The sequence below is a fragment of the Maylandia zebra genome, linkage group LG3, assembly GCF_041146795.1.
Source record: "Maylandia zebra isolate NMK-2024a linkage group LG3, Mzebra_GT3a, whole genome shotgun sequence".
Classification (NCBI taxonomy): Eukaryota; Metazoa; Chordata; class Actinopteri; order Cichliformes; family Cichlidae; genus Maylandia; species Maylandia zebra.
The window spans coordinates 46,313,342-46,597,254 of NC_135169.1; the positions used below are offsets into that span (position 1 = coordinate 46,313,342).

The 283,913-nt window shown below is 38.9% G+C and overlaps 25 protein-coding genes, 3 long non-coding RNA genes and 2 pseudogenes across 33 annotated transcripts; 29 read left to right on the top strand and 1 right to left on the bottom strand.

The window, feature by feature from the left end:
• Positions 1-3,161: 3,161 nt before the first annotated feature.
• Positions 3,162-10,040, top strand: LOC101475229 (UDP-glucuronosyltransferase 2C1). The gene is made up of 2 exons (XM_076881945.1): positions 3,162-3,305; positions 5,281-10,040. Exon 2 carries the CDS (start codon positions 5,284-5,286, stop codon positions 6,871-6,873), a length of 1,590 nt encoding a protein of 529 aa, XP_076738060.1. The 5' UTR covers positions 3,162-3,305; positions 5,281-5,283; the 3' UTR covers positions 6,874-10,040.
• A 1,022-nt stretch (positions 10,041-11,062) lies between these two features.
• Positions 11,063-13,149, top strand: si:dkey-165a24.9 (G-protein coupled receptor 4). 2 transcript variants are annotated; one of them, XM_004571010.4, is made up of 4 exons: positions 11,063-11,320; positions 11,397-12,262; positions 12,410-12,556; positions 12,644-13,149. In XM_004571010.4, exons 2-4 carry the CDS (start codon positions 11,682-11,684, stop codon positions 12,831-12,833), a joined length of 918 nt encoding a protein of 305 aa, XP_004571067.1. In that variant the 5' UTR covers positions 11,063-11,320; positions 11,397-11,681; the 3' UTR covers positions 12,834-13,149. The 2 variants fall into 2 exon arrangements, with proteins under 2 accessions (XP_004571067.1, XP_004571066.1); XM_004571009.4 differs by having other exon boundaries at positions 11,068-11,320; positions 12,410-13,149.
• A 1,494-nt stretch (positions 13,150-14,643) lies between these two features.
• On the bottom strand, positions 14,644-27,333 carry LOC101474470 (prostaglandin D2 receptor 2). 3 transcript variants are annotated; one of them, XM_076881946.1, is made up of 2 exons: positions 27,219-27,333; positions 14,644-16,725 (listed from the first exon to the last, which is right to left on the bottom strand). In XM_076881946.1, exon 2 carries the CDS (start codon positions 16,660-16,662, stop codon positions 15,577-15,579), a length of 1,086 nt encoding a protein of 361 aa, XP_076738061.1. In that variant the 5' UTR covers positions 16,663-16,725; positions 27,219-27,333; the 3' UTR covers positions 14,644-15,576. The 3 variants fall into 3 exon arrangements, with proteins under 3 accessions (XP_076738061.1, XP_004571065.1, XP_012780061.1); XM_004571008.6 differs by lacking the exon at positions 27,219-27,333 and adding an exon at positions 25,365-25,454; XM_012924607.5 differs by lacking the exon at positions 27,219-27,333 and adding an exon at positions 22,432-22,504.
• A 14,937-nt stretch (positions 27,334-42,270) lies between these two features.
• LOC101473985 (protein amalgam-like) lies at positions 42,271-43,738 on the top strand. Its single transcript, XM_004571007.3, has 5 exons — positions 42,271-42,318; positions 42,430-43,128; positions 43,222-43,338; positions 43,419-43,459; positions 43,587-43,738. Exons 1-5 carry the CDS (start codon positions 42,276-42,278, stop codon positions 43,710-43,712), a joined length of 1,026 nt encoding a protein of 341 aa, XP_004571064.2. The 5' UTR covers positions 42,271-42,275; the 3' UTR covers positions 43,713-43,738.
• Positions 43,739-47,016: 3,278 nt separating this feature from the next.
• Positions 47,017-49,176, top strand: LOC101487443 (uncharacterized). The gene is made up of 5 exons (XM_004571041.3): positions 47,017-47,071; positions 47,183-47,881; positions 47,977-48,102; positions 48,643-48,686; positions 48,977-49,176. Exons 1-5 carry the CDS (start codon positions 47,017-47,019, stop codon positions 49,094-49,096), a joined length of 1,044 nt encoding a protein of 347 aa, XP_004571098.2. The 3' UTR covers positions 49,097-49,176.
• Positions 49,177-50,838: 1,662 nt separating this feature from the next.
• Positions 50,839-52,850, top strand: LOC101473680 (uncharacterized). The gene is made up of 5 exons (XM_076882741.1): positions 50,839-50,893; positions 50,986-51,696; positions 51,798-51,914; positions 52,012-52,055; positions 52,731-52,850. The coding sequence occupies exons 1-5, from the start codon at positions 50,839-50,841 to the stop codon at positions 52,848-52,850; spliced, it is 1,047 nt and encodes a 348-aa protein (XP_076738856.1).
• A 2,663-nt stretch (positions 52,851-55,513) lies between these two features.
• On the top strand, positions 55,514-57,123 carry LOC101487149 (uncharacterized). Its single transcript, XM_004571040.3, has 5 exons — positions 55,514-55,562; positions 55,675-56,382; positions 56,505-56,612; positions 56,840-56,877; positions 56,998-57,123. Exons 1-5 carry the CDS (start codon positions 55,514-55,516, stop codon positions 57,121-57,123), a joined length of 1,029 nt encoding a protein of 342 aa, XP_004571097.3.
• Positions 57,124-61,504: 4,381 nt separating this feature from the next.
• LOC101473398 (uncharacterized) lies at positions 61,505-63,226 on the top strand. Of its 2 annotated transcripts, none has more exons than XM_076882742.1 (5): positions 61,505-61,564; positions 61,659-62,366; positions 62,545-62,670; positions 62,757-62,800; positions 62,897-63,226. In XM_076882742.1, the coding sequence occupies exons 1-5, from the start codon at positions 61,510-61,512 to the stop codon at positions 63,017-63,019; spliced, it is 1,056 nt and encodes a 351-aa protein (XP_076738857.1). In that variant the 5' UTR covers positions 61,505-61,509; the 3' UTR covers positions 63,020-63,226. The 2 variants fall into 2 exon arrangements, with proteins under 2 accessions (XP_076738857.1, XP_004571061.2); XM_004571004.3 differs by having other exon boundaries at positions 62,900-63,226.
• A 4,340-nt stretch (positions 63,227-67,566) lies between these two features.
• Positions 67,567-69,369, top strand: LOC101472806 (uncharacterized). Its single transcript, XM_004571003.3, has 5 exons — positions 67,567-67,621; positions 67,731-68,438; positions 68,537-68,662; positions 68,755-68,798; positions 68,890-69,369. The coding sequence occupies exons 1-5, from the start codon at positions 67,567-67,569 to the stop codon at positions 69,007-69,009; spliced, it is 1,053 nt and encodes a 350-aa protein (XP_004571060.2). The 3' UTR covers positions 69,010-69,369.
• A 3,439-nt stretch (positions 69,370-72,808) lies between these two features.
• Positions 72,809-74,723, top strand: LOC101473102 (uncharacterized). 2 transcript variants are annotated; one of them, XM_076881948.1, is made up of 6 exons: positions 72,809-72,885; positions 73,000-73,083; positions 73,354-73,701; positions 73,780-73,884; positions 73,964-73,998; positions 74,091-74,723. In XM_076881948.1, exons 1-6 carry the CDS (start codon positions 72,831-72,833, stop codon positions 74,208-74,210), a joined length of 747 nt encoding a protein of 248 aa, XP_076738063.1. In that variant the 5' UTR covers positions 72,809-72,830; the 3' UTR covers positions 74,211-74,723. The 2 variants fall into 2 exon arrangements, with proteins under 2 accessions (XP_076738063.1, XP_076738062.1); XM_076881947.1 differs by having other exon boundaries at positions 73,000-73,701.
• A 2,701-nt stretch (positions 74,724-77,424) lies between these two features.
• On the top strand, positions 77,425-78,861 carry LOC101472524 (immunoglobulin kappa light chain-like). The gene is made up of 5 exons (XM_076882250.1): positions 77,425-77,482; positions 77,577-78,281; positions 78,367-78,492; positions 78,584-78,618; positions 78,742-78,861. Exons 1-5 carry the CDS (start codon positions 77,428-77,430, stop codon positions 78,859-78,861), a joined length of 1,041 nt encoding a protein of 346 aa, XP_076738365.1. The 5' UTR covers positions 77,425-77,427.
• Positions 78,862-87,373: 8,512 nt separating this feature from the next.
• LOC101486860 (immunoglobulin kappa light chain-like) lies at positions 87,374-88,565 on the top strand. The gene is made up of 3 exons (XM_076882743.1): positions 87,374-87,428; positions 87,548-88,249; positions 88,357-88,565. The coding sequence occupies exons 1-3, from the start codon at positions 87,374-87,376 to the stop codon at positions 88,518-88,520; spliced, it is 921 nt and encodes a 306-aa protein (XP_076738858.1). The 3' UTR covers positions 88,521-88,565.
• Positions 88,566-94,793: 6,228 nt separating this feature from the next.
• Positions 94,794-98,527, top strand: LOC101486581 (immunoglobulin kappa light chain-like). Its single transcript, XM_004571038.2, has 7 exons — positions 94,794-94,884; positions 96,423-96,445; positions 96,614-96,798; positions 96,895-97,599; positions 97,685-97,810; positions 97,895-97,935; positions 98,062-98,527. Exons 3-7 carry the CDS (start codon positions 96,744-96,746, stop codon positions 98,179-98,181), a joined length of 1,047 nt encoding a protein of 348 aa, XP_004571095.2. The 5' UTR covers positions 94,794-94,884; positions 96,423-96,445; positions 96,614-96,743; the 3' UTR covers positions 98,182-98,527.
• Positions 98,528-101,793: 3,266 nt separating this feature from the next.
• LOC101486288 (immunoglobulin kappa light chain-like) lies at positions 101,794-103,257 on the top strand. Its single transcript, XM_004571037.2, has 5 exons — positions 101,794-101,848; positions 101,967-102,668; positions 102,772-102,894; positions 102,987-103,021; positions 103,135-103,257. The coding sequence occupies exons 1-5, from the start codon at positions 101,794-101,796 to the stop codon at positions 103,246-103,248; spliced, it is 1,029 nt and encodes a 342-aa protein (XP_004571094.2). The 3' UTR covers positions 103,249-103,257.
• A 4,234-nt stretch (positions 103,258-107,491) lies between these two features.
• Positions 107,492-108,941, top strand: LOC101471941 (uncharacterized). The gene is made up of 5 exons (XM_076882251.1): positions 107,492-107,546; positions 107,641-108,348; positions 108,458-108,580; positions 108,669-108,706; positions 108,825-108,941. Exons 1-5 carry the CDS (start codon positions 107,492-107,494, stop codon positions 108,939-108,941), a joined length of 1,041 nt encoding a protein of 346 aa, XP_076738366.1.
• A 5,265-nt stretch (positions 108,942-114,206) lies between these two features.
• LOC101485982 (uncharacterized) lies at positions 114,207-115,318 on the top strand (annotated as a pseudogene).
• Positions 115,319-121,202: 5,884 nt separating this feature from the next.
• LOC143416746 (uncharacterized) lies at positions 121,203-122,307 on the top strand. Its single transcript, XM_076882252.1, has 3 exons — positions 121,203-121,257; positions 121,358-122,071; positions 122,177-122,307. Exons 1-3 carry the CDS (start codon positions 121,203-121,205, stop codon positions 122,305-122,307), a joined length of 900 nt encoding a protein of 299 aa, XP_076738367.1.
• A 13,223-nt stretch (positions 122,308-135,530) lies between these two features.
• Positions 135,531-136,918, top strand: LOC101471644 (immunoglobulin gamma-1 heavy chain-like). The gene is made up of 4 exons (XM_076882253.1): positions 135,531-135,595; positions 135,740-136,447; positions 136,545-136,670; positions 136,860-136,918. Exons 1-4 carry the CDS (start codon positions 135,532-135,534, stop codon positions 136,916-136,918), a joined length of 957 nt encoding a protein of 318 aa, XP_076738368.1. The 5' UTR covers position 135,531.
• A 12,061-nt stretch (positions 136,919-148,979) lies between these two features.
• LOC101471347 (uncharacterized) lies at positions 148,980-150,506 on the top strand. Its single transcript, XM_004570998.3, has 5 exons — positions 148,980-149,055; positions 149,143-149,841; positions 149,923-150,048; positions 150,135-150,178; positions 150,291-150,506. Exons 1-5 carry the CDS (start codon positions 148,998-149,000, stop codon positions 150,402-150,404), a joined length of 1,041 nt encoding a protein of 346 aa, XP_004571055.3. The 5' UTR covers positions 148,980-148,997; the 3' UTR covers positions 150,405-150,506.
• Positions 150,507-153,911: 3,405 nt separating this feature from the next.
• Positions 153,912-155,087, top strand: LOC143416747 (uncharacterized). Its single transcript, XM_076882254.1, has 3 exons — positions 153,912-153,966; positions 154,123-154,836; positions 154,921-155,087. Exons 1-3 carry the CDS (start codon positions 153,912-153,914, stop codon positions 155,085-155,087), a joined length of 936 nt encoding a protein of 311 aa, XP_076738369.1.
• A 7,808-nt stretch (positions 155,088-162,895) lies between these two features.
• Positions 162,896-164,325, top strand: LOC101471058 (uncharacterized). The gene is made up of 5 exons (XM_076881950.1): positions 162,896-162,950; positions 163,041-163,739; positions 163,825-163,950; positions 164,036-164,079; positions 164,206-164,325. Exons 1-5 carry the CDS (start codon positions 162,896-162,898, stop codon positions 164,323-164,325), a joined length of 1,044 nt encoding a protein of 347 aa, XP_076738065.1.
• An 8,409-nt stretch (positions 164,326-172,734) lies between these two features.
• LOC101470490 (immunoglobulin kappa light chain-like) lies at positions 172,735-174,220 on the top strand. The gene is made up of 5 exons (XM_076881949.1): positions 172,735-172,790; positions 172,878-173,585; positions 173,671-173,796; positions 173,882-173,925; positions 174,051-174,220. The coding sequence occupies exons 1-5, from the start codon at positions 172,736-172,738 to the stop codon at positions 174,168-174,170; spliced, it is 1,053 nt and encodes a 350-aa protein (XP_076738064.1). The 5' UTR covers position 172,735; the 3' UTR covers positions 174,171-174,220.
• A 1,267-nt stretch (positions 174,221-175,487) lies between these two features.
• On the top strand, positions 175,488-176,955 carry LOC111501190 (immunoglobulin kappa light chain-like). The gene is made up of 5 exons (XM_023154215.3): positions 175,488-175,606; positions 175,724-176,425; positions 176,523-176,645; positions 176,739-176,782; positions 176,869-176,955. The coding sequence occupies exons 1-5, from the start codon at positions 175,507-175,509 to the stop codon at positions 176,953-176,955; spliced, it is 1,056 nt and encodes a 351-aa protein (XP_023009983.2). The 5' UTR covers positions 175,488-175,506.
• A 10,748-nt stretch (positions 176,956-187,703) lies between these two features.
• Positions 187,704-189,754, top strand: LOC101470790 (immunoglobulin kappa light chain). The gene is made up of 5 exons (XM_023154207.3): positions 187,704-187,761; positions 187,884-188,585; positions 188,707-188,823; positions 188,912-188,955; positions 189,065-189,754. Exons 1-5 carry the CDS (start codon positions 187,704-187,706, stop codon positions 189,179-189,181), a joined length of 1,038 nt encoding a protein of 345 aa, XP_023009975.2. The 3' UTR covers positions 189,182-189,754.
• Positions 189,755-191,982: 2,228 nt separating this feature from the next.
• On the top strand, positions 191,983-194,377 carry LOC101484573 (uncharacterized). Its single transcript, XM_076882255.1, has 3 exons — positions 191,983-192,037; positions 192,157-192,855; positions 194,165-194,377. The coding sequence occupies exons 1-3, from the start codon at positions 191,983-191,985 to the stop codon at positions 194,311-194,313; spliced, it is 903 nt and encodes a 300-aa protein (XP_076738370.1). The 3' UTR covers positions 194,314-194,377.
• A 38,469-nt stretch (positions 194,378-232,846) lies between these two features.
• Positions 232,847-235,142, top strand: LOC143416556 (uncharacterized). The gene is made up of 2 exons (XR_013096948.1): positions 232,847-234,078; positions 234,507-235,142. It is a non-coding gene; the product is annotated as an uncharacterized LOC143416556 (long non-coding RNA).
• Positions 235,143-243,783: 8,641 nt separating this feature from the next.
• Positions 243,784-245,869, top strand: LOC143416557 (uncharacterized). The gene is made up of 3 exons (XR_013096949.1): positions 243,784-244,288; positions 244,405-244,508; positions 244,613-245,869. It is a non-coding gene; the product is annotated as an uncharacterized LOC143416557 (long non-coding RNA).
• Positions 245,870-256,429: 10,560 nt separating this feature from the next.
• Positions 256,430-263,890, top strand: LOC143416748 (uncharacterized). The gene is made up of 4 exons (XM_076882256.1): positions 256,430-256,608; positions 257,520-257,548; positions 258,088-260,350; positions 263,812-263,890. The coding sequence occupies exons 3-4, from the start codon at positions 258,888-258,890 to the stop codon at positions 263,888-263,890; spliced, it is 1,542 nt and encodes a 513-aa protein (XP_076738371.1). The 5' UTR covers positions 256,430-256,608; positions 257,520-257,548; positions 258,088-258,887.
• A 3,406-nt stretch (positions 263,891-267,296) lies between these two features.
• On the top strand, positions 267,297-269,497 carry LOC112433969 (uncharacterized). Its single transcript, XR_003023799.2, has 3 exons — positions 267,297-267,818; positions 267,935-268,038; positions 268,141-269,497. It is a non-coding gene; the product is annotated as an uncharacterized LOC112433969 (long non-coding RNA).
• A 9,281-nt stretch (positions 269,498-278,778) lies between these two features.
• Positions 278,779-280,276, top strand: LOC112430931 (uncharacterized; annotated as a pseudogene).
• The last annotated feature ends 3,637 nt before the right edge of the window (positions 280,277-283,913 follow it).

The window sequence follows — 283,913 nt, forward strand, 5'->3', positions numbered from 1 at the left end:
CAACAGAATTTGAGAACAAACAATGGAATTTGAATAAAAAGAGTAGAATTCGAATGAAAACAAAAGCATTTGAATGAAAACAACGGAATTTCAATGAAAAGAAAGGAATTAGAATGAAATGAATAGAATTTGAATGAAAACAACGGAATTAGAATGAACAGAACAGAATTAACATGAAAATGACAGAATTTGAATGAAAACAACAGAATTTGAGAACAAACAATGGAATTTGAATCAAAACAATGGAAATAGAATGAAAAGAACAGAATTGTAATGAAAACAACGGAATTTGAATGAAAACAACAGAATTAGAATCAAAAAAACAGAATTAACATGAAAACGACAGAATTTTAATGAAACGAACAGAATTTGAGAACAAACAATGGAATTTGAATGAAAACAATAGAATTAGATTGAAAACAATAGAATTATTAAATAAAATTCCATTAGGACAGTTAAAAAAATGTCTTACTACTGACCTAACTCCTGTCTCATAAGTGACTAGAGTTTTGTACAAAAAGTTAATTTTGCTCAGTAGACTTTGAGAATCAGAATAGAAACCTGTTGAATTGGGCTCTCACATGGATAAGACTGTCACTAAACCGTCCTCTAGAAAATGATTAATAATGTTGAGCAAATCAGGAGAGAAGGTGAGGGGTAATTTTGTACTAAACCAAACAAAATTCCATCTGATAACCAGCAGACACCTGGATGAAGGAGAAGAAAAACGATAATATGTGACATATTTAAAGCACAACCACAGAACTCCGAGTTACCTCTCGGCTATATACTGGCTTGACCTGGCCTGTCTGTTTAAAAGGTACAGGAAAAAATATATCACACAGTATCTCGGTTTGAGTAACACTTTTTGGAAGTCAAACTTTTGGAAGAAATAGGTAAGTTCTATTATAATTTAACAATATGTCAGCCATAATACAACTTTATTTGTGTATTATTTTAGCGCTTTACATGTCACTGTCAGTGGGGATTTTATACAGTGTAATGCACAAAGGTGAACGCAACTATTTGAAATATGTTTAAAGATTAGAGGGTGGATGTGTGAAGAATTCCAGCCACCGATTATAGACTGTTGGAAAAGTGAAGTCTGAGGGACTATATATTTGTATAGCCCCCTAATAGCGCCTTTAATAAACTGTTTAATATTAATGTCTTATATGATTGAATACTCATTTTGCTATATGGACATTAGTGTCAGGAATAACTAGGAATGGGATTTGAAAAGATTTCATGATGCTGCTGTGTGGTAGGCAATGGACTCAAAATTTAGAGCTCTAGAGGCGAGGCGTAACACAGGAAGGCAGCTTTTTGGCTGTACTCTAACAAGCCTGAGTTGTACAAAATGCTAAACTAAACTATGATTCAGATTATAAAGGAACACAGAATACACGGGCAAAAACAAAAGTAATATCCATGCTGCAGACTCTGTCATTACTTTCCTCCTAAGTACACAAACTGAAATCTGATTGTAGCAAAAATACAAGGGGGACCAATATGTCCGATCAGCAGACAGGCAGGCTTACAGTTCCAAGGAACTGGACTACTGCAAACCTGGTCTTGATTCCCATCCCTTGATGTAACACATCTCAAACTACTTGCAGGAACTTTTTCTGTACCGCTGTAATCTAATGCATTACTGATCACAGGTAACTAATAATGTGTTACTTGTTTTACACAGAGTAAGCTCCTCAATTATCTGCATGAAAAAAAAAATCAAAGGTGCCTTTACGCTGCACACTTGTGTAGCAAAAAGCTCACATGAGCCACTTCTGACGAAGTTGGAAAATGGAACAACTTCTGAGGAGAAAGTTGCATTGATCTATCTTTTTTTTTTTTTTTTACATACAATATTTTCTTTTGTCTTGGAAAGATCCCAACAGCCCCAAACTCAGAAACTCTGATCTGTAACATGACGAGTAGCTTCAGAGCCTGTCACTGACATGTATGTCTGTTTATTGTTTCTTCATCCATGAGAAAGTCAGAAAGCTGAGTAATAGGCAAAATATGACTAAGTATCTTACGTGAGTGCAGGGATGAACAGAATATTTATCTTAAGTATAAAAATCCTGAGAGTAAAAGAGTTGCTTCAGAATTACTATAATAATATGACCTCTACTGGCCTATGGTGACTCTGCCAAAGTAAAGGATTCTAAAGCTTCCACCTGGGTCTCCTGCAGAGTTCTTTTTAAACTGAGGACCCTGGATGCAACAAAAATGGCATAATAATGGTAAATTGCTAAAGTAGCAAACCCATTTCTACCAAACTGTTTTAATTCAGCCACATTGGATGGCTTTTGAGCATGAACAGCCTATTAAAGGACATGACAAAGTTTCAATTATTGGCCCTAGTTAGTTTCTGAACATATGCTTATTTAGCATATTGCTAAAAAACAACAACAAAAAACCCATTTTGAATCTTAGATGCTTCACCAGTGACTTGGCTAAGTCATGAACCTTAACTGGGACCTGGATAGACTCTTGGAGTAATTATATAATTATATTATATTGCACTATAGGTAAACTGAGCGGATAATCAGCTTCTAATTACTTTACGAACATTTGCTTATTGAATGTGGGGTTCAAACAAAAACCAGTCTGAATCTTAGGTCCTTCACCAGTGACTCAGTTTTTTCCTGTACCTTTTAAACAGACAGGCCAGGTCAAGTCAGTATGGAGACGAGAGGTAACTCTGAGTTCTGTGGTTGTTATTGAATGTGGGGTTCAAACATTCATTCAGTGCAAATGTACTGTTTATAAGGTTTGTTGCAGGTTTCCCCAACTCTCTGTGTAATTTGAAGAGCAAAGCTTTTTGCCAGTGTTTTGACTGGTCAGTAAGTTCAGAATGCACTAATTAAATGGCAACCCAATTCCATTAGGACAGTTAAAAAAATGTCTTACTACTGACCTAACTCCTGTCTCATAAGTGACTAGAGTTTTGTACAAAAAGTTAATTTTGCTCAGTAGACTTTGAGAATCAGAATAGAAACCTGTTGAATTGGGCTCTCACATGGATAAGACTGTCACTAAACCGTCCTCTAGAAAATGATTAATAATGTTGAGCAAATCAGGAGAGAAGGTGAGGGGTAATTTTGTACTAAACCAAACAAAATTCCATCTGATAACCAGCAGACACCTGGATGAAGGAGAAGAAAAACGATAATATGTGACATATTTAAAGCACAACCACAGAACTCCGAGTTACCTCTCGGCTATATACTGGCTTGACCTGGCCTGTTTGTTTAAAAGGTACAACGTGTTTTTGGAAGTCAAACTTTTGGAAGAAATAGGTAAGTTCTATTATAATTTAACAATATGTCAGCCATAATACAACTTTATTTGTGTATTATTTTAGCGCTTTACATGTCACTGTCAGTGGGGATTTTATACAGTGTAATGCACAAAGGTGAACGCAACTATTTGAAATATGTTTAAAGATTAGAGGGTGGATGTGTGAAGAATTCCAGCCACCGATTATAGACTGTTGGAAAAGTGAAGTCTGAGGGACTATATATTTGTATAGCCCCCTAATAGCGCCTTTAATAAACTGTTTAATATTAATGTCTTATATGATTGAATACTCATTTTGCTATATGGACATTAGTGTCAGGAATAACTAGGAATGGGATTTGAAAAGATTTCATGATGCTGCTGTGTGGTAGGCAATGGACTCAAAATTCAGAGCTCTAGAGGCGAGGCGTAACACAGGAAGGCAGCTTTTTGGCTGTACTCTAACAAGCCTGAGTTGTACAAAATGCTAAACTAAACTATGATTCAGATTATAAAGGAACACAGAATACACGGGCAAAAACAAAAGTAATATCCATGCTGCAGACTCTGTCATTACTTTCCTCCTAAGTACACAAACTGAAATCTGATTGTAGCAAAAATACAAGGGGGACCAATATGTCCGATCAGCAGACAGGCAGGCTTACAGTTCCAAGGAACTGGACTACTGCAAACCTGGTCTTGATTCCCATCCCTTGATGTAACACATCTCAAACTACTTGCAGGAACTTTTTCTGTACCGCTGTAATCTAATGCATTACTGATCACAGGTAACTAATAATGTGTTACTTGTTTTACACAGAGTAAGCTCCTCAATTATCTGCATGAAAAAAAAAATCAAAGGTGCCTTTACGCTGCACACTTGTGTAGCAAAAAGCTCACATGAGCCACTTCTGACGAAGTTGGAAAATGGAACAACTTCTGAGGAGAAAGTTGCATTGATCTATCTTTTTTTTTTTTTTTTTACATACAATATTTTCTTTTGTCTTGGAAAGATCCCAACAGCCCCAAACTCAGAAACTCTGATCTGTAACATGACGAGTAGCTTCAGAGCCTGTCACTGACATGTATGTCTGTTTATTGTTTCTTCATCCATGAGAAAGTCAGAAAGCTGAGTAATAGGCAAAATATGACTAAGTATCTTACGTGAGTGCAGGGATGAACAGAATATTTATCTTAAGTATAAAAATCCTGAGAGTAAAAGAGTTGCTTCAGAATTACTATAATAATATGACTGGCCTATGGTGACTCTGCCAAAGTAAAGGATTCTAAAGCTTCCACCTGGGTCTCCTGCAGAGTTCTTTTTAAACTGAGGACCCTGGATGCAACAAAAATGGCATAATAATGGTAAATTGCTAAAGTAGCAAACCCATTTCTACCAAACTGTTTTAATTCAGCCACATTGGATGGCTTTTGAGCATGAACAGCCTATTAAAGGACATGACAAAGTTTCAATTATTGGCCCTAGTTAGTTTCTGAACATATGCTTATTTAGCATATTGCTAAAAAACAACAACAAAAAACCCATTTTGAATCTTAGATGCTTCACCAGTGACTTGGCTAAGTCATGAACCTTAACTGGGACCTGGATAGACTCTTGGAGTAATTATATAATTATATTATATTGCACTATAGGTAAACTGAGCGGATAATCAGCTTCTAATTACTTTACGAACATTTGCTTATTGAATGTGGGGTTCAAACAAAAACCAGTCTGAATCTTAGGTCCTTCACCAGTGACTCAGTTTTTTCCTGTACCTTTTAAACAGACAGGCCAGGTCAAGTCAGTATGGAGACGAGAGGTAACTCTGAGTTCTGTGGTTGTGCTTTAAATATGTCACATATTATTGTTTTTCTTCTCCTTCATCCAGGTGTCTGCTGGTTATCAGATGGATAAATAACCTTTTAGTGAATGCCAAAAGGTTATAAGTTACTGAGGTCACAAGTCTGATTCTTTGTTTCTATTATTTCTTCCAGGAAATGTCCGGTCTTTCCATCCCTCTGTTTGTGACAGTGCTCTGCTTCCTGCTTCTCAGCCCCCCTCCATGTAGCAGCAGCAACATTCTGGTAGTCCCTGTCGATGGTAGCCACTGGATAAACATGAAACTTATCCTTGAACAGTTACACTCCAGGGGCCACAACATCACAGTTCTGCGCTCTGCAAAGAGCTGGTACATCCCTAATAACTCTTCCATTTATACTTCTATTAATATAAGCACGATTGTGGATGAGACAGACATTAACTACTACAGCAAAATGTTACAAGATGTTATGGAATGTCGCACTTATCCTACATTTATACGCACGCTCTGCCAACAGTACTTGATCACACCCTTGTTTGATCAGGTTCACAAGATCTGGGCCAGATCAGTTGCTACAATAATAGAAGACACAGTATTTATTCAGAAGCTACAGGATACCAAGTTTGATTTAATGTTAACTGACCCTGGTATGACAATAGGGATGCTTCTTGCAACTTACCTCGAGCTGCCTATAGTTTTTAATGTGCGCTGGATTAATACTGGAGAAGGTCATTTCACCATAGCTCCCTCTCCTATCTCATATGTCCCTGTGTCAGCTAGTGAGCTCCATGATCAGATGGACTTTCTGGAAAGAATCAAAAATATGCTGCATTATCTTTATAATGTCATTGAACAGCACTTGATCATAAATCCTGCCTACTCAGACCTGCTCCAACGACACTTCCCTCCAGGTACTGATTTGCTGTCTTTACAGCGTAGAGCTGATATCTGGCTGTTCAGGGCAGATTCTGTCTTTGAGTTCCCTCGGCCCACAATACCAAATGTAGTATATATAGGGGGCTTCCACTGCAAAAAGGCCCAGCCACTCCCCGCTAAGCTGGAAGCATTCATGCAAAGCTCCGGAGATCACGGGGTGGTTTTCATGTCTCTGGGGACATTTATATCAGCCCTACCTCGGAAGGTCACAGAGGCCATCGCTGCTGCTTTTGCTGAGCTCCCTCACAAGGTGATTTGGCGTTTTGTGGGTGAAAAACCTTCATCTCTCGGAAACAACACCCTGCTGTTGGAGTGGCTACCTCAGAGCGACCTCCTGGGACACCCCAAGACTCGTGCCTTTGTGGCCCATGGAGGCACCAATGGCTTGTATGAAGCCATCTACCACAGTGTTCCTGTTGTGGGCCTCCCCCTCCTCTTTGACCAGTTTGACAACTTACTCCGGCTGAAGGTGCGTGGTGCAGCTCGGGTTTTGGAGGCCTACTCACTGACCAAAGAAGACTTCCTGGGCGCTCTCAAGGATGTTCTTGAGAATCCCTCTTTCCACACTAACATGCAGCATCTGTCCCAGCTACACCGTGACAAACCAATGACTCCAATGGACACTGCCATCTTTTGGATTGAATATGTCATCAGGAACAAAGGAGCACCTCACCTACAGTCAGCAGGTTTTCATCTGCCTTGGTATTCCTACTTCTGTCTGGATGTGGCTGCTTTAACCATAGCCATAACTGGAATTTTCATCTGGGCTTTGGTCTTTGTCTGTAGGCTCCTCTGCTGCCGGAGGTCAAAGAGAAAAATGAAACCAGAGTAAATGAGCCAAACATGATGCAGTCTTTGCAACGTTTAGCTTGACAGAGTCAGTGTCACATGATTAGTCTTTAGAATAATTTCTCCCTTAAATTTTTGCTTTGACTAAAACTGCATTTGCCAGAAATTTACAAACAGTTTAGAACAGCGAAGATTTGAATTACCCCCACGGAAATTTGTCATTTAGGGTGAATACTTTTACTTTACATCATAGGATATCTTTTTATATCAAAAGATATCCTCAAAACTTAAAGGGGACCTAAACCTCCCTAAACCTAAACTTCTCAATACATCTTGATTGACCAGCAGAGGAAATTTGGCAAATTTTTCAAGGGTGCCACTCACTAACTTGACTCTTGTCTTTCTTTCACTCCCTTTAGGCCAAATTCATTCTGATTGGCTGCCCCTCATAAACAGAGGGTTTAACCCTTTAAAACCGGTCGGAGCGGGAACGCTCCGTTTTGCGTAACTATTTTTGAATCCCTGTTGAACTGGAACCACGTAAGCTAGCGCAATCATTTTTTTGCATATAAACCGGAGGAGTTGTACTTACATGTTATGCCATTAGCTTGTCCTAGGTCACCGTTTCCTTCCACATATAGCTTTGCAAAAATTGCATAAAAAGCACTTGCAGCAACAAAAAAAATAATATTCCAGAAACACGCTTTGCCGATCCGATCAGCTGTTCACCACACTTCCCACGCTGGAATAGACGTCAGTGCGAACTATTGTATGTCTGCCATTACCTGGCCGAAACCAGAAATGACGTCATTTTTGCGGAAAATGTATTTTTTTTTTTTTACCTTCAGGGCCTTATAAGCCTATACTGGTGTTTTTAAAAGTCATGTTTGACTTTATGCTTTTCTGAATAGTTTCTGGGATGCTTAGAACTCAAATTGCACTGCTGGTAATAGTTTATTTTGATTCACATGCTGTTGTTTTTGCACATTTGCATTATAATATTTATTTTTGTTTTTCCTGCAGTATATAAAAATGAAACTATGGAGACACTCAAAATCAATTTCCTGTGGTTGGAAACTATTTTCTGCAACTTTTCTGTATTAACAGTTTTGAGGGATAAACCTCTTAAATTTCTCTAACTAGAAATATATGTGAAAAAAAAAAAAGATTTTCAATTTTTTTGTAGTTTATTGCACTTTCTTTGCAATTTATGTAGTTTCTATGGACTTAATGCATAGATATTATTAAAATTTGGGCTATAACGGTTGTATTGATGTATAGCAACTTGAAATGCTCCCAAAAATGGCACTACAGCATGTAAAAATATAAAGATAAGCTCTGGCGGACTTGGTTCTATGGTAGGTCTTAAAGGGTTAAACAATGAAAGCAAACAAGATGAACTCTTTCCAAGCTTTAAGCTTTTGTGAAAAGGAGCTTTTTGACATAGTTGTGCTCTTTGCATAGTTTTAGGCTGAAGTTTAGAGGACTGCAAACTGCAGTGTACGTGAGAGCGTTACATGTGGCAGCAGTTGGTGTGAAATTCATACTCTCTCTTTGAGTCACATCTCAGACAAATGCAGACACACAGGCAGGGTTTCAGATTCAATATGAGTTACACTATCATAACGCCATCATCATGTTGACAAATGTAAGCAACTTATATTAACAGTCAAAATACTACACTTATATTATACGTAATCAGATTGTAGTATAGTACTTGTAGTATTGTTTTTTTCAGTGAGACAACTGTATCAATGTCTGTTGAGTTTTTTCTTTGAGATTCTAAATTTGGAAATACCCTCAGACCAAGTCAGGTAGAGACACTGCTCGATAGAGGAGAACATGTTCCAACATATGCTGTTAAACTGTTCTGCAACACTTTATGGGCCTCTACTGTACTTATACCAATTGTTATGCCGCGAGGAGCGGTGAGGGAAACATCAGACTTCACTCAATCTTAATTGAAGTAATTGTTTTATTGTCTCTTGCCAACATCATGCACATACAGACAGCAACTTCTCAAAATGACTCCCAATCCATTTCCTGCTCCCTTTAAATACTCTAAAGACACGCCTTCTTAATACAGACTGGCCTATAAAAGAGCTGCAATTGAGGCAGGCCTCCTCTTTACTGGGAAAACAAGATGGCCACCACAGAGCTGTACAACAGCGGAACAAATAAAACAAATCGTCTTACGATATGACAAAAATCATGGACAATCCATAGAAAAGCCGCACCTTACTAAAAGCCGCAGGGTTCAAAGCTTGTGCAAAAAGTAGCGGCTTATAGCCCGACAGTTACGGTAGTTATTTTGTACTCTACTTCACCACTTAAACCAATTTATACAACGCGCATCATTCACCCATTCAGACACATTCATACAATGACTAAGTGATCTATCTGACATTCACATGCTGATCACCACATCAGGAGCAACCTGGTATAAGTATCTTGCCCAGAGATACTCTGTTAGTTGGAAGATCAGTGGCTTCTCTTCTCCGGCCCTAATGTCCAAGTATTCTCAGGCAAGCTACTGAGCAAACAATCTCCCCTAATGCATGCAGTGGCATGTAAGTGTATACGTGATAAAAATACCTGAAAACCAAAGATTAAAACACAATATTAATATGTGTGTGTGTGTGTGTGTGTGTGTGTGTGTGTTCTGGTTCTTCCTATCTTGGTGGGGAACAAAATCTGAAATTTACTATACTGGTGGGGACCAACAGCCCTTGTGGGGACCAAAATCCAGGTCCCCATGGGGTTGAAGGCATTTTTCACACTCAGAATGTGGTTTTAGTGTCAGGGTTACAATTGGGTTATGGTTAGGTTTAGGGTAACGGTTAGGGTTAAGCATTCATTTTTGATGGTTAGGGTTAGGATAAGCAGCTAGGGAAAGCATTATGTCAATGAGATGTCCCCACAAGGATAGCAAGACCATACTATGTGTGTTCATGTGTGTGTGTGTGTGAATAGGTGAATGTGACAAATTGTATCAAAAAGCACTTTGAGTGCTCTGATTGGCAGAAATACACAGCCTACCAGGGTTTATGGAGGACTATTTAGAGTGACTGCTTCTGACTTACAATCTGCACAGTACATGGCTCCCATCTGTCTTTATGGCCAGTCATGTACAAAGAAATATGAAGATCTTTATTTGGAGCTCTGGAGAACCTATGTACTTTCTAATTTATAAATAACAAACTTGTGTTATCTGATGAATCAAAGTTTTGTGACATTTAAAAGAAACAAAAGTGAGTGATTAGGCTCCCCTCCCTCTGAACCCATGTGGTAAAAATACCGAGTAATACCTATTGTTTCAATACGCCCATTCTTCAGTCAAACAATTTCAATTGTGTACTCTTTTTTTTCGGTCTGCACTGTATGAAAAAAGTTCCTCGGAGCCAAAGTGTAAAACATTTACTGACTACAAATTATTAATTAAATCAGTTGGGGAAGAAGCTTATTCTTCTTTTACCCTGCAATAAATTTTACCACAGTATTGTGTTTGGTTTGGTAGGTTTGTCTATCTGCACCTTTTTTGCTGTGGTTTCAACCTTCTCTCTCTAACCTACACAGAATACACAAACCTACGCACACTTACTGTTTTGACTATATTTGTGAGAACATTTCTCTTCACTCTAACTTTCTATTCCTATTTCTATTCCAGCCCTATAGTAATTCCAGTCTTAGACATCACATCAAGTCTTAACACTTAATTAACCTTTTAAAAGTGAGTCCAAAAATGAGAGCTTAGATATCGTCTCTAGTTTAAAACGTTCTGGCCCTCACAATAGCAGAAGTAAGTTCATACACGCACAGTTATATTTTCATGTCTTTAGAGGACATATGTTGGCTTTCATTCATTTCCTGAAGACTTAGATAAACACTAACCTCAACCAAAATTTCCTTAACTGATCAGTTATAAATGATCTAAAATCACCCTAAACGTTATCTAAAACCACAAAACGTGGTGCTTTGATAAGAGAAGAGTTTAACTCTTTTAAGGCATGAAAAAGAACTGTAGCTAATGAATACAATTCCACACGACATACCTAATAGTTCGTTCGGTGTTGTTTAACAGCATGTTTAGAGGTATCACAGCATATGGGTTAACATGATTGATGGATTGTAGCTGGAGACCAGCTACAATCTAAAGAATTCTTTGGGAATTCCCATCAGCGGACACATCGATCCCTGCACTCACTGTGCCTGTCCATGCCTAATCTTTGTGGCTGCTGTAGAAGCAAGAAAGACAGAGGCTCAGAAAAAGTGGGAGTTTGTTTTTGTTCTGGGACAGAAAGGCGTTCTCCTGCCTCAGGATGTTGCCTTTAAAGCTGAAGAAGTGGGTTTCCTGTGGAGGAAACGATCACAGAATAGACAAGGCTGGGTCGAGGCAACGTGTTCCCAACATTGCTTGAGCACAGGTCACCCGGCTGCAGACTGGGCTGCACACTATTTGTGGAATAAAGTCAGTCTCAAAGCTCTGAGGGGTGAGTACAAAGGATTTAAGCTTTTTTATGGGTTCAGTCTTCATGCACTTAAAAACTCATGGCATCTGTTTTGCAGGTTTTCATTTCCACCAATGGATCTGGGATGCTCTGAAGCCTGGTTGAGTGACAGCTTCAAAAATGAGGGTGATTTTTTCCACAGCAGAGTGGCTTTATGAATCTTGCAGAGTGGACACGTGTGATTAGGAAGAATGCACCTGAGAACAGAGTCTTCCTTTCTTCCTCTCTGCCTTGAGTGAATGGATGGGCTTTCCTATATTAACTCACTGTTCTGTGAGTGTGAATCAACGTCTGATTGAGATCACCTCAAGTTTCCCATGTGACGTGTTTTACCCTCAGAGACATGTCCAACGATACCTGCAACCTCCCCTTAGACACGGACATATTTGGACTGACCTGTATTTATGGCCTCATCTTCACTCTGGGTCTCCCCAGCAACCTGCTGTCTCTTTGGGGATTGTACCACCTGGGGCGCTCAGGTGGCGGAGGCTGTCAGCTGGTCTACATCCTCAACCTGCTGCTGTCAGACTTCCTCCAACTGCTCACACTGCCCTTATGGATTCTTTACCTCCAGGGTCCACACCAGTGGCCCTATGGCCAGCTAACCTGTGAGCTAGTTGGCTACGTGTTTTACGTGAACGTCTATGCAAGTGTCATGTTCCTGTGTCTGATAGCTACAGACCGCTGCCTGGCTATTGTTTACCCATTCAGCAGCCGCAGGGTGCGAACAGTCAGAGTAGCAGCAGTGTCAGGTGTAGCGGTGTGGATCCTAACCTTCCTGTTCTGTCTGAGTGGGCTGCTGCCATCTGTGTTCAACTCTGACAGACTGCTGTGCTTGGAGCAGTACCCCGTCAGCCGCCGATATGCTCAATTTAAGATTGCCACTGTGGTTCTAGGCTTCTTGTTGCCATGTGCCATCCTAGGGTGAGTTAATACCAAAATCTACATGTGCACATATGTTTCTGATTTAATGTTTTCTAGATAAATCGGATATTTCCCTGTTCTTTTGGAACATTTTGTATATTAGATTAAAGGCTGGTTTCTGATCTCCAAATCTGTTTCCTCCCTCAGCTACACCTCAGCCCACATTGGGGTGACACTCAGGCAATCTCCATCCCTCTCCGCCCATGAACGGCACAAAATCGTAGGAATTCTGGTCGTGATTACTGTCAACTTCATTGTTGTCTTTGGACCCTACCACCTAGTAGGTGGATACAGGTTTGTATCCTTGCTGCTGACTGATGATCCATGTGAACTGGAGCATTCACTTTTCCTCATCTATCGCCTGTGCTATGGTTTGACCAGTCTGAACACTTTGCTGGATCCCCTCTTCTACATCTTCCTCTGCCCTGATGCTCGGCTAGAGCTGCAAAGGTCCCTGCCCTGTTTGGGAAGAGGGCAAAACCCAAGCAAAAGCATGACTCTTAGTACCAGAGCTCACCCAGACACCAAGAGGGTGAGTGAAAATAGACAGAGTAACCTTCTAGCAATATAGTTTGGACTTGACCACAATCAAAGCAATTGCACCACCCAGTGGGAAGACATATGTTGAGTTTATGCCTCGCAGTGTTTCCACCTTTTCATCTAAAGAATTATTTGGGCATTCACAGTTTCTCATCTAGATACTGCTTAAAGGTAGGAGAGAAAAAAGATATTTTTGCGCAAACAGTGACTTCAGCTTACATGTAACTCAGCTGAAATATGGAAATTCAGTTTCATATTTGTCAAAAGCGCACATCCATAACTACTGTGAGTTTATGAAGCAATTGTTTTCTGCTGCTCAGTTTACGATCATTAAAAACTGCATTTAATCACACGTGTGCTGTCAGTAATTTTAAAAATAGAGAAGGTGTGAATCACTATGGAAACACAAGATTGTGGTTATATAACGGTAAGCAACTAGTCATACGAAGGTGCCAGGAATGCTTTTCTTTTCTTTTATTCATTTTCTAAAATGTCATTTTACTGCTAAAAGGTATTGACAGCATATGAGTGAGCGCTAAAGTAAACGTGCAATACACTTTTTCTCATAAACAGCTTGAGCAATTTCATCATAAAAGGAAACCGAATGTTTTGCATCTGAAAAAAGAACGCTGGTGTAGGCACTTACAGCTGGTGATAACATCTAGTGAGAAACACATTACACATTTCTTAAAAAGTCTAAGGCTCGGTTATTTACAAAGCAAAAAAGCGTGTATTACTTTAAACTAAATTGACATTTTCATCAAACACCCTCAAAACAAGAGAGGTACATAGAATGGGGAAGTTTTTGCAAATTTAGTGACATACTGCACATGACTGTATAATGATGCTAACTAAACTGTTTTTTCTTGCTAGAGTACAGAAATTACATCACATATAATTCGCTAAATATAAGGAATACAAATGAGTCTAGGACTTTGTACTGAAAAGCTAAAATTAAATGATAAAGCTATCTTTCTCTATTTTTATGCAATATCTCTATGTCAAGCACAGGGAAGCACTGATAGATATTTTTACTGAAACAGGGACGGATGGATATTTTGTAACAAGTGTTGTATTGGCATTGCAATACTTATTTCACAATCATCCCCACACATAATTTCACTAAGAATATGCAAAAGTTTTAGATTACACGTCTGCAGCAGATTAGACCAATTACTGGATGTCTTTAATCTGAAAAGATACCATTAAGAAGCAAGGAAAGTTTGTAAAAGGACATGGAGTGAACTTTGCTCTTTGTGTTATGAAAAAGAAAGGCCATTTCTAAAATTTAATTATTTTGAAGACAAATGTCTGCTGTCATTGTCTAAATACATGAAGAAGCATATGAAACCCTGCCAGTGGCGGACTCCCTCAGACATCGGTGCGTTGGTGGTTCTTTGTGTCCGGGGGTGGGCGTCCAGGTACACACCGGCTCACTCCTTGGCGGCCGCTTATCGGGGCCTGGAGCCTGGGGCTCGCTCGGGCCACTTCGGAGGTGGGGTGCCCCCGGCCTCTCGGCCTGGGGCTCGGTCACTCAGGCACGGCTGGCTGCCAGCGGAACTCATGGGCGCGTCACTGCAACTCCCCCTGGCTTCTGCTCCGCGGCTGCTGAGTGAGCCCTCATCTGGGACTCTCCTCAGCTCTTTCTGGGACAGTGACGCGGCTGCCCCGCTGTTGGTCTTCCTTGGTCTCTTGTGTTCTGGGGGCCTCTGGATGTCTGGAGTTTTGATCTCCTCCATACCTGCTTCATGCCCTGGAGGACGGGGCTGTGGCCCCCCCACACCCTCTAGCAGATCATTACATGAAGGAACCTTTTAAAAAAAACAAAAAAAACAAAAAAACAAGCGCGTCCATGCTCACAGGTGTACACACGGGTGATCACACCCACAAACTACACCCTTTTTGGCTCCTACCTCAAAGCACACTGTGTTCTGTTGATCTTATGTGCTGCACAATAATGTTTAATATTTAGTATTTACTGTCATATTCCCATATATCATTGTGATGTTGTTTATTCTATTACTCTTGTTCTCTTCTGCTTGTTTTCTTTTTTCTTTCTCAACAGGTGATCCAGGTGATTGATATATGCATTTTTTTTTCTTTTCTTTCTTTTTTTTTTTTTGCTGCCCATTCTGTTGGTTTTTGTTTTTTGCCCTTCTCCCCCGTCCCTCTTCTCAGCTGTTTCTCTTTCCCTCTTTCTTTCTCCCCTTCTTTCCCCCAGTCAAGTCTGTCCCGTATTCAGTAAGTGAAAATAAAATAAACAATAAAAGGTGAATCAAATGGACCATTACGGCAAGGCTGGGATGGTCAATTTGGTAAAGTAAATCCGTTGGGCATCTTTCTTTGCCTTTAGACAACAATTCTGATGGCAAAAGAGCCAAACGGGACAGGCAAAAAAAAAAACAAAACAAAAAAAAACAAAACAAAACAAAGAAGAAGCATATGAAAACAACAGAAACCTCATAATATCCATCAGGTCACAAGTGCTCCATCCAGTGTCAGGATTAAGGTTGGATTTTAGTCTATCCACATGTTCCAAACATGAACTCCCGATGATGTTCATTTATACTAAAACATATTCTTAATCCTAGATGGGGCACTAATAACTTGATTGATGGATGGAGAATACAATGCTATAGCAAAACAGGTAAGCTTCTTGTGAAAAAGTATTGCCTGAGTGATATGTGTTAGACAACAGGGAACTTTTTTATGTGCAGTTGAGGTAAATAAAACCTTCTTTGCACTTACTAAAGAAGAGATGGTATGTTTTACTTCTAAACTGAAGTACTCATACTTTCTTCCTGAGTTGCAAGGGAATGCTTCTTTCTCGTCATTATCTCAGAGTTGCCGATAGAGCTCTGAGCTGTGCTGCGGCGCCGGGCGAACTCTGCAAGATCCTCAGCCAGAACAGACTCCATCACTGCACCGAGAGAATGTCGGATCTTATTGCACAGGTCAGGGCAGCTGAACACATACAGAACAGGATTGAGGACGCTGTTGAGGAAGCCAATCGTCGCTGCAACTGGGAGGGCCTGTCTTATAAAATCCTGAACAGACTGAGAGTTTGGAGCCATCACTTCCATGACGATGAATATGTGGTAGGGTGCCCAGCAGAGTACAAAGCTCACCACCACAGACACTACAAGCCGAACAAAACGGAAAGGGCGACGGTTACATCTGTTTGCTATTATGGAGTGTACAACAGCATAGCTCACTATGATGATGACCAAAGGGATTAAGAAGGCAAAAAACAGCTTCATTATTGCCAGTCCTTCTTTCCGTTGTTTAATTATAGGTTTATTATTTGTCTGATTCTTTGGTTCAGGCAGGAATCGTGCATAATCATAGTAACAGAGATTCCGGCCATGTTCTACAGGGATGACGTCACGAAACAGGAAGAAGGGGATAGTGCAGATCAGAGCCATGGCCCAGATTACCCCACATATCTTCTTAACTAGTTGGATGTTTCTGTGGTTTTGGGCCCAGACAGGTTTCAGCACCACCAAGCAGCGGTCCAGAGAAATGGCCGCCAGTAGGAAGCCACTGACGAACATGTTGAGAAAAAAGATGGAGGAATGGATGCGGCAGAAAGTTGTCCCCAGTGTCCAGGTTTTGCCCCGGGCCATGTACAGGGTGAAGAAGGGCAGTGAAGAAGTGGCTAGAAGGTCAGAGACTGCGAGGTTCAGGATCCAGATGCTAATGATGGAGCGACGGACATGGAAGCCCACCACTGCAACGATGAGGAGGTTTTCCACGATGCCAATTGTAGAGAAAATGCCATGGAGGGTAATGGTAAAAACATTCAAAGAATGGGACCCTACAGGGTGGCTGGATACATTATGGTTGCTATTTTCAGTCATCTTGGATGAAAGATTTCTTGTCGTCGTGTCGGGTGGTTGCAGTTCAGATGACGTGCTTCACAGCTGAAAGAGAAAGAGATGATAACATGTAAAATCAAACAGTTCAGTTAGTGGAATCTGTTATGAAAGAGAAAAGTCATATCTAATTTTTTTTTTTTTTTTAAGAAAACATTTTGTTGTTATTGTTTAAATGTGGTTACTTTACGAGGAATGGCTCAGCACAAATCTGATTTGTCTGTTCTTGTTCAGTAATAGTATATGGCTACTGGTCTATTTAGTATAGCTACAGTAAATGGAGTGATTCGTATATTTCTACGCTATATTCAACATGCCAGATTCACACACATTCTATGCTTTGAAGTGCTTTCTAACTACCATTCACACTCCGATGGATGCATCAGAGATATCCTGCCACAAGGATATTTTGCATGCAAACTAGGGTGAGCCACCAACCACCAACCTTCCGATCAGTAGACAACCTGCTCTACCTCCTGAGCTACAGCCACTGTATGAAAGTGTTGAACCACCCCTTATTTCTTTCTTGTTTTCTAGTAAAATTGGAAATACAGATCTGGTACATTTATTTTATTTGGTATCCTTATTTTTCACAGTCTGAACTCTCTTAGGTAAGCTTTCTTGTCATTTCTTTGAGTAGTCTTCAACTTCAACAGTTCTCCAGGGTTCCTGGGGGACAATCAAAGCTTTTCTTTGGATGTTGATTGGTTTTTATTCCATTGTCTGTTATAATTTCAAACTGCTTCGGTAATGCTGAGGTTGGGCAAGCTGCTGTGTGCTGATGATGATTTCAAATTTGGATTTATCACTTTATAGGACATGTTGTCACTTCTTTTCAGTCCAGTACTTGTGAAAAAAAGCATTCTTCAGGATGGAGCTGATATATGCCAAAATACACAACCGCTGAGACCATTTTCTGATCATGACTTGGAGATACTTTTCATCTGCTGCAGATCATTTTTATCTTGGTCTGCCACTGCTTTTGTCGTTCACTTATCAATTTGGCCCAGTTTTCTTTAAGGACACACTGCACACCATCCTGAGATATGCCATTTTTTGACTAATGACTCATTAGGAATCACATTGTTGGTGCAAAAATACCATTTTATGCCTCTCAAACTGTGTTATATTTGATAGTTGCTGAAGTAGTTATTTGAAATGGGAAAAAATTCTATACTTTTGTGAAGGAAAATGAGTTCTTTAATACGTTTTCTGTTATGTGCACACAGTTAGGGAGTTAGGGATGATTCCATAGGTACTGTACATTTCAAGTGGCTTACAAAGACATTGCCCAGAAACTGGTCAATATTGGGTTTGTTACTTGTTACATTTCTTAATGCTGTAATGCTGAACAGTACTTGAGTACCCCCACAGAGAAACTAAATTATTACTTAAACTCCGCTGCCAATTACCAGTTAACAGTATAAATCTTTTGCCACACGTGAGTAGAAGTCATCATTCTTTTCTGAAAACTGGTTCAAAGAGACTTCAAAGTGATTGCCACAGTGATTATACTGTAAAACCACACAGGAAGAAACCTTGGCTGCGAGACTGACTGCACACTCAGGTTTAACATCAGTCTGGGTTCTTCACATTGTGTTAGCATGCTTGTGGAGATGCTTGCAAAGAGTTGATGTCATGTTAATCATTTGTACTTACTTCTGTCCTAAACTTTGCACTTGACCAATTTACCTTGTTGTTTTGGGCCATTGGAGTATTCTTATCTCCACTTCTCAGAAGTTGTATACACCTCCACCATTGTCCCTCTCCATGCATATGAACTACAGTCAGTTGATTGTAGCACAAATGTGCCGAAAGAAAAAGACACGTTTTTCAACCCAGTATCATGTAATAGACACGCCGGTCCACTGTGTCCATTTCACGTTTGCCTCTCACTAGTGACTTCGCGGCTTTAAAAGTCTCCTCCTGCTGGTGATGCAGCTTCTACATGTGTGCCCATTTTACACTAGGAAGGAGAAAAGCATGATGAACACAGTGGACAGGAGTGCCTATTTCACACTTTGCTGTAGGACTGAGTTGCATTTGTTGTTTGTTTGTTTGTTTGTCTCCGCCCAGCACGCAGATAACTGAAGAACCTTTGGAATAATTTCAGTGTAAGGACATTTAACTACACATTTAATCCCTGGCATATGTTAATATAAGATTTAAAAAATGCAATAGTTTTTCCCAGTTCAGGTTTTCTTTAGTTTTGTTTTTGCCATCCCTGCCTTGTGTTCTGTTATTTACAATAAACCTCACTTGCATCTTAGTAAGTGCCTGCATTTGAGTCCACTTTCCCACACATCACACACACTGCTGCCGCAGCCTTGACATACTTAACTACTTTAGTGTAGTGTAACTGGCTTTGGGGAGTTTAATAAGCTGAAAAGCTATAAATAAATAATACATTCATTTAAAATGCCAAAACTGTATGCCTTCCATCATATTTTCCAAAGCTGTCCAGCGGGCTAGATTGGGTCTCTCTGCTGTGCCGATTCTGGCCCCTGGGCCTTATGTTTGACATCCCTGATCTAGGCTTAGCAGTATGATTTGGCTTATGGTTGGCCTAATAGTGAGTAAATGGTTCAATAGACAGAATGAAGGGCAATTGAAATAATTTCACAATCACACCCCCCCCCCCCCCCCCCCCCCTCCCCAGCAAAAAAAAAAAAAGAAGTGGAATATATGTCAACATAGATTGCTGTCAGCTTCTCCACAGTGGGTAATTAGGAGACTACAGGTTGTTGTGTCTCAGAATATTCGTTTCTGATAGTATGACACCAAACAAGTTAAACTTTCTAAAGTAGGCCTACCTTGTTCCTCGTTTAGTTTTTTCAACAGCTGTTACACCCTTAAGTCAGTTTCCTGTGTCAATCACAGACAGTGTTTTTAACAAAACAAAACAAAACAACAACAACAACAAAAAAGTGTACACAAGACTGCAATCTAAGGGGTTGTAACTGTGCCTGTGTTTACATGGGCGCTTTCAGCTTAAGGTGAAGGTGAAGAGAGTAAGCTCGAACTGCAGGGCCCTGCACTACAACGCGAGTTGAGCATACTCAGGCCATCTGTCCGTCAGACCGCTGACAGTCAGGATTAGCAGTCATACGAAGCTGGTTACAAACTTGCTAAATTAAACCAGGGTTTTCCCCTGCATGTTCACAGGAAGTAGGTATGGTTTGGGTATCATCTGACCGGTTCACTGGTCACACGACTCTCTATGAGCGTCACCTACTCGAGAGACTCTATCAGATGCTGATAAAATGGTTATCAACATAAAAGAAGAAGACAAAAAATTGAACTTTTCTAAGGAAAAAAAAACTATAAACTTATGCATTAAAGCTTGTGCCCATGCACCATGGTCAAGGAGCTGCTGCAGTCTGTCTGCAGATCAAGTGAAGTTATTCCCCTGACTGAACAGGTAGTCTAAGAGTGTGCTCTATGTTCTAGTTTTTGCAGTTCCAGTAGTGTAAAAGAGACCTATCAGCAGATTAGAATCAAGCGTGCAACATTTGCACACTTTCTGCATCACCAACTGAATGTGTGTAATTCCTGTAAGAATGTGATGCATAGTTTGCGCTTCAGTCAGTGGTTTTAGTACGTTCGCTTTAACAACTTGCACCTATGAAACGCGTTGACCCAGCAGAGAATCAGTAATGCACTTTAATAATGCTGAACAAAAAAATGTGGCGTTTTTAAACTAAACTTTGAAACATCAGCTGCTCCCTGTTCTTCTCTGAGCTGCAAACTCGGTGCAGTTTAAGGGTTTGAGAGTAAAAATTTAACTGCAGTGTCTGCAGAGAATAATGTTTAGAATAATAACACTGCTGTAAAGTTCTTTCACTGACCACAGAAAGCAAACAAACAAAAAAAAGTAAAGAACCAGGAATGGCGACGCTATTTTCTGAAGTATTGATTTCATACCTGTTGATATCTAATCTGCTTCACGGCACAAGTTACCATGGTGATATGTTCCTTTAAGAAGTGAATCACTTCTGTAGTTCAGCAAACCCAGTGTTTATCCTGAAGTTAGCTTCGTAATCCAGGCATCAGGAATCAGAGAAATCCGGGGAAAACTGAGAGTACATTAGGGGAGAATCACAGATGCTCTGACAAAGGACCAAGAGGAGTTTCTGCCCATAGTAATGGGCAAGTGGAGACTAGTAGGGAACGAGGTACAACAACAGGGACAAACAAAAACAATGAAGGCATTTAGTCCCTATCAGAGTCCAGAAGATAAAACAGACAACAGTTCACACGCACCATATTTGGTCTATAATGCACTATTACATTTGATACCCACCTGCGATAAAGCCTGTCTGACTGGAGAACACAGTGATGAAAGGAGGGAAAAAGAGATAAACACACTCAGTCGCAAAAGAGTGAAATTACAGGCTAAAAAAGCAGAATCCACATCATTAGAGTTTACAGGGCACAGCTACTCTCACTCATACAGAAGACTGTTACACACTGCGGCAGTCGTCATACATTTATGTAAACTCACAAGACGCAACAGTGCATATGTCAACGTGGAGAAAAAAAGGGCTCAACTTATGAGGGCAGGAAAATAGCTGCACAAAAACTCTGGATTTAAAGTATGAATTAGGCCAAACACTTGTAACCAGGGCATCTGGTGATATAAACTATAATTCAATCCATTTCAATTCAAGTGAGTTTAATTCAACACCAGTCACCTCAAAGCACTTTACATTTTAAGGTAGATACTCTACAATAATATCATAAAAACAAGAAAAGAAGAAATGTCAGCAGTTGCATACAGATACACTACACACACATGTACATTTGTGTGGGAAACTTCCAGGCTTGCCATAAAGTCCTATTTTAAGAAACCACATTGGTATAAACTTGTAAACAGTGATGTAAATAGTCATGTTAATTATGGTTCTGTCAACAGCGTTTCTGTTTGTCTTTGCCAAACTGGCTGCTCTTATTGCTGCCTTTTCTATTCTTTTCTTCTCTTTCTTTTGTTTGTCATTCTGGTCAGCCTGCCTGTGTGAGTTTTCACAGTTAGTGGTCATCAACACTACTGCCCCCCCCCCCCCCCCCCCCCCCCCCCCAAAAAAAAAGAAGAAGAAGAAGAAGAAGAAGAACAACGCTTTTATTCTGCACCTCCAGCATGCATATTTAGAGTGACACTGCAGAACAAAACAGCATTATTTGAAAGCAGCTTGATAGCTGAAAGCTGAATAATTTTGTTGGCAGTATCTCTGCATCTCTTTGTCTTTCACACTTATTGCTCTTGTTCCCCACATCCTCTATACACAACTTCAACTGCAGATGTGTAACATGACCTAATGATGTAGCACACACATATACAATGAATTAAATATGACATTAATTAACTCAACGGCTAACATTATTACATCACAACAAAGACAGCTATAACACCTAAAAGCACTAAATTAGGAAGGAGGACTGGCATGAACAATTTGGAATATATATATTTTGTCATTCATTGATTTATTTGGTTACTGTGTTGCTGCTGATGGAAACTGTGCCAAAATCTTCTAAAAATTCTATCAAAAGTAGTTTTGCAGCTTTTATTAAAGTAAGTCTTTATCTGAAAGATATATTACAAGCCACATCATTCATGCTCATATTAAACTGGCAAGATATTACCCATTTCCAGTACATTTCATGATTCCAGTGAATATGGATCTGAGTCATCAAAACCTGCTCTTTGAAAGTGAAACTGGACAATGGATTTACAAAATGCAACAACAAAATTCTTACCGGTTCGTTTTGTTTCTGTTTTGTCTGCAGCAGGTCTGATGTGGTCTCTGTCGTGCTGTGTTACTAGATGACACTAGACAGCACTAGCCTCATGGATGTATAAGTACTGTGAAGTAGGAAGTCACAAACCTCAGAATCAACCTAAAGTCTTCACAAGATTGAAGTAGACTATAGCCAAGTGTCAAACCAGACACCAGTTTCTAAAGAGGCCCAAGCTGTTCAGACACATAAAGTCACCAGTCTGTAACTAAATGAAGATAGTCATTTTTAGATTGATACACTGCCAGTATATAAAGTCAGTATAGACTACCACAGTATCATTTGAGTTACAGGAAAAAGGCCAGACGCTATCACTGACATCTACAAGCATTCACACAGCATTGCTTTCATTTTTGCAGACATTACAGCTGTTGAAGACTCAAATAACTGACACGATATCACACAGAATCTGCTTTTAATGCATTTCCTGTGTGATATATATCCTGTAATCTCACGTATTTTTATCTGCTAAAATGTTCAAAAAGTCACTGGTCACTGTTTTAAAATATATAAATACCAACTGGCCACTATATCAAGTACATTTTGTTAGCGCAGAGTTGAGAAGATAACATCACACAATTGGTGCAGAATCGTCGACTGCCTATCTGTGATTCAAATCTCGCGTTACACCACTATTCAGAGGTGCTCTATTAGACTGAAATCTGGTGACTCAATTTGAGTACAGTCACTGTCATGTTCAAGAAACCAGTTTGAGACGATTCAAGCTTTTTGGCCTGGTGCATTATTGTAGCCATCAGAAGATGGTACACTGTAGTCATGAAGGAACGGACATGAGCAACAACAGTACTCAGGTAGACCGTGGTGTTTAAACGGTGCTCAGTTGGTACTAAGGGACACTGAACGTGCCACGCAAATATCCCCCACGCCGTTACACCACGATCCGCTTGAGTTTCAATACAAGGCAGGATGGATCCATGCTTTCATGTCATTTATCACAAATTCTCACCCTACCAACCAAATGTTTCAGCAGAACATGAGACTCATCAGACCGAGTGACATTTTTTGTCCAGTTTTGATGAGCCCGTGTTAATCGTAGACTCAGATCTTGGGGATGAAAACATTGGAGAAAATGAGAGCATTTCAGCCAGTTCTGGTAAACATCCTGTTTGGTTAACACCGAGTCTCATGCATGCTGTTAAATTTGGATCGTTTCTCTCACCCATATATTGTGTTTTGTCCTCAGTGCCTTCTCTCTGTCTCTCTCTCTAGCTCTGGACTTGAACATCTCACTTGTGCAACCAACCTCTCGTTATTACTGTGTGCTGTTTTTCTTACTGCTCACCTTCTGCTCTCTCCTTAACCAGACGAGGCCTTTGACAGAAGGGAGTTCGTTTGCCCCACTGTCACCAAGTACAAAGTACCTCAAAGTGTGAATCCAGCCCTCCTCTATAAGTGCACTGGGTCTACACTGACACCTGCTGGCCAATGATAATGTCGTCCCTCCAAGAAAGCCCCTTAAAGTTGCTCAATTTTATCAAACCTATGCATGATAACTGATCGGGAACATAATACAAATTTCCTAATTACAGACTTTATCACAGGGAGTTTTCTCAATTACAAAGCAAACATGTTTTTAATATGGTGACGAATGAAGTGCTGAGTTATAACTTCTGCTTTTTGTCTTTCTATATTTGGTGGGTGATAAGGAGAGAGCACAGGGCATGGTCTACGTTTCTTGACGTGAAAATTATACAGTGACAAGACAGAAAAAAAAATAGTTGACTGCACGTCGCTGACAAGTCATTTACAACTACGATTGTTTTCCCTCACTCTGCAGTGAAGTGTGAATCTCTAGAGCTGTTGTTGTACTTTCCTCTGCATGCTTGCTTCAACAAATAACATCTTGGCAAACCTTTTCTGAGGTTAGTCATTTGTCACACAAGTTTCTCTGGAGCTTGTTCAAAAGACAAAATAAATAGATTTGAATTCATTTAAGACTTTACAGCTTCATCTCTGTATTCAAATGATTGGTATGCTTCCTGTTTGCGAGAGACTATAATTTAGAGGTGTTGAGTAAACATAGCAGTTATTAGGTTACTGTGGGAAACGATGACAGCTACAAGCACACACTCACTGCATTTTAAACAGTAACAGGGTGTGGGGTTGCAGTCTTCTCCAGAACCACTTATCCAAAGAACATGAGTGAATGATTGAAGCCTTCTGTGATGATCAGGCTGGGTTAAGGATTAATTATTAGAAAGAGGCTTTTAAATTCATCAGTGTCCTCACAAAGATAGCCAAACTACTCTATGTGTGTGTTTGTGCAATCCTCCCCACCCGGGGAGTGGACCGGGCATAGTCACCCACAGATGTGACTTTAGACAAAATACCATAGCTGCTCATGCAACAAACAACCTGAGACTGCATTTATTGAGGTCTTCTGCAATACACCAAATCTGAATCAGATAAGAGTTTACAACTGATCAGACAGACAGATTCTTCACACCACTTACATGGACTGATTGACAGTCTGACTCGCCTGGTTTCATGTGATCTTTCCAGCTAAGCAGTGTCAGATCTGGTTAGTACTTAGATGAGACACCAGCTGAGGGAACCAGTAAGCCTAGCTTATAGCCATACCACCCTGACCACACCCGACTGAGCAACACATTTACTGAAGTAGTTCTGAACAGCGCTAAATCTTAAAATATAAAATACTAGCATATGACATCAACCAAGATTCATCTGTCAAATCATAAAACACCCAAGAAAGCTCTCTGATCAGAGAAAACTGCTTTGTTTACTATGTTTGCATTATCTGTCAGTATAACACACTTGATGACCTGACATTTACCCAAAATAGCACATCTGCGCTTATCTCCACATACATTTACATGTACATATCTAATGCCCCAATGCAAATGCATGCTCACCTTCCTCTTTTTGAAAGCAGACTGCTTCCTCTTGTCTGATCTGTGCAACCAAGGAAAAAGACCAGTGGAATCCCCCCCAAAGCTCCAGACCTGCTCTGACCTCTTTTTGTTCAGGATCAGTGCTCTGACAGCAACAGTTTTACTACTGCTGTGTGTGGGTGTAATATCAGTCTGTTACATTGCTCCCTTATTGTCACTCACTATAATAAATACAGTTTTCTTTAAAATAGGTAATCTGAGTCAGTCATCAACATAAATAAAATATGCAATAATAATTAATAATCCTTTTTCGTTCTTTAAAACAGCAGCTTCCAACCTTTTTTTTTTCTGGGGGTTGGGGACCGCTGCTTTAAAACACTAAAAATTAGATGACTTACATCTCAGGGGGACTTAGAAATGAAAACAAATATAATGCTGATATTCCACATCTGTAAAATGCAAATAAAATGCATTTAGGAATGTTTGAAACGTTGTGCACTTTCTCTCAACCTCTAACTAATCTTGAGAGTTAGATATTTTTTGCTTTGAATCACTGTTTCACTTTGTGAACCACTTAAAAGTTTGAGAACCAGAATACAAACAAAGTGACTCATCAAGAAATCTTAGCTCATGTGTGTGGGGGGGGGGGGGAAACATCAGCAGTGAGGATAATACAGTTCTTTGCTGCCCTCTTCAGGTCAAATGCAGAGCAGTCATCAAAGGAAGAAGAAGCATCAAATGCATCACACGGGGATGCAAAGTCAAAGCACACAAACGTCACTGCAGTGGGCTTTGTGTGCTTCTATAGCTGTGAAAAACCATCTACACCATAAAGACAGCAACGCAGTTCAAGCAGAAGCAGGTGTTTGATGGAGAAGCTGATAAAAGTGCAGTTTGGATTCAGGATGTGTGAATTAAGTATGTACACAACGCATATGGATATATGCATGTACTTTTATTTCTCATTAAGAAAAAGGTCAGCTCAGAGTTTTTGACTTCCTTCTGTGGATGAGCACTGACACCCACACCTCTGTTACGTCTACACCTTTTCTGCTGAGGTTGTAACTTCTCTCTGTGGCTCCTTTGTTCAAACTGCACTCGTGCTGGAAGAGGTTGAACAGTGAAGTGAGAGTAAAGGATGCTCAGGTTTTACGTGCTCCTGGTTCCTCTCTTTAGAGCCTGTAAGTCCTTCACACTCACTTTTTATTCATTTATGCTGTAAATGAGTTGCAATTGCCTTAAATCTCTCTATCTTGTGTTTGTGGAGTCTCTAACTAATCTTGATTTGTGTTCCAGATGGTGCGCTCCTCTACGCTAACCTTGGAGATAATGTGACTTTTCATTGCTCCTTTGCCTCCAGGGCCAAATATCTCTCCTGGTACAAGCAAGTCATAGGAGAGTCACCTCGAGTCATATCCTCTTTCTACAAACATTTACTCAACTCCAACAGCTTCCACCCCGGGTTTAAAAACAATCAACGCATTTCAGTTGATAGTGGAGAAGATTTCTATCGTCTGAACATTTTTAATGTTCAGGATTCTGACTCGGCCATGTACTACTGTGGACAGACCAGCATCTCAGTCACTAAATTTGACGACGGAACGTTTTTGGTCCTGAGAGGTAATGTGGAAAGTTTTTAAGATTTGGGAATATTAACAATATAAAAACAAATCTGCTTTTTTTTCTTGCACTTCCTATTTTAACATGTGTTTTAACACTTTTTCAGAGCCCAGTCACAGGACTTTCCTAAAGCAGCCAGAATCAAACTCTGTGCAACAAGGAGACTCGGTGACACTGAACTGCACGCTGCTCAAAGGATCCAGTGCCGAAGAAGACAACGTTTACTGGTTCAAAAAGGATACAGTAGATTCTCACTTGGGAATCATGTACAGCCACACAAATAGCAGCAGCCAGTGTGCGAAGAGGTCTGAGTCCAGGTGCTCTGCACAGAGATGCGTTTACAGCTTCACAAAGAAGAACGTGAGCCGGTCTGATGTCGGGACGTACTACTGTGCTGTGGCTTCATGCAGCGAGGTGCTTGTTGGGAAAGGCACGAGGCTGGATGTCGTAGGTGAGGAACATATGTGTTAAAACTGAAACCTATTATAGTTTCTTTCACCCTCTTATTTTCCTCTTTTGCTTACTCTACGTTGCTTTCTATGTCTTTGCAGTGAAACAGGACAAAGCTGTCCCCGTCTTGGTTAAGACTGTGGTTGCAGCTCTGGTTGTCTCAGTTATTTTCAATGTAATCTTCTGTGGTACCCTCTGCAAAATAGTCCAGAGAAAAAAGTGTCCTTCTAAAGGTAACTATTGCCTATCATAAAAGCACTCTGATGACTATAAAACATGTCAGCAGTTAAATTTCTCTTTCCTTTCTATTTCTTTCATAAGGGTCACTTCAACAGCCTAATACTTCAGAATACACTGCGAACTGTGAGGTTAGTAAATGAGAAAAAGCACAGTACAGTAAGTCTTGAAACACCTCTGATTTCTTACATTTTCACATTACATTTTCAAAGCAGCTAGACTTTGTGGTCATTTGTTAAATGGTCTTGAGCAATAGTTCTTCAGGCTTTCTCAAGAGTTTTTCTTTGGACTTGAATGGCTTTTTCAGTCATTTTCAGTCCAGTGCCTGATCACTGTGGGGAATAATTATCAAGGGATGAACCAGTGCTGTATCAACACATAACACGCAACTTAACAATGAACAGTGCTGGGAAGGTCTCTTTTAAAATGTATTCCACTACAGAATACAGAATACATGCCCCAAAATGTACTTTGGATTACTTAATATATTATCATGCTTTTTACAACTACATGAATGTCCTATTGTTGTGTGATTTATTACTATTACTGAAGAATACTCGCCATACCAATAACAACTAGATTTTGAAATCTTAATGTAAAATGAGTAACAGTAGGCAGTAGCGGTTTTTGATACGGGCGACATGGGCGGTTGCCTGGGGTGGCATCATGGTGGGGGGCAACATCATGGGCATCGGCAAAACAACCCCAAAAAAACAAAACAAATAAAAAAAAATTACTCGTATTCATGCTGCCCCGACGTCATGCCAGCGCATATTGGGAATGGCATAGGCACCGATCGGTTTTCTACCGCCCATTTGCTGGGAGTAAGGGCGCCCTCCGTTTGCGAGGTGCGCCTGCTGCTTGCTCCACAGGGAGGAGAGGGCGGGGCGGCGGGGGATTCTCTGGCTGGTTGGAGCAGCATCTAATAACCAATAACCAAATTAAAACAAAATAAAAACAAACCAACAAACACGAAAACACCAGACATCCTGATGCAGACTTATTTGCATCGATGTTTTTTCGAAATTCTATACACGTAAAGTGAGTGCGAGAGCCCTCGGGGCGCCTGCTTGCTGCTGAAGTCAAAGTAAACTTTATTGTCATCTCTGCTACATACAGTCCAGTAATTAGAGAGACGAGACGACGAGGCTCCAGTTACAGCAGTGCAAGTAAACAAACAATAAACTAGGGGTAAAGGGATCAATAACAATTTATAATTTACAGTTTGATGATTTAAAGTCTCACACACAACCTGTGGAAAGGGGAGGGGGGCCGGCTGCTTCCAAATAGAGCACATTTCATTCATAATGATGTAATTCCAAGACCATAATGTATTCATTATTTGAATCCTGGGTTGTGTGAAATCCCAGAAATACACCTTAGACAAAGCAAATCTGTGAACTAAGGTGTAGGCCTGTTAGGTTATGTTGTGGTGATCCTCGAGTTGGGGGATGGGTGTTCATACTGGAGTGCAAAATTAAAACCAATGGAAGGTGGACAAGAAAAGTTCAAAGCCATCAGGTGCTCAGTTTAGGAAAAAGAGAAAAGAAGAGGAGGAGAAACGAGCAAAGGATACAGGTAAGCAGATGTGTCATTGGATAATGGCAGGTCATCCTGAAACAATCAGAGTCAGAATACTTTATAAATCCTTAAGGAAATAATGTGGGTTACAGTTGCTCCAAAACGAAATGGTAAAAACGGTAACAGTAACAGACTAAACTCCAAACAATACATTATGTTACATATTTTAATATTAATTAGTCATTGTCAATTGTTGATTTCTCCTGTTCTCATTGTATGACGAATTATGATGGCTGTTTGGTAGCCGTTTGCATACTATGCATACTCTCTCTCTCTTCATATGCGTGTGTATATTTCTCTGGTGAAGTTCGGTATGGTTTTATGGTTTTATGTGTGTGTGTGGGGAGGGGCGCCAGAGGGAGTGTTCGCCTAGGGCGCCAAACAGGCTAGGACCGCCACTGACAGTAGGGTGGGTATTAGATGAGGCTGAACTTTTTGCAGCGATCCCGGATAGAAACTATTCCGCGCGTATATAAAACAGGTCTGCGGCTCCGAACCGTAGTAAAGGGACCTCTAGCTAATATGTCGGGTTTCGTGTCGGGCTCGTAACCGAAAACTAGCTTTACTTTGTTGTCTGGGTCAAGTTTGAGACAGAGAGTGGTGTTGAAAGGCTGCACCAACGGAATTTGTTGTTTCGGAGGAAAACACAAACACAGTGTACAGTCGAGTCTTAATAGCTTACTTACAACTGGGCTCGTCAGGCACTCTTTTTGGCTGCAGTGGTTATCATTATATTTACACACTTCCATCTCACTTTTCTGGTTGGTGACTGCTCGTAGTTTTCCTTTTTCTCCCTCCCTCGCTCACAGACACATAACGGGTATAGCAGTCCATTCTCCCAGCAGCACGGACTACACTGCCCATGAGGCTACACTGTTTAGGGCTGTGCCTGTAACACTATACCTATTGCCTTCATATTAAATCATTTTTTTAAATAATATTTTTTAAAAATATTTATTCACGTCATTATGCGAGAGTTGACATGGGCCGCGAGACTGAGACACAAGCATTAGAGCCACTTAATGCGTGTTTTGTTTTGGTTTCCACCGACGTGGAATTACCAAAAATAGAGAGAGCATAGCCTAACATATGAAACAGGAAAAGACCTCCGTATAATCTATTTATTTCAACAAAGTAACTGCATTCTGAATACCACCTTTTTAAACGGTAACTGTAACGGAATAGTTACTCATATCTTGTATTTCCGTTACTCCCCAAAACTGACAATGAACTAATATTAAATTATATCTTTAGGCACAGCACATAATTTCTTCCTATTTCTTTAGCTGAAGCTTCCAAATATGCCAAAGATAGCACAGCGTGACAGAAATAAAATAGCAACTTTGCACCAACAAGACAAAAGGATCTGTGAGCCAAATACTTGGTATATCTCAATACAGCGTGTCTATAAATATTTGCATGCATGAGTAGGAAATGAGAATCGTGTTCTTAAGAAATAAGAAAATCACCAGCAAAGACCTGACACAGCTCCTGAGAGATGCATCCGGTCTTTCAGTTAATCCATCAGATGAGAAAAACCTGAAGTATACCACTGACAGCAGGTTTTATGGAGTGAAAAATCAAAATGAGAAAATGTCAGTTCACATCATCGTTAGTATGTATGGAGGAGGTCAGGATAGAAACATGACAGTGAATGTCTACAGCCATCTATCAACCACAGAGGAGATTCTGTCATGGTTTGGGGCTGCATTTAGCCAATGATGTTGCGCATTTTGTCAAAACTGATTGAATAAAGAGGTAGATTGAGATTTTAATCCATTTCATTTTTAATAATAATGATCCCAAACATGCTGCTAGTCCAGTAAAAGCCTATATGTATAGAAAAAGAAACAGTAGAACACTATCAGTCATGAACTGGCCCCAGAGCCCCGATCATCCTGACAGAGAACAGAATAAAAACCAGCCAACGTTCAAAGAAGAGCTTTGTGTTCTTCAGTTCTGGAGAACTATTCCTGAAGACTACTAAATAAATTACAAAAAAAGATTAAGAGTTAAGGCTGTGTTGAACAGGGTTAGAGTGTCCATACAAAAATGTTCAAACTTGTTGGAACTGTGCAAAGCCTGCCGTTGTCTTTTAAACTGTATTTCCACACATTTCACATTTTCCTAGTAAAATATAAAAAATGAGGGGTGGATGAAGACTTTTGCATTGCACTGTATATGGACAAATTCTATCATATGGCTTTTGTATTTCCCACAGAATGAAGACTGTGCTGTTGTGCAGTATGCAACTGTGAATTTCAAGAAAAAGATTGAGACAAGTAGGAGACAAAGAAAGGACACAGTCAACGACCCAATCTACTCTGCAATTAGAACGTCTCACGTGGAGTGATTTTGTTCAGTCAAGTCAAAATTATGGCCACTGTCTCTCCTACATCTGTGATGTTGGTTAATATTAACTTCTCAAAGAAGGTTGTTCGATTAGTTTTGGTTGTTTATTTAAAAAAAAAAGAGGATTAGGCTCCAAGTGGAATAAATTTCAAGATGTACTGATGGATGGAGGGTTGGGTGGGTGGATTGCAAAAATGTTTCCAATGCAATGCACCTAAATGAGTTATTTGATCAACAGTGCAACAGTGCAGACATTAGGGGCAGGACTGTTTGTGGCTGAGTGACCTAAATTCACTTTTTCATAACACAGTGGAAAAAAACCCCCAAAACAAAACCGCCCAGTTTCACCACACAATGCCACTGCTGCCCAAAGTGGTGAACGAGTAGCCAACTCAGTGTTCCTGGCCTATTTTAAAGAGGAAAAAAGTTATTACAGGAAACACATTTTGATGTACACTCTTTCATGTCTTTGGAACAAAACTACTTTCAGACAGTATTCATTTGTGCACACTGAGTGAAATCACAGTGGAATCTAGCTTAACTCAACTCTTAACTCTACTGAAACTCAGCATATACGTTAAAATTTATGAGCCTACATTTGGTGACCCAACTAAATTTCACTTCTTAAACTTTTCCTGTGGGTTTGAGTTGTTTGTGAGCATTTAAGCTGTGCATAAATTTTTTACCAGAGGTTGGACAAGTAAAAAAAAAAGTTTGAAATAACTCAAAACATGTTTTGTATTTTAGATTCTTTAAAATAGCCACCCCTTGCTTTGATTACTGCTTTGCACACTTGTCATTCTCTCTATGAGCTTCATGAGGTCGTCACCTGAAATGTTTTTCCAACAGTCTTGAAGGAGTTCCCAGAGATGCTGAGCACTTGTTGGCTATTTTGCCTTCATTCTCACATCTCATCCCAAACCATCTCAACTGGGTTTAGGTCATGTGACTGTGGAGACCAGGCCATCTGACGCAGCACTGACTCTCCTTCTTGGTCAAATAGCCCTCACACAGCCTGGAGGTATGTTTGGGATCACTGTCATGTTGAAAAATAAATGATCGTCCAGCTAAACACAAACTAGATGAAATGTCATATCGCTGCAGGATGCTGTGGTAGCCATGCTGCTTCAGTGTGCCTTCAGTGAAAAAAGGGAAAAAAAGAAAAAAGAAAAACCATTAAATGAGGTGTGTCCAAACTTTTGACTTGTAGTGTATATATGAACTTTATTTTTCTAAACTAAGAGAAACAGTCTTGATGTTGAAACAAACCTTACTAGATTCCAGGGTCTAGAGATTTTGTTTGAGGGTTTTGTGGTGCTTGTCTTGTGTCTTTGTTTTTATTCTAAATTTATCTGTTCTTTTACTTTGTGAGGCTTTGCTCCACATTGCATATGTGTGTCAGGGAAATATTAAGTTTAACTTTCCGTTATTGTTCAGCTAAGGGAGCAGAGTTAATGGCAGGCAAGCAAAAAGAGAAAAAGTGCTTTATATTGGAAGGTAAAGACCCTAAATTAATACAGAGACAACCCCAACGATCAGACAACTCCCTATAAACAAGCGCTTTGGCAGCAGTAGGAAGGAAAAACTCCCTTTTAACAGGAAGAAACCTCCAGCAGAACCAGGCTAAAAGAGTGGCAGACATCTGTCACGTTGGGGTGTGGAGAGGAAGACAGGAGATATTCATAGTGTGGAAGAAAACCAGATATTAATAATAGCTAAGTAAAAGTTGGTAAGTCAGTTATCTACTGGCTGAATCCCCATATTTATTGTACTTGTGAATTACCCCTATTAGAAAAATGTGACAAATGTCCTCCAAATGCAGGGATGTAAAACTCATTTTACATCGTGGGCCACATACAGCCCATTTTTGACATTAAGCAACCCAAACAGTAAAACTACATGTTAAATGTGTGCTTTCTATGTGTTTGTTTTTTAATAAAAATAAATAAATCTGTCTTTTAATTGTTTCTGTTTTAGTTAATTACTTGGTATGCAGTATGAAAAGAGATGGGAATCGAGAACCGGTTCTTGTAGAGAACTGGTTCCCAGTAGTCCAATTCCCCAGAATCCTTAGTCTGCCTGCATATCGATCCTGCTTCTTGGTTCTTACACTCTCAGATAATTTTACACAGTAACATGAAAGCAACTTATCGAGTAGCATAAAGAACATCTTTCTCCTGCGTGTAATTAAGTAATGTAATGCATTACTTTTTAAGTTTTGAGTAATGACCTCAGCAATGATCAAAACAAAGAGCGGAAATGCCTCCAGCATCCACAAACATTCGACCACTGAATGTAATGTTACTGATATGGATAAAGCTGTTAAATTAGTAAAAATGTTTTGACATTTTAAATCTGTGTACGCCTTCACATTTTCTGAAGCTATCCAGTGGCACAGATTGGTGTCTTTACTAGGCTGATTCCTGCCCCCGGGCCTTATGTTTGACACCCCTGCCTAAACGCAACACATGCAGGCCTTTATACAGTGACTGTTAGAAAAACAGAAAAAATACACACTCGCTGAATATGATCTCTGGGCGAGAATCACGTACGGATGTGGGTTTCCGTCATGTGCCACAGGAAACAGCTATTTTTATGTGAATCACTTTCAATTTTAGACCATCTGAGTGATTAAATTTGTTTTTGTTTTTTTTTAAGTTAAACTTTTTTTGGACTTCCTCTTTTACTTTTACTTTTTTTAAGTAGCACTCTACACATAAAGGATTAGAAAAAGAATGACAAAATTATCACAATTATCAGAGGATTATTAGGGGATCACATTTCTTCTCACTATGACTTTTTATCACTTTATAAGCATATTTGTGTGGTTATTTTGTTAGTTATTGACACTCATGTCTTGTTTATTGTGGGCTTTTTGTCTGATTTTAGTTACTCTGATTATGTTCCACATTTCCCTTCCAAAACCTCCTGTGATTGGCACTCGGTATGTTGGAGTGTCCTGTTCACCCTGTGCTCCCTGTTGATTCTTTGGCCCCAGTTACAAAGCCCTAAAGACATGTTTCAGTGTTTTGGAATCCTGTATGTAGTTGCTGGCAGTCACTGGGACCTCATTTTCTAAAGCACAGAGATCCAAATTTACAGTCTGCCAGTGACCTCATGATTGCCAGGAAGTATATGGTGCTGCACTTTAACCTACCTATGGTCACAAGCAGAAACAGTTGCTCTTAGTGTGCACAGTAGACGCTGACTTGGTTGCAAACACTTGCCAACTAGTTTCTTAATCAGTAGAGAAAGAGTGAAAAGTGTGCCACAAACTGAAAACTGAGAATGTTCACCTTCAAATCAAAAGGTTTGCCTTTCTACTGAAACCAACATGGTTCATAGGGTGAAACTTTCACTTTAAAGGTGAACATTCTACTTGTCTGGTTTCAGCTTGGTGGTAAGCTAGTGAGTCCTTTCAGACGTGTTGGTGTCTTACATAAAACCTCTGCCGACCGTTGCTGAAGCCTTAAGACTTTATTTTAAATCCTTTCTTGGGTTTGTTTTCCTCTTTCTCAGCTAGTCTGTCTGAGAGATTTGCGTTTAGGCCCCAACCCTTCTTCTCATGACAACAGGGACTCAGTTCCTGCATAGTGTGGAAAGAATTTTTAGACTTTCTTGGCTGGCAACAAGACTTCAGCCAGCGTTACCACAAACATTGGTGTCCAACAGGGTTGCCTCCTCAGCCCCAACCTCTGTACCCTGTTCACCCACGACTGTGTCGCCTCCAACAAAGATAACATCATACTGAAGTTTGCGGATGACACTGCAGTGATCGGGCGCATCACGGGACGGGACAAGGTGGCCTACAAGAGAGAGGTGGCCGGTCTGGGGTCATGGTGTGAGGACAACAACCTTAACCTCCACACTGATAAGACAAAGGAGATGATAGTGGACACGAGGAAGAAGAGGAGGCCTCACCAGCCGCTGTTTATCCGGGAGCGTGAAGTGGAAAGGGTGAGCAGCTTTTGATATCTGGGAATCCACATCAGTGAGGACCTCACCTGGACACTGAACACCACTCACTAGCTTACCACCAAGCTGAAACCAGACAAGTGAATTTCACCTTCAAAGTGAAAGTGTCACCCTATGAACCATGTTGGTTTCAGTAGAAAGGCAAACCTTTTGATTTGAAGGTGAACATCGGCTGTATTTCCTTAGCAGGCTGAGGCAATTTGGTATGTCGGCCAAGATCCTCTGCAGCTTCTACAGCTGCACTGTGGAGAGCACATTGACCAGCTGCATCACTTCATGATACAGCAGCACTACTGCTATGGACCGCAAACGCCTGCAGGGAGTGATAACAACTGTGGAGAAGATTATCAGGACTCCGCTGCCCTCTCTGCAGAGCAGAGGAGAGCTGCCTCCATCCTCAAAGAACCCACACACCCCCAACATAGGTTACACCTTCATAGACCAAGGTTCAGAAGTGTGAAATCTAGAACATCCCGACTCAACAACTCCTTCGTCCCCACTGCTATCAGACTCTACATCGGCATCTGCATACCACACTTGTCTTCACTTACCTATTTGTACTTTTTTAATTATTATTTTTAATTTTTTTATCCTTATTTTATCTATTTTTAAAAATTTTTTTAAATCTTTTTTATTTTTTCTTGTTCTTTTAACCCTTACCTAACTTTGCATTTGTGAATCTAAATCTATATATATGCTAAGATCAAAGCACAGCAATGCATAATAAAACATTAAAATTGTTAAACCATTAAAACTATATAAACTTTTTTTGCACAAAATGGTTAATTTATTAGTCCTTTATTTATCCAGGTAAAAATCTCACTGAGATTAAAAATCTCATTTCCAAGAGAGACCTGGCATCATGGCAACAAAAGTCACATAATAAATGTTAAAACAATGGATGGAAGTACAGATCAGTTTAAAGTTTACATATCAGATAGAAACTAATATGTAAACTGGGTGGACCCTGCAATTTAATATCAGTTACGCTTTAGACCAGCAGAGGGCAGTAGCCCACCATTATTATGCTTTGGTAAACTTGTGAAAAGATCAACATTTTGCTCAAGCGATCACACAACGCTTAGATGTGGCCGTGACCACTAGATAGCTAAGTGGTGAGATATATGTTATTTCAGGTAAGCTCACCACAAAGGCAAGATACTTGTCTCCACATATCAAAGACTGATGTTTGTGAGACGTGTCTTGTTCAAAACACAAAGCAATCCACCCACACAGTGAGGTGTTTAGATGTGTTGTTGTGGTTGACTGACATAAAAAGCTACTCGCTGCCCCCTTTGTTCAACCCCCCGAAACCCCACGATCATGACAACGTCTGATGTCTTAAAACAAACACTTTTCTTCTTTATTGTGTAAGAAAGGTAGCAAAGAAGCAGTGGAGCAATCTGCTGGAGCACAGTGCTACTTTTTTTCTGAAATTATGGAATTTCATAAGTGAGTAAGTCAGGAAGTTATGCTTTTAACCTGGTGCCATGATGAAATATGACTGTCATGACTTCATTTGACATCATGTTATTTATCCAGAAAGAACAAACAAACAAACAAACAAACAGAGGGTCGTAAGGAGTGGATGTTTGTTCAACTTTGGTCTTGTTTCCTATTGAGACGGATGTGTTTTTCAGCCGGCTGAGTAATAAGAAATGCAAAAACACATCTCGCTACTGAGTTCCCACTGTGGTCAACCTATCTAACAGCGAGTTTAAGCCCAGCGGTTTTTTCACCAGTCCCCCCACACAAACAACCCACCGCTCCTCCGTCCTGACAGGATGTCTATGTGGTTGTTTTTTTATGCTGTTTGTTTGTTCCAGTTGCTTCACAGTAACAGTTGTGACCTGTCACTTCTCCTTCTCACGTATGCTTTGACACTTATGTCTATTAATAAGTTCAAAACCTCCCCACAGTCAAGTCACAAAGAAAAAACAGTAGTGAAGTGATGCAGAGCTGAACCTGTTTGAATATATAGAGGAAGGAGGAGGAGCAATATGATAAGGTTTGTAGGGGCCTGGCTCTACTTTCTGTTCTCTGTTACCATGTTTTTTTTTATAATTATTTTAATTTATTTTGCAAAAAACATTTCATTTGGTTTTAAGTTGCTACCATATTCCTGTTTTTGATCCATTTTCACAAACTAATTTAAGCAAAATGCTTTAAGTGTGGGCCACTAAATGAGATATTTGCCCAGCAGTGCAGGCACGCATATGTACTGTGATAATGGAAATGCCCCCGAGTGACCTGAATTTACTTCTTGAAGCACAGTGGAAAAACATACATACTCCTCCCCATTGTGGTGTTCACAGTGTTTTTGACCTATTTGGAATATGGATTCAGTCTACATTCATAGTTTTTGATGGTTTTAAAACATTTTGGTAAATGATGAGTTAATATTGTTTTAGGAAACCACGATAGCTTCTAGCTTTCTCTGGGTCTACTGAAACTCTGCAAGTACTGCAAATATATGAACAAAAAACTACAAAATACGTTTGCTGACCAAGCCTCATGTACCTACGGTGCTTTCCCCTATATTCTGTTGTGTCATTAATACTTTTTAAAATCCGGTTTGACTGACGATGCTATATGATTTTTATATTCAAATGACCATCAGAATTCAAGGCTTTAAAAAAATACCAAATTGTTTCACAATAACTACCAAGTGGCAAGACATGCTTATACGAGGATTTCAACACAGCCAAAGTTTAAAGTCACGAAACAAAACAATCCATTACTGTTGTGTTTTTCTACTCTTCTATCTGTGTACAGCAAGTGAGAGTGACTGTGAGAGATTATTCTTTATATGGTCATCTCAGCCACACATCTCTGGCTGCAAGCGCAGAAGCACCACCTACATGCTGCTCAACAGGCTGCCAATCAGAAGAGTTTGTTTAAAGGGCGGGTACCCCTAAAGCGGGAGGAGCTAAAACAGCTTGTTTCTACCAGAGGATGAACTGAGGGTGGTCTCACCAAAGCTCAGTATTCAATAATTTTAAAGTATATTCACACAAAGCTACTTTAACACAGTCCCAATAAAAAATTGGAGCTTTTAAACTGCACATGTTCATCTATTTACATGCACTCTTTAAAACTGAAGGCAAAGAATAAGCATAATTACATCAGCTACACTTTGGTTTTTATGATTTGAACACGGAAGAGCCAAATACACAAAACATCCGCTCATTTCTTTTTTCTTACTGCATTGGCCGTCTAAACCTATAGCTTCAAAGAGCAACTTCTTAATATCTCTGTTTTAACCCTGCTCACTCTAAGTGAAAGGAATTGGAAAATACATAATAACATGTTTGCAGTTTATTTAAATAAAGTATGCTGCTTTGGATTTTTTGTGAACTGACTGGAAAAATAAAGACTTCATGGCCAGATGACCCAAGTGGAAAAATGTCATCTGGCCATGCTTTTTGGAGAAGTTCAACATGAGAACAGAAGACAATAAAATGACAACTGAGAGAAAGAAAAAGTCTTGTCCACCAAGCCAAAATTACCTAAACACCTTTTCTCTTCATTACCAGTGGTCCTTAAGTTGTCGCTTTTAACCTGCAACACGACTTCCTCTCAACTGTTCGTAAAAGAACGACAACAAAATGTTTCCATTGTAGCTCTGGCTTGTCAAAGAAGCCGTGAGCATTGCACAGCTTACTGTCACTTTGCACTACTCAGGAAGTGTGGGTTAAAGTGAGAAGACTGTTGGTCAGTAAAGCAGCATCTGTTCTGAGTCAACAGTCGTAGAAGTTTCACCGCAGCTTTCTTAAAACAGTACCTGACCACAAAGATCAAAAAGACTTATATGATTCACACGCAGTAGTCTACTTCTGCCTGGTGAAGTTCTAATGCAACTAAATGTGACAAGTGCGAAGCTGAAAGGAGCCAATGAAAATGCTACGTTAGCTAAAAGTATGAAAATGGATAAAAATACCTGACAACAGTCAAGATTGTTCCCTTTTCACCACCAAAAACATGTAAGTGCATGTAAGTGTGCATTGGAATCTTTTACCAGGGGCTCTAATCTGGCACCCTGAGTCATTTTTGTCAGAGTGAACCTTCAATGTACTCTTGCCAGTTACTGGTGAAATGTCTGGACTTCGCAGTCATGTGCATTTACGTTGACATCCAAAACATTTGTGGGAATGGACCAGAATATTTTGTCACCTTTTGAAAGTACATTGCCACTCATTACAAAACTGAAACAACCCAGAAAAAAGAAGAGAACAATGGTGTGTGTGTGTGTGTGTGTGGGCGGGTGGGTGAGTGGATGGATGGGTGGAGGGTTGAATAATGCACATTTCCTGCAATTTTCTATGAATTTCTAGTTCATTTTATTGCAGTGGCATGAAGTGAAATCAACATCTGTCAGCAAAAAAAAGAAAAAGAAAAGAAAAACACAGCAGCATCTGTCTCTCCTCCAGTTGTCACTGCCCTGTCCACCCACAGAGTGCGATCTTTGACCAAACATATGTGCACAGAACCTGTGAAACTACAGGAAATAAACAAGCGTTGCAAAAGCAATGTTACGTTAAACCTCGCTGTGTAATCAAACCAACCATCAGGTTGAGGTAGGGACTCAGCCCACTTAAGTTCTTCCACACCAAACTTCCCACAAAGTTGGGAGCATGAAATTGTCCAAAGTGTCTTGGTATGCTGAACCACCATGAGTTTCTTTCACTGGAACTAAGGGGCCAAGCCCAACTCCTGAAATACAACCCACACCATAATCCCCTTTCCACCAAGCTTTACACTTAGCACAGTACAGTTGGACAAGCGCTGTTCTCCTGGCAACCACCAAACCCAAACTCGCCCATTGGATTGCCAGACAGACAAGCATGAGAACACGGCTTCAGTGCTCTAGAGTCCAGTGCTGCATCGGACACTTTGAGTTTTGCTTTGTAATGTAAGTCTTGGATGAAGCTTGACCATGAAAACCCATTCCATGAAGCTCTCTATGCACAGTTCTTGAGCTAATCTGAAGGCCACGTGGAGCTTGGAGGTCTGTAGTGATTGACTCTACAGAGAGTTGGTGACATTTGCGCACTATGCGCCTACTCAACTCTGTGGTTTTATGTGACCTAACACTTCATTTATGAGTTGCTTTCATTCCCAACCAGTCCTGCTTTTTTAAAACACTTTACTGTAGCAAAGACATTTCATGACTGGTCTTGTTGCCGATATTCTATCACTGTACCATGCTGGAAATCTGAGAACGACCAGTTCTTTCATAAATGATTGTAGAAACATTTTGCATGTATAGGTTCTCGATTTTATACACCTGTAGCCATGGAAGTGATTGGAACACCTGAATTTAATGTTCTGAGTGGGTGAGGGAATACTTTCATCAATATAGTTTAGGAATACCTTTCTTTGTGTGGGCAGACAAGTCCAAGTCAAATCCAAGTGTTATGAAACAGGCATGTGGCTGACTAAGATCAGACCCAGATGTAGGTCTCAGCAGGCAGAATTAAACTCAAAGCTCAGCTTTATTAGCTGGCAACTGGCAGAAAACAAACAGGAAAAGAAAAACTGATAGAGCAGGGTAGGTACTAGCTGACAAGATGTAAACAAACATGTAGAGATGACAAACTTCAAGAGGACACAAAAGGACGAAACACAAAGAGATGACTACAGGAACAGGAAGAGATTAACACAGGAACCAAGATTAAATATTTATGAACTTGACAGAAAGAACAGGGAAAACCAGACAACCACAAAGACAGGGCACAGAGAGGCCAGACAGACACGGGGTCACAACTGGTGAGCTAAAAACAGTAACAAACATGGAGACAACACTGACTCACACAGGAGACGCTGATTACAAGTCACAGAGATGAAACTAGCACAAACTGGACACAAAAGGGAACTAACATAATGAGACAAGAAACCAAGAACTATAAATAAGAATATAACAAGAACTACGATGTAGCTAAAAAGTCCAGAACAAACTCAAAATGCTGAGTTGGAGACCCAGGAGCAACCTAAAAGTCATTTTTAATCACTTTTCAATTTGAAATACTTTCAGACAGCCTCAGATGGTTCCCAGGGGAACTGCAGTTTTTGTCACTTCCAAGTTAGCTTCATTTTTCAGGTTGTCCACAAATTATCGCCAAACACTCCAACCATTGTCAATCCGGAAAACATCTGTACACCAATTTCTTCACATATGACCATATAAATCTGAGATTTTTAAAATGTCTACAAGTACAGGAACAAATGTGAATTCCGCCCTTATGCTCATTAAGTGGATCACAGCATAGACAATTTTGCCATTAACCATAACATGTCAATATTCGCTTTAGATGGTTTAAACTTCTTGACCTGATTTCTGCGTTACTTTCTGTCTCCCCCCACTAACACTCCCTCTTAACCCACGTAACTGTTTAAACACACCTCCCCATACAAATTCATGCAACTATGAAAAATTGTGTTGTGACTTAAAAATACATCTATAGATCAGATATTAAAAAACACCCTAGATGTGTTGCAGAACAAATACAAACACAGCAACAATGATGTCACCAAAAAAGACTTGACCCCAATCACACCTCCAGTCACCTGATCAGTCTGATCTTTTGGAAAGAAACAAACTGTAGTTCTGAATTGAAAACCAACCATTGAGCTTAGCCAATCACGATCAGTCTTCGTCTCCTATAAGAGTTGGGTGCGTCCGTAAAGGCACACGATACATACTGCAGAGCTTCAGAGATGATGCCTCTTTGTGTTTTTCTTGCAATTCTCTATAAAATCTGTGAGTATTTTGCATTTTTTTCACAGTTTCTTTTTTCAAGGATGTAAATTCTAAAGAGACTGATGAGATGTTAAAGATATAATTAAAACAATTGTATGCACTTCTGTCCAGGTCAGGTGCTAGCTGCTCACAAGACCTCAAGTGTAATTCAGGAGAGTGGAATCAAGATTGCTAAAGTCGGGGAGAATGTAACAATAACATGCGTTTGTCAAGATGATGCTGTAACTTTCCTTTCTTGGTACCAGCAAAGCCTGGGTGGCAAACCTAACATCATATCAACTCGGATGAAGCACAGCCCAGAAGCTGATATCTATGCACAGTATAAAGACAGGTTTAAAGTCCTTGTAGAAGGTAAAAAAGAATATCTCAAAATCACAAACCTCAGCCTGTCAGATTCAGGGACGTATTACTGTGGGGTTTTAGTCTTTAACGCTATTGAATTTGGACAAGGAGTTTTCCTTCATGTCAAATCACCAGCGACCAGCATTGGATCTGCAATAGACCAGCCAACGTTGAAGCCGCTTCGCTTGGGGGACTCTTTGAACTTGACCTGTACAGTGGAAGCTGAACCATGTGCAGGAGAGCTGAACCTTTACTGGTTCAGGCATGGAGCTTCTCAGTCTACAGTCATGTATCCCAGCGAGGGACACGTGTGTGCAGACATCTCACAGGAAACACCTCACAGGAGAAATTGCACTTTAAATCTTGCAATAAAGTCAATGAGCTCTGCTGATGCTGGGATCTACTACTGTGCTTTGGCCTCCTGTGGAGAGATTATTTTTGGAAATGGAACAAAGGTTGAGATTGCAGGTAGGTGATACTGCAGGAGGGTGACTTCATACTACTGTTTCAAGCAATCTGTGAAACACCGACTGTGTAACATCTGTTTTGTGTGTGTGTTAGGTTCCCCTGTCTTAGTTTATCTCCTGAGCGCGGCATTAGGAGGTTCCTTTATTGTGCTCTTTGTCTTGGCTTTCATCATGTACAAGCTTAGGAAAAACCTGTGCTCTGTCTGCAAAGGTGAGGTCTCTGCCATCTCTAATGATAATAATCCTCTAACTATGTGACTAGCATGCTTATTTACTTTCTTTGATTAGCAGGAGCTGTTCCTCATCAAACCTGTACAGTCTCAGATGCAGTGGTAGGTGAAAAAGCCTATATAATCTGCTCACATGTTTTTAATAGAAGCAGATGCTATATTTATATTAGATATGATATGTTTCCAGTTATATTTTAACACAATCCCCCCATTTGTCCGTCACTAACAGAGCCAAGATGCAGACACCCTCCACTATGCAGCTCTGAGTCTGAAGAGGAGCAGTAAACAACATCGTCAAGAAGAAAACTTGGATAATATTTGTGTGTACTCTAGAGTAAAGAGCAGAAAAGTGTGAATGGATGCAAAGATACACACTGCCAAATGTAAAATCATGTAAAATAAAATATATTTTGTATGTACCAGCTGGATGACTAATGACTTTTGTGAGCTCAGCAAAATCACATAGCTCAGCATTGTTATACATAGACTATCAAACTGAACCCAAATGTAGTGTAGAGAAGCATATAACCCCCCCACGATCTATTAATACCTTCGTAAATGCAGGTCACAGCTACAGTAAGTTCTCACTGTTTACCTTTCACTTCTGTGGTCAAGGTGATGTGAGCGACAGAGTATAAGTTTCCACTGGTGGAAACACAAGTCCTACGAGAGCTTAAACACAGGAAGACCCGGCTGTTGCCCCCTGGCCACATAACCTCTCATGTTTGCAAGCCCACTCTCACAAGACCTGCTGTGTACGTGAAAAACTAAAAGCAATCGGCAATAAACTACGATTATGAAAAAAAGATTGAAGGAGATGGATTTCTTTTACATACCTTCAGCTTCAACTGTGTGAATGCATTTCTTGCTGCACAGGAAGCTGCTCCTTTGTAAAAACAGCAGTCATCCATAACCGCTGAACAGTTTCAGTTCCCTAAAAGTACAGAAGCTTGACCCAAAGCTTCACTTTTTAGGAAAGTCATTATAGTTTAAAGTTATCTGCTGCTTAGTTGTTTTTGTAAAATACATAAAATATTAAAAAATAAAACCCAGAGCCAGAGTTGTGGCCCTGCATTATTTGCAATGAACTGAGCATCCATTCATTAAAACAAAACAAAAACATGTTTTATGTTTCTAACATTTCAAACTAAATGGTGGGTAACAGTAGCATCTCGACCCAGTACAACAGTTTGCTCTCAGACTGCAGGCTTACTTTTTCAAATCAGTTCAGTTTTATTTATATAGTGCCAAATCACAACAACAGCCACATCAAGGCCCTTTATTGTAAGGTCTAAGCCTCTGCAATAATACAGACAAAACCCCAACGACAACCACCTTTGAACAAGCACTTAGTTGTTGCTAAGTGCTCAAACTTCCTTTTAATGAGAAGAAACCCGCAATAGAACCAGGCTCAGGGACAGCTAGTGATCTGCCGTGACCACTTGGGGCTGTTGGGACAGGCCTCTCATCTGTGGAACCAGCTCCCACTTTGGATTCAGGAGAGGGACAACCTCTCTACTTTAGGTTCTCAAGGTTAGGCTTAAAATGTTCCTTTTTGATAAAGTATATAGCTGGAACATGTAACCCTGAACTCTCCTTTAGTTACTCTAAAGTAGGCCTCGTCTGCTGGGGGCTTCCATTCATGCACCGAGCAACCTCCTTGTTACTGTGACAAGAATCCTCACAAATAGTATTTCCACATAAAGCAGCAACTTTCAATAGTTTAGAAAAAGAACAAAATAATGCAATTCTTCCATGGCCACTTCAAAAGTGAAGTCATTTCCATAGTCTCCTAATTTGAAATACCTAACTTCTGTCAGAGATATTATAGGTAATTGTTACCATAATTACAAATGATCTGTTTTTAAATGAGTAAGATGTTTGAATGTCATTTAGGCTCACTCACGCGGTAGATTGATAGGTGTGCTAGCCAATACCCGCTAATAGCTGTCTGCTAGGCCTCAGTTTTGTGAGCAAAGTGATGCTATTTTGTCTTATTTGTGTTACTAATTACAACGTTTCTTTGTTCTACTGGTTTATGCTAATTTATGAACCAAGCATGGTAATATAGTTTAGCCATATACAATCAGTTGTGATCACTTAAAAAACATCCATATTTTCAAACTGCTAACACTGAAAATATATAGTATACAGACTTGGAGGCAATGTGCCATAACATAATATGTTACTATGTCAAAAATGACACTTTTTGTTAACACAGTAATAGAATGTGATATATTATAATGCAGATTACTCTACTAAATTCAGAAATAGGAAGTTACAATAAGAATGATATGATTAGGTTTTTCAATTATCTGCACAATCAATAGATAGTAAGGGGGGAAAAAACATCAAACGTGTATTTTTCATCCTGCGTTTATGTGCAGGGAGACAGAAAAAGGTGGTCCAGTCTAACGTTTGAGGAGTGGTGATATTGATATTACTTTTATCTTTATTGCACAAAAGGACACGAGTTTCTACGTAAAGTGTACATTGCATCTAGAACAGAAACAGCCACCGGCATTACACTGGCTCTTTGCAAGTATCCGCACACACAGCGTGCTAACACAAAGCTAACAAAGAACCCAGAGTGAATGTATGTCAACGCCAGCCCAGGAGCCAGAGCCCGATCTTCAAAGAGTAAAAAATCAATGCAGTCATCAACAGAGTTGTCTCACTGTAGCTTCTATTTCTGCACGTTCCTGCAGTTTAATGACAGACACAGTTGCTATGAAGCATCTTTGTGTTGTTGTTTGTATTTTAAAAGACTGGACATGCGCATGACAGAGATTTGTGTCAGTCAGCTATGTGACAGTGTATTTCTGGTAGTACAGTGGGTGACATCACAGTGGTTATATGCATATATAGTCTATGTTAAAAATACCACATGAAACATTTCTGTTATGCTTTCTCTTCCTTTTCTACATGTTGAACCATATGGTTTTAATTAAAAACAAAACACCTCTACCATGATTAAATAGATCTCCTTATGCTGTTTTGTTTGCATGACATTGCATAACGACACAAGCTGTACAAATTAAAGCACTAAATCTCTCAGTTTTTATCCATATGAACACTGAAAAAAATCACAAAAAAAACACCAATCTAAACATTATACAATATGACCAAAGATACGTTTATTGTAAAGTCTGTGAAGGCTCCGTCTGCAAGTTTATTCTTGTTCATAAACATTACGGTGACAAACTCAAGAGGTGAGACCTGGCTACCAAACATGCATAATAGATTCAGACCTTCAAAGAATGCTAATGTTAACTAGCCAATGCTAATGGTGAACATTTACATATGCTGCAGGTTGCAAAGCACCTTTGCTGGTAGAATAACATTAATTGAGTGATGAGTAAATTATTCAGTAGTACTCATGTGATTGGTCACATGTACAGGCAGAGCCTGCCATAATGTAAACTGGATGTGCATTTTCTTCAGTAAATCTGCATAACTTGCTCTTTGAAGTAAAGTTTTTCAAATCTGCTTTGATTACCTCCTTTCTAGATCGTCTCATAGACCTAAATGAACCCTACAGGGGGCACTGAGCATGTGATCTTTCAGTCATTCTGAGTGACCAATCAAAAACAGTCTTGTCTCTGATAAGTAGAGAACGTAAAGACCTTCTCTCAATGATCCACAGCAATTTGAACAAAATGACACCCTCGCTGTTATCCTTCTATGTGACATATCTACTCTCAGGATCAATAGGTAAGTTGCAACTTAAATAATTTTGTTGACAGCTACACAATGTCTCTCATACATTCCAATACTTATCCAGTTATTATATTAAGTTCACTGTGTATTTTCTTTTATTTTCAGTTCATTTGGCAGCTCTGAAGCTATCACCATCATTCAATATCACATTTGTTAAAGCTGGTCAGGATTTAACTTTAAACTGTTCATTCAATCAAACTACTGTTGCAGTGATGTTTTACTGGTATAAGCAACCTCTGGGACAGAAACCACAGCTGGTGTCGAAATTCTATAAGCATGACAAAGATGGCACTTTCACTGATGAATTTAAGAATGAGTCTCGCTTTGAACTGGAAACTATGAACTATAAAAACAACTTGAAGATCTCAAAAGCACAAATGTCAGACTCTGCTGCTTACTACTGCATAAGTGGCTATTCATATGTGTATGAATTTTTGGAGGGGATTATCATCCAAGTGAAGGATTCAGATTTGGTTTTCCAAGCTTCAGTTCACCAATCAACACCTGAGACCATCCAGTCTGGAGGCTCTGTGATGCTGAACTGTACAGTGCACGCTGGAACCTGTAGTGAAAAACACAGTGTTTACTGGTTCAAAAACTCTGAAGAATCTCACCCTGGACTCATCTACACCCACGGAGGCAGAAATGATCAATGTGAGAGGAATCGCAGCTCACAGACCCAAACCTGTGTGTACAACCTACGAATGGAGAGTCTCAATCGGTCTCATGCTGGGACCTACTACTGTGCCGTGGCTTCATGTGGACATATACTGTTTGGAAATGGGGCCAAGCTGAACATTGAGGGTAGCTACCGCTCCTGCCTCTTTTGTTAAACAGTAACAATAGTTTCTAATCAAATATGATGTATGTGGTGTCTTTTAATGTCTGGTTCTCTACAGAAGAGGGGGAATCTTTTATCTATGTGTACGCCTTGAGCGGAGCTTTGGCGTTCAACTCAAGTCTGTTGGTTTTCCTGGCTTATGCAGCCTATACCTTGTACAAGAGAAAAAACTGCAAATGCACAGGTGGGTTAACTGACTTCTTTACATTTAACTGAATGTGATAACAAGGAAGAAAGACATTAATAAGTTGTTAAGTAGTCATAATGCTCATTGTTACATTAACTGAAGACATCAACTGGTGTTTCTTCAGCACACTTGGTTGAAATTTTTGGTCGACTCGCTTAAAGTCCAGATAATGTGTACAACAAGTACATTTCTTTCTTTCATTTTTCTTTTTAACAAAGTCATTTCATAAATATGTTTACTACATAAATGCAATTTGTACTTTGTCTTACTGTCAATTGCAAAGATGTAAAAAAAAAATCTTAAATGTAGTTATTTATTTATTTTGTTTACTGGAATGAAATGAATTAGCTCAGGACATACCTAATTTATTATTAAGTCATCGGTGGTTTACTGAAACAATCTTAGTGCTTCAGTTGTTCAGTATATTAAAGTGTCCTCTGCAATTCTGTGTTGACTACATATGGAGAGTCATTTTGTCGTGACTGCGCCAACTGAGTTAAAAGAATGATCATTTTTTTCTTTCTTTTTTATAAACAGACCCTCGCGCGGAGTCTTCAGGGACCTCGGATCCAAATGGAGACGTAAGGTTTTGTGTAATGTTCTAATTTTTAAAAAAATATCAGTGAATAAATTAACTGTTTTTCGAGACCTTACAATGGAAGGAAAAAAACACAGAATGAAGAGCACCTTAACAATTCGATGCATTGCAGTATTACATATTCTTGCGAAGGTCTCAATGTCCAGTTTTCACTTGGAGTTCTGTTGTTTTGAAATTAATTTTATTATAAGTGAGGTTTTCTTTTAATGTGCCATCCAGTGGTTATGCTCGCTGGTTCAAGGGTAACATTTTTCTTTCTTTTTTTCTAAACAGGCATCTCAAGATGCAGACCATCTCCATTATGCTGCTTTGAAGGTAAACAAGGCCACCAGATCAAGAAGGCAGCAAGAGGACACCCTTAGCCAATGTGTTTATTCTAGTGTGAAGCAATAAAGTTGGACATGTTTTCTTTGTAGTCTCTGTGAGAAAAATTACACATTTTTTGCTTTTTTGTTTGTGTGGTTTTCTCCTCCTAAACTAAATGTAAATCTGTGCCTTACAAAATAAACAGACATGTTTGCTTAACTGCAGCTGAGCCAGGTTCTTTTGTCAAAGGTGTGATATTTCCATTGTCGCTGTACTTACATTGCATTCACGATGTACAGCAAGCGACATACACACAGTTGTGTGTATGCACACAATGCACCTTTGTGTTGCAGAGCTTAAGATCTGAACAGCCCTCTATATTTCACAAAGCCTGCGCATAATTAGCACTTCACCCTCTAGTTCAACACACATTATTTGATTCTAGATCTATTTTTGAATGAAACACTCTCATTAACACAATCTGAGTCAGGAGGAAACAACCGGCATGGCACTGCAGATGTGACGCATACAACACAGTCTTCTTCCAGGTGTGGTAGGTTGCTCACACAAAGCGGCAACCATTTCACAACAACAAATCCCGCCTTATTGCAAAGTCTAAAATGATTATGTGACATACACAAATCTTCCAGATTATCTGCCCTAAATGTATCGATGGCATCTGAAAGCCTTTGCAGGTTGTTTACTCTAAATGTGTCGTCTGCGCACAGCAGAGCTGAGGGAGTCTTTTTTCAGCGTCTGTGTGGTTGATAGGCAAAAACATAGCTGTCAGTATACTTCAGCCATGCACTCCTGTAGGACCCTTTGCGCTCTTTGTGGTCTCAAACAGGAAGTCTCTGCATTGTTTTTGTACATTGCAGCCACACAGTTTAACTCGGCTTACCAATTACTCTTTTAGGTAGTTAAAAAAAGACAACAATCTGGTAATTACAATAGTTTGTTTGCAGTTTCCCTGATGAGCAAGTGCCCTGTACTAATAAAATAGCTAATATTATTAATAGTCATTTTAATAGCTAACATTTGTGCATACTGCACACTCTGTGCATGTATAATATAAGTAAACATTACCACCAACTGCAAATATCAGCTATTTAGAGATTAGCCTGAGCTTCTTTTAATGACTCCCAGCAAATCTATTTGTGCTCCGCCCCATATATCAGCTCTTAAACATGAGTCCTTCATATATGAAGCAGTGAATACCCCTGTAAAATTTGCATAATGTAAAAAATATATATTTTATATATTTACTAATGTTATCTTGACATAACGGTTTTCATATTCATATTACCATATTCTTCTAGGACTCATTGGTTACCTCTTCAGGTTTTCTGTCTGTGTTAGCGCTGGCACTTGTGCAGAGTATTAAAAGAAAGTGTTGCCCACAATTAGCTAACATAGACACACCCAGCTGTGGCTAATACATTTAATATAAAATCAGATTTTTCTTTATGGACCAAGACTTTTTTTGTTACTGGAGAAGATAATGCAGGGGTATAATTATGCAGAGGTGCAATACATGAAAATAGTTAACGTACCATTCATTGTTACAGTTTGTCATTTTCTGATATGTTGTGATCAAAAACAGCAATTTACAGAACATCAAGTAATGAAAGTAACAATAGTTAAAGCAATGTCATAGTGTACCTGATTACATTTAAGTTGAAATTAAAGGGACAGAAATCGGTGTGGAACATCACAAGTCTTGATGCTCCTAGGCGTTACTTCTCGTTAGCCAATCAAATGCAGTCCACTCAGAGGAATAAAGAGCTTGGTGAGAGTCAGTACATTCAACAGGATACGATGTGGACACGATGATGCCTTTAAAGTTTGCTTTGTGTCTAACATGCCTGGGACTGGGTAGTGTAGGTAAGTTGTCTCTTCTAAATACAGCTGTATAGAACGCATATATATACTGATATACACAATCTTTTAAAATCAGTGTTTTTTTTCCTCTTCAGCTCAGAAGACTAACCTGAAATCCTCAGTTTATGTGCGTCAAGAAAGTGGTTTTGTGTCGCCTAGCATTGGTGACAAAGTGACTTTGCAATGTTTCTACGAAGAAGACGCAGTGATGTTTTACTGGTATAAACAATCTCTGGGACAGAATCCAAAGCTTGTGTCTAAATTTTATAAACATGAAAAAAATGGCACGTTTTACAGTGAGTTTGAAAACAATTCTCGTTTCTCACTAGACACTGGAAATGGTAACAATCACTTGATCATTTCAGATCTACAGATTTCAGACTCAGCTACTTATTACTGCATTGGTATCTATGCATACGATTTTGAATTTTCTGAAGGTGTTACTGTCAGTGTAGAGGGTTCAGGGATAAACATCCAAACTTTGCTCCATCAGTCTGAGACGATGGTTCCATCTGAAACCATTGAGCCTGGAGGCTCTGCTCTGAACTGTATTATACACAAACATACCTATGATGGAGGCCACAGAGTTTACTGGTTCCAGGATTCTGTCGAATCTCATCCTGGACTCATTTATGCCAACGGAGTCAGGAGTGATGAGTATGAGAAGAGGCCTACGACACAAACACACACCTGCTTCTACAACTTACCCATGAAAAGTCCTAATCTCTCTGATGCTTCGAGCTACTGTGCTGTTGCCTCATGTGGACACATACTGTTTGGAGACCGGGAAGAGCTCCACTTAGAGCGTAAGTAGCAATACAAAATCCGTTTCATATTTGCATGACTGAGACTGTTTTACACACAAAGCATGTTCAAAAATGTTTGCTTTACTCATCTTAACTTGCAGATGAGCACTCTGTTGTCTTGGTGTATTTCCTGAGTGGAGCGTTGATATTTACCATTATCCTGCTGCTTATGCTGTCATATGCAGCACTGAGAATTAATATCAAAATGAAACGCCAAAGTTCAGGTAGGCTGTGGTTACTTTTCACCCATGTTTAGGTAGCATATACAGTCATAAAGACTTAAAAAGCAACTTTGTCTCCAACCTTCATAACCAGACTCTCAAGCAAGATCTGCAAATGCCTCAACTCCAAATACAGAAGTGAGTACTAATCTGCCAGTCTAACTGTATGTAGATAGACAGAAGTAGGGTACACCAGTTTTCTAGTTTGTGATGTTGCAATCTTTGCATTTCTACTATCTTAAGCAACAGAAAATTATGTTTGGACCTATGTTTACTAAAAATAATCTTTAAAAACAAATAAGAGGAAACATTGGTAGATACAGTTATGGCTTCCATCAACATAATGACCAACCATTGGAAGTTATCAAGTTTGACAAAGTGGAAGATATCAGTAATACTGTATATGGACAAAAGTACTGGGCCATCTAAACATTAGAACCAGAAGAGTTGCTCGGCTATAACAAAACATGCCATGAAGCTCCCAGTGCAGTTTTTGTGTTGATGTAAATACCAGAGGAGGTTTGAAACTCTGCAGTTATTAGGTCAGCAGAGAGTTGGCAACTTTGACACATTTCTGTGGTACAAGGAGACGTGAGACACAATATAAATGTATACATATTGCAAATGAAGTCTGGTATGAACTGTGAGATTCCCACCATCAACTGCACCTGCCTGCTACTGAATGCAAAGCAGAGCATTTGATGATGCATTTATTATTCCAGGTGTGTAGATGTCCTTAGCAATGTGCCATTATGTTGTAGTGGCAATAAAGATTAATAAAGTACTAATTTTAAATTCTTATGTTATTATCAGGGTAACCAAGATTCAGACAACCTCCATTATGCTGCTTTGAGGGACCACAAGGTCAACCGATCCAAGAGACAAAGAGACAACACAAACACCGAATGTGTGTACTCCAGTGTCAAACAGTAAACCTGGAATTTCATTTGTAGCCATGTTGTCCTGTAAGAAGAACTGTGTCTTTAAAGCATTTGTTTTTTGTTTGTTTTTTCGATTTGTTGATTGTTGAAGCATTGTTGTAATATATTGTGTATGGTAAGAAGAGAACTACAAGCCAGAGATAAAGAAAGGTAAAAGAGAAAGATTGCTACATAAAAGCCAGTAGAACTGTGAGGAACATAAGCTAGCAAGCTCATATTACAAATATTACAAACTCAGTAATGCAAAAGGATCATAAACAGAACGTCTCTGCAGTCTCTAAGTGTGGCCTTCAGAGATGAGACTGCACGCACAGAAACAGCAGGCCTGTGCCTTCTCATAGCAGTGTTGTGGTAAGCAGGCACTTAACTTCTAAATATGCAGTTACGCTGAACATGACAGGAAACAATTTATCAGTGATAATCTTCTGATAATTTAAGACATGTCATACATCTTTCACAACTGCATTTGCAGAATGTTGTTCCATTTGGTGTTGTTTGCACACCTGAAACCAGAGAAGTGAGACTCTGTATGTAGCTTCTGTGTGGTCAACAGTCAAATGACTGACTTTCAAAGTACTTTGAAGAACACCTAGCTCACTTTGTCTTTCTGGTTTCAGACAGGAAGTGTCTGCAGTGTGTTTATGGACTGCAGCCATGCAGTATTAATGATGCTCAAGTTTCTTCAGTAGACTACATCAAAATACTAAAATAAATCAAAATGCAATCAATCACATTGTCTTTGTTTTATTCATTTTATTCAAATAGGATGCACTCTATAACTATATTGCTTCTTACCCACACAAAACCAGTGAAGCCCAAGCTCTTGTGGCCTTTCAGTCAATAAGGTTCACACACATTTTAACTAACACAATTCTATGACAGACATGAAAAATAAAATAAATGTAAATAAAATGTAAATAAAAATAAATGTAATTTGGTGCAATATAAACATTTCCTTATGGCTAAAACATGAACCAAATATCAAAAACCGTTATGTCCATGGCCCCACTGCTTTTTTAATATCCTTTTTTTTGGCTTTTAGCCTTTACTAGAGGACAGTGAATACGGATGCAGGACGTTTTTGACCTCCTTAACCAGAAGAACTGTATTGAGATCCAGTATGATCCCAATTAACATAAATGACTGAGACTTAGTGAGTGAGAGTTCAATAAAAGTGACAGTAGCTGTAGGAGGCAGCTGTGTCAGAGACAACAAGAGTGAACTACCAACCACTACACCTACCAATGTGTCACCAGGGTGGAAAAGTCAGTGATGGGGACGAAAGCAGATCTGTTTGCAGCTGCAGTACTTCCTTCTCTCCTATACTCAAAATTAAATTTTTTATCGCGCAATGTTCAGTCCTTGAGTCTTTTCAAGGAATGTACGCTTGATATTATTTAATTTACATCTAGTCAACATGCAAGCTTCAACTCATGGCTCTCAGTGTGGGATAGCGTCACTTTCATGACATTGCTGTTAATGTTTAAACAGCAAGTTTCAGGTCTGGGCAATTGGATTTTCACAGATTTTCCATTAATTTTCTGGATTTTTCATGTTATTTAAGTTTTGTTTTTTTTTATCACCAAACGCACCACTTTGATTCAGATTCATATATCTCAACGATTGCAGCAAGTCCATTTATGGCCCCCATTGGGTGGACATTGATGGTTGTATTGTGAGTAAGTCACATGATGCCCTCATGTGGGGGTGGCTGTAGCTCAGGCGGTAGAGCAGGTCATCTACTGATCAGAAGGCTTCCCCTAGTCTGCATGCCAAATATCCTTGAGCAAGATACTAACACCAAATTGCATGCATCAGAGTATGAGTGTGTGTGTGAATGTTACTTAGAAAGCACCTAGGAAAATGTGCTTGTGCGAATATGGGTGTAAAAGCACAAGTTGTGTAAAGCACTTTGAGTGCTCAGAAGAGTAGAAAAGCGCTATACAAGAACCAGTCCATTTACGATTATTGCCCTAATTTTCCCCAGTGGCCACTCATATTATTGCAACCGAAAAGACAATGAAAAGATGTATATAAACTACTAACAGAACAGAAGCCTAGAAAATCGAATTTTGATAATGCAGCATTTCTCTCTAAGCATGCTAGACAATTAGAAATGTGAAGGTGGGACCAGCAAGAGAAACACTGAAACATATCCAAATGTATGAATGACGGGAAGTTAAAAATAAGCAATATGATCTTTTCATAGAGCATTTAAAAAGGATATGGCTCACTGAAGTAAGAAAACTTGCATCACCAGATATGGCATACACACAGTCACTACAATAACTAATGTCTGTGGCGTCTTTCAATCAGATCTGGGTTCATTTCACTGTTCTTAAGACAATAAGTAGCGCTAAATTACTTTTCACACTAACCGGAAACATCCTAACCTTGGCCAAGTTTGCTCTCACTCACATTATTGATTTTTGGGGTTTTAATGGTTAAAATAATGTAATACTATAACTCTGGTATTGTTTTCCATATCTCTTGCTGCGAGAACCAAAATTCATAATGAAGGGGGCGTTAAACTTTTGTACCCTGTTTCAAAAGTAGTTCAGAGTCACTTTTGGTTAGCCAATCAAACGGAGCCTTGTCTCTAAGACTAGAGGACGTATGGAGGTTTTCTACATTGGTCAAGACCTTTTGATCACAATGACATCTCTGAATTTTGCTTTGATTTGCCTGGTCTTCTGGAAAATTGGTAAGTTGGGAATACCTTAAATTCTTAAAAATATAAATTAAATCTCACTTATAGAGTGATTAGGCTTTTATTGTGATTTTAAGTGCAAACATTCATGGTGTTCTCTTTACAGACCGGGTAACTAATATTCAGCTCTCCTCAAATGTTCGTCAAGAGAGCGGCTTTATATCAGCTAATGTTGGGGACAATGTAACTTTGCGATGTTTCTACGAAGGTGATGTTGCAGCTATGTTTTACTGGTACAAACAAACCCTGGGACAAAAGCCAAAGCTCATCTCTAGCTTCTACAAACATGACAAAAATGGCACTTTTAGCGAGGATTTCAAGAACAATCCAAGATTTTCTTTGGACAGTAAAAATGGAAAGAACCACTTGACAATCTGGAATTTACAAATGTCTGACTCAGCAACGTATTACTGCATAAGCTGCTATGCTTACAAGTTTGAATTTGCAGAGGGCACCACAATCCATGTGAAGGGTTCGGATTTGAACCTTCAAACTTCAGTCCATCAGCTGTCTTCTGCAACCGTCCAGCTAGGAGCCTCTTTGACTCTGAACTGTACAGTCCACACTGGGACTTGTGATGAAGAACACAGTGTTTACTGGTTCAAAAGCTCAGAAAAATCCCATCCAGGACTCATTTACACCCATGGAGGCAGGAACAATCGCTGCGAGAGGAAAGCTAACACACAAACAAACACGTGTGTCTACAATTTGCCAATAAAGAGCTTGAATTTGTCTGATAATGGGATGTATTACTGTGCTGTTGCCTCTTGTGGACACATACTGTTTGGTAATGGGACCAAGCTGGGCTCGGAGGGTAAGTGGCATTCTAGTAGCCTGTCTCACATTTGATAAACAGTCTTTAATACTCTCTCATTCAGCTTTTAATGGAAACATATTAACAACACTGATGGTTGATGGATGTTTGGTTCTCTACAGATGAGGTGACCTTTCCTGACTTTCTTGTGCATGTTTTAAGTGGAGCCTTGGCATTCACCACCACTTTGAGTCTTTTAATGGGTTTTCTAGTGTGGAAGATGAATAAAGGTAACCAGTCACTTACACTTGCAGTCAGTCCAAACATGGTTAGGTATAGTGCACAAAAAACAGTTGCAAGGGTGTATGAAAGGGCACATGCGGCTTACAGTGTAAAGTGCTTTGATTTGTTAGTAAGACTGGATACACATTATATAAGTACCAAACTATAATATTGTTTTCTTGAACAGCGTGTATTTACAGACAAAGGCTTTTATATTTTTTGTGTTTCACAATAGAGTCACAAGCAAGATGTTCAGATGCAGCTAATGCAGAGGTGACTATATTTTTTGATATATATCAAATTATCTTTTGAACAGCTACCAATACATATATTACACTGTAGCACTTGATTTTTTTTCTGTAACATTTATTGACTCGTGTATTTTTGTACCAGGGATACCAAGATGCAGACAACCTTCACTATGCTGCCGTACAGACACAAAAGTCCAACCGGCAAAGGAGGCAGATGAATGACACCATGAATCACTGTGTGTACTCCAGTGTAAGGCAGCAGATTTGAACCTGTTTCATCTAGACTTTGTTTCAGCGTAAGATGTGGTTTTGTTAGCGTGTGTTTTGAGATCTGTTGTGAAGATAATCAGTACAAAGCCTTGGTTACAAAGGTGCTACATTTCCATTATCAGTATACTTGTTGATTCTCAGGGGTAAGAAAAACAGTGAGAAAACATGTTACTTTACGAAGCCAACCTTTCTGAACATGTGCATAACACACTGTGCCACATCACCATAAATATAAGCCAGTTTATGTCACAAGAAATACAATGTACAATGTAATGAGTGCTCTCTACTGGGGAATATCTGTTTATCTTTTCATATTGTGGTTACATATTTAAGAATCTTTTTATAGCTTAGATTAAGGTCTGAAGTTTAAAAAAAGTCATAAAGTTAAATCTCTATATGTCTGGGTGATTCAAAGATAAAACAAACAACAAAAACAAACCATCTGCTCTTTTGTTTTTGTGTCTGTGTAGTTGCAAACAGGAAGCCTCCACTACTTTTCCACCATTGCAGCCGTATACTGGCTAAAACAACAAGGTTAATGCAATTAGCACTTTTGAACTAACTCTGCTGAAAGTTTGCAGTACGGCTATTTTTCCATAGTGTAGTGGTTTACGTGTTCAACGGGTGAAAGATTTCCGGTTCGATTCCAGGAGGAGAGATGAATGGAGTATTTCTCTGAAATTGCAAAAGTTAGAAAAAATTAAAATGGAGCTACCTACTTGTGAATAAATGATCTGCCAAAAGTAGCATGATCTCTATGAAGGGCCTTCTTGCTGTGCTGGTGTATTTTGCACGGTTTTAATGGAATTTTCTGACAAATAAAATATATTACACACCATACAAGATGCTTATTTGGGTTATTTTCTTTCCTGCTGACTGTTTGGAAGATATCTGTGTCTTTGTGTTGCACCTGTACAATTTATGAATACAGCTTGCTAACATTAGCTGGCAATTCAGCACTCCACCCTGATATGACTGAAATAACTGATATACAAGACTTGGTAAGTCTTAAATCTTTGTTTTTCCCCATTAGCTGCCTGTCCTCATAAACACACCAAAATGGTCTTTTTTAAATTCTACATAACTTACAAATCTTATCTTGTATAACAAAGACATAGAACTCAAGACTTCTTGGTTTAAGAAGCAGTGATTGTGTGTTACAGTGATGTTACCCACTGGTTTGTGTGGATTACTTTGGTATTTTGGATGTTGCCATGTTTTTTAAAACATCAAAACACATATTTGGACCAGAGAGTAGAGCTTCGGAGTTACCAGCTTAGTAAGTCTAAGGGGTTGAACAAACTGAATACCCAAAATCTTGAAGTAAACATTAAACAAGAAAAAACTATAAATACCTGTCACTCAATATAGTCACACCTCTTTTTATGCATACACATGTGCATAGATTTATTATGCTTAAGAAAATGTGTTCACAAAAAATTCCACCCCGTCATAGTTTCTTCTGTAAACACAAGGTCAAACTCAAGCAATCATTTCAGTGAGACTTATGTTAGCCAAGTTAAACTGTAGTGGTCTTTGTGGGTTTCAGAAGAATGAAGAGGTGTAAGTACTTTAGTGGGGAGTCAGTCTTAAAGAAAACTGCATTAAACCACAAAGTAAATGGACTTTGTGGGTATATTATCTAATTTACCTCTGAGGTGTTAAAATGCACGCCCTAAAGACCACATGCAAATAACCAATAAACCTTTATAGACCATAAAACAATCCAAAGAGAGAAGGCATTATGTCAAATGTCAGCCAATAGAATTCTTTGCAGTTCTTTGACAAACGTGGAGATGAGACCTTGTATAGACTACAGAGGCCTGTTGGCCACTCTTAGGGCATCTGTCCAAACTTTAGGCCTAAAAAGTAAGCAAATGTCTTCCCCATATAGTTATTATAAAGCAGCAAATTATCTAAGGAGAAAAAAATGCAGTGTTTTGTACCATGAAACTGTTTTTTAAAATGTTGTACATCAGTTAAATTGGGCATTTTAACAGGGAGTCTACAGAAATCGACTACTTTTGAAGACACCCTCAAGTTTTTGGCATTTCCTCATTGCTTTTTATTGTTTGCATGAGATGGGAAAGTCACCTGACTGTTTGAGACATCACTCAAATTTGCCAGAAAGTGCTGGAAATTGATGGCATTTCCCTAACAAAGGATATTGTCATAACTTTTGAAAAGTTCCTAAGGGTTTTCTCCAAAAACAGCATTCATGCTCAGCATTATTATTATTTCATTATTATTATTATTACACAAAGATTGTTTGCTGTTTTCAAAGGACCAGATTCCAGAAGACCTCAATCAACATATAAACATCATCCTGGTTTGACCAATTTTGGCACACCTTGGATACTGTATAAAAGTATGGAACAGCAGAAATTATATAATTTCATTTACATGCCTAAAAATGTTTGTTTTTAAAAAATATATTTTTGAAGAATTAAACACACATTCACAGGCAGCGTGCCCTTTCTGCCATGCGCATGGGAAGGTTAAACAGCCTCTGGTGCTTTAAACTCTGAGGAGCTGTAGCTTCGGCCTCTATTGGACGATTTGTTTGATTTACACCTTTTGATGATGCCAGAAGTTGCAAGACCAGACCCTACGTGACCCCAAATTTATGACACGCGGCATCTGTCCAGTCACGTGTCCTTAACTGGGCCTAAGATGGCGATTATTGATGGAAGTTGCTCTGATGCATTGTGTTACCACCAGAGATGGGCAGTAATGCGTTACTGTAATCTGATTACTTTTTTCAAGTAACGAGTAAAGTACGGGATTACTATTGCAAAAACGGTAATTAGATTACCGTTACTTTCCCGTAGGAACGCTGCGTTACTGCGAGTGCGCCGTTAGTGACAACAGCTGTGTGCAGATCAACAATGGATCACATATCGAGTGCGGGAGAGAGTATGAGCGTGCAGCGTTTAAAGCGTGGAAGTACTGACCTTACTTTGAGTTTGATTCCATAAAAAGTGACAAAAACATTAGCGTCCGTTGTGTGTGGGAAGAAAACTTCGTTTTACAGCGAAAAAACCCCTAAACTTCCGAGCAAGCACCGAGTAGCTATGACGTAATGGGAAATTCACAGAAAAACTCGCGGATTCTTCCATTGACCGCGGCACACCTGCACCAGGGTAAACCTCCGCCTACCACAGTCCTGCTTTACAGGTGAAAATAGAGCAACAGGACCGCTGAGTCTTTGACTTTATTCATTTTCTGCTGTGTTTTACTTGCATCTATTTGAAAGAGTGAGTGTAAACACAAAAAATATTTTATTTTATGTGCTGGAATGTGTAGAAAATAGGTTTAAATGTTAAACTAATTTATTCAAGTCAGAGAATGTTGCATATAGTTTAATTTTTACTTGATGCATAAAGTTAAAAGATTAAAACTGATAAAACAAGTTAAAAAAAGAGACTTTTCCATTTGATTACATTTTATATGATGGATTATGCAGAAAAAGTAGAATTGGGCTGAAAGATCTATCGCTTTATCACCTCTTCAGGTTGTAAATCGTGTTTTTAAAAAGTAACTAAGTAACTAAGTAATTAATTACTTTTGAAATTAAGTAATCAGTAAAGTAACGGGATTACTTTTTGGGGAAGTAATCAGTAATTAGTTACTGATTACTTTTTTCAAGTAACTTGACCAACACTGGTTACCACAGCCATTATCCAGAACTACAGCGGCTATTGGTTACAGCGGAGGAAACCAGTCCGGTAAGCAAATTTCTGTCTTAGCACATTTGTGGTTTTCTTTTGCCGCTGGTTTAGTGAATTTGTTTTGGAATCGGTGAGAACTAAGATAGCTAACTAGCCATTGTTTACATTGTTACATGAAGTCTGGAGAATTCTTGGCTCAGTTGTGTGTTTAGAAGACTTAACTTGAGAATTTACAATAGGACTTTGCTATCTAATGGATAATGTCACGCTAGCTAAATCAATATTTTACATAAAATCTATGAAAAACTGGAAACTGTGTTTTTTTTAGTTCACTTTTACAGACGGGTTGTTTGATGCCTTTCAGTGTGTTGCTGATGTCCGGAAATATACTTTCACAGGATAAGCCATGTATATAATTACTGACTGCAGTTATTCTGTAGAAAAATATGATGTTAATTCTAGTGCCAAAGAACTCTGCTTTCTATTCTAATATGTTGCATAAAGCTCAATTATTTATAAGTGATTTGAAAAAGTGTCAGAAGCCTTAAAGTACGTCAAATAGTTTCACCCAACTGATTCTTCTCATAGAGCTAAGATTGCCTCTGTAGGTGGATGTGATCATCTACCCTCCTGGCCAATCAAAACAGTCTTGTCTCTGAAGAGAGTGAGGATGTAGAGCAGTGCTTTTCACTCAACACGGCAATTTCAACAAGATGACACCTCCGAAGCTTGTCTTCTATCTGACATGCCTCTTCTTGGTGGAATTTAGTAAGTTGCATTTTATTTAAAAAACAAGAACAACTATTTATGTTTTAAATGTATCATTCTGGTTAAAAATAATTCTGCTCTTTACCCCATTTAGCTCAGATGAATCATTTAAAACAACCCAGAAATTTACATCAAGAGAAAGGATTGATATCTGCTAATGTTGGAGACTCGTTGATTTTGCGATGTTTTCATGACAGTGATGCTGCAAAGTATTACTGGTACAAGCAACTACTGGGACAGAAGCTACAGCTTATTTCCAATACCTATAAATTTGACAAAAATGGAACTTTTTATGATGAGTTCAAGGACAATCCACGCTTTACATTGGAAACTGATGTGGGTATAAATCACTTACAAATTTCCAACGTACAAATCACAGATACAGCAACTTACTTCTGTGCAAGTGGTCTTTCATTTGTGTTTGAATTTGGAGAGGGTACCAAAGTCATTGTAAAGAGTCAAGGTTTGAGCATCAAAGCTCTAGTCCAGCAGTCTGCTTCTGAAACCATCCAGCCTGGAGGCTCTGTGACTCTAAACTGTACAGTACACACTGGGACCTGTGATGGAGAACGCAGCATTTACTGGTTCAGAAAAACAGAAGAATCTCAACAAACAGGACTTATTTACACCCATGGAGGTGGGAATGATCAGTGCAAGAGAAAAACTAAAACACAAACTAACACCTGCGTCTACACCCTGCCGATGAACGGTCTGAATCTGTCTCATGCTGGGACCTACTACTGTGCTGTTGCCTCATGTGGACACATACTGTTTGGAAAGGGGACAAAACTGGACTTTGAACGTGAGTAACATCAAGGCTAAGCTTACTAAAAATACTGTAGATCCTCCCCAACAGGGAATGGGACAAAGTTGGACTTTCAAAGTGAGCAGATTTTCTACCAGGAATGGTCTGTTTTTACTCAATAGTATTTATTTTAACTTTGTAAAAAAAGTTGTGAACTTGTTTTCACGTTTTACAGGGGACGTGGACTCACTGGGTTTGGTGTATTTTTTGGGTGGTGCTTTGATATTCGTCATGATTCTTTCTGGCTTTCTGGCTTTCCTGATATGCAAGATGAATGGGAGAAACTGCAGCCAATATTCAGGTACAGTGTATTTTCATTGTTAAAAGCTTAATCTGTATTTTCTTTTTTGGTAAAAAAATAACTTTTTCTTCAACTTTTACCTTCAGAGTCTCATGTAGGACAGTCATCTCCTCACACAACCAATGCAGAGGTAAATATCACTGGAGTGTAACTTTCACAAGCACAAATCTTCCAGTACAATGCACATGAGAAGCAGTTACAATGTATTAATATATTATTTTGTTAGCAGGGTTACAACGATGCAGACAGCCTGCATTATGCCGCTTTACGTGTAAACCAGAGAAAACAATCAAGAAGACTTAAGGATGACACCATGAGTGAATGTGTGTACTCCAGTGTAAAGCAATGACTGTCTTTTGCTTTCTTTATAGTTTTTACAGAGAAGTACTTGTACAATTTTGATTTTAAAAACGGTTTCTGGGTCTTTTTTGTTTGTTTTTGTTTGGAATTTCATGATGGATATCCTAATATTATTCCTTTATAGTGATTTATAGACTTGACAGATGAAATATATCACATATTTCTTGATTTTGATGCATTTCGTTTAATGCTCTGGAATTCTTGCCATGTGTTTAATCACAAAATAAAGTAAATGTCATTATGAAGAACTTGAGCGAATGCGTGTTTACTTCTTTTGGGTATCTGGTTGCTCCCTGTGTATCGTACAGTACATGTGACAGTCCTCACTTATCCCAGACCAGCAGTGGAATTAGGAGGTGGCTGTGACCAGAAAAGCTGCCAATAATTATTTTGACACTTTAACAACTCTAAATACTGGGCATGTAGTTTAAACATTAAAAGTTTGTTGTTGAGATTTAGTTTCTCTATAGGTTATTATCACTAGTCTCGGATTTTGCCTTCATAGGAACTAAGGGGAAGTAGCTGCCAGGTGCTGACAGTGAAACACACTTCATTAGGTGATCAGTAAGTGTGACCACCTCTACAAAGCCAAAAACTTTCAGTTAGCATACGAAATGTTCTTGAGAACATGATCACAAAAAACAGACCAAGTTTAGGTTTTTTGAAGGGTTGCCAGGAAAAAAGTCCTTTTTAAAAGGAACCCATCAGCGTGGGATATTTTTTGGGAAGTTGCATTAGAATAAACAACATGTCTTGTTCAATAATGTCTATTAGACAGAGTAAATCAAAATGGATATGTTTGGCACAACACCACTGTCATTGAAAACCAAACATAGCATCAGCACAAAACACCTGGCAATAATTGTCAAGTCGAAGGGGTGTTGATTATTTGAGGAGGGGGGGGGGTGTCAATGTCAGGCATGTCCAACAGCTAAAGCTTGGCTTTAACTGTATTATGCAACAGGACAGTGACCCAAACATAGCAAATCTACAACGGAACAGCTAAATGACAAAAGAATCAAGGTTTTGCAAGAGAGAAATGCATGAACTGTGATGAACTACAGCAACATTGTAAGGAAGAGTGAGCCAAACTTTCTCCACAACAGTGTGAGAGACTGATACAGAAAGCATTTGCTTCAAGTTATTGCTCTTTGTGAGTCTTGGAGCTTACTTAAGTTGTAGGACTGTGGGAGAAAGCTGGAGTACCCAGAGCGAACCCACACAAACACAAGGAAAACATGCAAACTCCACACAGAAAGACCTTGGTCTGATGGTGGAATTGAACTCTGGACTTTCTAGCTGTGAAGCAACAGTGCTAACCAACATGCCGGTGGCATAGGTGCATGTCCTATTACAATGTACATTACATATATTTATATATATTGTAAAAGTAGTCAAAACAAATGACATCAACAACAGCACGGTGTCATTTCTGCTTTTTTTCCCTGTAACAACAGCACAGCGGATAACAGTCCGTGAACAGTCGCCCTCTACATCAGGGGTGTCAAACTCAAATACACAGTGGGCCAAAATTCAAAATGGAACAAAGTCGCGGGCTAACGTTAATATTTATTTTAAAAAAAAATCTTCTGAATTGACAATCTGAAAGCTAGCTATGTGGTTAGTGAGATGATTGCTAAAGCAGGAAAGCCATTCACAAAGGTGAATTTGTCAAAAAGTGCATATTGCAGGCTGCAAATACAGTCTGTCCAGAAAAGAAAGGTCAGTTTAGCAACATCAGCCTTTCTGCCAACACCGTATAAGATCGTATTTCTGACCTGTCAAGTGACATTTAAGAGCAACTGTGTGAGAAAGCCAAATGTTTCAGTGTTTCAGTCGCTCTTGATGAAACCACAGATATCACCGATACTGCTAAGCTCGCAGTGTATGTCCGAGGTGTTGATGACTGCTTTGAAGTGATGGAGTACTTGCTTACAGCAATTCCAATGCATGGCCAGACCACCGCTCGGGAGATATGTCACAAGCTGCTCCTTTGGAGCAAACGCCTGAAGTTTGACAAAGTGATGTAAACATTGGGAAATGCATCAACCAAATCAGATCCGGAGCTGTAGCTCAGGTGGCAGAGCAGGTCAGCCACTAATCAGAAGGTCGGTGGTTCGATCCCAGGCTGCCTCCTGGCTGCATGCCAAATATCCTTGGGCAAGATACTAACCCCGTGTTTGCCACCTACTGGTGGTGGTCAGAGGGCCCGGTGGCGCCAGTGTCCGGCAGCCTCACCTCTGTCAGGACCAGACTTACTGATGAACATCTTTAAGACATACTGAGGGTCTCAACTGCTTCCTCCCTCAGGCCAAACCTCTCATGACATTAAAGCTTGTTTGGCCCTGTCGGTCTCTCAGGTCAGCTGACCAGCTGCTCCTGGAGGTACTGAGATCCAGGAGGAAACTCAGAGGGGACGGGGCCTTCTCTATCGTGGCTCGAAAATTATGGAATAATTCGCCCTGGCACGCCCTGTCCACTTTTAAATCGCGTCTCAAAACCCAGTTTTATTCTTTGGCTTTTAATCTCATTGAGACTTAGTTTTCAGTTGAAATGAAATTAGTTATTTAATTAATTATTTTTTCTTTCTTTTATTTGGTTTTTATTTATATGTTATGTAATTTTATTTTATGGTTCCAATGTACAGCGCTTTGTGTCAGCTGTGGTTGGTTTAAAGTGTTTTATAAATAAAGGTGATTGATGGATTGATTGAAAATGTGGCTGGGCTATGCGAAAGGAAGCCCTGCCAGGTCTCTAGCTGCAAGGAGTAGGCGAGACACGTTCAGATGAACAGTTCATGTTCTTCACTGTTCCATTCATGTTCAAAAGAAGGTTAAAGGTTAAAGAACTGTTAATACAGACATTTGAATCTGAATACAGCATTAATAGAAGACTGAAGAAACCACAACTTATTAACTCTTAATTTGTTCATTTATTTTTGTGTTATAGATAATAGATTTGAGACTATGGGAATTTTTTTAACAATAGTTTTCTTGTGGAAAACCTTGTGCAACACAGCCTCAAGCTGACTGTGCCTTCAGCGGGCCAGCTAAATTGAGTTTGAGACCCCTGATATAGATGAAACCCAACCACCTCTTATAAATAACGCTTCTTCTACAGAAATGTCCAAGACTTAACTGTATCACTGACAAACTTCTACCAGAAGAAAATCTTGCAGACATTAACACAGCTCGACTCACCATCCCCAGTACCAGTATGACAGAAACCATTGAGCGTGCCACTGTCGCACCTTAATACTATTAACATTTGGGTATAAGATCAAAAAAGCATGTAAAGAGAACCTTCCATTCAAAAAGAAGGTTGGAAGCCCAGGACGATGTTTACTGGCTGCAGAAGGGTTTCATGAGAGACAGATCCTCTGTGGTTAAGAAGTAGAACAAAGTGTCCATAACTAAATCTCTAGAATCTGACAAACAAAGGCACACAGCTCTGGCTGCTGGGCTGAGGAAACACAAGATAAAATCTACTCATTCAATTTGGATAGCATTTAAGATGAGCCATAATAGTCAAGTGCTCTACAGCTACAAGCTTTGACTCGCATCAGTGTGAATGCAGAAAAGAAGTCTGTCTCTGTCTGTGCAGCAGCTCGTGTGGTTTTTGTGCAGGATGTAAAGGTAGTTCCACACCCACATAAATACACCATTAGCACCTTTAAACATGCCACCAAAAGTGGTGGATTTTCAGGTATCGTAATACTACTTGGGTGAAATATTTAGAGTAATATTTACATCAGTGAAGAGAACAGACTAGTTGAACAGGGGTATTTGTGTTCCAATGAGCAAAAATAAAATAAAAAACCAACAAAAATAAATCGAACATAACATCCAAGTTCCTTGGCAGATAATTTAAAACTATTCAGCTGATGAAATCACATCACTTGAATTGCATTACCATTACGACTACTGCCATTATACCTATGCACATTTGGAGGTTTTGTGTGTGGGTTGTGTTTGTACCACTATCTTACTACTCTAACACAGCTTTTTGTTCCCTGCTGCTCAAAGCAAAGAAAAAACAACACATTTCAAAAAAAGCATTTCTATAAAAATTATTGAATTTCACATAAAATTTAAAAGTGAAATAAAAGATTAATTTGAAAAGTATTTGGGATGCAATGATTTCAATTTGTGATTTAAAATTTTCAAATATGTTGGTCTTTCTGCTTTAATAAGCCGTTTGGACAATTACAATGCACACTCTAAACATTCATGTTTCAGTGACAAATACTGAGCAGAATCCACTCTAAGGTGGCACCTGTCTCTAAGCTGTAAACTAATGACATTAATGTAATTTTCCTTAGTGAACATATACTGCACTAGTCAAGAGCCTCAATGCTTTTCATATATACTCATGATATTATGAACTTTACACCATAGGTGGTTGTGAACATGTGATTATGTTTCCACAGTAGGACGTACAGTGTCACTGTAGACTGGCCAATCAAGATCAGTCTTGGGTCTTCAGAGTGGAGAAAGCATCAAGATTCTTTTCATTTGACACAACGATTTGAACACGATGACACCTGCAAAGTTTGTCTTTTATCTGACATGTTTGTTCCTGGGGAAAATGGGTAAGTTCTGTTTCTGTTCTTTTTAACATCTCTTCAAGTTTTCACCTCTTAAGGAAATGAATATGTTGAACTGACTTTTCATTTGCTTTTATTTTGATTTTTATTGTAGTCCAGAAGACCCATCTGCAACCACAGGCATCTGTTTATCAAGAAAAAGATTTTATCTTAGCTGATGTTGGAGAAAATGTTAGTTTGCATTGTTTCTATGAAGGTGACGATTCAGCATGGATCTTGTGGTATAAGCAAACTCTGGGACAGAAACCGAGGCTAATCTCTACGTTCTATGTGTACGATACAAAAATCACTTTTCATGATGAATTCCTGAACAACCCACGGTTCACACTGGATACAGAAAACGGAAGAAATAACTTGAACATTTCAGATTTGAAAATCAATGACTCAGCTACTTACTACTGTGCATGCAGCTATAGATTTGTGTTAACTTTTGCAGAGGGTACCATTGTCAAAGTAAGGGAGACAGGTTTGAAAAACCCAGCTTTAGTCCATCAGTCACCATCTGAGACCATCCAGCCTGGAGGCTCTGTAACTTTGAACTGCACGGTACACACTGGGACCTGTGATGAAGAACACAGTGTTTACTGGTTCAAAGAAACAGAAGCATCTCGTCCAGGACTGATTTACACTTATGGAGGCAAAAATGATTATTGTAGGACGAAAACTAACCCACAAGCAGACGCCTGTGTCTACAACCTGCCAATGAAGGATCTGAACATGTCTCATGCTGGGACCTACTACTGTGCTGTTGATTCATGTGGACACATAGTGTTTGGAAACGGGACCAGATTGGATCTCAGCCGTGAGTACTGAAGAGTCATTTACAGTCAATTCTGATCACTTTTTGTGAGAAGATACATATAAGCTAAAAATCTCTTTCTGATGACTGGCTAACTGCAGGTGAAGCAGACTTTCTTGTCTTGGTGTACTACTTGAGTGGAGCTTTGGCATTCAGTACCATCCTGGTTCTCCTACTGGTTTTCTCAGTATGCAAGACAATGAAGAGAAACAACTGCATTTGCCCAGGTATGTGGTACTGCTTGTGCCTGATAGCTTAAATTTGTTACGTTTATCTTTTAGCCTTTGGATCTGAGTATTTTTTTGTCTTTGACTATTAGAGCCTCGTGCACGATTACCAACTCCTTCAACAACAAATTCAGAGGTAAATCAAATCCCAGTTACTTACTAATAAAACAATGCTAAATTTCTGTAAAGGAAATATCTCAAATGACTTTTGCATATTCTCTTGACAGGCTTGTCAAGATGCAGACAGCCTCCATTATGCAGCTTTAAGTGCTAAGAAACTTAACAAGTCAAGAAGACAGAAAGACAGCAGCAAGAGTGAATGTGTGTACTCCAGCATAAAGCAGTAAATATGGACATTTCAACATTTCAATGTCGAGCAGACAAAACAATTCTACATTCTGTTCAATACAATTTATGACCAGTACTAACATTCTAGCCCAATTGCAACTGGAAAATCGGGCAAATGCATGTCCTGCTTATCTCCCATCCATATTCCAACAGGATTCTTTGGCTGTTACTTGAGGAATGATTACTTTTAAATACATATACATTTCTGAACAGTATATATTCGTTTTACTAAACATTTGATCTCAAGGTTGTAAAAAAAAACTGCATGAATGAAGTTTTCGTGCCAGACTACAAACAAATTGCAAGGTTTCAGTTTTATTCTCTTTTTTTGAACCATTTTGTTGGAGTTTATGCATTCACATTTAGTAAAAAACCAGCACTGTGACTAAATAAAGCTGCTAGGCTATGGCTGCAGATCTTTTTCATTGTATCTCTGTCAGTGCAACATCAATGATCTTGTGTTTTGAGCCAGTGTGACTACTTCAGGTACTATACAGATTAGTACCAGAGCCAATCTAGGAATTTGCTGCAATCAATTTGAAGCTATAGCAGAGCGTTGTCATGAGATAGGTCACATCAAATAGAAGATGAACCAGTAAAATGGTTATATACACCTTTTTCTAAAAATAAATATACTGGTGGCTACTAGTGCAATCCCTCAGCCCCCTACTAGATGTGTTGTATAAATTTGAAAATATCAAGTGACATTCTTCTTGAGTCACATTCCCAACACTTAGAACCAACCTGATCTTTGACCTTGACCTATAGGTCAAGCTCACTGAATTCTAAAATATAAATGTATGCTATCACTTTGAAAACCCTAAGTTCTTAATTTATGGTGTTCACAAGAATTTAAGAACATATTCCCCCTGACCTCACAGATATTCAAAGTCATCCAAGAATTTAAGTAGAAATGAGTTATTGTGTTCATAAGATTTTCAGTAAATCTGACCTCTGATTTTGATCAAGCTCGACAGGATTCCAGAGTCGTCTCTATCTTCTAAGCCGACTGAGGTCTCTACAGTGAAAATAACAAATAACAAAGTTCTCATTTTAAAGTAAAATGTCAATCATATACATGTCGTTTCTCTCTATGTTCTGGATATTTATAATTTAGCTATTTCTATTTATTATAGCTAGTTCTTATATTTTGTAAACTTGTAATATATTGTATTATTTAAGTTAGCATGCTCACATGTTCAGCATGTTACTGTTCTTATTGTCTTGGAGCAACTGTAAATACATACTTTCCATAGGGATTAATAAAGTATTCTGATTCTGAATGGCCTATCCCACCTTGCAGCTGCAAGAGAAGTACTTGCAGCTACTGACAGGTACCAAAAAGAGAGAGAGAGAGTATTACTCTGATATTTGCATTTTTACATTGGCTGACAGTTAAATGCAGAGTTGAGTTTAAGGTTCTATTAGTTGATTTTTAATCTCTCCAATAGCTTGGCTCCTGGTATGCATGTCTATATCTATACATACATGAGTTGCTTTTAACCCTTTAAGACCTATCATAGAACCAAGTTCGCAAAAACCATCAAGGGCTACGATGAAACTGGCTGACTCTCTATGTGAGCCAGTTTCATCCTAGCCCTTGATGGTTTTTGCGACTGCACTTGGGGACACATTCAAAGTTTTAGGAATTTTCCAGACTGACCAAATTTAGGTTCTTAAAGTAATAATGGACTGTCATTTCTCTTTACTTGTCTGATTAGTTCTTGCCATAATATGAATTCTAACAGTTGTCAAATAGGGATGTCAGCTGTGTACCAACCTGACTTCTGTACAACACAACTGATGGTCCCAACAACATTGAGAAGGGAACAAATTTCACAAATGAACCCTGACAAGGCACAAATGTGAAGTGAAACCATTTGAGATAAGGCCAAGGGTTTTCAGTGCTGTCAACAAAGCAAAGGGTGGCTACTTTAGTTCTTGTATCTTACTATTATGGGTTTTTAAGTAATTGTAATAATTCCTGGAGTTTTGTTTTTTTATTTGATTCCCTGCCTCTCCCATTAAATCTCAGCCTCTGTGTTAGATATTCCCTTGTTGGTTAGTTCCTGTTTTATTTTGATAGTCATATGTACCTTCTACTGAATAACTTCCCATGTCTCATTATCCCTGCTGTGCATTCATCCTATTTCCCCTAACCTCATTACTTTGTGTTTATTGTTTTTTCCTTGTATTTTTTCTGTTTTCCCTTGGATTATTCTGAACGTTTATCCTGAACAGACAGTGATAAAAGCTTATTTTGTATTTCACTCCATCTTTAGTTCTGTACTTAATCTATTGAAACGCAATGCCCCCAGTAATGGGGGAGAAAGGGAGAACATCTGGAATGTACCACCAGATCTGTTATTTAAATATAGCTGTTTGATATCCACAGAAACGTCAGAATCTCAACTAAAAGCTAAAAAAAATCACAAAACACAGCTACTGTAAAACAGTAAATGGTTAAAGAGCAGGTAAAAGGATGTAAACACAAAGCACAAATCACACGATCATGCCACGATACACGATCATGCGTCAGGGTGCTGAAAGCAGAAATCTCACAGATTCATAAACTGCTGGTTTCATCACTTTCTGAACTAAATTCACTGAACCAGCTGCAAGAGAAGACCAACGCTAGGCTTCACATTTAAGGAACATTGTAATGAATTCCCTCTTAGTTCGGTGTGTTTTGCTGTGAAGACCGGGTTGGATTTGAGATACTCAAAAGGGATTAAAAAGAGTTGTGTGACTACCCCAGGTTTTCCCCAATACAAGACAAATTGCACATATTATTTTCTTTTTCAGACATATCTGTTACTATTTGTCAAAGTTCAAACAACCTCTGTAATGTAGCTTTGAGTTCAAGTCATCCAACTAATTGGATTTTAGCGCAAAGATTCAAACCAGAGCTTTATGTTTTTTTGTTGTTGTTAAGAATCTCATTGAAGATGCTTTGTGAAGTTAGAAATATTCTTTTGATATTGGTCTTTAAATCGCGGTTTTCGGTCTAAAGATAAGATCTCTTTAAGCTTAGACAGGCTTTAGTATTGTGTAACTACTTGGCTGTATTATCTATTGTGTGATCTTTGTGGTTACAAGCGGGAAATGACCTGATTCTGACTTAGAAAAAAAAATTTTTAGAAACTGACTGAAATCATACGTTCTTTCCTTTGTCAGTGCACAGCCATTTACTGTTTTTGACAGGATGTTAAGTATTATGCAGACACAAAAATGACCAAGGAAACACTCAAAAACGCCAATATAAACATCAGTATATAAAGTGAATATAAGTTCACATTTAGATTATTATGTCAGCAGTATAACATCAAATTCTGTAGTTTTTAAACAAACTACTTGTTTTATTCTGCAAACTACACTATATGAGTAATTCGTTTTGTATATAAATTTCCTAAGGATATGCTTCCCCAAGGCCAATGGCCTGTTTGATAGTGATACAGATATTGTCCCAAAAAATCCACCAATTTTCATTAAATTCAATTTGGCAACTTTTGCAAAATCCACCACCTTCACTTTACTTTTTTATTATTCTATTCTAGGCTGTAAAACGTAAATGAGAGTTACTATGCTCTTTCACCCATTTTAAAAATGTTGTGCTTAATAGGCATCTCACAATGTCAGTATTTATTATTAGAAAAAACAAAACGTGATACTATTGTTTCCAGTGAGCACGTTGCATTTCCTAAGTAGGACATACAGCGCAGCGTCACAGTTTGTCGGCCAATCAAACACAGTCCTGCCTATAAAGAGTAGAAAAGAGGGTTTTTTCCTTCCTTTTTTTCACACAGCAATTTTCTGCACAATGGCTTTTTCACTGCTGGCTTTTTATTTTGCAATACTGTTATCGAGGACTCTGGGTGAGTTGTGTGCTTGTAGGTTCATTTCTCCTCTCTAAGAATATTGAATTCTTTCACTTTTGCCTTACATTTGCTTTATTTTATATTTCAATTCTGCTCATTTGACTGATCTAGAGCTGTCCTCATCTGGTCATCAGAAGAGCGCTTTTGTGTCACGTAAAACGAGTGACAACTTGATTTTGAAATGTTTCTACGAAGGTGAGGTTGCTGCAAGGCTTTACTGGTATAAACAACCTCTTGGACAGAAACCAATGCTCATCTCTTACTCCTACATATATGAAAAAAATAACACATTTTTTGGCGAATTTAAGAATAATCACCGCTTTTCACTGGATACTGAAAATGGCAAAAACCACTTGATGATCGGAGATTTACAAATTTCAGACTCAGCGACTTACTACTGTATGACCTCTTATTTATACAGATTAACATTTTCAGAAAGCATTACTGTTATTGTTAACGATGCAGAGTCAAACGTCCAAGCTGTGGTCCAACAGTCAGCTTCTGAGATCATCCAGCAAGGAGACTCTGTGACTCTCAACTGTACAGTACACACTGGGACCTGTGATGAAGAACACAGTGTGTACTGGTTCCAAAACTCAGACGAATCCCATTCTCAGTCCCATCCTGGACTCATTTACACACATTGGGGTGGGAATGATCAGTGTGAGAAAGAAGCTAAGACACAAATACACACCTGCGTCTACAACTTGCCAATGAATAACCTGAATCTGTCTCATGCTGGGACCTACTACTGTGCTGTCGCCTCATGTGGACACATACTGTTTGGAAATGGAACAAAACTGGACTTTAAACGTGAGTAACATTAAGACTGAGTTTACTAAAACCACAGTAGATCCCACCCAGTTGTCTAAACTGTCTGACTTCATGCAGATAATGTTTTCTGGAGCGGCACCTTTGCAGTCACCTCCATCCTGAGTGTATTGCTGGCTTTCTCAGTGTGTGTGATCAGCAAGAAATGCATCTGCAAATCTCCTGGTAACTAATTTTTAGGGTTTTTTTAACCTGCCAATTATTCCAGAATTATAAATATAAGAAACTTTTGTTGTTCTTGTAGAATCTCAAGCAAGTCTCCCCAAAGCAGATGCAACGGTGATGTATTACCAGTAACTATTCAGTTACCATTTTTCTACGCAAAAGTCAATCTGTGGACATATTTTTATTAATAAGTATTTTGTTGCCAGGCTTTCCAAGAGGCAGAAAGACTCTATTTTCCATCTTCAACTGTCAACCTGCGCAACAGATCAAGAAGTCAGAAGGATCACACCTGGAGTGAATGTGTGTACTATAGTGTAAAGCATTAGTACGCAGAGAAGACACGGTGTTTAAAAATGTAGTATTTCTTTTTTATGTTGGGTCATGTTCACAATATAATTTTTTTTGCTAGTTAATCACATTTGTAACGTCAGTGTAGTTTGAAGATAAAGATGGAATAATGAAGGAATCATGAGAGACAAATGTCAGTATTCACTTCTTTTTTAATCCTCATTCTCTGCCAACAGCCTTTTAATTTTTTTTTTTTTTTTTTGTAAATTTAATGTTTTTGAAGCTCAATAAACATAATAAAGACTAAAAGACCTTCAAGCTTGAGACAATATCTGTGTGCCATTTCAATTCAGTGATAACATGTCTCATTATTGTGATTATTATTATTGTGTATGAGAGAATTAAGCCAAGCTTGTCTCTTCAAGAGAATGGATCATGAAATGCAGTCATTCTGCTGCCAAATTAAGTATAGAAACTAGACTTAATCTGTTATCCTAAATACAAAAGGTCCCAAGCAGGAGTGGATCTAGAGAAATTTTCTTAGAGTGGCAGGGAAATCAAATGGGATGGCAAAATGAAAGTCATTTCTTTACACATGCAGATGTGTAGTTTTTTTTAAATTTAGAAATAATTTACAAAAAATTGCACAAATCTGCACTTTCATGAAGAAATTTTTGACCGAAAATTTAAACCAAATGTTTCATGATTTATTGGGTTCCAGGGTATAATTGGCCATTTTTGACTACTTTTAATTTTACCTTCATTTTTCACCATTAAAAGCTATTTATATTCCCTTGTTTGGTATCAGTCTTTTCGGCACAAACTCACATGTCTGAATCCGCTGTTATTCTTTTCATTTTGACATACTGTATTAGCACAATTGATATAAATCTAAATTTTAAAAACTTATGCTCAAATTTTAAGTTCTATACAACTATTGCCCCCAAAATGCAGCCAATACGTAGCACGGCACATGTTTCATGTAGGATAGTTAATTTAAATGCCCGTCATAAAGTAATAACTAGCTCTGAGCTGTGTTTAATATTAATAAGTCCTAAAGTACAACTACATTGTATTTTCAGTTTTTCCTCCATTTTGCTTTAGATTGCAACTTAGCTTGCAAAAATAATTAAATAGATAGCACCTAACCTTTTCTCTAGATCTCATGGTGAATACTCTCACTAACACCAAGTCTCTTGTTCTCAACTTCACTGATTTTAATCGTAGTGAAGCCTGTACTGGGTTGGGTGTGTAAAGGAGGATTACGGTAAATATTTGTTGTCAATACAACTACTTTTTGCTGCCACTGCTGCTGCAGGATATCCTCATCAAGATTTAGGAGGGTATGCCATGTGAGAGGTCACTACTGAATCTCTTGCAGAACAAATGATCAGGGGTAATATGCTGAAATTAGGAGGGGTTGTTTCAGCAAAAGAATATACCCAGTCGAATAATGTGAACTATTTACCAGTTATGTCGATTGCAAGTATTTTCAGATATCAAATTGGAATTTTGCATTAGGGAAACGACATGCTTATTATTACTGGCAGGTAAAAAGCCAGATTCTTATGAAGTGGTATCAACCGGTCGCAGCAGATGGCCCCGCCCCTCCTTGAGCCTGGTTCTGCTGGAGGTTTCTTCCTGTTAAAAGGGAGTTTTTCCTTCCCACTGTCACCAAAGTGCTTGCTCATAGGGGGTCATATGATTGTTGGGTTTTTCTCTGTACCTGTACCTTTAACTTTTGTTGTGATTTGGCGCTATAAATAAATAAATTTATAAATAAATAATAATAAATAAATAAAATTGAATTGAATTGGTATGACTGCTTTGTTTGGGCAGAGAAGGATTTGTTTATGAGGCAAGAACTTGGGGAATAGGACGATGCATTAGGGGACAACATTTTTCAAGTAGGGCTAGTCGAGAGTGAGGACCATTAGCGTGGATTTAGGGGGGGAAAGTCCATGTTGAGGTGGAATTGCATAAAAAAGAGTGAAGCACTTCCAGTAATGTAACTTATAGTCTAAAGTGCTTTGACTGTTAAAAAAGATTAAACTGTTTATGGCTAATAGAGGATGGGGAATGCCTGGATACTGATGTGTGAAGAAAAGCAACAAACCTGTAGCCTTAAAAGGTGACCCAAGTTCAGGCATGTGGTCTGACAGCAGAGTCAGTTAAAATAGGACAAGGAGAGCTGACAAATTATCGTCAATTGAAGGATGACAACAAGTAAATCCCATCCCATTGGTCATGTTGTTTTGGCAAAACATCGTTGACAGACAGCTTTGACACAAATTTAAAATGTCTTTGCTGTAAACATTTGAGTCTATGACAAACAGGCACAGAAAGCTAAAAGTGGGTGCATCCTGTCAAACAGAGTGCCTTTTACCATTTTTCTGTTTAGACGTGTCAGTGCAACGGCCTCTGTGGTTTCAGCAGGATGTGTTGTTACGCTAACACATACATCACGACCTAAGGTCCACTTGCTGTAAACACCCAAAAACTGTAGTTTTCCACAGGTCTTGTTTATTTCATGCTGCAACTCATGAGCTCAGAAACTTTTTATCCGGAATGCAAAACCATTATTGAAAATGATGTATGATAATCATTATTCAAACAGCAGTAGAGTAAAGAGTAAAATAACATAAATTACAAATGTTACATTGCATTCCTGCAACTTAAGAGCAAAGATATTATAATCCTGAACATAAAATACCAAAATCCTGTGTGAATGTATTCATGTTGATATTCCTAATGATCTCTTTCTGGGCCCATGTGCTGCTGTTTTCTGGTTTGCCCTACTGTTATCCACAATGAGCTCACTGCTGGAATCCTAATTCTGTATACTCAAATTATTACTCATCACATCTTTTAAATGAAAAGTGTTTCACAGCATGGGATATGCTAGAAATGACAATCAATCATTACAATGAAAAACACATCATTATTAAACTTGAAAATCAAATGCAACTGGATCAGAGCAGCTTCTGCTTTGATCCTATTTATATAGTATAACAAACCTAATGTAGACCAAACTCCACTTTCAATACTTTTAGATCTGTTTGTAATTCCAAAAAACGTATAATTCCTCTCAGATATCACACTGTATTTTCCACTACAGGCGGCACTAAACGCGTGATTGTGAGTTCCATACAATAGATACTGTGTCACCTTTGGCTGGCCAATCAAACACATTGTTGCCTCTCAAAAGTGGAGCAGCTATCAGTAACCTTCATTTTACACGAGAATCTCACCACAATGGTGTCTTCAGTGTTTTTCTTCTGTCTTCTGTGTCTGTTATTCGGAAAAATGGGTAAGTTCCATTACTAAGGATTCAGATTTTTGTGTTGTTAGGTTTTTACGTTTAACTGAAAGTGCATTTGTTTTTTTCTTCGTTTCCACTACAGTTCAGATGACAGAGTCGCAAATATTCTCATCTGAACATCAAGAGTCTCGTTTCATATCAGCTCAAGTTGGTGGAAAAGTGACATTAAAATGTTTATATGATGCTCACGTTTCTGCAAGAGTGTTCTGGTTTAAGCAAAATCTGGGACAAAAACCAAAGATTATCTCTCACTTTTTCAAATATAATGTGAACAACTCTTTTAGTGAAGAGCTCAAGAACAACCCACGCTTCACACTGGATACACAAGATGGCAAATATCACTTGACGATCAAAGATTTGCAAGTTTCAGACTCAGCTTCTTACTACTGTGTTCAGTATTCATACACTTTAACCTTTTTAGAAAACATCATCATCAGTGTAAAAGGTTCAGGTGTGAACATCAAAGCTGTGGTCCAGCAGTCAGCATCTGAGACCATCCAGCCAGGAGGCTCCTTGACTCTGAACTGTACAGTACACACTGGGACCTGTGATGGAGAGCACAGTGTTTACTGGTTCAAAGACTCAGACGAATCCCATCCTGGACTCATTTACACACATTTGGGCAGAAATGATCAGTGTGATAACAAACCCAGCAAACAAACGCACACCTGTGTCTACAGCTTGCCAATGAGTAACCTGAGTGTTTCTCATGCTGGGACCTACTACTGTGCTGTTACCTCATGTGGACGCATACTATTTGGAAATGGGACCAAGCTGGAGCCTAAAGGTGAGTAACCTTTTCTACCTGTTGCTCACTTTATCAATATTTAAAGATATAGACAAGAAAAAGCTCTGTTTTTGGTGTGTTGCAGGCACGTTTAATTCTCAGGGCTTGGTGTACTTTTTGAGCGGAGCTTTGACATTCAGCTCCATCCTCAGTGTTTTACTGGGATACTTGCTGTACAAGACAAACAAAAGAAACAGACACCAATCGACAGGTAAGTGGAGTCTTTTAGGTTACATCTTAGACCGGTTTTAGCTAAAGTTGGCTTTTCAATTAAATCAATGTTTCACAAACAAAATCTCAAGCAAGATTTTCAAGCGCCGCAACAACAAGTTCGGAGGTGAATATGTTTTTTAATGACTTCTTAAAGCGCTCTTCAACAAACTTTTACAGTCTTCTGTTTTATGGCTATTGTTTACATCTGAAATCATGTTCTTATCTACTTTGTACACATTTTCAACAGGGTTTCCAGCATGCTGACAGCCTTCATTATGCTGCTTTAAGCATTAAAATCCCCAAGAGATCAAGAACACAGAGAAACAACACCGACGATGAATGTGTTTACTCGGCTATAAAAAAATAAAGATGGACATTTGTAAATCATGTAGTTATTTCTTTGAATCTCCTTGAAATGGCTGCAGTCTTATCTTGTTATATAGATGTTTTTGTAGTTTCATACTGGTTAAATTGGAGCGATTCCCACTTAGGAACTGCATTTGTGATTTCACCTGTATGGCATACTGTAAATGTATGCTCTTTCTGCTGCTGTGGCTCAGGTGGTAGAATGGTTTGTCGGCCAATTGAAAGATTAGTTACCCAGGTATTCCTGTCCACATGCTGAAGCATCCTTCTCCATGACACTGAACCATGAGTTGCCTCCAATGTATCCATCACAGTGTGACAGAGTTACAGAGTGTTAATACTAGAAGAATCCTTAGTGAAGATAAAAGTGTTCTCTGAATATGCTTCATTAAATGTATAAGACTTCTTGTCAGGGGGCTGGGTCTCTGACCCACCATTTTTGAGTTATTTTGTATTTTGTTGGTTTTTTTGGATTACTTATGAGATAATGTTAAGTTCTGAGGTTATTATTAGTTCATCTTAGTTGAAGTTTAGTCTAGTTTAGGTTATTGTCAATGTCTCCTTGTTTTTGAGTCTTTTTCCGTTTGCCATGTGTTACCTCCTTGTCTCTGTAGGTTTCCCTTGTGTCTCTCTCCTCTGTGTCCCTCTCCCTCTCCGTGTCTCTTGTATCAAGCTTGTGTGTCCTAGTTCATGTCTCTCCTTGTTTCCTGTTTTATTTTGAAAGTCTTGTTTCCATGTTCATTGTGTTTAATTTTGCTTCCCCTGTGGCGTCATGATTATTTGTGCCAGTGTTCAGTCCCAGTTTAGGTTTAGTTTCGCCCTTATTTCGCCTCGCCTTGTTGTTCTCTTTTCTTGTATTAGCTGTGATAAAGGGTCGCTTTTTGTTGAAACATCAGGTTATTTCTCCGGTGTCTGCTTTTGGGTCCACTCCACAAACACACCAGCGCGCCCGGCTGTGACACTTCTAGAAAGATGCACTTTGAGTGGAAATTACCAGCCCATCTACTTTTTAGTGGGGTGGATTCATTGATAATATTCCACAAATTTCACAAGACAAAAAAGTGGTAATTATTTTTCCTTTGTGATTTTCAGGTAATTAACCAGCACATCCATTGATAATCAAATAAATCTATTTCAGTCAGACAACTCAGGTTTAAATTAGATTTATTACAGCAGCAGATGCCCCAAACTAACGACTCCTTACAAAAATGTTTGATATAGAGATTCAAACATGCGATGCAGGACAGCAGCAGCACTGACTGCCAGTTTGTGAGGATGTGTGTGAGGAATTGGCCCGTTTGTGCTTTATCTGGCTTTGTCACACATACGTACTGGAGGACAAATGCCATTCACCTACTCCATCCACAAATAACAGTAAAGTAAATTGACAAAGAAATCAGGCCTTTTAACCATTGGTGTACAGCCTACCTACAGGGGAAACAGAATATTCACTTTTATTATGACTAGGATGAAATACAGCTATTCAATTATTTCAATTTAATTCAATTATGACTAAATCATATTTGCTACAAGAGATCCAACTACTTACCTGGGTCAGTTCTGTCATATTGATCATATTACAGGTGTGCTAATTGAAGAGTGAAAAGTGTTTATTCATGTATTGAATAGTAATGCAGAGAAACACTCAAACATTTTGTCATGGTCTGGGTGGGTACCTGCAGGTCTCTAACGGCGACTCCTCCTCCTTTGGGCGGAGTTCGGTTGCTCCTCCCTGGCTGACCACCTGTGAGCAATTATTCCAGCAGTATATCAGACCTGCGCACTCAACTGTTCATCGCCTGAGTATCTGCTATCCCCATGTTAGTCAAGTGGAGCATTATTGCTCTGTCCAGAACCCGTGTGATGACTTACCTGTTCTTCTTGTTCTCAGAGGTAGCACCTGGAGTGGAGGTCTTGTCTCCCTCATTCTCGCTTTCCTGGACCTGGGCCGCTTGCTGCTGATACGACGTTGCCTGCCGGCCCACCACTCACTTGCCTGCCTCCCCACGTCTTGACCGCTTCCGGGCCTTCCGCCCCACCTGTCTCCTCCACCTGAAACCAAGTAAGGCAACTTAGTTTAACTGTGGAGGATCGTTGGTTTTCTGCTGGATCCCACTGACCGTGATCTCCTCTCATTCCAATGCCCCGGCCCCTACGTAGTCCTGTTTCCACCTCCCTGCTGCCTCTGCTGTTCAGCTGTCTCCTAGAGGTGTCTAGGTCACCCTTAGTTATCTTAGATTATCCTACGCGCCACTCGTTTTTGTTTTGCTTGTGTTTGCCTGGGGGCGGAAATATATCCTTTGTTCCCTTACCGTCTCGCTTCGGGTTGGTTTCTGCACCTGTGTCCATCTCTGTTCCCTCGTGCCACTGGGCTGTGACACATTTAGTCTAAAGAGCTTGGAAAGAAAAGCGTCTGGACTTTAAGTTGCCTGAATATGTTTCACCTCTCATTCAAGAAGGTTCTTCAGTTCTAGGGTCAATTGGTGGCGAGTGCCAGATTAAAGCTCTCTAACTAATCACATGAGCCAAGGTGTGAAAACGGATATAGGTCACAATCAGCCAAGGCTTCCGGTGAACCCGCTGTGAAGCCTAGTCCAACCCTATCATGTCATTTCCTGAGGTCAAAAGGCCTGGGATGTGAGTGGGTGTTAAGGCGTCTAGGAAGGGATCTTATAACTGGTTTATAGATGGCAGACGGTTGGTGTCGTAAACCACTACCTCTGTTCAAAGATGGTCGTTGACAGTGGATATTGATGGCCTCCAGATGTTTCCACTCAGCCCAGCACTCAGAGAAAACCAGTGTGTGTGGTGTGTATATCTATTCGTGTCTATTGTGAAAGTATATCTATCAGAAAACTGTCCTCAGACGACCCTCCTATTCTTACTAAGTGTGTGTGTACACATGCATGTGTTATATAAGAGCGTGCATGTACTTTAAAGGCCTGTGTACGTGCAGAACTGAACATAGAACTAAGGCAGGGTCCAGCAGGACCCACAGGCTTCTGAGTGGTTACAGAACTGTGAAACAGCTTTAAGCAAATAACATGAATAGTACAGAACAACAATAGACTAATTAAAGTACTGATAATCTGTGTAGATTAATGTTAACATAGATGTGGTTCAAAGATTATTCTGTCAACTGGTTCAACAATGGTAAATGATTAATGATTGATACTTCTGATTATAACTGTGATCATAAGAATACAAAATAAAATATCTCCTGGTCACACTTCTTTCACTCCTTTCAAGCCAAGTCCATACACTTTTCTTTCGAAGCTCCATAGACTACGACGACCTGGATCACTGAGAACCTTCACAGACACTTAAACATATAGCAGTTCTAGAAGTGCAGGGATGTTTTTTTTGTAAGCCAGTGACCATATTTGCAAAAGACAGTGGTGCCATGTTACAAGCTTGGTTAGTAATTGATAAACTTGTGGCAGAGGTGTGGTCTCTAGCTCCGCTGCAGAGCAGAGGTGTTGCAGTGGGCTCAGGGGCTGTGCCAGGTACGCTGATGGGGCAGGTGGAGATAATTGTGTTAGCAAGGCCTCCTTCCTTTTAGTGAAGCTGGCGACCTGAGATGAAGGTATGTCGAGTGTTTAGTCAGCTGCAAAGCTGACTGCCAGGAAAAGATATTTGTGCCCAACCACAAAGGAACATTTCTGTGCACTAAATAAAAAAAACCCAAAACAGTCACCTGAATGCTGTGTGGGGTCCAGTTCTTTCTCAAAACTGTCAGGGTAAAATGCACAGATAGCTAAACAACAGGGAAATAGAAATAGAATGTACATCATCATCAACTAGTGTACCACACAGCAGATCACTTTTTTTTTTTTTTTTTTTTTTTTTTTTTTTTTATCATCAGATAATTAAAAAATAGAAAGGGAGAAGAGTAAAAAAAATAAAACGGTCACCAAAATCCCCCAGCAACACAGTTTGTAGAAGTTTAATTCAGCAACTCTAATTAGTGGAAGTGAGGCCTGTAGACAGTGAATAATTTTTTGTCAGAAGTGTCACTTACTAAGGTTACTGCATTGAAATGTAATGTACTGAGCACTTATTGGTCAAAAAAATTATAATTAAAGATACAGTACACCCAGTCAAATCCATAACCACAGAGACTCAAATACCATGATCCAACTAGTAACACTATCTCCAGATGGTCTTTTTAACACATATGTGGTGGGGCGTTCCATGCGATGCCGTGCAGGGAAGGCGGATGCACCGGCACTGCATCTGCAATCATGACTTAAATATTGTACTGGGTCCCATGTTTGTTGTTGTTGGTGATATGTACGACTGGCAGCGGGAGAGCTCCACACAGTGAGGTAGCAGAGCGTGTTGTTGATAAATTTCAGGCTACTTGGAACCTCATTAAGATCCAACCATGAAAAATATGATTTTTTGCCATTTTTCAAGTGGTCTTAAACTTTTGATTGGGACTGTACATTGATCCTTTCGGCAGGGCTCAGATGCTGACAACACAGGGCCTCTTACCATTTTTCTGTTTAGATCGGGCTTTTCAGGCACTGGCACCTAGGCTGTGGAACTCTCTGCCATTGTCTTTACGCTGTCTAGACTCTACTGACTCCTTTAAAAAGCAGCTGAAGACATTTTTATACAAACAGGCTTTTAATTAATTTTAACTTGTATGTCTGATCTTATTGTAAAGCACTTTGTGATTTTTATCTGTGAAATGTGCTATATAAATAAATTTTACTTACTTACTTACTTTTAGGGTTTTGTTTTTCCTGTGGGGTCATGTTCACAATGTCTTTTTTTTTTAATTTCGCTTGTAATGTTTTTTGTAACTTCAATTTATTTTTAATTTGTCTCCCGACAAAATGTTTTTTTGTAAAGCTGATGTTACTGAAGCTCAACCACAATAAAATATTTAAAAACCTTCAAACCTTGACTCTATATGTGTGTGCAAGCTCAATCCAGTGATAACGCAGATTGTGTATGTATCACTTACCTGGGAAACAACTGACACATGCAAGGTGGTGTTCTGTCCAGTCAACATACATTGTTAGATCGGCATACACATGGCACAAACTGACAGCTATGTATGTTAGACGATACATGCAAAACTGCATTTCTCTTTTCAAAGAATACATTAAAAACTGCAAAACGTGTAAATGCACTGCAAACTGTGCAGCCCTGCAATTGTTACTATAAACAACAATTTGCTTGCCCTAAAATAAACATCATTTACTTACCATTTGTCATCCGTATGCTGAACCGACGGCTTCTATTCACATGGTGGGATTACTCTACAATGTGCAAACAAGCAAGTTAATGCAATGTCCTCATCTTTTCTGACTGTTTTTTCACTAGTTTTACATTTGGCCAGGCTCAGCAGTAATACATAATGTTACACTCAACAAAAATATAAACGCAACACCTTTGTTACTGCTCCCATTCCCCATGGGATGGACGTAGAGGCCTAAAATTCATTCCAGATACACAATATAACCATCCCTCCCAAACAGTGGTCACAAATCAGTCCAAATGTGTGGTAGTGGGCACATCTGCCATATTGAGATAATCCATCCCACCTCACAGGTGTGCCACATCAGGATGCTGATCTGACATCATGAGTAGTGCACAGGTGTACCTCAGACTGCCCACAACAAAAGGCCACCCTGGAATGTGCAGTTTTGTCTCACAGCAAAATGCCACAGATGCCACAAGCAATGAGGGAGCGTGCAATTGGCATGCTGACAGCAGGAATGTCAACCAGATCTGTCGCCCGTGCATTGAATGTTCATTTCTCAACCATAAGCCGTCTCCACAGGCGTTTCAGAGAATATGGCAGCACATCCAACCGGCCTCACAACCGCAGACCTCGTGTAACCACACCAGCCCAGGACCTCCACATCCAGCAGGTTCACCTCCAAGATCGTCTGAGACCAGCCACTCAGACAGCTGCTGGAACAATTGGTTTGCACAACCAAACAATTTCTGCAAAAACTGTCAGAAACCGTCTCAGGGACGCTCAACTGCATGCCCGTCGTCCTCATCGGGGTCTTGACCTGACTCCAGCTCGTCGCCGTAACAGACTTGTGTGGGCAAATGCTCACATTCGATGGCGTCTGGCACGTTGGAGAGGTGTGCGCTTCACGGATGAATCATGGTTCACATTGTTCAGGGCAGATGGCAGCTGAGAATGTCCCAGTTCTTGCATGGCCAGCATACTCACCGGACATGTCACCCATTGAGCATGTTCGGGATGTGCTTGACCGGCGTATACGACAGCGTGTACCAGTTCCCACGAATATCCAACAACCTCGCACAGCCATTGAAGTGGAGTGGACCAACATTCCACAGGCCACAATTGACAATCTGATAGACTCCATGCGACGATGTGTTGCACTGCATGAGGCAAATGGTGGTCACACCAGATACTGACCGGTTCTGGGTCCCCAGACCCCCAATAGCGCAAAAAACTGCACATTCCAGGGTGGCCTTTTGTTGTGGGCAGTCTGAGGTACACCTGTGCACTACTCATGATGTCAGATCAGCATCCTGATGTGGCACACCTGTGAGGTGGGATGGATTATCTCAATATGGCAGATGTGCCCACTACCACACATTTGGAATGATTTGTGACCACTGTTTGGGAGGGATGGTTATATTGTGTATCTGGAATGAATTTTAGGTCTCTACGTCCATCCCATGGGGAATGGGAGCAGTAACAAAGGTGTTGCGTTTATATTTTTGTTGAGTGTATATGCTATACTAATGGTAACATGATGTGATACATGGACTGTAAAGATTGCACAATTAGTCCAATTCCTCCAGGATGGCACATAAATACTTGCTCACTCCCAGCACAGTTTCAAGAGCAAGAAAGAGATTAGAGGAGACAGCCAGTTACTTTGGATACCTGACTGTCATTAGGTATTGGGATGAAATACTCTGACTCATTCTTAGACCTTACACTGGTGCAGTGGGTCCTGGGTTCCTCCTGGTGCACAACAATGTGAGAGTGTGCAGATAGTTCCTGGAGAATGAAGGAATTGATACCACTGACAGGCACCAACACTTGCCTGACCTCAATCCTCTTGAACATTATGTTTCAGTACTTTTGACACCACCAGGTTGCACCACAGACAGTCTGGTAGCCCAGTGATCTGGAAGAAGGACATCATCCATCATCTCATCAGGAGTATGGCCCAGAATTTTCAGGCATGCATACAAGCACATGAGGGCCATACAAAGTGCTGAGAAACATTTGAATTGCTGAAATGAAACTAAGGCAATGAGGACTAGCCTGCTGCATGCTTTTTCTTTTTCTTTATTTTGGGGGTGTCTTTGTCACTACTACTAATGCAATGGGCCATTCTGTCTGATGCTATTCTACAGCATTCTGGAGGGCCTTTCCTAGACTGGCTTTTAAATATAAGGGTCTCAGTCATCCACCGATGTGTTTCAAGGGAAAGCAAAGCAGTATGTTGGGCATTAGCTTCACTGCAAGTGCTGCAGACAGTAAGCCAGTTACAAGTTACAGGCATCCTGATTTTCCGTGATCACTCCTATAATCTCTCCTTCTCCTAAAAGGCAATGACGCCCTGGTTTTCAGCTCACAAAACATTAATATAAGAACAGGCTGAGGACTGAAGGAGTTGTGGAAAACTTTCATGACACAAGCTTCCAGAAAGATCTTGCTTTTGAATTTATGTTCGCTCATTTTTGATGCACAAGGCACTACTGAAAAAACACAGCATCTCAACCCCTTTGCTATTTATTTTCTGCCTCCTTAAGTAGCCAGTTGTTGTTTTTAGGATAATGTTTGGGTGTTTGACCAAAAATAGATGCTACCTGAAAGAAATACCAGGTAACAGTTATTTTCATACTGTTACCTGAAATGCGCTGTACCAACAGTCCATTTCAGGCAGCTAAATAATTAGCTAAAAAACATATTCCAGAAGCTACATGTTAACATAAAGAGTGAGGGGATTGCAAGGTCAAATGCCTGTCCAAACTTACCATGTTACCTTTGCTTTTATTCTCACTTCTACAATGAAAGTGAGTGGACATTTCTTTTTAGTTTTCACAGCATCAAAAAAGTGTATACAGACCTCGTTACTGTCTGCCTCCTCTGGGCAGCAGGAGAAGTGTGTCAGTCATACTGTCACAAAGAGATCGATATCATGCGAACATCCAGCAAGTGCCGGGTGCCTTAGTCTGTCTCTTTTGTAAATGTACTGAGTCTGTAAATGATGAACAGAAATAAGTTCCACTGTGTGTCCTCACTTGTGTTTACACTCTTTATAATGATCAGTTTTAGACTGAAAATATTAAAAAAACAAACATGACACAACTATTATGGACCTGTTGCTATATCATCATATCAAAGGAAACAACCCTCTGTGTAAAATGCACAGAAGACATATTTCATCCTGGGGGCAGATCACATGACTTTGCAATGGCCAATCAAAAGCTGTCTCGTCTTTAAAGAGTGGAAAAAAGTCAAGGTTCATTTCATTTAACACAGAGGTTTGCACACGATGACACCTCCCAAATTTGTTTTCTATGTGACATGTCTGATCTTGGGAAATTTAGGTGAGTTATGATTTGTTTTGATTCCATCAGTGGTTATGACTGCTCCTCTATACACATGTGTTAATGAAATGTTTCCTGTAAAATTAATGCTGTGTCTGCGTTGTCTCATTCTCTATCAGTTCAGTTGACTCACCAGAATTTCTCCGTAACTCATAAGCAAGAGAGACGGTTTGTATCAGCTATTGTTGGTGAACACTTGACTTTACAATGTTTCTATGAAGCCAGTGATGCAACGAGGTTCTACTGGTACAAGCAGAGTCTTGGACAGAAACCAAAGCTCATCTCTACTCAGTATTTATTTAAAGCAAATGGGACTTTTCATGATGAATTCGAGAACAATCCATGCTTCACCCTGGATACAGAAATAGGGAAAAACCACTTGTATATAACAAACTTGCAGAAGTCAGACTCAGGTTCTTACTACTGTGCAAGGTGGGTTTCTTCAGTCCTAGAATTTGCAGAAGGCACTACTGTCAGTGTAAATGGTTCAGGTTTAAACATCAAAGCTTTAGTGCAGCAGTCAGCATCTGAGACCATCCAGCCAGGAGGCTCTGTGACTCTGAACTGTACAGTCTACACTGGGACCTGTGATGAAGATCATAGTGTTTACTGGTTCAAAGACTCTGGAGATTTTTACCCAGGACTCCTTTACACCCATGGAGGCAGGAACGATCAGTGTGAGAAGAACGAACAAACATACAACTGCACTTATAACCTGCCAGTGAAGAGTATAAATGTGTCTCATGCTGGAACCTACTACTGTGCTGTTGCCTCATGTGGACACATACTGTTTGGAAGCGGGACAAAACTGGACTTTGAAGGTAAATACCATTATGACTGAGCTTAGTGAAAGTTGTTCCAATTCACACTTCTAAAACCAAAAAAACTAATGGATGCAAATCTGTTTCTGATGTGTCACTTTATGCAGATAATCGTGCTTCTTTCTGGACTTTCTGGAGCGGCGCCTTTGCATTTACCTCCATCCTGAGTGTACTGCTGGCTTTCTTACTGTGTATGAGCAATAACTGTGGCTGTGAATCTTCAGGTAACAACTGTTTTGTTTTTAGCTCACAACTTCTTCTAGAACTTTGAATGTTAATATTTTTTTTTCTATGCTGCAGAGCCTCAAGCAATCCCTTCCAGAGCAGATGCAAAGGTGAGTTAATACTGTTCAGTTAGATTTTACTTAAGGAAAAATCCATCAGTGGAAATATTTTTTTTTTAATACGTTTCTTGTTTTTAGGGTTTTCAAACAGAGAAGCTCATTTTTGCTTCTTCAACTGTCAACCTGCACAACCGGTCAAGTCAGAGAGATCAGACCTGGAGTGAATGTGCGTACTACAGTGTGCAGCTACAGTGGTACAAACAACAGTAAAACTGGATGTGTTTCATTTGTTATTAAGACACAATTTTCTTCTTTTGAGATTAACTGTAGAATAAAATTCAGATTTGAACATTTCTTTCTTTCATAGATTACTTGTGCTGTTTGTGGTGTGCAGATAAAATATAATACCTGCATTTGTGGTTTCTGTTTTATTTGTTGGGGGGGGGGGGGGGGGGGGGGGGGGGGTCATAATCACAATAACATTGTTTTGATTTTTCTGCTGGTAAATGATTTTTGTAATTTTACTGTATTCTAAATTCTTCTCTCAACAAAATGTTCTATAAGATTTTTTTGTAAATCATATGTTACTGAAGATAAACCACAATAAAAATTGAAAGACCTTCAAAGCTTGACTTTATATGTGAGTGCACGTTCAATCCAGTGATAACACAAACCCGAGTGACTGTTAGTGACAGTTAGTATCGTGTGTGTCAGAGAATTCAGCTTAACTCTAGATAATAAATAAATGTAGTTGTTCTGGTGCCAAATTAAAGAAATAAACTAGAGTTAATCTATTACCCTACACATGAATACAAGAAGAACATTCAACCTCCACACTGATTGTCCCAGTATCATATAAAAACGTCACTTTTCAAATGAAATTTTTCACTTAAAACTCTGGTTCAAATCAACTTTGAGGCTGCATAAAAAAATCTGCATCTAAAAAAAACATACATAATAATTTGTTTATAATTCATCATATTGAAAATGGAAGTGTCTGCTATTTGTATTAATAATATACACTGATCATGCATAATATTATAAGTACTAACAGGTGAAGTGATACGTGTGAGTGTCACAATATTTGGGAGCAAGTAAACACTTTATTCTCAAAGTTGATGTGTTAGAAGCAAGAAAAATAGGCGAGTGTGAGTATTTGAGTGAGTCTGAGTTGTGGGCCAAATTGTGATAGACAACTGGGTCAGAGCATCTGCAAAACTGCAGCTCTTGTCACGATTCACAGGTGGTCAAAGCACACTGATATATGTGGGGTGTGTAGGCTGGTCCTTTTGGTCCCATCCAACAGATGTCCTACTGTACCTCAAACTGCTAATCCGGGTGCTGATAGAAATGTGTCTGATTTCACAGTGCATCACATTCATTTGAGTATGGGGCTGCATAGCCGCAGATCAGTCAGGGTGCCATCTTGATCCTGGTTATCAGAACTGGACCACGAAGCAATGTAAGAAGGGTTTGTGTCTTAAATGTAAAACATCCTTTGTGTATTTTGACTTTAAACTCTGAAGAAACCTTGCATGTTGAGTCTCCTTGGCTAAGCAAACAATCACAGTCTGGTCTGACGAATCACATTTTCTATTATATCACATGGACAGCCAGGTGGTGCCTTGCTTACCTGGAGAACACCTGTCACCAGTGTTGGTCAAGTTACTTGAAAAAAGTAATCAGTAACTAATTAGTGATTACTTCCCCAAAAAAGTAATCCCGTTACTCTACCGATTACTTATTTTCAAAAGTAATTAATTACTTAGTTACTTTTTAAAAACACGATTTGCAACATGAATAGGTGATAAAGCGATAGATCTTTCAGCCCAATTCTACTTTTTCTGCATAATCCATCATACAAAATGTAATCAAATGGAAACGTGTCTTTTTTTTAAACTTATTTTATCAGTTTTAATCTTTTAACTTTATGCATCAAGCAAAAATTTAATTATATGCAACATTCTCTGACTTGAAGAAATTAGTTTAACATTTAAACCTATTTTCTGCACATTCCAGCACATAAAATAAAATATTTTTTGTGTTTACACTCAGTCTTTCAAATAGATGCAAGTAAAACACAGCAGAAAATAAATAAAATCAAAGACTAGCGGTCCTGTTGCTCTATTTTCACCTGTAAAGCAGGAGTAGAGTAGGCGGAGGTTTACCCTGGTGCAGGTGTGCCGCAGCGGTCAGTGGAAGAATCCGCGAGTTTCTCTGTGAGTTTCCCATTACGTCGTTGTGCACTTGGAGCTTGTTTAGGGTTTTTTTCGCTGTAAAAATAAGTTTTCTTCCCACGCACAACGGACACTAATGTTTTTGTCATTTTTTATGGAATCAAACTCAAAGTAGGGTCAGTACTTCCACGCTTTAAACACTGCATGCTCATACTCTCTCCCGCACTCGATATATGATCCATTGTTGATCTGCACACAGCTGTTGTCACGAACGTCGCACTCGCTTACGTCACTGTCATGAGACATTCTCGCAACATCACGGTTTTAGTAACGCAGTAACGCAGCGTTCCTGCGGGAAAGTAACGGTAATCTAATTACCGTTTTTGCAATAGTAATCCCTTACTTTACTCGTTACTTGAAAAAAGTAATCAGATTACAGTAACGCATTACTGCGTTACTGCCCATCTCTGCCTGTCACCAGGTGAACTATGGGAAGGAAGAGAGCAAATGAAGGCAGTGTGATGCTTTGGCAATGTTCTGCTGGGAAATCTTGTGTCCTGTCATTAATGTGGATGTTGCTTTGAGACGTACCACCTTCCTAAGCATTGTTGCAGACCATACACATCCTTTCATGGAAACTGTATTCTCTGATGGCTGTGGCCTACTTCGGCAGGATAATGTACCCTGCCAAAATAGTTCAGAAATAGTTTGAGTAGCACAATAACGAGTTTGAGGTGTTGACTTGACCTTTAAAATCCCCAGATCTCAAGCCGATCAAACACCTGTAGGATGTGCTGGATAAATAAATCTGATTAATTGAGGCTAGACTTCATAACTGACAGAGCTTAAAGGACCTCTTGCTAAGTTTTTGGTCACAGCCAAGAAGTTGCTAATGAGCAGCAAAAGTGTAAAGTAAGTGTAAGTTCCTTCTGTTCCAGAAATGTTTAAGCTAGATGGCTAATATGTATTTACGTGTAAATGTGTTTGTCAGGGGCTGGGTCTGTGACCCAGCATTTTGAGTTTGTTTTGTATTTTGTATTTTCTTATGTTTAGTATGTGAGTTCTTGTGTTATTCTTACTTAGGGTCTAGTTGAGTTTTAGTTTAGCCAATATTATCATCTATGTCTCCTTGGTTTATGTGTCATGTTTCCTTTCCAGTTTATCATGAGTTTCATGTCTGTGTTGTGTCCATGTTGTCAAGCTTGAGTGTCATGTCTACAGGGAGTGCAGAATTATTAGGCAAATGAGTATTTTGTCCACATCATCCTCTTCATGCATGTTGTTTTACTCCAAGCTGTATAGGCTCGAAAGCCTACTACCAATTAAGCATATTAGGTGATGTGCATCTCTGTAATGAGAAGGGGTGTGGTCTAATGACATCAACACCCTATATCAGGTGTGCATAATTATTAGGCAACGTCCTTTCCTTTGGCAAAATGGGTCAAAAGAAGGACTTGACAGGCTCAGAAAAGTCAAAAATAGTGAGATATCTTACAGAGGGATGCAGCAGTCTCAAATTGCAAAGCTTCTGAAGCGTGATCATCGAACAATCAAGCGTTTCATTCAAAATAGTCAACAGGGTCGCAAGAAGCATGTGGAAAAACCAAGGCGCAAAATAACTGCCCATGAACTGAGAAAAGTCAAGCGTGCAGCTGCTAAGATGCCACTTGCCACCAGTTTGGCCATATTTCAGAGCTGCAACATCACTGGAGTGCCCAAAAGCACAAGGTGTGCAATACTCTGTCATGGTCTGGGTGGGTACCTGCAGGTCTCCAACGGCGACTCCTCCTCCTTTGGGCGGAGTTCGGTTGCTCCTCCCTGGCTGACCACCTGTGAGCAATTATTCCAGCAGTATATCAGACCTGTGCACTCAACCGTTCATCGCCTGATCATCTGCTATCCCCATAGGTAGCACCTGGAGTGGAGGTCTTGTCTCCCTCATTCCCGCTTTCCTGGACCTGGGCCGCTTGCTGCTGATACGACGTTGCCTGCCGGCCCACCACTCACTTGCCTGCCTCCCCACGTCTCGACCGCTTCCGGGCCTTCCGCTCCACCTGTCCCCTCCACCTGAAACCAATGCCCCGGCCCCTACGTAGTCCTGTTTCCACCTCCCCGATGCCTCTGCTGTTCAGCTGTCTCCTAGAGGTGTCTAGGTCACCCTTAGTTATCTTAGATTATCCTACGCGCCACTAGTGTGGTGGCGTCGTTTTTGTTTTGCTTGTGTTTGCCTGGGGGCGGAAATAAATCCTTTGTTCCCTTACTGTCTCGCTTCCGGGTTGGTTTCTGCACCTGTGTCCATCTCTGTTCCCTCGTGCCGCTGGGCCGTGACATACTCAGAGACATGGCCAAGGTAAGAAAGGCTGAAAGACGACCACCACTGAACAAGACACGCAAGCTGAAACGTCAAGACTGGGCCAAGAAATATCTCAAGACTGGTTTTTCTAAGGTTTTATGGACTGATAAAATGAGAGTGAGTCTTGATGGGCCAGATGGATGGGCCCGTGGCTGGATTGGCAAAGGGCAGAGAGCTCCAGTCCAACTCAGACGCCAGCAAGGTGGAGGTGGAGTACTGGTTTGGGCTGGTATCATCAAAGATGAGCTTGTGGGGCCTTTTCGGGTTGAGGATGGAGTCAAGCTCAACTCCCAGTCCTACTGCCAGTTTCTGGAAGACACCTTCTTCAAGCAGTGGTACAGGAAGAAGTCTGCATCCTTCAAGAAAAACATGATTTTCATGCAGGACAATGCTCCATCACACGCGTCCAAGTACTCCACAGCGTGGCTGGCAAGAAAGGGTATAAAAGAAGACAAACTAATGACATGGCCTCCTTGTTCACCTGATCTGAACCCCATTGAGAACCTGTGGTCCATCATCAAATGTGAGATTTACAAGGAGGGAAAACAGTACACCTCTCTGAACAGTGTCTGGGAGGCTGTGGTTGCTGCTGCACGCAATGTTGATGGTGAACAGATCAAAACACTGACAGAATCCATGGATGGCAGGCTTTTGAGTGTCCTTGCAAAGAAAGGTGGCTATATTGGTCGCTGATTTGTTTTTGTTTTGCTTTTGAATGTCAGAAATGTATATTTGTGAATGTGGAAATGTTATATTGGTTTCACTAGTAAAAATAAATAATTGAAATGGGTATACATTTGTTTTTTGTTAAGTTGCCTAATAATTATGCACAGTAATAGTCACCTGCACACACAGATATCCCCCTAAAATAGCTAAAACTAAAAACAAACTAAAAACTACTTCCAAAAACATTCAGCTTTGATATTAATGAGTTTTTTGGGTTCATTGAGAACATGGTTGTTGTTCAATAATAACATTATTCCTCAAAAATACAACTTGCCTAATGATTCTGCACTCCCTGTACGTCTCTCCATGTTTTCTGTTTTATTCTGAAGAGACCAGTGTTTCCATGTTGAGTGTGTTTTGTTTTACTTCCCCCTGTGGCGTCATGTTCATTTGTATCAGCTGTGTCTCTCCAGGTGTTTCCACTTCCCTCATTACCCTTCTGTGTATTTAAGTCCTCTGTCTCCTTCTGTTCTTTGTTGGGTCATCTGTTTGTTTTCATGTCAGGTCTGAGAGTTTTTGTTAATGTTAATGTTCTGTTTCGTGTTTGGTTTGTTTCATAGTTACGTTCTCACATGTTACTGTCCAGTTTCATGTTCTTGCCCATCGTCATTATCCCAATTTAAGTTTCAGTTTAGTTTCACCCTTGTTTTGCTTTGCCTTGTTTTTCTGTTTTTTGTATCAGCTGCAATTTTTTTTTGTTTAGACACAAGTTCATTTCTCCCGTGTCTGCATTTTGGGTCCTTTCCATAAAACACAACGGCATTTCCTGCTGTAACAGTGTTGCTTTCTCGTGATTATTTTTCTTGTGTGGTTGAAATAAAATAACTCCTTCTACTGGTACTGTAGGTTACTGCCACTTCTGCATGCATGTCCATTTCACTCGTTGGCAGCAAAAGATGAACTACCACAATATTAGGCAGGTGATGTCAGTGATTTGTCTGATCGAAGAAGATGAAGCAGTCAGATATCATCTACAATGACCCTTTCGGTTGGTGTCAAATGTTGACCTAATGTTAGCTCAAATTTCTGACAGGTTAATCCTCAGTCCTGAACATCCGAATGCAACAAATGGACTTCAATCCTGACCAAGTCCAGGTAGGTAGTCGGAGAGCAAAGAGGTGGAACAAAACTGAGTCAAGAAAATACGGCCTTTAAGTCTGACATCATTAGCCGTTTCTGGATCCAAACTCCACTTCAGGTCCCAAAGTCAAACAAACTCTGCGGCATCACTGAGAGTTAAAAACTGTCTAAATCCTTTCATCTGTAATAAAATGAACAGTGTGGCTGCTCTATCAGGTGTAACAATTAATTTTAACATCCACTAGATTCTACCAAAACAGAATCTATGAAGTTAGCATTGAGTTAGCTCACTAGTTTCCATCTAAAGATGATATACCATGTTCTGACTGAGGGATTTTTGAGAAATTAAAATGTACAGCTAGCTATCACCTCCGACATAAATGAAAACAGAAAACTAAACAGCAGTGACGTTTGTAGGATTACTGAAGTTGGCCTAGCTGGTATATAATGATGTGCTACTTTTTGGCTAGCTACACAGCTATGGTTAGCATAATATAAACACAGTTAAGCTGGAGGATGAATGTAACTTTTTTCCACTCAATAAAAGTTAACAGGAGGGTTCCCAATGGTCAGGGACAAATGCAATCACACGGCAGGATGCTGTAAATGGACAAAACTTTAGTCAGGAGAACAACTGACATAATCTATCCACAATATGAGGTTAGTCATTAACAGACTGCTGCATGGGCTGGGCTGTAGCTACATCGTAAGGTTTTAAAAACTGAGCTTTAAAATAATTAGTGGTAATAAAAAACAGGAGGACTGACAGTGATCACTGCTCTTTGTTAGGGTTGTTCAGATTAAATAGAACAAGATACAAAGCATTAAAACATGTTAAAAACACAACAGCCTTAATGGACCCAGAAGCAGGGTTCATACGTTGTGAGTTCACAACTGTAAACATTTAAATATATCACTTTGAAAAGTCTAACCGCTGCACTAGTCCTATACTTGTGTTACAAGGACAAGCAGGCACAGAAAGGTAACAGTGGTTGCATCCTGTCAAACACAGTGCCTTTTACCATCTTTCTATTTAGATGTGTCAGTGCAACGGCCTCTGCGGTTTCAGCAGGATGTGCTCTTACGCTCACACATACCTCATGACCCAAGGACCACTTGCTGTAAACACCCAACAAAACTGTAGTTTTCAACAGGTCTTGTTTATTTCATGCTGCAACTCATATGAGCTCAGAATACTTCTTTTATCAGGAATGCAACACCATTATTGTATAACTGTGATTATTCAAACAGCAGTTGAGTAGAGAGTAAAATAATCTGACACAGATGCTGAAACTCAGTAAAAATGATATGAATTAAAAATGTGACATTGCATTTATGCAACTTAAGAGCAACGATTTCCTAATCCTGAATGTTAAACATCAAAATCCTGTGTTAATACAAATATTCCTGATTATCTCTTTCTGGACCCAGAAGTTGCCGTTTTCTTGTTTAACCTTTTATTATCTACAATGAGCTCACTGCCAGAATCAATATTCTGTATACTCAAGTTATTACTCAACACATGTTTTTGATTAAATGTGTTTTCATTACAGAGTGGGGTATACTGGAAATGCAGGTAAACTGGTCCAATAAAAAAAATGATCATGTTTGTATAACATATTTAATGCAGACCAAGCTGCATTTTCTAAAGTTTTAGATCTGATTACGATTCATAATTTTTGAATATAGGCTATGTCTAACCGTGTAATTCTTCTTAGATATCATACTGTATTTTCCACTACAGGCTGCAGTAAACATGTGATCGTGACTTCCATACAGTAGATACTGTGTCACCTCTGGCTGGCCAATCAAACACATTCTTGCCTCTCAAAAGCAGCACAGTAACCTTCATTTTACATGAGAATCTTACCACAATGGTGTCTTCAGTGTTTGTCTTCAGGCTTCTGTGCCTGTTCTTGGGAAAAATGGGTAAGTTCCATTATCATGAATTCAGATTTTTGTATTGTGAAGTTATTACATTGAACTGAATGTACATTTGTTTGTTTTTTTTCAATTCCACTACAGTTCAGATGACAGAGTCGCAAATGTTCTCATCTGTTCATCAAGAGTCTCGTTTCATATCAGCTCAAGTTGGTGGAAACCTGACATTAAAATGTTTCCATGATGGTGACAGGTCTGCAAGACTTTACTGGTTTAAGCAAAATCTGGGACAAAAACCAAAGATCATCTCTCACTTTTTCAAATATAATGTGAACAACTCTTCTAATGAAGAGCTCAAGAACAACCCACGCTTCACACTGGATACACAAGACGGCAAATATCACTTGACGATCAAGGATTTGCAAGTTTCAGACTCAGCTTCTTACTACTGTGTTTACTATTTATACACTTTAACCTTTTTAGAAAACATCATCATCAGTGTAAAAGGTTCAGGTGTGAACATCAAAGCTGTGGTCCAACAGTCAGCATCTGAGACCATCCAGCCAGGAGGCTCCGTGACCCTGAACTGTACAGTACACACTGGGACCTGTGATGGAGAGCACAGTGTTTACTGGTTCAAAGACTCAGGCGAATCCCATCCTGGACTCATTTACACACATTTGGGCAGAAACGATCAGTGTGATAACAAACCCAGCACACAAACGCACACCTGTGTCTACAGCTTGCCAATGAGTAACCTGAGTGTTTCTCATGCTGGGATCTACTACTGTGCTGTTACCTCATGTGGACACATACTATTTGGAAATGGGACCAAGCTGGAGCCTAAAGGTGAGTAACCTTTTCTACCTGTTTCTCACTTTATCAGTATTTAAAGATATAGGCAAGAAAAAGCTCTGTTTCTGGTGTGTTGCAGGCACGTTTAATTCTCAGGGCTTGGTGTATTTCTTGAGCGGAGCTTTGACATTCAGCTCCATCCTCAGTGTTTTACTGGGATACTTGCTGTACAAGACAAACAAAAGAAACAGACACCAATCGACAGGTAAGTGGAGTCTTTTAAGCTTAGAACGGTTTTAGCTAAAGTTGGATTTTCAGTTAAATCAATTACTTTGTGTTTCACAAACAGAATCTCAAGCAAGATTTTCAGGCCCCGCAACAAGTTCGGAGGTGAATATAGTTTTTTTTAATGACTTGTTAAAGCGCTCTTCAACAAACTTTTTACAGTCTTCTGTTTTATGGCCATTGTTTACATCTGAAATCATGTTCTTATCTACTTTGTACACATTTTGACAGGGGTACCAGCATGCTGACAGCCTTCATTATGCTGCTTTAAGCATTAAAATCCCCAAGAGATCAAGAACACAGAGAAACAACACCGACGATGAATGTGTTTACTCTGCTATAAACAAATAAAGATAGATATTTGCAAATGAGGTGGCCAATTTTCTTTATCTATTAGAGAAATGCTGTATTGGTGTCTCTTAGCATAGACATTTTTGTACTTTCACTGTGGTAAAATTGTAATGATACAAATTTAGGAACTTCTGCCCTGTTTGTTGTTTTTGTGATGTCAAGGATTCCTCCTTTCTTTCTTGTTCTTTCATTGTTTTTTCCATGTACCAATGCATTTGTAGGAGATATTAATGATACTTTTCTACAAGTTTAATATATGAAACAATGTGCTTGTTTTTATCCTTATTGCTTTTCATGTAATTATGGAGACATTATGGACAAATTCACTGATGATCAAATAAATCTATTTTAGCCAGGTAAAGCATGTTTGAAAGGATTGATTTGTTCCTGTAGAATATAGTAGAGGCTCCAAAACCCCCGCTGTCCACTAATATGATTATGGGGATATGATATATGATATGACTTGAAATTGAGGAACTCCGTGGGACATGTCCTTCGAAGGCCGGAAGTGCAAGGCTGTAAAATGGGACGGTCTAGCCTCTGATTTGCGTAACCAGCTGTCTCTGTGGAGTTTAATAAAGTCAGCTGTCTGCTCCTTGCTATCTAAAATATAACAAAACACTGGAGTAAATTCTCAACCATCTCACACTTCAGTTTAATCCGTTTTCTGTTTGACATTTATTCAGATATGTAAAAACTATAACTTTAATCACAGCCAAACCGATTTACTCAGGACCAAATAAAACACTTAAAAAAAGCTAAACAATAACATTTTTAAGTTATCTAAGTGACTTATATATCATCATGTTAAACCTGAGAAGCAAAAGACTGCGAAAAGCAAAAGCATCAGAGCACTTTTGCAAATATGCAAAGTCTTTATAAATCGAGCAGATATTTGAAGTTTACACAGCTACATTCTCACCTGAAAATATCTTAAAAGTTTATTTTGAGACTCAGAAAGAGTAATATTAAAACCAAGTAGCGTCGCCTTTGTTTGAATTCTGGGATAGGTTGGGCAACAAAGGATACACCCGACCCATCCTTCAAACCCGGGAAATGAAGGACGCATTTGTCGGCTGCATTTGGAGGAGTCTGAGACAGCCTGCGTCGTCTGGCTGTCGTGTAATCGGTCTACAAATGCAGCGTCCGAAGGATGCAACCCCTGAATTTGGACGCAGCTTCTGTCTCCCGGTGAAAATTGCCTAAGTGTTTGCATTACTCCCTTCTTCTAGCTCCAAGTTACTCACCAAGTAGCAAGAACCCTTTGTGGTCACACTGTGAGTGGATGACGTTGACTATGATGTGGTGCCTTCAAACAGGGGAGGAGCCACACACATATATCACCTCAGCCTCCTAAAAGCATGGAGAGACAAAAACAGCTTTTCTACTAAGCCTGGTGAGAAATAAGTTGGAGTTGCCCAATTCCACCATTCCCACCTCCCTCCATTATGATGACCATCTCACACAGGCCCAGAGAGCAGCTGTTGCTGCTTTGCGAAAGCCTTTTGCAGATGTGTATCCCCCCTGACCTGTCATACCAGTGTCAAAGAGCACTGTTTTGTAATGTGCCCTTGTGTGAGGTTGCATTAACAGCCCTATAGCTTACCCCAGCATAAGAGACAAATATTGAGAGAAAATTGGCCAAAATGCTAAAAATATTAGCAATAGAAGAGTGTTGTGTAGTCCCATAGGTTTTGCATCAACTACCACAAGGAGTTTGATGTCTACCCAATGCCTCAGGTTGACAAACTCCTGCACTGGTTAGGCACTGCTCACATTTTCACAACAACAGGAAAATAACTGCTTTCTCCACACAATTTGTCATATTTCCATTCAACTTGTTTGGAGCCCAAGCCACCTTCAGTGCCTCATGGACCAGTGCTTTGTCCACATGTTACATATGCTGCCGCCTATTTGGATGATGTCATCATTCACAGTGAAACCCGGGCAGAGCATGTGCGGTGGATGACTGCAGTCCTGGAGTCCCTGAGGCAGGCGGGGCTCACAGCCAACCTGAAGAAGCACGCATCCCAGGAGCAAAAATGAGGTGAGGTGGTTTTTGGAGTTGGTTTGTGCCTGGCTTTGTGTCCAGAGAGGTGGAGCAACGGGTTCAGGGTGTAGTGTCAGGGGAGGCTGACTGATACAGCTGACCTCAATTATCTGATCATAGAAAACTAGGGAATGCATTTACCCAAAGGTAATCATACAAACACTGGCACTTATTTAATCTTATTTTTTTTATAATCTTTGTTAAATGCATCTGTGGTTATTAACAGGAAGTAGACTGTATCCAGAGATGTCTAAGGGACTGAACATAATGGGGAAGTTAGCTAAATAAAATAACATTTGATTTTTCCTTTGCATGCTTGACACGTCTGTAGCAAGCATGACGGACCCCACCACAAAGTTCGTACACTTCGGCAACTTTATTGTGTTGCTATTACTTTCAGCACTCGGCTGCAGCTGCACTTACACACACACAACAATGAACTCAGGACCCAGTTCATTCTTTTTATGTAGGTGAGCCATGGTTGCTGATGGAGTTCCACTCCCCTGCAGCTGCGCCACAAACCATGCCCACCAATGTCTTTTCTTAAATGTATTCTGATTGCAAAGTATTTGGTTTTCAGCTGCAGAGAGACTCCTTTGGCAGTCCATAAAGATTTAATTTAAGGCTGAAAATGTTAAAGAATTAGAAAAAATGTTTTCAGTACCATATATATAATATATATAAATGTATTTTTTTTCTTAGCTCATTTGCAATGCATGAAGTACTACTAGCTGTGCTGTTACTCCCTGTCAGTCTTAGTCCTGACTCAGACATTCAGTGCAATGATTTACTCTTTCCTCTCTGTGTCAGGTTGTGGTTTTTGGGAGGATGTTACTGTGTTAGTCTGACCAAAAATAGATGCTACCTGAGAGAAATAGCAGCAAAGTCAATTTCAATAGTGTTACCTGAATGGCACTGTCAGTACCCTTTAGGTAACACAGACATATTACCTACAGTCCATTTCAAATAACAGTAATGGCAACAGACCTTCAGAAATAATAAGAACACAAAACACATGCTACCTTTTAACATAAAGACCTACCATGTTACATTTGCTTTTATTCTCACTTCTACGATGAAAGTGAGTTGAAATCTGTTTGCAGTTTTCACAACATCAAAAAAGTGTATACAGACCTCATTACAGTCTGCCTCCTCTGGACAGCATGAGAAGTGTGTCAGTCATACTGTCACAAAGAGATCGATATCATGCGAACATCTAGCAAGTGCCAGGTGCCTTACTGTGTCTCTACTGAGTCTGTAAATGATGAACAGGAATAAGTTCCACAGTATGTTGTCACTTGTGTTTACACTCTATGTAATGATCAGTTTTAGACTAAAAATATATTTTTAAAAAAACAAAAAAACCATGACACAACCATTATGGACCTGTCACTATATCATTCTACCAAAGGCAACAAATGTCTGTGTTAAATGCACAGAAGACACATTTCATCCTGGGGGCAGATCACATGGCTTTGCAATGGCCAATCAAAAGCTGTCTTGTTTCTAAAGAGTGGAAAAAAGTCAAGGTTCATTTCATTTAACACAGAGGTTTGCACACGATGACACCTCCCAACTTTGTTTTCTATGTGACATGTCTGATCTTTGGAAATTTAGGTGAGTTATGATTTTTTTTAATCTATCAGTGGCTATGATTGCTCCTCTATACACATGTGTTAATGAAATGTTTCCTGTAAAATTAATGCTGTGTCTGCGTTGTCTCATTCTCTATCAGTTCAGTTGACTCACCAGAATTTCTCCGTAACTCATAAGCAAGAGAGACGGTTTGTATCAGCTATTGTTGGTGAACGCTTGACTTTACAATGTTTCTATGAAGCCAGTGATGCAACGAGGTTCTACTGGTACAAGCAGAGTCTTGGACAGAAACCAAAGCCCATCTCTACTCAGTATGTTTTTAAAGCAAATGGGACTTTTCATGATGAATTCGAGAACAATCCACGCTTCACCCTGGATACAGACATAGGGAAAAACCACTTGTATATAACAAACTTGCAGAAGTCAGACTCAGGTTCTTACTACTGTGCAAGGCGGGTTTCTTTAGTCCTAGAATTTGCAGAAGGCACTACTGTCAGTGTAAAAGGTTCAGGTTTAAACATCAAAGCTTTAGTGCAGCAGTCAGCATCTGAGACCATCCAGCCAGGAGGCTCTGTGACTCTGAACTGTACAGTATACACTGGGACCTGTGATGAAGATCATAGTGTTTACTGGTTCAAAGACTCTGGAGATTTTTACCCAGGACTTCTTTACACCCATGGAGGCAGGAACGATCAGTGTGAGAAGAACAAACAAACATACAACTGCACTTACAACCTGCCTATGGAGAGCATAAATGTGTCTCATGCTGGAACCTACTACTGTGCTGTTGCCTCATGTGGACACATACTGTTCGGAGAAGGAACTACTCTGAAATATAAGGGTAAGGAACATTGTCACAACAAATACAATATTGTGCTAATAAAACTCTAAAAAGTGCAAAAAACATTCTGAAATCCTTGATCTGGAATTCTGGGTCTTTACAGACAAGAATAAATCTCACTTCTTGGTGTATTTCTTGAGTGGAGCATTGGCTTTCACCTTCACCATGGTGGTTTCTCTGGCTTTCGTACTCTACAAGATGAATAAAAGAAAAAACTTCCAATCAGGTATGGACCATTGGTGCTACTTACATCTAACAGCTTGTATTCATTTATTTGGCTTTTCAATCAGATTTCAATTGTATGTATTTCACATTTAGAGGCTCAAGCAAGATTTCCAGCTCCCTCTGTAGAGGTATGTTTCATCTGTCTAAACGATTTTACAATTTAAATAACATAAAACACATTTTTCACAGCACTTTTTATTAGAAGGCATTTTTTTTGATATACATTTCCTTTTTTTGACAGAATGCTCATACAGACAACCTCCACTATGCTTCTATAAATGTTAACATTTCCAGAAAATCAAAGAAAGAGAGGAACAGCAAGACCGAATGTGTTTACTCCAGTGTGAAGCAGTAGGACTTGTCCGAAATCTTCATGGTCCATAAGATGTAAAGTACATAGACTCTCAAGTGTAGTGTCAGGTGGACATTATGTTATCCTTGTGATAACACTGTTTTCTATCCACAACAGTGCACAATTTCTCTGTCAGAAGATAGATTGATAGATAGATAGTGACAGAAAGTGCAGAAAGTGGCATTACAGGACTAGTTTCAACATTGCTGTGTATATAATGAATTTTCATGTCTATATTTTGTCAGAAAATAAAAATTGAAACCCCTGTTGCTTGATTTGCACACCCCTTCTGCAGCTTTGAAAATGTAGGCTTCTTTTTTGTTTTTCAGAGTGTGTCCACTGTTCACTGGAGAATATATATATATATATATATTAGTTAACAATATTTGTTTTGTATTATGACTTTAGATGAAGATGAACACTGAATAAGAGTTATTCAATCTTACAACTAAAAACCATTAATTTTAAGATAATAGAGTCAACAAAAGAAAGTTGTGCTTTAGTGCAGAGCACAGTCAGCATCAAAGCTCATTTTTGTGGTGCAAGTTTGTCTGACTCTCCCTTTGTTCTTTGTTGCAACGCCCTAAAACTTAGAGTATGAAATGCTGTGTTTGGTTAGCACTGCTCATTATGGCATTACTTTGCTCTTGTCTGTTCAAAATACATTGGGCCTTACTTGCTGGTATTTGTATGAAATCGATACAAATATCCCTTGCAAATTAACCTGCAAAAAGTGAGCTTGCATGTAAAATTATAGTTGGATTTCTAAAATATGTGCACCATCCTATTCTGTACTAGAGCACATCTTGCTATAGTACAGGTAAAGTAATTCATAAAATATTTTTCCTTTATTATTTTTCAATGAAAACTGACACAGTAACATTTATATATATGTTTACTGTAAAATTCTGATCTGATATTTGAGTGGGACGAGCCAGCCGGGTCATGTTAGGCTGACCTGTGACATCATCAAGTACACTCGTGTTCAAATTGTACAAAAATCGTGCTACGTTCTCAGGAAGTCCGGACTCCTGTGTGAACTTATGAAGTCTGCGAGAACATGAGTACAGAGTTGTGTACATGAGTATTGAGAAATGGCCCTTAATAGAGTGGGGTTACATGCGGTGATGCTAGCATTAGCCATGTTAGCACGTTAGCTTCAACAGGTGGTCAGGCTGAGTCCACAGGCGCGCACTCGGAGGTTTAGCTCTCTGTTTCACTGCAGGGTCCCTTTCCTTCTTCACCTATCTCAATCACATATCTCTATTAAATCTTTGTCAGGTAGAGTGTAAAGTGGCATTTCAAGGCTGAATGGCCTTTGTACAAGCACACGCACTTCTTAGCAGAGCAAAGCTATGAGCACAAACAGCAGTGTAGAAAAATCCAGGCAACAAGTCTATGTCTGTCCAACCAATCTCAGAGCTCCTTACATTGCGCTGTGTGGCTAATTTGCATTGCTTTAGGATCTCATAAATGAGATAAAAAAAATCTAAAATCTAATCTGAAAGCTAATCCAGAAGGTAATCCAATAGTTAATCCCAAAGCTAGTCTATTTGCTAAAATAATAGCTAAGATGTGAGCTAACAGGAAAGGAACATGGATTTTGAAATGAGGAGTGGAATCGCCATTGGCCATTGGAATCGTTAGAAATAATCCTTAGATTTTTTAATCTGTTTACTTATTTCTCTTATATAAATTGTGTTTTTAAAAAGATTTTGAAAATCAGTTTTTTAATTTGGAAATTGAAAATGATTTTTGAAATGAGATTTTTCTTGCGAGCTGGATTTGAAGTATTTATTAATGGATTGAAAAGTCATTTTAAAATATTGACTTAAAAATAGTGTTTTTAAATTACATTATTAAATAAGAAATTACTTTAGTAAGGTTTACAATTGCATAATTTATTGTACAATTCATTATTTAAGTAGATAATTCTTTATTTCTATGCATGTGTCAGGGTTTCTGGGTCGTTGACCCAGTATTTTCAGTTCACGTTCACTGTTTATCTACTGCCTGTTCCACTTCCTGTTTTATTGTGTTAGCCTTGGTCTGTGTGCATTATGTTCAGTCCTCTTCCCATTTATCATTAGTTCATTATATTCAGCTGTTCACTCACCTGTCTCCAATCGTTGTCATTGTTAGTCATGTATTTAAGCCCTCTCTTCCCTTCAGCCCTTGTGGTGTCATTGATGTTATGTTGTCGTTTCCGCCTGCGTTCAGTCAGCTAGCCATTCAGTCCTTTCTTCATTCAGTCAGCCGTCCAGCCAGCCATTTCCTACCTCTGTTCTGTTTGTTCACTCCATCGGCAATAAACACCCACCTTCACCTACCTACCTGTGAGTCCAGCGTTTGGGTCCTCCTCCTCTCATCCACGACACAAATCCTGACAGCATGCGGCTCTTGTGGTCCTCCATACCACAGTGGTTTATTGCTGTAAGGTTTTGAGGTCAAATTTAAAAGGTCTAATTGACTTATAATCAAATCCACGTCTTTAAGGATCACATTGTCATCACATTGTCTGGAAATCAATAATAGTTATGATGTCTAACGTGTGTCAACTATAACGTGAGGTATTATTTCCTGTCCTAAAGCAGTGTTTCTGAGGTGTCACAGATCAATTATGGTTCCTTTTGTGCCACAACTAGAACTATGGAGATACCAAAAGCCCATGTTTGTATATGTAATGAGCTTTGTGAGTTGCAAATTCACCGTTAGTTATTATGTTATAGATGTAGAATTGGCGTGACATTGTACTGATGTATTCTTTACACTCTTTATTGTCCATGATTGGGCTTCTGTGAGTAGGATTTTCTTCTAGTGAATAGAGTTCTTTGTACATTTTCCTATTTGTTGGCATCCATCACACCAACCCTCTGCATCCCTTCTTCACCATATTGATTAATTGTCTTCCAGGTCTTCCTGACTTTGTCACGCTTGTCGGCTTGACAAAAGCCGACAGACAAAACTGAGACATAGCCGTCTCAGTTTTGTCTAACTTATTTGTACTGTCCCTCCGATGTTTTCATTTCTAATCTTGTCCATCTTGGTCATTCCCAATGTAAAAATGTGAATCTCGAGTTTAGCCACCACAATCCCCCCGCCCAACTCAATTACTCAAACACCAAAACCATAGTAAACCCAAAGACTAAGAAAACATTTACTTGCATATATTACATAGTGTGTTACCAGTGGTGGCCAACCACTTTCAGATAGCTTGCATCTGTTATTCTTGTTTTCTGACCTAAACCATGCAGTGTCTTCCTCAGACATAAGTAACAGATAACTGTTGTTATATAAATATTGTTGTTCATGTTCAGGTTATGTAAATATTGTCTAGAGTTTGTGGTTGAGTGGTGTTGAATGACCTCATGATGTTATTATACTTAGAAGTTCTAAGTTCCAGAGTCATATGGCGAGAGAATGTAGCACTGTTCACAACATCACTGACCTCTGTGGGAGTAAAGTTTAGGTAGCTGCTCTCTATTGTGTTGGCACATGGCATTGAAGAAGTGGAAGAATTATATCCTTAAATCTACTTACAGCACTTTCAGAAATATATCTACTCTAATGAAAGTTATTCCCCACTGCTGTGTAGCCTGTTTTTGTAAGTTTCAATGTTATTAAGCAATGGTCTGACTTTTTAGGGGATACTGTTAAGTGCTTGGTTTCTACACCATATAGCACAAGATGCAGAATATGATTAAAGCGGTGGGTGGGCTCATTTACATTTTGAGTCTAGCTAATTAAATGCAGTGTTTAGGCTGTTGTTTTCAGCATCTACGTGAATGGTAAAATCACTCACTATCATATTTTTGTATTAAGTCAGCAGTTCGGAAAGACTCAAACTGGTCAGTCAGGGCTCAACCACCGTGTCTGATATCTTCTTTGCTTTTTTCCTATGGACGGTTCATTTGTTCCTCCATGCCTGAAAATCAATGGATTAGAGATGGGGGCAATCCCTGGTCCACATACTCAGATGAAAAACGGGCCTTTAGAATTTTTAAGAAAAATGTGTACAAAGAGTTGATTGATCAGTGCTGTTTTCTTTATTTATAAACAGTTTCATTTTTCTTTTTTGCCTCAATCATGAAGTCTAACACTATTGGCTGCTCTGAACATGTGATCATCTTTCCTTAACAAAAGACATACTGTGACACTTCTGCTTGGCCAATCACACACAGTCTTCTCTAACAAGAGTGGAGACGGGTTTGAGATTCTTTTCATTCAGCAAGATTATTTAAAGACAATGACACCTGCGAAGTTTGTCTTTTGTCTAACATGTTTGCTCTTAGGGGAAATGGGTGAGTTTATGGTTTTGAAACTGCAGTCTGAATATATTTCCATGCTGTTAAGGGTCTATAAAATGTATTTGCTCTGTCTTTTATTTTACTTCAGCTCAGGTGAACAACCAGGAGTTCTTCTCGTCTGGTCATCAAGAAAGACGTTTCATATCAGTTAGAACTGGGGACAGCGTGACTTTGCATTGTTACAGTAAAAATGGTGTAACTCCACGGTTTTACTGGTATAAGCAAACATTGGCAGAGAAACCAAGACTCATTTCTACCTTCTATGTATATGAACAAAATGCCACATTTCACAGTGAATTCAAGAGTGATCCACGCTTCACCCTGGATACTCAAACAGGTCAAAACAACTTAATAATCTCAGATGTGCGCATTTCAGACTCAGCAACTTACTACTGTATATGTTCCTATTTACACACATCAACATTTTCAGAGAGCATTACTGTTGGTGTTAAAGATTCAGATTTGAACATCAAGGCTGTGGTCCAACAATCAGCTTCTGAAACTATCCAACCAGGAAGCTCTGTGACTCTGAACTGTACAGTATACACTGGGGCTTGTGATGGAGAACACAGTATATACTGGTTCAGAGACTCTGAAGAATCTCATCCAGGACTCATTTACACCCATGGAGGCAGGGATGATCAGTGTGAGAGGAAAGCCAACAGAAGAACACACACCTGTGTCTATAACTTGACAATGGAAAGCCTGAATGTGTCTCATGCTGGGATCTACTACTGTGCTGTTGCCTCATGTGGACACATACTGTTTGGGGGAGGAACCACGCTGGTGTTTGGAGGTAAGTAGCAGTATAGAACCCATATCTGTGACTGTTATTTTATTATCTATCTGAAAAGAAAACCTAAAATATAGAGAAGTCTGTGCTCAGAATTCTTGGCTCCTCACAGATGAGGCAAAATCTCTTGTCTTGGTGTACGTCTTGAGTGGAGCATTGACTTTTACCTCCACCCTGGTTGTTTTACTGACTTTTCTTCTCTACAAGATGAGCAAAAGAAACCACTTCAAATCAGGTACTGGAAAAAGGTGCTGCATTTGACAGTTTTTATTCACTGATTTGGACTTTTAAGTGAGACTGCTGTTTTTGTATTTTACATTCAGGCCATCAACAAACAAGACTTTCAACTACCTCTGCAGAGGTACGTTTCATCTGTTCAGATTAAAGTAATATTGAAAAATATTTTAGCACATATTACTTTGAAATATTTTTTTCCAGAAACTGTAATTTGATCTACCTCTCAAATTTGTTTTTACCAGGGTAGCCATGATGCAGACAACCTCCACTACGCTGCTTTAAGCATTAACCTGCCCAACAGATTGAAAAGACAGAGGAAAACTCAGAATGAATGTGTTTACTCTAGTGTCAAGCAGTAGGTTACATTTTTCCACTCTAGTGAGACAAAAAATCCACACTGTCACGGGGTTTGTGTTTTTGGTTTAAGTTATACTCTGTGGATTATGGTTTTCTGTTTGTAATATATTTATAGTTGCTGGTTTCTAGGTTTCTGTTCTGTTTCTGTGCCTCCTCTTTGTTCTTGGTAAAAGTTTAATTCTGTTCTCCGTGAGTTGTATGCTTAGTCTTAGTTTCTGTCTTTATGTCGTCTCTGTGTTCCACGTCTAGTTACTTTTGTCTCTGTGCTTAAGATTTCCTCTGTTCCAGAGTCTGTCAAGTCTGCATCTTCGCGGATCTTTCATGTGTTAGGCTATGTCCTCTCTATTTTTGGTAATTCCACGCCGGTGGAAACCCAAACAAAACAGGCGTTAAGAGGCTCTAATGCGGCCCATGTCACCCCTACTTGCGGCCCGCATAATGACGTGACGAAATACTTTTAAAAAATATTGTTCAAAAATGTATTAATATGGAGGCAATATGCAGAGTGTTACAGGCATAGCCCTAAAGAATGCCTCATAGGCCCAGTTGTAAGTAAAAGCTATTAAGACTCGACTGTACACTGTGTTCGTGTTTTCCTCCGAAGCAATAAGTTGGAGCAGCCTTTCAACTCCTCTCTCTGTCTCTCGCTAGCAAAGTTGACCCAGACAACAAACTAAAGCTAGTTTTCAGCTACGAGCCCGACACGAACCCGACGTATTAACCAGAGGTCCCTTTACTACGGTTCGGAGCTGCGGACCTGTTTTATATACGCGTGAAACAGTTTTCTATACGAGATCGCTGCAAAAAGTGCAGCCTTACCTAATGCCCACTCTACTGTTACTCATTTTATATTAAGATTTAAAAATCCAGTTGTTATTGGTATGGCGAGTAATCTTCAGTAATAGTAATGAATTACACAGCAATAGTACATTCATGTAGTTGTAAAAAGCATGATAATATATTAAGTAATCAGAATACATTACTCTCATTGAGTAACGTAACGGAATACGTTACAAAATACATTTTGGGGCATGTATTCTGTAATCTGTAGTGGAATACATTTTAAAAGTAACCTTCCCAACACTGTTCTTAATAAACATAGTACACATGCATGCCTGGATAAAGACAAACAAGTGAGATGTTAGGTTAGGATGCTTTTATTTTTATTTTAGTAAACATTCAAAACCTACAATACACAGCTGGTGTTTGGAAGAGAATAGAACAAATATTTCAAATATAATCTGATCATTTTTGGAGCAGCCTTCCAGATCTCCACGTAGTAACATGCTTTTTTTAGACTTGAGTGTTTTCCCACCTGTTCCCCATCCTCTTGTTTTCCTGCCCATGTATTTAAGCCCCGTGTAGTCCTCTGTTGCTGGTTTGTCTGCTTGTCATCCTCTCTGTTCATTTGCGTTGTTCCCTCTGTGGGTTAGGTTTTTTCTAGTTCTTTGTCTCAGGTTACATGTTTCTTGTTAGCTTTCCCAGTTTAGGTTTTTCGTAGTTTAAGTCACTGCCATTCTCTACTTTTCTTTGTACTTCATCCACACTGAAAATAAAGCTCACTCAGTGTATGCCAGTTATCAGTTCCTGCACTTGGGGCCTTCCCTCATCATTCTACATGTCTGCTACTGCAGCCGTGACACATACATTCATTAGATGTTGACATCCAAATTGTGTGCAATGTAATGTGATCTGGGGCTTTTGTGTTTCTTTTTTTAAATAAACCTGTAGTTATGTTGTATTATTATATATATATATATATATATATATATATATATATATATATATATATATATATATATATATATATATATATATATATATATATATATATATTATAGTCACCTCTTTCTATTTTGTAATCAATATTGTTGAACTCATTTAAAGAAAATGATGTGTGGTTGTGGTCTTCTAAGCAAGTTTTGGATGTGAATAAAGAAAACCAGATCTTCAACCAGGCCTGATTCTTCAAGTATTCAGTATTAAAATTGCCTTTTTGAGTTCACTTACAGGGAGTGCAGAATTATTAGGCAAATGAGTATTTTGTCCACATCATCCTCTTCATGCATGTTGTCTTACTCCAAGCTGTATAGGCTCGAAAGCCTACTACCAATTAAGCATATTAGGTGATGTGCATCTCTGTAATGAGAAGGGGTGTGGTCTAATGACATCAACACCCTATATCAGGTGTGCATAATTATTAGGCAACGTCCTTTCCTTTGGCAAAATGGGTCAAAAGAAGGACTTGACAGGCTCAGAAAAGTCAAAAATAGTGAGATATCTTGCAGAGGGATGCAGCAGTCTCAAAACTGCAACGCTTCTGAAGCGTGATCGTCGAACAATCAAGCGTTTCATTCAAAATAGTCAACAGGGTCGCAAGAAGCGTGTGGAAAAACCAAGGCGCCAAATAACTGCCCATGAACTGAGAAAAGTCAAGCGTGCAGCTGCCAAGATGCCACTTGCCACCAGTTTGGCCATATTTCAGAGCTGCAACATCACTGGAGTGCCCAAAAGCACAAAGTGTGCAATACTCAGAGACATGGCCAAGGTAAGAAAGGCTGAAAGACGACCACCACTGAACAAGACACACAAGCTGAAACGTCAAGACTGGGCCAAGAAATATCTCAAGACTGTTTTTTCTAAGGTTTTATGGACTGATGAAATGAGAGTGAGTCTTGATGGGCCAGATGGATGGGCCCGTGGCTGGATTGGTAAAGGGCAGAGAGCTCCAGTCTGACTCAGACGCCAGCAAGGTGGAGGTGGAGTACTGGTTTGGGCTGGTATCATCAAAGATGAGCTTGTGGGGCCTTTTCGGGTTGAGGATGGAGTCAAGCTCAACTCCCAGTCCTACTGCCAGTTTCTGGAAGACACCTTCTTCAAGCAGTGGTACAGGAAGAAGTCTGCATCCTTCAACAAAAACATGATTTTCATGCAGGACAATGCTCCATCACACGCGTCCAAGTACTCCACAGCGTGGCTGGCAAGAAAGGGTATAAAAGAAGAAAAACTAATGACATGGCCACCTTGTTCACCTGATCTGAACCCCATTGAGAACCTGTGGTCCATCATCAAATGTGAGATTTACAAGGAGGGAAAACAGTACACCTCTCTGAACAGTGTCTGGGAGGCTGTGGTTGCTGCTGCACGCAATGTTGATGGTGAACAGATCAAAACACTGACAGAATCCATGGATGGCAGGCTTTTGAGTGTCCTTGCAAAGAAAGGTGGCTATATTGGTCGCTGATTTGTTTTTGTTTTGTTTTTGAATGTCAGAAATGTATATTTGTGAATGTGGAGATGTTATATTGGTTTCACTGGTAAAAATAAATAATTGAAATGGGCATATATTTGTTTTTTGTTAAGTTGCCTAATAATTATGCACAGTAATAGTCACCTGCACACACAGATATCCCCCTAAAATAGCTAAAACTAGAAAAAAAACTAAAAACTACCAAAAACATTCAGCTTTGATATTAATGAGTTTTTTGGGTTCATTGAGAACATGGTTGTTGTTCAATAATAAAATTATTCCTCAAAAATACAACTTGCCTAATAATTCTGCACTCCCTATAATGCTTAATGAGTCTGCATTTGTTTCCTACCACTCAGCTGTTTCTGGACAGTTAAAGTGTGAATGATGTCCTTTTGTCTGTGTTAACCTGGCGGCAAAATGGCCACCTGTTCAGGGTGTACCCCTAATTTCACCCTATGGCAGTCGGGATATGCTCTGCAACCATGAATTGGACAAGCATTAGAAAATAAAGAACAAACGAAGGGAAAGAAAGAAAGGTAGAAAGTGTGTCTTGTGATTGTCTCATTATTGTATGCTTTCTTCTTCTATTTATTGCCTGTATATTTAGGATTGACATGCCATTTTCTTTCTTTCTCTCCTCCACGTTTTCCCTCTCTAAAATATCACAGAAGTGCTTCTGGAGACAGCTCTTCTAATTCCTCAAGCCTTCTACAGCAAGTTAGATAAAAACCACTGTGTGTTTTCTCACACAGTGCTCACTAGTGTTTAGAATCATTTGTCTCACTTACTCAGCAGATGAATCAAAGATTTCTTACCTTGTTCACCTCCTCAGAGGAAGGACTCTCAGATGGGCTTAGGCCATTCTCAACTGCAGCAAGGATTTGTGTTGTGCTGAGTTTACCAGTGATTTTAAAAGTGTCTTTGATAAGTAAATTAACCCAATGCTGCACCATATGGCTGCAACAACAGCTTGTTTGTTCAGTTAGCAACAAGAGCAGATAAGTGTGGCTGATTACATTCTGGAGTACGCTGGTTGGGAAGACAAGGCTCTTTGTGGTGTATACATGGCATAAATCCTCATATGAGAGATAAATTAACCACTAAAACCTGTACAAATCCCATGATGCAAACATTCTTCTGATTTATCTGCACTGTGATTAATGATCACCATCCTTAAACTGTTCCCACAAAGTTGGAAGCATGAAATTGTCCAGCATGTCTTGGTGTGCTGAAGCATTAACAGTTCTATCACTGGGGTTGTGCTGAGCTCCTGAAAAAACAACCCCACATCATAATCCCACTCCACTACACAGTGCCTTATGCCACTGCATCCAACACGTTGGAGTGAAATAGGTTATATAAGGCTTTGATGCAGCTGCTTAGGCATGGAACCCATTACTTGAAACAGTAGTTCAGTAGTTCAATTGTTAGTGTCACAACGAGACTGAACGGACTCACGCGCAGGCTCTGGGTTGGGAACAATAAAGAGTCTTTATTTACACTCTCCACCTTCACCTCCAAATACCAAGTTGTATTTGCACTTTAATCAGCTGATTTCAATTAATGTGTCAGAGGAAGAACATAGAGAACAGTCTACAACATGAATATGGGTATTACTTTTACTTGTATTGCACAAACGGACAAGAGCACGATGGTAAAGTGCAAACTTCCCGAGCACAAAATTACACCAAAACTAGGTCTAATTACTAAAAAGACAGTAAATATAGACATATATATATATATATATATATATATATATATATATATATATATATATATATATATGATATTTAATGAGTTAACATCTAATATATCTCACCACTGATCTGTGATCTAAGCCATGTTGTCCTTCTATTTTCTTTTCTCAGCTACTACGTTTAACACTACAGACGTCAATGATCATGTGATCTAGTTTTCCATATACTGGGTAACTTCTGATTGGCCAGTAAAATCTAATCATCACTCTTAAAAGTGAAGAGTCGCCATTCTTTTATTCAGTACGACTGTTGGAACAATGGCATCTGCACACATTGTCTTCTACCTGATGTGTTTCTTCTTGGGTGTAATTGGTAAGTTGGTGTTTAACCACAATCTAATTCTTTTAAGGTCTTTTTTCTCGGCTGCCATGTTCCACAATGTGTATTTGCTTTGTCTTTCATTTCACCACAGCTCAGAAGAACAACCTGCATTTATCCTCCTCTGTTCATGAAGAAACACGTTTTATATCAGCTAAATCTGGAGACAGAGTGACTTTACATTGTTACTATGAACACAGTGTTTCTGCACGTTTTTACTGGTATAAACAAACTTTAGGAGAGAAACCAAAACTCATTTCTAACTTCTATATATCAGAACACTATTTAGTAAAATTTCATGATCCATTCAAGAATAATGCACGCTTCAGACTAGATAATGAAAAAGGAAAAAACCACTTGATTATCTCAGACTTAAGTGTTTCAGACTCAGCAACTTACTACTGTATATTTTCCTATTTCTACACATTAATGTTCTTAGAGACCATTATTGTCAGTGTCAATGATTCAGATTTAAACGTACAAGCTTTAGTTCATCAGTCAGCATCTGAGACCATCCAGCCAGGAGGCTCTGTAAGTCTGCACTGTATGGTGCACACTATGCTGAGCTGTGATGGAGAACACAGTGTTTACTGGTTCAAAGACTGAAGATTCTCAACCAGGACTCATTTACACCCATGGAGTCAGGAATGATCAGTGTGGAAGGAAAGGCAAGAAAAGAACACACACCTGTGTCTATAACTTGAGAATGGAGAGCCTGAATGTGTCTCACGCTGGGATCTACTACTGTGCTGTTGACTCATGTGGACTCATACTGTTTGGAAATGGGACCAAGCTGGAATTTGGGGGTAAGTCACTTTTTTAGCAGAGGTGACTCACATGGTATTATAAATAGGAGCAGATCATATTTGATGAACTGAAGATGAAAAGCTAAAAAGCTCTGTCATTTCTAGGATTTACAATTCGGCGAGATTCTGCTGCCCTGATGTATTTCTTAAGCGCAGCTTTAACACTCACCACCATCATCAGCGTGTTATCAACTTTTTTAGTGTATAAGATGAAAAGAAGTAACAATTGCCAATTTAAAGGTTAGAATTTTCATTCATATTTTACTCTTGTGTTTAAAAATAGTGGCATTTAAGTTTAAATCATTTGCTTTTTTTCTCAGCAGACTCAAACACAAATGATTCTGTAAATTTAGAGGTGAGTTTTAAAGTGTGGAAGTTCATGTGTTTTTAGAAAATTAGATTTCTTGTTGAATTGTTATTTTGATTCTTTTGGTGTCTAGAGCACCCAAGAGGACAACCTTCATTATGCTGCTTTGAGAAAAATTAGGACGAAAGGAGCAAGAAGACAGACGAGCAACACCCAGGAGGAATGTGTGTACTCCAAATGTGTGTACTCCGGTATAAAGTAAACATAAGAGACAAGATGATTCTTAGTATTACCTTTCTAACTGATTTAACTGCTAACAGAATTTGATCACTTGCATATGTTTGAAATTCCTCTAAATGTAATTCCAGTAGATAATTTGTTTTGGATTTTGGGTTTGATGTATTTTTGAGGTTCTGTAATTTTTAGTTGTCTCTTTGAAGTTGTTGTTGTGTTGACTATTTTTTATCATTTGAAGTTTTGATTCTTAATTTTGGTGAGTTTAATATTGGATACTTCCATATTTTATTGTTGTATGCTTGTGATATGATTAGGTTTTTGTGGTGGTATTTACTGTATTCAAATGATGAGGCTTAGTTTTTGTGTAAAAATGTAAAATATTATTGTGGGTAGTAGTATCCCAAGTGTTCCCGTTTATAATGACTTTCTCCTGTGTGTTATTTCTGATCAGTTTAACATTCCCAGTTAGCATTTATAGTCCTGTCTTCCCTTTCTTCTTCGTCTCTGTGGTTGTATATCTCCAACCTCTGCTCCCTCTGGTTTCTGAGGATCTCTAAAATGATTTTTTTCTATTTTGTAATTCTGTTTGCAACCTAATAAAAGATTAGCTTTCTGTCTGCCTTCAGTCCTACACTTTCATCATTAATTCTTCAAACTGTGGCAAGCTTGGCATCATTCACATGAAGGATAAACACACTGTATTTGTAAAGTACTTGAAACATGGAAACATAAAACTGTACTCAAATGGCCTCCACAGTCATCAGATTCCAATCCCAAAGAGCATCTTTAGGATGTGGTGGAATGGGAGATTCACATTGGGGATGTGCAGATTCCAAATATACAGCAGATGCTATCATATCAGTATGGACCAATATGTCTGAGCAAGGTTTTCAGCACCTTGTTGAATCGATGTTTTGAACAGTTAAAGCAGTTCAAATCAGTGTTGGATACTGATACACAGAATGAAATTCAATGTCAATTCAGTTTTATGTAAATATTGCCAATTCAATCCAACAATCAACTCAAGGTGCTTTAAAATGTAAAGATCCTGCTTTAATAGAGAGTATCCCAACAATAATCCCCAATGAGCAGCAATACTCACTTTTAAAAGGAAGAAATCTCCAGCAGAACCAAGCTGGGGAAGGCTTTGGAAAAATGGAGCTATAGAGGAGAAAATGGAAGAGCACAGAAAGACTAAGTTGGCCGGGACAGGTCCTTCCCTCTCTCTTACCTCTTCTATTTAAGTAGTAGTGTGACAGCTCTTGGGTGTCAGATTATTGTCTCAGTCTCAGGTGGTAACACATCAACCATTGTTTTTGTGCTACTTTGATTAGCAGGACATTCACGGATCGCCTTCTCTTCTGCTTCCTGCCAGTTCTTGACGCTCACTGCCCAACCATTCCCAGCCTGAAATTTTCTGTGCATCAATCTGCCTAACTTTCTATTTTACCTCAGTTCATTTTTCTGGGCCTCAGCCTCCCCGCTCACCTGCACTACCACCAGTCCACGTAGTCCCCACTTCAGTCTCCAGCCTTATGTATCCCACCTCGTTCCTATATTGTGAATATGTGACTCCCTCCTGGTTTATCTGAGTTTTGTATTTTTCTGTTTTTTGGAAAGTGTTCAGTATTAAAGCTGCCTTTTTGAGTTCACTTAATGCTTGATGGTAAATGGTAAATGGCCTGCATTTGTATAGCGCTTTACTCAGTCCCTAAGGACCCCAAAGCGCTTTACACTACATTCAGTCATTCACACACACATTCACACACTGGCAATGGCAAGCTACATTGTAGCCACAGCTGCCCTGGGGCACACTGACAGAGGCGAGGCGAGGCTGCCGGACACTTGATGAGTCCTTCATTTACGTCCTACGTTGTCTGCCACTCAGAGATGGACATCATTGTCATGTTCCTAGGTCTGTTGACCCAGAGTTTTATGTTTTACTTTATTTGGATGTTGATGTTTAAGTTATTTAGGTGCGCTAAGTTCATTTGTTTATTAGATTCCCTTTATGTTTTCAACCCCAGTGTTACATCTCCATTGTCCTTTATGTGTTTCATGTCTGTATGTCTTTTGTTATCAAGTTCATGTTGTCATGTCTGCTTTTCATTACGTTTCCTGTTTTATTTTGAAGAGTTCCTGTGTTCATTGTGTTTAGTTTTACACTTCCCCTGTGACATCGTTATGGTCATTTGTTTATGCTGTTTCCCCACTGTGTTCCCACTTCCCTCATTAGTCTGCTAGGCAAGGCAAGGCAAATTTATTTGTATAGCACAATTCAACAACAAGGTGATTCAAAGTGCTTTACAGAGACATTAGAAACAAAAACAGATAAAAGGCATGATTTAAAATTGATTAAAACAAGCAAGCAAACAAACTAACTAATTAACAAACAAACTGCCACCAGAAGTTCTTAGGTGGCTGCCTCAAAACTGTTTTGCATGCTCCTGTGTCGCATACTGTTGTTGGAGCGACAGTTGAGGCTCATCAGCGTCGTGTTTCTGGCACAGGTTGTGTTATTCACACCTGTTTGCGCGATCCGAACCCTTATCGTAAGGGGAGCTACCAGTCCCTCTGCGGACGAGCTATTTTCTATTTTAAATTCCCTGAATTTAAAATACTCTCTAGACCCAGTCTAGACCCAGCTGGGGAGCTACCCAGAGCTCTAAACCCACAATAGGGGAGCTACCAGTCCTTCTGCGGACGAGCTACTTTCTATTTTAAATTCCCTGGATTTAAAATACTCTCTAGACCCAGCTGGGGAGCTACCCAGAGCTCTACAAACAAACAAACAAAACTAAAAGCTGTGTGTATTTAGTCTGTGTTTTCTCATTCAGTCTTTGTCAGGTTGTCTGTTGTTTTCTATGCCATGCTTCAAGGTTTCCATGTTCCACGGCTCAGGTATTCATGTCCAAGATTATCTGTGTTCATGTCAGGATCTTTTATGTTGTGCTTTAGGTCACCCAGTTTAGGTTTCAGTTTTTCCCTTGCCCTCTTTGTTTGTAGTTTTTTTGCCAGCCCTCAATAAATAGCTCACTTTTTGTTTATATCAAGTTTTGTTTCATGTTCATTTGTGTCTGCATTTTAGGTCCACTCCTCACTCTATACAGTCAGTGAGACTGTGACAATTATTATTATAAAAATGGCTCTGTGTTAACCTGGCGGAAAAATGGCAACCTGTTCAGGGTGTAACCCTCCTTTCAGCCAACGGCAGCTGGGATATTCTCTGCAACTATGAATTGGAAAGTGAAGGAAAAGAAAGAAATGTAGAAACCAGAGACCAAGAGCTAACCCTCAGTTACACTCCTATAGGTTCAGGCTGCTGGGAGATTTCCCATAGTGAACTTAACATGTCTTCTCCACTACACTCTTTCCACTTCTGTATTTTTCTACTCTTTCCCATAGTTTGTGTCTTGTGGTTGTCTTATTATGGTATGCTTTTTTTTTTCCTCTAAAATTATATTCTTGTATATCTAGGATTGACATGCCATTTTCTTTCTCTCTCCTCCACGTTTTCCCTCTCTCATATATCAGTGTGAGTGTGTAAAAACCACTGTGTGTTTCCTCACACAGTGCTCACTAGTATTTAGAATCATTTGTCTCACTTACTCAGCAGATGAATCAAAGAGTTCTTACCTTGTTCACCTCCTCAGAGGAAGGACTCTCAGATGGGCTTAGGCCATTCTCAACTACAGCAAGGATTTGTGTTGTGCTGAGTTTAGCAGTGAGTTCAGAAGTGTCTTTGATGAGGAAATGAGCCCAGTGCTGCAGACTATGCCTGCGACAACAGCTTATTTGTTCCGTTTGCAACAAGAGCAGAAGAGTGTGGCCGATTACGTTGTGTAATTTTCGGGGATTTTGGCAGAGTACGCTGGTTGGGAACCAAGGCGCTCTGTGGTGTATACATGGCATAAATTATTATGAAAGATAAATTAACCACTAAAACGTGTACAGATCCCATGAGGCAAAAAAATCTCATATCTGCACTGTGATTAATGATCACCATCCTAAACTGTTCCCACAAAGGTGGAAGCATGAAATTGTCCAACATGTCTTGGTGTGCTGAAGCATTAACAGTTCTATCACCGAGGCTGTGTTGAGATCCTGAAAAACAACCCCACATCATAATCCCCCCCACTAAACTTTACACTTGGTAGAGGGCAGTCAGGCAAGTACTGCTCTCCTCACACCTGGGAAGTCCAGACTTTACCATCAGATTGTCTGACGGAGAAGTGTCATCTGTCCCTGCAGAGAAGACGTCTCCACTCCTCTGGCATCCAGTGGTGGCATGCCTTACGCCACTGCATCTGACGCGGTGCATTTAGATGTATCATGTAAGGCTTTGATGCAGCTGGTTTCCATGAATAAAAAAACCACTCCATTAAAATTATGTCGTTCAATACTTTCTTGGAATTGTTAGTCTGTCTGGAAAATTGTGGTGCAGTGTACAGCATGGATATGAACTTTACTTTTATTTGTGTTGCACTAAAGGACGAGATCATGATGGTAAAGTGCAAGCTGCCCAAACACAAGATAACAAAAAAAAACTAGGCCTCATTGCTAGAAAACAGTAAATATAGGAAAAGGAAAGACCTAATAATATTGTAGTTATAATTACGGTCAAGAGAGGTGCTGAGCTGTCAACTGATCACCAACTGGTGGTGAGTTGGATCAGGTGGCAGGGAAGGATGCTGGACAAACCTGGTGCACCGAAACGTATAATGCCTGGCAGAAGCCTCTGCACAAGAGATCATCCAACAGAGCTTTGACAGCATTCTGGGAGAAGGGAGCAGGAGATCGACAGATGGTTTGGTATGGTATGGTGGCTCAGTTTACTGGTCGTTCTATGTCCCTACCCTCACTTATGGTTGGTTTATGGGTGAGGTGTTCCCAGCACCTCCCACTGGGAGGAGACCAGGACATGCTTGAGATATTATGTCTCTTGGCTAGGCTAAGAACGCCTTGGTATTTCCCGGGACAGGCTGGAGGAGGTGGCTGGGGAGAGTGAGGTCTGGGTTTCTCTTCTTAGGCTTCTGCCCCCACGACCCAGTCAAAGATAAACGGATGAAAATGAATGAATGGATGGAAAGTTACAATTAAATAACAAAGGAATAAAAACAGATATCCAAAACTCAACCTGACACAAACAAGAGTCACAACTTCAAATGACAGAAAATCCTAAACACAAATTCAAAAAGATAACAAAAAAATCCTACAATGTTTTTAACATGAAAACTATTAAAAAAGATAGTGTCGTATTTTGTGTGGTTGTGTAGTTAATTCACCATTTTTATATACATGAAATATTTCAAAATTATTAACTATGGGTCTCACACTGCCCCAAACAAACACATTGTCTACAGGATATTTAGTGAGTTGACATCTAATATATCTCACCTCTGATCTATACTGTGATGTTCTTCTGTTTTTTTTCTCAGCTACTAAGTTTAACACTACAGATGTCATTGATCATGTGATCTAGTTTTCCATGTACTGTGTAGCTTCTGATTGGCCAGTAAAATCTAATCATCACTCTTAAAAGTGAAGAGTCGCCATTCTTTTATTCAGTACGACTGTTTGGAACAATGGCATCTGCACACATTGTCTTCTATGTGATATCTTTGTTCTTGGGTGTAATTGGTAAGTTTGTGTTTAACCACAGTCTAATTCTTTTAAGGTCTTTTTTCTCAGCTGCCATGTTCCACAATGTGTATTTGCTTTGTCTTTCATTTCACCACAGCTCAGAAGAACAACCTGCATTTATCCTCCTCTGTTCATGAAGAAGCACGTTTTATATCAGCTAAATCTGGAGACAGCGTGACTTTACATTGTTACTATGAACAGAATGTTGCTGCACGTTTTTACTGGTATAAACAAACTTTAGGAGAGAAACCAAAACTCATTTCTACCTTCTATAAGTCAGAAACCAATTTTGTACAATTTCATCATCCATTCAAGAATAATGCACGCTTCAGACTAGATAATGAAAAAGGAAAAAACCACTTGATTATCTCAGACTTAAGTGTTTCAGACTCAGCAACTTACTACTGTATATGTTCCTATTTGTATACATCAACATTCTTAGAGACCATTATTGTCAGTGTTAATGATTTAGATTTAAACGTACGAGCTTTAGTTCATCAGTCAGCATCTGAGACCATCCAGCCAGGAGGCTCTGTAAGTCTGCACTGTATGGTGTACACTATGCTGAGCTGTGATGGAGAACACAGTGTTTACTGGTTCAAAGACTCTGAAGATTCTCAACCAGGACTCATTTACACCCATGGAGTCAGGAATGATCAGTGTGAGAGGAAAGCTAACAAAAGCACACACACCTGTGTCTATAACTTGAGAATGGAGAGCCTGAATGTGTCTCAGACTGGGATCTACTACTGTGCTGTTGTCTCATGTGGACACATACTGTTTGGAAACGGGACCAAGCTGGACTTTGGGGGTAAGTCACTTTTCCCGCAGAGGTGACTCACATGGTATTATAAATAGGAGCAGATCATATTTGATGAACTCAGGAAGAAAAGCTAAAAAGCTCTGTCATTTCTAGGATTTACAGATTCTCCTGCCCTGATGTATTTCTTAAGCACAGCTTTAACGCTCACCACCATCATCAGCGTGTTATCAACTTTTTTAGTGTATAAGATGAAAGAGAGGAACAACTGCCGATCCAGAGGTTAGAATCTGTTTTCATATTTTACTCTTGTGCTTTAAAAATAGTGGCATTTAAGTTTAAATCATTTGCTTTTTTTCTCAGCAGACTCAAACACAAATGATTCTGTAAATTTAGAGGTGAGTTTTAAAGTGTGGAAGTTCATGTGTTTTTAGAAAATTAGATTTCTTGTTGAATTGTTATCTTGATTCATTTGGTATCCAGAGCACCCACGAGGACAACCTTCATTATGCTGCTTTGAGAAAAATTAGGACGAAAGAAGCAAGAAGACAGAGAAGCAACACAGAAGATACATGTGTGTACTCCGGTATAAAGTAAACATAGTAGAAAAAATTACATTTAGTATTACCTTTCTGCTGTAGTAATGATTTTGGCATCTTCTCTTTGGTCTGAAAGAAAAATGATTTAACTGCTAGCATCATTTCATCACTTGCATGAAATTCCTGTAAATGTAATTCCAGTCGATCATTTGTTTTGGATTTTGGGTTTAATGTATTTCTGAAGTTCTATAATTTTTATCGGTCTGTTTGCATTTATTGTTGGGGTTGAGGTTTTTTTTATCAGTTGAAATGTTGATACTTTATTTAGGTGGGTTCAGTATTGGATACTTGTTTTATTTGTATGCTTGTGATATGATTAGGTTTTTGTGGTGGTATTTACTATATTCAAATGATGAGGCTTAGTTTTTGTGTAAAAATGTATAATATTATTGTGAGGAGTAGTGTTCCTGTTGATAATGACTTTCACCTGCATGTTATTTCTCATTTGTTCAACATTCCAATCCAACATTATTTATAGAGCAATTTAAAAAAAAATTGTTTACCAAAGTGCTTTACAGCAAAAAACAGAGACAAAAGTTAAAAACAATACATTAAACAGACAAATAAATGAACATAATTAACAATAAAATAAATACATAAATGAAAAAAGACGATAAAAATAAATCAGTATATTAAATATTAAAACATGAGTAAAATAGACAAATTGTACAAAAAAATAAAATTAACAAAATAAAAAGATTAAGAGTGACCAAAAACAGACTAAAACTGACTACAAACTGACACTACTGCTAAAAAGCCTTGAAAACAATGTGTGTTTTTAAAAGTGATTTGAAGATTTCAAGTGTTGGGGCCAGCCTAATATGGAGGGGCAGCTTATTCCATAATTTGCGGGCCACAAAAGCTCGGTACCCTCGTTGTTTCAGTCGCAACATGGGGACAGCAAGGAGTGACTGGTCAGTTGTGAAGTGTATAGGTGTAGAAGGTCTGACAACAAAAAATAATATTTTAAAATGAATTCTAAAATCGACAGGCAACCAGTGTAAGAACAGCAAGAACAGGGGTAATGTGCTCATGTTTGCGTGTCCCTGTCAGCAGGCAAACAGCAGCATTCTGGACCATTCGCTACCGTGATAGTGAGACCTGATATAATATAAACCAATATAATGTGCATTTGAATGATCAAGGCGAGTGGTCACAAATGCATCTAAAACTCTCTCTAAGTCACAAAAGGAAATAAAAGGTTTGACTTTAGAGAGCTGCCTCACCTTACAAAAGCTATTTTTCACCACTGTAATTATCTGTTTGTCCATTTTAATAGCTATGTCAATTTTTATTCCAAGGTTGGTGACAATTGGTATGACACAGGATGTAAAAGGACCCAAGTCAGGTGGTGGAACACCAGGTCCATTCGGCCCAAATATAATGACCTCAGTCTTCTTTTCATTAACATTAAAAGATTCAGAGCCAGCCATGCTCTGATATCCTTAAGACATTCTAAAATAGGTCTGAGGGGGTTAGGGTCATTGTGTTTCAGGGTTAGATAAATCTGATAGTCGTCTGCATAAAAATGAAATGTTTTTTAATAATATGGCCAAGGGGAAGTAAATCAATGCTAAAAAGAAGGGGCCCGAGGATGGATCCTTGAGGTACACCACATGGGAGGGGGGCAGAGGATGAATAAAATTTCCCAAGTGAGACAAAGAAACTTCTGTGAGACAGGTATGACTTTAATCACTCCCAGGTAGTGTCTCTAATTCCAACATGATGTTCTAGGCGAGAAATTAAAATGTTATTATCTACTGTATCAAAAGCTGCTGTGAGACCCAAAAGCAGAAGTAAGACGGAATTCCCAGAGTCAGCAGTTAGTAAGATATCATTAAAAACTCTCAAAAGCGCAGACTCTGCTGTGAAGTAGGGCTGCTCGATTATGGCAAAAATGATAATCACGATTATTTTCACTGAAATTGAGATCACGATTATTTGACGATATTTATTTAACCCTTTAAGACCTACTATAGAACCAAGTCCACCAGAGCTTATATTATTTTTTTTACATGCTGTAGTGCCATTTGTGGGAGCATTTCAAGTTGCTATACATCAATACAACTGTTATAGCCTATATTTTAATAATATGTATGCATTAAGTCCATAGTAATTACATAAATTACAAAAAAAATTGAAAATCGCTTTTGTTTTGTTTACATATATTTCTACTTGGAGAAATTTAAGAGGTTTATCCCTCAAAACTTTAAATACAATAAAGTTGCAAAAAATAGTTTACAACAACAGGAAATTTATTTTGAGTGTCTTCATAGTTTTATTTTGGAGATACAGTTTTTATATACTGCAGGAAAAACAAAAAACAATCCTATGATGCAAATTTGCAAAGAAAACAGCAGGTGCATCATTTCACTGTGGGAAGTGTTACGAACAGCTGATGGGTATTATGTTTTTGTTCCTTCAAGCGCTTTTTATGCAGTTTTTGCAAAGCTATATGTGGAAGGAAACCGTGACCGAGGACAAGCTGATGGCATAAGTTGTAAGTACAACTCCTCCGGTTTCATATGCAAAACAAATTATTGCGCTAGCTTACACGGTTCAGGTTCTACAGGGATTTAAAAATAGTTACACAAAACGGAGCGTGCTGCTCTGACCGGCTTTAAAGGGTTAACAATGACTTTAAAAAATAATATAAAATAGTGTGCAACACCACTGAAGTTTTTTTTACCTCTCTTTTCAACCAACAGCAGTCACTCTCCTCTCCAAATAACTTCTGCTTAGCTTTCCGAGCTTCCCTCGGGTCCTCTTAATCAGCGGTCTCCAACCTTTTTTGCGCCACGGACGGTTTATGCCCGACAATATTTTCACGGACCGGCCTTTAAGGTGTCGCGGATAAATGAGGGAGGGGCTAATAATCGGCTCAGTCATTTTTAATGATCGTTGAAAGCCCAGATCGTAATCGTGATTAAAATTCGATTAATTGAGCAGCCCTACTGTGAAGTGCTTTAAAACCTGATTGAAATACCTCAAAAATGCTTTGAATGTTTTAAAAAGCCTGCAGCTGTGAAGACACAATGTTTCCAAACTTTAGAAACAAAAGGAAGCTTTGAAATAGGCCTGAAATTACACAACAAAGAGGCATCCAGGCCAGGGCATTTCGGCAGAGGCTCGACCACTGCCTGTTTAAATGTTACAGGTTCATTTCCAGTTAATATTTATAGCCCTGTCTTCCCTTTGTTCTTTGTCTCTCTGGCTGTATATCTCCATCTCTCTCAGGATCTTTAAAATGATTTTTGGATTTCAGTTTTTTTTTTCTATTTTGTAATTCTGTTTGCAACCTAATAAAAGATTATCTTTATGCCTGCCTTCAGTCCTACACTTGCATCACTAATTCTTCAAAAAGTGTGACACGTTTGGCATCAAACACATGAAGGGCAAATACACTGTTTTGTTAAAGTAACATAAAAGAAACATAAAACTGTACTCAAATGGCCTCCACAGTCACCAGATTCCAGTCCCATAGAGCATCTTTGGGATGTGGTCGAATGGGAGATTCACACTGGGGATGTGCAGATGCCAAATGTGCAGCAGATGATATCATATCAGTATGGACCAACATGTCTGAGCAAGGTTTTCAACACCTTGTTGAATCGATGTTTTGAAGAATTAAGGCAGCACAAAATAAATTTTTATTTTGTTTTGCCGCAAATCTGTGTTGGATACTGATATACAGAATTAAAAGAATAAAAGAAGGGATATTGTCATGAACCAGAGTCTGCACAGAGGCGGGACCCAAAAGCAAACTCAGTACACTGGTTGCAAACTATATACAATATTTAATTACAGAGGAGATCGGGCAAAAATACGAGGAAACACAGGGATAACGCAGGAGCCGGAGGAACTGGAAACAGCTTATGGGGGAGGCTTTTCTAAGATGACATGATCGGCATGAGGACAGGTAGGCCAGGCAAAGGGACTGATGGATAGGATAGGAATCCTTAATAGGAAATGGCAACGGAGGAAGTGAGCAGTGAATCCAGAACAGGATGGCACAGAGACCACAGTAGGTGACTGAACAAACTGGCGATGAATAGGCAGTCGTACTGGCTTAGGTAGTCCCTTGTGATTAACAGTGAAATACGGCTCAGGTGTGAGGCAGGCAGCTGTGCCCAAAAGAGTAGTTGGTGAAACATCCTGATGACAACTCCCCACAACTGCTCCCACGAACCATGACAGTACCCCCTTCAGGGGTCGCCTCCTAACGGTACTTGGGGGCCGGGACACCTCGGCGGCAGTTGGGGAAAAGCTGGTGACACTCCCTGGTCCTGAGAAGGGCTTGATACACCTTGCACCATATGTGTTGGCAAGGTTGGGGAGAAGCGATGTGAAAAGTAAGTAAGTAAAATTTATTTATATAGGACTTTTCACAGATAAAAATTAACAATTGCTTCACAATAAAACCAGAAATATAAATAATAATATAAAACAATGAGAAAATTAATTAAAAGCTTGTTTGTTTAGACATGTCTTCAGCTGTGGCTCCCTGGATAGACTCAAAAGCTGAGTTAATGAGTGTGAGTGGGTATTTATTATTTATTGTAATGTCATTCAGCCCTCTATAAACAATACATGGCTGGAGAAACCCATCCCTTTCCCTGGCGGGTCGCGGAGTATGGGGGTGCCTACTGGGGTCAGCGGGGGAGCTGGCCCCAGGGAGGGGTCACTTGCCCCTCCCTTCCTTCCCTCCCCATCTCCAGCTGCCTCCCTCTTCCCGCTCCATCACAACCACCCACACATGCAGGGCCTTGGAGTAGGGGTATGTCACCAGGGTGCAGAGGAGGCTACCCCCCCCCTCTGTCCCCTTCTGGCTGCCTCTGCCTCAATTTTATGCCACAACTTAGACATTCACATTACTCACACTCTCATTACACATACATATAGGATCTTGGGGGTGGGCACGCTACACGGAATCCAAGTTACCATCAGGGTGTACACCTCACCCCTGGCGTCGTTGCCCACCTCTCAATTTTAAATACACGTAGACATTGAGGGCTAGCAGGAGGGACTATGCGCTTACCTGCTGCTCTCTGGCAGGTAGCTCCATGCCCTCCTGGGTTTTAAATGCACCTTAGAACACACATGCATCAACACTACATATGAGCGGGTGGAGGGAGGTTTGGAGTCTTCACACACCCCCGTTCTCTGCGGCCTGCTGGAGAAGGGGGGCTAGGAGGAGGAGTTGGCCGTCCGACTGCGGTCTGGAGTGTGGGGCCTCCCTGCTGCTGCGGAGTCGGGGTGGTCTGCCTCTCCCCACCGCAGGGAAAAGGGTAACACCACCTGGGTCTGGGTGCAGTTCCCCCCTCCAGGGGCAAGGGTACCTAGACCCGGTTCGTAGAGTACGCTTGGGGAGTGTGATCGTGTGTACAGCGTCTCTTTATGTCTGTCTCCACGTTGGTTGAGTGTGGAGTAAGTGCATATGAGAGCACGAGGGTGGGAATGGATGTTTGTATCTGTGTGTGCCTGTATGTCTGTGTCTATATGTCAGGTTGGGTATCAGACGCCACCTCTCTGGGGACATCTCAGGCCCTCCAAGGTTTGGAGGCCTATCTCCACCCACCACCACTTCCCCTGCCAGTGGCGGACTCCCTCAGACATCGGTGCGTTGGTGGTTCTTTGTGTCTGGGGATGGGCGTCCAGGTACACGCCAGCTCACTCCTTGGCGGCCGCTTGTCGGGGCCTGGAGCCTGGGGCTCGCTCGGGCCACTTCGGAGGTGGGGTGCCCCCGGCCTCTCGGCCTGGGGCTCGGTCACTCAGGCACAGCTGGCTGCCGGCGGAGCACACGGGCGTGTCACTGCAACTCCCCCTGGCTTCTGCTCCGCGGCTGCTGAGTGAGCCCTCATCTTGGACTCTCCTCAGCTCTTTCTGGGACAGTGACGCGGCTGCCCCTCTGTTGGTCTTCCTTGGTCTCTTGTGTTCTGGGGGCCTCTGGATGTCTGGAGTTTTGATCTCCTCCAAACCTGCTTCATGCCCTGGAGGACGGGGCTGTGGCTCCCCACACCCTCTAGCAGATCATTACATGAAGGAACCTTTTAAAAAAACAAGCGCGTCCATGCTCACAGGTGTACACACGGGTGCTCACACCCACAAACTACACCCCTTTTGGCTCCTACCTCAAAGCACACTGTGTTCTGTTGATCTTATGTGCTGCACAATAATGTTTAATATTTAGTATTTACTGTGATATTCCCATATATCATTGTGATGTTGTTTATTCTATTACTCTTGTTCTCTTCTGCTTGTTTTCTTTTTTCTTTCTCAACAGGTGATCCAGGTGATCGATATATGTATTTTTTTTTTCCTGCCCATTCTGTTGGTTTTTGTTTTTTGCCCTTCTCCCCCGTCCCTCTTCTCAGCTGTTTCTCTTTCCCTCTTTCTTTCTCCCCTTCTTTCTCCCAGTCAAGTCTGTCCCGTATTCAGCAAGTGAAAATAAAATAAACAATAAAAGGTGAATCAAATGGACCATTACGGCAAGGCTGGGATGGTCAATTTGGTAAAGTAAATCCGTTGGGCATCTTTCTTTGCCTTTAGACAATAATTCTGATGGCAAAAGAGCCAAACGAGACAGGCAAAAAAAAAAAAAAGAGAGAAAGAGGGAAACCCAAAATGAATGTTTACTCCAGTGTCAAGCAGTAGGTTACATTTTTTCCACTTTAGTGAAATTAAAAAAAATTGCACCGTATCAGACTGATGATCAGTGATTTAAAGATAATTTCATATATGTTGAACAAAAGATCCTTGCATTTTTCAGCGTTTAACAATGACCTGTTACAAAATACAGTTGAATTTTACATGGAAATAACCTTTCTTTATGTTATTTTTGTCTATTAGTTTCATACTTTGCTGAGCAAATGTCACCACATGATCAACAAATAAGAAATAAGTACATTTTGTTTGTTTTTTGATCTCCCTGCCTCATTTCCACATCTGTCTTTTTTTTTTTATCAACATTGCTGGACTAATTAAAGACTAAATGATGTATAATTTTTGTCCTCTATTTTAGTTTTGGGTGGATGTAAAAGCAACCGCTGTCACTGTGCTAAAGTACCCATGACCTAACAATGCCATAACCAATGGTAATTTAATACTTTAATTCAACCGCTTTATTGTAGTACAGTTTAAGTGTACTTATATACAGTGTTGTGACTAACGCATTATTAAGTAATGCATTACAGTAACTACGTTATTATTGTGGTAACGAGCACGGTCACTAGTTATTATGCCAAAATCAGGAACGCGTTACTCGTTACTGGGATTTAGATAGGCTCGTTATTCGTTACTTCGTGTGGTGGCTATCGCGGAGCTTCCACAGATTCAGTAACATTAGCAAGTGGTGGAAGCCAGCAGGTGGATGAAGGAAAAGGGAGGCAAGAGGAGAGACCCGAAGCGGCCGCCCGTCCGAGTGTGAACTGAACTTCAGGTAAGAAGTTATAACCTGCAGTCCATCTGGGTCAGATATGAACCAAGTTTAGGTGGAGTTTATTTTCGTTGTGCTGACTTTTTTGTACTGCGTGCTAGCTAGCATGACGGAGTTTCTATACAGCTGGGTGGGTGCTATGTTACTGATGTTGAACTTTATTTTGTTCATACGGTTAATTATTAGAGTTGCCAACCGTTCCCTAAAAAATGGAATCGTCTCATTCAGAGAAAATATTACGCGTTTCGTATTTAGGTGAAAAGGAACAGTTTGTCCCGGACTTCAGCTACAATGAAAAAGACACAAAGCTGGAGTTATTCTGTGTTTACGCTGTCAGCTGCCTCTTCTTCTCTCATTCTCTCCCCCTCCCTCTCCTGTTGCTACTTTAATCATGAAACTGATCAATGATCAGCTGATCGGCTTTTCCCTCTTTTTTATTTATCGTCCGCTTTGCGCCAGAAAGAGAAAGAAGAAAGAAACCTCCTCCATTTGTGTTTAAAAACGCTACAACAAAGGTGGGCGTTGTCATGATCTGCAGCTGCAGATTGTGTGAAGCAGAGAGAGGACCAAGGTGCAATAACACAAAAGAACAGGAACTAGTTTTAACCAAAGACGTGCCGTTTATTAGGTTGAATGTAAAAGTACAAATCAGACAACCGAACTAATAACTAATCGAAACTGGGAAACACAAAGGAATAGAGACACAGGGGGGTAAGAACAGATGACATGACAAGGAACAACAGTGAAACCCACACAATATATACACAAAAGGGTGATTAGGGAGAGTGGAGGCACATGAGAGCACAGGAGGGACAAATAACGAGACAGGGGAAGCAAAACTGAACGCACTGAATACAGGGCGAGACACTGTCAAAATAAAACAGGAAGAGGACACTCAAAAACACACACAAGCTTGACACCCAGATGGGGATACATGAACATGGAACATGTGTGTGTGTGTGGGGGTGGGGGTCGGAGGACACCAACACAAACATGAAAAACAGAGACATGACTGGGGGGAAACAAATAAACACAGAGGAGATGGCAGACTCTCACTGGAGACATGGGGATGAGACAAAGGCACAAAGCAGCCTAACAACAACCTATAAACCAGAGTACAAATAAACTCAGAGACATAACAAGAACTAAACTGAAGACTAAATAAAACCGAACTTAAACCTATATAATCTTCCTCAAACCTAGAATCATAAATATGAAAAAATAAACTCAAAATGCTTCATCAAAGACGCAGCACCGTGACAGATGTCAAGGTGATTTTATACCTGCTGCTTAATCTGTGGTACCTGGTATCAAGTATTATCGCCTAATGGAAAATCCTAAAAACCGTGTGGAGCTGTGCTGAGCTGATTGAAGCAAGTACTAATGGCAGTCTAAAGAGCTTGGATAGAAAGCGACTGGACTTCTTTAAGTTTCATGAAGACATTTCACCTCACATCCAACAGGCTTCTTTGGTTCTAAAACCAAATGGAGGAGTGTTCCAGGTACTTAAACCCTAGTGGGGGTTGTCACATGAGCCAAGGTGTGAAAAAAGACATGGATCATTATCACCATAGGTCTTGGGTGAAACCATTGTGAGACTTTGCATCACCCTATCATGTGACCCATTGAGGTCACCGGACAAAAGATATGAGTGGGGGTTTAGATACCTGGGACAGGATCTCAAGACTAAATTGTAGGTGGCGGACAGTTGGTGTCGTAAACCACCCCCTCTGTTCAATAATGGTTCAATTCAATTCAATTCAATTCAATTTTATTTATATAGCGCCAAATCACAACAAAAGTCGCCTCAAGGCGCTTCATAGATACAGAGAAAAACCCAACAATCATAAGACCCCCTATGAGCAAGCACTTTGGCGACAGTGGGAAGGAAAAACTCCCTTTTAACAGGAAGAAACCTCCGGCAGAACCAGGCTCAGGGAGGGGCGGCCATCTGCTGCGACGGGTTGGGGTGAGAGAAGGAAGACAGGATAAAAGACATGCTGTGGAAGAGAGACAGAGGTTAATAACAGATATGATTCAATGCAGAGAGGTCTATTAATACATAGTGAGTGAGAAAGGTGACTGGAAAGGAAAAACTCAATGCATCATGGGAATCCCCGGCAGCCTACGTCTATTCCAGCATAACTAAGGGAGGATTCAGGGTCACCTGGTTGCTTTATGTGGTGCTTTACTTCTGAGCAAACTAAAAGTAACATAGTGTATGCTGTGCAGTGCAGCGAGGAGTGCTCAGACCTCTACATTGGCGAAATTAAACAGTCACTCCATAAACACATAAACACAGGGCACCTCATAGAAAAGCCAGCTCTTGTGACTCTGACTTGGTTCTGTCATGGTCCTGGGCCATGTGGGCCCAGTATTCTTAGTTCCTTGTATTTTTGTATTTTGTTCCTTGCTTAGGCCATGTTTTCTGAGTTGCCCTGTTGTGTTGTTCCCTAAGTGTTTTCCCTTCATGGCTTTTACCCCCTGTGTGCCCCTCTGTGTATCTGTGAGCCCTCGTCTCTCCTTATGTTTTATTCCATGTTTCCCCTGCCCATTATGTCTGTGTTTTCCCCGTGCTCTCTCTCCTCCTGTCTGAACCTCTGTGCACTTCCTGTTTACTTTGTGACTCTCACGCCTGTACATGTCATGTTCAGTTCACCCCGCCCTGTCTCGTTATGATTATCAGTGTCACCTGTGTTCCCGTGTGTTCCCACTTTCCTCGTTAACCCTCTGTGTATTTCTGTCTGCGTCTCCCTCTGTTCGGCGTCGCGTTCTCCCTCATGCCGTGTGTGGTTCTCCCCGTGTCTTCCGGTATATGTTACTTTAGCTTTTCCCAGTTTAGTGTAGTTTTGCATTGCTTTTGTATCATCGTTATTGTTTATCACCTGTCAGCAATAAAGCTGCATTTTGAGTTCATCCCCCGTGTCTGTGAGTTTGCAATTTGGGTCCTCATCCTGCCTGCCACACGGCCGAATCATGACAGGTTCTATGGTAGGTCTTAAAGGGTTAAAGAAGGAATCCTAGTAGAGCATGTTTAAATGAAAGAGTTACTACCTACTGCTTTTCATTTCTTATTTTGTTTCCTTTACATGGAATTGAATTTTTTTATGTTTATGTATTTAATTGTAATTATGAGCATAATAATAACCATATTAGTAGTAGTAGAAATGCATCTTCAAAATGAACATTATTCCTATTAACACTATCACTACTACTAGTAATAATAACATAATAATAATACTAACAATAACAAATTCAAGTACAAGTACCAAACCTGGCATCATAGAGCAAAATAATTATAAAAGAGACTGTGTTGATGTAAACAGGTGACACATTAAATAAATATTTAAGAAGTTTCGGCAAAACAAATGACAAAAAGAGATTTAATATCAAACACAATTGTCACCTCATTACACTTTGAATTAGTGGTATGAGAATCAAAAAACTGATTCTGAAAAATTCTCAAAAAACTGATTATCTTCTAGAATTGATTCTCATATTAAAATATTGATATTTTAGTAATTTGGGGCAAATTTTGTTCTTTACCATTAACAAGAACACAGTGGAAAGTACTATAGTATTGAAATCATCTATACGGCTCGTTCAGTTGATAATGGCTGATCACAAGATGTGGCTCTATTGCAGCTTCACAAACAGCTAAGACACGGTTTGTGACACATGTGGAAAGACCACAAGTAAATCATAACACAGGATATGATGATGAGTTTATGATAAGGTGAACTGGAGAGGAGGCGAGAGACAGGTGCTGCCAGGGTGAGAGAGATTTCACTCGTGGAGTCCTTTGGTGCTGCAGAGTGGCACCATCCAGGTACAGAGGGAGAAAATGTGGAGCTGTGGGCGACGTGCAGCACTGTTGCTGAATTTTGGAAAGCAAATTACGTCCAGGCTTTGGTCTTTGTGTTGATGTTTAAACAATGGAAAATCCCTGCATCCTTAAAACTACAGAATCCTATATGTTCAAATTTACATTAATAAATATGGTGTATCTGAAGTAAGTACTGAAATAAATACATGCTACAATAAATAGCTGTAAGAGATTAGCTTGGAATAATATGTGTCCCTGATGTTTAAAAAAAAAAACACCTCCTCTGTTTGCCTGTGGTACATACCGCGCAGGGCCTTGTCCTTCCATGATGGTTCCTCCTCTTCCTCCTCTTTCTAGGGTTTCTGTTGCCTGAGGTATTCACTGAGCACATGGTCACTTGGGGCCATCTTCCTGATGTATTCGTGGATGTAAACTGTCTCATCCTGGACTGTGGTGCTGACTCTCACCAGTCCCCGGCCCCCTTCCTTCCAGTTAGCATACACCCTCAGGGTGCTGGACTTGGGGTGAAACCCTCCATGCATGATCAGGAGCTTCCTGGTCTTGGTGTCAGTGGCTTCCATCTCCTCCTTTGGCCAGCCTATTACCCCAGCAGGGTACCTGATCACAGGCAGGGCGTACATGTTGATGGCCCGGATCTTGTTCTTACCGTTCAGCTGACTCCTCAGGACTTGCCTGACCCTCTGCAGGTACTCAGTGGTTGCAGCTTGCATATCATTCTCTTCATGGTTCCCATTTGGCTGTGGGATCTGCAGGTACTTGTAGCTGTCCTCGATATCTGCAATGTTGCCTTCTGGTAGTTCGATCTCTCCAGCTTTGACTACCTTCCCTCTCTTTGTTATTATCCGACTATACTTCTTCAATCCGAATGATATTCCGATGTCATTGCTGTATATCCTGCTGGTGTGGATCAGTGAATCAATGTCTCATTCGCTCTTGGCATACAGCTTGATGTCATCAAGCTGTATGCAGGAGGTGGCTGACAGCTGCTCCATTCCGTAGTCTGTATCTGTAGCCAGTTCTCGCTGAGGGTTTTCACACCTATATAATTTATGCTGCACTTGAGGAGCTCTAGCATGCACTGAAGATTTATACATGCAAGTAGATATTAGATTTAATGTGAGAGTCTGACAGTATAGAAACACATCCTTGAATGAGATTGGCCAAATTTAAATCAGGTATGTTTTTTGTCATTATTGTTTAAATAATAAAGTAATAAATTAATACATAAATTAATACATAATTACAATATTTACTTTCAGTGTGTTCCTTTTCATTAGCACATGTATGCAGAGATGAATATTTATTGACTTTAAATCAACAAAGAAAATGGTTTATTTATTTCTTTAAACCAACATCAGATTCTTCGTTGTTGCTTACCTAGCATTCAGTTGAAATCCTAGCAAAGTGACTGACTGTAAGATATGTACATATGTCAAGAGATTACATTTTATATAGCTCTCACCATGCAATATTTCTGAGACACTGAGCTCAACACTATAGGTAGCAGGTGACATGTGATCAAGTTTCCTTAACAGGACATACCATGTCACTTCTGCTTGGCCAATCAGACTCACTCTTCTCTCTTAAAAGAGGAGAAAGGATCAATACTCTTTACAACGAGCAGAACGATATGAGCACAATGACATCTGCACAGTTTGCCTTCTATTTGACATGTTTGTGCTTAGGGAAAATGGGTAAGTTTTTTTTGTGTTTTTGTGTGTGTTTGTGTTTGTGCGTGTATGTGTGTGTTATAAAATGCAGTTTGAATCTTTTAAAATGAATGACGATGATTTCATGAGACCATAATTGTGTTTACTTTGTCTTTCATTTCACTTCAGCTCTGACGAAAGACTTCAAATTCTCTTTTTCTGTTCATCAAGAAAGACGTTTCATAACATCTAACAGAGGGGACAGCGTGACTTTGACTTGTTTCTATGAAGGAGATGTTGCTGCGAGGTTTTTCTGGTACAAGCTGACTTTGGGACAGAAACCAAAGCTCATTTCTACTCTTTACAAGTTTGACACCAACGCCACCTTTAGTGATGAATTCAAGAGTGATCCACGATTCACAGCTGATGCTGAAAAAGGAAAAATCTACTTAAAGATAACAAATCTGGACATTTCAGACTCTGCTACTTACTATTGTGCAAGTAGCTATTCATTTAAGTTTAAATTTGGAGAGGGCACTATCATCAACATAAGAGGTTCAGAGTTGGATATCCCAACTTTAGTGCAGCAGTCAGCTTCTGAGACCATCCAACCAGGAGGCTCTGTGACTCTGAACTGTACAGTACACACTGGGACCTGTGATGAAGAACACAGTGTTTACTGGTTCAGAGACTCTGAAGAGTCTTTCCCAAGAATCATTTACACCCATAGAGGCAGGAATGATCAGTGTGCGAGGAAACTCAACATACAGACACACACATGTGTCTACAACCTGCCAATGAAGAGCCTGAATACGGCTCATGCTGGGACCTACTACTGTGCTGTTGCCTCATGTGGACACATACTGTTTGGAAACGGGACCAAGCTGGACTTAGAAGGTGAGTCACATTCAAAAATATATTCAATTCCATTCTCGGCTCATTCCTATAACACAGCTGAAGATTCTGCATGTTCTTCTTCTCTTTCAATTTGCAGATGACGTGGGATTTCTTTACTTGGTGCATGTCCTGAATGGAATTGTTGCATTCACTTGTGTCCTTAGTTTGTGTTTGATGTCCGTATTGTTTGCAATGACAAAAAAGAAAAGCATCCACTTCACAGGTAAGTGTTGTTGTAAAGTTGATTCATGCATCGAATGTCATGTGCTAAAAAGATTTTCTTCTGTTTTTCAGAGTCTCATGGAAGCTTTTCAGAGGTAACTAAAAAAAAGAAAATATCATTTCTGTTTTGGTTCAGCAATTTTTATCCTTCAAAGAAGCACATTTGTGATTTACTTTTTTCCTTTACTAGGATCACCAGAACATTTTAAGGGAGAACAAAACAAACAGATCAAGAAGACAGCGGGATGACACCTGGAGTGAATGCATCTACTTTACTGTAAAGCAGAAGAGCTGAAAATGTTTCATCTTTGTTTTAAAATGCTTTGATATACAGAGACAAAGTACAGAATTCCTTTATCTATAGTTTTGGTTTTATGATTTCACCTAAACGTGGTAACTGTAGAGATGTTCTTTCCAATAAATCTACTGAAGAAGCTTTTTAAAAACAAAAATGCAAGTGCTTTTCCAGTTTATACCCATCCCAGCTATTCTGGTACTGTTTTATAGACAGAAAAAAATGAACAAATACTGTTATTCACTGGCAAACAACTTCTTACTTTAAATAATAAGCATGGCACACTGTCAAACGACATAGAGCTGTTAGGATCATTCTTTGTTTCAGTGTCAAAAGCTGATGCTTGATTGGTTTTTGTGAGGTTTTGCAGATATTGAGAACTATCTCCATGTGACTCATCATACCTGTGTAGTCATTCATCAACATTAAATTAAAATAAAAAATAATAATTACGGAATAACAAAGATCAGCCTTCACACTTCAAATGTTTTAATGAAGTTGATGATCCATGATTTGACTTTTCCATAATTGCAGTTGCTTTTCCATAAAAGCAACTGTGATATCAGGCTGTAAGAACAATCATATTTTTAACAGTACTGGAGAGAAAATTTTACCTCCAATTCTTTGCATCAGCTGTCAATGAAAGCCTCTTGTTCCAGTATATCATAAAAATAAAGGACTGTAAAGAGTACACCACTGCTGTCTTTGTGGTTCTCCTGATAATGGCATGTTTATAATGAGCCCGAGCTTTCCAACCTGTTTATTTAAATTGTTTTTGTGCATCACAACATCACCCTGAACAGGAAAGAGAGGGGGGTTTTGGTCATCATGTGCTCTTCAGATTGAAAGATGTTGTAGGACAGATTTAGTCTGGGATCCATGGTTCATGAGTGTTTATGGAGTATATTTGCTGATCTGCCTTGGGGTGGCGCTCCATGGGCTCAAATTGTGGTCATAAATATTTTGTACTTGTAAATCAAATGCGTAGTTGTGAACTGAGTTTTGTAACCATGTAAACTGAAAGTGTTATGTTTGTGCATCTACATACATCCTGTTTGTATGTCTTCTTTGTGTGTGTGTTTGCAAAAAAATATTTACACAAGTTACAAATTATTTTTGTTAAGGTCTGGTTACAGATGCATAGCAAAAAACTATGTGTAAAACTCCACACTCTAGTTCCCTTGCTGTGTGTGACTTCCAACTTGCAAGTAGTGATGTGTCGGTCACGAACAAAACAGCCCTAGAGCCGGGTCTTTGAACTGAACGATGTTAGCCGACTGGTGTGGTTTTTTTTTCTTTCTCTCACCCTCTCTCTCGCACTTTTTTCTACTTCACTCCACACGCGAGACTTGTGCTTTGCACTGGGTTGAGGGGGGAGGGGCGGTAGTTACACTCACAGTAGCACAGGAACAGAGCGGGAGGGAGAGAGAGAGAGAAAGAGAGCCAGGGACAGCAACGTCACATTGGAAAGGTATACTAATCATCCACAACTATTATAAGTTGCGGATGATAAAGGATTCAGAAAGTTTATTCATGCAGACCTATATGACAGAGAATATGCTACTTCTTTTTGTTTTCATATTTTCATTTATATTTAATTGTGTTGTTGTTTCCAGTGTTTTGTGTTGTTTCACTTTAAATTTGTTTAAAAGGAAAAAGCTGAAAATTTAAATAATTAAAAGTTGTGATGTGAATAGTTGGTTTTTGTATTATATGATTTTGTCATGGTCCCCGTGTCTGCCCGGCTGAATCAGGTTGGCTACATATGTTTCTTTTTTACATCTGCCTCTCTCACGCTTGCCGTGTCTCGCCGGGGCGGAGCTCATTGCGAGCTCCCGCCCCTGGCCCTCGCACCTGAGATTAATCACACACCTGTGGCTCATCGCGTAACCTCATCCACTACTTAAGGCAGTGGCTGGAAACATCTCGTCGCTGGACTATTGAGTAACCTCGGTAGTAAGCTCCGGGCCCTATTTCAAGAAGCCGGTTTAGTGCAAACTCTGAGTAAGTATACCCTGAGTTAACGAAAACTCTGGGTTTTCGGTTTCACAAAGCGAATTTAGATTAATTCTGAGTGAGTTACTATGACGACACACTCCGTGAAGCTAACCTGCTCCCCAGCAGGATTACTGCAACTAACCCTGACTGTCCCCGCCTCTTTGTCGGAAACCTGACTGTAGGAAGTGTCAGACATGGCGTGCCCCTTCCTTGAAGAGCCAGTAGATGTTGAAGCCCAAATTCTCCGCAGAGCTCTCCGCCGGGAGAGAGTGGTTAGAGCGCGTTTGGACATTTTATCATTCCCTGATGATTTCCTGTGTGAACGTTACCGTTTTTCAGCACAATCCATAATTTATTTGAATAACATCCTCAGGCCTAATATTGCTCATGTGACACATCGCGGACATTCTCTCAGTTCTGTACATATTATTTGTATTGCACTTCATTTTTTTGCAAACGGGAGCTTTCTGTATAATATTGGTGACGCTGAGCACGTTTCCAAGGCTACCGTCTGTCGGGCAGTCAGGAATGTTACAGTTGCACTGAAACGTCTCCTGCACTCGTCTGTGGTGTTCCCCGGTCATAGACCCACAAGATTCATCAAAGAGGGATTCCACAAAATTGCAGGTAGCAGGATGAACAAAACTTAATTCATGATGTGGTGATACTTGAACTACTACTTAAATTTTACATTTATTTTCACGGTTCCCAGGCGTGATTGGCTGTATAGATGGCACTCACATTCCAATCATTGCTCCTTCAGTAAATGAAGGAGACTATGTGAACAGGAAGTCTTTCCGCAGCATTAATGTACAGGTACATAGCTCCCTGTAGCATTTCAAACTAACAAATTATTTCATTATAGTAATGGATGCTAATTTGTGTTCTCTGCACTGTGAAGATCATATGTGATGCTGCCAACATTATCACAAATGTGGAAGCCAACTGCTCAGCCTCTGTGAGTGGTGGTGGTGGTGGAGGACCCCCACCTGTTTTTTGGGCCTCCGCTTTTTTTCTAGTGGCTATAACGTGTCACATTTGAGCATACAGAGTAAGCAAATATGTACTTGTAATTAGGGCTGGGTATCGTCACTGATTTCTAGAATCGATTCAATTCCGATTCACAAGGTCCCGAATCGATTCGATCCACGATTCGATTTAATTCGATTCGATTCGATTCGATTTAAATCTGGGAAATTTTGACAGTCAGAAATATAATTCAGATCAGTACATTTACATAGTTTTGTATCAATAAAAAGGAAGCTGACACACGCAAGACTTTATCACAGGTGTGAGCGTCACAGCAGATGCCTTTGTGTCAAAGTAGCTGAGGATAAAACACAGAAAAACATGAAGGTGATTTTCCTGGCCTGGGATTTTATAAAAATATTCTGCAGTACATCAAAAACGAAAGAAAACCATTAATTAATGAACATTACCTCTGACGTTACAGCGGTTTTATTAGAGACACGGTTAAGCATTTTGCATTTTGAATAATTTTAAAAAGTTTAAATTTGTTCAGTATTGAACAGCAGAAATGAGGTTTTCTTTTCTGAAGAATGTGAAAGGGAAAAAAACAGCGTCCGACAGCGCTGTAAGCAACAGTAGACTTGTGCGTAACAAGCAAGCGAATAATGAAGAAAGGGAAACTGTTCTTGAAGTACAGAGATAGAGAGAGAGAGAGAGAGAGAGAGAGAGAGAGAGAGAGAGAGAGAGAGAGAGAGAGCTGCGCATCGCGGTGGAAGCAAAACAGTAAAAGTCAGAGTGAATTCATGACGATGTTTATGTGAAGCGTTTGGATCTTCTTTTGCTGCTGGTTCGGTCAATATTGTTCGGAGAGACATCAAACTAACAGCTTCAGAATCAGCGCATAAAGGGCGTGAACACAAAGCGCGGACCCGCCGACAGATCAGAATAAGCGAGCTGTCAGCTTTCAGCCCCGACTGTGAGAAAGGCGACATCTAACTGATTATGATCCGCGGGTCGCGCTGTGTGTTTAAGTCTATGTGCAGAATCCCTGTACCTGCTCTCATTTACTGTCTTAACTGTTTGGTGGTTCTTGAAATTTTGTGAGATGTCACCAGAGATTCTGGCATTTCGGGCAAAATAAATTTATATTAAAAAATCGATTCAGGAGTTTAATGAATCGATTTTACGTTATCCAAGCCAGAATCGATTTTAATCGATGAATCGATTATAAAAACCCACCCCTACTTGTAATGTGCTCAGATAATTGCAATAAGTGCTCACAGAAAGGAAATTAATGTAGCCTCTAACTGCAATTGATTTACATAGGACAAACAGACCAAGCACTATGGCTCATAATACAATTTCACCTTACCTGTTTGGACTATATTTTTATATTTCATTTTTACTTGCTGCCAGGAACGTTTGGGGCCTGTTGGGTTGCACCTGCGCTCACATCACGTCACAAAATAAAATGTATAAAATAAAATAAAATATAATAGAATAACGTGTTAAATGGGTGGAAATCCCTAGATCAATGTTTAAATTAACACTCACGCATTGACTCTGTCGGCTATGTTTTGCCATGCATGCTCCCTTTCTTTTGCAGCTGAGGCTGTGTTACTTTTTTCCCGCAAAATTTGCATGTTATCGGCATATGCTGCCATCAGAATTTCGGCCTCAAGCGCTGTAAAATACATTGACCGCGCCTTCTTTCCCTCCGTCTCCATGGTGACTCGCTTAATCTGTGCTCCACTAATCAGGGCTTTATGTATCCTCGTGCGCGCGCTTAACTTGGGGTTAAAGCAACTCCGCGTTGATTGAACTAATTGTTATCAGCCTTTCTGAAACCGAATATTCCGAGTTGGACAGTTCGGGGTTACTCAACCCTGAGTATCGTTTTTCACTCTGGGTTTTCTAAACCGGCTTCTTGAAATAGGGCCCCGGAGTACTAGTTTCTTGTTGTCTTTTCACGTCGCTGATTGATGAGATTAATCGGAACAGGAATTCTGTTTCCCTTGGAGCCCTGGGTGTGCAAGGTTGGTGGTGTGCTGTGTTTTGTGGAGTCCCTCGTGTGTTAAGAGCTCCTTTTCCGGATTCCCCTGTGCCCTGCATCCCCCTTGCCCTCTCATTTGTATGAGAGGGCACCTGGTGTTGTATACCAATAAACGGAACTGTATTTTAGCTGCCTCGTCTGCGCTTGAGTCCATCACACATCATGACAGATTTATTTTTTATGTGGAGTGAATAAATAAAAGTATATTTACTGTGGCCGCTAGAGACAAAGCACGTACGAACTCCATGGTACATACAAACTCCAAAGCACATAAAAACTCCAAAACATAAAAACTCAGAAGCACGTACAAACCCCAAAACACGTACAAAGCACAACAGAAGTGCTCCAGGATGCTAGTGGCAGTGTTGAGCTTTTGTTACCCAGTGGCTACACAAGCCAGGAAGTACCAACGACCGGATTTGGTGTGTGGTAGTAGCAGGTAAATGAACATTTTTTTTAAATTATTTGAATATATATGAGTGCTTGTGTATAAATATACAAACAATATACATATGCTTTCAATTGTGTAATTTAAGTGATCTAGGTAGCTCTGTTTTGGAAGTTCAGTTAATGCTAGAAATGTGCTTTGGAGTTTGTACGTTCTTTGTCTCTAGGGGCCACCGCATATATTTATTAGGGGTGCAACGATACACAAAATTCACGGTTCGGTTCGGTTCGATACTTTGGTGTCACGGTTCGATATTTTTTCGATACAAAAAAAATGTTCATGCCTTTTTAATTTGTCATTTATTAAAATTATAAATATATATTTTAACTCAAAAGTACAGTTTTTAAATTTAACCCTAACCCTTGTGCCTGTTTTTTATTTTGACAGCGAATGCGCACCTGCGGACCACTTATGTGCAGCCCTGGTTATTTAGCTCGTCATATTGCAGCCACAGAAATTCTTTTGTCCATGAAACCATAAAGCTGCACTTTCTTTTTGCCTTATAGTCTGATTTGTCATAACTTCTCCGTTTTGTGGTAAGCTTTTCTTTGGCTGTCACTTCTTCACCCTGACCTGTCTTATTTGGCTCAGCAGAACTAAAATATATATCCTGCTGCTTTTACACACGCACTCACATAAGCTCAGCGATTCTCTGCACGATCAACCTCTCACATGTTTAAGCTGCGGGAGATTTCACTTGTCATGTTTGCGTAGTAAGCTAACGATTAATAAGACGATGTCAGAGGAATTGGTGCACAAATTATCATCACTCACAGATCAGTGCTGTCGCTCTCTATACACAGTTCGCACGATTGCAAAGTGAAAGCAAAAAAACAAGGGCAAATTCAAACGCGATTTCAATATGTCACATATTGACAGTGGCTCACCGATGCCAATGACATAATTACCCAGCTACATTTCTGAAAGAATGCAAAAGCATTGACATATATTTTTCCTTCCTACAATAGCCCGACGGGCAGGGAAGAGATAGATTTTGGTAGCCCAACTGAAAAAAATCGCTAGCCCCGGAACGTCGGGCTAGCGATATTGCGAGCCCTGTATCTGATTGAGGAATCACTCATCTTTGGAAAAGAGAGTTTATTACAGAGAAATGTCTCTTTCCAAAACAAAAGCTATACTATCCGCTTCTTCTGGGCTATATTCTAGGCAGCATATTAATCCTGTGCTAACAGCTGTCTAAATGACTCGGCTAAAGTTAGTAGCATGCTTGCTTGTTTTTGTCTGCTTCCACTTGTCTTTGCACTAGGATGATGTTGGCGTAAATGTGCAGTCATATTCGTTGTGTTCCCACTAGTGCTTTCAGGTTAATCTCGTTGAAATGACCTTAACGCCACAACACGGCAAATCTCCGTTAACGAGCTACCGCCGATCGCCCCGTGCATGGGGCTAGACGGCCAACACGTTAACGAGCTAACTGCGCTAACACACTAGTTCCCACCCATGTAATTGAGCATTGCGTGGCACATCCAACATACTGTTTTACTTTAGTCCATGACTCGCTTACCTTCAGGGTTATACGTCACATGAAAACCAAAATAATTCCAAACGCCAGATCTGAATGAGGGTTGGGGAGGTCCATGTTGCAAGGAGAGCTTAACTTCTGTCTCGCTAGCTTGCCCTGCGCTCTTCCTTCTGACGATGCTGTCTGTGTTGAGCGCTCAGTGGATCTGCGCTCGACAGTGCAGCCTAGGCGGAGTAGTCGAACGCAGATTCACTGAGCGCTCAACACAGACAGCATCGTCAGAAGGAAAGTTGATAAAATAAATTACAAATTTTGTATTGTTCGATACATATGCGTACCGAACCGAAAGCACTGTATCGAATGGTTCAATATCGATACGAATATCGTTGCACCCCTAATATTTATATATACATAGCTGGACTGGCCATCGGGCATTTTGGAAAGAGCCATTTCTCTGTAATAAACTCTCTTTTCCAAAGATGACTGATTCCTCAATCAGATACAAGGTTCGCAAAATCGCTAGCCCGACGTCCCGGGGCTAGCGATTTTTTCAGTCGGGCTACCAAAATCTATCTCTGCCCTGCCCGTCGGCCTATCATAGGAAGGAAAAATATATGTCAATGCTTTTGCATTCTTTCGGAAATGTAGCTGGGTAATTATGTCATTGGCATCGGTGAGCCACTGTCAATATGTGACATATTGAAATCGCGTTTGAATTTGCCCTTGTTTTTTGCTTTCACTTTGCAGCACTGATTGGTGAGTGATGATAATTTGTGCACCAATTCCTCTGACATTGTCTTATTAATCGTTAGCTTACTACGCAAACATGACAAGTGAAATCTCCCGCAGCAAGCTTAAACATGTGAGAGGTTGATTGCGCAGAGAATCGCTGAGCGTTATGTGAGTGCGTGTGTAAAAGCAGCAGGATATATATTTTAGTTCTGCTGAGCCAAATAAGACAGGTCAGGGTGAAGAAGTGACAGCCAAAGAAAAGCTTACCACAAAACGGAAAAGTTATGACAAATCAGACTATAAGGCAAAAAGAAAGTGCAGCTTCATGGTTTCATGGACAAAAGAATTTCTGTGGCTGCAATATGACAAGCTAAATAACCAGGGCTGTACATAAGTGGTCCGCAGGTGCGCATTCGCTGTCAAAATCAAAAACACGCACAAGATAAGAAGTTGCAACGCGTGTTTGCGTACATAAGATTTTCAGGAGGAGGACAGACATTTGTTTAGAACTCTTAAAGATGTCGAAGAAGCAAGCTCCTTTAAGCAATTACTGTGATGTTCCTCCACCTCCAAAGAAATGTCAGGAGTCCGAACCACAAAAGAAGCACGTATTCTCGGAGGTGAGCTGGCTTCAAACAAATGATGAACGCACAGAGATGTGGTGCGGAATGTGCCGTGAAAATTTAATAAATGACAAATTAAAAAGGCATGAACATTTTTTTTGTATCGAAAAAATATCGAACCGTGACACCAAAGTATCGAACCGAACCGAACCGTGAATTTTGTGTATCGTTGCACCCCTTATATATAAACATATATAAATAAAACCATGTTTCTTTTTTACATTAGTAATTCCTTTTGTGCATATTTTTATATTGTGTTAATAATGAATTCATTAAAGCAACAAAACAACCTGAAGAGCCGTTTGGGAGTTCTCTAAAAAGAGCCGGAAATTCTGTAACTACTTGCAAGTATGATTTTTGACCCAGTTTTTCTTCCTTGCTGGTAATTGGTCAATGTAATGTTAATCCCAATTTTAACAATCCAATCAGAGAACAGATGGGTGTGGCCGTCGAAGGAGTGCTTTACTGAGCTTCAGGTCCTGGAGGTAAATGTCCTTTCACGTGTCAGCATTTTTCTCCATTAACACACCACGAAGGAAAAGAGTGTGTGCTCCCGAGTTCGGGAAATTTTTTGTCATAGGTTTACGTGCTTATGCAGGGACCTCCAGAGCCTTTTCAACGGCTCTGTGGACCTCGGATGACGTGTTTTGTAAATGACACACTCTTCACTAGCCAGGATAGCTACAAAGCTTTCTCGTTATGAATGAGAGGTACATGTTTTTATTGAACATTCGAACATAATAAAGAACAAACTCTTTTAGAGCCCAGAGTTTTACACTGACTGAAAAAATTGTTTCCCGCCGGGAGGTTGAGGAGGATGATCACACACACCTGCAGCTGATCAGCTTTGTCTGGGAGAGCTACTTAGGAGAGTGGCTGAGTTCTCGTCAATGCTAGATCATTGCGCGGCTGCCTCTGTGATTTTCCAGGAGGATTGGGCAGTGAGCACTAGGATTCATTACAGAGTCCTGCATTTGCTTTCCTCGCACCCCTTGACAGATTTCACAAACTAAAACAGTTTTTTCTGTTCAAAAGTAGCCAAAACTTTTTCACTCTGGACGCCTTTTCAAGGAGCTACAAGGTTCTTACAGACCACTGGTAGCATTTCAACTAAATTGCCTCAAACATCATTTGAATTAGTCAGCTAATGTAGCAACAGTTGGCTTCATCAGTAAAAAAAATACACAAATACACACACCATGGCCCAAATCACTGATCATGTCCTTACGATTTATTTGGCCTGGCTACATACTCCAGAGTAGGTACTTCTTTTCTCCCTGATGAAAATTATTAAAAAGAAGAAGACACTGGAGAAATTGCTCCAGCTTTTTAATAGGATGGATGTTTGACTAACCATCTTAAAACATAACACTTCTGGGCCTGGCTGTTGCTGATGAAAAAAAGAAATTGAATTGAGATAATACACTAGCTGTCCTAAGAACCTCGTGGGGAATTTAACATACAACTCACAGTGTTTATTGCTTTCAGACTCTGCTGACCCCATGCAGTTTTTATTTTCTATTTCTTTTATTGCAGCAAGCACTGTGGTTTTAAACAGGATGTAAGGGTGTTATATTGGTAAAGGCATAGTGGAAGAAATACACATATGCTACTGCAGTTTCTAATAGCATCACATTTTTGTAGCAGTTAAAAAGACTGAAACATATAAACTAGAAAATTCTGGATGACATTTACTGCAAATGATGCAAAAACACGCAAAAATCAATGGATATTAAAAAGGACACGAAATAAAGATATTTCACTTCAGATTTTTTTTAAAAAGCCAAAGATTTACTGTTTGTATGTCTTCTTCTTTTACTTTTTTCTGACCAAAACAAAAAAAAAAATGTTGATACTGATAATGTTAATGTTTGTCCCTTTTCCAAACCAACTGTAGGTTCAGTGAGCTTTTCCTATATATGACAGATGACATTGCTTCACATCATTCATTAACAATCTTGTCTTGGAATATGCCAAAGTGAAGATCAAGATGGATTTTAACCTAAATGTAAATCTATCATTTTAATACTCCTGTTACATAGTTCTACAGACTTGTCTGTTCATCAAAAAAGTTTTTTTTTTTTTTGTGGGTTTACACTAAGTGCTTTGGTTTCTTCCCAAAGACAAAATGGTTGTTGGGTTAATATTTTATTGAGAGAGAGCAGCTCAAAGTGCTGCTATTGCAGTGAGACACCATTCTCCTTTCACCAGGATTCATCAAAAATGAGGTCCTCTTAATCACAGGTGAAACTAATACTCACACACAAATTTTGAAGGAATATATATATGTTCATAAATCACACCAACTGTCATGGTCCTCTAGTCCTCCTGCCTCTCTCTCTGTCTGTATGGATGTGTGGTGGGATCCTTTTGGGATCTCCATCCTCCTCCTGGACGCACCTGAAGCAATCAAGCTCACCTGTTTGCGACGTCAGTACATGTTTCATTAAAGACTTCCTGGATTTAACACACTCCAAAGCTTCGCCACTGTACATCCCATTACTGAAAGTTATCATCAGAGTTTTTGCTTTCTCTCTGGAGTCCTACCTTTGGGTCCATCCCCTGAGAGAGCCAGGTCACCATGACCTTGAATCGGCTTATGGATGGACATATCATGACATCAGCATGCTTTCATAACCACATCACAATTGTTGCTCATGACAGTTCAACTGTCCTGTCTTCTTTCTCTCACCCCAACCGGTCGCAGCAGATGGCCCCGCCCCTCCGTGAGCCTGGTTCTGCCGGAGGTTTTTCCTTCCCACTGTCGCCAAAGTGCTTGTTCATAGGGGGTCATATGATTGTTGGGTTTTTCTCTGTACCTATGAAGCGCCTTGAGGCGACTTTTATTGTGATTTGGCGCTATATAAATAAAATTGAATTGAATTGAATTGAATTGTGCTAGCAAATGAAAATTCTGAAAAGAAGTAAAGAATAATGGATAATTCAGGAAAACAATTGTCTCTTCTTCTGCTACACTGTGTCATTGAACTCAAAATTTTAGAACAGACTGAAAAAATACCTGTAAAATTGGGGGTATTGCAGCATTGTCATCAAGAATCCCTCACCAAGCATACTCACCTGGTAGAGCGTGTCCCACATACTGATGGCTGTGTCCCATAGTGTCCTGACTGTAGACAAATTTGTATGCACCATCACCTCATGAAGTTGTAGTCTGCACCCATATTAGTCCTCTAGTTCACACGTATGTGAAATATATGTATTTCATGTAAAATAATTCAAAATGAATAATGCTGCAAAAAGATGTGAATTTTAAGTGAAGATTCAAAATATTTTATTCAAAACCAATATTTTGAACGACAAATTAAGAGTAAAGATGACATTTATTTAAAGCGTTTTTTTTTATTTTTTTTAAAAAATGGTGACGTAAAAATATAAAATCTGTCCAGCTTTACATAACTATACATCTTCCTGTGTTTCATTTAAAATAATATTATCTTCTTTTTGCATGTCTTAGTGTGTGATTCTGTATAAAGAAATCACACTACGGGAGTTGGATTTGTAAATAAAATATTTGATGTTGAAATGAAAAAGCGTTAACTTTGTTTCTCATCAATCCAGAATCAAAGCTTAACACTATAGGTCTCAGTGGACATGTGATCAAGCTCCCTAAATAGCACATGCTGAGTCATCTCTGGTTGGCCAATAAAATGCATTCTTCTCTCTTAAAAGTGAAGACAGGATTGAGACTCTTTCCATTCACCACAACATGATGACATCGACACAGTTTCCCTTTTATCTCACATGTTTGTTTCTGGGGCAAATGGGTAAGTTTCTCTTTAAACTACCGTCTGAACCTTTTTGCCATGCCTTCATTTGTCCTGTGTACTTACTTGGTTCTCATTTTATTTCAGCTCACACAAATGATTTGAAATTGTCTGTTGATCAAGAAAGACGTTTTATATCAGTTAATACTGGGCAAAGTGTGACTTTGAATTGTTTTTATAACGGTAACGATGTGGCAAAGTTTTTCTGGTACAAGCTGAACTTGGGACACAAACTGAAGCTCATTTCTACTTTGTACAAGTGCGGCACCAATGCTACATTTCATGATGAATTCAAGAATGATTCACGATTCAGAGCGGCTACTGAGGAAAGAAAGATCTACTTAAAGATAACAAATGTGCAAATTTCAGACTCTGCTATTTACTACTGTGGAGCTTATGGCTACATGTTTGAGTTTGGAAAGGGTACTTTTGTTGATGTAAAGGGTTCAGGGTCGAACATCCCAACTTTAGTGCAGCAGTCAGCATCTGAGACCATCCAACCAGGAGGCTCTGTGACTCTGAACTGTACAGTACACACTGGGACCTGTGATGAAGAACACAGTGTTTACTGGTTCAGAGACTTTGAAGTGTCTTTCCCAAGAATCATTTACACCCATGGAGGCAGGAATGATCAGTGTGAGAGGAAAGCCAACACACAGACACACACCTGTGTCTACAACCTGCCAATGAAGAGCCTGAATACGGCTCATGCTGGGACCTACTACTGTGCTGTTGTCTCATGTGGACACATACTGTTTGGAAACAGGACCAAGCTGGACTTTAAGGGTGAGTAACTTGGTAATATTATTATAAATTACATAATAGTATAGTCAAGGATCTTTAATGTTTCCTGGTGTCTGTCCACAGATGAGAGGAACTGTTATGTCTCTGTGTATTTCTTGAGTGGAGCGTTGGCATTCACCACACTTCTGAGTGTTTTAATGGCTTTTTTATTGTGTGTAACCCACAAGAGAAACAGCACCACGTGCACAGGTACTGTAACTGCTATTGTTACTATCAATATAAACTGAATCAACCCAGCATCATAGTTAGAGAACTTCATCTGTTGTTTTTTTTAGAGTCTCATCCAAGAACGTCACCTCTTTCCTCAGCAGACACAGAGGTAATTTTTGTGTTGACATTCAAATGTTAACAACTGACTCAATTTATTTTCAGTCTTTTATTTATTTTAAGTAATTTTTTGCAACTGTATATATTTTATATTTTATTATCAGCACAATGAAGGAGACATCCATTATGCGGCTTTAAGGGATCCGAGAGCTGGCAGACCAAGAAGAAAGAGTAACAACAGCAAGGCTGAATGTGTCTACTCTAGTATGAGGCAGTAGAACTGGATGAGTTTCTTATCTGTTTTTGTGCTTTTGTTATTTTTAACAGGCTTCAGCATTTAAAGACCTAAAGACATTTGTTGTCTGTGAACTTCCTGATATGATTTTGTTCCAAACAAAACAGTTGTTAGCCTGTGTGCTGGAATCTGAAATTCACAGTGTTTATATGTAGTAGATCCTGTACTCAGCTCTGCATTTGATTTAAATGCTTATAAACAGTGCCGTAAAAAAGTATTTGCCACTTTCCTTATTTTGTTTCTTTTAGCGTTAGTCTTTTAACATTAGTTAAAGATTTAAAAAAAAAAAAAAAAAGTAAATCCAATCAAATTACAATACAATACAAACATATTAACTATGATTAACCAGATTTTTTGGACAGCTGAGTGGAATTTCACTAGCCAGACCTAACCAGACCTGGGTGAGAGATTGAAGTCCCCGTGGCCGCCCCCTGCCATCACAGCTGAGGTGGTAAAACGACTTGACACCCAGCCTTACGTGTTAAAAATGAAAAGGAGTGCTAAAACAAAGCTTTTCTATCTGCTAGTATGTAGATTATCTTTTTTTAATCAAAGATAAATCAGAAATGTATGTTTGCTCAATATGTTATCAAAGAAATGCAGCAGGACGACTGCTGTGTTCCTTCGGATTACCCCCCTCCCCCCTATCCATCCCCTGTGGCTTGTCATGTGCTCTAATGTTGTGATGTGGACATTAATGTGCTCTCTGTGCAGAGGAGTTTTTTTGTCTCCTGTTCTCATGCTGTCCTCCCATAGGTTGCCCAGCGTGTGAAGAGGTCTCTTTTTTTCCTCTTGTACTTTTCCCATTGTTGTGTAATTTTTTCAGTGTTATTTTCTGCAACGCTGCCGATCTCCGACTGTATTCCCATGTGATGTCTTTGTTGTGTGTGTAAGTCGGGGGGGGGGGGGGTCCTATTCCTCTGTGGGGCAACCTGCATATGGCCAATAAAGCATTCATTCAATTCAATTCAATTGAATAGTGGAAATGATTTCTGTAATTTCTAGATTTTAGGTGTGTAGACATGAGCCACAGTTTAACTTTTTATTCATGTCTGGGACTGAGAAGGACTGTGTCGCCAACCCTAGCATCACCCATACTTTTGAACAAAAAGAATAGTTTTCAATGTTGCAATGGTTTAAACTCAGAATTATGTTTAAGTCGAGTAATATAATAATTCAAAAAGTTAAGAATGATTTTAAAGACAGGCTTAATTCAGTCTCTAATTGTGATTGACAAACAGTTTTAAAGAGAAAAAGTATGTGGATTAAAAGAATTATGCTAAAGTGAATGTGCCAATGGAATTCGTCTTCTGCGAGATGAGCAGTTCAGAAGATTGGATCCCAGAATTTCACTGCTGGAAATTCTAGCAGGGACAACAGAGGGATTAACCAGCTAGGCAGACTGGTGCTGGACACTGGTCATGTCCATGGTTACTGGATGGACAAAGGAAGCAGTCATTAATCTCAGTCATTAATTTAAGATTCAAGATTTAAAGTCTTTATGGTCAGTAAAAAAATATACACAGTATACAGCGTACCGAAATGCCGTTTCACCCCAAGCCCCGCATGGTGCATTTATAAGAATATAAAACAAATTATCTCCAAGAGATATAAAACTATAATAAAATAAGAGCTAAAAAGGTACTATTACTAACTATATCTATGTACAATACACAAAGACAGTAACTATGTGACTGAGGTGTGCGGATAAGCATATTGTTCCCAAGTCCAGTTTGTAGTAAATTTGTGGAATTTTGTGTTGTTTTTGAGTCTTTTGGTGAGTTTTGTGTTTGTAAAACTGTTTGTGTTTTTCGGTCCTTTGGTGGTAGTGAGTTGAGGGCTCTGAGTGCTTGGGGGCGGAAAGTTCTTGCAGTGTCTGGTTGTTATGATGATGAGATAACCTTTATTTGTCAGTTGCAGGTCTTTTGCCCACAACCGAGATGACAGACCTTGCCGACCGTACATACAATACAAACATCACATTGGGGAGACAGGTTACGGTTTTGATGCTGCGAAACCGTCTGCCAGATGGAAAGAGGGAAACAGTGCATGTGAGGGGTGGAAAGTGTCCTTCACTGTGTTGTTCAGATAGAAACTTGTCATTTGTATCCCTTGCCATGTTTCACTTTTGCACTTGTTTTATTCAGGTCATTTGTTTCTAAAGAACCCATAATAGCGCATGTAACACCTAGTTATGTAGAGATTTAGCAGATCACACTAGTTAAATACAAAAAGAAACTTTAGCAGCAGCACAAGTAAGCACAGCCACCCCAAAGAAAACAATTCTCCTGTTGCCACTTCTGGCACTTTCCACCTGGACCTTGGTAATCCTACAAGTTAGCGGACACTAGATGAAGCTACTTTGTAACACATACATCCGAAGAGCAACTGGTGGATATATAAATGCTATATTATAGCATAAATTTTAGGGGAAACTACGGCAGCCTTTCATTAAGTGTTTAAAGCTACCAAATCAGCCAGTGGCAAAATTTATAAGAACATGCTAAATTACACACCTTTACAAGTCAGCGTAAAGAAATGACAACAATTAAAACAATTTGCATCACATGCAAGTAGAAAAATCGCTTTTTGCATGTTTAAGTAGGTTACACAGAAAGTATGATAAAGATCTCTAATTGGCAAAGGCTCTCCTGCACTGTGCATGACTACCTGCACCTTGACATACTCTTCACAGGGTGAAGCCAGTGCACAGTCCAGAAATGAAATCTGATCGCTTGAGGCTTGGTGTCAGCCTTATGACACAGCTTTAATCCTCTCATATCCTCTTATAGTGACTAAGGATGAATTTCATTTTACTTTTCACTAACAAACTGCTGTTTGTCATTAATTAGGACCTTTTGATGTAGCGCTTAAAACTGAAGCAAGCAGTGTTTGAAATTGAAGAATGATTTAAAAGCAATAGTGAGTGTTTCCTTGATGTCAGATGGTGATGCCTGCTCAGAATTCGAGTGGGGAGGCTGTGTTGAAGACACCTGCACAACAAAGGTGCTTTACTGAAGAAGTGAAACTCTCACTGTACGTTTTCCCTGAGGCCACTTTCAGACATAGCTACTTTTACACGAGTGGAGTACATTGAAAACCACATAGCAGCTTCAAATGAGTCCCTTTTACAGCAGGTGTAAAAATATCACAAGATGTTTTCTAACACTTAGCTGAATTTAATACATGTCTCTGTTTTGGTGCTTTTATTAATGCTTAGTTTCAGCATTTGAGCAGCCTGAGAGCATGATGAGCACAAACATCCGCTTCACTAGAAAAGGGAAACAAAAACCTTTTAATCAACTATATTATCGGCGCATGTTGTTTTTGGTGCTATTCAAAGAAGCAAAAAGTGCCAGCGAACATGTGACCACATTTCCTATAGGGGGCAGATCACGTGATTTCAGACTGTCCAACCAAACACAGTCTGATCTCAAAAGAATAGAGGAAGGTAAAAATAATTTTCTTTCAGATTAGCAGTTTGAACACGATGGCACGTCTAACGCTTGCTTCATATCTGACATGTCTGATCTTAGGGAATATAGGTAAGTTACGTTTTGGTGATTTCAACATGAATCATGCTGCATTTGCTGCAATAAATCCACATCTCAATGACACCAGAGACATGTTGTAACAGCTAGTGTCGTTGAAAACTCGACTTTGCAATAAAGTAATTTTCTTTTTCTCTGATTTCAATTTAGTCCAGAAGACCCATCTGCAACCACAGGCATCCGTTTATCAAGACAAAGATTTTATCTTAGCTGATGTTGGAGAAAATGTTAGTTTGCATTGTTTCTATGAAGGTGACGATTCAGCATGGCTCTTGTGGTTTAAGCAAACTCTGGGACAGAAACCGAGGCTAATCTCTACTAATCTCTACTATGTGTACGATACAAAAATCACTTTTCATGATGAATTCCTGAACAACCCACGGTTCACACTGGATACAGAAAATGGAAGAAATAACTTGAACATTTCAGATTTGAAAATCAATGACTCAGCTACTTACTACTGTGCATGCAGCTATAGATTTGTGTTAACGTTTGCAGGGGGTACCATCGTCAGAGTAAGGGAGGCAGGTTTGAAAAACCCAGCTTTAGTCCATCAGTCAGCATCTGAGAGCATCCAGCCAGGAGGCTCCGTAACTTTGAACTGCACGGTACACACTGGGACCTGTGATGAAGAACACAGTGTTTACTGGTTCAAAGAAACAGAAGCATCTCGTCCAGGACTGATTTACACTTATGGAGGCAAAAATGATTATTGTAGGATGAAAACTAACCCACAAGCAGACGCCTGTGTCTACAACCTGCCATTGAAGGATCTGAACATGTCTCATGCTGGGACCTACTACTGTGCTGTTGATTCATGTGGACACATAGTGTTTGGAAACGGGACCACACTGGACTTTGAAAGTAAGTACATTCAAGAAGAACATCTACTCCCACTCTAAATTCATACAGCTGAACGCAATTTTATTTCTCCTCCTTTATCTGCAGATAACATGGACTCCTTTGTCTTGAAAGGAGCTGTTGCATTCATGACCATTCTGACTATATCACTGGTTTCCACTTTGTGTGTGATCATCAAGATAAACAGCTGCTGCTGCCCAGAATGTCATCCAAGCTTTTCAAATTTCTCCATAAAACACAAAGAGTTGGGTTAAAAAACAACTTTGTTTCATAAGTCACAACAGAGTATGAATATGTGAATGTTAGAAACTATAACACTTGAACATAGAAAAAAGGTACTTGTGTGAATGGGTAAATGAGGCATGTTGTATAAAAAGCGCCCTGAGCTGCATTTACCATCGAATGTGTAATTCAATCTTTGTACTTTGTTGTTACCAGGAGAACAAGAGCAAGACTGGTGACTTCTGGAGTGAATGTGTGTACTTTAGCTTCAAGCAGTAAAACTGAAAATGTTTCATCTTTGTTTCTTTATAACAGAGCAGAACCTCATATTTTCACTTTGTAAAGTTTATCATGACTTTTCTAAAGTTTTATTTTTTAAGATTTCAGCTAAATGTGATGACTTTAGATTGCTGCTTTTTAATAAAACTATTAAACAATTCATACAAGTGTGTTTGCAGTTTATATTTACCTCAGGATTTCTGATACTGACAGAAAAAATAAAAACTTCTGAAATAAACTGGGTGCAACTGTATTACTCAAGAAAGTGTTTGCAGCTCTACCAGCTCCACTGCAGAACTAGAAATGTTTCAGAAAAAAATCTCTGCTTCACAAAATAGTGTTGGGGGCCAAACTACACAAAACAGTTGAGGAGGGCAGAAAGAAGGACACAGGAAAGTCTTAGAAAATATTTCAAATTATAGACCACATGCAGACAGCTTCTTAAAAACTCCTGATTTGATTTGATAGAACAAAACTGTGTCAGAGACTAAAGTCACTTATATAAAAAGGTTGCCTCTTCACATCATTAGACATATGAGTACCATTCACTAATAGCAATCACATTTGCCATGGGTAGTTTCCAGACTCATCAAAACAAGTTTGTTTTTCCACTGTGGTTAGAGCATGCGGCAGACCTCAGTGTACCTCTGTTGCTAAAAGTCAGGATCCCGACTTCACTTCAGAAACTTCGACAGAGAGAGCTGAGCAAGCAAGCCGGCTTTCTTGTCCTACTTTGTTGGTTTCAGTGGGTTTATGAAAATACAGATTCACGGGAGCTTCGCTTTTGTGCCACCTTACCTGGCTCCAGCTGCTTCACTGTATTTCTCTGCTAAAATGACTAATGCTCTTTTGCTAACAAGTCCTTTCTTTTAAATGACTTGTTCTGTCGTGAGAAGTTGGATTTTATTTTTATCTCTAAGATGTGGCAGCGTGAGAATGAAGTTGCACATCTTTTAGGACTGTGTCCTGGAGACAGTTCATTTTGAGGCAGAACTGCTGTTATTTTTAAAAAGACATTTTTATGCCACACTGTTCTCAGAAGCTCTTATATCAATTTTGGGATGATAATGACAAAACTGGAAGCAATGAGCTTTTGTAAAGTATTTTAATATTGTCCATCTGGGTCTGCTACCTCTTTTCTCTCAGATTTTCAAGAACCTTTATGATCCACTATTAAACTAGGCAGGATCATTACTGTTGGAGCATGGAAAATGTGCGGATTGGAAAAAATGGATTATCTGTTGCATGGACTGCTAAGCTAACAATATATACAGTAACTTTTAAGAACAAGCCTCCACTGTGTGTTTTACCTTGAATGCACAGAAAGCTGCCAGAAAAAGACTACTTGATGTTTGCCAAATGTGAAGTGGTCATCTTGCTGTTACTATGCATGTCCACACAGATTCATACAAATTTTGGACTTTCAAAGAATTCAGTTCTGGATCGCAATACCTTACAACGGAAAGTGAGAACACTGAGAAGCTCATTGGAGCCTCTCTACCAATCCATCACAGACACTTATTGCACCGGCGGCATCTGCAAAGCAAGACTTTTTGCACAATACTCAGTCTTTTGCACATTTCTACTGCACTGTTGTGTCTGTATCACGTGGTTTTGCACTGTCTTTGTTTTGTTTTTTTGCAATTTTTGCAGATTGCACTTTATGCAGTCCTGTGTTGATTGTCTGTTACATGTCATATGTAGCATCATGGTGTTGGAGAAACATTGTCTTGTTTCAATGAGACCTACTAACCCCCTTAACATTCTTTTGTTTTCTTCTGTTAGTGTGGCAGATGTGGGGGGGCCTTCACTGGAGGTGTGAGTAAAATCGTGACATTTTCTATATGGGCGCATGATTAGCTAACTATCTTGTGTAAAGGTTTAATGGCAGTAAAATGTATTTTCTTTCAACACAGCAACACAGTGACATTGTCAGGCATAAATCTGAAATGTTTTATCTTTGGCAATATAGGTAAGTTGTGTTATGACTAGTGCTGTCAATAAATAAAAAAAATTAACTAATGAATCTCACAATTTTCTATCATTAATCGCAATTAATTGCAATTACTTGATCAATAGCCTGGCTGCAATTACACTTTTTCAACTTTATACTTAAGCTTGTAACTGACATTCATGCAATACAGTGGCTTGCAAAAGTATTTGGAACTTCTGAACTTTTCCACATTTTGTCACATTACAGCCACAAACATGAATCAATTTTATTGGAATTCCACGTGAACGACCAATACAAAGTCGTGTACACGTGAGAAGTGGAATGAAAATCATACATGATTCCAAACATTTTTTACAAATAAATAACTGAAAAGTGGGGTGCACGTAAAATGTGAAAAAGTTCAAGGGGGCGAATACTTTTGCAAGCCATTGTATAATGCAGTACATGGAGAATAAACACAAAGAATGTATGCTTAAATTCAAAGAGAATTTGAATAATTTTCTTTAATCTTTTAACACAGGTTATCTCCTGTGAAATACAACTTAAAAAAAAAAACGTATATACTAATAGGTAATAGGCATAATATATATTAGTGCTGTCAAACAATTACAATTTTTTAACAGCTTCATCACTGGGTTACTGTGGATTCATTTTGATTAATCACAATTAAATATCATTTAATTTTTATTCTATATTAATCACATTTCATTTTACATGAGCAAACAGACTCGAGAAAAAAGGGAAAATATAAGCACTTAACATGTTTATTGAACATCTTGAACATTCATATGAACAAAAAACTCTGTAAACATTTATCCTCTCTCTCTGTCACTCTTGGGGAGGCACTTCTAGTCCTAGAAAGCATCCTAGAAAAGACCTAGAAACGTGAAACCAAAGATATGTAAAGTGTGTGTTCTCAACAAAATTAACATGGCTGCAGTTTGTTGCAATCCACTTGGCAACTGTGTCAGTCAACATGTCTGAGGTAGACTTACTGAACCCCCGATGCTCCGTGAGTGGTTTGTTGCAAGCTGGGTGACGCCTTAGCCAAAGTCCTAGCTGCATGCCCGACTAAAGTATGCTTCGCATCAATGTTATATTTCAAGCTGGAAGTGCTTTGGAGAAAAGAAAATTCCTTCTTACACAATGTGCGTAATACTTTATATCGGTCGACCGTTCAGTCTTGTTATTTTTTTAATAATCAAATTTACCATCGAGAGGGCCAATGTGCGTTTATCATCTTCCATATTGGGTTGATTGGTTCACCTGCCCGTCACTACAACTACTATCGTGGCTCAAGAGTTGGGTGTTCGCCTTGTAATCGGAAGGTTGCCGGTTCGAGCCCTGGCTTGGACAGTCTCGGTCTCAGTCACACCCATTGCGGTGGTGGTCAGAGGGCCCGGTGGCGTTAGTGACCGGCAGCCTCTCCTCTGTCAGTGCGCCCCCAGGGTGGCTGTGGCTACAATGTAGCTTGCCATCACCAGTGTCTGAATGGGTGGATGACTGAATGTGTAAAGCGCTTTGGGGTCCTTAGGGACTAGTAAAGTGCTATACAAATACAGGCCATTGTGGAGATACAGAAATTCTTTTATTGCTGCATTAATAACATTCTTTTCAGCATTATTCCATTTAATAATATTTCTCACAGTATTGATATTGCATTAAAGTTGTTTATTGAAGATGTTCATTTAAGGATCCTTCCATTATGTTAACTTTTATTACAGGTACAGCCAGAAGTATTTCATACACATTGCATAGTATTTGTGCTCATTCAGAGTTGTTGCTTAGTCTACAGAGGGTCTTAAGCTTTGTGAAGCGCGATGTCTTCACAGTCTATTGTGTTAAAGACTAGAGCATAGAAGGATAACTGCAATACATGCTTACAATACACATATAATCTAGAAATATGCCAGGCCTGAGGCCTTAACTCATTTAGCTTCTAACTGCATTTTAGTCTACTTGGTAACAGATGACCGGAGTCAACAACCAGCCCAACCAGAGACCTTGAAGGCTTGAAGTTATTACCTTGTTTGGAAGGTGTTATAGAAATGAGAAGTTCTATGTCTGTTTATAGCCATCTAAGATGTTCCATTTACTGTAACTAACGTCTTTAACCTATTTTTACGCCTTGGAGGGGCGGGTACCTCACTGCTTTAAAAGTGTTCACAACATGTATTTTTGTCAGAAGACATATGCTGATGTTTTCTCCTGTGTCTTAATAAACTCATCGTTTGATTGCACTTTTCTGGGGCCTCCGTGGTTTGTGTCACTGCTCTGCATTGATTGATTTCGCGACACCATTTACCAGATCAGCTGCCAATTTGCACATGTGCGAAGGTAACTCTACTTGGACAAACTGTCCAAAACGCGTTGACATAAACATTTGAGGGATTTCGAGTCATTCTACACTCCAGATGCGTTAATAGCGTTAACATTTTTCATGATGACGGCTTAATCTGTGTTAACGCGTTAATTTTGACAGCACTAGTTATGACTTACACACACACAAACACACAGTTGTGGTCATAGTTTATACAGCTCTTGTCCTCAACCTCAAACATTTGAGGACTATGACAAAAAGAATTTCTTCATATAGCACAGCAGTTTGAGTAAAATGACATCTGCACGATTTGCCTTCTGATATGTTTCTTCTTGGCTGTTGTCAGGGTGTGTTGTGTGGCTGGCAGGAGATTGGACCCAAATACAGGACTCGGTAACAAAGGATAGAACTTAGAGTGCAGCTTTATTGCCGGATGAACTCTTCATTGAAATAAACACTTAAAAAAATAAACCAAAACCTCAAGTGTAAAACATAAACTAAACTGGCACTGGAAACTAGACACAAGGATGCACAGACTTGAAACACAGCACAAAAAGAGGGTATGAAGATTAATGAGGTGACAACAGGCAATGAATGACGGAGGACTGAAATACACCACAGAGTAATCAGGGAAACCTGAGAAAAACAAACCCGAAGTGAGAGCAAGGATATTTCCTGGAACACAAGGGGGGAAAACACAGCACGGACAGAGTATACGACGCGACAACAGACTGAGGACTAAAATATACAGGCAGGATAACGAGAGGATGAGGAACAGGTGGAAACATGGCTGGGACTAATCAGATGTAAAGAGACACAGGAACCAAAGCAGACTCCACTGACAGAGGACAAAGGCTGTATCCCAATTCAGGGTCTGCAGCCTTAAAGTACACATTTCAAGGCCGATTACGTCACAGTGACGTGCCGAAGGCTGTCCCAATTCAAAGGCTGCTTGAAATGCGGCCCTGAAATGCGTCCTTCATTTCCCTGAATTTTAAGGCTGTGGCAGTGTAGACTTTGTGGTCCCATATATCCCACAATTCATAGCGCGGCAGTCGGTGTGGATAATTCTGCCGCAGACGGCAGAAGCGGAGCGGCCGAAGAGTAAACTGTGAAAAGTAAGTACTGAATATGATGTCACTTATTTATGTGCAAATGTTTAATAATGAGGAACATTAAAACATTACTGTTGGCCACATGTTGGCAAAGTTATGTGACATTAGTGACGTTTGTACAAACTTGGTTTTAAAGCCTTTAAATATATGCCGTTCAACAGCTGAGCTTAATCTTACAGAGAATGATCAAAGCTCATGTAGAAAGAAACAAACAAATGAACAAAAGATTTTCTCCTTCATTTCTGTCAAACAAAGCTGTATGACACGTTTGCAGCTGTTAGTATCATGGTTGCTAGGCTACCTGGGCAGCGCAACGGAGGCTAGACCGTCCCATTTCACAAGCCTCGCACTTCCGGCCTTAGCGGTCTTTGAGTACGCGGCCCTTGAGGATTGTTGAGGCTGCGTACTTTAAGGCTGCAGACCCTGAATTGGGATACAGCCAAAGACTATCAAAATAAAAACAGGAAACACACAGACTGACAAGATACGTACACTTAATACAGTAACGTATTCTATGAGAAGGTGTGTCCAGTGGTTATACTGCATTTAACCCATACATTCTAATTTTATGTAACACATAAACTTAAGTGCAGTATTATCCACATTTAGATCAGAAGTTTGTACCACTTGTTGTATAAGCACTTGTTGATTAGGATTATTAATATGTAACCTTTAATCATGTTATTGCTTATTGTGACCAGAGATGGGCAAGAGATGGGCAGAGTACAGTAACATGTTACTGTAATCTAATTACTTTCTTCAAGTAACGAGGATATTAAGGGATTACTATTGGAAAAAAGGTAATTGGATTACCGTTACTTTCCAGTATGCACGCCGTGTTACTGTGTTACTAAAACCATGATTTTCTTGCGAGAGTGTCTCATGACAGTGACGTAAGCAAGTGCGACGTTTGTGACAACAGCTGTGTGCAGATCAACAATGGATAATATATCGAGTGCGGGGGAGAGTATGAGCGTGCAGCGTTTAAAGCGTGGAAGTACTGACCTTACTTTGAGTTTGATTCCAAAAAAAGTGACAAGAACATTATCGTCCGCTGTTCACTGGGAGGGAAGAAAACTTCTTTTTGCAGCAAAAACCCCCGTAACTTCCGAGCAAGTATGCTACCACGTAATGGGAAATTCACAGACAAACTTGCAGATTCTTCCACTGACCGCTGCGGCACACCTGCACCAGGGCAAACCTCCTCCTACTATACCGGTGAAAATAGAGCAACAGGACCGCTGAGTCTTTGATTTTATTTATTTTCTGCTGTGTTTCACTTGCATTTATTTGAAAGAGTGAGTGTAAACACAAAAACCTATTTTATGTTATGTGCAGGAATGTGCAGAAAATAGGTTTAAACGTTAAACAAATTTCTTCCAGTCAGAGAATGTTGCATATAATTAAATTTTTGCTTGATGCATAAAGTTAAAAGATTAAAACTGATAAAACAAGTTTTAAAAAGAGACTTTTTCCATTTGATTACATTTTGTATGATGGATTGTGCAGAAAAAGTAGAATTGGGCTGAAAGATCTATCGCTTTATCACCTCTTCAGGTTGTAAATCATGTTTTTAAAAAGTAACTAAGTAATTAATTCCTTTTAAAAATAAGTAATCAGTAAAGTAAGGGGATTACTTTTGGGGGGGAGTAATCAGCAAATAGTTACTGATTACTTTTTTCGAGTAACTTGACCAACACTGATTGTGACAAAACAAGACAGAGGGTTAGCCAGAGTTAGCCCATCAGAAGATGCACCTGGCCTTGCACTTGTTGAAAGTCTAAACTTTAATGATACGTTGATTGTTTAATTTAAAGGTTCTTATATAAAAACAGACTATATTTAACATCATATCTAAAAAAGAAAATGAAGCTCAGTAAAAGTATGCTGCAAAAAAACATGGAATAAAATGGTTAAGAAGAAACACAGGTCCTCGAAAATGCAATAACCTGCCGTCCCTTACTGAGCTATATACCTTCTTTTACCATCATTTATGTTGTTTCCTAACAGTCCAGACACTGAGCTTAACATATAGGTGTCAGTTGACACGTGATCAAACTCCCTAAATAGGACATGCTGTGTCATTTGTGGTTGGCCAGTCAAACACAGTCTTCTTTGAAAAGCAAAGACAGGTTCAAGAATCTTTTCATTCAGCACCAGAGTCTGAACACGATGGCATCTGCGCAGTTTGTCTTCTATCTTACATGTTTGTTCTTCGGGGAAAAAGGTAAGGTATTTTTTAAAACTGCAGTATGAAACTTTTACCATCCTTTCATGTGTCTAAAATGTTCATTTACGTTCTTTCATTTTATTTCAGCTCACACAAATGACCTCAAATTCTCCTTGTCTCTTCATCAAGAAAGACATTTTGTATCAGCTAATACTGGGGACGATGTGACTCTGCGCTGTTTGTATGAAGGTAACGATGTGGCAAGGCTTTACTGGTATAAGTTAAATTTTGGAAAGGAATCAAAGCTCATTTGCACTATCACAGTGGACAATCAAGCCATGTTTCATGATGAATTCAAGAGTGAGCCACGGTTCACAGTGAATTCTGAAAAAGGAAAAATTGACTTAAAGATAGAAGATCTGGGCATTTCAGACTCTGCTACTTACTATTGTGCAAGCAGCTATGGGTACATGTTTGCATTTGCAGAGGGTACTGTTATTGATGTAAAAGGTTCAGAGTCAAACATCCCAACTTTAGTGCAGCAGTCAGCATCTGAGACCATCCAACCAGGAGGCTCTGTGACTCTGAACTGTACAGTACACACTGGGACCTGTGATGAAGAACACAGTGTTTACTGGTTCAGAGACTCTGAAGAGTCTTTCCCAAGAATCATTTACACCCATGGAGGCAGGAATGATCAGTGTGAGAGGAAACCCAACACACAGACACACACCTGTGTCTACAACCTGCCAATGAAGAGCCTGAATACGGCTCATGCTGGGACGTACTACTGTGCTGTGGCCTCATGTGGACACATACTGTTTGGAAACGGGACCAAGCTGGAGTGTGAGTAACTGTTTTGTTGATATATTACAATCTTACATAGCAGCAAGCTACAGGATCTATAATATTTCCTGGTGTCTGTCCACAGATGAGAGGACCTGTTGTGTCTTTGTGTATTTCTTGAGTGGAGCGTTGGCATTCACCACACTTCTCAGTCTTTTAATGGCTTTCATATTGTATGTGACCCACAAGAGAAACAGCACTAAACACGCAGGTACTGCAACCTTTATTGTTATTGACATTATCTAATCAGTACTGACACAGCTTTACAGTAAGAACATTTTATCTGTTCTTTTCAGAGTCTCGTTCCAGAATTTCTCCTGTTTCTTCGGCAGTCGCACAGGTAATTTTTTTGGGGGGTTAACATTAAAATGTTAACATAACTGGAACATTTTGGACTCAGTTTGTTTTCATTTTTATTTATTTTGAGCAATTTTAAATAATTTTGCATTTGATATTTTATAATCAGGTAGCTCAAAATGAAGAAAACATCCATTATGCCGCTTTGAGGCACCACAAGGCTGACAGACCAAGAAGACTGAGAAACAACAGCAAGGCTGAATGTGTCTACTCAAGCATAAAGCAGTAGAAGTGGACGTGTTTCTTATCTATATCAATACTTTCGATGTCTTGAAAACATTTGCTTTCTGTTTGTCTGTACATATTATGAACAGGCAAGCTCTGTATTAACCTTAGTTAAATTTTTACCAAATACAAAACAGTTTTTGCTTTTAACATAGGTAAGAGTTTTAAATCTGGGCAGGATTCAAAATTTTGCAGTGCATTTTGAGGTCAAATACACAGAAGTGAAGCCATATTTACCTTTAAATTCATTTTTTTTAATGAAAACTTTTTACTGTAGCAGTCTTATTGATGAGTGATTAAAACTGTCTATTCTCTCAGACGTAAAACAAGGAAAGTACATGACACAATGTTAACTATGCTGTGCAGAGAATCTGCATTGGGCTGTCTCATATTCATGACTTCAGTTCCATGACAATATTTGAAAAGGCTCATAATTTGTCACTACAAAAGCTAATAAATAACACAGGCTTTTCCAAAATGGCTGCTATACACGACTCGTATTTCTACCAGTCTGGAAAATAGATGACACACTTTATTATATTTATATAATAAAGTTTAGCGGGTTTTCCCCATGGTAACATTGGGCATCGGACACTGATTATACTGGATTTGTATGTGTTCACAAATGGCATTGGGAGCAATTGCTTCATCTGTGTGGATGGACCCTTTTGGACTAGTTTGAAATTAGATGTGTGAGTATTACAAATGACTGTAGATTTTCTCTACGTGACTATCTCCTGGTTTCTGGGTTGTCTCTTTAATGAGACGTTCAATAGCTGATCGCATAGTAATGTATAATTTGCATATAGGCAGTATTAAACCCAATGAGCTGTTTTGTTCTGCTCTGTTTTTTTCTTGTCTTTTGTCTTTATTTACTTTTTCAAGGAAATTATAAAAAATTCTAATAAAAAAATTTAAAAATACAGTTAAGGAAAAAAAAATTCCTTTTCAAACTCTTTTCATAAAGCTGCTAACCACAAATTTTAAGCAAAGATGCTTCCTAAGTTTGAGAGTGAATTTAGAAAAAGAAAACTGTTTTTTTTTTTACATTATGCTTTAGAAGTGTCATTTTGTATATATTTGTTTATATTTCTTACCATCCAGCCAAGCAGAATGGTAAAGCACACTGCTTTCACTTGATTTAAGCGTCATTTATTTATTTCGTTTTTTCGTTTTTCCAGGCTTACTGACCTCTAATACAGCTCAGCTTTATATTTATATGGAGGATTTTATCACATACACAGTAACAAAACAGTAGATACTTTGGGAGTAATTTGTTTTTTGGTATGTTCTTGAAACAAAATAGATTAATTTTTCTGTTATATAATCGTGCTTAAGGGGTTAAAAAACATAGTTTTTTCTTAGAAGATCCCCCATAGACATTTTCAAAATACCACAATAATTAATAATTAATAATCATAACATTTTGTTTTTCCACCTCCGGCTATGAAAGTCTTCTTGTTTTAATTTCTGTGAAATTAAAAACTTTATATTATATAATTACAGCATAGTCTAAGCAATGAACTGGCAGAAATGGTTGTTTTTCTGGAAGGTTCTCCTTTCTCCACAGCGCAATGCTGGAGCTCTGTCAGAGTGACCATTGGGTTCTTGGTCACCTCCTTGACTAAGACCCCAGATAGAATAGAATAATCCTTTAATTGTCCCACAAGGGGAAATTTGGATGTAACAGCAGCCAGAAAGACACATATACAAACAAACAGTACACAAGACACAGAACAGAAACATACACATTTTTTTACATATTTACATCAAGGGCAATGGTTACCAAAAACAGAGTACTGGCCCGTTATTAAATTAAATAAAATTAAATACAGAGAAGAAGCAAATCCAGGTTGTAGTGTGAATCAGTTGATAAAATAGTTCAAGTTCCAGCGCTGATGTAAACCTCTATGTTTGTTGGGAGCAGTTTTGATTGTACAGTCTGACAGCTGCAGGGAGGAAGGACCTGCGGAAGCGCTCCTTCATGCATCTAGGATGCAGCAGCCTGTCACTGAAGGAGCTCTGCAGTTCAGCAACATTTACATGCATGGGGTGGCAGACTCTGTCCATCAGAGATGTTATTTTGGCCAGAGTCCTTCTGTCTCCCACCACCTGCACTGGGTCCACGGTGCATCCCAGAACAGAGCTGGCCTTCCTAATGAGTTTATCCAACCTCTTCCTCTCAGCTGCTGATAAACTGCTGCTCCAACATACAACACTGTAAAAAAATGACAGATGCCACCACAGAGTCATGGAAGGTCTTTAAAAGCGCTCCCTGGACTCCAAATGACCTCAGGCGCCTCAGCAGGTAGAGTCGGCTCTGACCCTTCCTGTAAATAGCATCAGTGTTGAGGCTCCAGTCCAGTTTATTATTCAGATTATTATTGTTAGATGCAGTCCTGTCTCAGAGGATTGTCTTCTGACACATTCTTCTTGTTTCATTGCATCGCCACTTCTATTGCACAACACAGTCTTTCACACCGCAGCCTGCTAGTTAAGTTTGTCAGTCCTCAGGTCCACACACTGGCTTTGGGCCATGGGCATTTGTTTGTCTTGCCTGTTAAGAAGAAACACGTTTGCAGATAACTTCTGAAGCAACCTGTAGTACACTAATTTGGTGTTGTTCAAAGGTTGACAGCTATGCAGGCAAGTTTAAATTACAGTACTGTAGTGAAGTTTACAGACATGCACTATACTCAGCTTGTACAGAACAGGGTGGTGTTGATGGTCGCTGTGAGGTTACATCAAGCATAGCAGACGTCAATACATATTTAATATAATGAAGCTGATAAGATTCACTCTCCAAATTCTGCCTGTTCTACTGTCCGCGATCATCATTGCCAGAGACTTCAGCGTTCATGTTGATGATTTATCTGATAATACTGCCAAAGATTTCCTGTGCATCTTGCAGTCTTTTTGTCACAGTCAGCGGATGCAGACTGAGGGGAAGTTGCATAGATAAAACAAAAATGGCAAAGGCGAACCAAGGAGAAACTGAACAACAACCTAAACAAGGTAAACTAAGACAATGAATGCATGACAGCTAAACACATAAACACTAGGGGTGGGAGTTTAACATGATAATTGCGATTAATTAATTTTTAAAAAGTAACACATTTTATCGCACCTTGCATTCCAAGCAAAGGGGAACTTTTGTCAGTGCACAATTTCCTGGTATAACAATTAAACTGACGCACACATTAGAACTACATCAGAGAATCAGAAGAAAGCGCTTTGCTAGGACTAATCGGAGGCAAATTTAATTTCAAAAGACTACTAGACAGAAGCCTTGATAAAAGCATGGGTTTGTGCAAACTGTGCAAAAAGGAGTTTCCATAGCACTGAAGCACTTCAACCTACAGTACCATCTAAATGCAAAACATGCTGCAGTGAACACAGAAACTGTGGGAACTGTTAGCGCTAGCAGTCCAAGTACCAACCATAGGTGCTGCCAGCTGTTTATCTTGCCTTGTTTGGCAAGATAAACAGCTGGCACAACCTCAAATATCTAAAATAGAATTTCTTTTATGGACGATCGTTGCTCAAGAGTTGGGAGTTCGTCTTGTAATCGGAAGGTTGCCGGTTTGAGCCCCAGCTCGGAACGTCTTGTCGTTGTGTCCTTGGGCAAGACACTTCACCCGTTGCCTACCGGTGGTGTTCAGGGGGCCCGGTGGCGCCAGTGTCCGGCAGCTTCTCCTCTGTCAGTGCGCCCCAGGGCGGCTACAATGTAGCTTGCCATCACCAGTGAATGAATGGGTGGATGACTGAATGTGTAAAGCTCTTTGGGGTCCTTAGGGATGAGTAAAGCGCTATATAAATACAGGCCATTTACCATTTTTTTCATTTAGACATACTATATTAGTACAATTGATCTAAATTCTGATAAAAAATGTAAAATCTTAGTAGAAATAAATTATAACTGGGAATACAGAAATGAACTAAACAGGCAGGCAGGCGAGCAGACGGAACACACAGTTAACGTGAGGGTACGACGCGACAATGAGTAGGGGGAGATGCAGACACTAAATACAAGAGGTGAACGAAGCGAAGAGGAAGCAGTTGGGAGACACAGCTGACACAGATGACGAGACAGGGAGAGCACAAAGCTGAACGCACTGACATAAGACCCAGGCCTACAAAATAAAACAGGAAGCACACGACAGACACAGAGACCTAGACGAGACACAGAACTTAACAGACGCAGACTCATAAGCAGACATAATGACATCATGGACAGACAGGGGAAACACGGAAGTTAGGACCAGGGCAGGCACAGAACAGAAACCTAACAAATGGCGAATCATAATGGAATACCTAATCAGAATACACAATAGCATAAAGAAACACAAAACACTGAGTCAACAGACTCAGGACCATGACAATAGCATTCATTAGTAGGGTTGGGAAAACTTCTGTTTACGTTTGTTATCCTTTTGTATACTCTCACTCATACTCTCTCTCTCTCACTGTTTCTCTGTTTCAAATCAAAATGCAGTTTAAATGCTTTTTTTTTTTCAGATACTAAAAGAGCTGGATTTTACAATATTCATGTCCATGTAAAAACATTTGTGCTTTGGGGCAAATTTTTTGTGTGGTTAATCAAGATTAATTAATTACAAAGTATCTAATCAATTTGATACATTTTTTAATGTATCTAATTAATTCGATACATTAACCCACCCCTAATAAATACACATGTGGGTGACAAGGGAAAAGGAAACACACGGGAAACACAGCTGGGACGAATAAACATAATGACAAGACAGGAGGAAGCAAACTGAACACATTGAACAAAAAACAAGTCTGTGAAAGTGCAACAGGAAACGCACAGACGAAGACGCATGGACTTGACATGATGATAGGGAAATAGAAAGTGGACATGAGACACAGACATAACTAAGCAATAAATACAGAGGGCACGATGGTTAGGGAGAACACACAATGGGACACTGGTTTACATGTTTCCCACATGTAAACTAGAGGAGGAGACGAGACACAGAGGGAGAGAAAGGGAGTGGGGAGACGAGAGAGACACAAAGGGAGGGAGACTTAGGCTACGTTCACACTGCAGGCGAAAGCGCACCAAATCTGACTTTTCTGACCCTACGCGACCCATACCCGATTATGGTATGACAGTGTGAACAGCACAAATCCGATATTTTCAAATCCGATCATGAACATTTGTACTGTATAATCTGCAGATTCGGACAGAAATCTGCAACTATCCTTTGAAGCACCGCTCCTCTCTAAAACAGTAATAAGGATAATTATTAGGCCATATGTAAATAACAAAATAACTTTATAACTTAAAGCAAAATTGGGAAACATAAAGTCCGAAACAAGTCTTTATATTAAGAGCCATCAGTCAAACAATACTGTTTGGTCTGGGTCTAAACAGAGCGCGTTGTGTGTGACGTCTTCTTTTGCGCATGCGGGCCGCTTTGAGGGTTCACACTAGAGCGCGTTTGCTGTCGCATTTTATTTGTGGTGTGAACAAGCAGACAAAAAAATTAGACTTGATCAAAAACACAGGGGACTTGACAGACTCGCATACTGAAGACACCATAACCAACATAGTAGGGAAGACAAAGACATGGGAGGAACCTAGACAGACAAGAACTAAATAGGAAAACAGAGAACTCCGACAGAGCTAACTAAAGCCAAACTATACAAACTAGAACATAATATTACAAAAAGGCATGAAATGCATGAAACATACAATGTGAACCATGTCACTTTTTAGTTTACCACTCCAGCTCAGTTTAGATGTGGAGTCTTTTAAAAGCAGTTAAAAACTTTCCTGGTCAATCAGGCCTTCTGCTGATATTCTTTTATTTATTTTTTTATTTTTTTACCTTAAATTCTGTTTTTAACATCTTTCTTTGTTGATATTGTGTTGTAAATGTTGTTCAGGCTTTGTGACTGTTATGTCTATGAAAAGTTCTGTTCTGTTCTGTAGTTCTGTTGATACTGCTCGTTTGCAGATATGGCAGTCAGTCTTTTGTTTATCACTCTGAGATCTGCTGACCCCCTATACATTGTTCTTTTTCTTTCAGTGTGGCAAGTATTGTGGTTTTACAGGACGTAAGGCTTTTACTTTCATAGATGCTCAAAAAAACCCATTGCATTTCAAGCAACATAAAAAAATGCAACAAAAAAATGTTGCAAAGACATTGGGCAAAATATAAAAGCTATCATGAGAGCATATTTCTCTTATATTTGCTTCCCTTCATTGGCTTCCTGTTAAATCCACAATTGAATTCAAAATCCTGCTTCTCACATACAAGGTCTTAAACAATCAGGCCCCATCTTATCTTAATGACCTCATAGTACCATAATACCCTATTAGAGAACTTCGCACTCGCACTGCAGGCTTACTTGTTGTTCCTACACTGTATGAAAAAGTCCTAATATAAAGGTATTTTACTGTGTATTTTACAGTTTTGTTCTGTTCTTCTAGATTATCATTAAATTTACATCAATAGACTGTGATTTCACATTTCAAATGTAAATTAATGTAAAATCACTGTAATGTAATAAAACACAATTTCCTTGTTTTTTAAATGTATCTGTCTGTACATGTGCATATTTAGATTGTTAAAATACATTCACAAATGTATCATGATTGCACAAATATTTGTCCGTTATGTGAAGGATTGAACTGTTAAATTGAAATGTAATGCTATGGAGAAATATATAACATGATTCCTATACACTTTGTTGACATCAAATAATTATTACTATTATTGCTATTTAGGGCGATCGTGGCTCAAGAGTTGGCAGTTCGCCTTGTAATCAGAAGGTTGCCGGTTCAAGCCCCGGCTCGGACACTCTCGGTTGTTGTGTCCTTGGTCAAGACTCTTCACCTACCGCCTACTGGTGATGGCCAGAGGGGCTGATGGTGCGATATGGCAGCCTCGCCTCTGTCCCAGGGCATGCAATCCATTGTTATTTAAACCAACTGTATATTTCTGTACATTTAAGTATTATTATTCATATTGCCGCGTTCATTGACCTTGTTCATTGTTTGATCACATTAAAATGTTCCTAATTTAATGTTTAAAAGCACTTGAAAAAGGCAAAATCCCATGTAAAATTAGGGCAACAAACTGTATTGTGATTTCTGAAAATAACCGTATTTTTATGGGAAAGTTATTTTCTGTTATTTTCTGGTATTATTTTGGCGCCCCAGCCGCCAGAATATTACTGTTTTTCTAGGATTTTTTTTTTACAGTGTAGAGTATTTTAAGGTAGAATAGGAGACAGAGCCTTCAGTTTTCAGGCCACTCTTCCATGGAACCAGCTTCCAGTTTGGATTCAGGAAGCATACACTATCTCTACTTGTAAGATTAGGTTTCTTTTTGTTAAAAAGGAGTTTTTCCTTCCCAGTGTTGCCAAAGTGCTTGCTCATAGAGAGTCATATAATTGTTGGGATTTTCTCTGTATGTATTAATGTGTGGTTTACCTTACAATATAAAGCACCTTGAGTCGACTGTTGCTGTGATTTGGCGCTTTATAAATAAAAAAATTAATGAACTGCAAGTGGCTTCTTGAACCTTGATGGTGGGTATAAATGGCTGCATCTGTGTGATGACAGTGCAGCAGTGAGTGACGTGAGGGTATATTGGCAGCTTAAGTGTGCTTTGGTTGTAACTGTATGTCTGCTTTAGCTCTGGGGGGGCTACCATGTTCAGTGTTTACTTTGATGCTTGCCATATAAACACTTGCCTGCTTAAATTGCTGCTTAATTTAGAATTATATAACAAGGAGACAGACATGAAACTGCTTGTTAGTCAATTACTCCATGAATTTGGACCCTTTGAAAATAGGGAATTTGTATATTATAAAAATATATTTAATTCCTTACAGCTAATGCAACAAACCCTCAAAAACTCTTTGTTTAAAAGCTGAAGTTGTAATCCTGGAAATCAATGACATCTTAATTGTTTAATTAATAATCCACTGTGTTGGACTAGAGGTAAACTACAAAAACTGTCTTTGAACGAAAAACTATGGAGCTGCTGTTTGTCATATGGTAAAAGTTCATACTATGAAAACCAGCCGGTATTGAACACCATATTTCAAACAGGAAATGACACTTTCCTATTGTATGCTGCAAAAAACATGGAATAGGGTGGTATAATGGAAACAAAGGTCAACTAGAACATGGGTTTTAGATTGCCAGGGAAGACTAGATTGGTCTTCCTTTACCAAACTAGTCTTTTACCATCATTTATGTTGTTTACTAACAGTCCAGACACTGAGCTTAACATATAGACGTCAGTTGACACGTGATCAAACTCCCTAAATAGAACATTCTGTGTCATTTGTGGTTGGCCAATCAAACACAGTCATCTTTGAACAGCAAAGTGAGGTTGAAGAATCTTTGCATTCAGCACCAGAGTGTGAACACGATGGCATCTGCGCAATTTGTCTTCTATCTGACATGTTTGTTCTTGGGGGAAACAGGTGAGTTTTTTAAAACAGGAGCATGAAACGTTTTCCGTCCTTCCTTGTGTCTAAAATGTTCATTTACGTTCTTTCATTTTATTTCAGCTCACACAAATGACCTCAAATTCTCCTTGTCTCTTCATCAAGAAAGACATTTTGTATCAGCTAATACTGGGGACGATGTGACTCTGCGCTGTTTGTATGAAGGTAACGATGTGGCAAGGTTTTACTGGTATAAGTTTAATTTGGGAAAGGAGTCAAAGCTCATTTCCTCATTTGTTCTCAACAAAGTGGACACCCAACCCACGCTTCATGATGAATTCAACACTGATCCACGATTCACAGTGAATACTGAAAAAGGCAACATTGACTTAAAGATAGAAAATCTGGACGTTTCAGACTCAGCTACTTACTATTGTGCAAGCAGCTATGGGTACATGTTTGCATTTGCAGAGGGTACTGTTATTGATGTAAAAGGTTCAGGGTCGAACATCCCAACTTTAGTGCAGCAGTCAGCATCTGAGACCATCCAACCAGGAGGCTCTGTGATTCTGAACTGTACAGTACACACTGGGACCTGTGATGAAGAACACAGTGTTTACTGGTTCAGAGACTCTGAAGAGTCTTTCCCAAGAATCATTTACACCCATGGAGGCAGGAATGATCAGTGTGAGAGGAAACCCAACACACAGACACACACCTGTGTCTACAACCTGCCAATGAAGAACCTGAATACGGCTCATGCTGGGACGTACTACTGTGCTGTGGCCTCATGTGGACACATACTGTTTGGAAACGGGACCAAGCTGGAGTGTGAGTAACTGTTTTGTTGATATATTACAATCTTACATAGCAGCAAGCTACAGGATCTATAATATTTCCTGGTGTCTGTCCACAGATGAGAGGAACTGTTGTGTCTTTGTGTATTTCTTGAGTGGAGCGTTGGCATTCACCACACTTCTCAGTCTTTTAATGGCTTTCATATTGTATGTGACCCACAAGAGAAACAGCACTAAACACGCAGGTACTGCAACCTTTATTGTTATTGACATTATCTAATCAGTACTGACACAGCTTTACAGTAAGAACATTTTATCTGTTCTTTTCAGAGTATCGTTCCAGAATTTCTCCTGTTTCTTCAGCAGTCGCACAGGTAATTTTTTGGGAGGTTAACATTAAAATGTTAACATAACTGGAACATTTTGGACTCAGTTTGTTTTCATTTTTATTTATTTTGAGCAATTTTAAATAATTTTGCATTTGATATTTTATAATCAGGTAGCTCAAAATGAAGAAAACATCCATTATGCCGCTTTGAGGCACCACAAGGCTGACAGACCAAGAAGACTGAGAAACAACAGCAAGGCTGAATGTGTCTACTCAAGCATAAAGCAGTAGAAGTGGACGTGTTTCTTATCTATATCAATACTTTCGATGTCTTTAAAGCGTTTGTTTGTCTGTTCATAATATGAGCAGTCCAGCGCTGTATCAGTCTCTACCAAATACAAAACAGTTTTTGCTTTTAACATAGGTAAGAGTTTTGAAGCTGGATTGGAGGTCAGAGTTAGATCACATCAAGTGTAGCGAAGGTTAATATGACTTTTAACTGATGATGCTTAGATTCATTCACTTAATTCCACCCTTATTCCAACGTTATGCTTTCTTAAAAAAAGACAGTATAAAAAGTGTCAGTGTAGAGGATACAAATCAGCCACAACATCTCATGAAACATCTGCTTACATCTTGTGAAATTCAGTTATGTATATTCACAAAGAGCAGTAAATGTCAGAGCAGCAGGAGCCCAGATCGACTGATCGCATTCTGTACACTAAGAAAATCTAATATAAATTACTGCTATGTGTGCAGCGAATCTGCATCGGGCAGTGTTTCATATTCATGACTTAAATCCATTTGCATTGGAAAATATATTTAAAAAGGATGATAATTTTTCACTACAAAAGTTCATGGACGAGTTGAAGGTATTACTGTTATACATGACCTGTATTTTTACATAGATGAAAATAGAACCTTCCCAAATTTAGGATTTTTTTTTTTTTACATGGTTACATTGGGCACTGATTATACTGGCGTTGGTGTATGTCGTATGTGATCAGCTATTGAACATGTGCATTTTATTCTATTAAGCCTGGTGAGCAGTTTTGTTCTGCTCTGTTTTTGCTTGTTTGATGTTTTTGTTTACATTTCAAAAGTGGAATTATTAAAAGAAATGTAAAAATACACTTAACAAAAAAATATTTCCATTTAACACTGTTTTCATAAAGCTGCTAAACACAATGTTTGAGAGCATGAATGTAATAAATTTTTGACATTGTGTTTTAGAACTGTAATCTTCTACAATCTTTCTCATTACTTTTACCATATTAACATTCAGATTTAGGACTTGATATTGCTTTATATGCACTATATGGATTCAAATATGGGGCCAACTAAACATTGCTGCAGGAGCTGCTCATCCATGGAAATACATGCCACAAAACTCCCAGTACGCATTTGTTCTGTCAGCATTCATGCTAGACGAGGATTGAAACTCTTCTTGATTATGTAGAGCATTAGCAACCTTCATGCACTATGCGCCGCTCAGGTCACACACTTTGTTCTCAATGTGTATCTCTCATCACGTTTTGACACTATGCTGTGAATGTGAAGCTCTTTCTTTGCATACAGTGTGACTTTAAATCAGCCAATCAAATACAGTCTTGCCCCTGAAGACACTATGAACAGAAAGATTCTTTCCATTCAAGTCACGGATTTGAACATGATGATATCTCCACCATCTGTTTTCTATTTGATGCTTTTGTTCTTTGGGGAAATGGGTGAGTTGTGTTTTTTCCTCAGTAACGTTTATCTTTTAGAGATCAAGGTCACTGTCAGTGATGTTCCTACGTGTTTCTAAATCAGTTGTCTTTGCTTTTTTCCTTCTATCATTTCAGCTCAGAAGAGTCATCAACTCTCATCTGTTCGTCAAGACAGAGTTTTTATATCCACTAATGTCGGGGAGAGTGTAACTTTGCAGTGTTTCTATGAAGGTGAAGTGGTAGCAAGGTTTTACTGGTATAAGCAAACCCTAGGCGAGAAGCCAAGACTCATTTCTAGCTTCTTTTCGTATCATAAAAATGGCACTTTTTATGATGAATGTGAGAACAATCCACGCTTCACACTGTCTACTGAAAAAGCTCAAAACCATTTGACGATAAAAAATCTTCAGGTTTCGGACTCAGCTACCTATTTCTGCGCGAGTAGCTTTTCGGTAAGTTTTGAATTTGCAGAAGGAATCACTGTGAGTGTTAAAGGTTCAGGTTTGAACAGCCGGCCTTTAATTCAGCAGTCTGCATCTGAGACCATCCAACCAGGAGGCTCTGTGACTCTGAACTGTACAGTACACACTGGGACCTGTGATGAAGAACACCGTGTTTACTGGTTCAGAGACTCTGAAGAGTCTCATTCAGGACTCATTTACAGCCATGGAGGCAGGAATGATGAGTGTGAGAGGAAACCAAAGACACACACAAACACCTGTGTGTACAGCCTGCCAATGAAGAACCTGGATGTTTCTCATGCTGGGATCTACTACTGTGCTGTTGCCTCGTGTGGATACATGCTTTTTGGAAACGGGACCAAGCTGGACTTTAAGGGTAAGTACAGTTAAGAAAAGTTTTTACTCCCACTTTGAAGTCAATATTTTAACAAAGTTGAAAACTCCGTAATGTCTCCTGCTGTTTGAATATGTAGACAAGCTGGACTCTCTTCTCTTGGCGTATGTCTTACATGGAGCAGTCGCATTCAATACAATCCTGATTGTATTTCTAATTTCCTCAATGAGTTTGAAGAAGATAAAACACTGTCTCTGCACAGGTAACTTGTGCTGTAATGTATGCATATATACAAGATGCATATACACTGAATTTCATGTTACTTTGATATCAAATCTATTCTTTGGCTTTCCAGAATCTCACAGAAGATTTTCAGATCTCACCATGACAAATGAAACGGTAATGTCTTCTTGGATTGATGGGAAATTGTGTTGTTGTTTTTCCCCCACTAACCACATTTGTGATTTTCATCTTTTCTTTACCAGGGCTATGAAAGTGCGAACAAGATCAACAACACAGGAAGACAGGGGGATGACACCTGGAGTGAATGTGTTTACTTCAGTGTAAATTAGTAAAACTAATGTTTCATCTGTGTTTAACAGAACAAGAGATCATGCTTTCTCATTTTAAAGTATATCATGGTAAAGTTTTCAAACATCTGTGATGACTGTAGAGTTTTGCATCAAAAAATTATTAAACAAACCTTTCAAAAGAAAATGAACACAAGTGGATTTCTGATATACACTCACTTGTCAGTTGGAGACAACTTTTTGCCTTCAGAGCTGCCTTTAACCTTATATGCTGTTTATATTCTAGGCCTTCACAAGACTCATAAATGTATACAACAGATTTTGAGCTACAGATCAATTAAAATGTATAAATACCCTGTCTGACATGAATAAATGTATGATTAATCCTAGTGTGTGGTGACTTTTACAGAAAGCTAAGCATGATGATTACAGGCGGACCACCACTGACCGCTTTCATGAGCTCAGAAACACAGACCTGGATTTTGAGTTTATTAAAATATATAAATAACAACAAAATCAGCTGAATGAAATGGTTTGAACAGTGTGTGATGGATAAAATCTACAGGGGACAAAATAAAAAATTAAGCTTGTTAAACACTTTACATTCAGACATTCTCATAGATGCTAATCTAACGTGTCTGTTTTATTAAACTGGACACAGTCAGACCAGCCATCCCCTCTCCATCACGCTCAGCTTCCTTTGCTAACATACTAAAGGAGGTACTAACAACTTTTTTACCCTCCAGCTTCTTTACATCAGACATGTTGGCCAAGGTGATTGGCAAGAAGAAACTCATCTGTTATGATGATGCCTCAGTTGCTAATGCTAATGCAACACAAAGCACAGATCATGGATCGAAAAACACTGGAAACAGAGCCATTCCCAGCTTGCCTAGCATGCTGGTGTCCCATCAGTTTACCTTGAATGACAAGTGGTTTTTGCACAATGAACATGCACAAACCACAAGAAAAAAGCTGCTGACCGCAGTCATTACAGTCAATTTTGAATGTATCACCATGAATATAGCGGAGATTTCATCAACAAATCTGACTATGGACAAATGATGGTAGAAATGTAAAAGATTGACAGGAGAGGAGCTGTATGACAGCGCTGCCTGAGATGAAAGGTGAAAGGTGAAAGACTGATTTTCTTTGGTACTTTTAATTTATGCCCATTTTTAGAGAAAAACATTTATGTTCAAACAATTTCATGTTCTGTTTTTTCATAAGATATAAAAACATAACAACCATAATAGTTTAATTATATTTTACCTAAAGTTGGAGAGAACATTCTATAAATGCTGTGATTTATTGAACAAAACCTTTTTAACTGCCATCTATAATAACCAATATCAGTTCAACATAGTGATGTTCGATTCGTGAACGAATCGTTCAATACTCGAGGATCACTTTACTGACTCGTGAATCATGATTCACAAGCCCAACTGACTCACTGACTCATCCCTGTTTCGGTTAGCAAACTAATTCGCTTAGTAGAAATATATCTAGCTTATAATTAAAATTGTGGGGGGGGGGGGAGACACACAACAGCCAGTTTCTTAACAAAAGCATTTCTGCTCTGAACTGGAAGAAAAAACCCTGAGTAGAAGCTCACATCAAGAAAATAGCTCCTCGGTTCACAGTAGCATCGCTCTGCTAACATGCTAACAGCACATTTGAGCTACTCACCGTTGTCACTACCCGATCCGTACCGGAAACCCGATCGGTACCCCGCATGCGCAAATCTTATGTCACTTCCTCTCTTTGCCAACATTGCGACATTTAATATATTTGAATGATACGGTTAGCGCCCAGTTAGCTCCTAGCATTTCTCAACAGCTCTGCCTCCTTTTCGACTGCCCGGGACATTTAAACAATGGACACCTCCGTATACAAACAAATTCATGCTTTTCTCCTCAACAGAGAGCGTCCCCCGATTGAACAACAGCGCCGTAAAATAAGAAGAATGTGTCACGTGAAGATTCATCAGCCGGATTAAGTGTTTACTGACAATTGACAGTGATAGCAGACATCATCATCACTATTCCAGTCAATCCTCTCCAAACAGACAAGCATAAACACACTCGACTATCACTAAATCAAATTTAACACACGTTTGTAATGACGCCAATTCAGTTTAAAATAGGGTTCATTCGCTCGGTCAGCAGGTGGCAGTATCCTCGTACACTGGGGAGTAAACTGCCATTAAACGAACAGAAGAAGAAGAAAACATCTGCACATGCGCGGTATGGATCGGGTAGACCCGATTTGTACGGTCCGACTTTGCACATGCGCAGTAAGGATCGGGGAGTCCCGATCCTTAAGTATCTTTTTATTTTTCGTTTTTTGTCTACATTGTACTGAAATGCTTCATTATTGCAAACATTTTAAGATATACTTATTATTCTTAATGTCTTAACAGATACTCTAACCCATAACTATCGTAAAATGCTACGACCGGAAGTAGACACCTTTCGTGCATGCGGGGTACCGATCGGGTTTCCGGTACGGATCAGGTAGTGACAACCCCCTCCCTTCCTGTGTTGAATCGTAAGCATAAGCAAATCACTCAGGACTCGCTCACCCCCTCCCTCCTGTGCTGAATCATAGAGCGAACGAATCACTCAGGACTCGCTCACCCCCTCCCTCCTGTGCTGAATCATAGAGCGAACGAACAAATCACTCACTCACTCACCCCCTCCCTCCTGGCTCACAGCGTCTTCTTCTTCTTGGTTGGCAACCAATGTTAAGGCGCATTACCGCCCCCTGGCTCACAGCTCAGTGGACATTTAGATGAGAAAATATATATTTAACACATTTAAGGAAAATACTAATAAAATAAAAATAAACAAAATAAATGTTTATTAAGCAATTTTGATAGGAAATTGCTTAATTTTAGAAATGTTTTTGCTCTTTTTTGCTCTATAAAATAGTTGGGGTTTTTTTTAAGAATCATTCATCTTAGCAGTGGGATTTACATGAAAAGAGAAACAAATTAAGTTTGAGTGAAAATGTAAATTTTTTGCACTCTCTGTAAATCCCACTGCTAAGATGAATGATTTTCAGTGAATCAAATGACTCAAAAAACCCGATTCACTTTGGTGAGTGACTCATTAAAACTCGATTCAGTAAAAAGAATCAAATTTACCATCACTAGTTCAACATTAGTTAGAGAAAACAAACTGTTTGCTTATAGTTATCTAGTCTGTGCATTTAAAACAGCTGTGGGAAATCTGTGTTTGGGATTTGCAAATACTTCCCACATCATTATTACTATTATTATCATTGTTGTTGTTGTTCACAATTAAGTGTAGTCCATTAATAATAGCTATAGCCAATACCTACAAACAGAATGGCATTTGGCTGGGAAGTAAACTCCAGATGTTGGCTTCCATTAACATTCTCACCACAACTGAAAGACTGTCATCTCAGATATAAAGATGAAGGCTTGGGTAGCTCTCTGAGGGACCAGAGTGAGATGAGGATGGGGAAGAAGAAGAGCACATAAATGTAAAGCACACAGAATAGAAGCTGACTGACTCACAGAAAGTGGTCCAAAAAATATTGGACTACAGTAATAATGTCAGTATTGAATAAGAAGAACAGACTAACATCCAAATATCCACGAATTGCTGCAGTGCAACAATCCCACCAATAACCAGTGACTGCACGAAGATCAGTAAAGCACACTGCAATGAAACTGACAGACTCATTGAAGGTGGGATAGAAAGTGATTGGGCTGGGATTTGCAACAGTCCCAGTATATGTTATTGGCGTCTGCCATTTTACTTCTTTTTCACCGACTAAAAGACCATTCATACTTCAAAGCGACTGGCTCAGTTGTGTGCTGTGTCTCTATTCAGATTTTCAAAATTTTGTACTGTCTATTGGCTTAATGGCAGATTTGACACACTCTGTTCTCTCTTGTATGTTGATAGTTGTGAGTTCAAATGCAGCATAAAACATCTTTCACCATGCCGTCTTTCTTTTTGTGTGTTATGTTGTGTATTACATATCAACACAGTTTTTAGAAATCTTTTTTTCTCTCCTTATAATCTAAAGCACAAACTGTCATTTCCCCATGTACACAATTATTTCATGCTGCAGAGGCACTGCTTTACTACAACAAGGTAAATGACCCTGAACAGTGAAGGCGACTACACTTTGAATACAAATCAAAGGTGGCATCAAGAGAGGTTGAAGTCAAACAGAGTTGTAAGGAGAAAAAGTAAAACAATGAATTCCTCTGTGATTTAGTTGAAATGGAATTATGCTAAAATGAATGTTCATGTGAGAATGTGCTGAAGACAAATCTAATTGAAGTAGTGATGAAAAAAGGGATGAAACTATTTTCAATTTTAAACTTTGTTTTAAAACATGTAAGTGGGGAAATAGAGAGAGAGAATGATAGGGTTTGGCTGGACAGCAGAAGATTTCATATAAACAACGTGATTGTCTATCTAGATAAGGGGGAGAGGTGTGTGGGCTCTTGACAGAGCATACATTAAAGCAACCATAGACATTCTTGAACGGTTCCCTGCGCCTTCTGTAAGATGAGCAGTTGGAAATTCCAGCAGAGATGACAGTGGGATCATTCGCTGCCCAGATGGAGGATTTCCAAATTGGACTTTGGCTCTGCTCATCATCATCATTGGTGTTTTGGATTGTATTTCTGAGAAGAATTTGTACTTTCATTGCTTACATGGTGGATTGCAGCTTCCCAAGCTTCTCGCAGCCTTTCCCAACTATGTGAAGATTTTGGATCCCACTGTATTCCTGAAGGGCTAAATATCCACAAAGTCCTGTTTTCCTGTTAGATTATTTTGTTTAACATTGAACGATGAGATAAAATACATCTCTAGTGCTCTCTCCTCCAAGCTTGCGCCAAGTAAAAGTAAAAATGTGAATCTTATGAATCCTATACCAGCCCTTTAAAAATAACAGTCCCATGGCCATACAAATCCAGGCCTCTAAAATCAGCCCAGAAATTCCAAGGACCACGACTGAGAGGGGAGTTCCTGCTAATGGGTGTGGCTTATCAGATGAAACAGGGAAGACACACCTGGACTTCTAGGCAGTGAGAACTGGGCGAGTCCTCTCACCCACACCAGTTCCATCTGAACTCTGCATTGCCTTGGCTAGTACTCATACGGTCAGAGGATGGGATGCTTTAAACAGAGAGCCGACACAGGCATGTTGCATTGGGGTGCTGGTTCTGCAGATCTACACTACACTGTAAAAAAAAAATCCTAAAAAAACAGTAATATTCCGGAAGCTTGGGCACCAAAATAATACCAGAAAATAACAGAAAATAACTTTCTCATAAAAATACGGTTATTTTCAGTAATGACAATACAGTTTGTTGCCCTAATTTTACATGGGATTTTGCCTTTTTCAGGTTCTTTTAAACATTAAATTAGGAACATTTTAATGTGATTAAACAATGAAATTACCTATAAACAAGGTCAATGAATGCGGCAACATGAATAATAATACTTAAATGTACAGAAATATACAGTTAACAGTTGGTTTAAATAATAATGGATTGCTTGCCCTGGGACAGACTGACAGAGGCGAGGCTGCCATAACGCACCATCAGCCCCTCTGGCCATCACTAGTAGGCGGTAGGTGAAGTGTCTTGACCAAGGACGCAACGACCGAGAGGGTCCGAGCCGGGGCTCGAACCAGCAACCTTCTGATTACAAGATGAACTGCCAACTCTTGAGCTACGATCGCCCTAAATAACAATAATAATAATAATTATTTGATGTAAAAAAAGTTACAATCATGTAATCATCAGTTAGAATCATGTTATATATTTTTCCATAGCATTTCATTTCAATTTAACACTTCAATCTTTGAAATAATGGACAAATATTTGTGAAATTATGATACATTCGTGAATGTATTTTAACAATCTAAATATGCATATGTACAGACAAATACATTTAAAAAACAAGAAAATTGTTTTTTGATTTTATGTTAATTTACATTTGAAATGTAAAATCACAGTTTCTTTATGTAATTTTAATGATATTCTAAAAAAACAGAACAAAACTGTAAAATACACAGTAAAATACTTTTATATTTTTATATTATATATATTTTTCTTTGTGCTATTTACTATAGTAAATAGCACAAAGAAAAAACCACAGGATCATACAGTGACATTTCCCAAATGGCACTTTTTCAGTTCCTCGTTCTAATTTCTTTCTTTGACTCATCTCCTAACATCTAGCAGTACTATACTCACTGTTTTAGAGTAATGTCAATTAATATAATATTTGACAAATGCATCAAAGATCGGAAAAAAAAAATTGATAAAATTGGTCATCATGAATAACTGTGGATAAATATGATTTATATTGCTGGAACCAGTATGGATTTATTTTTAACCCTGTTAAAAATAAGCTGGTTTTAAGATACACAAAATATTGCAGGTTAAAGCGTGAAATATTTTGCATTTTTCAAGGAAATGAAGAACTGAAAAAAATTCTAAATCTCTTAAATGCATTTAAAAATAACCTTCAGTTTACTTATGAATAGAATAAAGAAACTGTACACTTCCTTGATATGTAGGTTACATGTCGTTAGCTTCATAGCATAAGTGCCTAAGTCATTTTTTGGTCAAATTGAGATTTTTGCCTAACTTTACTCCCCTACCACTGCTGCATCATCCTGTCCGTCTGCCTATGTCATTGGCCAATCACAACACTCATAAGAGTCAAAAAACATACTTGCCTAAGTCATTCATTTGACTTAGGCAGTTTTACCATTGGACTTAGGCAGTTTTGCTACAATCAATTTGACTTAGGCAGTTTTGATGTATGCAAAATGGCTGATAAGAAGAAGAGGTTGACCGCAAGTGAAGCCCTTGCTCTTCTTTTTGATTCATTTACATCTGGTAAAAGTTCATATTTTTTTAGTTTTTTGGTCACTAAATGTATTTTCATTCAATCAAAGAGGTTATGACCATGTTAAAAGATTACTTTTTTGTTGCAAACAAAGTATGATGGCTAGCTAACATTAGCGTTAGTAGTGTAGCATTAGCATAGTAATGTAGTACAAGCTAGCAGCTAGCTAACAGCAGCATGCTACCAGAGTAAATCTTTGGCAATTTCAAAGGCAATTTGAGCATTTTCAGCAAGTTTGCAAATTATATTATGTTTCAAACATTTGCTTTTTATTAGGAGGAGAGTCTAAGGACGGGGGACGCCCTGGGTTCATTGTTAATTGTTAAATTGGACTTTATATTGACTGTGTTCAAATGACTGATACTGGTTGAACTCTATTGCCAGTAATATTCATGTAGCCCTTTGAGGCGACTGTTGTTGTGATTTTGGGCTATACAAAAATAAATTGATTTGATTTGATATTAATAGTACAAATTGATTTTTTTTTTTTTTTTACATAGCAGACATTTTGACTACACAAGTAGATTTAGATGTCATCTTGATTTACCATTTTAAGATACTCCAACAGCATTTTATTTTCTGTTGTATCATCAGGAAAGGAAGTTGATGTGAACTTAGAGGAGTTGGTGGATATAGATGAGGGAGAAGGAGGAAATTATGTTGATATGGGGCAACAGACTGATAAGCAGCCAGAGGAAGGAGAGGAAGATGAAGGAGAGGAAAAGAAAGGGGAAGGAGAGGAAGATGAAGGAGAAGAAAAGGAAGGGGAAGGAGAGGAAAAGGAAGGAGAAGGAGAGGAAGATGAAGGAGAGGAAAAGAAAGGGGAAGGAGACGAAGATGAAGGAGAAGAAAAGGAAGGGGAAGGAGAGGAAAAGGAAGGAGAAGGAGAGGAAGATGAAGGAGAGGAAAAGAAAGTGGAAGGAGACGAAGATGAAGGGGAGGAAGAGGAAGGAGGGGAGGTGGAAGCAGAGGAAGAGGAAGCCAGTCCAACCCCCAGCACTTCTGCTGTTCGTCACAAGCGTCCACTGCCCCATACGTGGAAGAAAAATGTCATCAAAGAAAAGCGTCTGAAGGGAGAGAATTACAAGAATACAATGGGACAGGAGAGACCACCAAAGGCCATGGGCCCACCATGCACATCACAGCACTGCTTCAAGTCAACGAAAAGAAGTTGTGAGCTACTGACTGAAGTTGAGAGAAGAGGAATCTTCAACAATTTCTGGTCCATGCCTTCCTGGGAGACACGCAAGGTGTATATCCAGACTGTTGTTGAAAATGTGCCCATAAAACAGAAGAAAGGTGGTGTTGATTCAAGGAGAACAACATCTCTGCTATACCACCTGCAACTCTCAGATAGATGCAAAATACCTGTGTGCAAAAATCTTTTCTGTTCCACACTTGGTATTGCCCTGAGAACCATTGGATCATGGTTAACTGCAGGCATGAAACCCAACACTCATACCCAGCCCAACCCCAAGATCAATAAGACTGGTCCTCATATGCCAATATCAGATGGAGACCAGGCCTTCCTGAAAGAGTGGCTCTCTGGAATACCTACAGTCCCATCCCATTACTGCCGCCAGGTTCCCTCTTATCAGAACAAGAAGTTCCTGGAGCCAGGAACCGTTTTGAGAGAGCTTCACAAGGAATACCAGAATGCTGCCAATGAGAATGGAAAGCGTGCTGTGAGTGAGACATACTTTCGGAAGGTTTTTGGAGAGCAGGATTACTCTGTGTTCATTCCAAAAAAAGACCAATGTGACATCTGTGTAAGCGCCAAGGTAGGAAATACAGATGAGGATGCTCTTGCTACACACTTGAGATTGAAGAGTCAGGCTCAAGCTGAAAAGGCTGCAGACAAAAATGAATCCAGTGACACACTTTCAGTGTGGACAATGGACCTTCAACGCGTTCTTCTTTGCCCCCAGACAAAAGCAAGTACAATGTACTACAAAACTAAATTACAGATGCACAACTTTACCTGCTTCAACATGAACAACAGAGATGGGTACTGTTATGCTTGGGAAGAACATGAAGGCTCCCTCAGCAGTGAGGTTTTTGCACATCTGCAGTCCAACCACTTTGAGTCTGTCCTACAGGCCAACAGAAACATTGAGAAAGTCATTGTCTGGAGTGATGGCTGCGGGTATCAGAACCGGTGTGCTACCATCAGCAACGCCTACCTTTACCTGGCCATGAAGCATGGTGTCAGCATTGAGCAGAAATTTCTAGTTGCAGGCCACACACAGATGGAGTGTGACTCCATGCACAGTCTAATTGAACGGCGCATTGTGCAAGACGTTTACACTCCACGAGATTACGTTGTCATCTTTGAGGCTGCACGCATTAATCCATCCCCATACAGGGTGACTCAACTATACCACAATGACTTCATGAAGTTATCTGGCACCTATGTCACCAATATTCGACCCGGCAAAAAAGTTGGGGACCCCACAGTCCATGACCTCCGGGCTTTGCAGTACTTGACTGATGGACGGATCAGGTACAAGCTGGATTTTGAATCTGACTGGGAAAACCTGCCTCGGCGCATCAGCATACCCGACAACAAGCCATTCAAGTGGATCCCACTCTTTCCTGCTCAGTTGCCCATCACCCTGAGGAAATACAGTGACTTACAGTCAATGAAAAATGTACTACCAAGAGTGGCCCACAAGTACTATGATGATCTTCCTCATCAGTAGTATACATAGCCTACCAAATAGTACACACACACACACGCACGCACACACACACACACACACACACACACACACACACACACACGCACACACACACACCCGCACACGAAGAGAAAGAGAGAGAAGAGAGAGACAAACACACACAGACAGATACAAACACACATAGACACACGCACACCTCTTTTATGAGCCTACAGGCCTCCTCTGCAAATTAATGGGTGGGTGAGGTGAAGTGAGTAAGTCTCCTTACTCTAGCTGCCATTTTGTGATTAAAATTGAAAAGTTACAGTGTGTTATGGTTACATTATAGTATGTCATGTTCATTTTATAGTTTGAAGAAAAACTGCCTAAGTCATAGGCATAATCTGCCTAAGTCACTTTTATTAGACAAAAGAAATGATGTTGGGTTTTGTTCTTTTTCCATACTTTTCCTCACATATACTTAAATGTTCTGTGAAAATATCAATTAAAAATATGCATGTGATATTTAGAAAATTAGTTTTTTCTTGTTTTCCGAAAACACAAAAAAATGACTTGGGCAATTATGCTATCAAGCTAACGATGTAAGAGTGGCGAATTGATCACTTTCTTATATAGTAAAGATGGTGATAGAAATACATTATTTTTAGCCACTAGTGCAAATCCAAAGTCACTTCAGACATGCTTATCTGAAAGTTTCCTTATGCTCTTATTTGATCCAAGGTGTTTTTTGTTTAATATGCATTTTTTTCCCCAATGAACATGTAAGAACATGCACATAGAAAAGGGTAAAGATTATAAGTTTAGGCAGTGGCGAAGGAAATTGGTACTGCCAGCAGTGTCCTTCACCACTGAGCTATTTGTTGTACAAACAACCCTTACACTAAGTTGAAGTCTCTACATAATTCCTGTACTAGACTAGATATTAAAAAATAATATTTAGATCAGTGAGATCCGTGAAGTGCAATCCGAGTAAGACTGAGTGGTCAGTTAAATTTCAATAACTTGAAGTTCAGTGGAAAGTTCAAGAGCCACTTTGTTCTCCATGTGAATCTCATCACGTTTTGACACTATGCTGTGAATGTGAAGCTGTTTCCTTGCATACAGTGTGACTTTAAATCAGCCAATCAAATACAGTCTTGCCCCTGAAGACACTATGAACAGAAAGATTCTTTCCATTCAAGTCACAGATTTGAACATGATGATATCTCCACCATCTGTTTTCTATTTGATGCTTTTGTTCTATGGGGAAATGAGTGAGTTGTGTTTTTTCCTCAGTAACTTTTATCTTTTAGAGATTAAGGTCACTCAGTGACATGAGTTCTACTTTTTTTAAATCAGTTTTCTTTGTTTTGTTTTTTTCCTTCTATCATTTCAGCTCAGAAGAGTCATCAACTCTCGTCTGTTCGTCAAGACAGAGTTTTTATATCCACTAATGTCGGGGAGAGTGTAACTTTGCAGTGTTTCTATAAAGGTGAAGTGGTAGCAAGGTTTTACTGGTATAAGCAAACACTGGGAGAGAAGCCAAGGCTCATTTCTAGCTTCTATTCGTATGATAAAAATGGCACTTTCTATGATGAATGTGAGAACAATCCACGCTTCACACTGTCTACTGAAAAAGCTCAAAACCATTTGACGATAAAAAATCTTCAGGTTTCGGACTCAGCTACCTATTTCTGCGCGAGTAGCTTTTCGGTAAGTTTTGAATTTGCAGAAGGAATCACTGTGAGTGTTAAAGGTTCAGGTTTGAACAGCCGGCCTTTAATTCAGCAGTCTGCATCTAAGACCATCCAACCAGGAGGCTCTGTGACTCTGAACTGCACAGTACACACTGGGACCTGTGATGAAGAACACAGTGTTTACTGGTTCAGAGACTCTGAAGAGTCTCATTCAGGACTCATTTACAGCCATGGAGGCAGGAATGATGAGTGTGAGAGGAAACCAAAGACACACACAAACACCTGTGTGTACAGCCTGCCAATGAAGAACCTGGATGTTTCTCATGCTGGGATCTACTACTGTGCTGTTGCCTCATGTGGATACATGCTTTTTGGAAATGGGACCGAGCTGGATTTTGGGTGTGAGTAGAAGCTTAGCACACATTTCTTTTACTGATGAATAGTTCTGTTTACAATTAAAATGTTATTACAAATTGGAAAAGCTGCTAACATAATATCTTATTGTCATATTTGTTACTGCAGCTCAGGAGACTTGTCTTCTCTCTGTGTATTTCTTAATTGCTGCCTTGGCATTCACCACAATCCTGATCTTTATACTGGCTTTCTTAATTTATGGTATAAGCAGATGGCAGTGTACAGGTAAATGTTGCTGTTCATATACTATTTATATAAAATTACCATCCAGTATGGTTGAAATATGATTTGTGTGTCTGTCTGTTTGTTTCAGGGTCTAATGCAAAATTTTCAGCTTCCTCTATAACAAACACAGAGGTAGAATAATACAATTCTAAATCATTTTGTTATTATGACAAATATCTGTCATTTTTAAAATTTTATAACATGTGCCATATTGTGATTTGTGGATTTATTTCATTATCAGAATTGTGAACCTGAAGAAACCCTTCATTATGCTGCTTTGAGGGTAAAAAAGACCAGCAGATCTACAAGAAAAAGAGAGAATCCAGAGGATAAATGTCTGTATTCTACTATCAAATAATAAAACTTTACATGTTTACTTCTGTGTAATAGGGCTTAAGCGTAGCAGTATCATGTGTACTTTTGTCTCAAATATGACTTGTTTAAAAGTACATTGGTTGCTGTATTTCTCTTCTTTTTCTCATTTATTGCTAATATAAATTACAACTGAAAAGTTGATTATAACATCGCAATATTTGCTGAATGTCCAAACATTAAATGCTTGTTTTCTTTTTTTATTCACAGAGTCTATATTTCCTAATTGGCTGATAAATTATTGACATACTAAAACGGTATCATTTTAATATGAAATTTGTTATGTCAATATCCAGTATTTGCTACATACATAAATATATGTAACAAATACTCTTGGGCAAGATACTAATGCCAAGTTGCTCCCCAATGCATTCACTGAAGTATGAATGTGTGTGAATGTTAAATAGAAATCATTTACATTGTGTAAATGTGTGAATATGGCAAGTTGTGTAAAGTGCTTTGAGTGTTCAGTTAGAGTTGTATCAAGTTGTACAGAATATCATTACAGTTCATGTCAAAGACAAACAGTTTCTATTAAAGTGTTGATCTGAGCAACCGACATTAAGTTGTTGATTTCCACAAGTTTTATACTTATTATAATAATAATGATAATATTTGTATAAGTATGAGTATTATAATATTTGACAAAAAAATACTTAAGTATTTGAAGTTTTTGTTAGTTTTATCACTGATTTTGATCATTCTATTATAGATCGTAAAATTAAAATTAGAATAGAATAAATAAACGGTATACCAACACCACACCTAACACATCTGAGGATGTTATTTTTACAGAAGAACATTATGAAAAGTTCAAAATTGATTTTGAATAATGTGTGGAATTTGTTTCACAATAAATGTTCTGTTTTTATACCATCTTTATTTTATTTGCAACTATCTGAATGGCTTTATTTTAAAACTGACCTTACAGCTGGTTTTAAAATGTTAAATGATTATTATAAAACGACGACAGTCAGGATTTATCATCTCATCCACATCTGCCTGACTATTAACCCGGCAGCTTCTCTTCTGCAATGCACGCCGTTCTGCCTCAGTCGACAGCTTCACCTCCTCGGCTCTTCTGCTCAGGCCTGAAACTGTCAAATTTTGATCATTCTGCTCTAGATTACCAAGTCCGGAATCGTAATTAATATGTGATGGGAACACTACCACAAAGGTAACGGTTGACGCAAAAATATAAATGCTGCTCAGTCTGTGGCTTTTAGTCAGACTCTTGGAAACCCCGGGCGAGCATGTACTAAAAAAGTACCTAGTACACAGCAAATCCAGTATACACAAATTAACACTGTCAGCTTTGATTTCAACACTATTAAAGTGTCTATATGGGTCCACACCAAAGAGTGTGAATTTAACTCTTTTTGGAGAGTTGGTATCTTAACTCAGATTTAGTGTTAAATACCAAATCTGTCTGGAGTTGATAATTTAACACTTATCAATGCTAACTAGGTGTTAAGAGTTTAGATATCAAGTCTCACAGAGTATTTTATTTTAACTACATAAGAGTTATCTTCTAATTAATTCTAAAATGTTTAAATTTTACTCTTCTGAACTTTCAGAAATTCCTTGGGAAATACACATTTATTAAAAAGAGCCAATGTTTTTCTGAAAAACATTTATTTTGAACTGTGAACCTCAATTTTCAATCATTTTCTAAAACATGGAACAGTGTACATGCTCTCATTGGAATATTGTTTATCAAAGGGTCTGACATAGGTGTGCTGGTCAATGCAAATGACAGCATGTTCATTACTCTTTTCTTCAATACAATATGCATGTCCTCCATTCATCACTTTGTGGAACTTTAACGTACTTCTGCTCGCCCCCATATTCCATCTTCGTAAGCACATCCTGTGTGGAGATGCAGTCAAAATTAGTTGTGCAGTAATTAATTGCAGCACAGTTTAAAAAAAAGGTTAAAAAACACCTGTTTGCTCAGTTTTTGTGGGACGTTTTCAGGCTTGCGCCATAGTTCTATGCCAACATTTCACGATCTCAACATAGTTTTAGGTGTACTGGACTGAATATTCATATATAAGCATTTTTAACACTATTGTATTTGCCCCCAAACAATACATTTCAGCTAGCTAAAACAGGCTATTATGCTATCACCGAGCAACGTGGCTGTACCTTTCACACAGCTTTGTCTCACAGCCTGCCCACCATCACCACGACTATAGGGTGATGGTGTCCTGACGCAGCAAGGCACAGAAACTTTAAGGTGTGAGGATAACCTAGAGGAAAACGTGTGGTGTGTTTGTGTTATTTTAATGCTCTTATCATTACAGGGAGAAGCCTGCTGCAGAAGGCAAAGTATGAGTTAGGCACGGGAAGAAAGACCAATAGGAAGGCCGAGTTTAAACCACGGCAGCGCCACAACGTTTTTAAACTAATCCCAGGTGGTCAAAATAACCAACTATTTTATGTGAGTCAAAGAATAGAAGATAGATAGAGTTGAGTTTGAAATTAGTAATGACAGGACCACTTTAATGTTAGTGCCACACAGTGTCAAATCTGAAACAAAGCAAACCAGATGAGCGTCGTAGTTTTCTTTCTCTAAATGGAAACTGAAGCAAATCTTCAAAGAAAGCACGACCCATTTTACGTCCACAACGTTGCACAACCAAGGATGTCTGTGGTTTTTCATTTTTCAAGCGCTAAACATGACAGCGATGAGCATGTTTCCTTTACGGGACATTACACATATTCTGTGGTTGGCCGGTCACATGAAATTTCCTCTTTGAAGAGCAGAAAAATTATTTTACCATAATGACACATTTAATATTTGTAGTTTATCTGATACGTGTGTGCGTAGGCATAATAGGTGAGTTCTAATTTTGCTGTTTTGAGATGTCATTTCTCAATTAGGTTTCAGATGTCCACTGCACTAAATATATATGCAATGAAAGAAATGTGTGTGCGTTGTCTTGTATCTTGTTTCAGCTCAGCCAGCTGAACCGCACTCATCTCTTCATCAAGAGACTGATTTTGTTTCTGCTGATGTTGGTGATGAAGTAACTCTGCACTGTTCTTACGAAGGTGAAGCTGCAAGACTTTACTGGTACAAACAAACTCTGGGACAAAAACCAAGACTCATCTCTACCTACTACAGATATGAGGGAAATGGCATATTTTATAATGAATTCAAAAGTAATCCACGCTTTACGTTAGTTACTGGCATCAGTAAAAATCACTTGAAAATAACAGATCTGCGTGTCTCAGATTCAGCTACTTACTACTGCGCAACAAGCTTTACTTTTATTTTAGAGTTTACCAAAGAAACATATCTCAATGTAAAAGGTTCCAGTTTGGACATCCAGACTTTTGTCCTACAATCACTATCTGAGACCATCCAGCCAGGAGACTCTGTGACTCTGAACTGTACAGTCCGCACTGGGACCTGTGATGAAGACCACAAGGTTTACTGGTTCAAAGACTCTGAAGAATCTCATCCAGGGCTCATATACACCCATGGAGGCAGGAATGATGAGTGCAAGAAGAAATCTGAGGCACAAGCACACACCTGTGTGTACAGCCTGCCAATGAAGAACTTGAATGTCTCTCATGTTGGGTCCTACTACTGTGCTGTTGCTTTATGTGGACGCTTACTGTTTGGTAATGGGACCAAGCTGAATGTTGAGGGTAAGTAATTTTGGGAAAGGTTCTATTATCTGAACAAGCTACTCACTATCATGTCAAAGTGTGTAAAGGCAGGCCAGTCCACCATGTAAATACATATTAACTGCTTATCTTAATGACCTTTTGCTTTTTAAAGCATTTCCCACTTTGCCTCTCCAAAGCATGAAATGGACATTCATGCAGAAGTTGTAGTAACTTGCACTAAGCTGCACTAACAGCGGAAAATAAAAATATTTTCTTTCCAGCCAACATAAAAATAATCATGGGAAAACCTTTAAACATATTGTTCAGACATTTACAAGTAAATACGTATTAGGTGCCTAGCTTAATGACCTTTTGCTTTATAACTTAACTGATTAAGACACAAATAAGGCTAGACAACGCTGTTATAATGCTGACATAAGGAGGGAGACAGCCTTTCTAACAGTACAGACAAATACGCTTATTATCCAGCACGCTTTAAAATGGTAAATTTAAATGGTTGCATGTTATTAGGTAGAATTGTTTAACTATAAATACATTTAAAAATGTCCATGCAGTATTGTTAATCTCTGTCCGCTACTTGCAGCAGACATTGACCCATAATAAAAAAATAGTGTCATCAGTATTACCAGACATGGTCGACATCTGTTTGTCTATGGCACAGTTTGCGTTGTATGAGGTGGGTGTATGAGTGGTTGCCTGGCTGCTTCAGTCTACATGTAACACACTAACCCCAAACTGCTCTCTGATGCATCAATGAGTGAGTGTGTTACAGAAATTCAAAAACACTTAAACAGAAAAAAACGTGCTTGTCTGTATGAGGCATGTTGTATAGAGTGCTCCTGGAGAGTACAAAAGTGCTCTATAAGAATCAGTCTATTTAGTGGGTGATCGTGGCTCAAGAGTTGGGAGTTCGCCTTGTAATCGTAAGGTTGCCGGTTTAAGCCCCGGCTTGGACAGTCTCGGTCTTTGCATCCTTGGGCAAGATACTTCACCCGTTGCCTACTGGTGGTGGTTAGAGGGCCTGGTGGCGCCAGTGTCCGGCAGCCTCGCCTCTGTCAGTGCGCCCCAGGGTGGCTGTGGCTACAATGTAGCTTGCCATCACCAGTGTGTGAATGTGTGGATGACTGAATGTGTAAAGTGCTTTGGGGTTCTTAGGGACTAAGATAAGATAAGATAAGATAACCTTTATTAGTCCCACACGTGGGAAATTTGACTAGTAAAGCGCTATACAAATACAGGCCATTTAGCATTTTACCAACCAAGCCAGTTTTGCTGACAAGACAACATCTGTGTTTTAACTTTATTTGTTGGGTTACTATCTCAGTAGATGAAGGGGACACTCTTCTCTTGTTGTATTTCTGGAGGGGGGTTTCAGCTTTCACCAGCGTCCTGAGTGTTTTACTGGCTTCCTTAATGTGCATGACAAGAAAGAAAAACAGGAGCACATACACAGGCAAGTGGTTTAGTATTCCTTAAGTTTGTTTTTTATCCTCCGGTGAATTTGACATTATATTGACACAGTTTTCTGTTTTCCAGATTATCCAGCAAAAAACTCCCCCTTTTTCAAAGCAAATGTAAGTGCATTTTCTTTTGAAAGAAAAAGCACAGTTTTACGTTCCATCCATGTTTGTTAGTTTTTTTTAATAAATGTGAAAGTGACTCAGCTGTTGTACTGTTTTTCATCCCCAGGGTGACCAAGGAGGAGGCTACCTCTATTTCAAACCTTTGAGGGACATGAAGATGAACAGATCAGAAATGCAGATGGACAACACCTGGAGTAAATGTGTCTATTCTAGTGTAAAGCAGTAAAGTGGACAGGCTTTTGGTCTCTGTGTATAAACACAGGACCTTGTGAGGTTCTCTTTGAAGCATGACTTCCCTTATAAAAGACATTTATAAGTTACTATTTCATTCATTTCCTCACACCACAATTTAACATGGACAATAATGACATTTGTATTTCAGACTATTAAAAGTGTCTGTTATGTATATAAAAGAATTATGTGCATTTGTATTTTAATATCATGATAATAATGATCACTTTTTTTTTGCATCGTGAATTTTAGTCCTTCCCCCCTCTCAACCAAAATAATAAAAATATTTTGAATATTCTGACGTTTGTGTGTTGAGATCAGACGTGAGTATGAGTGGAGCGTGAATACAGTGGTTTGAAGTGCCCGCCCCCTTCCCTTCCACCGCACTGTAAAAGACTCATTGCCCTCAAACGCTTTGTTTGTTGCTAAGCGTGGCCCAACCAGTTATTAGGTTTTACGGGGTGAACACTTTTTCACACAGGGCCATGTAGGGTTTTTCTTCCTAATAGTAAACACCTTCATTTGGAAAGTCCCTTGTTTGTTTATATGTGTTATCTTTGTCTAATATTTAAATGTGTTTGATGGTCTAAAACGTTAAACTAGCATCCCCAGGCTTCTACCTTTCTACCTATAAAACCCGAGAGCAGTCAAATGGTGGAAGTGGAAGCTAAATTGGCTAGTCATTCATATGTATATTAGGTCGTTACCTAGGAATTCTGGAGGGAGGGGAGTGGGGGTGAGTGATTGAGGGGGTGGGGGAGTGCACCACTCAGCAGGCCATTTGTAAATATGTGTACAAATGGTTGGTTTTTTGTACTGTTTTTATCAATAAATGTCAGCAACAAAGGACATACAAAGGACATGTGTTGATTTCTCCCTAAGATGGCAAACTGAAACACTGAAACACTCCACTCCCCCACCCCCTCAATCACTCACTGAGTGATTGAGGGGGTGGGGGAGCTGCTAAAAGCGGTGAGCTTCCTTTTGTGTTTCATCTTGATGCATTCTCAATCATCCAGGGAAACAAATCTCCAAAAGTCACCAACTTGGAGTGTTTCAGTTTGCCATCTTGGGGAGAAATCAACACACATGGGTGTATGTCCTTTGTTGCTGACATTTATTGATAAAAACAGTACAAAAAACCAACCATTTGTACACATATTTACAAATAATTCAACATTGTCAGCAATCACTCACAATCCTGGCACTGCCTCTGGTGTACGGACCTCCTCTCCAAGGAAAGAAAATGCAGAGAAGACTCACCACTCAGCAGGCCTTGGAAATGATCCTGACGGAAGTCGACCCTTGTGACTCGGATGGAGAAGACCTAGCAGTTCAGCCGGATTCGGACTCAGAGCTGTCTGATCAGTCTTCCGGTTAGTTTCATTTCATGTTATTTCCTTTTTCATTTCAAACAAGTAAGTGGATGTAGTTAGTAAGTAAGATATTTCAGACATTATTCTGATACAGAGGAGGAGATACTGGAATTATAATTAGTATCTATGCATGCATTTGTGATTTTGTTTGACCTTCCCATTTTGCTCACAATTTGAATTTGTTCACACTGCAGATGAGGAGACTGCTTCTCCACCGAAAAAGAGACCTTGTTTGGGGACTGAGACAGCGAAAGATGGCACAGTGTGGCGTGAAGAACATGTGGGGACCTGTCTCCCTTTCACCCCAATAGAAGCGTACGCTGCAGATGGAGAGCCAACGGCTAAGGCCAGGAGAAGTATCTCGAGTCGCCTTCAGAGCTTCCTGTGTTTCGTCACTCTTGACATGCTTCGTAGCATTCAAGAATGGACTATTCAACATGCACAGCAAACGGAGCATGTTCATTGGTTCATGGACCTCCCTGAACTAATGGCATTTATTAGTGTGAATGCTTGAAAAGCATTCACAGTATTGTTATTCTAATCTTTATTAGTGTGAATGCTTGAAAAGCATTCACAGTATTGTTATTCGAATCTTTATTATTATTATTATTAGTGTGAATGCTTGAAAAGCATTCACAGTATTGTTATTCGAATCTTTATTATTATTATTATTATTATTATATTTTATTTTTCCGTACGTTTTTTCAAAGCCTAGTCCTTCAAAACCGTTCAACTTAGAAAAACCATTCAAACACCGTTAGATTCCTATTCTTTTGGACAACACTGCTTCTATTTTTCATATTTTTAACATTTATATTTTTAATTTTATTCAACTTTATTCAACAAAAATTTATAATGTATTTCAATGGGGAGACCCTTCAAATCCTCATTCAACTTACTCATTTTTAAACTCTTACTACTTCCACATACATTGACATAGAGCCACCATTCAAACTTTAAAACGAAGACAAGACATTCAACTATTCAACTTGTATTTATCTTTTCAATATCTATTATACTTTTTCTTCAGTTCCAGTTTAAGTTTCATGATGTTTTTTCACCCGTTTCAGAGTTTATAATGGGTGTGTATGGGACGGAATGTTGGGGCTAGAGTGAGACAGCTCAACTGCTAGAGTGAGAGGAGCAAAAAAATTTATCTTAAAATCTTTATTAAAACTGCTGCTGTGTCCACAGCGTTTGCTCTACAGCCATCATTTTACCCTCAAAACGTAGCCATGGCTGTCCTCTTTCATCCAATGTGTTTACTATTGTACTAGGTGTTATGGTTCTTTCATAAATGTCACCAATGCACAGCCTCCTCCCTCCAACTCTTCCATAGACTCTAATGTTAAAATGGCTCAGAAGGTTCGTTTGAAAATCAGAAGAGCATGGTGTCTTTCCACTGTCACCACGTCCATATAATAAGCTCCACAGGCATGAAAACTGAGAATTCGGTAGACTAGACATTGCTGTCGCTCACGGTGAAAGAATTTTGTCAATACGACTTTTACTTTTCATTTGGGAGCGATTTGTTTCGGCCTGAATTTTCTGTTCATTTTAAGCAGCAAAAGTGAGGTGCATGTCTGTGTCCGTGTGTATGGAGCCATTGGGTGCGGTCACTATAGCAACCAGGCTCACACCTGCCTGCTTAACGAGCTCTGCCTGCCACTGTACCAAGATTCATCTTAAGCACTTCTCTTTCAACTGCTGCTGTGTCCACAGTGTTACAGCCATCATTTTACCCTCAAATTGTCGCCATCGTTGTTCTCTTTCCAACATCTTGTCTTTCAAAGCTCAGAGATGTAAACTTTTTAAACTGTGTGGATCCAAGTGGAGGGATCACATTTTAGTCATTCAGTGATTCAAAGAATATGACCTTTTAATATTCTTTCAGATGTTTTCTGACTCTAAATGTTCTTTTCTCATTTCTTAGGTTTTTCTAATTTACAATTAAAACATTTTCAGCTTTTTTCCAACTTCTTCTTCTGTGTAACCTTCAGCTTTAAGCAGTTCAGCACTTTGTTTTCAGGTTAAATTCGGGTTTTTTTTTTTTATCTCATTCAACATTTTTAACTTAGAATTCAGCAATTAATTCATTTCAGTGCATACATTCAGATTCAAGCATTCACACTGCAGTTTCTTCAGAAAATGCACTTTCTAGTTAGTGTGAATGCTTGAAAAGCATTCACAGTATTGTTATTCGAATCTTTATTATTAGTGTGAATGCTTGAAAAGCATTCACAGTATTGTTATTCTAATCTTTATTATTATTATTATTAGTGTGAATGCTTGAAAAGCATTCACAGTATTGTTATTCGAATCTTTATTATTATTCTATTTTATTATTATCTATTCCGTACGTTTTTTGAAAGCCTACTCCTTCAAAACCGTTCAACTTAGAAAAACCATTCAAACATCGTTAGATTCCTATTATTTTGGACAACATTGCTTCTATTTTTCTCATTTTTAACATTTATATTTTTAATTTTATTCAACTTTATTCAACAAAAATTTCCCATGTATTTCAATGGGGAGACCCTTCAAATTCTCATTCAACTTACTCATTTTTAAACTCTTACTACTTCAACATACGTTCACATAGAGCCACCATTCAAACTTTAAAACGAAGACAAGACATTCAACTATTCAACTTGTATTTATCTTTTCAATATCTATTATACTTTTTCTTCAGTTCCAGTTTAAGTTTCATGATGTTTTTTCACCCGTTTCAGAGTTTATAATGGGTGTGTATGGGACGGAATGTTGGGGCTAGAGTGAGGCAGCTCAACTGCTAGAGTGAGAGGAGCAAAAAAATTAATCTTAAAATCTTTTTTAAAACTGCTGCTGTGTCCGCAGCGTTTGCTCTACAGGTATGATTTTACCCTCAAAACGTAGCCATCGCTGTCCTCTTTCATCCAATGTGTTTACTATTGTCCTAGGTGTTATGGTTCTTTCGTAAATGTCACCAATGCACAGCCTCCTCCCTCCAACTCTTCCATAGACTCTAATGTTAAAATGGCTCAGAAGGTTCGTTTGAAAATCAGAAGAGCATGGTGTCTTTCCACTGTCACCACGTCCATATAATAAACTCCACAGGCATGAAAACTGAGAATTCAGTAGACTAGACATTGCTGTCACTCACGGTGAAAGAATTTTGTCAATACGACCTATACTTTTCATTTGGGAACGATTTGTTTCGGCCTGACTTTTCTGTTCATTTTAAGCAGCAAAAGTGAGGTGCATGTCTGTGTCCGTGTGTATGGAGCCATTGGGTGCGGTCACTATAGCAACCAGGCTCACACCTGCCTGCTTAACGAGCTCTGCCTGCCACTGTACCAAGATTCATCTTAAGCACTTCTCTTTCAACTGCTGCTGTGTCCACAGTGTTACAGCCATCATTTTACCCTCAAATTGTCGCCATCGTTGTTCTCTTTCCAACATCTTGTCTTTCAAAGCTCAGAGATGTAAACTTTTTAAACTGTGTGGATCCAAGTGGAGGGATCACATTTTAGTCATTCAGTGATTCAAAGAATATGACCTTTTAATATTCTTTCAGATGTTTTCTGACTCTAAATGTTCTTTTCTCATTTCTTAGGGTTTTCTAATTTACATTTAAAACATTTTCAGTTTTTTTCCAACTCCTTCTTCTGTGTAACCTTCAGCTTTTAGCAGTTCAGCACCTTTGTTTTCAGGTTAAATTCGTTTTTTTTTTTTTGTTTTTTTTTTAATCTCATTCAATATTTTTAACTCAAAATTCAGCAATTAATTCATTTCAGTGCATACATTCAGATTCAAGCATTCACACTGCAGTTTCTTCAGAAAATGCACTTTCTAGTCTTTATTATTATTTTTTCCTATTCCGTACGTTTTTCGCCGACTATCTCCTTCAAAACCGTTCAACTTAGAAAAACCATTCAAACACCATTAGATTCCTCTTCTTTTGGAATGGTGTGCTTCTACTTTTCTCATTTTTAACATTTATATTTTTAATTTTATTCAACTTTATTCAACAAAAATTTCCCATGTATTTCAATGGGGAGACCCTTCAAATTCTCATTCAACTTACTCATTTTTAAACTCTTACTACTTCAACATACGTTCACATAGAGCCACCATTCAAACTTTAAAACGAAGACAAGACATTCAACTATTCAACTTGTATTTATCTTTTCAATATCTATTATACTTTTTCTTCAGTTCCAGTTTAAGTTTCATGATGTTTTTTCACCCGTTTCAGAGTTTATAATGGGTGTGTATGGGACGGAATGTTGGGGCTAGAGTGAGGCAGCTCAACTGCTAGAGTGAGAGGAGCAAAAAAATTAATCTTAAAATCTTTTTTAAAACTGCTGCTGTGTCCGCAGCGTTTGCTCTACAGGTATGATTTTACCCTCAAAACGTAGCCATCGCTGTCCTCTTTCATCCAATGTGTTTACTATTGTACTAGGTGTTATGGTTCTTTCATAAATGTCACCAATGCACAGCCTCCTCCCTCCAACTCTTCCATAGACTCTAATGTTAAAATGGCTCAGAAGGTTCGTTTGAAAATCAGAAGAGCATGGTGTCTTTCCACTGTCACCACGTCCATATAATAAGCTCCACAGGCATGAAAACTGAGAATTAGGTAGACTAGACATTGCTGTCGCTCACGGTGAAAGAATTTTGTCAATACGACTTTTACTTTTCATTTGGGAGCGATTTGTTTCGGCCTGACTTTTCTGTTCATTTTAAGCAGCAAAAGTGAGGCGCATGTCTGTGTACGTGTGTATGGAGCCATTGGGTGCGGTCACTATAGCAACCAGGCTCACACCTGCCTGCTTAACGAGCTCTGCCTGCCACTGTACCAAGATCCATCTTAAGCACTTCTCTTTCAACTGCTGCTGTGTCCACAGTGTTACAGCCATCATTTTACCCTCAAATTGTCGCCATTATTGTTCTCTTTCCAACACCGTATCTTTCAAAGCTCAGGCATTTAAACTTTTTAAACTGTGTGGATCAAAGTGGAGGGATCACATTTGAGTCATTCAGTGATTCAAAGAATATGACCTTTTAATATTCATTCAGATGTTTTCTGACTCTAAATGTTCTTTTCTCATTTCTTAGGGTTTTCTAATTTACATTTAAAACATTTTCAGTTTTTTTCCAACTCCTTCTTCTGTGTAACCTTCAGCTTTTAGCAGTTCAGCACCTTTGTTTTCAGGTTAAATTCGTTTTTTTTTTTTTGTTTTTTTTTAATCTCATTCAATATTTTTAACTCAAAATTCAGCAATTAATTCATTTCAGTGCATACATTCAGATTCAAGCATTCACACTGCAGTTTCTTCAGAAAATGCACTTTCTAGTTAGTGTGAATGCTTGAAAAGCATTCACAGTATTGTTCTTCTAATCTTTATTATTATTATTCTATTTTATTATTATTATCTATTCCGTACGTTTTTTGTAATCCTATAACTTCAAAACCGTTCAACTTAGAAAAACCATTCAAACACCGTTAGATTCCTATTCTTTTGGACAACACTGCTTCTATTTTTCATATTTTTAACATTTATATTTTTAATTTTATTCAACTTTATTCAACAAAAATTTATAATGTATTTCAATGGGGAGACCCTTCAAATCCTCATTCAACTTACTCATTTTTAAACTCTTACTACTTCCACATACATTGCCATAGAGCCACCATTCAAACTTTAAAACGAAGACAAGACATTCAACTATTCAACTTGTATTTATCTTTTCAATATCTATTATACTTTTTCTTCAGTTCCAGTTTAAGTTTCATGATGTTTTTTCACCCGTTTCAGAGTTTATAATGGGTGTGTATGGGACGGAATGTTGGGGCTAGAGTGAGACAGCTCAACTGCTAGAGTGAGAGGAGCAAAAAAATTAATCTTAAAATCTTTTTTAAAACTGCTGCTGTGTCCACAGCGTTTGCTCTACAGGTATGATTTTACCCTCAAAACGTAGCCACGGCTGTCCTCTTTCATCCAATGTGTTTACTATTGTACTAGGTGTTATGGTTCTTTCATAAATGTCACCAATGCACAGCCTCCTCCCTCCAACTCTTCCATAGACTCTAATGTTAAAATGGCTCAGAAGGTTGGTTTGAAAATCAGAAGAGCATGGTGTCTTTACACTGTCACCACGTCCATATAATAAACTCCACAGGCATGAAAACTGAGAATTAGGTAGACTAGACATGGCTGTCGCTCACGGTGAAAGAATTTTGTCAATACGACATGTACTTTTCATTTGGGAAGAATTTGTTTGGGCCTGACTTTTCTGTTCATTTTAAGCAGCAAAAGTGAGGCGCATGTCTGTGTACGTGTGTATGGAGCCATTGGGTGCGGTCACTATAGCAACCAGGCTCACACCTGCCTGCTTAACGAGCTCTGCCTGCCACTGTGCCAAGATTCATCTTTAGCACTTCTCTTTCAACTGCTGCTGTGTCCACAGTGTTACAGCCATCATTTTACCCTCAAATTGTCGCCATTATTGTTCTCTTTCCAACACCGTATCTTTCAAAGCTCAGGCATTTAAACTTTTTAAACTGTGTGGATCAAAGTGGAGGGATCACATTTGAGTCATTCAGTGATTCAAAGAATATGACCTTTTGATATTCATTCAGATGTTTTCTGACTCTAAATGTTCTTTTCTCATTTCTTAGGGTTTTCTAATTTACATTTAAAACATTTTCAGTTTTTTTCCAACTCCTTCTTCTGTGTAACCTTCAGCTTTTAGCAGTTCAGCACCTTTGTTTTCAGGTTAAATTCGGGGGTTTTTTGTTTGTTTTTTTAAAATTTCATTTAATATTTTTAACTCAAAATTCAGCAATTAATTCATTTCAGTGCATACATTCAGATTCAAGCATTCACACTGCAGTTTCTTCAGAAAATGCACTTTCTAGTTATTATTATTATTATATTTTATTTTTCCGTACGTTTTTTCAAAGCCTACTCCTTCAAAACCGTTCAACTTAGAAAAACCATTCAAACACCGTTAGATTCCTATTCTTTTGGACAACACTGCTTCTATTTTTCATATTTTTAACATTTATATTTTTAATTTTATTCAACTTTATTCAACAAAAATTTATAATGTATTTCAATGGGGAGACCCTTCAAATCCTCATTCAACTTACTCATTTTTAAACTCTTACTACTTCCACATACATTGACATAGAGCCACCATTCAAACTTTAAAACGAAGACAAGACATTCAACTATTCAACTTGTATTTATCTTTTCAATATCTATTATACTTTTTCTTCAGTTCCAGTTTAACTTTCATGATGTTTTTTCACCCGTTTCAGAGTTTATAATGGGTGTGTATGGGACGGAATGTTGGGGCTAGAGTGAGACAGCTCAACTGCTAGAGTGAGAGGAGCAAAAAAATTAATCTTAAAATCTTTTTTAAAACTGCTGCTGTGTCCACAGCGTTTGCTCTACAGGTATGATTTTACCCTCAAAACGTAGCCATGGCTGTCCTCTTTCATCCAATGTGTTTACTATTGTACTAGGTGTTATGGTTCTTTCATAAATGTCACCAATGCACAGCCTCCTCCCTCCAACTCTTCCATAGACTCTAATGTTAAAATGGCTCAGAAGGTTCGTTTGAAAATCAGAAGAGCATGGTGTCTTTACACTGTCACCACGTCCATATAATAAACTCCACAGGCATGAAAACTGAGAATTAGGTAGACTAGACATGGCTGTCGCTCACGGTGAAAGAATTTTGTCAATACGACATGTACTTTTCATTTGGGAAGAATTTGTTTGGGCCTGACTTTTCTGTTCATTTTAAGCAGCAAAAGTGAGGTGCATGTCTGTGTACGTGTGTATGGAGCCATTGGGTGCAGTCACTATAGCAACCAGGCTCACACCTGCCTGCTTAACGAGCTCTGCCTGCCACTGTACCAAGATTCATCTTAAGCACTTCTCTTTCAACTGCTGCTGTGTCCACAGTGTTACAGCCATCATTTTACCCTCAAATTGTCGCCATTATTGTTCTCTTTCCAACACCATATCTTTCAAAGCTCAGGCATTTAAACTTTTTAAACTGTGTGGATCAAAGTGGAGGGATCACATTTGAGTCATTCAGTGATTCAAAGAATATGACCTTTTAATATTCATTCAGATGTTTTCTGACTCTAAATGTTCTTTTCTCATTTCTTAGGGTTTTCTAATTTACATTTAAAACATTTTCAGTTTTTTTCCAACTCCTTCTGTGTAACCTTCAGCTTTTAGCAGTTCAGCACCTTTGTTTTCAGGTTAAATTCGGGTTTTTTTTGTTTTTTTTTAATCTCATTCAATATTTTTAACTCAAAATTCAGCAATTAATTCATTTCAGTGCATACATTCAGATTCAAGCATTCACACTGCAGTTTCTTCAGAAAATGCACTTTCTAGTTAGTGTGAATGCTTGAAAAGCATTCACAGTATTGTTATTCGAATCTTTATTATTATTATTATTATATTTTATTTTTCCGTACGTTTTTTGTAAGCCTACTCCTTCAAAACCGTTCAACTTAGAAAAACCATTCAAACACCGTTAGATTCCTATTCTTTTGGACAACACTGCTTCTATTTTTCATATTTTTAACATTTATATTTTTAATTTTATTCAACTTTATTCAACAAAAATTTATAATGTATTTCAATGGGGAGACCCTTCAAATCCTCATTCAACTTACTCATTTTTAAACTCTTACTACTTCCACATACATTGACATAGAGCCACCATTCAAACTTTAAAACGAAGACAAGACATTCAACTATTCAACTTGTATTTATCTTTTCAATATCTATTATACTTTTTCTTCAGTTCCAGTTTAAGTTTCATGATGTTTTTTCACCCGTTTCAGAGTTTATAATGGGTGTGTATGGGACGGAATGTTGGGGCTAGAGTGAGGCAGCTCAACTGCTAGAGTGAGAGGAGCAAAAAAATTAATCTTAAAATCTTTTTTAAAACTGCTGCTGTGTCCGCAGCGTTTGCTCTACAGGTATGATTTTACCCTCAAAACGTAGCCATGGCTGTCCTCTTTCATCCAATGTGTTTACTATTGTACTAGGTGTTATGGTTCTTTCATAAATGTCACCAATGCACAGCCTCCTCCCTCCAACTCTTCCATAGACTCTAATGTTAAAATGGCTCAGAAGGTTCGTTTGAAAATCAGAAGAGCATGGTGTCTTTCCACTGTCACCACGTCCATATAATAAGCTCCACAGGCATGAAAACTGAGAATTAGGTAGACTAGACATTGCTGTCGCTCACGGTGAAAGAATTTTGTCAATACGACTTTTACTTTTCATTTGGGAGCGATTTGTTTCGGCCTGACTTTTCTGTTCATTTTAAGCAGCAAAAGTGAGGCGCATGTCTGTGTACGTGTGTATGGAGCCATTGGGTGCGGTCACTATAGCAACCAGGCTCACACCTGCCTGCTTAACGAGCTCTGCCTGCCACTGTACCAAGATTCATCTTAAGCACTTCTCTTTCAACTGCTGCTGTGTCCACAGTGTTACAGCCATCATTTTACCCTCAAATTGTCGCCATTATTGTTCTCTTTCCAACACCGTATCTTTCAAAGCTCAGGCATTTAAACTTTTTAAACTGTGTGGATCAAAGTGGAGGGATCACATTTTAGTCATTCAGTGATTCAAAGAATATGACCTTTTAATATTCATTCAGATGTTTTCTGACTCTAAATGTTCTTTTCTCATTTCTTAGGGTTTTCTAATTTACATTTAAAACATTTTCAGTTTTTTTCCAACTTCTTCTTCTGTGTAACCTTCAGCTTTTAGCAGTTCAGCACCTTTGTTTTCAGGTTAAATTCGGTTGTTTTTTTGTTTTTTGTTTTTTATCTCATTCAATATTTTTAACTCAAAATTCAGCAATTAATTCATTTCAGTGCATACATTCAGATTCAAGCATTCACACTGCAGTTTCTTCAGAAAATGCACTTTCTAGTTAGTGTGAATGCTTGAAAAGCATTCACAGTATTGTTATTCGAATCTTTATTATTATTATTATTAGTGTGAATGCTTGAAAAGCATTCACAGTATTGTTCTTCTAATCTTTATTATTATTATTCTATTTTATTATTATCTATTCCGTACGTTTTTTGAAAGCCTACTCCTTCAAAACCGTTCAACTTAGAAAAACCATTCAAACACCGTTAGATTCCTATTCTTTTGGACAAAATTGCTTCTATTTTTCTCATTTTTAACATTTATATTTTTAATTTTATTCAACTTTTTTCAACAAAAATTTATAATGTATTTCAATGGGGAGACCCTTCAAATTCTCATTCAACTTCCTCCTCTTTAAACTGTATCTACTTCCACATACATTGACATAGAGCCACCATTCAAACTTTAAAACGAAGACAAGACATTCAACTATTCAACTTGTATTTATCTTTTCAATATCTATTATACTTTTTCTTCAGTTCCAGTTTAAGTTTCATGATGTTTTTTCACCCGTTTCAAAGTTTATAATGGGTGTGTATGGGACGGAATGTTGGGGCTAGAGTGAGACAGCTCAACTGCTAGAGTGAGAGGAGCAAAAAAATTAATCTTAAAATCTTTTTTAAAACTGCTGCTGTGTCCGCAGCGTTTGCTCTACAGGTATGATTTTACCCTCAAAACGTAGCCATCGCTGTCCTCTTTCATCCAATGTGTTTACTATTGTCCTAGGTGTTATGGTTCTTTCATAAATGTCACCAATGCACAGCCTCCTCCCTCCAACTCTTCCATAGACTCTAATGTTAAATTGGCTCAGAAGGTTGGTTTGAAAATCAGAAGAGCATGGTGTCTTTCCACTGTCACCACGCCCATATAATAAACTCCACAGGCATGAAAACTGAGAATTCAGTAGACTAGAAGCTGCTGTCGCTCACGGTGAAAGAATTTTGTCAATACGACTTGTACTTTTAATTTGGAAACGATTTGTTTCGGCCTGACTTTTCTGTTCATTTTAAGCAGCAAAAGTGAGGTCCATGTCTGTGTCGTGTGTATGGAGCCATTGGGTGCAGTTACTATAGCAACCAGGCTCACACCTGCCTGCTTAACGAGCTCTCTCTCACTCTGCCAAGGTTAAACCTAAAAATGTTAGATTGTAGTAAGATTAACTTTTTCAATAGTACAATAAGACAGATTTGACAGGGTTTTGCCACAGATTAATAGTTTGTCACTAGTTAGTATATGCCAACTAAGTAGAGCATTGTGATTGGCACAAAGGTTTTTCAGATCTGGGCAGTTGGAGTCAGTTGATGACTTCAAAATCATCCTTTCTGACTGGATAATTAAAGCTCTCAGCATCTATTGGTCTGTAGTTAATTTCCCCACCTTTTAACTAACGTTTAACTAATCTAATCTCATTTAATGTTTCTGTTTATAGTCTGTATAGTTTATCTCCCCACGAATACACTCAAAGTAGTCTTAAAATAAAACCCACAAAACAGTTCAAGATTTAATACCTTTTATTTGCTCATTTAATGCCAGTTGCCCTGTTTTTCTGTATGTCACTCATTCGCTTATACTTGGGCAAAAAGTACCAATTTGTACACTAGTATAGTGTATTTTTTCCCTCTATCTCTCTATGTCTGTCACACACAGAGACCAACACACAGACATGTATATGCTCATTATTGCTGTTCAAACTGATGGTCAAATTTCCAAGCACCACCTGAACGCCTCATCTGTTTTTAACCTATCACTGGACCAACTGTCGTCATTCCGCTTCGCTCTCTGCTGTGGTAAGTACAGTACACTCAGTACTGCAGTGTTTTGTTTTTATGATGGAAAAAATACATGTTTGACATTTAAACTCACATATCAAGTCCAACAGAGTTAAAAAGAATTCAAAGAAGAAAGAAAAAAGAATAACCTTCGCTATCATTTATATACGTTTATGATGTTTTGCTGTTAGCAGCAGTGCTAACGCTAGCTTCGATGCTAATGCTAGCAACAATGCTAATGCTAGCAACAATGCTAACGCTAGCTATAGTGCTAACACTAGCCTTAGCACTTGTTAACTGACAAAAATAATATTCCTGTGATATTTCTTGCCGGTCAGTGAGACAAAAGTAAGAAATGAGCTTTATTATTGCCATTGTGGCTCAGTTTTAACAGTAAGAGTGCTAGCGCTAGTAGCATTGCTAACGCTAGCTGCAATGCTAACGCTAGCTGCAATGCTAACGCTAGCTGCATTGCTAACACTAACTGAAGTGCTAATGCTAGCCGGAATGCTAGCGCTAGCAGCAATGCTAAGGCTAGTAACAGTCTAACAGTAGCCTTACATAAGTGGCAATACTTCAGTTAATTAGTTTGAATTGTAAAATGGCTGCTGTATCAGTTGGTGTGCTATATTACTCTATAATTACCCTGCTGACTATAAGTTCAGTGTATCATGTCGTGTGGGCTTTGTATTTCTGTTAGTCTGATAACACTGTACAGACAACTAACGTATTATTTCTCGTGTTACACTTTCAGGAACCTGACTGACACTGTGCTTTGCCTGGTAGGTGTGCACATACTGTAAGAGAAGTAGACCAAAATAATAAAATAATCTGACTAATATAAGATGTAAAGTGATGGGTTCAAACTTTGTGCTAGACCTTTTAAACACAATTTTATAATAAATACACATAAGTGCAGCTTAACAATTGGGCTAAAATATTTTTTTCGTACATTTTTGTAGTCACACTACATGTGATTAATTAATGATTCACTCAATCATATTTGTATTTAAAAATATTATTGCTGAATTTAATTAAATATTTATTCTTTTAAAAAGTGCCCAATTATGCAACTTTTTGCACATGGCAGCCGACAACAGTTTAGCTTGAATATTTGTTTTGTCCTTTTTCAGTAGTCACAATTAGTTCATACAATTACCATGTGATATAATTTTAATAAAATAATTTTTTTCTTGTTTTTTGTTCACAGTGTGCAGAAGAAGAACAAGGACCAGATCTCCAGTCTTCTCTCTCACATCCCAACCCCCCAACCCCTCTATCCTCTGTCCTGCTCCACCTATTGTCTCTGCCTTCTTTCCATCTGTATTTCACTCTGTGGTTTGTGAGAAATTTTGCCAAACCAACAATCCTTTTGCGGTTTGATTTAAAGCCGTGTCTCTCCTGCTCTGTCTGTTCTCTCTGCTAAATTTTCTCTCTACCTGTTTTTCACTCTTGGCTTGCTGCTGAAAAACGCCAAGCCAACAAAGCAATAAAGAGTGCATATTTTGCCTCAACCTATGAACAAACTGAACAAACAAAGAAAAATCTGCGGTTTGATTTAAAGCCGTGTCTCTCCTGCTCTGTCTGTTCTCACTGCTAAATTTTCTCTCTACCTGTTTTTCACTCTTGGCTTGCTGCTGAAAAACGCCAAGCCATTAAAGCAATAAAGAGTGCATATTGCCTCTACCTGAGAACAAACTGAACAAACAAAGAAAACTAATTCACGGTTTGATTGTGATTTCCCAGCCGTGTCTCTCCTGCTCTGCCTGTTCTCTCTTCTAAATTTTCTCTCTACCTGTTTTTCACTCTTGGCTTGCTGCTAAGTTGTGCCAAGCCAATAAAGAGAGTGCATAATATTCTCTCAACTGAAGAACAAACTGTCAAACGAAAGACAACTGTTTAAGACAAATAAAAACAAATATAAAAACAAAGACAACATCTCCTGGTGTGTGCCACTCTTATCTTGTGAACAATTTTTCTAAAGACTAAGAAACACTTGCAGGTGTGTGAAAATGCCAAGGAAGCAGAAAAAGTCACAAGCTGCAAAACAACGCTGGAAAAAGTTTCATGAGTTTCACAAAGTACCAACATGTGAACAAGCTGAGTTTGATTTTCCTCAGAGCTCTGCAGAAGACAGTGTGTCTACAAAGACCAATTCTGACAGTGTCAAACAGGCAGGTCAACATGTTCCTGCACATGTACAACAGGTATCTTATGCTGATGCTGTAAAGAGTGGACTGCAGCATGAATTTAATGAACAACATGAGGTGTCATGTGACCCACAGGTGGGTTATGCTGATTTTTTGAAAAGAGGCTGTCACAGTGATGTGGCAGGACCATCTCATGCAGAAAGACTGAACCTTGAAAACCAGCCCTCTGTTATACATGTCTGTGCATCTCGCAGCCAGGCTCATCCTAAATATGGAGACTCCAGAAACAAGCAGTGCACATGTAACTCACTCACATTTCTTGCTTTCCTTCATGAGAATGAAAACATGACTACAGCTGACCTTAATCTGGTCTTGGATAAAGGTGATGTGATGTACAAAGAGGCCAAGAAAAGATTTCCTAAAAATATTCATTTGGCAACCGATGAGCTGCCAGACAAAGTTGATGCTCGCAGGTCTATGTATCATGTCGACATGACACAGCCTTCCCGGTATGGGACATTTGAAGAACCTCCAGAGGAGGCAGTAGATACCTTTCTGAGCTTAGAAGCAGGACTGAGCTGCCTGTTGTCAGATGTGCAGTATGCCTTACTGATTATGAGTGGATTGTGTATCGCAGTGTTCAGATCCACATCAGGCATATATGGTTTCTTTGACCCACACCCCAGAACACCCATTGGTCTTCCTCTACTACTACAGTCACGTAATCGTGGTACAGCTGTGATGCTGAAATTCACACTCCTCAGTGACATGATTAAGAGGCTCCAAGATTCTTATGAAATGATGGAGATATCACCCTCTTGTAACTATGAACTGAAGCCTGTGCAGTTCTACAGTATGAGCACAGTCAACCTGAGTGATACTATCACAGACACAGTCTGCAGACCAACAGCTGCCACTGCTGTGGCACCTACTCACTCTGATACAACTGTTGATGAAGCAAACCCCTCTACTCCAAGGAGAAACACAACCACTGATCCGACTGAAAATATCTTTTGTCAAATGTCCATTTGTACGCCACTGGTGAAACAAAAAGAAGTCCACATGACTCAGTTCACATCATATGAAGATCAGAATGAACCTCCTAATATACCAACTGAAGAACTATGCAGTGAATTAAGTTTCCTTCCATCAAGTGATGCTTTTTCATGTCAATCAAATGCTGCCATAACAAATGTTGCTGCCTGTGACCTTTCTGATATAGTTTTACAAAAAGTGAAAAAAGTTAATAAACAACAAAGGCAAAAAAGGAAAAGAAGATTAATGGCATCAGAGAAACCCAGAAATCAGAGAAAAGAAAACCAAAAAAGGAAAGAACGACAAAAGTATGCTTCAAATAAAGATTACAAAGAAAAGAAAAAATCTTGCACAAGCGAGACATATAAAAACAATCCTGAAGTTAGACAAAAACAACAACAGTATATGAAAAGACGTTACTGTGAAAATGATGAATTCAGACAGAAACAACAGCAATATATTAGAAGACGTTACTGTGAAAATGATGAATTCAGACAGAAACAACAGCAATATATTAGAAGACGTTACTGTGAAAATGATGAATTCAGAAAGAAACAAAAACAATATGTTAAAAAACGTTTTTCTGAGAATGCTACAGTTAGAAAGAAACAACAACAATATATTAAAAGACGCTACTGTGAGAACGATGAATTCAGAAAGAAACAACAACAATATATTAAAAGACGCTACTGTGAGAACGATGAATTCAGAAAGAAACAACAACAATATATTAAAAGACGCTACTGTGACAATGCTGAATTTAGACAAAAACAAAAAAACTATATCACTAAAAGGTATCAAGAAAACCCTGAATTCAGAGAGAGACAGAGATCTCGAGTGACTCAGCGTTATGCACGTGACAATGCATTCAGAGTAAGACACAGACAACTAATGAAACAACTAATGCGAGACAGGTATCAAAGTAATCTTGCATTCAGGATTATGCACAACATGAGATGTGCAATGAAAATAAAAAGGAAATACAGATGGGTGAACAGACAAACCCAAGAGAGTGACAACAGTGTGATCAACGAGGCCATATCTGTGTTCAAATCACAAATCAAAGCTGGACCATCATACCCATGTACTGTATGTTTCAAGGCTTCATTTCCAAACCAAGTGCGACCCTGCACAAGGTCAAAGTATGTCAAAAACCCACATGTGGTTGCAACATGTTTGACTGGAAGATTTGTTCATGTTTGTGATGAAAACTGCAGAAATGAGCAGTGCAATGTTCCCGATGAGAGAAAGAGAGAGTGGATTTGTCACACCTGCCACGATCATCTTAAAAATGGATCCATGCCAGCACTTGCTGTTGCCAATAAACTGGATCTTGCTGATATTCCACCTGAACTGTCTGATCTCAACATACTGGAGAGACATCTCATAGCCAAGTGCATACCATTTGCCAAGATCATTCCTCTTCCCAAAGGCAGACAAAGAGCAATTAGAGGAAATGTGGTCTGTGTCCCATCAGAGGTACAGGAAACTGTTGAAGCGTTGCCTCGATTAAGAATTAATTCTCAGGTCATGAGAGTAAAATTGAAGAGACGCTTGTCTTACAAAGGTCATCAGCTGTTTCAGACTGTAAGCTGGTCTAAACTTGTGCAAGCACTGCATAAACTCAAGCAGATTCATCCACAGTATAAGGATGTGAGCATCAGAGATGATGCTGAGCTGTGTGATCCAACACTTCCTGATGAAGATGATGATGATGATGAAAACATGAATGAGGACGATTATGATGAGGCTGATTTAATGGAAATTGACAGCTGTGAGAAAAATGCACTGAGTGAAGCACAAAATAAAAATGAACAGGATATTGACATGTTACCCTGTGATGGTGAACAATCGCATGAACAGATGAGAGATGATTCAGAGCAAGCAGATGGACTGACTAATGGTGGTTTTGCACTCGAGTCCTGTTTGCAGCCCCCTGATGTGGCTGAGGAGATATTATGTTTCAGTGAAGGAATCTACTCTGTTGCTCCTGCAGAGAGAAACAATCCAATAAGTTTTTTCAAAACACCTAAACTGGAGGCCATGGCCTTCCCTGTGCAGTTTCCTACAGGCCAAAACACACTTGATGAAAGAAGGCTGATCAAAGTATCCCCCAGTGGGTATTTCAAATCAAGACTTTTCTGCATTGATGATCGTTTTGCCAAAGACACAAACTATTTATTCTTTGCACAGTTTGTGACTGAAATACACTTGGCTACATCCAGCATGACAGTACAGTTAAGGAAGGCAAAGCCTCTGACCAGAGATGGTAGAAAAATAACCTCAGGCATGTTACAAGATAAACATGAGGTGGAGAAACTGGTGCGAAATAAAGATGCAGTGAGATTCATGCAGCCTCTGAGAGGAACCCCAGCCTATTGGGAGAAAACAACAAGAGATCTTTTTGCCATGATCAGACAGTTGGGTACTCCCACGTTCTTTTGCACATTTTCAGCTGCTGAAATGCGCTGGCCTGAAGTGATTGAGGCAATAACAAGGCAGCAAGGTGAACAAGTCAATTTTGAAGGACTTGACTGGTCAGCGAAGTGTGACATCCTGAGAAGCAATCCTGTCACAACAATGCGCATGTTTGACAAGAGAGTTGAAGCATTATTCAGAGATTTACTCTTATCTCCCGCAGAGCCACTTGGCAAAGTCATTGACTACTTTTACAGAGTTGAGTTTCAGCACAGAGGAAGCCCACACATACACTGCCTCCTGTGGGTAGAAGGTGCTCCTGTGTTTGAGGAGGATGATGAGCAAACTGTTGTTGATTTTATAAACAAATACATCACAGCTCAGCTGCCTGATCCACATAAACAACCTGAACTGTACAAAAAAGTAACAGAAGTGCAAAAACACAGTAAGAACCACACAAAGACGTGCTTTAGGAGTTTAAGCTCCGGGTGCCGTTTTGGTTTTCCCAAACCACCCTGCAATGAGACAATGATCACAAGACCCAGTGAGGATGATGCACTGGAAGTAGAAACGGCAAAGAACAAGCTCAGACCACTGAACCAGCTGCTGAATGAACCTGAAACTGCTTCCATGAGTTTAGAGCAGCTCTTGGAAAGATGCAAGTTGACACATGCAGAATATGAGAGATACCTGAATAAAATGAACATGAGGAGTACGATCATACTAAAGCGTGATCCAAAAGACTCTTGGATAAACGGCTATAATCCACATCTGCTTGAAGCCTGGAACAGTAATATCGACATAAGCTTTGTTTTAGATGCTTTTGGTGCTGCAAATTATTTAATGAAATATATATCAAAAAAAGAGGGCGGGCTATCTGAGTACCTGAAAACTGTCATTGAGAACTCCCATAAGGACAGTGTAAATGAGTGCGATGAAATGAGAGCCGTCATGCAGGCATATTCAAAGAAGCGAGAGATCAGTGCACAGGAGTGTGTTGCTCGTGCATGTGGTCTTCACATGAAGCAATGCTCACGTGCTGTAATATTCATTCCAACTGATGATAATCCTGTGAAAATGAGTCGTCCCCTGTCAGTTCTGGACAACACAACACCTGAGTCTTCCAATGTTTGGATGACATCTTTGAATGACAAATACAAAGCCAGACCTGAAACACCAGAGTATGAGGAGATGTGCATGGCAGACTTTGCTGCTACTTGCAGGATTGTCTATGGCCAACAGAAAAAAGGTAAAAATGTTTTGCCCCTTCTCAATGAGATGGGGTTTGTGCAAAGGCGCAAAAATGATAAGCCTGCTATCATCAGATTTCACCGCTGCTCACAAGAAAAACATCCAGAGCAATATTACGGAAGACTGCTTAAACTGTACCTTCCTCATCGTTCAGACCACGAACTGAAAACACCATCGTTGCCAACCTATCAGGCTTTCTATGGTGCTGGCTGTGTACAGCTACCAGGTACTGATCGTCTTGAGTACGTGCAACACATTGTCAAAAGAAACAGAGAAAAATATGAGAAAAACAGTGAAGAGATCGAGAGCGCTGTTGAGGAATATGAGCAGAACAGAGGTGTGACTGACGAATGGTGTAATCTGGCACCTGAATCAGATCTCGTAAGGTTGCCACTTGTTGAACAAGAAAGAGAGCGAGACAATGAAAATGAACAGGAAGATGTGCCCGACTACAGCCGTCAGGCTGATGCTTCAACAGAAGTCAGAGCCATCAGGGAACCCCCTGCTATTGATCCCACATTGTTACGTCAGATGTTTCAAAATCTGAATAAGAAGCAAGCCTGCATATTTTATGCAGTTAGAGACTGGTGCATTAAAAGAGTCTGTGCTCTAAATCCAGAGCAGTTTTTCTTTTATATTAATGGTGGTGCTGGAACAGGAAAATCACATCTTATCAAATGCATCTACTCAGAAGCATCTAAGATACTGAGCAAAGTGCCCAGATATGCAGACGACGTTGACATATCAAAACCCACTGTCCTGTTAACTGCTTTCACTGGGACTGCAGCTTTTAACATTTCTGGAACAACACTGCATTCTCTTCTCAAGCTGCCTAGAAGCTTAAAACCTCCCATTCAGGGACTTGGCAATCAGCTGGATGAAGTCAGATCAGAACTTTTGAATGCTGAAATAATCGTCATTGACGAAGTGTCTATGGTGTCAAGACATCTGTTTGCATATGTAGATGCAAGACTCAAACAGATCAAAGGGACTCGGAGACCCTTTGGAGGCATGTCAGTCATTGCTGTCGGAGACTTCTATCAGCTACCCCCAGTGCGACAGTCTAAACCTCTCTGTGTGCACGACCCGTCTGAGATCGACCTGTGGCGGGAGCATTTTCAGATGATCACTCTGACTGAGATTATGCGTCAGAAAGATGATGTTGTCTTTGCAGAGATGCTGAACAGAATTCGTGTGAAAGGAAAGTTGGATGAGCTTTGCGAAGCAGATAGAAATTTGTTGTCACAGGCCATAACTGAACCAGCCCTTTGTCCAACTGATGCGTTGCACATTTTTGCAACTAATAAAGAAGTGGATGCACACAACTCTGCAACACTGGCTCTGCTCCACACTCATATCATTGACATCCATGCAGATGATTATAGAAAAGATCCTAGAACTGGCAGAATGGCACTTCAAGACAGACCATTGAAAGGAGGTAAAAACGAGTTACCAGACACACTGAAAGTTGCAGAAGGAGCTCGTGTCATGCTCACCAGAAACATTGACATACAAAATGGTTTGGTTAATGGAGCTTTTGGAATACTACTTAGAGTAGTTCACTCTGAAAACGACCAACACATCATCAAGCTTGGACTTAAAATGGATAATGAGACATCTGGAAAGAATAACCGCACACCAGCAGACGACATGGTGTACATTGAGAGAGCAGAGGAGAATCTGAAGCAGAAAGGAGTGGTACGAAGACAGTTCCCAGTGAAGCTGGCCTTTGCATGTACAATACATAAGGTACAGGGTATGACAACTACATCAGCTGTTGTCTCTCTTAAGAGCATTTTTGAGCCCGGCATGGCCTACGTAGCTGTCAGTAGAGTGACGTCTCTCAGTGGACTGTATCTTCTTGATATGGAAGAGAAAAAAATATTCACCAACCCAGAAATCACTGCAGCGCTTGAGAACATGAGACAAGCCAACCTTGATGACATGATGCCTCTTCTACACGTGAGGCAAACACTGAGCAGGTCAGAGGTTTTCACCATTGTTCATCATAATACAGAGGGACTGCCAGCTCACATTAATGACATCAAAAGTCACCATGAATTGTGTCTAGCAGATGTTTTGTGCCTAACAGAAACACACCTGCGGGGCTCTTTTGTCGCAGAGAGTCTCCACTTGGAAAATTACAATTTGTTCAAACGCAACAGACACCTGTCCTACACAAACTTTCCCCAGATGGCTAACAGAAGTGGTGGTGGAGTTGCTGTTTATGTGAAAAGTGACATTCAAGTGCATGAAAAACAGTACATCCATAATGTAACTGACCTTGAATTTCTGGCTTTAAAGGTTGAAGCACCAGTCAGTGCTCTGATTGCAGTTGTATACAGACCTCCAGACTACACTCTGAGGCCATTCCTGAAAAACCTGGTAAGCCTATTAGACTCATTGGAGATCATGGACTGTCATCCCATCATAGTTTGTGGTGATTTTAATGAGAATGTTTTATCCAGTGCAAACAAACCAATCCTGGAGCTGTTTGAGTCTAGGGGATACGCACAGGTCATCACTGCCCCTACCACAGAGAAGAACACACTGCTTGACCTAATTTTCATTTCTCAGTCAGATCGATGTCTCCATTCTGGAGTCATGAAGACATACCATAGTTACCATGACCCAGTATACTGTGTATTGTCCTGTGATGATTCATGATCTAGATCTTTGAATACAGTAAGTAATATCTATATTTTTGAATGACTTAAGAAAGTAGAGCGATGCTTGAACTCCAGAAAGAAGTCCAGACGCTTTTCTTTGCAAGCTCCTTTGACTACGATGACCTGGATGACTGAGAACCTTCACAGACATAAAGTAGAGCGATATTTAAAAGTTGACGCCCTGCATTGCAGTATAATGTTTGAATTGTTTACATAAAATACAATTACATGAATTAAGTAATGATATCAGTAAAAGATGACAATTTTATTTATTACAGAAAATCTAAAATTCACTAACAGTAACCTATAAATGTCAGAAAAATCAAATATAGCAGTTTAAAACGAACAGTGTAGGCATATCCTCTCTGCAGCCAGGCTTCAACATCCTGCCAGGCTGCCCCAGTCTCACTGTGGCTGGGAGGGAGGGAGGGTGGACCAGAGGATTGCCTACACAACACATAAATGTTCAACAGCTTCTTCATTGTTTCTGAGAGAACAACAATGACTAAAGGTTGCTTTTTAAAAAACAAACAAACCTAATTACAGCAATAATGACAGTTAAGCCACTTTATTTTGAAATACTATTTACAAAAATGTTATTATTTGGTTTGTTATAAACTTTAAACTTTTTCAAAAGTATACGATTATATTTTTGGACAAATTTTTCTATAAAACATACATTTTTATGAGCTTTTATCATGTTTCGGCCAGTGTAATCATCAGGGTGGGTCTGGGTTGATAACTGCACATTTCTGTCCAGAAATGTTTCAGCAGTGTTACATATGTAGCACATATGTTACACTTGCTTTCTGTTACCAGCTGATACCCTACATTTGTATAGACAATGGACAGTGTGAGGTTGGGGAGTTGAGTGTGTACGTGTGTGTGTGTGTGTGTGTGGGGGGGGGGGGGGGGGGGGGGGGGGGGGGGGTTAGGTTTCCTTTTTTTTTCCTTTTTTTTTTTTAAGAGAGACACAGTCCTCCTGTGTCTTCTCCAATCTTCACATGTAAGATCCAACAGTGTGAGGCACATAGCAGCCAGAAACTGTAATGCCAAAGAACAGAGAGGCTTCATCATCACCATCTTCATCACCGTACGATCAGAGCGTGAGACTTCACATCTGGAGCACAGGAGACATTCTGTGATAAGTCCTCCTTCTAGCTTGTCCCACAAGCAGTCGGTGAGATTTACTCACAACAAAAAGGGTTAATGACATAATTTCCATGAAAACATGTGTTCATTCTTTGTAAACTGTTTAAATTGTGTTTTCACTTGACCTTAGGAGTGTTAGAGTGTATTGTAATGTCTGTACTCAGGTGTTTCCCTCTGTGATCCATCCCCTTCAGAGCTGAGACACTCAGGACTGAACAGACTGCACAGTTTCTGTGACTGAGCCTCCAAAACACCTTTGAAACCACTCATGATAGAAGGGCTTCATATTTGCAGCAGCACTACTACAGGTATTCAGTTTATTACAGGATGTGTTTGTTTCTTAGGACCAGCTCTGAGTGCACACTACCTAACATATACACCTTTCTGTTCACTACAAACCAACTACTCTGGATCATATGGCCAGTTGGCAGGAATGTTGCTGCAGGAAAACATCCCTGGAGATCACCATCATTGTCAGACTGACTGTGCCTCCTCTGTGCAGTGTCAAGATCCTCCCTAAATGAGTGTGTAAGTTAACATTTTCATTATTTTATTCCCTTTGACAAGACAAGTATCACTGATATTTACATTTACAACTACATATTCCTGTTTTCTGCTCTTCTTTTAAAGTCCTCAGCTATCCTGCTTCTGTGCTGCTTGCCACACATCAAACTCTGGCCGGATGACAGGGAGGATCCACTCTGAAGTCACTGGACATGATGAGGATCATATGGGACTTCATAGTTTCACAGTAACATTGTGCTCTGTGATTACAGGTTTTAAATGGATACAATGACTGCCTCTCTCTGATCAACAGGCTAAAGGATTGTTTTCATTGTTAGTGCTCTGTACAATGTATGCTTATTTAGTATTTCATCACAGAGCAAACCTTTATTTATTTAACATATTTTTATTTTGTTTTAATGTTGAATTAACTGTAGGGATTTTTTTAAGTGGGCACTCGGGATGTCATATGACCAGAAATGTGGTAACTGGAATTCAACAGTATGGAAGAAAAAATCTGCTAAGAACAAAACACACACAAAACCCCCCAAGAAAATTCAAATTCATTCCATGTAATCCAATCTAAAACATTTTAAACTGCTGAACAGCAACACAAACAGTGTTAAAAAACAGTGTTAACAGAATGATTATGATGAGGTTGTACCAAAGTTTCAGGTCACATGGCACACCTAGTGTGTAGTGTGGAGTATCAGCTGGTAAGTATAGGTTTTTTCATATTTGTGTCCTTAGAGTTCAGATAGATAAAGACTTGTGTATAATAATTAGTCATAAGCACAACTCAAAGTCAGGGACTAACTAAATTTGGGACTTTGTGTCTGAGCCCAGGTTAAAACACTGTGTAAAAAAGCATTTAGCGGCATGGCTGAACAATGCTGTAAACTATTGATACTTATTTATCCATGTTCACAAAAAGGACTAATGTTTTTATTTGATTATTTGCATGTGTTAAACTGTGTCACCACCTTACGCTTTCATTTGAGTTTACTCAAAAGTCTCTATACAGTTCTCTTTTACCACTGTGTGGACTCTGTTTACATTAAAACATAAAAAAGAATGAGTAATAAAGAGAATTGTGTAGACAGATCAGTAGATTAAGTAGACCAATAGAAACAGTTGTTCAGCCATGTTCTAAGAAACCAACACAGTTTAAAGGTTCAGGATTGTGGTTTTAAAAGTGGAATTTTCATGTATTTCATATATTGCTTATTATTTTTATTTACTTATTTAATTTAGTTATTTTTATTTATTCTACTAGTCCTTTTCAGAAAGAAGCTGTAAAATATGACTTAAGATTTTTATGTTATTTTCTATGACATACAAAACAAATTGATGTATATAATACCGGTACTATTAAACATGATATACATATGTGTATATGTCTGAAAAACATTATGCTGTATATGAAAGTTTGTATTTTCTCCAGAATGTTTGTTCATCTTTTCAGTTCAATTTAACAAATTTGTTTTTACATTTATTTTTATTATTTTTTTTATGAATTAGAGATTTATAAAACATAATTCCACTCTTTAAGTGATTAGAAGAATATGAACTTTTGTTATTCATTCAGAGGTTTGCTGACTACATTTTCTTTTTGTCATTACTCATCTTTTTCTAATTAAAATTTTAAACATTTTCAGTTATTTTCCAACTTCTTCTGTGTGAACATCAGCTTTCAAAAGTTCAGCACTTTTGTTTTCAGGTTAAAAATTCTTTATTTTCCAGCTAATTCAACATTTTTAGCTTAATATTCAGCAATTAATTCATTTCAGTGCATACATTCAGATTCAAGCATTCACACTGCAGTTTCTTCAGAAAATGCACTTTCTAGTTATTATTATTATTATATTTTATTTTTCCGTACGTTTTTTCAAAGCCTACTCCTTCAAAACCGTTCAACTTAGAAAAACCATTCAAACACCGTTAGATTCCTATTCTTTTGGACAACACTGCTTCTATTTTTCATATTTTTAACATTTATATTTTTAATTTTATTCAACTTTATTCAACAAAAATTTATAATGTATTTCAATGGGGAGACCCTTCAAATCCTCATTCAACTTACTCATTTTTAAACTCTTACTACTTCCACATACATTGACATAGAGCCACCATTCAAACTTTAAAACGAAGACAAGACATTCAACTATTCAACTTGTATTTATCTTTTCAATATCTATTATACTTTTTCTTCAGTTCCAGTTTAACTTTCATGATGTTTTTTCACCCGTTTCAGAGTTTATAATGGGTGTGTATGGGACGGAATGTTGGGGCTAGAGTGAGACAGCTCAACTGCTAGAGTGAGAGGAGCAAAAAAATTAATCTTAAAATCTTTTTTAAAACTGCTGCTGTGTCCACAGCGTTTGCTCTACAGGTATGATTTTACCCTCAAAACGTAGCCATGGCTGTCCTCTTTCATCCAATGTGTTTACTATTGTACTAGGTGTTATGGTTCTTTCATAAATGTCACCAATGCACAGCCTCCTCCCTCCAACTCTTCCATAGACTCTAATGTTAAAATGGCTCAGAAGGTTCGTTTGAAAATCAGAAGAGCATGGTGTCTTTACACTGTCACCACGTCCATATAATAAACTCCACAGGCATGAAAACTGAGAATTAGGTAGACTAGACATGGCTGTCGCTCACGGTGAAAGAATTTTGTCAATACGACATGTACTTTTCATTTGGGAAGAATTTGTTTGGGCCTGACTTTTCTGTTCATTTTAAGCAGCAAAAGTGAGGTGCATGTCTGTGTACGTGTGTATGGAGCCATTGGGTGCAGTCACTATAGCAACCAGGCTCACACCTGCCTGCTTAACGAGCTCTGCCTGCCACTGTACCAAGATTCATCTTAAGCACTTCTCTTTCAACTGCTGCTGTGTCCACAGTGTTACAGCCATCATTTTACCCTCAAAACGTCGCCATCGTTGTTCTCTTTCCAACATCTTGTCTTTCAAAGCTCAGACATTTAAACTTTTTAAACTGTGTGGATCCAAGTGGAGGGATCACATTTTAGTCATTCAGTGATTCAAAGAATATGACCTTTTAATATTCTTTCAGATGTTTTCTGACTCTAAATGTTCTTTTCTCATTTCTTAGGGTTTTCTAATTTACATTTAAAACATTTTCAGTTTTTTTCCAACTCCTTCTGTGTAACCTTCAGCTTTTAGCAGTTCAGCACCTTTGTTTTCAGGTTAAATTCGGGTTTTTTTTGTTTTTTTTTAATCTCATTCAATATTTTTAACTCAAAATTCAGCAATTAATTCATTTCAGTGCATACATTCAGATTCAAGCATTCACACTGCAGTTTCTTCAGAAAATGCACTTTCTAGTTATTATTATTAGTGTGAATGCTTGAAAAGCATTCACAGTATTGTTCTTCTAATCTTTATTATTAGTGTGAATGCTTGAAAAGCATTCACAGTATTGTTCTTCTAATCTTTATTAGTGTGAATGCTTGAAAAGCATTCACAGTATTGTTCTTCTAATCTTTATTATTAGTGTGAATGCTTGAAAAGCATTCACAGTATTGTTCTTCTAATCTTTATTATTATTATTATTATTATTATTATTATATTTTATTCTGTATTCCGTACGTTTTTTGTAATCCTACTCCTTCAAAACCGTTCAACTTAGAAAAACCATTCCAACACCGTTAGATTCCTATTCTTTTGGACAACACTGCTTCCATTTTTCATATTTTTAACATTTATATTTTTAATTTTATTCAACTTTATTCAACAAAAATTTATAATGTATTTCAATGGGGAGACCCTTCAAATCCTCATTCAACTTACTCATTTTTAAACTCTTACTACTTCCACATACATTGACATAGAGCCACCATTCAAACTTTAAAACGAAGACAAGACATTCAACTATTCAACTTGCATTTATCTTTTCAATATCTATTATACTTTTTCTTCAGTTCCAGTTTAAGTTTCATGATGTTTTTTCACCCGTTTCAGAGTTTATAATGGGTGTGTATGGGACGGAATGTTGGGGCTAGAGTGAGACAGCTCAACTGCTAGAGTGAGAGGAGCAAAAAAATTAATCTTAAAATCTTTTTTAAAACTGCTGCTGTGTCCACAGCGTTTGCTCTACAGGTATGATTTTACCCTCAAAACGTAGCCATGGCTGTCCTCTTTCATCCAATGTGTTTACTATTGTACTAGGTGTTATGGTTCTTTCATAAATGTCACCAATGCACAGCCTCCTCCCTCCAACTCTTCCATAGACTCTAATGTTAAAATGGCTCAGAAGGTTCGTTTGAAAATCAGAAGAGCATGGTGTCTTTACACTGTCACCACGTCCATATAATAAACTCCACAGGCATGAAAACTGAGAATTCGGTAGACTAGAAGCTGCTGTCGCTCACGGTGAAAGAATTTTGTCAATACGACTTGTACTTTTAATTTGGGAACGATTTGTTTCGGCCTGACTTTTCTGTTCATTTTAAGCAGCAAAAGTGAGGCGCATGTCTGTGTCGTGTGTATGGAGCCATTGGGTGCAGTCACTATAGCAACCAGGCTCACACCTGCCTGCTTAACGAGCTCTGCCTGCCACTGTACCAAGATTCATCTTAAACACTTCTCTTTCAACTGCTGCTGTGTCCACAGTGTTACAGCCATCATTTTACCCTCAAAACGTCGCCATCGTTGTTCTTTTTCCAACATCTTGTCTTTCAAAGCTCAGAGATGTAAACTTTTTAAACTGTGTGGATCAAAGTGGAGGGATCACATTTGAGTCATTCAGTGATTCAAAGAATATGACCTTTTAATATTCTTTCAGATGTTTTCTGACTCTAAATGTTCTTTTCTCATTTCTTAGGTTTTTCTAATTTACAATTAAAACATTTTCAGTTTTTTTCCAACTCCTTCTTCTGTGTAACCTTCAGCTTTTAGCAGTTCAGCACCTTTGTTTTCAGGTTAAATTCGGGGTTTTTTTTTGTTTTTTTTTAATCTCATTCAATATTTTTAACTCAAAATTCAGCAATTAATTCATTTCAGTGCATACATTCAGATTCAAGCATTCACACTGCAGTTTCTTCAGAAAATGCACTTTCTAGTTATATTTTATTATTTTTCCGTACGTTTTTTGAAAGCCTACTCCTTCAAAACCGTTCAACTTAGAAAAACCATTCAAACATCGTTAGATTCCTATTATTTTGGACATGACTGCTTCTATTTTTCTCATTTTTAACATTTATATTTTTAATTTTATTCAACTTTATTCAACAAAAATTTCCCATGTATTTCAATGGGGAGACCCTTCAAATCCTCATTCAACTTACTCATTTTTAAACTCTTACTACTTCCACATACGTTGACATAGAGCCACCATTCAAACTTTAAAACGAAGACAAGACATTCAACTATTGAACTTGTATTTATCTTTTCAATATCTATTATACTTTTTCTTCAGTTCCAGTTTAAGTTTCATGATGTTTTTTCACCCGTTTCAAAATTTATAATGGGTGTGTATGGGACGGAATGTTGGGGCTAGAGTGAGGCAGCTCAACTGCTAGAGTGAGAGGAGCAAAAAAATTAATCTTAAAATCTTTTTTAAAACTGCTGCTGTGTCCGCAGCGTTTGCTCTACAGGTATGATTTTACCCTCAAAACGTAGCCATGGCTGTCCTCTTTCATCCAATGTGTTTACTATTGTACTAGGTGTTATGGTTCTTTCATAAATGTCACCAATGCACAGCCTCCTCCCTCCAACTCTTCCATAGACTCTAATGTTAAATTGGCTCAGAAGGTTGGTTTGAAAATCAGAAGAGCATGGTGTCTTTCCACTGTCACCACGCCCATATAATAAACTCCACAGGCATGAAAACTGAGAATTCAGTAGACTAGAAGCTGCTGTCGCTCACGGTGAAAGAATTTTGTCAATACGACTTGTACTTTTAATTTGGGAACGATTTGTTTGGGCCTGACTTTTCTGTTCATTTTAAGCAGCAAAAGTGAGGTGCATGTCTGTGTCGTGTGTATGGAGCCATTGGGTGCAGTCACTATAGCAACCAGGCTCACACCTGCCTGCTTAACGAGCTCTCTCTCTCACTCTGCCAAGATTCATCTTAAACACTTCTCTTTCAACTGCTGCTGTGTCCACAGTGTTACAGCCATCATTTTACCCTCAAAACGTCGCCATCGTTGTTCTTTTTCCAACATCTTGTCTTTCAAAGCTCAGAGATGTAAACTTTTTAAACTGTGTGGGTCCAAGTGGAGGGATCACATTTTAGTCATTCAGTGATTCAAAGAATATGACCTTTTAATATTCATTCAGATGTTTTCTGACTCTAAATGTTCTTTTCTCATTTCTTAGGTTTTTCTAATTTACAATTAAAACATTTTCAGCTTTTTTCCAACTTCTTCTTCTGTGTAACCTTCAGCTTTTAGCACTTCAGCACTTTTGTTTTCAGGTTAAATTCGGGGTTTTTTTTTTTATCTCATTCAAGATTTTTAACTTAAATTCAGTAATTAATTCATTTCAGTGCATACATTCAGATTCAAGCATTCACACTGCAGTTTCTTCAGAAAATGCACTTTCTAGTTAGTGTGAATGCTTGAAAAGCATTCACAGTATTGTTCTTCTAATCTTTATTAGTGTGAATGCTTGAAAAGCATTCACAGTATTGTTCTTCTAATCTTTATTATTATATTTTATTCTGTATTCCGTACGTTTTTTGAAAGCCTACTCCTTCAAAACCGTTCAACTTAGAAAAACCATTCAAACATCGTTAGATTCCTATTCTTTTGGACAACATTGCTTCTATTTTTCTCATTTTTAACATTTATATTTTTAATTTTATTCAACTTTATTCAACAAAAATTTATAATGTATTTCAATGGGGAGACCCTTCAAATCCTCATTCAACTTACTCATTTTTAAACTCTTACTACTTCCACATACATTGACATAGAGCCACCATTCAAACTTTAAAACGAAGACAAGACATTCAACTATTCAACTTGTATTTATCTTTTCAATATCTATTATACTTTTTCTTCAGTTCCAGTTTAAGTTTCATGATGTTTTTTCACCCGTTTCAGAGTTTATAATGGGTGTGTATGGGACGGAATGTTGGGGCTAGAGTGAGGCAGCTCAACTGCTAGAGTGAGAGGAGCAAAAAAATTAATCTTAAAATCTTTTTTAAAACTGCTGCTGTGTCTGCAGCGTTTGCTCTACAGGTATGATTTTACCCTCAAAACGTAGCCATCGCTGTCCTCTTTCATCCAATGTGTTTACTATTGTACTAGGTGTTATGGTTCTTTCGTAAATGTCACCAATGCACAGCCTCCTCCCTCCAACTCTTCCATAGACTCTAATGTTAAAATGGCTCAGAAGGTTCGTTTGAAAATCAGAAGAGTATGGTGTCTTTCCACTGTCACCACGTCCATATAATAAACTCCACAGGCATGAAAACTGAGAATTCAGTAGACTAGAAGCTGCTGTCGCTCACGGTGAAAGAATTTCGTCAATACGACTTGTACTTTTCATATGGGAACGATTTGTTTGGGCCTGACTTTTCTGTTCATTTTAAGCAGCAAAAGTGAGGCGCATGTCTGTGTGCGTGTGTATGGAGCCATTGGGTGCAGTCACTATAGCAACCAGGCTCACACCTGCCTGCTTAACGACCTCTGCCTGCCACTGTACCAAGATTCATCTTAAACACTTCTCTTTCAACTGCTGCTGTGTCCACAGTATTACAGCCATCATTTTACCCTCAAAACGTCGCCATCGTTCTTCTCTTTCCAACACTGTGTCTGTCAAAGCTCAGACTTTTCAATTTTTTAAACTGTGTGGATCCAAGTGGAGGGATTTTAGTCATTCAGTGATTCAAAGAATAGGACCTTTTAATATTCTTTCAGATGTTTTCTGACTAAATTTTCTTTTCTCATTTCTTAGGTTTTTCTAATTTACAATTAAAACATTTTCAGCTTTTTTCCAACTTCTTCTTCTGTGTAACCTTCAGCTTTTAGCAGTTCAGCACTTTTGTTTTCAGGTTAAATTTGGGGTTTTTTTTTTTTATCTCATTCAAAATTTTTAACTTAAATTCAGTAATTATTTCATTTCAGTGCATACATTCAGATTCAAGCATTCACACTGCAGTTTCTTCAGAAAATGCACTTTCTAGTTCTATTTTATTATATTTTATTATTATGGATTCCGTACGTTTTTTGTAATCTATCTCCTTCAAAACCGTTCAACTTAGAAAAACCATTCAAACACCATTAGATTCCTATTCTTTTGGACATGACTGCTTCTATTTTTCTCATTTTTAACATTTATATTTTTAATTTTATTCAACTTTTTTCAACAAAAATTTCCCATGTATTTCAATGGGGAGACCCTTCAAATTCTCATTCAACTTCCTCCTCTTTAAACTGTATCTACTTCCACATACATTGACATAGAGCCACCATTCAAACTTTAAAACGAAGACAAGACATTCAACTATTCAACTTGTATTTATCTTTTCAATATCTATTATACTTTTTCTTCAGTTCCAGTTTAAGTTTCATGATGTTTTTTCACCCGTTTCAAAATTTATAATGGGTGTGTATGGGACGGAATGTTGGGGCTAGAGTGAGAGAGCTCAACTGCTAGAGTGAGAGGAGCAAAAAAATTAATCTTAAAATATTTTTTAAAACTGCTGCTGTGTCCACAGCGTTTGCTCTACAGCCACCATTTTACCCTCAAAACGTAGCCATCGCTGTCCTCTTTCATCCAATGTGTTTACTATTGTCCTAGGTGTTATGGTTCTTTCATAAATGTCACCAATGCACAGCCTCCTCCCTCCAACTCTTCCATAGACTCTAATGTTAAAATGGCTCAGAAGGTTCTTTTGAAAATCAGAAGAGCATGGTGTCTTTCCACTGTCACCACGTCCATATAATAAACTCCACAGGCATGAAAACTGAGAATTCAGTAGACTAGACATTGCTGTCGCTCACGGTGAAAGAATTTCGTCAATACGACTTGTACTTTTCATATGGGAACGATTTGTTTCGGCCTGACTTTTCTGTTCATTTTAAGCAGCAAAAGTGAGGTGCATGTCTGTGTCCGTGTGTATGGAGCCATTGGGTGCGGTCACTATAGCAACCAGGCTCACACCTGCCTGCTTAACGAGCTCTCTCTCTCACTCTGCCAAGATTCATCTGAAACACTTCTCTTTCAACTGCTGCTGTCTCCACAGTGTTACAGCCATCATTTTACCCTCAAAACGTCGCCATCGTTGTTCTCTTTCCAACATCTTGTCTTTCAAAGCTCAGAGATGTAAACTTTTTAAACTGTGTGGATCCAAGTGGAGGGATCACATTTTAGTCATTCAGTGATTCAAAGAATATGACCTTTTAATATTCTTTCAGATGTTTTCTGACTCTAAATGTTCTTTTCTCATTTCTTAGGTTTTTCTAATTTACAATTAAAACATTTTCAGCTTTTTTCCAACTTCTTCTTCTGTGTAACCTTCAGCTTTTAGCAGTTCAGCACCTTTGTTTTCAGGTTAAATTCGTTTTTTTTGTTGTTTTTTTTAAATCTCATTCAATATTTTTAACTCAAAATTCAGCAATTAATTCATTTCAGTGCATACATTCAGATTCAAGCATTCACACTGCAGTTTCTTCAGAAAATGCACTTTCTAGTTATATTTTATTTTTCCGTACGTTTTTTGTAAGCCTACTCCTTCAAAACCGTTCAACTTAGAAAAACCATTCAAACACCGTTAGATTCCTATTCTTTTGGACAACACTGCTTCTATTTTTCATATTTTTAACATTTATATTTTTAATTTTATTCAACTTTATTCAACAAAAATTTATAATGTATTTCAATGGGGAGACCCTTCAAATCCTCATTCAACTTACTCATTTTTAAACTCTTACTACTTCCACATACATTGACATAGAGCCACCATTCAAACTTTAAAACGAAGACAAGACATTCAACTATTCAACTTGTATTTATCTTTTCAATATCTTTTATACTTTTTCTTCAGTTCCAGTTTAAGTTTCATGATGTTTTTTCACCCGTTTCAGAGTTTATAATGGGTGTGTATGGGACGGAATGTTGGGGCTAGAGTGAGGCAGCTTAACTGCTAGAGTGAGAGGAGCAAAAAAATTAATCTTAAAATCTTTTTTAAAACTGCTGCTGTGTCCGCAGCGTTTGCTCTACAGGTATGATTTTACCCTCAAAACGTAGCCATGGCTGTCCTCTTTCATCCAATGTGTTTACTATTGTACTAGGTGTTATGGTTCTTTCATAAATGTCACCAATGCACAGCCTCCTCCCTCCAACTCTTCCATAGACTCTAATGTTAAAATGGCTCAGAAGGTTCGTTTGAAAATCAGAAGAGCATGGTGTCTTTCCACTGTCACCACGTCCATATAATAAGCTCCACAGGCATGAAAACTGAGAATTAGGTAGACTAGACATTGCTGTCGCTCACGGTGAAAGAATTTTGTCAATACGACTTTTACTTTTCATTTGGGAGCGATTTGTTTCGGCCTGACTTTTCTGTTCATTTTAAGCAGCAAAAGTGAGGCGCATGTCTGTGTACGTGTGTATGGAGCCATTGGGTGCGGTCACTATAGCAACCAGGCTCACACCTGCCTGCTTAACGAGCTCTGCCTGCCACTGTACCAAGATCCATCTTAAGCACTTCTCTTTCAACTGCTGCTGTGTCCACAGTGTTACAGCCATCATTTTACCCTCAAATTGTCGCCATTATTGTTCTCTTTCCAACACCGTATCTTTCAAAGCTCAGGCATTTAAACTTTTTAAACTGTGTGGATCAAAGTGGAGGGATCACATTTGAGTCATTCAGTGATTCAAAGAATATGACCTTTTAATATTCATTCAGATGTTTTCTGACTCTAAATGTTCTTTTCTCATTTCTTAGGGTTTTCTAATTTACATTTAAAACATTTTCAGTTTTTTTCCAACTCCTTCTTCTGTGTAACCTTCAGCTTTTAGCAGTTCAGCACTTTTGTTTTCAGGTTAAATTCGGGTTTTTTTTTTTGTTTTTTTTAATCTCATTCAAAATTTTTAACTTAAATTCAGTAATTATTTCATTTCAATGCATACATTCAGATTCAAGCATTCACACTGCAGTTTCTTCAGAAAATGCACTTTCTAGTTATTATATTTTATTATTTTTCCGTACGTTTTTTGAAAGCCTACTCCTTCAAAACCGTTCAACTTAGAAAAACCATTCAAACATCGTTAGATTCCTATTATTTTGGACATGACTGCTTCTATTTTTCTCATTTTTAACATTTATATTTTTAATTTTATTCAACTTTATTCAACAAAAATTTCCCATGTATTTCAATGGGGAGACCCTTCAAATTCTCATTCAACTTACTCATTTTTAAACTCTTACTACTTCCACATACATTGACATAGAGCCACCATTCAAACTTTAAAACGAAGACAAGACATTCAACTATTCAACTTGTATTTATCTTTTCAATATCTATTATACTTTTTCTTCAGTTCCAGTTTAAGTTTCATGATGTTTTTTCACCCGTTTCAGAGTTTATAATGGGTGTGTATGGGACGGAATGTTGGGGCTAGAGTGAGACAGCTCAACTGCTAGAGTGAGAGGAGCAAAAAAATTAATCTTAAAATCTTTTTTAAAACTGCTGCTGTGTCCGCAGCGTTTGCTCTACAGGTATGATTTTACCCTCAAAACGTAGCCATCGCTGTCCTCTTTCATCCAATGTGTTTACTATTGTCCTAGGTGTTATGGTTCTTTCATAAATGCCACCAATGCACAGCCTCCTCCCTCCAACTCTTCCATAGACTCTAATGTTAAAATGGCTCAGAAGGTTCGTTTGAAAATCAGAAGAGCATGGTGTCTTTCCACTGTCACCACGTCCATATAATAAGCTCCACAGGCATGAAAACTGAGAATTAGGTAGACTAGACATTGCTGTCGCTCACGGTGAAAGAATTTTGTCAATACGACTTTTACTTTTCATTTGGGAGCGATTTGTTTCGGCCTGACTTTTCTGTTCATTTTAAGCAGCAAAAGTGAGGCGCATGTCTGTGTACGTGTGTATGGAGCCCTTGGGTGCAGTCACTATAGCAACCAGGCTCACACCTGCCTGCTTAACGAGCTCTCTCTCTCTCTCTGCCAAGATTCATCTTAAACACTTCTCTTTCAACTGCTGCTGTGTCCACAGTGTTAAAGCCATCATTTTACCCTCAAAACGTCGCCATCATTGTTCTCTTTCCAACACTGTTTTTCAAAGCTCAGACTTTTACATTTTTTAAACTGTGTGGATCCAAGCAGAGGGATCACATTTTAGTCATTCAGTGATTCAAAGAATATGACCTTTTAATATTCATTCAGATGTTTTCTGACTCTAAATGTTCTTTTCTCATTTCTTAGGGTTTTCTCATTTACAATTAAAACATTTTCAGCTTTTTTCCAACTTCTTCTTCTGTGTAACCTTCAGCTTTTAGCAGTTCAGCACCTTTGTTTTCAGGTTAAATTTGGTTTTTTTTGTTTGTTTTTTTAAAATTTCATTTAATATTTTTAACTCAAAATTCAGCAATTAATTCATTTCAGTGCATACATTCAGATTCAAGCATTCACACTGCAGTTTCTTCAGAAAATGCACTTTCTAGTTATTAGTGTGAATGCTTGAAAAGCATTCACAGTATTGTTCTTCTAATCTTTATTATTATTATTCTATTTTATTATTATTATCTATTCCGTACATTTTTTATAATCCTACTACTTCAAAACCGTTCAACTTAGAAAAACCATTCAAACACCGTTAGATTCCTATTCTTTTGGACATGACTGCTTCTATTTTTCTCATTTTTAACATTTATATTTTTAATTTTATTCAACTTTATTCAACAAAAATTTATAATGTATTTCAATGGGGAGACCCTTCAAATTCTCATTCAACTTACTCATTTTTAAACTCTTACTACTTCCACATACATTGACATAGAGCCACCATTCAAACTTTAAAACAAAGACAAGACATTCAACTATTCAACTTGTATTTATCTTTTCAATATCTATTATACTTTTTCTTCAGTTCCAGTTTAAGTTTCATGATGTTTTTTCAGCCGTTTCAGAGTTTATAATGGGTGTGTATGGGACGGAATGTTGGGGCTAGAGTGAGACAGCTCAACTGCTAGAGTGAGAGGAGCAAAAAAATTAATCTTAAAATCTTTTTTAAAACTGCTGCTGTGTCCACAGCGTTTGCTCTACAGGTATGATTTTACCCTCAAAACGTAGCCATGGCTGTCCTCTTTCATCCAATGTGTTTACTATTGTCCTAGGTGTTACGGTTCTTTCATAAATGTCACCAATGCACAGCCTCCTCCTTCCAACTCTTCCATAGACTCTAATGTTAAAATGGCTCAGAAGGTTCGTTTGAAAATCAGAAGAGCATGGTGTCTTTCCACTGTCACCACGTCCATATAATAAACTCCACAGACATGAAAACTGAGAATTCAGTAGACTAGACATTGCTGTCGCTCACGGTGAAAGAATTTTGTCAACACGACATGTACTTTTCATTTGGGAAGAATTTGTTTCGGCCTGACTTTTCTGTTCATTTTAAGCAGCAAAAGTGAGGTGCATGTCTGTGTCGTGTGTATGGAGCCATTGGGTGCAGTTACTATAGCAACCAGGCTCACACCTGCCTGCTTAACGAGCTCTCTCTCACTCTGCCAAGGTTAAACCTAAAAATGTTAGATTGTAGTAAGATTAACTTTTTCAATAGTACAATAAGACAGATTTGACAGGGTTTTGCCACAGATTAATAGTTTGTCACCAGTTAGTATATGCCAACTAAGTAGAGCATTGTGATTGGCACAAAGGTTTTTCAGATCTGGGCAGTTGGAGTCAGTTGATGACTTCAAAATCATCCTTTCTGACTGGATAATTAAAGCTCTCAGCATCTATTGGTCTGTAGTTAATTTCCCCACCTTTTAACTAACGTTTAACTAATCTAATCTCATTTAATGTTTCTGTTTATAGTCTGTATAGTTTATCTCCCCACGAATACACTCAAAGTAGTCTTAAAATAAAACCCACAAAACAGTTCAAGATTTAATACTTTTTATTTGCTCATTTAATGCCAGTTGCCCTGTTTTTCTGTATGTCACTCATTCGCTTATACTTGGGCAAAAAGTACCAATTTGTACACTAGTATAGTGTATTTTTTCCCTCTATCTCTCTATGTCTGTCACACACAGAGACCAACACACAGACATGTATATGCTCATTATTGCTGTTCAAACTGATGGTCAAATTTCCAAGCACCACCTGAACGCCTCATCTGTTTTTAACCTATCACTGGACCAACTGTCGTCATTCCGCTTCGCTCTCTGCTGTGGTAAGTACAGTACACTCAGTACTGCAGTGTTTTATTTTTATGATGGAAAAAATACATGTTTGACATTTAAACTCACATATCAAGTCCAACAGAGTTAAAAAGAATTCAAAGAAGAAAGAAAAAAGAATAACCTTCGCTATCATTTATATACGTTTATGATGTTTTGCTGTTAGCAGCAGTGCTAACGCTAGCTTCGATGCTAATGCTAGCAACAATGCTAATGCTAGCAACAATGCTAACGCTAGCTATAGTGCTAACACTAGCCTTAGCACTTGTTAACTGACAAAAATAATATTCCTGTGATATTTCTTGCCGGTCAGTGAGACAAAAGTAAGAAATGAGCTTTATTATTGCCATTGTGGCTCAGTTTTAACAGTAAGAGTGCTAGCGTTAGTAGCATTGCTAACGCTAGCTGCAATGCTAACGCTAGCTGCATTGCTAACACTAACTGAAGTGCTAATGCTAGCCGGAATGCTAGCGCTAGCAGCAATGCTAAGGCTAGTAACAGTCTAACAGTAGCCTTACATAAGTGGCAATACTTCAGTTAATTAGTTTGAATTGTAAAATGGCTGCTGTATCAGTTGGTGTGCTATATTACTCTATAATTACCCTGCTGACTATAAGTTCAGTGTATCATGTCGTGTGGGCTTTGTATTTCTGTTAGTCTGATAACACTGTACAGACAACTAACGTATTATTTCTCGTGTTACACTTTCAGGAACCTGACTGACACTGTGCTTTGCCTGGTAGGTGTGCACATACTGTAAGAGAAGTAGACCAAAATAATAAAATAATCTGACTAATATAAGATGTAAAGTGATGGGTTCAAACTTTGTGCTAGACCTTTTAAACACAATTTTATAATAAATACACATAAGTGCAGCTTAACAATTGGGCTAAAATATTTTTTTCGTACATTTTTGTAGTCACACTACATGTGATTAATTAATGATTCACTCAATCATATTTGTATTTAAAAATATTATTGCTGAATTTAATTAAATATTTATTCTTTTAAAAAGTGCCCAATTATGCAACTTTTTGCACATGGCAGCCGACAACAGTTTAGCTTGAATATTTGTTTTGTCCTTTTTCAGTAGTCACAATTAGTTCATACAATTACCATGTGATATAATTTTAATAAAATAATTTTTTTCTTGTTTTTTGTTCACAGTGTGCAGAAGAAGAACAAGGACCAGATCTCCAGTCTTCTCTCTCACATCCCAACCCCCCAACCCCTCTATCCTCTGTCCTGCTCCACCTGTTGTCTCTGCCTTCTTTCCATCTGTATTTCACTCTGTGGTTTGTGAGAAATTTTGCCAAACCAAGAATCTTATTGCGGTTTGATTTAAAGCCGTGTCTCTCCTGCTCTGTCTGTTCTCTCTGCTAAATTTTCTCTCTACCTGTTTTTCACTCTTGGCTTGCTGCTGAAAAACGCCAAGCCAACAAAGCAATAAAGAGTGCATATTTTGCCTCAACCTATGAACAAACTGAACAAACAAAGAAAAATCTGCGGTTTGATTTAAAGCCGTGTCTCTCCTGCTCTGCCTGTTCTCACTGCTAAATTTTCTCTCTACCTGTTTTTCACTCTTGGCTTGCTGCTGAAAAACGCCAAGCCATTAAAGCAATAAAGAGTGCATATATTGCCTCTACCTGAGAACAAACTGAACAAACAAAGAAAACTAATTCACGGTTTGATTGTGATTTCCCAGCCGTGTCTCTCCTGCTCTGCCTGTTCTCTCTTCTAAATTTTCTCTCTACCTGTTTTTCACTCTTGGCTTGCTGCTGAAAAATGCCAAGCCAATAAAGAGAGTGCATAATATTCTCTCAACTGAAGAACAAACTGTCAAACGAAAGACAACTGTTTAAGACAAATAAAAACTGAAATATAAAAACAAAGACAACATCTCCTGGTGTGTGCCACTCTTATCTTGTGAACATATTTTCTAAAGACTAAGAAACACTTGCAGGTGTGTGAAAATGCCAAGGAAGCAGAAAAAGTCACAAGCTGCAAAACAACGCTGGAAAAAGTTTCATGAGTTTCACAAAGTACCAACATGTGAACAAGCTGAGTTTGATTTTCCTCAGAGCTCTGCAGAAGACAGTGTGTCTACAAAGACCAATTCTGACAGTGTCAAACAGGCAGGTCAACATGTTCCTGCACATGTACAACAGGTATCTTATGCTGATGCTGTAAAGAGTGGACTGCAGCATAAAGTTAATGAACAACATGAGGTGTCAAGTGCCCCACAGGTGGGTTATGCTGACTTTTTGAAAAGAGGCTGTCACAGTGATGTGGCAGGACCATCTCATGCAGAAAGAGTGAACCTTGAAAACCAGCCCTCTATTACACTTGTCTGTGCATCTCGCAGCCAGGCACATCCTAAATATGGAGACTCCAGAAACAAGCAGTGCACATGCAACTCACTCACATTTCTTGCATTCCTTCATGAGAATGAAAACATGACTACAGCTGACCTTAATCTGGTCTTGGATAAAGGTGATGTGATGTACAAAGAGGCCAAGAAAAGATTTCCTAAAAATATTCATTTGGCAACCGATGAGCTGCCAGACAAAGTTGATGCTCGCTGGTCTATGTATGATGTCGACATGACACAGCCTTCCCGGTATGGGACATTTGAAGAACCTCCAGAGGAAGCAGTAGATACCTTTCTCAGCTTAGAAGCAGGACTGAGCTGCCTGTTGTCAGATGTGCAGTATGCCTTATTGATTATGAGTGGATTGTGTATCGCAGTGTTCAGATCCACATCAGGCAAATATGGTTTCTTTGATCCACACTCCAGAACACCCAGTGGTCTTCCTCTATTACTACAGTCACGTAATCGTGGTACAGCAGTGATGCTGAAATTCACACTCCTCAGTGACATGATTAAGAGGATCCAAGATTCTTATGAAATGATGGAGATATCACCCTCTTGTAACTATGAACTGAAGCCTGTGCAGTTCTACAGTATGAGCACAGTCAACCTGAGTGATACTATCACAGACACAGTCTGCAGACCAACAGCTGCCACTGCTGTGGCACCTACTCACTCTGATACAACTGTTGATGAAGCAAACTCCTCTACTCCAAGGAGAAACACAACCACTGATCCGACTGAAAATATCTTTTGTCAAATGTCCATTTGTACGCCACTGGTGAAACAAAAAGAAGTCCACATGACTCAGTTCACATCATATGAAGATCAGAATGAACCTCCTAATATACCAACTGAAGAACTATGCAGTGAATTAAGTTTCCTTCCATCAAGTGATGCTTTTTCATGTCAATCAAATGCTGCCATAACAAATGTTGCTGCCTGTGACCTTTCTGATATAGTTTTACAAAAACTGAAAAAAGTTAATAAACAACAAAGGAACAAAATGAAAAGAAGATTAATGGCATCAGAGAAACCCAGAAATCAGAGAAAAGAAAACCAAAAAAGGAAAGAACAACAAAAGTATGCTTCAAATAAAGATTACAAAGAAAAGAAAAAATCTTGCACAAGCGAGACATATAAAAACAATCCTGAAGTTAGACAAAAACAACAACAGTATATGAAAAGACGTTACTGTGAAAATGATGAATTCAGACAGAAACAACAGCAATATATTAGAAGACGTTACTGTGAAAATGATGAATTCAGACAGAAACAACAGCAATATATTAGAAGACGTTACTGTGAAAATGATGAATTCAGACAGAAACAACAGCAATATATTAGAAGACGTTACTGTGAAAATGATGAATTCAGAAAGAAACAAAAACAATATGTTAAAAAACGTTTTTCTGAGAATGCTACAGTTAGAAAGAAACAACAACAATATATTAAAAGACGCTACTGTGAGAACGATGAATTCAGAAAGAAACAACAACAATATATTAAAAGACGCTACTGTGAGAACGATGAATTCAGAAAGAAACAACAACAATATATTAAAAGACGCTACTGTGACAATGCTGAATTTAGACAAAAACAAAAAAACTATATCACTAAAAGGTATCAAGAAAACCCTGAATTCAGAGAGAGACAGAGATCTCGAGTGACTCAGCGTTATGCACGTGACAATGCATTCAGAGTAAGACACAGACAACTAATGAAACAACTAATGCGAGACAGGTATCAAAGTAATCTTGCATTCAGGATTATGCACAACATGAGATGTGCAATGAAAATAAAAAGGAAATACAGATGGGTGAACAGACAAACCCAAGAGAGTGACAACAGTGTGATCAACGAGGCCATATCTGTGTTCAAATCACAAATCAAAGCTGGACCATCATACCCATGTACTGTATGCTTCAAGGCTTCATTTCCAAACCAAGTGCGACCCTGCACAAGGTCAAAGTATGTCAAAAACCCACATGTAGTTGCAACATGTTTGACAGGAAAGTTTGTTCATGTTTGTGATGAAAACTGCAGAAATGAGCAGTGCAAAGTGCCTGATGAGAGAAAGAGAGAGTGGATATGTCACACCTGCCACGATCATCTTAAAAATGGATCCATGCCAGCACTTGCTGTTGCCAATAAGTTGGATCTTGCTGATATTCCAGCTGAACTTTCTGATCTCAACATACTGGAGAGACATCTCATAGCCAAGTGCATACCATTTGCCAAGATCATTCCTCTTCCCAAAGGCAGACAAAGAGCAATTAGAGGAAATGTGGTCTGTGTCCCATCAGAGGTACAGGAAACTGTTGAAACACTACCTCGATTGAGAATTAATTCTCAGGTGATCAGAGTAAAATTGAAGAGACGCTTGTCTTACAAAGGTCATCAGCTGTTTCAGACTGTAAGCTGGTCTAAACTTGTGCAAGCACTGCATAAACTCAAGCAGATTCATCCACAGTATAAGGATGTGAGCATCAGAGATGATGCTGAGCTGTGTGATCCAACTCTTCCTGATGAAGATGATGAGGATGATGATGATGAAAACATGAATGAGGACGATTATGATGAGGCTGATTTAATGGAAATTGACAGCTGTGAGAAAAATGCACTGAGTGAAGCACAAAATATAAATGAACAGGACATTGACATGTTACCCTGTGATGGTGAACAATCGCATGAACAGATGAGAGATGATTCAGAGCAAGCAGATGGACTGACTAATGGTGGTTTTGCACTCGAGTCCTGTTTGCAGCCCCCTGATGTGGCTGAGGAGATATTATGTTTCAGTGAAGGAATCTACTCTGTTGCTCCTGCAGAGAGAAACAATCCAATAAGTTTTTTCAAAACACCTAAACTGGAGGCCATGGCCTTCCCTGTGCAGTTTCCTACAGGCCAAAACACACTTGATGAAAGAAGGCTGATCAAAGTATCCCCCAGTGGGTATTTCAAATCAAGACTTTTCTGCATTGATGATCGTTTTGCCAAAGACACAAACTATTTATTCTTTGCACAGTTTGTGACTGAAATACACTTGGCTACATCCAGCATGACAGTACAGTTAAGGAAGGCAAAGCCTCTGACCAGAGATGGTAGAAAAATAACCTCAGGCATGTTACAAGATAAACATGAGGTGGAGAAACTGGTGCGAAATAAAGATGCAGTGAGATTCATGCAGCCTCTGAGAGGAACCCCAGCCTATTGGGAGAAAACAACAAGAGATCTTTTTGCCATGATCAGACAGTTGGGAACTCCCACGTTCTTTTGCACATTTTCAGCTGCTGAAATGCGCTGGCCTGAAGTGATCGAGGCAATAACAAGGCAGCAAGGTGAACAAGTGAATTTTGAAGGACTCGACTGGTCAGCAAAGTGTGACATCCTGAGAAGCAATCCTGTCACAACAATGCGCATGTTTGACAAGAGAGTTGAAGCATTATTCAGAGATTTACTCTTATCTCCCGCAGAGCCACTTGGCAAAGTCATTGACTACTTTTACAGAGTTGAGTTTCAGCACAGAGGAAGCCCACACATACACTGCCTCCTGTGGGTAGAAGGTGCTCCTGTGTTTGAGGAGGATGATGAGCAAACTGTTCTTGATTTTATAAACAAATACATCACAGCTCAGCTGCCTGATCCACATAAACAACCTGAACTGTACAAAAAAGTAACAGAAGTGCAAAAACACAGTAAGAACCACACAAAGACGTGCTTTAGGAGTTTAAGCTCCGGGTGCCGTTTTGGTTTTCCCAAACCACCCTGCAATGAGACAATGATCACAAGACCCAGTGAGGATGATGCACTGGAAGTAGAAACGGCAAAGAACAAGCTCAGACCACTGAACCAGCTGCTGAATGAACCTGAAACTGCTTCCATGAGTTTAGAGCAGCTCTTGGAAAGATGCAAGTTGACACATGCAGAATATCAGAGATACCTGAATAAAATGAACATGAGGAGTACGATCATACTAAAGCGTGATCCAAAAGACTCTTGGATAAACGGCTATAATCCACATCTGCTTGAAGCCTGGAACAGTAATATCGACATAAGCTTTGTTTTAGATGCTTTTGGTGCTGCAAATTATTTAATGAAATATATATCAAAAAAAGAGGGCGGGCTATCTGAGTACCTGAAAACTGTCATTGAGAACTCCCATAAGGACAGTGTAAATGAGTGCGATGAAATGAGAGCCGTCATGCAGGCATATTCAAAGAAGCGAGAGATCAGTGCACAGGAGTGTGTTGCTCGTGCATGTGGTCTTCACATGAAGCAATGCTCACGTGCTGTAATATTCATTCCAACTGATGATAATCCTGTGAAAATGAGTCGTCCCCTGTCAGTTCTGGACAACACAACACCTGAGTCTTCCAATGTTTGGATGACATCTTTGAATGACAAATACAAAGCCAGACCTGAAACACCAGAGTATGAGGAGATGTGCATGGCAGACTTTGCTGCTACTTGCAGGATTGTCTATGGCCAACAGAAAAAAGGTAAAGATGTTTTGCCCCTTCTCAATGAGATGGGGTTTGTGCAAAGGCGCAAAAACAATAAGCCTGCTATCATCAGATTTCACCGCTGCTCACAAGAAAAACATCCAGAGCAATATTACGGAAGACTGCTTAAACTGTACCTTCCTCATCGTTCAGACCACGAACTGAAAACACCATCATTGCCATCCTATCAGGCTTTCTATGGTGCTGGCTGTGTACAGCTACCAGGTACTGACCATCTTGAGTACGTGCAACACATTGTCAAAAGAAACAGAGAAAAATATGAGAAAAACAGTGAGGAGATCGAGAGCGCTGTTGAGGAATATGAGCAGAACAGAGGTGTGACTGACGAATGGTGTAATCTGGCACCTGAATCAGATCTCGTAAGGTTGCCACTTGTCGAACAAGAAAGAGAGCGAGACAATGAAAATGAACAGGAAGATGTGCCCGACTACAGCCGTCAGGCTGATGCTTCAACAGAAGTCAGAGCCATCAGGGAACCCCCTGCTATTGATCCCACATTGTTACGTCAGATGTTTCAGAATCTGAACAAGAAGCAAGCCTGCATATTTTATGCAGTTAGAGACTGGTGCATTAAAAGAGTCTGTGCTCTAAATCCAGAGCAGTTTTTCTTTTATATTAATGGTGGTGCTGGAACAGGAAAATCACATCTTATCAAATGCATCTACTCAGAAGCATCTAAGATACTGAGCAAAGTGCCCAGATATGCAGACGACGTTGACATATCAAAACCCACTGTCCTGTTAACTGCTTTCACTGGGACTGCAGCTTTTAACATTTCTGGAACAACACTGCATTCTCTTCTCAAGCTGCCTAGAAGCTTAAAACCTCCCATTCAGGGACTTGGCAATCAGCTGGATGAAGTCAGATCAGAACTTTTGAATGCTGAAATAATCGTCATTGACGAAGTGTCTATGGTGTCAAGACATCTGTTTGCATATGTAGATGCAAGACTCAAACAGATCAAAGGGACTCGGAGACCCTTTGGAGGCATGTCAGTCATTGCTGTCGGAGACTTCTATCAGCTACCCCCAGTGCGACAGTCTAAACCTCTCTGTGTGCACGACCCGTCTGAGATCGACCTGTGGCGGGAGCATTTTCAGATGATCACTCTGACTGAGATTATGCGTCAGAAAGATGATGTTGTCTTTGCAGAGATGCTGAACAGAATTCGTGTGAAAGGAAAGTTGGATGAGCTTTGCGAAGCAGATAGAAATTTGTTGTCACAGGCCATAACCGAACCAGCCCTTTGTCCAACTGATGCGTTGCACATTTTTGCAACTAATAAAGAAGTGGATGCACACAACTCTGCAACACTGGCTCTGCTCCACACTCATATCATTGACATCCATGCAGATGATTATAGAAAAGATCCTAGAACTGGCAGAATGGCACTTCAAGACAGACCATTGAAAGGAGGTAAAAACGAGTTACCAGACACACTGAAAGTTGCAGAAGGAGCTCGTGTCATGCTCACCAGAAACATTGACATACAAAATGGTTTGGTTAATGGAGCTTTTGGAATACTACTTAGAGTAGTTCACTCTGAAAACGACCAACACATCATCAAGCTTGGACTTAAAATGGATAATGAGACATCTGGAAAGAATAACCGCACACCAGCAGACGACATGGTGTACATTGAGAGAGCAGAGGAGAATCTGAAGCAGAAAGGAGTGGTACGAAGACAGTTCCCAGTGAAGCTGGCCTTTGCATGTACAATACATAAGGTACAGGGTATGACAACTACATCAGCTGTTGTCTCTCTTAAGAGCATTTTTGAGCCCGGCATGGCCTACGTAGCTGTCAGTAGAGTGACGTCTCTCAGTGGACTGTATCTTCTTGATATGGAGGAGAAAAAAATATTCACCAACCCAGAAATCACTGCAGCGCTTGAGAACATGAGACAAGCCAACCTTGATGACATGATGCCTCTTCTACACGTGAGGCAAACACTGAGCAGGTCAGAGGTTTTCACCATTGTTCATCATAATACAGAGGGACTGCCAGCTCACATTAATGACATCAAAAGTCACCATGAATTGTGTCTAGCAGATGTTTTGTGCCTAACAGAAACACACCTGCGGGGCTCTTTTGTCGCAGAGAGTCTCCACTTGGAAAATTACAATTTGTTCAAACGCAACAGACACCTGTCCTACACAAACTTTCCCCAGATGGCAAACAGAAGTGGTGGTGGAGTTGCTGTTTATGTGAAAAGTGACATTCAAGTGCATGAAAAACAGTACATCCATAATGTAACTGACCTTGAATTTCTGGCTTTAAAGGTTGAAGCACCAGTCAGTGCTCTGATTGCAGTTGTATACAGACCTCCAGACTACACTCTGAGGCCATTCCTGAAAAACCTGGTAAGCCTATTAGACTCATTGGAGATCATGGACTGTCATCCCATCATAGTTTGTGGTGATTTTAATGAGAATGTTTTATCCAGTGCAAACAAACCAATCCTGGAGCTGTTTGAGTCTAGGGGATACGCACAGGTCATCACTGCCCCTACCACAGAGAAGAACACACTGCTTGACCTAATTTTCATTTCTCAGTCAGATCGATGTCTCCATTCTGGAGTCATGAAGACCTACCATAGTTACCATGACCCAGTATACTGTGTATTGTCCTGTGATGATTCATGATCTAGATCTTTGAATACAGTAAGTAATTTCTATATTTTTGAATGACTTAAGAAAGTAGAGCGATATTTAAAAGTTGACGCTCTGCATTGCAGTATAATGGTTGAATTGTTTACATAAAATACAATTACATAAATTAAGTAATGATATCAGTAAAAGATGACAATTTTATTTATCACAGAAAATCTAAAATTCACTAACAGTAACCTATAAATGTCAGAAAAATCAAATATAGCAGTTTAAAATGAATAGTGTAGGCATATCCTCTCTGCAGCCAGGCTTCAACATCCTGCCAGGCTGCCCCAGTCTCACTGTGGCTGGGAGGGAGGGAGGGTGGACCAGAGGATTGCCTACACAACACATAAATGTTCAACAGCTTCTTCATTGTTTCTGAGAGAACAATAATGACTAAAGGTTGCTTTTTTAAAAAACAAACAAACAAACAAACAAACAAACAAACAAACAAACAAACAAACAAACAAACAAACCTAATTACAGCAATAATGACAGTTAAGCCACTTTATGTGTGCCTCTATTTTGAAATACTATTTACAAAAATGTTATTATTTTGGTTTGTTATAAACTTTAAACTTTTTCAAAAGTATACGATTATATTTTTGGACAAATCTTTCGATGAAACATACATTTTTATGAGCTTTTATCATGTTTCGGCCAGTGCAATCATCAGGGTGGGTCTGGGTTGATAACTGCACATTTCTGGCCAGAAATGTTTCAGCAGTGTTACATAAGTAGTACATATGTAACACTTGCTTTCTGTTACCAGCTGATACCCTACATTTGTATAGACATTGGATGGTGTGAGGTTGGGGAGTTGAGTGGGGGGGGGGGGGTTACGGTGGGAGCTGAGGGGGGGGGTGTTAGGTTTCCTTTTTTCTTTTTTTTTCTTTTTTAAGAGAGACACAGTCCTCCTGTGTCTTCTCCAAGCTTCACATGTAAGATCCAACAGTGTGAAGCACATAGCAGCTAGAAACTGTAATGCCACAGATCAGAGAGGCTTCATCATCACCATCTTCATCGCCGTACGATCAGAGCGTGAGACTTCACATCTGGAGCACAGGAGACATTCTGTGGTAAGTCCTCCTTCTAGCTTGTCCCACAAGCAGTCGGTGAGATTTACTCACAACAAAAAGGGTTAATGACATTATTTCCATGAAAACATGTATTCATTCTTTGTGAAGTGTTTAAATTGTGTTTTCACTTGACCTTAGGAGTGTTAGAGTGTATTGTAATGTCTGTACTCAGGTGTTTCCCTCTGTGATCCATCCCCATCAGAGCTGAGACACTCAGGACTGAACAGACTGCACAGTTTCTGTGACCGAGCCTCCAAAACACCTTCTTTGAAACCACTCATGATAGAAGGGCTTCATATTTGCAGCAGCACTACTACAGGTATTCAGTTTATTACAGGATGTGTTTGTTTCTTAGGACCAGCTCTGAGTGCACACTACCTAACATATACACCTTTCTGTTTATTACAAACCAACTACTCTGGATCATATGGCCAGTTGGCAGGAATGTTGCTGCAGGAAAACATCCCTGGAGATCACCATCATTGTCAGACTGACTGTGCCTCCTCTGTGCAGTGTCAAGATCCTCTCTAAATGAGTGTGTAAGTTAACATTTTCATTATTTTATTCCCTTTGACAAGACAAGTATCACTGATATTTACATTTACAACTACATATGTTCCCGTTTTCTGCTCTTCTTTTAAAGTCCTCAGCTATCCTGCTTCTGTGCTGCTTGCCACACATCAAACACTGGCCGGATGACAGGGAGGATCCACTCTGAAGTCACTGGACGTGATGAGGATCATATGGGACTTCATAGTTTCACAGAAACATTGTGCTCTGTGATTACAGGTTTTAAATGGACATAATGACTGCCTCTCTCTGATCAACAGGCTAAAGGATTGTTTTCATTGTTAGTGCTCTGTACAATGTATGCTTATTTAATATTTCATCACAGAGCAAACCTTTATTTATTTAACATTTTTTTTTATTTTGTTTTAATGTTGAATTAACTGTGGGGATTTTTTTAAGTGGGCACTTGGGATGTCATATGACCAGAAATGTGGTAACTGGAATTCAACAGTATGGAAGAAAAAATCTGCTGAGAACGAAACACATACAAAAACCCCCAAGAAAATTCAAATTCATTCCATGTAATCCAATCTAAAACATTTTAAACTGCTGAACAGCAACACAAACAGTGTTAAAAAACAGTGTTAACAGAATGATTATGATGATTTTGTACCAAAGTTTCAGGTCACATGGCACACCTAGTGTGTAGTGTGGGGTATCAGCTGGTAAGTATAGGTTTTTTCATATTTGTGTCCTTAGAGTTTAGATAGATAAAGCCTTGTGTATAATAATTAGTCATAACCACAACTCAAAGTCAGGGACTAACTAAATTTGGGACTTTGTGTCTGAGCCCAGGTTAAAACAATGTGTAAAAAAGCATTTAGTGGCATGGCTGAACAATGCTGTATTGATACTTATTTATCCATGTTCACAAAAAGGACTAATGTGTTTATTTGATTATTTGCATGTGTTAAACTGTGTCACCACCTTAGGCTTTCATTTGAGTTTACTCACAAATCTCTATACAGTTCTCTTTTACCACTGTGTGGACTCTGTTTACATTAAAACATAAAAAAGAATGAGTAATAAAAAGATGTGTAGACAGATCAGAAGATTAAGTAGACCGATAGAAAAAGCTGTTCAGCCATGTTCTAAGAAACCAACACAATTTAAAGGTTCAGGATTGTGGTTTTAAAAGTTGAATTTTCATGTATTTCATATGTTGCTCATTATTTTTTATTTAATTATTTAATTTAGTTATTTTTCTTTATTCTACCAGTCCTTTTCAGAAAGAAGCTGTAAAATATGACTTAAGATTTTTATGTTATTTTCTATGACATACAAAACAAATTGATGTATGTAATACTATTAAACATGATATACACATGTGTATATGTCTGAAAAACATCATGCTGTATATTAAAGTTTGTATTTTCTGCAGAATGTTTGTTCATCTTTTAAGTTCATTTCAATTAGAAGAATATGAACTTTTAATATTCATTCAGAGGTTTTCTGACTCTAAATTTTCTTTTGTCATTACTCATCTTTTTATTATTTACATTTTAAACATGCTTAGCTTTTTCCAACTTCTTCTGTGTGAACATCAGCTTTCAAAAGTTCTGCACTTTTATTTTCAGGTTAAAAATTCTGTATTTTCCAGCTCATTCAGATTTTTAACTTAACATTCAGCAATTAATTCATTTCAGTGCATACATTCAGATTCAAGCATTCACACTGCAGTTTCTTCAGAAAATGCACTTTCTAGTTAGTGTGAATGCTTGAAAAGCATTCACAGTATTGTTCTTCTAATCTTTATTATTATATTTTATCTATTCCGTACGTTTTTTGAAAGCCTACTCCTTCAAAACCGTTCAACTTAGAAAAACCATTCAAACACCATTAGATTCCTATTCTTTTGGACATGATTGCTTGTATTTTTCTCATTTTTAACATTTATATTTTTAATTTTATTCAACTTTATTCAACAAAAATTTCCCATGTATTTCAATGGGGAGACCCTTCAAATTCTCATTCAACTTACTCATTTTTAAACTCTTACTACTTCCACATACATTGACATAGAGCCACCATTCAAACTTTAAAACGAAGACAAGACATTCAACTATTCAACTTGTATTTATCTTTTCAATATCTATTATACTTTTTCTTCAGTTCCAGTTTAAGTTTCATGATGTTTTTTCACCCGTTTCAGAGTTTATAATGGGTGTGTATGGGACGGAATGTTGGGGCTAGAGTGAGGCAGCTCAACTGCTAGAGTGAGAGGAGCAAAAAAATTAATCTTAAAATATTTTTTAAAACTGCTGCTGTGTCCACAGCGTTTGCTCTACAGCCACCATTTTACCCTCAAAACGTAGCCATCGCTGTCCTCTTTCATCCAATGTGTTTACTATTGTCCTAGGTGTTATGGTTCTTTCGTAAATGTCACCAATGCACAGCCTCCTCCCTCCAACTCTTCCATAGACTCTAATGTTAAAATGGCTCAGAAGGTTCGTTTGAAAATCAGAAGAGCATGGTGTCTTTCCACTGTCACCACGTCCATATAATAAGCTCCACAGGCATGAAAACTGAGAATTAGGTAGACTAGACATTGCTGTCGCTCACGGTGAAAGAATTTTGTCAATACGACTTTTACTTTTCATTTGGGAGCGATTTGTTTCGGCCTGACTTTTCTGTTCATTTTAAGCAGCAAAAGTGAGGTGCATGTCTGTGTGCGTGTGTATGGAGCCATTGGGTGCGGTCACTATAGCAACCAGGCTCACACCTGCCTGCTTAACGAGCTCTGCCTGCCACTCTGCCAAGATTCATCTTAAACACTTCTCTTTCAACTGCTGCTGTGTCCACAGTGTTAAAGCCATCATTTTACCCTCAAATCGTCGCCATCGTTGTTCTTTTTCCAACATCTTGTCTTTCAAAGCTCAGAGATGTAAACTTTTTAAACTGTGTGGGTCCAAGTGGAGGGATCACATTTTAGTCATTCAGTGATTCAAAGAATATGACTTTTTAATATTCTTTCAGATGTTTTCTGACTCTAAATGTTCTTTTCTCATTTCTTAGGTTTTTCTAATTTACAATTAAAACATTTTCAGCTTTTTTCCAACTCCTTCTTCTGTGTAACCTTCAGCTTTTAGCAGTTCAGCACTTTTGTTTTCAGGTTAAATTCGGGTTTTTTTTTTAATCTCATTCAAGATTTTTAACTTAAATTCAGTAATTAATTCATTTCAGTGCATACATTCAGATTCAAGCATTCACACTGCAGTTTCTTCAGAAAATGCACTTTCTAGTTATTATTATTAGTGTGAATGCTTGAAAAGCATTCACAGTATTGTTCTTCTAATCTTTATTATTATTATTATTATTATTATATTTTATTTTTCCGTACGTTTTTTCAAAGCCTACTCCTTCAAAACCGTTCAACTTAGAAAAACCATTCAAACATCGTTAGATTCCTATTATTTTGGACATGACTGCTTCTAATTTTCTCATTTTTAACATTTATATTTTTAATTTTATTCAACTTTATTCAACAAAAATTTCCCATGTATTTCAATGGGGAGACCCTTCAAATTCTCATTCAACTTACTCATTTTTAAACTCTTACTACTTCCACATACATTGACATAGAGCCACCATTCAAACTTTAAAACGAAGACAAGACATTCAACTATTCAACTTGTATTTATCTTTTCAATATCTATTATACTTTTTCTTCAGTTCCAGTTTAAGTTTCATGATGTTTTTTCACCCGTTTCAGAGTTTATAATGGGTGTGTATGGGACGGAATGTTGGGGCTAGAGTGAGGCAGCTCAACTGCTAGAGTGAGAGGAGCAAAAAAATTAATCTTAAAATCTTTTTTAAAACTGCTGCTGTGTCCACAGCGTTTGCTCTACAGGTATGATTTTACCCTCAAAACGTAGCCATGGCTGTCCTCTTTCATCCAATGTGTTTACTATTGTACTAGGTGTTACGGTTCTTTCATAAATGTCACCAATGCACAGCCTCCTCCCTCCAACTCTTCCATAGACTCTAATGTTAAAATGGCTCAGAAGGTTCGTTTGAAAATCAGAAGAGCATGGTGTCTTTCCACTGTCACCACGTCCATATAATAAACTCCACAGGCATGAAAACTGAGAATTCGGTAGACTAGAAGCTGCTGTCGCTCACGGTGAAAGAATTTTGTCAATACGACTTGTACTTTTAATTTGGGAACGATTTGTTTCGGCCTGACTTTTCTGTTCATTTTAAGCAGCAAAAGTGAGGTGCATGTCTGTGTCGTGTGTATGGAGCCATTGGGTGCAGTCACTATAGCAACCAGGCTCACACCTGCCTGTTTAACGAGCTCTGCCTGCCACTGTGCCAAGATTCATATTAAACACTTCTCTTTCAACTGCTGCTGTGTCCACAGTGTCACAGCCATCATTTTACCCTCAAAACGTCGCCATTATTGTTCTCTTTCCAACACCGTATCTTTCAAAGCTCAGGCATTTAAACTTTTTAAACTGTGTGGATCAAAGTGGAGGGATCACATTTGAGTCATTCAGTGATTCAAAGAATATGACCTTTTAATATTCATTCAGATGTTTTCTGACTCTAAATGTTCTTTTCTCATTTCTTAGGGTTTTCTAATTTACATTTAAAACATTTTCTGTTTTTTTCCAACTCCTTCTTCTGTGTAACCTTCAGCTTTTAGCAGTTCAGCACCTTTGTTTTCAGGTTAAATTCGTTTTTTTTTTTTTTTTTTTTAATCTCATTCAAGATTTTTAACTTAAATTCAGTAATTAATTCATTTCAGTGCATACATTCAGATTCAAGCATTCACACTGCAGTTTCTTCAGAAAATGCACTTTCTAGTTATTATTAGTGTGAATGCTTGAAAAGCATTCACAGTATTGTTATTCTAATCTTTATTATTAGTGTGAATGCTTGAAAAGCATTCACAGTATTGTTCTTCTAATCTTTATTATTATTATTCTATTTTATTATTATTATCTATTCCGTACGTTTTTTGTAATCCTATAACTTCAAAACCGTTCAACTTAGAAAAACCATTCAAACACCGTTAGATTCCTATTCTTTTGGACAACACTGCTTCTATTTTTCATATTTTTAACATTTATATTTTTAATTTTATTCAACTTTATTCAACAAAAATTTATAATGTATTTCAATGGGGAGACCCTTCAAATCCTCATTCAACTTACTCATTTTTAAACTCTTACTACTTCCACATACATTGACATAGAGCCACCATTCAAACTTTAAAACGAAGACAAGACATTCAACTATTCAACTTGTATTTATCTTTTCAATATCTATTATACTTTTTCTTCAGTTCCAGTTTAAGTTTCATGATGTTTTTTCACCCGTTTCAGAGTTTATAATGGGTGTGTATGGGACGGAATGTTGGGGCTAGAGTGAGACAGCTCAACTGCTAGAGTGAGAGGAGCAAAAAAATTAATCTTAAAATCTTTTTTAAAACTGCTGCTGTGTCCACAGCGTTTGCTCTACAGGTATGATTTTACCCTCAAAACGTAGCCATGGCTGTCCTCTTTCATCCAATGTGTTTACTATTGTACTAGGTGTTATGGTTCTTTCATAAATGTCACCAATGCACAGCCTCCTCCCTCCAACTCTTCCATAGACTCTAATGTTAAAATGGCTCAGAAGGTTCGTTTGAAAATCAGAAGAGCATGGTGTCTTTACACTGTCACCACGTCCATATAATAAACTCCACAGGCATGAAAACTGAGAATTAGGTAGACTAGACATGGCTGTCGCTCACGGTGAAAGAATTTTGTCAATACGACATGTACTTTTCATTTGGGAAGAATTTGTTTGGGCCTGACTTTTCTGTTCATTTTAAGCAGCAAAAGTGAGGCGCATGTCTGTGTACGTGTGTATGGAGCCATTGGGTGCGGTCACTATAGCAACCAGGCTCACACCTGCCTGCTTAACGAGCTCTGCCTGCCACTGTGCCAAGATTCATCTTAAGCACTTCTCTTTCAACTGCTGCTGTGTCCACAGTGTTACAGCCATCATTTTACCCTCAAATTGTCGCCATTATTGTTCTCTTTCCAACACCGTATCTTTCAAAGCTCAGGCATTTAAACTTTTTAAACTGTGTGGATCAAAGTGGAGGGATCACATTTGAGTCATTCAGTGATTCAAAGAATATGACCTTTTGATATTCATTCAGATGTTTTCTGACTCTAAATGTTCTTTTCTCATTTCTTAGGGTTTTCTAATTTACATTTAAAACATTTTCAGTTTTTTTCCAACTCCTTCTTCTGTGTAACCTTCAGCTTTTAGCAGTTCAGCACCTTTGTTTTCAGGTTAAATTCGGGGGTTTTTTGTTTGTTTTTTTAAAATTTCATTTAATATTTTTAACTCAAAATTCAGCAATTAATTCATTTCAGTGCATACATTCAGATTCAAGCATTCACACTGCAGTTTCTTCAGAAAATGCACTTTCTAGTTATTATATTTTATTTTTCCGTACGTTTTTTCAAAGCCTACTCCTTCAAAACCGTTCAACTTAGAAAAACCATTCAAACATCGTTAGATTCCTATTATTTTGGACATGACTGCTTCTAATTTTCTCATTTTTAACATTTATATTTTTAATTTTATTCAACTTTATTCAACAAAAATTTCCCATGTATTTCAATGGGGAGACCCTTCAAATTCTCATTCAACTTACTCATTTTTAAACTCTTACTACTTCCACATACATTGACATAGAGCCACCATTCAAACTTTAAAATGAAGACAAGACATTCAACTATTCAACTTGTATTTATCTTTTCAATATCTATTATACTTTTTCTTCAGTTCCAGTTTAAGTTTCATGATGTTTTTTCACCCGTTTCAGAGTTTATAATGGGTGTGTATGGGACGGAATGTTGGGGCTAGAGTGAGGCAGCTCAACTGCTAGAGTGAGAGGAGCAAAAAAATTAATCTTAAAATCTTTTTTAAAACTGCTGCTGTGTCCGCAGTGTTTGCTCTACAGGTATGATTTTACCCTCAAAACGTAGCCATCGCTGTCCTCTTTCATCCAATGTGTTTACTATTGTCCTAGGTGTTATGGTTCTTTCATAAATGTCACCAATGCACAGCCTCCTCCCTCCAACTCTTCCATAGACTCTAATGTTAAAATGGCTCAGAAGGTTCGTTTGAAAATCAGAAGAGCATGGTGTCTTTCCACTGTCACCACGTCCATATAATAAGCTCCACAGGCATGAAAACTGAGAATTAGGTAGACTAGACATTGCTGTCGCTCACGGTGAAAGAATTTTGTCAATACGACTTTTACTTTTCATTTGGGAGCGATTTGTTTCGGCCTGACTTTTCTGTTCATTTTAAGCAGCAAAAGTGAGGCGCATGTCTGTGTACGTGTGTATGGAGCCATTGGGTGCGGTCACTATAGCAACCAGGCTCACACCTGCCTGCTTAACGAGCTCTGCCTGCCACTGTACCAAGATTCATCTTAAACACTTCTCTTTCAACTGCTGCTGTGTCCACAGTGTTACAGCCATCATTTTACCCTCAAATTGTCGCCATTATTGTTCTCTTTCCAACACCGTATCTTTCAAAGCTCAGGCATTTAAACTTTTTAAACTGTGTGGATCAAAGTGGAGGGATCACATTTGAGTCATTCAGTGATTCAAAGAATATGACCTTTTAATATTCATTCAGATGTTTTCTGACTCTAAATGTTCTTTTCTCATTTCTTAGGGTTTTCTAATTTACATTTAAAACATTTTCAGTTTTTTTCCAACTCCTTCTTCTGTGTAACCTTCAGCTTTTAGCAGTTCAGCACCTTTGTTTTCAGGTTAAATTCGGTTTTTTTTTTTTTTTTTTTTTTAATTTCATTCAATATTTTTAACTCAAAATTCAGCAATTAATTCATTTCAGTGCATACATTCAGATTCAAGCATTCACACTGCAGTTTCTTCAGAAAATGCACTTTCTAGTTAGTGTGAATGCTTGAAAAGCATTCACAGTATTGTTATTCGAATCTTTATTATTATTATTATTATTATTATTATTATATTTTATTTTTCCGTACGTTTTTTCAAAGCCTACTCCTTCAAAACCGTTCAACTTAGAAAAACCATTCAAACATCGTTAGATTCCTATTATTTTGGACATGACTGCTTCTAATTTTCTCATTTTTAACATTTATATTTTTAATTTTATTCAACTTTATTCAACAAAAATTTCCCATGTATTTCAATGGGGAGACCCTTCAAATTCTCATTCAACTTACTCATTTTTAAACTCTTACTACTTCCACATACATTGACATAGAGCCACCATTCAAACTTTAAAACGAAGACAAGACATTCAACTATTCAACTTGTATTTATCTTTTCAATATCTATTATACTTTTTCTTCAGTTCCAGTTTAAGTTTCATGATGTTTTTTCACCCGTTTCAAAATTTATAATTGGTGTGTATGGGACGGAATGTTGGGGCTAGAGTGAGACAGCTCAACTGCTAGAGTGAGAGGAGCAAAAAAATTAATCTTAAAATCTTTTTTAAAACTGCTGCTGTGTCCGCAGCGTTTGCTCTACAGGTATGATTTTACCCTCAAAACGTAGCCATCGCTGTCCTCTTTCATCCAATGTGTTTACTATTGTCCTAGGTGTTATGGTTCTTTCATAATTGTCACCAATGCACAGCCTCCTCCCTCCAACTCTTCCATAGACTCTAATGTTAAAATGGCTCAGAAGGTTCGTTTGAAAATCAGAAGAGCATGGTGTCTTTCCACTGTCACCACGTCCATATAATAAGCTCCACAGGCATGAAAACTGAGAATTAGGTAGACTAGACATTGCTGTCGCTCACGGTGAAAGAATTTCGTCAATACGACTTTTACTTTTCATTTGGGAACGATTTGTTTCGGCCTGACTTTTCTGTTCATTTTAAGCAGCAAAAGTGAGGCGCATGTCTGTGTACGTGTGTATGGAGCCATTGGGTGCGGTCACTATAGCAACCAGGCTCACACCTGCCTGCTTAACGAGCTCTGCCTGCCACTGTACCAAGATTCATCTTAAGCACTTCTCTTTCAACTGCTGCTGTGTCCACAGTGTTACAGCCATCATTTTACCCTCAAATTGTCGCCATTATTGTTCTCTTTCCAACACCGTATCTTTCAAAGCTCAGGCATTTAAACTTTTTAAACTGTGTGGATCAAAGTGGAGGGATCACATTTGAGTCATTCAGTGATTCAAAGAATATGACCTTTTAATATTCATTCAGATGTTTTCTGACTCTAAATGTTCTTTTCTCATTTCTTAGGGTTTTCTAATTTACATTTAAAACATTTTCAGTTTTTTTCCAACTCCTTCTTCTGTGTAACCTTCAGCTTTTAGCAGTTCAGCACCTTTGTTTTCAGGTTAAATTCGGTTTTTTTTTTTGGTTTTTTTTTAATCTCATTCAATATTTTTAACTCAAAATTCAGCAATTAATTCATTTCAGTGCATACATTCAGATTCAAGCATTCACACTGCAGTTTCTTCAGAAAATGCACTTTCTAGTTATTATTATTATTATATTTTATTTTTCCGTACGTTTTTTCAAAGCCTACTCCTTCAAAACCGTTCAACTTAGAAAAACCATTCAAACATCGTTAGATTCCTATTCTTTTGGACATGACTGCTTCTAATTTTCTCATTTTTAACATTTATATTTTTAATTTTATTCAACTTTATTCAACAAAAATTTCCCATGTATTTCAATGGGGAGACCCTTCAAATTCTCATTCAACTTACTCATTTTTATACTCTTACTACTTCCACATACATTGACATAGAGCCACCATTCAAACTTTAAAACGAAGACAAGACATTCAACTATTCAACTTGTATTTATCTTTTCAATATCTATTATACTTTTTCTTCAGTTCCAGTTTAAGTTTCATGATGTTTTTTCACCCGTTTCAGAGTTTATAATGGGTGTGTATGGGACGGAATGTTGGGGCTAGAGTGAGACAGCTCAACTGCTAGAGTGAGAGGAGCAAAAAAATTAATCTTAAAATCTTTTTTAAAACTGCTGCTGTGTCCACAGCGTTTGCTCTACAGGTATGATTTTACCCTCAAAACGTAGCCATGGCTGTCCTCTTTCATCCAATGTGTTTACTATTGTCCTAGGTGTTACGGTTCTTTCATAAATGTCACCAATGCACAGCCTCCTCCTTCCAACTCTTCCATAGACTCTAATGTTAAAATGGCTCAGAAGGTTCGTTTGAAAATCAGAAGAGCATGGTGTCTTTCCACTGTCACCACGTCCATATAATAAACTCCACAGGCATGAAAACTGAGAATTCGGTAGACTAGAAGCTGCTGTCGCTCACGGTGAAAGAATTTTGTCAATACGACTTGTACTTTTAATTTGGGAACGATTTGTTTCGGCCTGACTTTTCTGTTCATTTTAAGCAGCAAAAGTGAGGTGCATGTCTGTGTCGTGTGTATGGAGCCATTGGGTGCAGTCACTATAGCAACCAGGCTCACACCTGCCTGCTTAACGAGCTCTGCCTGCCACTGTGCCAAGATTCATATTAAACACTTCTCTTTCAACTGCTGCTGTTATAATATACTATTATAATTTTTACCCTCAAAACGTAGCCATTGTTGTTCTCTTTCCAACACCGTGTCTTTCAAAACATTGAGATGTAAACTTTTTGAACTGTGTAGATCCAAGTAGATAGATAACCTCCTAACTGACCCATAGAAATACATTGTTTTCAGTCAGGAGTTTGTCTCAACAGCAGAAAAAGACCCCACCTTTTAAATTACTCCTGTGACCACATTTTTGACAGCGGGAACATAAAGAACATGCTGTTGTGTAGAAAAATTCCTCTGGATCTCCATGGTTTAAAAGCTGGCTTGACAGGAATTACAATTTTGGATTTAGAAGCAGTTTTTCCAACAGATGCCATTAAGCAGATTTGAAAGGGGTCACAGAATAATAGTGTCATTGTCCAGAGTCTGTGACTCCTTGTTTATATTTAAGTTTATTATTATTATGGGATTTTGTGCTCCTTTTTCACATTTCATGTTCCTATGTTCTGTGTTCCCTAGTCTGTGTTAAGTTTGTGTGGGTTTTGTTCTGTCGGTGTGTTTCCTGTTTTACGTTGAAGGTCCGTGTCCAATCTCAGTGTGTTCAGATTACATGTCAGACAATCATGTCTGATTACTCCCAGCTGTGCCCTCCTTCTGTGTCTCATTCCCTCGTTATCCCTCTGTGTATTTAAGCCTTGTGTTTGCGGCTGGTTCATCTGTGTATCGCCCTCCGTTGCCCTGTGTGGCTTCCCTATGTTTTCTACATCTCCCTGCATCTCTGTTTCATGTTTGTTTTTGCTTAGCCTTTTCCAGTTTAGGTTACTCTTAGGTGTTTTTTGTACACCACGTTCCTGTTTGTTTTGCCTTCGTGTTAATAAAGCTCGCTCTCTACTTAAGCAGTCTGCATCTTGGCTCCGTTAATAATTCAGACAAATAGTATGTCAGTAGTTAGTGTAGGCCAACTGAATAGAGCATTCTGATTGCCCTGCTAAATGCAAGCTGATTGTGTATTGGTGGACTTGTCTTCTGCACACAGGTTTTTCAGATCTGGAGTCAGTTGATGACTTTAAAATAATCTTTTCTGACTGGATAATTAAAGCTCACAGCATCTACCTGTCTGTAGTTAATTTCCCCACCTTTTAACTAACGTTTAACTAATCTAATCTCATTTAATGTTTCTGTTTATAGTCTGTATAGTTTATCTCCCCACGAATACACTCAAAGTAGTCTTAAAATAAAACCCACAAAACAGTTCAAGATTTAATACTTTTTATTTGCTCATTTAATGCCAGTTGCCCTGTTTTTCTGTATGTCACTCATTCGCTTATACTTGGGCAAAAAGTACCAATTTGTACACTAGTATAGTGTATTTTTTCCCTCTATCTCTCTATGTCTGTCACACACACAGACCAACACACAGACATGTATATGCTCATTAATGCTGTTCAAACTGATGCTCAAATTTCCAAGCACCACCTGAACGCCTCATCTGTTTTTAACCCATCACTGGACCAACTGTCGTCATTCCGCTTTGCTCTCTGCTGTGGTAAGTACAATACAATCAGTACTGCAGTGTTTTATTTTTATGATGGTAAAAATACGTTTGACATTTAAACTCACATATCAAGTCCAACAGAGTTCAAAGAATAAAGAAAGGAAAAAAAAAAAAGAATAACCTTCGCTATCATTTATACAGGTTTATGATGTTTTGCTGTTAGCAGCAGTGCTAACGCTAGCTTCAATGCTAATGCTAACGCCAGCTATAGTGCTAACACTAGCCTTAGCAATTGTTAACTGACAAAAAGAATATTCCTGTGATATCCCTGTGATATTTATTGGCGGTCACTGAGACAAAAGTAACAAATGAGCTTCATTATTGCCATTGTGGCTCAGTTTTAACAGTAAGAATGCTAACGCTAGCTGCAATGCTAACGCTAGCTGCAATGCTAACGCTAGCTGAAATGCTAACGCTAGCTTCAATGCTAATGCTAATGCCAGCTATAGTGCTAACACTAGCCTTAGCAATTGTTAACTGACAAAAAGAATATTCCTGTGATATCCCTGTGATATTTATTGGCAGTCACTGAGTCAAAAGTAACAAATGAGCTTTATTATTGCCATTGTGGCTCAGTTTTAACAGTAAGAATGCTAACGCTAGCTGCAATGCTAACGCTAGCTGCAATGCTAATGCTAGCTACAGTGCTAACATTAACTGAAGTGCTAATGCTAGCTGGAATGCTAAGGCTAGTAACAGTCTAACAGTCTTACATAAGTGGCAATACTTCAGGTAATTAGTTTGAATTATAAAATGGCTGCTGTGTCTTTTAGTGTGCTGTATTATTCTATAACCTGCTAATTATAAGTTCAGTGTATCATGTCGTGTGGGCTTTGTATTTCTGTTAGTCTGATAACACTGTACAGACAACTAACATATTATTTCTCCTCTTACACTTTCAGGAACTTGACTGACATCTGTGCTTTGCCTGGTAGGTGTGCACATACTGTAAGAGAAGCAGACCAAAATAAAAATAAAAAATCTGAATAATATAAACTGTAAAGTGATGGGTTCAAAGTTTTTGCTAGACCTTTTAAACACAATTTTATAACAAATACACACAAGTGCAGCTTAACAATTGGGCTAAATATTTTTTTTCGTATATTTTTGTAGTCACACTACATGTGATTAGTTAATGATTCACTCAATCATATTTGTATTTAAAAATATTATTGCTGAATTTAATTAAATATTTATTATTTTAAAAAGTGCCCAATTATGCAACTTTTTGCACATGGCAGCCGACAACAGTTTAGCTTGAATATTTAAAAATATTATTGCTGAATTTAATTAAATATTTATTATTTTAAAAAGTGCCCAATTATGCAACTTTTTGCACATGGCAGCCGACAACAGTTTAGCTTGAATATTTGTTTTGTCCTTTTTCAGTAGTCACAATTAGTTCATACAATTACCATGTGATATTATTTTAATAAAATTATTATATTTTTCTTGTTTTTTTGTTCACAGTGTGTAGAAGAAGAAGAACAAGGACCAGATCTCCAGTCTTCTCTCTCACATCCCAACCCCCCAACCCCTCTGTCCTCTGTCTTGCTCCACCTGTTGTCTCTGCCTTCTTTCCATCTGTATTTCACTCTGTGGTTTGTGAGAAATTTTGCCAAACCAACAATCCTTTTGCGGTTTGATTTCAAAGCCGTGTCTCTCCTGCTCTGTCTGTTCTCTCTGCTAAATTTTCTCTCTACCTGTTTTTCACTCTTGGCTTGCTGCTGAAAAACGCCAAGCCAACAAAACAATAAAGAGTGCATATTTTGCCTCAACCTATGAACAAACTGAACAAACAAAGAAAAATCTGCGGTTTGATTTCCAAGCCGTGTCTCTCCTGCTCTGCCTGTTCTCTCTTCTAAATTTTCTCTCTACCTGTTTTTCACTCTTGGCTTGCTGCTGAAAAACGCCAAGCCATTAAAGCAATAAGGAGTGCATATATTGCCTCTACCTGAGAACAAACAAAGAAAACTCTAATTCACGGTTTGATTGTGATTTCCCAGCCGTGTCTCTCCTGCTCTGCCTGTTCTCTCTTCTAAATTTTCTCTCTACCTGTTTTTCACTTTGCGCTTGCTGCTAAGTTGTGCCAAGCTAATAAAGAGAGTGCATAATATTCTCTTGACTGAAGAACAAACTGTCAAACGAAAGACAACTGTTTCTGACAAATAAAAACTGAAATATAAAGACAAAGAGAACATCTCCTGGTGTGTGCCACTCTTATTTTATAAACATATTTTCTAAAGCCTAAGAAACACAGGTGTGTGAAAATGCCAAGGAAGCAGAAAAAGTCACAAGCTGCAAAACAACGCTGGAAGAAGTTCCATGAGTTTCACAGTGTACCAATATGTGAACAGGCTGAGTTTGATTTTCCTCAGAGCTCTGCAGAAGACAGTGTGTCTACAAAGACCAATGCTGATGGTGTCAAACAGGCAGGTCAACATGTTCCTGCACATGTACAACAGGTATCTTATGCTGATGCTGTAAAGAGTGGACTGCAGCATGAATTTAATGAACAACATGAGGTGTCATGTGACCCACAGGTGGGTTATGCTGATTTTTTGAAAAGAGGCTGTCACAGTGATGTGGCAGGACCATCTCATGCAGAAAGAATGAACCTTGAAAATCAGCCATCTGTTACACAGGTCTGTGCATCTCACAGCCAGGCTCATCCCAAGTATGGAGACTCCAGAAACAAGCAGTGCACATGTAACTCACTCACATTTCTTGCATTCCTTCATGAGAATGTAAACATGACTACAGCTGACCTTAATCTGGTCTTGGATAAAGGTGATGTGATGTACAAAGAGGCCAAGAAAAGATTTCCTAAAAATATTCATTTGGCAACCGATGAGCTGCCAGACAAAGTTGATGCTCGCTGGTCTATGTATGATGTCGACATGACACAGCCTTCCCGGTATGGGACATTTGAAGAACCTCCAGAGGAAGCAGTAGATACCTTTCTCAGCTTAGAAGCAGGACTGAGCTGCCTGTTGTCAGATGTGCAGTATGCCTTACTGATTATGAGTGGATTGTGTATAGCAGTGTTCAGATCCACATCAAGCAAATATGGTTTCTTTGATCCACACTCCAGAACACCCAGTGGTCTTCCTCTACTACTACAGTCACGTAATCGTGGTACAGCAGTGATGCTGAAATTCACACTCCTCAGTGACATGATTAAGAGGATCCAAGATTCTTATGAAATGATGGAGATATCACCTTCTTGTAACTATGAGCTGAAGCCTGTGCAGTTCTACAGTATGAGCACAGTCAACCTGAGTGATACTATCACAGACACAGTCTGCAGACCAACAGCTGCCACTGCTGTGGCACCTACTCACTCTGATGCAACTGTTGATGAAGCAAACCCCTCTTCTCCAAGGAGAAACACAACCACTGATCTGACTGAGAACATCTTTTGTCAAATGGTGAAACAAAAAGAAGACCAAATGACTCAGTTCACATCATATGAAGATCAGAATGAACCTCCTAATATACCCACTGAACAACTATGCAGTGAATTAAGTTTCCTTCCATCAAGTGATGCTTTTTCATGTCAATCAAATGCTGCCATAACAAATGTTGCTGCCTGTGACCTTTCTGATATAGTTTTACAAAAACTGAAAAAAGTTAATAAACAACAAAGGAACAAAATGAAAAGAAGATTAATGGCATCAGAGAAACCCAGAAATAAGAGAAAAGAAAACCAAAAAAGGAAAGAACAACAAAAGTATGCTTCAAATAAAAATTACAAAGAAAAGAAAAAATCTTGCACAAGCGAGGCATATAAAAACAATCCTGAAGTCAGACAGAAAAGACAACAGTATATGAAAAGACGTTACTGTGAAAATGATGAATTCAGAAAGAAACAAAAACAATATGTTAAAAAACGTTTTTCTGAGAATGCTACAGTTAGAAAGAAACAACAACAATATATTAAAAGACGCTACTGTGAGAACGATGAATTCAGAAAGAAACAACAACAATATATTAAAAGACGCTACTGTGAGAACGATGAATTCAGAAAGAAACAACAACAATATATTAAAAGACGCTACTGTGAGAACGATGAATTCAGAAAGAAACAACAACAATATATTAAAAGACGCTACTGTGACAATGCTGAATTTAGACAAAAACAAAAAAACTATATCACTAAAAGGTATCAAGAAAACCCTGAATTCAGAGAGAGACAGAGATCTCGAGTGACTCAGCGTTATGCACGTGATGACGCATTCAGAGTAAGACACAGACAACTAATGAAACAACTAATGCGAGACAGGTATCAAAGTAATCTTGCCTTCAGGATTATGCACAATATGAGATGTGCAATGAAAATAAAAAGGAAATACAGATGGGTGAACAGACAAACCCAAGAGAGTGACAACAGTGTGATTAACGAGGCCATATCTGTGTTCAAATCACAAATCAAAGCTGGACCATCATACCCATGTACTGTATGCTTCAAGGCTTCATTTCCAAACCAAGTACGACCCTGCAGAAGGTCAAATTATGTCAAAAACCCACATGTGGTTGCAACATGTTTGACAGGAAAGTTTGTTCATGTTTGTGATGAAAACTGCAGAAATGAGCAGTGCAATGTTCCCGATGAGAGAAAGAGAGAGTGGATTTGTCACACTTGCCACGATCATCTTAAAAATGGATCCATGCCAGCACTTGCTGTTGCCAATAAACTGGATCTTGCTGATACTCCACCTGAACTGTCTGATCTCAACATACTGGAGAGACATCTCATAGCCAAGTGCATACCATTTGCCAAGATCATTCCTCTTCCCAAAGGCAGACAAAGAGCAATTAGAGGAAATGTGGTCTGTGTCCCATCAGAGGTACAGGAAACTGTTGAAACACTACCTCGATTGAGAATTAATTCTCAGGTCATGAGAGTAAAATTGAAGAGACGCTTGTCTTACAAAGGTCATCAGCTGTTTCAGACTGTAAGCTGGTCTAAACTTGTGCAAGCACTGCATAAACTCAAGCAGATTCATCCACAGTATAAGGATGTGAGCATCAGAGATGATGCTGAGCTGTGTGATCCAACACTTCCTGATGAAGATGATGATGATGATGAAAACATGAATGAGGACGATTATGATGAGGCTGATTTAATGGAAATTGACAGCTGTGAGAAAAATGCACTGAGTGAAGCACAAAATAAAAATGAACAGGATATTGACATGTTACCCTGTGATGGTGAACAATCACATGAACAGATGAGAGATGATTCAGAGCAAGAAGATGGACTGACTAATGGTGGTTTTGCACTCGAGTCCTGTTTGCAGCCCCCTGATGTGGCTGAGGAGATATTATGTTTCAGTGAAGGAATCTACTCTGTTGCTCCTGCAGAGAGAAACAATCCAATAAGTTTTTTCAAAACACCTAAACTGGAGGCCATGGCCTTCCCTGTGCAGTTTCCTACAGGCCAAAACACACTTGATGAAAGAAGGCTGATCAAAGTATCCCCCAGTGGGTATTTCAAATCAAGACTTTTCTGCATTGATGATCGTTTTGCCAAAGACACAAACTATTTATTCTTTGCACAGTTTGTGACTGAAATACACTTGGCTACATCCAGCATGACAGTACAGTTAAGGAAGGCAAAGCCTCTGACCAGAGATGGTAGAAAAATAACCTCAGGCATGTTACAAGATAAACATGAGGTGGAGAAACTGGTGCGAAATAAAGATGCAGTGAGATTCATGCAGCCTCTGAGAGGAACCCCAGCCTATTGGGAGAAAACAACAAGAGATCTTTTTGCCATGATCAGACAGTTGGGAACTCCCACGTTCTTTTGCACATTTTCAGCTGCTGAAATGCGCTGGCCTGAAGTGATCGAGGCAATAACGAGGCAGCAAGGTGAACAAGTGAATTTTGAAGGACTCGACTGGTCAGCAAAGTGTGACATCCTGAGAAGCAATCCTGTCACAACAATGCGCATGTTTGACAAGAGAGTTGAAGCATTATTCAGAGATTTACTCTTATCTCCCGCAGAGCCACTTGGCAAAGTCATTGACTACTTTTACAGAGTTGAGTTTCAGCACAGAGGAAGCCCACACATACACTGCCTCCTGTGGGTAGAAGGTGCTCCTGTGTTTGAGGAGGATGATGAGCAAACTGTTCTTGATTTTATAAACAAATACATCACAGCTCAGCTGCCTGATCCACATAAACAACCTGAATTGTACAAAAAAGTAACAGAAGTGCAAAAACACAGTAAGAACCACACAAAGACGTGCTTTAGGAGTTTAAGCTCCGGGTGCCGTTTTGGTTTTCCCAAACCACCCTGCAATGAGACAATGATCACAAGACCCAGTGAGGATGATGCACTGGAAGTAGAAACGGCAAAGAACAAGCTCAGACCACTGAACCAGCTGCTAAATGAACCTGAAACTGCTTCCATGAGTTTAGAGCAGCTCTTGGAAAGATGCAAGTTGACACATGCAGAATATGAGAGATACCTGAATAAAATGAACATGAGGAGTACGATCATACTAAAGCGTGATCCAAAAGACTCTTGGATAAACGGCTATAATCCACATCTGCTTGAAGCCTGGAACAGTAATATCGACATAAGCTTTGTTTTAGATGCTTTTGGTGCTGCAAATTATTTAATGAAATATATATCAAAAAAAGAGGGCGGGCTATCTGAGTACCTGAAAACTGTCATTGAGAACTCCCATAAGGACAGTGTAAATGAGTGCGATGAAATGAGAGCCGTCATGCAGGCATATTCAAAGAAGCGAGAGATCAGTGCACAGGAGTGTGTTGCTCGTGCATGTGGTCTTCACATGAAGCAATGCTCACGTGCTGTAATATTCATTCCAACTGATGATAATCCTGTGAAAATGAGTCGTCCCCTGTCAGTTCTGGACAACACAACACCTGAGTCTTCCAATGTTTGGATGACATCTTTGAATGACAAATACAAAGCCAGACCTGAAACACCAGAGTATGAGGAGATGTGCATGGCAGACTTTGCTGCTACTTGCAGGATTGTCTATGGCCAACAGAAAAAAGGTAAAGATGTTTTGCCCCTTCTCAATGAGATGGGGTTTGTGCAAAGGCGCAAAAACAATAAGCCTGCTATCATCAGATTTCACCGCTGCTCACAAGAAAAACATCCAGAGCAATATTACGGAAGACTGCTTAAACTGTACCTTCCTCATCGTTCAGACCACGAACTGAAAACACCATCGTTGCCAACCTATCAGGCTTTCTATGGTGCTGGCTGTGTACAGCTGCCAGGTACTGACCGTCTTGAGTACGTGCAACACATTGTCAAAAGAAACAGAGAAAAATATGAGAAAAACAGTGAGGAGATCGAGAGCGCTGTTGAGGAATATGAGCAGAACAGAGGTGTGACTGACGAATGGTGTAATCTGGCACCTGAATCAGATCTCGTAAGGTTGCCACTTGTCGAACAAGAAAGAGAGCGAGACAATGAAAATGAACAGGAAGATGTGCCCGACTACAGCCGTCAGGCTGATGCTTCAACAGAAGTCAGAGCCATCAGGGAACCCCCTGCTATTGATCCCACATTGTTACGTCAGATGTTTCAAAATCTGAATAAGAAGCAAGCCTGCATATTTTATGCAGTTAGAGACTGGTGCATTAAAAGAGTCTGTGCTCTAAATCCAGAGCAGTTTTTCTTTTATATTAATGGTGGTGCTGGAACAGGAAAATCACATCTAATCAAATGCATCTACTCAGAAGCATCTAAGATACTGAGCAAAGTGCCCAGATATGCAGACGACGTTGACATATCAAAACCCACCGTCCTGTTAACTGCTTTCACTGGGACTGCAGCTTTTAACATTTCTGGAACAACACTGCATTCTCTTCTCAAGCTGCCTAGAAGCTTAAAACCTCCCATTCAGGGACTTGGCAATCAGCTGGATGAAGTCAGATCAGAACTTTTGAATGCTGAAATAATCGTCATTGACGAAGTGTCTATGGTGTCAAGACATCTGTTTGCATATGTAGATGCAAGACTCAAACAGATCAAAGGGACTCGGAGACCCTTTGGAGGCATGTCAGTCATTGCTGTCGGAGACTTCTATCAGCTACCCCCAGTGCGACAGTCTAAACCTCTCTGTGTGCACGACCCGTCTGAGATCGACCTGTGGCGGGAGCATTTTCAGATGATCACTCTGACTGAGATTATGCGTCAGAAAGATGATGTTGTCTTTGCTGAGATGCTGAACAGAATTCGTGTAAAAGGAAAGTTGGATGAGCTTTGCGAAGCAGATAGAAATTTGTTGTTACAGGCCATAACTGAACCAGCCCATTGTCCGACTGATGCATTGCACATTTTTGCAACTAATAAAGAAGTGGATGCACACAACTCTTCAACACTGGCTCTGCTCCACACTCATATCATTGACATCCATGCAGATGATTATAGAAAAGATCCTAGAACTGGCAGAATGGCACTTCAAGACAGACCATTGAAAGGAGGTAAAAACGAGTTACCAGACACACTGAAAGTTGCAGAAGGAGCTCGTGTCATGCTCACCAGAAACATTGACATACAAAATGGTTTGGTTAATGGAGCTTTTGGAATACTACTTAGAGTAGTTTACTCTGAAAATGACCAACACATCATCAAGCTTGGACTTAAAATGGATAATGAGACATCTGGAAAGAATAACCGCACACCAGCAGACGATATGGTGTACATTGAGAGAGCAGAGGAGAATCTGAAGCAGAAAGGAGTGGTACGAAGACAGTTCCCAGTGAAGCTGGCCTTTGCATGTACAATACATAAGGTACAGGGTATGACAACTACATCAGCTGTTGTCTCTCTTAAGAGCATTTTTGAGCCCGGCATGGCCTACGTAGCTGTCAGTAGAGTGACGTCTCTCAGTGGACTGTATCTTCTTGATATGGAGGAGAAAAAAATATTCACCAACCCAGAAATCACTGCAGCGCTTGAGAACATGAGACAAGCCAACCTTGATGACATGATGCCTCTTCTACACGTGAGGCAAACACTGAGCAGGTCAGAGGTTTTCACCATTGTTCATCATAATACAGAGGGACTGCCAGCTCACATTAATGACATCAAAAGTCACCATGAATTGTGTCTAGCAGATGTTTTGTGCCTAACAGAAACACACCTGCGGGGCTCTTTTGTCGCAGAGAGTCTCCACTTGGAAAATTACAATTTGTTCAAACGCAACAGACACCTGTCCTACACAAACTTTCCCCAGATGGCAAACAGAAGTGGTGGTGGAGTTGCTGTTTATGTGAAAAGTGACATTCAAGTGCATGAAAAACAGTACATCCATAATGTAACTGACCTTGAATTTCTGGCTTTAAAGGTTGAAGCACCAGTCAGTGCTCTGATTGCAGTTGTATACAGACCTCCAGACTACACTCTGAGGCCATTCCTGAAAAACCTGGTAAGCCTATTAGACTCATTGGAGATCATGGACTGTCATCCCATCATAGTTTGTGGTGATTTTAATGAGAATGTTTTATCCAGTGCAAACAAACCAATCCTGGAGCTGTTTGAGTCTAGGGGATACGCACAGGTCATCACTGCCCCTACCACAGAGAAGAACACACTGCTTGACCTAATTTTCATTTCTCAGTCAGATCGATGTCTCCATTCTGGAGTCATGAAGACATACCATAGTTACCATGACCCAGTATACTGTGTATTGTCCTGTGATGATTCATGATCTAGATCTTTGAATACAGTAAGTAATTTCTATATTTTTGAATGACTTAAGAAAGTAGAGCGATGCTTGAACTCCAGAAAGAAGTCCAGACGCTTTTCTTTGCAAGCTCCTTTGACTACGATGACCTGGATGACTGAGAACCTTCACAGACATAAAGTAGAGCGATATTTAAAAGTTGACGCCCTGCATTGCAGTATAATGTTTGAATTGTTTACATAAAATACAATTACATGAATTAAGTAATGATATCAGTAAAAGATGACAATTTTATTTATTACAGAAAATCTAAAATTCACTAACAGTAACCTATAAATGTCAGAAAAATCAAATATAGCAGTTTAAAATGAATAGTGTAGGCATATCCTCTCTGCAGCCAGGCTTCAACATCCTGCCAGGCTGCCCCAGTCTCACTGTGGCTGGGAGGGAGGGAGGGTGGACCAGAGGATTGCCTACACAACACATAAATGTTCAACAGCTTCTTCATTGTTTCTGAGAGAACAATAATGACTAAAGGTTGCTTTTTAAAAAAACAAACAAACAAACAAACAAACAAAACCTAATTACAGCAATAATGACAGTTAAGCCACTTTATGTGTGCCTCTATTTTGAAATACTATTTACAAAAATGTTATTATTTTGGTTTGTTATAAACTTTAAACTTTTTCAAAAGTATACGATTATATTTTTGGACCAATTTTACTATGAAACATAAATTTTTATGAGCTTTTATCATGTTTCTGGCCAGTGCAATCATCAGGGTGGGTCTGGGTTGATAACTGCACATTTCTGGCCAGAAATGTTTCAGCAGTGCTACATATGTAGTGCATATGTTACACTTGCTTTCTGTTACCAGCTGATACCCTACATTTGTATAGACATTGGATGGTGTGAGGTTGGGGAGTTGAGTGGGAGGGGGGGGGGAGGGTACGGTGGGAGTTGAGGGGGGGGGGTTTCCTTTCCTGTTAGGTTTCCTTTTTTTTTCTTTTTTTTTTTTTAAGCAAGACACAGTCCTCCTGTGTCTTCTCCAAGCTTCACATGTAAAATCCAACAATGTGAAGCACATAGCAGCCAGAAACTGTAATGCCACAGATCAGAGAAACTTCATCATCACCATCTTCATCGCCGTACGATCAGAGCGTGAGACTTCACATCTGGAGCACAGGAGACATTCTGTGATAAGTCCTCCTTCTAGCTTGTCCCACAAGCAGCCGGTGAGATTTACTCACAACAAAAAGGGTTAATGACATAATTTCCATGAAAACATGTATTCATTCTTTGTAAAGTGTTTAAATTGTGTTTTCACTTGACCTTAGGAGTGTTAGAGTGTATTGTAATGTCTGTACTCAGGTGTTTCCCTCTGTGATCCATCCCCTTCAGAGCTGAGACACTCAGGACTGAACAGACGGCACAGTTTCTGTGACTGAGCCTCCAAAACACCTTCTTTGAAACCACTCATGATAGAAGGGCTTCATATTTGCAGCAGCACTACTACAGGTATTCAGTTTATTACAGGATGTGTTTGTTTCTTAGGACCAGCTCTGAGTGCACACTACCTAACATATACACCTTTCTGTTCATTACAAACCCACTACTCTGGATCATATGGCTAGTTGGCAGGAATGTTGCTGCAGGAAAACATCCCTGGAGATCACCATCATTGTCAGACTGACTGTGCCTCCTCTGTGCAGTGTCAAGATCCTCCCTAAATGAGTGTGTAAGTTAACATTTTCATTATTTTATTCCCTTTGACAAGACAAGTATCACTGATATTTACATTTACAACTACATATTCCTGTTTTCTGCTCTTCTTTTAAAGTCCTCAGCTATCCTGCTTCTGTGCTGCTTGCCACACATCAAACTGTGGCCGGATGACAGGGAGGATCCACTCTGAAGTCACTGGACATGATGAGGATCATATGGGACTTTATAGTTTCACAGAAACGATGTGCTCTGTGATTACAGGTTTTAAATGGACATAATGACTGCCTCTCTCTGATCAACAGGCTAAAGGATTGTTGTCATTGTTAGTGCTCTGTACAATGTATGCTTATTTAGTATTTCATCACAGAGCAAACCTTTTTTTCTTTAACATATTTTTATTTTTTTATTTGTGGGGATAGGTTAATTGATTAATCCAAATTGTCACTAGGTGTGAATGTGCGAGTGAATGTGAGTGTGAATGGTTGTCTGTCCCTGTGTGTTGGCCCTGTGACAGACTGGCGACCTGTCCAGGGTGTACCCCGCCTTTCGCCCTATGACAGCTGGGATAGGCTCCAGCGCCCCCCGCGACCCTGGAAAGGATAAGCGGAAGCGAATGGATGGATGGATGGATATTTTTATTTTGTTCTAATGTTGAATTAACTGTGGGGATTTTTTTTAAGTGGGCACTCGGGATGTCATATGACCAGAAATGTGGTAACTGGAATTCAACAGTATGGAAGAAAAAATCTGCTAAGAACAAAACACACACAAAACCCCCCAAGAAAATTCAAATTCATTCCATGTAATCCAATCTAAAACATTTTAAACTGCTGAACATCAACACAAACAGCGTTAAAAAACAGTGTTAACAGAATGATTATGATGATTTTGTACCAAAGTTTCAGGTCACATGGCACACCTAGTGTGTAGTGTGGGGTATCAGCTGGTAAGTATAGTTTTTTTTTTTTCATATTTGTGTCCTTAGAGTTCAGATAGATAAAGCCTTGTGTATAATAATTAGTCATAACCACAACTCAAAGTCAGGGACTAACTAATTTTGGGACTTTGTGTCTGAGCCCAGGTTAAAACAATGTGTAAAAAAGCATTTAGTGGCATGGCTGAACAATGCTGTATTGATACTTATTTATCCATGTTCACAAAAAGGACTGTGTTTATTTGATTATTTGCATGTGTTAAACTGTGTCACCACCTTACGCTTTCATTTGACTTTACTCAAAAATCTCTATACAGTTCTCTTTTACCACTGTGTGGACTCTGTTTACATTAAAACATAAAGAAGAATGAGTAATAAAAAGATGTGTAGACAGATTAAGTAGGACGATAGAAACAGCTGTTCAGCCATGTTCTAAGAAACCAACACAATTTAAAGGTTCAGGATTGTGGTTTTAAAAGTTGAATTTTCATGTATTTCATATCTTGCTTATTATTTTTTATTTAGTTATTTAATTTAGTTATTTTTATTTATTAGTGTGAATGCTTGAAAAGCATTCACAGTATTGTTCTTCTAATCTTTATTAGTGTGAATGCTTGAAAAGCATTCACAGTATTGTTCTTCTAATCTTTATTCTTATTAGTGTGAATGCTTGAAAAGCATTCACAGTATTGTTATTCGAATCTTTATTATTATTAGTGTGAATGCTTGAAAAGCATTCACAGTATTGTTCTTCTAATCTTTATTATTATATTTTATCTATTCCGTACGTTTTTTGAAAGCCTACTCCTTCAAAACCGTTCAACTTAGAAAAACCATTCAAACATCGTTAGATTCCTATTCTTTTGGACATGATTGCTTGTATTTTTCTCATTTTTAACATTTATATTTTTAATTTTATTCAACTTTATTCAACAAAAATTTCCCATGTATTTCAATGGGGAGACCCTTCAAATTCTCATTCAACTTACTCATTTTTAAACTCTTACTACTTCAACATACGTTCACATAGAGCCACCATTCAAACTTTAAAACGAAGACAAGACATTCAACTATTCAACTTGTATTTATCTTTTCAATATCTATTATACTTTTTCTTCAGTTCCAGTTTAAGTTTCATGATGTTTTTTCACCCGTTTCAGAGTTTATAATGGGTGTGTATGGGACGGAATGTTGGGGCTAGAGTGAGGCAGCTCAACTGCTAGAGTGAGAGGAGCAAAAAAAATAATCTTAAAATCTTTTTTAAAACTGCTGCTGTGTCCGCAGCGTTTGCTCTACAGGTATGATTTTACCCTCAAAACGTAGCCATGGCTGTCCTCTTTCATCCAATGTGTTTACTATTGTACTAGGTGTTATGGTTCTTTCATAAATGTCACCAATGCACAGCCTCCTCCCTCCAACTCTTCCATAGACTCTAATGTTAAAATGGCTCAGAAGGTTCGTTTGAAAATCAGAAGAGCATGGTGTCTTTACACTGTCACCACGTCCATATAATAAGCTCCACAGGCATGAAAACTGAGAATTCAGTAGACTAGAAGCTGCTGTCGCTCACGGTGAAAGAATTTCGTCAATACGACTTGTACTTTTCATATGGGAGCGATTTGTTTCGGCCTGACTTTTCTGTTCATTTTAAGCAGCAAAAGTGAGGCGCATGTCTGTGTACGTGTGTATGGAGCCATTGGGTGCAGTCACTATAGCAACCAGGCTCACACCTGCCTGCTTAACGAGCTCTCTCTCTCACTCTGCCAAGATTCATCTTAAACACTTCTCTTTCAACTGCTGCTGTGTCCACAGTGTTACAGCCATCATTTTACCCTCAAAATGTCACCATCGTTGTTCTCTTTCCAACATTGTCTTTCAAAGCTCAGACTTTTACATTTTTTAAACTGTGTGGATCCAAGCGGAGGGATCACATTTTAGTCATTCAGTGATTCAAAGAATATGAACTTTTAATGTTCTTTCAGATGTTTTCTGACTCTGAATTTTCTTTTCTCAGTTCTGAGGTTTTTCTAATTTACAATTAAAACATTTTCAGCTTTTTTCCAACTTCTTCTTCTGTGTAACCTTCAGCTTTTAGCAGTTCAGCACTTTTGTTTTCACGTTAAATTCGGATTTTTTTTTATCTCATTCAAAATTTTTAACTCAAAATTCAGCAATTAATTCATTTCAGTGCATACATTCAGATTCAAGCATTCACACTGCAGTTTCTTCAGAAAATGCACTTTCTAGTTCTATTTTATTATTATCTATTCCGTACGTTTTTTGAAAGCCTACTCCTTCAAAACCGTTCAACTTAGAAAAACCATTCAAACATCGTTAGATTCCTATTATTTTGGACAACATTGCTTCTATTTTTCTCATTTTTAACATTTATATTTTTAATTTTATTCAACTTTATTCAACAAAAATTTCCCATGTATTTCAATGGGGAGACCCTTCAAATTCTCATTCAACTTACTCATTTTTAAACTCTTACTACTTCAACATACGTTCACATAGAGCCACCATTCAAACTTTAAAACGAAGACAAGACATTCAACTATTCAACTTGTATTTATCTTTTCAATATCTATTATACTTTTTCTTCAGTTCCAGTTTAAGTTTCATGATGTTTTTTCACCCGTTTCAGAGTTTATAATGGGTGTGTATGGGACGGAATGTTGGGGCTAGAGTGAGGCAGCTCAACTGCTAGAGTGAGAGGAGCAAAAAAATTAATCTTAAAATCTTTTTTAAAACTGCTGCTGTGTCCGCAGCGTTTGCTCTACAGGTATGATTTTACCCTCAAAACGTAGCCATGGCTGTCCTCTTTCATCCAATGTGTTTACTATTGTACTAGGTGTTATGGTTCTTTCATAAATGTCACCAATGCACAGCCTCCTCCCTCCAACTCTTCCATAGACTCTAATGTTAAAATGGCTCAGAAGGTTCGTTTGAAAATCAGAAGAGCATGGTGTCTTTCCACTGTCACCACGTCCATATAATAAACTCCACAGGCATGAAAACTGAGAATTCAGTAGACTAGAAGCTGCTGTCGCTCACGGTGAAAGAATTTTGTCAATACGACTTTTACTTTTCATTTGGGAACGATTTGTTTCGGCCTGACTTTTCTGTTCATTTTAAGCAGCAAAAGTGAGGCGCATGTCTGTGTACGTGTGTATGGAGCCATTGGGTGCGGTCACTATAGCAACCAGGCTCACACCTGCCTGCTTAACGAGCTCTGCCTGCCACTGTACCAAGATTCATCTTAAACACTTCTCTTTCAACTGCTGCTGTGTCCACAGTGTTACAGCCATCATTTTACCCTCAAATTGTCGCCATTATTGTTCTCTTTCCAACACCGTATCTTTCAAAGCTCAGGCATTTAAACTTTTTAAACTGTGTGGATCAAAGTGGAGGGATCACATTTGAGTCATTCAGTGATTCAAAGAATATGACCTTTTAATATTCATTCAGATGTTTTCTGACTCTAAATGTTCTTTTCTCATTTCTTAGGGTTTTCTAATTTACATTTAAAACATTTTCAGTTTTTTTCCAACTCCTTCTTCTGTGTAACCTTCAGCTTTTAGCAGTTCAGCACCTTTGTTTTCAGGTTAAATTCGGTTTTTTTTTTTGTTTTTTTTTTAATCTCATTCAATATTTTTAACTCAAAATTCAGCAATTAATTCATTTCAGTGCATACATTCAGATTCAAGCATTCACACTGCAGTTTCTTCAGAAAATGCACTTTCTAGTATTTTATTATCTATTCCGTACGTTTTTTGAAAGCCTACTCCTTCAAAACCGTTCAACTTAGAAAAACCATTCAAACACCATTAGATTCCTATTATTTTGGACATGGTTGCTTGTATTTTTCTCATTTTTAACATTTATATTTTTAATTTTATTCAACTTTATTCAACAAAAATTTCCCATGTATTTCAATGGGGAGACCCTTCAAATTCTCATTCAACTTACTCATTTTTAAACTCTTACTACTTCAACATACGTTCACATAGAGCCACCATTCAAACTTTAAAACGAAGACAAGACATTCAACTATTCAACTTGTATTTATCTTTTCAATATCTATTATACTTTTTCTTCAGTTCCAGTTTAAGTTTCATGATGTTTTTTCACCCGTTTCAGAGTTTATAATGGGTGTGTATGGGACGGAATGTTGGGGCTAGAGTGAGGCAGCTCAACTGCTAGAGTGAGAGGAGCAAAAAAATGTATCTTAAAATCTTTTTTAAAACTGCTGCTGTGTCTGCAGCGTTTGCTCTACAGGTATGATTTTACCCTCAAAACGTAGCCATGGCTGTCCTCTTTCATCCAATGTGTTTACTATTGTACTAGGTGTTATGGTTCTTTCATAAATGTCACCAATGCACAGCCTCCTCCCTCCAACTCTTCCATAGACTCTAATGTTAAAATGGCTCAGAAGGTTCGTTTGAAAATCAGAAGAGCATGGTGTCTTTCCACTGTCACCACGTCCATATAATAAACTCCACAGACATGAAAACTGAGAATTTGGTAGACTAGACATTGCTGTCGCTCACAGTGAAAGAATTTTGTCAATACGACTTTTACTTTTCATTTGGGAACGATTTGTTTCGGCCTGACTTTTCTGTTCATTTTAAGCAGCAAAAGTGAGGTGCATGTCTGTGTGCGTGTGTATGGAGCCATTGGGTGCGGTCACTATAGCAACCAGGCTCACACCTGCCTGCTTAACGAGCTCTGCCTGCCACTGTACCAAGATCCATCTTAAACACTTCTCTTTCAACTGCTGCTGTGTCCACAGTGTTACAGCCATCATTTTACCCTCAAATTGTCGCCATTATTGTTCTCTTTCCAACACCGTATCTTTCAAAGCTCAGGCATTTAAACTTTTTAAACTGTGTGGATCAAAGTGGAGGGATCACATTTGAGTCATTCAGTGATTCAAAGAATATGACCTTTTAATATTCATTCAGATGTTTTCTGACTCTAAATGTTCTTTTCTCATTTCTTAGGGTTTTCTAATTTACATTTAAAACATTTTCAGTTTTTTTCCAACTCCTTCTTCTGTGTAACTTTCAGCTTTTAGCAGTTCAGCACCTTTGTTTTCAGGTTAAATTCGGTTTTTTTTGTTTTTTTTTAATCTCATTCAAGATTTTTAACTCAAAATTCAGCAATTAATTCATTTCAGTGCATACATTCAGATTCAAGCATTCACACTGCAGTTTCTTCAGAAAATGCACTTTCTAGTTCTTATATTTTATTATCTATTCCGTACGTTTTTTGAAAGCCTACTCCTTCAAAACCATTCAACTTAGAAAAACCATTCAAACACCATTAGATTCCTATTCTTTTGGACATGATTGCTTGTATTTTTCTCATTTTTAACATTTATATTTTTAATTTTATTCAACTTTATTCAACAAAAATTTCCCATGTATTTCAATGGGGAGACCCTTCAAATTCTCATTCAACTCACTCATTTTTAAACTCTTACTACTTCAACATACGTTCACATAGAGCCACCATTCAAACTTTAAAACGAAGACAAGACATTCAACTATTCAACTTGTATTTATCTTTTCAATATCTATTATACTTTTTCTTCAGTTCCAGTTTAAGTTTCATGATGTTTTTTCACCCGTTTCAGAGTTTATAATGGGTGTGTATGGGACGGAATGTTGGGGCTAGAGTGAGGCAGCTCAACTGCTAGAGTGAGAGGAGCAAAAAAAATAATCTTAAAATCTTTTTTAAAACTGCTGCTGTGTCCGCAGCGTTTGCTCTACAGGTATGATTTTACCCTCAAAACGTAGCCATGGCTGTCCTCTTTCATCCAATGTGTTTACTATTGTACTAGGTGTTATGGTTCTTTCATAAATGTCACCAATGCACAGCCTCCTCCCTCCAACTCTTCCATAGACTCTAATGTTAAAATGGCTCAGAAGGTTCGTTTGAAAATCAGAAGAGCATGGTGTCTTTCCACTGTCACCACGTCCATATAATAAACTCCACAGACATGAAAACTGAGAATTTGGTAGACTAGACATTGCTGTCGCTCACAGTGAAAGAATTTTGTCAATACGACTTTTACTTTTCATTTGGGAACGATTTGTTTCGGCCTGACTTTTCTGTTCATTTTAAGCAGCAAAAGTGAGGTGCATGTCTGTGTCCGTGTGTATGGAGCCATTGGGTGCGGTCACTATAGCAACCAGGCTCACACCTGCCTGCTTAACGAGCTCTCTCTGCCACTGTGCCAAGATTCATCTTAAACACTTCTCTTTCAACTGCTGCTGTGTCCACAGTGTTACAGCCATCATTTTACCCTCAAAACGTCGCCATCGTTGTTCTTTTTCCAACATCTTGTCTTTCAAAGCTCAGAGATGTAAACTTTTTAAACTGTGTGGGTCCAAGTGGAGGGATCACATTTTAGTCATTCAGTGATTCAAAGAATATGACCTTTTAATATTCTTTCAGATGTTTTCTGATTCTAAATGTTCTTTTCTCATTTCTTTGGGTTTTCTAATTTACAATTAAAACATTTTCAGCTTTTTTCCAACTCCTTCTTCTGTGTAACCTTCAGCTTTTAGCAGTTCAGCACTTTTGTTTTCAGGTTAAATTCGGGTTTTTTTTTTATCTCATTCAAAATTTTTAACTTAAATTCAGTAATTATTTCATTTCAATGCATACATTCAGATTCAAGCATTCACACTGCAGTTTCTTCAGAAAATGCACTTTCTAGTTGCAATTGTGATCTTGCGGGGGGTTTGCAGGCTTCCATCGGTAAATGACTGCTGGTCAGCAAACCTGGGAAACCCACAGATAATTGGAACTATGGCACGAAACCGCTTCCAAAACATCATGCAACACCTACGCTTTGATGACAAGTCCACCCGCTGTGATCGAGCAAAGACTGACAAGTTTGCTGCAATTTCCAGTGTGTGGGGATCATTTGTCACCAACTGCATCACGTGCTACAACCCTGGTCTACATATCACCATTGATGAACAGCTTTTCCCATCAAAGACTCGGTGCTGTTTCCTGCAGTATATTGCAAGTAAACCGGACAAGTTTGGGATCAAGTTTTGGGTGGCTTGCGACCTAAAATCCAAGTACATTTGCAATGTCTTCCCATATCTTGGCAAGGACCCCAGTCGTCCCACTGGGGAGAGACTTTCTGAAAATGTAGTAATGAGGCTGATGGAACCATTCCTAGACAAGGGCAGAAATGTTACCACGGACAATTTTTTCACATCGCTTTCACTTGCGCAAAAACTTCTTGGACGGAAAACCACCATCCTCGGCACAGTCAACAAGATTCGCAGGGAAATTCCTCAATCCACTAGACAGACAGATCGCAATGAATTCACCACTCAGGTATGTTGCAGGTCTTTTGTGGTTCTATGTTTATGTGTTTCATTGTGTGTAAAAGGGCTATGAAAATAACAATTTATCTTATTTCTTAGGTGTTTTCAACCTCTGCTGCCACGCTGACGGCGTATGCGGCCAAACGGAAGAAGACAGTCTATATTCTTAGCAGCATGCACAGCGTGGTTCAGACTGATAACACCACCAAACACTGTCACCCTTTACAACAAAACAAAGTGTGGCGTGGATGTGATGGACCAGATGGTTCGGGAGTACACTGTCCGCAAAGGAACACGGCGCTGGCCAGTCGCCGTGTTTTATAACATGATTGACATGGCAGCACTGAATGCACATGTGCTGTATCAAGCATGCACCGGACGAAGGAAAGACGGGTGGACTTCCTGGTGGCGCTTGCAACAGAGTTGGCTCACTCTCATGTAGCTGCGAAGAAGGCAAGAAAAGATCAGTTGCTTCGGGCAGAACCCTCCACACCGAGCCCTGGAAAAAGAGCCACGTGTCAGGTCAAACACAAATGCAAGAAAAATCAGGCCACTGTGCGATGTGTTCACTGCTACAGGTACACATGTGGTAAATGCAGACTACAGGTACCATGGCAGTGCCAGGATTGTGAGTGATTGCTGACAATGTTGAATTATTTGTAAATATGTGTACAAATGGTTGGTTTTTTGTACTGTTTTTATCAATAAATGTCAGCAACAAAGGACATACACCCATGTGTGTTGATTTCTCCCCAAGATGGCAAACTGAAACACTCCAAGTTGGTGACTTTTGGAGATTTGTTTCCCTGGATGATTGAGAATGCATCAAGATGAAACACAAAAGGAAGCTCACCGCTTTTAGCAGCTCCCCCACCCCCTCAATCACTCACCCCCACTCCCCTCCCTCCAGAATTCCTAGGTAACGACCCAATATACATATGAATGACTCCAGCATTTGACTGACTGCTCTCCGGCTTTTAAAGGTAGAAACGCAAAATGATGACTCCGCGGGGTTCTAAGGTAGAAAACCAAAATGACTGCTCTCCGGGGGTCTAAGTGTGTGACAAACATACAAAAAAACAGGAAATCAGGAAGGGGACAAATGCTTGATCACACCACTGAATGCGTGTAGCCACAAACTACAGCTGTAGTAGTAATTAGCTCAGGAAGAATATTCAAAATATGCCTGGATTTGCTTTGTTTTTATGGATGACTGGCCTATTGACATCGCAGCAAGTCCAGAATATGGGCAGTCCTCTCTCCCTCTATGCATCTCTGCTGGAATTCTGAGATCCAATGATCTAAACTGTTAATGTTACAGGACCGCTGGGAACAAACCGAAAACACCTCCATACATCCCAGTTTAGACTTTGTCAAGTGCCCACTCGCCCCATCTCTCTCTCTCTCTCTAATATCTACTCAATCAACCAGGTCAATAGATCCTCAGCCACACGTTATCATTCTCTCTCTTTTATCAAAGATAATTCAGTTACATTTGAACATTCAATCATATCTGAATAAGCTTCACTTTCCATTCTTCACATTCACTTTTAATCCGAATACTTTTTCTCTTGCAAACTGTTTCTCCGTCACAATTTACTCAATACAATCCCCCTTTTTACTAAGTCATGCACTTTAACTGTGAGACATTCAGAGATCAGAGTGTCCTGTGTGCACTCTCATTTAGTTTCTGTCTCTCTCTCTCTCTCTCACACACACACACACACACACACACACACATTCGCACACTCATATCTCTCAAGGCATTTTCTACATAGGTTTTCAGCACAGCCTGGATTAAACCTGTCTTTAAAGTCATTTTTTTTCACAATATTAAAATTGTCAACCTAAACATAATTAACGTTAACTGATTATTTTTTAATTAGTATTGAGCACATTTAACTGTCAGCACAATGACAATGAACTGACAATTGAGTGTTTGACGTTTACAACATTTAACATTGTTTTTGTTGTTCAAAAGTATATTGACTGGTTAGTGACACAGTCCTTATCTTCTCAGTCCAACGAACAAAAGGTTGATTATGGCTCATGTCTACACACAAAACTCTAAACATTAGAACAGACATTTCCACAATTTAAACTGCATTTCTCTGCATATTGATCACTTACATTTTTTATTTGTCCTTGATTACAAATGAAGATGATGACCAAACTATAGGAAAAAGCTCTGTTTAACCACTTTTTATTAACACATTTTTAACACATAAGGCTGAATGTCAAGTCCTTTTACCCCCTCAGCTTTGATGGCAGGGGGCGGCCAGGCCTCAGTCTCTCGCTACGCCACGTTACGCGACAGAGCCAATCATGTTCTGCAGTGTGATGGTGATGAACCAATCAGACCTGTCAGATGTGGCAAAATGTAGGACAAGCTGGCGTTTTTAAATCTGAGAAGTATACTGCTGCTTCATTAGGTGTGGACTGCTGTACTGAAGAAGGAGACAAGATGAAGATGTTCTTTGTGAACGTTTTCCTGATCTGCTCTTTATGTAAGTAAAAGAAATTGACTTGTGTAAACTTTTGATCTTCATTTGTGTGAAACTGAGTCTGTCTGAATTATTTCAGGTGCAGCACAGTTAAGTGATGTCTCTCAGCCTGAATCTTTGAAAACAGTGAAGATTGGCGACTCAGCTACTATTAAATGCTTCGTAAAGAGCGCATCAAAGAAAACCGTGTGGTACAAGGTGACTACAGGGAGGAAACTACAGCTGGTGGTAAAAGCTGATTCTTACTATAATGTGAGAGTTCAGTGATGAATTTGTTAACCGTTCTTCAGTTAAATTTGACATGACTAACAATCATCTGACCATAAATAAAACATCATGGGAAGATGTTGGAACATACTTCTGTGGAGTCTTACACATAAGTGAGGTTCAGTTTGGGTCAGGAACATTTCTGATGTTGACAGGTATGTTTGGACATGTTTGCATTTCACATAATTTCAACTGAATATGAACACAATGCTAACAATCACAGTCCAAATGGTTTGTTTTCCAAGGTGCAAAGACAATCAGCGACTCTGTCGTCCAGCAGCCAGAATCAAAGTCAGTGAGGTCCGGAGACTCTGTGACTCTCAGCTGTTCTCTTCACTCTGCTCAATGCACAGCAGAACTCACTAGTTTCATGTGGCTGAAAAACTCGGATGGTTCTGCTCCAGAGATGATTTATTGCTCTGACAATAAGAACAACATCTCCCAGAGAACTGACAGAGGACGAACTACCTGCGAGTACAACTTTGTCGTCAGGAGCCGGGATGACGCTGGGGTCTACTACTGTGCTGTCAATGCATGTGGACAAATACTGCTTGGAAATGGGACCAAGATTGGTATAAGTAATTTTGGAGTATAATTTACTTAAGATTTTTTTGCAGTAGAAAATCTTGTGTTTAAAACTCATAATTTCCCAAATACACATATGATGATTATCTTTTTATAACCTCTTTCTTGCTTTTTCAATTCATACATTAGAAATTGGTTTGAAATGAAATTCTAATGTCTCCTGTCTGTATTGCCAGACGACATCAATGATCACGAGAGTTTTTGTGTCCGTGAGAGAACCCTGTCATGCATCATCATCATCATCATCATGGGTGTTTATCTGGTTTTTGCTGTGTTCATGATCAGTAAGAGAAACCGCTACCACTGTACAGTAACCGATGCTGTTGATCTCTATACTGTGTGTTCCACTGAGCATAACACCAATCACTTTGCCTGCTTTTCAGAGTTTAGCTCAGGACTTTCACCTCTGTCCAAGGTATGTGCTGTTTAGTTGAATATTTATATAATCATTACACCATCCTAAGTGGCTCATAATTTTGATTTCATTCACATTATTGTACTTTTTCTCAGGTTAGAGGTGAAGAAAACCTCGAAATCAAGAGATCAAATGAACAGAGAGATGGTATCTGGAGTGAATGTGTGTACTCCAGGGTGAAGCTACACTGAACTGAAGCCGTTACGACTTTGATGCCACATGTCTAGTTATGAACTTATTACTGCAGCTTTGAAATGTTTAGGCTGTTCTCTCGCTCTTCCTAACATTATTCTGCTCAATCGGTTTAAAGCCTGCTCTTTTTTTTTCAGTTTTTTTTGTTCTAAGTCTAAAGTTTCTTGTTAACTGATTTTACTTATATTTTAGCATCTTTTCTGTAAGACAGAGGCATGTGAGAGGAAAGCTGACACGCTGATGACATTTTTCGCTTGCTTTCTCTCTCTCTCTTTTCATCATTTCTATATGATAGTTCTTTTTTATCATTAACACATATCATGCCTTTAAAAAAATGCATTTTCAGCTTTTCATGCAGCATATCTCACTGTTTTACTGTAAGCAGTAAGTTTATAAATTGTGTGTTATTAAACTGTTAGGTTGCATCTGTGACCTTGTGAAGTCTTCTCTTTCAGTTCAATTTGATTCCATTTATACAGCGCCAAATCACGACAATGCCTCAAGGTGCTTTGTATTGTAAGTTAGACCCTATATATTATAATCCATACTCAGTAATACTCTTTGCTGTTGTTTCGTGCTGAGTTTTCTTCATTTCAGTGGCTGATGTAAAGGGGCTCTTCATCACAGAGATGATCCAGAAATGATCCATTAGTGTCACTGTTATAATAAACTGTTGATTCAGACACTTCTGAGAGTTACTTGGTTTGAGATCTCTCAGCCTCGTGTTGTTGGTTCACAGCAATAGTCCCATTTGTCACAATAGCAATCACACTCACTCCACTGTTAGATAAAATTCAATTATTCAATGAAATCCTGGAGGATGTGACTTTTGCTTTTTCATTTCTAGTTAAAGAACGTTGCCTCAGGTACTGCATGGAAATAAAGGGGGAAAATTGAATTTGGTCAACAGAATAAATATCCCTTTAAAAACAATATTTAAAAGCAGATTTTATAATCAGATAAGGTAAGGAACTGTCTAAAGCTAAAACAATAATGATAATTTCAAAAACGCACCGTCTGTTGTTGTAATGTTATTCATGTTCTACAATACACAGCCATGTGCCAAAAAATGTTGTGAAACATTATAAATCATTGCGGAAATACTAAAAAAGTTAATAAAAAAAAGTTGATCAGACAATAAAATCAAACAATTTAAAGACTGTTAACAGTTAATTTATTTTTGAGTTGACTGATTTTCAGCATTGCATGCATGCTTGCCTCATGTCGACAGTCATGGCTGCTGGTAGTGATCAAGTCAAGTCAAGTGGTTTTATTGTCATTCCAACCATGTGTAGTGGTAAAGTACACCATGAAACGAGACAACGTTCCTCCAAAACCATGGCGCTACATATGGCATATAACAGACAATAAACACGTGACTACATAATGTGCAAGGTGCAAAAATTACAAGAAAAAAAAAGTTCAACACCAGACAGAACAGAACGATACGTGTGTGTGTGTAGCCTGGGGGCAGTGGCGTGTCCAGCGGGGTGGCCTGGGGGGGTACAGGCTCAACCAGACTGGCCACCCCAGGTGCCACCCCGAAGCTAAAACAATAAAATTTAATGAAATATCAAATGTACGATTATGGTTTCACAGTGAAGCTCAGATATCCGAGGGTAAGTGAATACAGCACCGGCTTCTGCACTATGAGCATCATGTTAGCAAAGGTAGGCGAGCCAAGCACGAAAGATGGCACCGCAGAAAACATTTTTTCGGCGAAAGATTAACAAGTTAACATAGCTGGACTAGCCATCAGACGTTTGCATGGTGGGCTGATGACTTTTTTTGTAACGGCATGAACAATGAGAGGTGGTGGATTGGCAAGATGCTGGCCGATGTGTAAAAATAACTCAGTTGTTTGGTGGTGGCTATGGCGGAGCTTCCACAGAGGCAACAGGTGGATGAGGGAAGGTGAAGCAGGAGGAGAGCGCCGAGGCAGCCGCCGGTCCAAGTGTCAAGTGAACTTCAGGTAAGAAGTTACGACCTGCAGTCTATCTGGGTCAGATATAAACCAAGTTTAGGTGCAGTTTATTTTCGTTGTGCTGACTTTTTACAGTCAGTTACAATACCTCATACTGCGTGAGCTAGCATGACGAGTTTCTATACAGCTGTTCGGTTGCTATGATGTTACTGATAGTGAACTTTATTTCATTCATAAGGTTAGTTAGTAGAGTTGCCAACAGCTCCTTAAAAAATGGAATGGTCCCTCATTCAGAGAAAAATTTACGTGTTCCGTATTGAGCTGAGAAGAGACGCAGTTTGTCCCGGACTTTAGCTAGAATGGAAAAAGACACAAAGCTGGAGTTATCCTGTCTTTACAGCTGCCTCTTCTATTGCTACTTCAATCATGAAACTGATCAGTGATCAGCTGATCGGCTTTTCTCTCTTGTTTGTTTATCGCCCACTTTGCGCCAGAAACAGGAAACCAGCGGATGTTGTGGTAAACAACAGCAGCACGTTTAAGCTTGATCAGCTGTTGTTAGAATTTATTTAATATTAATTTCTAGTATCAGCTGATGTTTGCTGGAGCCACAGCTGTAAAGCTGCTGGTCATGATGTCGGTTTGTATATGTGATGAGAGGGAAACATGAAGATGAAACCAGGAGATGTCCTTACTGAATCATCAGAGCTGTGATGGAGAAACAGGTTTACCTTTTAGTTAACATGAATGACTTGAAGGGAAGTTATGAACTGTTTCTGAGAGACAAATAACACCAGGATCTTTTCTAAGTAGCTGACAGCTGGTAACTGTGCAGGGGCGGCAAAGTGTTGCCAGGGGGCCAGGTAGGGCATTAACAGGGAGAGGGGGGCAAAAAGAAATACTTTTCTTTTTTATTCTCATTTAAAATATTTAGCTTTTATTAAATAATTATCTGAATCTTGCGAACAAAGTTTTTATCTAACGTAAAATGTATAGAAATCATCCATATACCAAAAAGACAGTGTACATCACTGTCACAACAGCGTTTGTTTTCATTCAAAGGCTTTATGGCTTTAATACCTGGTGGGCTGGTCTGTAGTGAAAATGCCCAATTTTTTTTGTCCCAGTCCAGCCCTGCAGGTTATACTGGCAGTGTCACCATGCCAGCTGACTGTATGTCATCATCAGCCAGTGTTGTTCTTTATACATCAATATTACCAAAGTTTACCATAAGGCAGCATAGAAAGTATTTACTTGCTGAATAAACACTGACTGATTGTATCTCTTGTACTTTATCAACGCAGTATCTAAAAACTTTGCACCATAGTGGTTAAAATCTCATTCTAATAGGAGTTAAAAGCGCATTCGGTTATTAGGTTTACAGGGTTATTGAATTATGGTTAACGGTTGGTAGAATTGTTTTTAACATTATCTGCCAATTACATCTGCCACCCTTCTCCAAATCTGTGCCCCTATCTGCCCCCACCAACAAAAATTTTCTAGACACTCCACTGCCTGGGGGAAGAAGCTGTTTCGCAGTCTGGCAGTGAGGGCATGAATGCTCTGGTGCCTCTTTCCAGAAGACAGCAGGGTGAAGAGTGTCATCTCCTTTGTTTTGTCCACATTTACAGACAGGTTGTTGACTCTACACCGGTCTGTTAGCAGTTTCACCTCGTCTCTGTATGCTGACTCGTTCTTGCTGATGAGACCCA

Coding starts and splice junctions, on each gene's coding strand:
- LOC101475229 (XM_076881945.1), top strand. CDS start 5,284: ATGTCCGGTCTTTCCATCCCTCTGTTTGTGACAGTGCTCTGCTTCCTG.
- si:dkey-165a24.9 (XM_004571009.4), top strand. CDS start 11,682: ATGTCCAACGATACCTGCAACCTCCCCTTAGACACGGACATATTTGGA. Junction 12,263..12,409: donor TTGCCATGTGCCATCCTAGG/GTGAGTTAATAC, acceptor TTCCTCCCTCAG/CTACACCTCAGCCCACATTG.
- LOC101474470 (XM_076881946.1), bottom strand. CDS start 16,662: ATGACTGAAAATAGCAACCATAATGTATCCAGCCACCCTGTAGGGTCC.
- LOC101473985 (XM_004571007.3), top strand. CDS start 42,276: ATGATGCCTCTTTGTGTTTTTCTTGCAATTCTCTATAAAATCT. Junction 42,319..42,429: donor TGCAATTCTCTATAAAATCT/GTGAGTATTTTG, acceptor ACTTCTGTCCAG/GTCAGGTGCTAGCTGCTCAC. Junction 43,339..43,418: donor CCTGTGCTCTGTCTGCAAAG/GTGAGGTCTCTG, acceptor TTTGATTAGCAG/GAGCTGTTCCTCATCAAACC.
- LOC101487443 (XM_004571041.3), top strand. CDS start 47,017: ATGACACCCTCGCTGTTATCCTTCTATGTGACATATCTACTCTCAGGA. Junction 47,072..47,182: donor TCTACTCTCAGGATCAATAG/GTAAGTTGCAAC, acceptor TTTTATTTTCAG/TTCATTTGGCAGCTCTGAAG. Junction 48,687..48,976: donor CCTCGGATCCAAATGGAGAC/GTAAGGTTTTGT, acceptor TTTTCTAAACAG/GCATCTCAAGATGCAGACCA.
- LOC101473680 (XM_076882741.1), top strand. CDS start 50,839: ATGATGCCTTTAAAGTTTGCTTTGTGTCTAACATGCCTGGGACTGGGT. Junction 50,894..50,985: donor CCTGGGACTGGGTAGTGTAG/GTAAGTTGTCTC, acceptor TTTCCTCTTCAG/CTCAGAAGACTAACCTGAAA. Junction 52,056..52,730: donor CCTCAACTCCAAATACAGAA/GTGAGTACTAAT, acceptor TGTTATTATCAG/GGTAACCAAGATTCAGACAA.
- LOC101487149 (XM_004571040.3), top strand. CDS start 55,514: ATGACATCTCTGAATTTTGCTTTGATTTGCCTGGTCTTCTGGAAAATT. Junction 55,563..55,674: donor CCTGGTCTTCTGGAAAATTG/GTAAGTTGGGAA, acceptor TTCTCTTTACAG/ACCGGGTAACTAATATTCAG. Junction 56,878..56,997: donor CAGATGCAGCTAATGCAGAG/GTGACTATATTT, acceptor TTTTTGTACCAG/GGATACCAAGATGCAGACAA.
- LOC101473398 (XM_076882742.1), top strand. CDS start 61,510: ATGACACCTCCGAAGCTTGTCTTCTATCTGACATGCCTCTTCTTGGTG. Junction 62,367..62,544: donor GACAAAACTGGACTTTGAAC/GTGAGTAACATC, acceptor CACGTTTTACAG/GGGACGTGGACTCACTGGGT. Junction 62,801..62,896: donor CTCACACAACCAATGCAGAG/GTAAATATCACT, acceptor TTATTTTGTTAG/CAGGGTTACAACGATGCAGA.
- LOC101472806 (XM_004571003.3), top strand. CDS start 67,567: ATGACACCTGCAAAGTTTGTCTTTTATCTGACATGTTTGTTCCTGGGG. Junction 67,622..67,730: donor TTTGTTCCTGGGGAAAATGG/GTAAGTTCTGTT, acceptor TTTTTATTGTAG/TCCAGAAGACCCATCTGCAA. Junction 68,439..68,536: donor GACCAGATTGGATCTCAGCC/GTGAGTACTGAA, acceptor GGCTAACTGCAG/GTGAAGCAGACTTTCTTGTC.
- LOC101473102 (XM_076881947.1), top strand. CDS start 72,831: ATGGCTTTTTCACTGCTGGCTTTTTATTTTGCAATACTGTTATCGAGG. Junction 72,886..72,999: donor ACTGTTATCGAGGACTCTGG/GTGAGTTGTGTG, acceptor TGACTGATCTAG/AGCTGTCCTCATCTGGTCAT. Junction 73,885..73,963: donor ATGCATCTGCAAATCTCCTG/GTAACTAATTTT, acceptor TTGTTCTTGTAG/AATCTCAAGCAAGTCTCCCC.
- LOC101472524 (XM_076882250.1), top strand. CDS start 77,428: ATGGTGTCTTCAGTGTTTTTCTTCTGTCTTCTGTGTCTGTTATTCGGA. Junction 77,483..77,576: donor TCTGTTATTCGGAAAAATGG/GTAAGTTCCATT, acceptor TTTCCACTACAG/TTCAGATGACAGAGTCGCAA. Junction 78,493..78,583: donor AAACAGACACCAATCGACAG/GTAAGTGGAGTC, acceptor CAAAATCTCAAG/CAAGATTTTCAAGCGCCGCA.
- LOC101486860 (XM_076882743.1), top strand. CDS start 87,374: ATGACACCTCCCAAATTTGTTTTCTATGTGACATGTCTGATCTTGGGA. Junction 87,429..87,547: donor TCTGATCTTGGGAAATTTAG/GTGAGTTATGAT, acceptor ATTCTCTATCAG/TTCAGTTGACTCACCAGAAT. Junction 88,250..88,356: donor GACAAAACTGGACTTTGAAG/GTAAATACCATT, acceptor CACTTTATGCAG/ATAATCGTGCTTCTTTCTGG.
- LOC101486581 (XM_004571038.2), top strand. CDS start 96,744: ATGGTGTCTTCAGTGTTTGTCTTCAGGCTTCTGTGCCTGTTCTTGGGA. Junction 96,799..96,894: donor CCTGTTCTTGGGAAAAATGG/GTAAGTTCCATT, acceptor ATTCCACTACAG/TTCAGATGACAGAGTCGCAA. Junction 97,811..97,894: donor AAACAGACACCAATCGACAG/GTAAGTGGAGTC, acceptor TTTCACAAACAG/AATCTCAAGCAAGATTTTCA.
- LOC101486288 (XM_004571037.2), top strand. CDS start 101,794: ATGACACCTCCCAACTTTGTTTTCTATGTGACATGTCTGATCTTTGGA. Junction 101,849..101,966: donor TCTGATCTTTGGAAATTTAG/GTGAGTTATGAT, acceptor ATTCTCTATCAG/TTCAGTTGACTCACCAGAAT. Junction 102,669..102,771: donor AACTACTCTGAAATATAAGG/GTAAGGAACATT, acceptor GGGTCTTTACAG/ACAAGAATAAATCTCACTTC.
- LOC101471941 (XM_076882251.1), top strand. CDS start 107,492: ATGACACCTGCGAAGTTTGTCTTTTGTCTAACATGTTTGCTCTTAGGG. Junction 108,349..108,457: donor AACCACGCTGGTGTTTGGAG/GTAAGTAGCAGT, acceptor GGCTCCTCACAG/ATGAGGCAAAATCTCTTGTC. Junction 108,707..108,824: donor TTTCAACTACCTCTGCAGAG/GTACGTTTCATC, acceptor TGTTTTTACCAG/GGTAGCCATGATGCAGACAA.
- LOC143416746 (XM_076882252.1), top strand. CDS start 121,203: ATGGCATCTGCACACATTGTCTTCTATGTGATATCTTTGTTCTTGGGT. Junction 121,258..121,357: donor TTTGTTCTTGGGTGTAATTG/GTAAGTTTGTGT, acceptor ATTTCACCACAG/CTCAGAAGAACAACCTGCAT. Junction 122,072..122,176: donor GACCAAGCTGGACTTTGGGG/GTAAGTCACTTT, acceptor TGTCATTTCTAG/GATTTACAGATTCTCCTGCC.
- LOC101471644 (XM_076882253.1), top strand. CDS start 135,532: ATGAGCACAATGACATCTGCACAGTTTGCCTTCTATTTGACATGTTTG. Junction 135,596..135,739: donor TTTGTGCTTAGGGAAAATGG/GTAAGTTTTTTT, acceptor ATTTCACTTCAG/CTCTGACGAAAGACTTCAAA. Junction 136,448..136,544: donor GACCAAGCTGGACTTAGAAG/GTGAGTCACATT, acceptor TTCAATTTGCAG/ATGACGTGGGATTTCTTTAC.
- LOC101471347 (XM_004570998.3), top strand. CDS start 148,998: ATGATGACATCGACACAGTTTCCCTTTTATCTCACATGTTTGTTTCTG. Junction 149,842..149,922: donor GACCAAGCTGGACTTTAAGG/GTGAGTAACTTG, acceptor GTCTGTCCACAG/ATGAGAGGAACTGTTATGTC. Junction 150,049..150,134: donor AAACAGCACCACGTGCACAG/GTACTGTAACTG, acceptor TGTTTTTTTTAG/AGTCTCATCCAAGAACGTCA.
- LOC143416747 (XM_076882254.1), top strand. CDS start 153,912: ATGGCACGTCTAACGCTTGCTTCATATCTGACATGTCTGATCTTAGGG. Junction 153,967..154,122: donor TCTGATCTTAGGGAATATAG/GTAAGTTACGTT, acceptor ATTTCAATTTAG/TCCAGAAGACCCATCTGCAA. Junction 154,837..154,920: donor GACCACACTGGACTTTGAAA/GTAAGTACATTC, acceptor CTTTATCTGCAG/ATAACATGGACTCCTTTGTC.
- LOC101471058 (XM_076881950.1), top strand. CDS start 162,896: ATGGCATCTGCGCAGTTTGTCTTCTATCTTACATGTTTGTTCTTCGGG. Junction 162,951..163,040: donor TTTGTTCTTCGGGGAAAAAG/GTAAGGTATTTT, acceptor ATTTTATTTCAG/CTCACACAAATGACCTCAAA. Junction 163,951..164,035: donor AAACAGCACTAAACACGCAG/GTACTGCAACCT, acceptor TGTTCTTTTCAG/AGTCTCGTTCCAGAATTTCT.
- LOC101470490 (XM_076881949.1), top strand. CDS start 172,736: ATGGCATCTGCGCAATTTGTCTTCTATCTGACATGTTTGTTCTTGGGG. Junction 172,791..172,877: donor TTTGTTCTTGGGGGAAACAG/GTGAGTTTTTTA, acceptor ATTTTATTTCAG/CTCACACAAATGACCTCAAA. Junction 173,797..173,881: donor AAACAGCACTAAACACGCAG/GTACTGCAACCT, acceptor TGTTCTTTTCAG/AGTATCGTTCCAGAATTTCT.
- LOC111501190 (XM_023154215.3), top strand. CDS start 175,507: ATGAACAGAAAGATTCTTTCCATTCAAGTCACGGATTTGAACATGATG. Junction 176,646..176,738: donor AAAACACTGTCTCTGCACAG/GTAACTTGTGCT, acceptor TTGGCTTTCCAG/AATCTCACAGAAGATTTTCA. Junction 176,783..176,868: donor TCACCATGACAAATGAAACG/GTAATGTCTTCT, acceptor TTTCTTTACCAG/GGCTATGAAAGTGCGAACAA.
- LOC101470790 (XM_023154207.3), top strand. CDS start 187,704: ATGATGATATCTCCACCATCTGTTTTCTATTTGATGCTTTTGTTCTAT. Junction 187,762..187,883: donor TTTGTTCTATGGGGAAATGA/GTGAGTTGTGTT, acceptor CTATCATTTCAG/CTCAGAAGAGTCATCAACTC. Junction 188,824..188,911: donor AAGCAGATGGCAGTGTACAG/GTAAATGTTGCT, acceptor TGTTTGTTTCAG/GGTCTAATGCAAAATTTTCA.
- LOC101484573 (XM_076882255.1), top strand. CDS start 191,983: ATGACACATTTAATATTTGTAGTTTATCTGATACGTGTGTGCGTAGGC. Junction 192,038..192,156: donor TGTGTGCGTAGGCATAATAG/GTGAGTTCTAAT, acceptor ATCTTGTTTCAG/CTCAGCCAGCTGAACCGCAC. Junction 192,856..194,164: donor GACCAAGCTGAATGTTGAGG/GTAAGTAATTTT, acceptor CTATCTCAGTAG/ATGAAGGGGACACTCTTCTC.
- LOC143416748 (XM_076882256.1), top strand. CDS start 258,888: ATGCCAAGGAAGCAGAAAAAGTCACAAGCTGCAAAACAACGCTGGAAG. Junction 260,351..263,811: donor AAAAGGAAAGAACAACAAAA/GTATGCTTCAAA, acceptor CTCATCGTTCAG/ACCACGAACTGAAAACACCA.